The sequence below is a fragment of the Chelmon rostratus genome, chromosome 15 (assembly GCF_017976325.1).
Source record: "Chelmon rostratus isolate fCheRos1 chromosome 15, fCheRos1.pri, whole genome shotgun sequence".
NCBI classification, from domain to species: domain Eukaryota; kingdom Metazoa; phylum Chordata; class Actinopteri; order Chaetodontiformes; family Chaetodontidae; genus Chelmon; species Chelmon rostratus.
The window spans coordinates 11,292,313-11,528,874 of NC_055672.1; the positions used below are offsets into that span (position 1 = coordinate 11,292,313).

Consider the following 236,562-nt stretch of genomic DNA (forward strand, 5'->3'; position numbering starts at 1 on the left):
AATGCAAGATCCTCTTTCAGAACTACTGGCTTTTATTTGTGGCATAATAAAGATGCTCCACAAAGTGGTGTTTGGGTTTTTCTCCTTATTAGCCATTTTCTTTAGTCACATGGGTGCCCTGGTCTACTTGTCTTGCAGCAGGCCTCACATAATACCTGTTTGGATGACCTGATGAGTGAAATCTGCTTTTCTCATGCGGTAATTTTATTTGTGCTTTTTTGCAGTGTTGCAATGAAGCTCTGAAAACTGCATAAGGGCTTATAATCTGTTTTATGCACACATTTATTTGAGAAATCCTTAAAGTTGTCAAAATCCATACGCGTGTGTGTGTGTGGATAAATGACTGGAAAATTATCTGCAATCCGCCATTTTCTCTCCTCGTTAGTGCGGCTGTATTGCGGGAAGCCGCCACAAGAGGGAGACACAGCATTAGTTACTGCTGTCCAGAGGACGGGCTCTCCAGCCGGGGACCGACCGCATCCCAAAACAGGTCCCGGCATCCAGGCCTCCTGTCCATCCGACTATAAGTCATGATTCATTGTTCATTGACTTTTTTTAATGACTCTAAACGCTGCCTCTTATCACCGACAGTAGAAACAAACAAACACATTTTTGGGTATAAAAACTTGATTAATCGGCGCTGTGCGGGCCCGTGTTCTTAACATTTGATGCCTTTATGTGGTCTATAATTGCAGAAGGTATCAAAACGAGAAGACAGATGAAACTGGCTTCCACAGGGAGTTTTACAGTAAATAAACAAATCGCGTGTGTGCAAATATTAAAAATATTGTCTGTGGAAATTATATAAAAATCACTAAAACGTATTTAGGCCTCTGTAAATTTACCCTTGATTCATAGCTTAAAATAATAGTGGCTGGAATTCGTATGAAACTCCGATGAAGCACTTGCCCCAAAAGGCGGTTTTTGTGTTCATCTTATTTATTTAGAAAGTCCGGATTATGACTGGCCCCCCAGCTCCGTATATGCTGTCCGCCGCACCGACAGAGCCGCACATTTAACCACAGCTCACACAGCAAAGACCTCGATTTAATGATAAATAATAAAAGTCTACAGCTGCTGGGGACTTCAGCTGCGTGGTGATGTGGTTCAGGCTGAGAGACGAGGCCCCCCTTTCAGCTTCTTGGGACTGAAGTGCAGGTCTTGGTAAGAGATCAACTCTCTGTGTGTGTGTGTGTGTGTTGCGAGGAGGAGGCGGGGGTCGACGGCACGTGTCGTGTCTGCGCTGAGGGTGCGTGGCAAACACGCTGCCTCGAGGGGATCTCCTGTGACCCTTATCTGCGCGTCTCTGGGGACGCCTGTGAGCCCCTCCTGGGGATGCAAATGAACGGCCATAAAAGAGAGGCAGATACAGCCACCGAGACGATGGAGGAGAAGAAAGGGAAATGGGACCATGGGGAGAAAGTGGTGGTGGTGGAGCAGGAGGAGGAGGTGGGTGTGGAGGGGAGGGGAGGCGGGGGGGAGGGGAGGAGGTCAGCACTCACATCTCGGAGCGCACATCAAGCTAAATGCATAGAGGAGATGGAGAAACAGGATGAGTTGCCCTGCAGTGGTGAAGGGAGAAATTCCTCACTGTGTGCGTGTGTGCGCGCGCGCGTGTGTTGGTGGACTTCTATATTTATTTCTTTATTTATTTTTGCGCGTGCAGACCCTCCACACTATTGACTAAATATAACAAGCACTCGAATTATTATCAGTCAGTCTCCTTTTGCTGACTTCAGTAGGCTGCAATTCAGTCACAATTTAAAATAATGCATTGATAAAAACAATATGAAATGAGCAGTAAGCATCACGCGGTATCCTGTATTTGCAGTGACTCTTTTAAGAGATTATATGTTAGTAATTTAACGTTACACTCTGCCACCCTGCACTTGTGTAATCAAACCTTTGTCCTATAGAAGACATTGTGCAGTCAGAGAGCCACACATTAGGTGCCTTGTGTCTGCGGGTTCATATTGCTCTGCAAGGTCATGGTTCTGCTTTATTTTCCCCTCATTATCATAAGGCATCCATCTCTTTCTTCCATTAGTGACGCTCCACCATGTCGCCAACCCGACCCTCTATTTACATGACTAAATTAGATTTCTTCTCTCCCTCCGTGCGTTTTCTTTTGGAAAGCCAGCCTCCATTAATGAAAAGAGGGGGGGAAAGTGTTAAAGCTGAAAAAAAAAACCACATCAATGTATACAATAGCTTTTAACTGCTTTTTTTAAAATAGAAAATCATACACGTTCAGTCACATGAACGCAGTCTATGCAAAGGCTATTATAAGTTCTCCATATGTCACAATGTTTTTTTCTTCAATATTAGATTTAAATGTAAAGTGTTTTTTTTTTTTTTTAACATGGACAATAATGCCCCTCGTGCACTACAGGCCTACAATTCCACACCTGTCACCAATTTATCAGCATTATTTTGCATCATGTCGGAAACCTGCGGGAGCTAAAAAGAAATATAGGACCATATTGTATATATATATATATATATATATATATATATATATATATATATATATATATATATATATATATATATATATATGTGCAGGCTGTTTAGGAATAAGAATATGTCATCATGATGAATGTTTTTAGCATGTGAGGGGGGTCACCTGCTCACCATCGCCAGGGGTCCCGCACTGTTGACATATTGAATATTACCCCCTCATTTCTCCTTGTGTCCAAATGCTATTGAGAGTTTGTGAAAATGCATAATGTGTAGACAGGCGAAGGGGCCTGAAAACAGTTGATGACCTCTGTCTCAACATATGTGGCACACTTGCCCTCTGCACGCTCTAATTGTGTGGAGATGACAGGCAATAATGAAATGCATCCACTGGTGTATGAAAACATGAAGAAGCATATAGGCTTAATATAGATGAAGGATGTGTTCTTGAGGGGGGGGGGTGCCTTTTGCACATACCTGAAAATCTCTCTAGCCTAAATGTTGTGCTTACTACAGCTGCTGTGATTGTTTATGTGATGATTTTCTCCTCTCTTCCTACAATAACTACATTGAGTCATATTTTATATCCTTCAAACAGAGAGAATTAAAGCTACAGCAGTAAGTAGAATAGATTTAAAAGCGTGTATACAAAAATGTCGTGGATTTTCATTGTTTTGCTTTCCGCCTCCATCATCTGAGATGTAGGTCAACTCACATCTCTATCGCCTAGAGCGATTTACAGCTCGAACCATTTGATGCAGCTCTGTGATTATAGGAGTTGAGATGAAGCTCATTATTTACTTGATGTGTTTTGGGCCTTTTTTTTTTCCTTTTTGTACTTTGAAAAGAAACACTACATAGTACAAATGGAGATGTTGTCCATGAAATGGCTTCTTTATTGAGACTTTTTGTGCAGCGGCAAAAACACAAACAAAGGTGTGACATTGAAACCCATAAAAAAAATAGAAGAAGAAGCTTTAATTTAACTGAAAATTCAAAATAAAGTGCAAAGCCGTATTTTCAGAGTGTGGATGGCGGTGGAGAGATGCTCAGCTGAGGTAAAATAAACTAGCATGCGTGAGAATGATTGTTGCCTTCTATGAGCACAACCACTAATTCTCCTACAGCAGCACATCATGCTCTTATAGGATTCTCACCCTGTTTTTCCATCCTCCTCTCAGATAGGGCAAGCGTACACTCATGCGTAAACACACAGACCTTTGAAGTGGCCCTCTGTCACCACATGGCAAATCCCCCTGGTGTGATCCCTCTGTCCATTTGGCCACAGGACCGACACTGGTAGGCTGCCTACGGCTCTGTCTGTTCTGTCATTATGGAAACCGGTATACAACTTCGACTGGTGCCCAGTGATTGTGCCGCATTTCCCTCTATGCTTGCTATATGTCTCAGTAATGCCTCTCCTAGATTTGTGTGGCTTGCATGAACTGATCTGTGCACCTGTCTTAGGTCACTGCTCTGCAACCTCTTTGCCTAATGCTTCTCCCCCACCTTCCCCGTGACAATTAATGTCATTGCTTGTTAATCTCGCAGGGTTGTAGCGAACATCCATATGTGTGGTTACCGGTGCCACTCTCCTGTCCTGTAGTGGCTTTATGCCGGTCTCTCAGGTGAGCGAAGACTGTGGCTTCTCTCTTGGCATTCACCGCGTGCCTTAATTGTATTGAAATTAAATCAAGGTCCACTGTGAACACAAAGAGCTCAAACCCAAACTTGCAAAAATGTTCTCAGCTCCTTCTCGCGCCCTGTTCTCCTCTTGTCACTTACCCTGCTTTTAGCACCACTTTGCCCTCCTTTGTATTCGTGTTGTGCTGCGATTTTCAACATGAGCGCCGCTTGCTAGACGCGGCCACTTTCTCAATCTTAAAATTGCATCCTATTGTTGCATTTTGTCAGTCCATCCCTGTTTGACTTTCTCCTTCCTCTCTGCTCACCTGTGATCTCTCCTCCCTGTGGGCTCAGAGGCGGCTATGCGGTCCTTTCACACGTCAAAGTACATTGCATGCTAATCCCACGGCAGCATGCATTCTCCCCTTTCCAATGAAAACAGGTTTTTGATACAGACAATACATGGAAAAAAAAAACATATATGATACAAGCCAATGACATTGTGATTCCTCTGACTGCACAGCCCAGAGTGTGTGAATGCATGCATGCGTTTGAGGATGTGCAAGTAGGAGTCCCCAGCACCAAAATGTGAACAAAAAAAAAACATACATCTAGTGATCATCAAAGCAGCAGTCGCAGCATTAAGGCGTTCTCTGTATACACATACAGCACATCATTAAAAAGCACCACAGAGAGAGGAGAGCACAGAGAAACAGGGAGTGAGATAGAGCGAGCGAGCAAAGCTACCTTTGTTGCACCATAAAGAGAGCAGCAGCCCAGCTACCTGATTGCTACCATTCCTGCAGACCATCTTCCCCTCAGAGCAAAACAAAGGATGACGGCTAGATATTTATGAGTACACACTGCGATCCGCCGCTATGCCTTATCCTCACTATAGCACTGCCTCCACTGCTCCTGGTTAAGGGCTTGGTACGGTTTAATCAGACCAAGCAGTTCTTCATTACAGTTGGTAAAGCTGTGTCGTTATCTCCCCCTTACCCTCCCTCTCTCCCTCCCTCCTACTCTCCTGTTCTCTCTCTCTCTCTCTCTCTCTCTCTCTCTCTCTCCCCCTCTCTCTCTGTGCACTCTGCGCATGTAACTATAGCCATGTACAGACAGGAAAACAGGGTCTAAATAACAATAGTCTCCATCCTCTGATGAATAACTACATACACAAATGGATAATTTAGCAAGGAGTGAAGACTGATGGATAATAGTAAATATGTACAAAAAAAGGCAAAAACACAAAATTTAGCTTCTCTGCCATTACGCAAGACTCTCACATCCAAAAAAATGCAACTGTTACATTTAAAATCCCTTTCTTTTTAAACTCTTGACCACTGCGCTCAATTCCTTTCCTGTATTTGCCTATACAATTCTACTGTAGCACAAGCAGAATAGGGTTTGCTCAGATCAAATATATCCTTCCTCTCTAAAGACGAGGCGAAAAATAGCAGAGGAGCTGCAGAGTATTTCCTCCTTCAGGTCCTTGGTCCTGGTTTTGTTATTGTTGTTGCTGTAGTTGTAGCTGTGACTGCGCAGCTCCATCCTGTGAAGGTCCTTGTGGGTTGGGAAGAGGAGCAGGGGAGCAGGCACACGGGGGGTGGTGGGATGGCGGACAAGGGGGCTGAAGGGACGGGAGGCAGGCAGGCAGGTGTCACGCATGCAGTCAGGGGGTAGAGGAGGAAAAAAAAGAAAAACTCAGCTAAATTCTACCCAGTCACCACCATTAGAAAAATCCATTTGGATCTGCTCAAGACAAAACCAAAAAGGAAGACAAAAAAGCCCAAGATGTAAAATATACATATATACGCCTGGTAGGTATATATGTATGAGGATCCAAGGGAGAAGGAGGAGAAGGACAGAGATAAGGGATGGACGGACGAGGAGGAACAGGCAACTGGCTCACACACAGACACACTGCGCCGAGGCGAAGGCACGGGCTTCAATTTATGCTTTCTGGTCGACACCACCCCCCACCTCACACGCACGCACACACACATGCAGACACACACACACACACACAGAGCGTCCCGCCCCTATCTGCCCCTGTCCCTGTCCTGTCCCGTACTGGATGCGTGGCCCAGCTGATCAGTGCAGAGGGATTAGCCAACGGGGCCAGCTGGCAGGGATTACACAGGCAAAGTGGGGGAGGTGTGTGGGGGGTGGTGGGAATGGGAGGGGGGACGAGGGGTGAGGAGGGTAGTCCTAATACTTGGGGGGGTGGGAGGCCCTGTCTTGTCCTGCACACACACACACACACACACAGATGTGCATGTAGACACACAATTCTGTTAACATGTGCAACACAGTGACACACACGTTTCATGCACATGCACATATGTATCATGCACCAGCGCCTGAACGCAATATAAAGCACGTACAAATGTGGCTTTTGCCGTGAACGTATGAGCTGCAGCGGCGCAGACTGCAGGGGTAGCCAGCCAGTGATGCATGCGGTGCATCCTCTCGCCCGGCGAGCCACGGCGACGCGCAGTGTTGATAAATGTATGTAAATGTGCAGGAGGCGGCGGGGGATGGATGGAGGAGGGGGCCGAGAGAGGGAGGGAACCCCCACGGGAGAGCGGGGCTAGGCTGACAATGCAAGGCTTTGACCCTTGACCCCTCTCCGCTCCATCATCCGCGGCCATCAGCTGATCCCGGGAAATGGACAGCCGCAGTAACACCCCCCCTCCCCTTCTTTTTTTTACCTCTCATACAAACACACACACACTCCACTAAACAGCGCTGAATCTACCAGGGCCCACCTCACCTCTTTTTATTTTTCACCAATCCTTTTCCATCACCAGCTCCCTCCAGTCCTCCATTGCTCTTCCCCGTCTCATGCCTCACTTCACCACTTAGCTCATCCCGATACCCCCGCTCCTAACCTTTCTCATTATTTTGAAATGTGTCGACATCCACAGCTGTCATATCCATGCAGGAAGAGATCCATTCTGTACGAGTATTTTTTTTTTTTTATGTGTTCATGTTTTGACTGATCCCACTGCATTCAAGAATTTTTGCTTATATCAGCTGTCAGTCTTAGTTTTTCCCATTTTTTCTACAACTGTTCAGACCAATGCCACGGTGCTTTCATATCACATCTGCAGTCCTGCATGTAGGAGTTCAGGCAAATTGCATTTTACTAATGAAATCAAATAAATTGATCAATTAATCAAATGCACTTATGTGCTTGAAGCATTAGAAAAATTAGTGCAGTGATTGTTTTATGAACATTAACACTCTAAGCACATTCTAAGGCCAACATACCAGCTGTTGAGGTGATTGCCTTTTTTTTCATTAATATCTAGTATCTGTTCTTTGTGTTCTTTTTCTTATGTTGGTGCTGGAAGTTTGAATCGCCCGGTTCAGTCCCTGCTGGTAGTGTGATATTTGTCAGGTGTCACCAAAACCATGCAGGCTAAACGGCTGCATGTCTTCCCAGTCGTGATTCGACACACATTTACTTCACACCCTTTGATCTCCATTTTTGCAAAAGCGTAAAATAAAATATATCTATTTCAATATCATGCAGAATTACATACCTGGATGGGATAAAATATCCTAGAATTTGATATATTATTTCTTGTGGAAAATACGATCTGTCCCCCGTCTGTCACCAAATCTGCAAAAACTGCCAGGTGGAGAAGGATAATTCGGAGACATGCTCAGTTAGCATTAGTTGCGTAAAGTGTTATTTTGTGAAAAGCTCAATGTCAAAAAGTTTGTGCAGACTGTCAACAGCAGTTTGAGCCGCAGCACGTAAGGCAGAGACGCGGCTCAGTCCGAGCACTAACAAACACATGCAAACAGGCCACAGATGCACGCGCGCACACACACACACACACACACACACAGGCAGACATAGAGTGATTTCTGTAAAATCAAAGAGACATTTTGTAGGGCCTCGCAGGCAGAACACAGCAGCAGTGTTTTATAGTAAATATATAGAATCAGACATGGTTGATGTGTGACAAATAGGACATTAGTTTAGACCTGTTTACATGAAATGCACAATAACACTGCAGCAGAGCTGTAGGGTGGAACGATAGAGACAGCTTGGCCTTCTGTTTATGAGCGAGATGGAGAGAATGTGAGTGACGACAGTTTGAAACTAAAATTTTCCTTTATTTGTTTTCGTGGAATACACTTGTCCATTCTTTCCAATTTGCGTCAAATATTTTTCGTCTATTTCTTACAGAAGGCTGGAACCTTATTATATATGGGCATAAATTACATGCCGTAAATTTCACACGTTCGGTGCTGTGTACGTTTATATGTTTAGGTTAGGCACGTTCACCCTTGTGCACGTTGGCATGAGGAGAGGAAGGCATTTTGATGCCCTGCTACCCCGTTCTCCATTTTAAAAGCTTGTACATGTGTGAGGATGAGAGCGGGCGAAACAGGCGCGCAACCCTGCTAGCAGACAGCTAGGAGGATCACAGAGGCAAGCAGAGAATTTTTTATCATGCGGAGAAATACAAGGGAAAATATAAGAGGAAGCAGTCATACAAAGAGACAGGCCGGGAGAGACAGACAGGCAGGAAGACCGGGAGAGACAGGCCGAGACAAATAGACAGCTCTCGTCCCTAGTTTGGTAATCCGATGGAGAGATTAGCAAGCAGGCAGCATTTGGGTCGGATTATCGAGTCATTAGAAAAGACTGGTGCTCCAGAGCCTCTCTCATGTGTTAATGTGGCTTTAGAGATCCTCAGTGCAGTCTGCCCAGATTGTCTAGATAGTGCTGAGAGTATATACAGTAGATAGTCTTTCAATATGTAAATAGGGCCACATAAACCTAATGCCCCCACAGATTGATTTGTTTGTATGTATACGTCTTTTGTTTAGGCGCCGTATGAAATGCACCAGTCATTATGAGGATGTTCTATTTTTTTTAAGTCTTAAAGTTATTTTAAAAATCCCTTTTTAACCACAAATAGGAAAGCAAATGCATATTTTTCCCTTCTTTGCGTGAGGAGGCTGCATATTTCAATGCTGCTGATGTGCCTACTGCAAAATTAAAGTGTGTCACACAGAAAGGTCCCCTCGATCAATATAAATTTAATTTTTATTTTTGCATCAGTTGAATCCCCACTGCGTGTTTATTCCAGGAGAAGTGGTTTTTTTTTATCTCTAAACTCACCACCTATCATCCAGATTTATTTTTGATGTAAAAACACTACATTGCATTTTTATCGAGGGCTTTTTGTTTTGTTTTTTTCTCGCCCCAGTTTGCAGCAATGCCACTGGCCCACAGGCAGGTGAACCTGAAGACAAATGAAGGAGTCTCTGAGCAAATGCTTCAGCACTGCGTCTCAGTGCATAGCTCGATAAGCTGTAGCATTTAGCGCTGTAGGTCAGCGGAGAATACCGAGCTATATGGCCTTCATGCACTTGCAAATCATACAGCTGTGATGTTCAGTGATGACGGGATTTAAACAGGATCAGGAGGAAGCCTGAGAGCTTACGAGTGTGTGTGGGTGTCTGTGCAGGGGAATACATGTATTTACAGTACGTTGTGTGGATTTTGGGTATTTACTCTGTAAATATCAGTGGTGATACACACAGCTCAACTGTGTGTGTGTGTGTGTGTATATATGTGTGTGTAGTTGCGTTAGGGGTTGGGGGTAGCTGGGCAGTTCACTGACAGCTGATCAATGCTGCTGACACACTCTGTGTCAGATGTGCTGATATGGTCCAGTGACCGCAATATCAGTTTCAATTTCTCTAGAGTGGGCCATGGAGCCTCTGATAAGTGTGTGTGTGTGTGTGTGTGTGTGTGGTTGGCAATATTTACTAAATACCGAAAAAATGTAAGTGTGCATGATCATGGTCAGCAAGAAGTCTTTTTTTTTCCTCAATTCTAGACTGACCAATCAGTTCTTGGATGAGCCGTAACAGCTTGTAACTTTACTTCCAGGTCGAACACATACAATCAGATTCTCACACACACACACGCACACACACACATGCAAACATACACTATCTGATCTGTGTTCCCAAAAACCTTCCCTTTTGCTGCTGCCTCTGCATACAGCATGCCCCAGTTCCCCACCCCCATCCCTTTTTGTCAAATAAATTGCTATGTGACCTACTTCCCATTTTGCACCATTTCTGTCATGTTCAGATATTACTGTTTGAACATGAGTGATTTGCTTTGGGGCATACAGTATCAAAGAAAACACGGTGTATATAATATGGGCCATACTGTACTGTAAAGTGTAATGAATGAAATGTGTTTTTAAAAATGTGAAAACGTGAACATCAGCATTAACAGGTTTTTTGTTTTTTTTTTCCGAATTATGATTTGGTGCTGTTGCAGCGTTGTGGCAGCTTCTTCTAATGTGTGGGCAACACGTTTTTCTGAAAGGCTTTTGTTTTTAAAATTGCCCTTGTATGATTTGTAATTAAAATACATGCTTCACGTATTTTCTGATTAACACATACAATAATACTCGTAGCCCTCATAATAACAGGATGTCTTTGTGATGGTCATAGACTGGGGAAATAAGGTAAATCAATTTTGCAGCCTAGTTAAGCAGAAAGCACAGTGGTAATTTTCAGTAATAAGCATGACTAATTCATTGGACCACATTGCATTTATAACCCAGTTAGGTCTGCACTAGTTGGCATCCAGTATTCTGTTTGGACTTGAGGTGCATTTTTCAAAAAGCTCCTTGTGATGAAGGGGATCTTATGGCGCGGCACGCTGGATCCCAAAAATCACATGTAGGCACAAGTGCTAGGAGTGCTGCAGTGGAGTTTATTTTGGTGTTGCTGTTCAATTACTTACATTTATATCACGTATTACACAACTTCCTGGCTGCATAGATTTTATTACATCTTATAGTTTTCGTCGTCATGGAGTAGACGTATTACATATTATTGCACAAAGTTGCACAAATTGCACGAGGATCAGAACATTTCTCAAAAGATCTGTCAAACATATCATGCTTTATTTCATTTGAATAACAGTATATTTGTACATTACTGCATATATATGTATTTTATTTTATTTTTTTGTATGTCCCCCGTGCCTTTTTACATCCATGCAGAGATGGCACCGGAGACCACACTGACCCTGATTTATTGGTATCAGAATCCACATGACAGCAATTAATTTACATCCATTAACCACATCGCTCGCTCTCTCCTTCGTGCTCTCTGTGGACATTTTGCACTCTTGCACAATCACTATCACTTTGAACATTGTTCGTTTCACCCCTCACTCTCCCACTTTTTCCTCTCTCAGCATGTTCCGCCGCTCTCTCCCCTTTAATCAGCCACTCTTGCTCCACCAGTCACTCTCTCGTCTCGCTGCTCCTTTTCGCTGAAGGTATCGGGATTCCATATTCCTGATCTATTTAGAAGACCCTTCTCGTCCCGTCCTACCGCTATGCATTAAGTCCTGCCACATAAACGATAATGTCATCAGGTTTGGATTATCTGTATGTGTGTTTTGTTCGTGTAGTGTGTGTGTGTGTGTGTGTGTGTGTGAGGAACCTTTGGCTGGCTGAGAATCAAATGAATTAACCCTATAAATAATCATCATGTTACATATACTCAGACTTTTTAATAAGCGAACGGACTATCTGTGTAATCGGAACAAATTAAACAGTGCTCAAGAAACTGGCTGATTATGATTACACAGGGAATTTGACGTTAATATTGTAAGATCAGCATCTTGTGATCATTTCAATGGATCCTCCATGCCGTTTTCTCATTAAAGCGTACAACTCATGCAGGTTCTCATGCTCAAGGGTCTTTCTCTCTGCCCCCTTACGATAAGACACTTTATTGCTGGCCTACATCCCTCGCTGCCTCTTTACCTCTCACTCTCCATTCTACCAGTTTCTGTCTGCCAAGTGCTTTTTGCTGGCTTTTCAACTCAAGAAAGGAGACTTTGCTTGAGGGAGAATTTGCCATTTATTTCCAGAGACAAAAAAATGAAAAGGGGCTTTGGCACTTTGTATCTTTCCCCCATTTTTGTCTTCATTCTCTACGCATCTTTTCTCTCTGCGCCATTGTGTTGCGTCTTCATCCATCCAACTCGGGCCTCCCTGCCTTCAGTCTGTCCTCGGGGTGAGACGACCGGGAGGGCTCGGCTGGCTAAATGCACAGGGGGTTGGGTGACTGGGACAGCAGAGTGGAGGATGAATTCTCTCGACTCTCATCTAAATCCCTTGCTCATATAAATTGAGCAAGCACTCTCAAACATTCATGGATGAAGATACACACATATGCCATTAGATTACACCATTACATGCACACCATTACAAGGCAAGTCGTCACACTCTATGCACGCTTGCTAAGTATAGTTATGTATTGCCGCATGCTCGTATGCACACATTCACAAGCAAGCATTTGCTTTTATTCCATTGTGCATGTGCTTGCCTAATTTTTTTCAGAGGCGAAACACAATGCAAAAATCCTTTGCTCGCATCTCTTAACCAACATCGCTCGGGGACAGGTTCTACCAGTATCTGTTTAAGGATTGGCTGAGGATGTGGTGCGGGAGGAAAAGTTGCAGTTGGCAGCAGGCAGAAAGACACTGCAAGGGGAGCGGGGGTTCACAATAAAGGATTTTAAACCAAAGCCTCTTTGGTAAAGAGGAGGGAGGGAGGGAGGAAAGAATGGCTGTGGGGGTGGTGGATAGATACAGGATGACACAAGGTCCAGATTAACCTTAATCTCAGGCCTGGTGGTTTAGGTGAAGCTGAGGGACTGGAGGAAGCTGTCCCATGCCAGGTGGTCATGAGGAGGTTAAAACTGGGAGAGGGTGGGGGGCACCGGGGGGATGAGGATGGGACAGGGTGTTGCTAGGGAAGACAGAGCGAGACAGACTCCAGTGGAATGAAGTATTTCGGTATCCCATCTCCCAGCGTGCTTTATTCGGATAGAAATAAAACCGAAAATCCAAAATGACTGAGCAAAAGCGGAAAGAGAGAAGATGTTAGGGGATCGGGGTGGGGGAGGTTACACAGCTAGCAGAACAGCAGGCATGGTGACGGTGGCTGCAGGGTGATTGGGTGGTTGCTGCATGGTGACAGTGGCACATGCCCTGGTGCATGGGATTAGCGGGACAGTCAGTAATCTGCTGTTTAGGCTGTATGTAGGGCAAGAGTGGCTTAGCACATCCACTCTTAGCACGGGTGGAGCGCCAGAGCGAGAGGGAGAGGAAGTGGACTGGCGTTTTATAGCTGCAATCGGCTCGCTCGAAGCGCCTCTTGTTTTCTCCGTTTATCCGTCCTCTCCCTCTACTTGTATCTGCACATCGTGTCAGTGATATCAAAAGTTCTGCCTGCCGCTCTGAAATGTGTAAAAATGCAACAACTAACGAAGGAGAAAATGATTCGGAAGAATCAGACGAGAAAAGTCAGAGAATATATAAATTTATACTGTGTGAGAAGAAGGAGACTATCTCTGTCAGAGAGGCAGTGCAAGAGGAGACTGTAGTGTGATTCCTGTTGAACAGATACCCACAAAGAATACTTCAGGACAATTCTGAGGTACTTTAACTTGAGAATGTTCATCTTATTTCACTTTGTACTTTTACTCCACTACATCAAGATGGAAATATTTTAATGCATTAATTTGTTAGCCATGTAGCTACTTATTAGAATAAGATTTTACATGTAAAACATCATCAGTTTATAAAATACTGTCACAGTATTACAGATTAAACCAACAAACAGTATATAAAGCAAATCAAATCTTCATTGACTAAAGCTTTGAATTATTATATGTTAATGCACAAATAATAATGATGCAGTAATATAATCCTGTAACACCGGCAGGGGCAATTCTGCATTATGAGTACTTTACTTTTACATTGTTGCCAATAATTTCTGTACTTTTACTTGCAGGGCTTTTACTTGTAATGGAGTATTTTCACAGTGTGGCACTGGTATGTTTACATGGATAAATGATCTGAATACTTCCTCCACCTCTGCTCACTGTTATTGTCCATAACGTCATCAAAACTCCTGACGGAAATGCATGTATGTATGTAGACATTTGACTAAATTAGACAAAATTGGTTAGAACCATGTAACAGTGTAGCTGTAAGTGCAGCTGAAGTGTAGAGCTGAACCAGCTTACATTTTATTAAAGGGCCAAACATTCAACAGAGGACCAATATAATTCAGTCTGAATGTTCATGAGAGAAAGTCCCAAACAATTCATGTATAGCAGAGCCTCTCTTCCCACTCATGATCAATATTGAAAAAGAGCTATTAAACTTAAGTCTAGTCCCTGACAATCCCTGCTGTACTCTATAAAGCCCTTCAGATGCAGGAGCTCTCCAGATTTACTTCATAAGCACCGCTGCCGCCACAAACATTTTACAATGAACTGAAACCACTGAACAAATTAAATCTAATTATTTGAACCACTGAGATAACAAATCCAAAACTCACAATACAGCGATATGCTACACGGCTCTTAAGAGAGACTACAAATTGGCAGCCTATCTGTTCAGAAGCAGAGGCGCATCCCGACCGAGTAAAGACCCAGAGAGCATCAAACGAGAAGAATACACAAAAAGACATGGCTGCCTAAACAGGAGTGCATACAGTTTGTAATCACTGTGGAACAGGAAAGGTCAACCCAGTCGCCAGAATAAATGCTGGCATAGTATGTTTCTGCAAACCAAGGATATGTTGAAACTTTACACTTCTTTACATTTCACTTTCTAACTTCATGTTGCACCAGTGCTGTGGTTAGGCACAGAAACCACTCGGTTATGGTTAGGAAAAGATCGTGTTTTGGCTTGCAGTACCTGGTTCTGTTGCCACAAACACAGCTTGAACAGTGGTCTGCTGCTTGGCAGTCGCCTCACCTCGCTGTCACGCCATCACCATCCCATTCTCCTCCTCCTCCTCTCAGGGAGAAACTCAGCTCATAAACAGGAACTGGTAATCTGAACCACTTTGACACCTACTCTAGAAATTTACTTACAAACGCTGATATAATACACGTGTATCGGATCAACATACGTAATTTCATGTATCCTTGAATTTCAGAAACATACAATGCCAACAGTTTATCCTGGCGACTGGGCTGGGAAGGTTTGAGACAGAGATTCACGCCCTCCATATTGTGGAAAACTCTCAAAGTTGAAAGAACAACTTACAGAAATTTACATTAATGTGTCAAAACAGAATATTTATGAACAAGAGGGCAGTTGTGCATATATTATACGTATATCAACATTTTCTCTTTTGCTGTCTTATGGTGTACTCCTCCAAGACAGATATTGATGTAACTAGACCTTGGAAGCTGAATTTTTTCCTTTGGGATAGACATTTTTCATTATTTTCTGACGCTATTGACAAAATTCATTGATTTTTCTGCAGATTAACGGATAATGAAAATAACGGTTAAATTCGTATTAATCTTGGACAGTATTCCACGTGCTTTGTCTAATCATTGCCACTGATTTTATACTTCATGTTGGTAAACTTCAGAGAGGAAAGGGAGGTAGATGTTACATTGCAATATCTGCTATAACACAATATGGCCTCATCAGCGTGTCTATTTTCTTCCCTGGAGAAAACAACCGAAAGACACAACAGCCATCTTGGAAAGGTACCACCAAACAACCTCCCCTCCGCCTTTCATGTTATTCAAACAAACCCCCCCAATCCCTTCTCTCCATTTTCCAATGAGCCAAATGATTTATGTCAAGTGAAGTCAAGCATGGGCCAGCGTATGAATCAAAATTTGTCAAGTTGGCTTTTCCCACTCAGGTCTATGAACTGATACGGCTTAGTTTTGAATATGAATCCCGGGAGAGCGCCACGTTGCTTTTAACTGACTGTAGCTTCAGCAGGGCAATCAAAGCCTTTGTTTTTCACACCATCCCACAATCCCACCTGCTTCGGCGAGACGATGGAGGGCCCTTTGAAAACAACGAGGCGGAATGATTTATTATTCTAATTAGGCGAAGTGAGACTTTAGCAAAGCCACAATTACACTAAATCGCCAAAACAGTTTTCTGTTTGGCTGGCTCCTGTTCTGTTCAGATGTTAATCAGAGGTAGCTGTTGAGCCAAGGTGCAACAGCTTGTGAGTCACACTATTGCTTGGTAATATCGTCCACAAACACACAAACGATCAGACGATCGAGGGCTAGATTCCTGTATTGACTTTCAAACAATTTGACTTATTAAATGAAATTGCATTTTTCTGTCTAAACCAGGTAAAAATACAGCTCTCCAACCGCCTCGCAATCAAACAGCGGGCTTAACGTGCCACGATACCCAGTTAAAACCTACTGCGGCGTTTAATTCCAGGTCATTTCATAATCTCTTTGATACTCACTCACATCTGCACATCTCTTCGCTCTCACTCACTGACAATCAAACAGCTGCAAGCTGGCATACTCACTAAATCCTCCGGTACAACACACAAACCACACACACACACACACACACACGAACATATGCAATCACCCACCACATGCACACACATACACGACATACACAAGTGCCCATTAGAGAGCACGTACACAGTGGTGCACCCAGGCGCAAACACTTACGCATGCAAGCGTGTACACACACACACACACACTTCTACTCAAACTGCTACTGCACTCATGCAAAAAAAACTGGTTTATTCACCGCAGACATTCTTCTGAATTAAAAGTAGATCCTTCCTCCATCACATACAGCAGAGACTCAGGAAAACATTAAATTTATTGATCATTTTGTTAGAAGGGTGCACACATTCGTTCACGGGTACAGACGCACACACAGGGAGGGAATTAACACACAGTGTGGCCTCGCTATATGTGTGTGTGTGTGTGTTTGTGGTTCCCATCCATCCCTGTGCTTCTCATCACCTTTTTGCCCCCTCCTCCCCTCTCCCCTTTCTTCCTCCTACATCCCCACACACCCCCAAAACACCCCAATCATCCTGCATCAACAGGCTTGTGAACCGGTGTTCGGTTCATCTCTTTCTCTCTCTCCTGCTCTCTCTCTCTCTCTCTCTCTGCCTGCTCTATTTTCATCCTGTGTGCTTCCACTCTCCTAGCTTTCGGGTAATTACCTGGCATTTGCATTGCAAAGTCCCCTGTGCCGCCCTCAGCTCCTCCGCAGGTGATTGAGCTTCATTTCCCCGGCAGATAAGAGCGAGAGAAAGGGGAAGAGAGGGAGAGAGGAAAGGGGGATTGCAGCAGGGTGTGATGTTATTCTGGCTTGCAGGATACAGGAACAATGGCCTGGATTCTTTGTTACCAGTAAATTGGCTGCTTCAGAGCATGCACGAGAACGCTTTAAGTCCTGACACGTAAATAATCATCCTCATTACGATCGCATTGCTGGTCTGGCTGCAGTGGATAAAATCACATCTGAGAGTGCGCTGACCGGTGCAGGCCTGTGACTCTTTGGGAGTTCTTGGGGGCATTTTGCCTTTACTCGATACGTTTCTGCGGCGAATCACACAGGAAATGTGAGGGTGGAGTGAGAGGGACAAGGCTGCTGGGATTCCAGACTCTATGTGACTCTCTTCCGCAACTGGTGGTTTATTTCATTGATGGGTTCGTATATAAAATATAAGAAAATTGTGAAAAACATCCATCAGAGTTTCCCAAAGTCCACAGGGGCGTCTCTGCCTCGTTTTGTCCAACCAACAGTCCCGAACCCGAAGATGTTTGGTTTAAAATGAGCAGACAAAAGCAGTGTATTGTCACATTGGAGAAATCTGTAACAGAGTGTAAATCATGTCCAGCTTTTGATGACTGAGCCACATTGTACCACACTGGTTTATCTGATATCACCGTGTTGATGTTGTTCCGACAACATTACAATGTTGCTGCAGGACCATCATGGCGGGTTATGGTGGATGAATGGGTAAAGTATCGGATTTTCACTGAGGAGACTGGGGTTTGTATCCCATGTGTTACCTATTGTTGCCACGCTACTTGTATTCGTTTGGTTACATTTATGGGCCATAACCACATGGGTAAGTTTGGCATCAAAACTACTTGGTTAGGTGTAGGAAAATATCACAGTCTGGGTTAAAACAGACTCTTTCACAACTTTAATCATGTCTAACTTTTGCCATGTGTCTATTTTTCTGTTCATATACTGAACTGAAAACAGTACAAAGACAGTATATTCAATGTTTTACCTCATCGACTTCACTGATTTTTATAAATATCTGCTTATTGATGCAGCAACACATTTCAAACAAGTTGGGACAGGAGCAGCAAAAGACTGGGAAAGTTGTGGAACGCTCCAAAAACACATTTCACAGGTAAACAGGTGGATTGGTAACAGGTGACAGTATCATGATTGGGTATGAAAGGAGCATCCTGGAAAGGCTCAGTCGTTCACAAGCGAGGATGGAGCGAGGTTCACCACTTTGTGAACACGGTTGTATGAAGGAGATTACTGCATGGGAACACTTTGTAAAACTGTTGTTCGTTTGCAAATGATTGCATTCTGTTCTTATTTACATTTTACACAGCGTCCGAACGTTTTTGAGAATCTGGGTTGTACAACTTTCTGCACATCGCAATTACAGCCAAGATGACAGAGCATGTACTGTCGTGGTGTTTGACCTCAGTGTTGCTGGCACGCCTTAGAAATACCATCAACTGAGCAGGTAACTTGAAGGCAAATATATTATTAATGAAAGTAATTAAGTTTTATGACTTTGGCATTTGTCAGCAGGTACGACCAAACCGACCTGATAATCAAAGAGCAGAACATAACGTCACCAAAATGATGTGCCTTTTATACTGTTTGACCATACAGGTGTAGCAACACAATAAGCCACAATAAGCACTTTTTAAAGAAAAATACAGTTTTCAGGTTTAAATAGCAAAAAATAGGTAGAGAGGCCCAATGTGGAGCAGGGTGGAGACAAATGTACTTTAATGGTCCACAGTCGCTGGAATATTTTGAGATGGGCTTTTAAATGGACGTCTGTCTTTCTATAGTAATAACAGTATTGATTTTGAACAGCCATCATTTGGCCGTTGTTGTGTGACAGACACAACACCAGCAGCCTTCTTTACGCACGCTTTTTTTAAAACACGTGTATAATACATGCAGGGCTTGAGCCACTTTGCAGGCAGTTAGCCGTGGACACGCATGTAAAATGAGCCACAAAGAGAAAACTACTCATCCATACATCCATACTCCAACCTGATACGACCAGAAGCGCCTCCCACAGAGCGAGGGCTGATAATTGGCGCGAGCTCATTTGCATGCAGAACGGCGTGGATATTTATTTAAATTTAATTTCGTTCCCGCACACGGTGCACTGTAGGCTTTTGTGCCAAAGTCATATTAACCCCTTGATTAGTTAATATGCAGTGCACGACGTTGCCCACGCACGATGAATATTCATACTGACTGCGCTTTCGCCGCCGTCTCTCCACCCCTCCCTCTCTCCGCCGTCCCGGCTGCGAAACGCCGACGGCGTGGCGCTATGGAGGCATCCCGGAAGACGCTGCCATTTTCACGGTGGTTCTCTCAAACACAAACACACGCCGTGTGGCTGCTCCTGGTCTCCGTGTCGCTCGCTGCCGCTGATTCAATGGCAGATAAGACTCAGCTGCCGAGCAGAGACCGCGCTCTGAGAGGAAGAGAGGAGAAAATGCTCGTGGCAGGTAAATGACACGCGGTGCCAAGTTGTTACCACGGCGATGGCACGAGCTGACAGCTGGCAAGCCGTCCACGTGCTCGTGGGACGTGTGCCAAACGCAGGTAGAAAATAACAAAGTTGTCTCGTGCCGTTATAGAACAACAATAACTGGTGGACTTCCGTGTTTAAGTGCTATTGTTGAGTAGTTATGGAGTTATAACTCTTTAAGACGGACATTTTGAATAAAGTAATGGCAAGCGGATATTTGAATGTTAGACAGAACAGTTGCAGCTCATGAAACACTTAATTCCAAACTTGTGTTGGCTTTAGGCCTACAGTCCCAGAGTCTGAAGGGCGTCATGGGTGATGCCTCCTTCTGCTATTCCTGCTTTCTCAGCAAATACTCCAGTGGTTGGAATTAGACTTTGAGCTGCATATACCTCATTTTACCACAGGTCCATTCTGCACAAAAGACTTGAAATTACAGCTATCAGGGTCACAACTGTTTTCAAGTGTGTGTGCGTGTGTGTGTGTGTGTGGTTTAAAGTGTCTTCAGCAGGGGGTCCTTAACATGAGGAAATTGAGACTGTTTGGCCAACAGCATTCTTGACACAAATCTGTCAGATGAAGGTTAGTCCAGAGATCAATCCGGAGCTCACCTGTCCGCTGTAAATGTCGAGGCCTGAGAGGTAACAGTACAGAGACATGATTTCATATTGAAATGATGAACACAGGATGCGTCAGAGAGATGTTGTTACGGGAATATGCTGAGAAAAAGCTGATGAAGCCAAAAAAAATGGCTGACCGTTGTTCCATTTGTGACGTCTTATTATGACTCTTGAGGGACATCTGCCAGCACGTCCATGGGGTGTGCAGTTAATATATTCTTTGTATTTGAATTCTATAAAAAAACAAAGGTTGATCTACTACCAGACTTTGGATGAAGCATTGCAAACACTTAATCCTCCGCAGAGCGTTTTCACACAGTTCATCAGCAGCGATTTCTCCCTTTGAGTTATGACCATGGGAACCAAATGTAGCATACTTAACCTTTTAAACCAAGTATGCCCAAGATACACTTGCTGTAATGCTCATTAGCCCGTTTGGTGTTTTGCGATTTCGTTTTGGGCCTGTAATGAAATCTTTGAGGCAACCACAAAATCTGAAGTGGCAGCCTGTTGGGACGTATGGTGGGAAAGTTGACGATGAAATCAGCATGAAAGAAATCTGTGTGGATCAAGTTCTCGACGCCGTCAGACGCTCGGAAGAAAATATGCTGTGCTAATTAGTGCTGTTTTTCAAATGTTTAGCTGCTTCTCTGAAATGAAGATTTGAAACTGTTTTCTCGGTTTTCAGCGCATGTGAGCATCTGCTCCCTCTTTCACTTCCTGTCTATAAATTTGTCCTGTCTTGCGATGCAGTCGTAGAGTCAAACCTGTCATCTCAGCCCGTTTCATCCCTTCATTCAGCTTTTCATCGTACTATTTTGGGACAGGTGGAGTGTGCGACAAAGGCGAGACGCGATGGTGTTTGAGCCTGGCCCCTGCCTTCACCTACTCAGACTGAGGCATCCACAAAGTGCATTGTGGGAGCCGGGTGTGAGTGCATGGGAGGAAGCGGTGCCGCAGCGTCCAGGGGCCCATCTGGGCATTATGCGCATGAAGGCTCCGCCCCGTCGTAAGTTCCTGCTCCGTCTGTCGAAGCAGCTCGGAGACACCGCATGGCAGAAATCTGTTCCTCCCCTTTCACCGTGGGGGGCGGCTTAGGTGGGGACGGGGTTGTTCTAGCGTGTGTATGTGTGTGTTGGAATAGCACACTTCTGTGTTTTTCAGTGTGGGCCAGTAAGCATGAGAAATTTGGGGATTGCAAGGACTGTCGCCACATATGCCCTGTGCAGTCCCAGCCTTGTGTGTGTGTGTGTGTGTGTGTGTGTGTGTGTGTGTGTGTGTGTGTGTGCGCGCACATTTGTGTCCTCTCTTCAGTGAAGATCACTAATTTTGAAAGTTGCTCCTCCAGCCCCTTTAAAGAAGCTCCTTGTTCCTTGTTCAGACGTCCCGCGCTCCCTCCCTCGCTCCAGTCTGTATAATGTACTCTGTGACCTTGGCGAGAATGATCCAGTGGCAGATTGCTACATGGTAGGGGCACAGTAGCTATTATTTTGAGTCAGTGCAGGATAGACTGCCAATATTTCTTCCAAACAGGATGGGGGAGGTCAGCTGACCAAAATCAATCTCTGTTACATGCTTCGCTGTAACTCTTTAAAGCAGGTTCATGGCAAAGATATATTTCTGGCATCATTTCTCTCTTGTTTTCCCATCTCTGCTGTCTCCAGACGCCCTTGCTTTTTTGGGGCTTTTGCGAGAAGTACAGGGGGGAAGAAAAAAATATGTATTTGTGTAATATATATATATATATATATATATATATATAAGTAAATGGAAATGCATGCAAATTAAATATGCAACCGGATAAATAAATTAAGGAGATTTTGCTGATGGGCAGCGCTGTGGTTCCCCAATGAGGAGCTGGAGACCCTGAATAGTGCAGCATGCCTCTTGCCCAATGCATGCTGGGATGTCTCACTGTAGAGTATAAGCCATATAGAGAATGGGTGGATTTACTCTGGTTTGTCTGCAGAGGGAGAGCGTCAAGGCAATTTTTACTGTGTAGTTAAAAACCACATGCATTTATTCATTTGCACCGAGCAGGTGGATGCCATCGCCCTCTTCCCTCGCCAGATCGGTGTTTGGGTAAAGAAATTTGAGCGGGCCCCATCAGGAAGTGCCTCCATCTTGCTGGAAGCCGATAATGGAGCAAGTGCTCTAGTAGGTAGTCTTCTCCATAGCAACCGTTTGCTAGCATGGAGTGGTTTCAAAGTTGTACGCTTCACAGTCTAGACAGCTTTCCCAGCCTGAACATAGGCAGCTTTAAATGCATGTGTCACAGTACCAAGTTGATTGTTTTCAGGCCACAGCGGCATCATTTCTTTTACCTACCTCTCACTGTTTTTAAAAATCGACCACCTCCCACCAGTCTTTCCTCTTTCCTCCCCTCCCCTCCTTTGCCCCACTCTTTCTCGCCCCTACCCCTCCTCCCATACAGCAGAGGGTAGTTGGCACCAGTATAAAGCATCACCCTCCTCCGACGACTCGTGCCTGACTCTCTGCCAACCTGTGTGAAGCTAGAAAGAGGAATAGCGAGAGGGAGGGAAGAGGAAGAGAGAGAGGGAAAGAGAGAGAATGGATTTTTTTTTTTTTTGGAAGGAAATAAACAGAGCAGCCTGGAAATCGACCTTTCTGTTACCAGTTTTGGCATCCAGGGATAGTACCTCTCCTGTTTCTCTCGATGAGGGGGCAGCAGCGCCTGGACTTCAGTTTAACGGGTGAGAAACAGGGGACCACGGGTAGAATCGAAGGGCAACAAAGACTAAATACCCGCCGAAACAAGTCAAACTGGACGTTATCCGCCGAGCAACAGATTGTTGTGCCCTTGAATGATAGCGACCATGATACAGGCAAAGTGGCGGGGAGCCGGGTCCGATGTTTTGGTTCTGGTCCAGCCGCCTACAAACACCATGCTAAAAGCAACAAAAGGTGACCAAAGTATTCCGCTTCAGTCCCGCTGTACTGTATAGCCTGCACTGCGCTTTTCAGATATCCTCGAAAACAAAGGCGCACAAAAGAAATTACGCCCATATCTCGTCCAAGTTGGGAAAAAAAAATCCTTTTCATGAATCCTTCCCCCATATTCAGCCTGTTTTTCTTCCTTTGTAAGCTCAGTCAGTCACCCTCCCTGCTTGTTTTTTGTCGTCCTCTGTTCTTTCTTTTGCTGGCGTAGTGAGGCAGCGTAGTGAGGGTATTCAGCCAGTTCTTTCTCTGTGCCTGTGTGTGTTAGGTGGGGTAATTCTGGCAGAATGGGGTGTGGGCGCTGGGGCTGGCAGGGGGGAATGCTGGGCTAGGCACAGTGAAAGGAGCCAGCCTGGCACCACCTGGACCACTGCCAGCTGCTCAATGGGAGAAATACCCACGGCAGAGGTCGGTGCGCGAGCGATTGCGCGGCTGATTGCGTGCGGGCGCGTGTGCACGTGTTCGTAAGAGGAGAGCGAGGGATGATGGGAAGGTGGTGCGAGGAAGAGAGTGTGAAGTGAAGATGGAGAGCAGCTGAGAGAGACGAGAGGGCGGGGAGGTTTGGCTCGGAGTTTGGCTTCTCTGGACAGTGCTGTGTCGGCGTGTTCTTGGCTGTCTTCATTTTTACCTCTCTTTTTTTTGTTTGTTTATTTGTTTGCTTGCTTGTTTGTTTTCCCTGTGTTCTCTCTTGGATGAAGTGCTTGGTCTTTTTATATAGCGCCTGAAGGCACGGTGGTCTGAAAGCCAAAAGAATCCTTCACTGCCTTTCTGCTACCCTCATCTGTTGCTTCTCACTGGCTATTTACTCCTTTTATTGTTTTGGCAGGCTGAACTCTCCTCCTCCCACTCCTCCTCCTCTATCGCACACTTGTCTCTCTCTCACTCTCTCGTTTTCTCTCTCCATCATTTGGCAAGTTCAGTACTTTTCATCTCGGGCCAGAAAAGCAGGACAAGAGGGTGAGAGTGAGCAGAGGATAAAGACGAAACAGAAGAAGGATGAAGATTTTTCCTGTCCTCCCACCACCTTAAGTCCCCCCCCCGTGGACTGAGAATATACAGCCAGTACAGTCGCTGACACAGATGTACTTTGATTGCAGCTGACTGTGCCCGTGAACATGACCTGGCAGTGCCAAACAACCTGCTGCTAAAAGACAGAACTGTCGCACAACAGGAGGGCAGGAAGGGACTGCCTGAAGGCAGCCAGGCCTCTGTGACATTTCAGGAGTCCTTCATGCTACTGCAATCTGTTACTGCACAGAAAAACCAAACAAGTTTGTCTTATATCTCAAAGTGCCCTTAAGGTGGCACACCAAGACAGGTGGTATCAGCTGAAGTGCTGCGCTGCTTCTTTTGCCGCCCATCTCCTTCAAAACACTTGTTAATCTTCAGGGTCCAGGCGTGCCATCGTGTCCTTTCAGCGCTTCTGGCTCTTACAGTGATGGCTCGGTCTGAAATCAGCTGCAGGTGGCTGGTCTTTGTCATCTCAGTTTGAGCTCATCTAGGAAATGAACTATTATGTCTCTGTCAGATTAGAGAGTGTTTGTATTCAGGTCAATGTCGCACATCACACACCAGAGCAGCCAGAGAGCAATCACACATTGAACTTAGAGCGTGCATCCATTATTGGTATGTGCCTAAGCTCTTAGTGCACCCTGTGGCCTGTTTATCTGTAGACTAATATTAGTGGTTGCAGTACAAACCAGCCTTGCTTAGTGGAGATTTGCACGCTAAGTCACCTCAGTCTTCTTAAACCCTAATCCTCCTCACACATCTGTGGGCTACACAGACACACACACACACACACACACACACACACACACTTCCTTTTTAGCGCTCTAATTCCACGTAGCACAGTTGGCAGGATAGTGCACCCCCCCCCAACCTCACCACCTCTCAGCACTTGTTTTACTTATGAGGTATTTTTAACATGGTGAAGATTAGGGCAACATTGAGGCCCTTCCCTGCTCGTGAGGTTATACAAGCGTGCGCCCCTGATGTGCCGGCATTGGTTCGCGTCGCGGACGCCCAAAGGTGCCAAGCCGAGCACTTAGTATGCTCCGATTTGGAGACATACAGTACCGTGAGGGGGAGACCAGAAAATGACTGCGTGATTGTGTTTAATTGTGGGTATTGAGGAGAGGACAGCGGGGATAGAATGGCGGCCGAGGCCGTGTAATCCCTTAAATGTCTTCCAGCTCAGAAGCTTCTGCCTCTGATCCGCTGGCCTGGGTCAGCCCGTAACGAAGGGCGGACCTGTGAGGCCTCGCTGAGGCTGCTAATGGGCCTCTGTGCACGCGTACTCTAATTTGTACTGTCGAAACATGGTGTTATGATTTCACATTCACGCACTGTTTCCCTTCACAGACAAGCACGCAGTCAATGGGAATCCCACCGTGGAGCCTTTTCCAGAAGGCATGGAGACCATCATGTTTGGTGAGACTGCACAATCACACATTTCTGTAATCAGAATCAACCCACTATGGAGTCCTCTGCTATCAGTTTGTGGTTATTGACACATTTTGCGGCGGCCCAGACGCACTAATACTCTGTCTGCGTGCTGTCGCCATGCCAGGTATGGGCTGCTTCTGGGGAGTCGAGAGACTTTTCTGGCGGCTTCCGGGGGTCTTCTCCACACAGGTGGGCTACGCCGGCGGCTTCACACCAAACCCCACGTACCACGAGGTTTGCTCAGGTAATACGCTCTGCCCCTCGACACCCCCCTCGTCTGTGTTTGCACATTTTTACATATGTATACCCTCTACACTTTGATATACGCTACCTGATCGCACTCCCGCCCTGTCAGGAGGCGAAGCGCCCTGGCAGGACACTTCTCCCTGAGATCAGTGAGGGTTCAAGAGTCCAAAAAAATGCAAAGGGAAAAAGAAAACGACAGTCGGAAAGGGTGTTTAAAGTACAGCGCTCTCATCCTCTCGCCGCCTTCTCTTCATCTGCAGTCAACTACTCAGAATGCGCTGCTCCAGATGGGCTGTACCCCCCCGTCCCCACCCCCCCATGACCTACTTGTAAGGATTGGGCTCTGTACTGTGCTGTACTGCGGCGTTTTTGCCAACAGAGGTTACTGTGAATGAAGCGCCGTAGACGGGCTTCTTTCCTTGAGACTATGATTCGGCGAACGCGACAGTGGAGATACAAAATTGAGTTCTAGGTATTTGCTTTCAGAGCCACTGAATATGTTTGGCTACATGTCTACGTCCGAATTTGTTTCTGTCTTCCTCAACGTGAGATTCGAGTAGATTCATGTAGGGCGCTGATATATAATTAAAATGTTGTCTAGCCACGTCTTATTCTGTGTGCCTCTCTTGTGTTTTCGGAGTCATGGGCTGTTAGTTTGGGGCTTCTCCATTTACCCGGGCACATCATTACAGGCAGGCATGGAGCGAAGGTGCAGGCGCAGCATGGGGGACATGAAGAGGAGGGGAAAGATGCTTTGGGCTTGGCTGGCAGACTTTCTGAGCGCAGCCCTTCAAGGGATTGCATGTTTCCTATCTGTCTGCCTCTCCCAGTCTCCCTTTCTGTCAGCTTCCCAGCAACAAGATGGTCAGCTATGAAGGGGGATGGAGATGGAGACAGATGACAGAAAAAGAGAGATTGAGAGCTGCGGCAAGTGAGGGAGCGGGTAAAATAAACTTTTGAGTCGAGAGAAAATTTGAGGGGGGGAGGGAAAAAAAAAAGTGTGAGAAAGAATGGTTGCCTGTCCATCGGCTGAGAGAGTGCAGGCGTCGCTCCAGTGGCCATGACGGAGCAGAACACTGCGACGGCGTGAGACCGAGGAGCTGTCAACGCAGCCAGGGCAGGACAGACAGCTGGACGGACAGACAGACGGACGGACAGAGAGAAGGGGCTGATGGAACTGTCAGCAGAGCCAGGGAAGGATGGAAGGACAGGCAGATAGGTGGATGGTCTGACAGACAGAAATAGGAGTGGATTGAGGCGCAGTCAAATTTGTCTTGGGAGGACAGACGATGCAGACAGCTGAGAGACGGACGGAAGGGGATGCTGTTACCAATCAGCATGTTTGATCTGACTAATTCATAGTCCACTTTGCAGCATAGAATCAAGAGTTTGCGCTGTAACCTTTTGTGCTTGCACAGTGTTGCATGGGGATTGGTCCAACAATCTTCACAACTAATTGACAAAGAGGGTGTCAGTCTCTTCCAGAACGACCCAACTGCAGGGGTTAGGGAAAAGATTGCAGCCATGCACTGTCAGAGTCACCTGTTTTGACGATGTAGCCATCCACTATGATTTTCAGACGGTATAACAACGCCATGCTGCGAGCGTCATTTTAAATGTGTGAACAACCAGTGCTGTTGTTTTGCTGGTGAGGGCGTTCTCTTCATGAAGTTTTTTTCTGTATCCACCAGCAGAGAGCAGTTAAACAAAAAAGGCCAACAGGATGGCACCGTGATTTGGGAGGTGGTTTTATTCACCCTGCTGAAGTGTCCTTCAGCTAAACATTGAATCTCTAGCAGCTCTCGTGATGCTTGTCTGCATCACTTCTCAGCCTTTCACCCCCTTCAGATGGGACAAGCGTGGAAAATCGTTGCGCGTGCCCCCCTTTTTTGTTTCAGTAGGTCTTGATAGCGAGTTTTGCTGCAGTTTTTCTGTTCTATTTTCTACCGTTCCTGTTGACTTTCCTGCTAACCTACAACCCAGCTCACTGCTGGCAGTGACCGCTGTCAAGCCTATGCATATGGTGAGAGTTGGTGTCTTGGAGGCTGTCCTCACCAGCCTCAGTAAACAATTGGCTGACAGTGGAGGGCCATCACCTGGCTCACCTGGGCCCTTCGGCTGGCCCATGTGCTTCCTCCAGCTGATATCCCCCCTGCAGCCTCCTCTTTTGCTTTTACAAGTTCATTACCTCCTCTGCACACATGCCACACACCATTTTATTATTTAAAAAAAAAAGTACAGTATCAACAGCTCCAGCAGGCGCTGACAATTTGTTGTTGGATGCTCATGACTGAAAGACCATATCCACTGAAACATGTGCCTGTTGTTTAGGTAACAACAGTGTAAACAGCTGAAGTCTTACATGTTAATTTAGCATGAGTTGATCCTTAAGGTGTGCCAAGTGTGACAGGAAGTGGATCTAAGGCCATATGCATGAATTTGGCAGCCCATCAGTCTGCAAACCACTTAATGTATCTCTCTTTCTGCATGTGTGTGAGCGTGTGTTCATGCATTTTTATATACTGTATGTGTGTGTATTCCCGTGCGTGTGTCTGTGTAATGTGTGAACAAGAGAAGGGGATGGCTACAATGAAGTTAACACCTCTGCACTTGCATGAAGGTATACGTTTGCTTTGAGGTGTGTGAGTGTACCTTTTTCCACTGTGAAAGTGTGCGTGTGCATGCACCTGCATGTTAGACCTAAAGTGTCCCCCAGTTTGAGGATGCCTGCAGGCAGCTTGTTGAAGCTTTGGGGTCCTGGCAGCTGCAGACAGGAGCGAGAGTCAGTGTGCTTTTGGCAACTTTCACCATAAGCTCCAGCCTTTACTGTGCCTTCTCTCTCTCTCTGCCACTCTCTCCTCTCTCATTGTGCCATAAGCAATAACATGCTCTGTGTGGATTCAACCTGAGTGTCTTTTACCTTTGGTGCATGAACTCAATGACACGTACACCAAACACACAAGGATGCTATTCATGCTCTCCGCACTGCTATTTTCAACTGTTTTAACTGTTTGATAAGACATGCAGACATCATGGTTTTGGTTTTAGCTGCCCAACAATTTTCAGCATTTAGGAGGAAAAAGCAGAATGATGATGATGAAGAGGAGGAGGAGGGAGCAGTGAGTCAAGCTGACATCATGAAAACGTCATACAGCTTTATTTTGATTAATGCAACTTGGTGATTCTCCCTCAGGTCTGACTGGTCACACCGAGGTGGTGAGGGTGGTCTTCTCCCCCGAAGACATCAGCCTTGAGGAGCTGCTCAAACGCTTTTGGGAGAACCACGATCCTACACAGGGTAGCGACACACGCACACACATGCACACACACAAAACCCAAAAGTCGCCCTCAAATAAGACCCGTCCCGAGGGGCACGGGGTGTATTAGAGCAGAAGGATGATGCCCAGACGTGTGCCTGTGTGTGCGCGTGGTGATGGGGGGGGTGGGTCTCGTGGGTGTAAGTCAACGCCAGACACTGCTAATGTGTCTGAGATCCAGCCATCCATGGAGAGACACACCAGTGTGGTGCATGTTCAAGCCCTAACTGCAAAAAGAACCCCTCTCCCTGCTAGAGCATGCGCATGGCGTGCACTTCATCCAGTGTAAGCCAGCCTTTTGTCATTCCCTTCACATACGGTCTTCTGATGCAATGATGATACTTAATTTGGTCTTTTCGGGGTTGAATAATGTCTGTGAATTTTTCTTTTATTATGCATAGTGTGTTTCATGGGTGGGTTTAATCCTGTGACGGCAATTCTGAAGTTGTTAATCCCTGAAAACTGGTGAAATTTAAATGGAAACTTAGGTGATGCTGCAACATTTCCCACAAATAAGTCTGGGTTCTGATCCATACCCTTACACTACACGCTCTGTACAGTACGCTGCATATGTTTAACGTCATAGCATTTGAATCCTGGTCTCCTCACCACTCTACTTTAATGACACACGTCTCTTCCCCACCCACCTCTCGCCAACTCCCCCCTACCCCCAACGGCGACAAGAACCCCATCCCCCAAAAAACCCACCTCTCAGAGTCTCTCTTGTTTTCTCGGCTTGCTGGAGGAGGTGATGTAAGAACATTAATGCACCGGGAGGGTGTGTGTGCGCATGTATGTGTGAGCGCGGAAGGACAGGCAAAGAGGTTCTCTGCTCACTCATATTGAATGTAGGGAGGGGCGTGACAAGTTGGGAAGAGATGGATCAAAGATTCATAGGTTCGACCTTCAGCCTTAAAACAGGCTTGCACACACACACACACGCAAGCCCGCGCACACACACGCTCTGTGACATTGCCCACGTCAGTTCTGTCATCTCTTTTGCTTCTGTCATGGTTGTTTTCTCGTAGACTGCGTGACCTAAATACACCACAATGTCAGCCATGTTTGTGAGGCTAAATACATACGTTAGCTGACACATCAGCTGCGTGTTTGCATATGTTCCTCACATTCCACTTCACCTGCGCACGGCTGGAGGCGGGTTGACAGAACAGAAGCAGGGGGACGGGACACCGTCCGTGCTGCGGTTCACCCGAGAACCACATCGCCCCGATCAGATGAGATTCTTCTCCCGTTCGTCGTGGCCAATGGCAGAGACACGTCTTACTACGGGCAAAGGCACAAACAGAGTCGAGCCGACACGCCACGGGGCAAAGGCAGTGAGGCCAAAAGAGTAGTCATGCATTTCCCCTGACTCACTGCCTTGTCTCATCTCATGTTTTATTAATAGCATGCAGCTTATTGGGTATGCACTCCGCTAGTTGTTGTTGTTTTTTTGTTTTTTTTTTCTTGTCACAGTTAAGACCTTTTCCGAAATAACCACGAACTCAAATATACATTTTTCTTTGCCTGGGAGTGTTGCTCGTTGCGCTAGACTTAAATGCGAGTCCCTGCCGTTTCTCTCTCTTCTCTCAATTCTGGGTTCACGTGTAGAAGAAATTCCTCTGATTTGACAAATGTGGCGTGGAGTGGTGGAAAGGGGCCCGCTGGCTGTGCCTTCACGCATGCTTAGGCTCCAATTTATTCCGTCCACCTTAGAGCTGGGCTTAAAAGAGAATGGAGAAATTAAGGAAGTTCGCTCTTTTCCCTTTCAACTGCGCAGATTCACTAGAGATCGTCATATATGGAGACGAGCCCAGGAACATTATGAATTCCGTTTCCTCCTGACACGATCAACACGGAGCCCATCCTGGTTTATATATACACACTATGTTGGAGTGCATGTGGAGCTATCATGTACAGATGCATATTCAGCTGCATGCAATACTTCCTTTTAATGCGTGTACGTGGGTGTGTATCTGCGAGCGTGTATGCACGTATGTGTGTGTATGTGTTTTGAGATCTGTGCCTCTCTGCTTTGCCTCAGTTCAAAAGGGTTTAGTCCCGACAACGTGATGTCGGGCTGCGTCAGCTCCACCAATCCCAGCCTGGATAGCAACATTAGCAGCCAATCAGAAACTCCCAGCAGCCTTTGCTGTGTGCCCTCTTTCCATATTCAGCAACACTAGTCTCAATCTGCTGGCTTCCCTGGGATGTTGCATAAAGACCCCCCATTCAACACGCTCCCAAATTATAAGTTTCTTATGTATGCATTAGGGCAACTCTTCACTAACAAACCCTCACACGTGTGTGCACGGAAAGACTCGAGCACACGTGAACTCCCAGCAGTCAGAGTGACATCTGCATGTCAGAGGGCAACAGCCGTTCTGCTTCATCATCGGGCTTGAAAACATGATTTGATGTGTTTGGAATGATCACGCACGTCTTGCTGTTCTTTCACACGCTGCGGATCAATTGCGCACACATTTCCATACGCAAGCATACTGTTCACTTCGCATTATGCACAAGTGCTCATTATGCCTACTCATAGACAGCTTTACTCCATTTGTGCGTACATGCGAATAGACAGAACACACACACACACACACGCATGCTGTGCATGCGGAGGTTGCACACAGCTGCACCAATGGCATGTCAGTTGGTTTATTGTGTACTTCCTTGTTACAGAACGTAGGCCCTGTTTCACTCCCTGTATCCCCTGTTGCCTCAGCTCCCGATGGAGGATAGAAGCATCTTTTCTGGCCACTTCTTCACCCTGCCAACCTGTCAACTCATCCCCCTGCTCTGCTCCCATAGTCGCCCTGCTGCACTTTTTGGCTCCTTAACCTATTCAAACATAAGTTCACGCCCGTTCCTCTTCTCCCTTTTTCTGATTTCTTATGCCCCCTTTCTCTTCCCACCTTCACTTCTTTCCAGCATCCACTTCTCCACGTTCTTTCCCAGTTTCCCGCTCTTCTCTCCTCTCATTTCTCCCCCACCTCACCCGTCTTACCTGCACCCACCCCCTCCCTCCCGACCCCTGTCCTCTTTGCAGCGAGCGGAGCGGAGGGGCGAGTGTGTGAGCAAACGGCCTGGAGCCCGTCAGCACATCCGCAGAGCAGCGCAGTGAGTCGACCGCTCCCCGAGGCCATCCGCTCATCACACAAACACACTCACATTCACTCACTCCACTTTTATCTCTTAGTCACTCTCTCCTCCCTGCTCCTCGTCCTCCCCCACCCCACCCCCACCCTTCCCCGTTCTCCCGTCTCTTCCTCCGTTCCCCTCCTCCCCCCACCCCTCCGCCGCCCTTCATCTTAACAACCGAGGCTTTTCCCCTCCTCTTTGTTTCCTCCTCATCTCTTTTCCTCTCCTTTCCTTCCTCTTCCCTTCTTCCCTCCATTCTCTGTATTTTTTGAGGCCATGCAGTATTTATGGCGTGGGCTGCTGATGCTGCGTCAGTGAACAGGCATCGCAGGCATACGCCGATACACACACAAAAACACGAATGCACAGCTAAGATGGCCGAGGCGGCTTTCCTCATGTCTGCGCGTACGTGTGCCCTCACCCTTGCAGGTGGACGTCGGTGGAGTCACACGGGTCTGTTAAACAGGTAAAAGCAATTCAGAAATCAGTGGGCATTTTTATTCATTTGAGCTCTTTTGTTATTTTTGTAAGCTGCCTTGTGTAGTCGCTGCACAGGTTTCCACTCAGAAAAAGCTTATCACATAGAGGAGAGAATGGCTTATGACACGTCACACATGCACGCATAGGGTCAGATCACAAAATAGACATAAATCAAGCTGTCTTCCATCTGCCAAGTCACGCTGGTGGCAGTTACGTTCTGACAATTAAGATGAGCATGAATATTCCTTTTATATAATATCTTCACCCCAGCTGGCTGCGACACACGTCAATTCCCCGTTGGGTTACCCCCGTGCCCCCCGTGTCACCACATCCCTCAATTTAGGGATGCCCCAGCCATCCAAAGGCAAACCCCCACAGGAGGTGACCTTGACCCCTGACCTGTGACCTCCGCCACCCCCACACTTCCAACCCAACCCGTTCCTTCTCCACCGGTTGGCTGAGAATGGCGTGCTCATTACCAGGTGTCAGTTATTACACCCTCACACACACTGACGGCCCTAATTTATGGAGATTGCGGCACGTGTGTGCACGCTGTGGGGGTTGAGTGCTGTGTCCATTTGATTAGGTCGAAGTTATCTGTGTTTTAACTTCCAGGTCTTTTCTTATACGTCTGTTTGCTTTCGTTTTCAAAACTCTCAGCATTTTTTTTTTTTTTTGTAACTTTTGTGCGCTTGTTCAACTTAATAAATAGACTCAGGGGGAAGAAGCCTTGATTGAAACAATGAGGGAGAGAAATAGAATTAAAAGTGAAGAGAGGAAAGAGCTGGTTATCAGGAAATAGAGCAAAACAAACAAAAAAAAATTAGATTCCTACCTGATTGCTGATTAGAGACAGAGACCTGAGCACCAGTGTTTTGCGTTTTAATGTCTGATAGATAAAACACCAAATAACACACACAAACACAATGCAGCAGCCTGAATATTTGCAGTGCTAATTTCAGGCTGTCAGAATTGTCCTTTGAGTGTTGGGAAATTGATTTGTCATCACACAAAAATTATAAGAACTGCATTAAAAGATTTTTGCTGTGAAATAAGATGCGCGGCAGTTGAAAACTCGATACCGACTAATAGACTTATTGCCCGCAGGGAAGTGAAACTCAAGTTATAGTTAATATTATTATTAATTTGTTAGATGATATGTAAATGTGATAGAAATTGAACTCTGTGTTCCCAAAGCTGTGTGTTAGAGTGATAAAGGCTTATGATAGAAATGTTCTACATATATTTGCATCATTTGCTGAAACTCCTGACCCGAACGCTAACTGAAGTGGAGTCGGGGCAGTGGCACTTCCTTTTTTTTAAATCATGGCCAAATATGATCATTTATCACATTTGAATACAGGGAATTTAACTTATGCTCTTACTCTGCCTGATTTGAGTACAACAGCAGAACAAGCTCTACTTGTTAGATTTAGACGCAGCTAAAAATAAACAGCGTAAGGGCCAGAACTACAGTGCTCTGACAACATGCCCAGAACCATGAAGTGATCATGTTAGAGAGCACCGCTCCAGTAGAGAAGATAAAATAGAAGCTAAGGAGGGAGATAAAACAGATTTTTTTAAGAGAAGACGATAGTTACTGCAGTAATCTACATGGTGTGCCTGTACACCTTAAGAGTCATACACACACACACGTGCACAGTGCTGTTGCCAAGGCACTGCTCTGCTGTTGGTTTAAGGTCTGCCTCCGTATGTGTAGTGTCGCCATCTGACAGCCAGCAGAGCATCGCTTTCTGTTTTGCTCTGTATGTTTGCATATGTCACATATTCACTCCCCTCAGTGTAGTATACATTCTGTGTGTGTTTGCACGTGCAGGCGAGTGTGTGTATGTGTGTGTGTGTCCGCTGGGGATGCTCTCACCATCCCAACTCCGTACTCTGCCTCTGTCTCCAGCGCGTCAGGAGCAGCTTACATAAGAACAGGGCAAAAATAGCAGCTGAGAGGGGAGAGGAGGAGAGGGCTCTGCTGGCACGCACACAGTTGTAACGGGACCGCGGGGCACGGCACAACCCTGAGTACTATCACGCACGCACACACACACACAAAGGGAAGACTGGCGCTATCAGACATTATACTTTTTTTACTCCCGGTGTACTTTTTTGACAGAATAGTAGAAATGACGATAGCTGGTCAGACTCCATCAGTGTGGAGGACACCAAATAATCCCCGCTGATGTTTCAGCTTGGGAACAGAGTTAGAGTTCTCTCTCTGGACCCGGAGTGGCTGAAAGAGTCTTACATTGTGTGACAGCGTAAGGGGGGAGAGTGCAGGTAGGGGGTAGGTAATAAAGAGGTAAAAGAGAAAGAAAGAAACTACACTAGATTGTTCATTAGTGCTCACTCTGCTGCAGTCTAATTGGTACGCACTGCCAAGTGCAATAATTCAGAATTCGCTTCAAATGTTTTTCCTCCACGCTCAGAAGGACGCAAAAAGTCACATATTACTCAGAAACATTTCTTAATTGCGGACACTGACAATAGCTTGACTGCTGAAATGTTTACTCTTTCGTCTCTGTAATTAAATAGCGGGGGGGAGGCTCATTTGCAACATTTTCTTGTTTTACATCTTTTTGAGTGCTGAGTGTCCTCCTGATGTACAGAGGGAGTGAGCCAGCTGAAAGGGACTGAGGGGAAGGAGGGCCAGTCCTCATAGAGGTGGAGAGGTGAGGCTCATATCTCAGCTCTTACTGTTAACAGATGAAGGAGTGTAAAGAGACGCCAGGGGAGAATAAGCCGGGGTCAGGCAATCGGGGGTGGGGGCAGAAAAGGACAAGTTTCAAGCATCGGTACAGTGCTCTCGCTCTATGCTGGCCTGTAATAATATTTCATAGCAGCCAGCATTCCCTTTTAATCTGATTACCTTCTCACTGTTTCATCTCTTTGTTTCTTTAACCATTTGCCCGCAACTCAAAATCGCAAGTCTGGCTCTTCTTTGTGCAGCCACCCTCTTCCTCCACTCCTCAACCACACGTATGCACGCGTGCACACATGCACAAGCAGTTGGAGAGAGCAGAGGGATGGAACCTGGAAGGAAATGAGGAGTGGGGGGGGTAAAGAAGCAGCCAAAGATAAAAGGTGAATGAGCACGATTTGCAGGAGGAAGAAGTGAAGGTGAAGGTGAAGTTGGAAGTGGGAGAAATAGCAGGCTTTTATCCCCAACAGCCAGCAGGGACAAGCTGAGTGGTGCCTTTTTTTTCGTCTTCTTTTTTTTTTTTTTTTTAGCATGCAAGGGTAAACGCTGGAAGAGATTTTACAGAGTTGCAAGAAACCTCAGCGGGTTTAAACACAACAAGCCCAAAAAGTGTATGCATGTACGTTTTGTGTGCGCAGGTTTGTGCATGAAAGTGTGTTGGAGAGAGTAGCTACTCCCACTGAGACCCTACCACCCTCCCACTTTGTCTGGTTTTGGCTTCCATTTGCGTTCAAAGGGCTACTTTTAAATTTACTGATATACAAGGGGGGGCATTTAATTAATATTTTTGGCTTTGTGGGCGTAGGTCAGTGACCCTGAGAGGCGGTGTGTGTATGTGTGTGTGCGCGTGTGTGACCCGTAGCCCCTCCCCTTCTGTCCACCCCCCATTACCCTCTGCTTTCAGAGGCAAGGCTCTCATGCATAATGCAGAGAGAACAGGGAGGCTCTCATTAATAATTACTGCCGCCTTTGATGGATGGAAAAAATAACGAAGGCGGCTGTTAAAAATGGAGAGAGAGAGAGAGACGGCGGAGGCGGGAAGGGGGGGAATCGAAGTTTTTTGGGTGGTATTTGTTGCCGTTGTAGTTCTTTGAGGATTGAATGCTTGTGGGGATGGATTTGGATCTAGTATAGTCAAAACCAGGGCTGATGTTTTGGATGGTGTTAGTATTTTGATTGGGGAGTAAGTGCTCTTCAGATGGTGGAGGGATCTCTGAAGATGTGATGAATCTTAATTGTCTTTGTGTTGGAGGCAGCTATGACCACTCAAGGGTGTTTTGTCTCTCGACTTTTCTCTGATATTGAGTATCATTAACCATTTCTTTGTGTGGCAAAGCCTTTTGTCGTCTTCTCTTTTTTTATTCGAGATATTAGTCGTCTTGTTTTAAGGTAGAAAATAAAGTATTTGTTATTTGTAAAATAGCTTTAATCAAATTACAGCACTACAACTGGTAGTTTTATGATGTTTATATCATAAATCATATAAGTTTTCCTCTGATCAATGTGCTTATTTTATTCATACATAGTGTTGCACATGTATATGCAAGCGTAGCAGTCTGTGCTGGTGTGTGTGTGTGTGTGTGTGTGTGTGTGTGTGTGTGTGTGTGTGTGTGTGTGTGTGTGTGTGTGTGTGTGTGTGTGTGTGTGTGTGTGTGTGTGTGGCTGGTCAGAACCTCGGGGTCAGCGGGGAAGGTCAGAGGAAACTGCAAAGCTACAAGACCCCTGCCAGCCAGCCAATCAAAGTAAAGGCTCTGGTGGGCAGCCAATGGCAGAGTGGCTCGGTGGCCTTTGATGGAGGGGCCACCATTAGCCTCGTCACTGAACAACAGCGCTGGGGGCAAGATGGCCGACGTCCAACACTGCAGAGGTGGAGAGAAAGAGGGTGAGGGTAGAGATGGATGCAGAGGGGGACAAATGAGTGAGCGGCTGAATTGTGGTATGGTACAATAAAGACAAAATACATGGAAGGAATTTTAATTAGAAAATGCATGTTTATGAAAGAGAAGAACGTGAAATCGGGCTTGTTTTTAGCCACACTAGCAACATGACTTCAGGGATGGCAATGGCAGACCGTTGCTCGGTCCACTCTTTGCTCCAGACTGAAACATCTCAACACCTTTTGGATGGATTGGCATGAAATTTGGCGCATGCATCCATGTCCCCCTCATGATGAATTGAGGGATGGATCATTTTGGTGATCTCGACTTCTCAGTTTGTTTCGTGCTAGCAAACAATAGCATAAGGGCCAGCGGTTGCAAATAGGAAGGAAGGGTGCAGGCCTTACATGAAACCTACAGAGCTCAACTCACATTCCTGCATTTCCTATTTATTGTCTAAATTGTTTTCAGAAGCATCTTGTAGTGTACTGTTGAGCTGAATATGAGAAAGTTGGAAAACAGACGTGCCAAAACCAAGAACGTACGTCTCCTTCCAGCCGGAGCTTTCAGGGGACCATAAGCCGTGTTTATGTTCTAGTGGGTAGGTTGAGAATGGAGGGAAAGGATAGAGATTGTGTTGTGGTGAAAGTGGCCATTTTGACTGTAAACTGCTTAAAGTTACGGAGAGAAGAGTACACATTCTCTCTCTGCCATGACACGTTAGCTTTAGGCTGCTAGAGAAGGTTTTAAATGTAAGATGCATAAGCTAACATTTTGTTCAATAGAGTAATCAACACGCTTTTTTTAAAAAAAAAAAAATCATATTGAAAAAACTCAAGCATTTCATATTGTTGATGGAATTTTCAGCGAAGCAAATTCTCCGAGGCGTTCAGCGTGCGTCGGAGAGCAGGCGACGTCTGCTTGTCTGCTCTGATTTGAATGAAGGCCAGATGAATACTTATAGCCATTATATCTGAACAGACTGTGTCGCAGATAGGTTGTGGCACTCCATGATGTAAGGTAACGTTTAATCTGAGGAGAACAAGATATGCAGATCACTGTGTCAGGGAGATGTCAGCATCCCGTGGCTCCGGCTTGTCTGCGCATTTATTGAAAATCAGCTTTTCTCACACAATACAAATAGAAAGCAACATATGAGATATTAATAGGTGCAGCGTACAGTGTGCTGTTTGACAACATGTAAAACATTGTAAGGCTTATGTGGGCGGCAGACCTTAGCGCCTGAGGACCTCCTATGGGGAAGAGCACTACAGATTTGACAAGGGAACACTGTGGCCACATCTGATTGGTTAATAATGTTTTTCCCTTTTTTTCTGTCTCAGGATGTCTTCCGGGCTTTTCTGCAGATAGACTTGACATATTTCCTCTACTGTTAAAACACTTCATTACACAAACTGACTCTGACTACCTTTTACCACACACTGCAATTTAGAGAGGCACCGTTTTACTAATTTAAAGCTGCACTTATCAACATTTTATATTCACACTGGTTCAGTTGACCATGTTTAGATTGAGAGGGGTTTCTTGTAGTGACAAAGACTTGATTCTAGCTCCCCTCAGCTCTGTGAAGTGTTTTAGCATCTTTTAGCTAATTGATTTGGTTTCACCGCACGCAATTTTCACCGCTCTGCTCAGCCTGTTTCCTGCTGCAGCATACAGCTTTTCAACATTAAAGGACGCTACCTGCCTGGCAGCAAACTGCAGACACAGCAAGCAACTAGCTGGTGGATATAGTGGACCATTTAGCTGCTAAAGAGCCAGATACTTCCCTCAGGGGTTGGTGGAGAGGAAAACAGAGCTAAAATCTGGAAGGAGGGCGAACGACTCAAATTTGTCAGAAGGACATAATAGTGTAATAATGTGTAAATAGTCAGCTGTTTGCTAACACGTTCACATACCAGCCTATAAAGTGATCATGCCATCGCTGTGTTTACAGATTGTTTCACTGCCCCCTAGTGGCCGGGAATTAAGTAATAATGCTTTAAGAAAAATCATTGAAAAACACTGTGCATACAGAACAGTACTCAACAGAAGCAGAATTAGCTCATCCATTTGATATATACCTTTGATCAGAAATCACCGGCCAATAATCAGTAGCAATCTGTTGTTCAAATCAACCAAACCACTGTCACTGCCTGCAAAGCTGTGAGAACGCCTTGAAGAAGAACACACACATGCGACTCGCCCCAGCCCATAACACAAGGCCAAAGACTGAGAAAGACGAGGATTTAGAACAATAGACAAAAGAATGATGCTCGTCAGTCAGGAGAAGAAACAATGGCTGAGTGGGAGAGAGCGTAAGAGATAAAGATGTAGTGGAGTGGTCCACGGATGCCAGAGCCGCTCAGGATTGCAGCGTCTGAAAAGCATAGAAGTGATGGCAGCTGTTTGGCCTCCTAATCAAGGTACACTAGGCCCGGGCCTCCTCCAGACACACTGATGTAAAGCTGATGAAAATTTCGACAGCATCACATAGATGACAAAGAAGAAGAAAATGCACCCACCTACACGAGCCCATACACCTACTCACCGCAGGCCTCCCTAATGAAAGCCCGAATCTGCTGTGATCTCTGAATTCATTTGGCTTCATGGATTCAAGATGCCGGATGATGACATAATTGTGAAAACCTTTTACATGCAAATGATGTCTGTGATGATTGTGGTACTTACGCTTGTTTGTGGGGTGTCTTATTTTCCCTTTGTGTGTGTCTTTATGCAGGTATGAGGCAGCACAATGACCGCGGTACTCAGTATCGCTCAGCCATTTACACATCCAACCCCACTCAGCAGGAGCTTGCATTGAAGAGCAAAGTGGCCTTCCAGCAGGTATAATACCCGCACACACATCACAAGGTTTCATTATGTCATTTAATCAAGCAGGGTGTGACATGTAACCAAACCGTGTGTGAAGGAAGGAAACCACAGCAGAGCGTCTGCTGGAAAAGTGTTAAAAGATGCGAACAATGGTCAACTTTTTTGCTGTTCATTGTCGAAGTGTAACATACGTTGCATTGCCGCAACTTCACACACATCATTCCTGTTAAAGGTCGACAGTTGTGCGGTAACTTTCAGTAGTGTAGTTTGTGCTTTTCGATCATTGTATCACGTGCAGAGCCGAGCTGTAGCTTGCAGTTATTTGAATTACAATTAAAAGCCGGTCTCTGGAGTGGTGACCTCTGAGAGTTTGATGCCGTTTAGTTGAACAAAGCCCACTCTGTTAAGTTGATCCCCATCTACAACCAATCGGCAAGGCTCTCTTTCTTAAACTGAAAGAGAGGAAGTGGGTCGATAGGTCATCAAAACTCATTTCTAAAGCTTGTCCTTTCAGTGGCACACGCCACACGCCTTTTGTCCTCTCGTCCAGCTGCCGGTCCGTCCGTCCATTAGTCCATCTATCCGTTGATCCCTGCATCCGTTTGGTTTGCTCATCTCTTCCCCCTCTAAATGGTATTCATAGACACGCTGGCAGGAGGCACAGGGAAGCAAATTATGATCGTCATGGTTACTTAGGGCTCCTGGGGTCAGCAGTCACAGGCCACGGGGCTGTCACGTTGCCACGGCAACAACCTCCCAACCTTGGCCTTGGGCTGGGGTCAGAGGTGAGAGAGGAGTGGCAGCTGGTACCAGGGAGGTGGTGAATGGAGGGGGGATGAAAAGCAGGAACAGAAAAAGAGGGAGGCAATCAGATCAGAGGGCCGTGACAGGCTATCAACTGACGCTGACCTCACACACACACACAAATGCACACATACATGCACACACACACCGCCCAGGTTTATAAGGTAAACATTAAAGTGGGACAGGATTTTAACAAATGTGTGGACTAAAGAAACAAGGAGAGGAACACACAGACTACAAACACACACACACATACATGCCCACAATTAGCAATGAAAAAAAAAATATTGAGTTCTAAAGTTCACTCTTGACCTTTCAGTCGTATCACATGATCTTCATCAGCAGGACAGCCTAGTTCTCGCTGCATTGTAGATGTTCAGATTTCAGTTTTTTCTGAGCATGATCACAACATCTTATAAACGTTGTCTTGAAAGTTGTGTTTCAAAGTTCTTTCTCGTCCTTGGAAACACCAGTTGATAGAATAATTTCACCTGTAATAATACAATGATGTTTATATAGAATATTATAGTCGAATATATAATATATAACAATTGTTATTTTGAAATATTAATAATCATTAAATAAAACGTTAACTCTCAACTTTTAAGACAATATGACAAGAATTTCTTTAAATCTCCTGAAAAAAGTGGCTTTTTGAACAGTTCTCTGACAACTGTCCATCTGCTGATGGAGATCATGTGATGTGGCCTGAAGGTCCACAGCAGCAGCTAAATGGACCTTAATGTTTTTTTTTTCCACAAGTTTTTTTCCTTTGAAAAAACAATAGTGGAAACAAAACCCCTGAACATTTGCGTGCTGTTGTGTTTCCATTACCCTGTCGAGTCAGATTTTATTTACATAGCCCATAGTCACACATCAGTTTGCCTCAGGGGGCTTTACAATCTGTACAGACGTCAGCCTCTGTCCTTAGACCCTCGATATGGGTAAAAAAAAAAACCTCCCGCAGCCCCTCTTGCCCTTTAAAAAAAAAATCATTCTAACAGGGAACAACACGGAACAAAATCTCAGTATATACAGATGATACGTTTGTGGATCCAGGAGGACAGTTGAGCAACCTTAAGCGTCGTCAGGAAGAATCTGAGCCGGACGACCTCCACTCCACCGCAGAGACCTGGAGGAGGACAGGCCGCACTAAATATCACAACATATACAAATATTGACGACAAAAAATACAAATAGATGAAGATTGTAAAACATGAGTGCAAAGTTGGCTCCAGGAGGATCGTTAACTCATTTTGACATGATGAAGCTCACGGTGCCCTTTCTGTATGCCTCTTAAATCCCTCGTACGCTCTCCCTTTATCAGTTCATGCAGTATGCAAACACACGCTTGGGCTGGATACTCAAGCAAAATCCCCACATAATCGAAATGTTTCAGAAGGTTTTTTTTTATTATTATTAACCTTTTTTTAAAAAAAAAATAGCAATCTATGGCATGTCTGACTAAGAAATGTAATGACTGTGCAGTAAACCTGTGAATGAACAGTGTGAAGCCAGTTCACCTGGCTCACATTACAGCACAGTAAAGGCTGTTATATCAGTCGTTATCTTCTTGTCACCTCCACGCCAGGCAGAGATCCTTAACCCAGTTTACACTCGCAAAACACAGCCATTTACCAGCATTCAGAGGAGAAACAGCATTCAGGCTCCTTCTCGGTTCCCTCTCCTCTCTCCCCACCAACGCTGCTGACACCACCGATCTGTCAGCCACTTCAGTGGCACCCCGGATTCATCTGAGGGCCACTGGGACACATATCTTCTCAAAGCGGCTGACACGCTCTGAACCAAAATGGCAGCTTCCTGCCCTGAAATGGTTGCCTTGCCGCATTGATGCTGAGTCTCAAGAACGCCTGGCTTGAAAATGGCATCTCTACAGAGGAAGGGGCTTGCTGTGTGTGTGTGTGTGTGTGTGTGTGTGTGTGTGTGTGTGCGCGCGCGTGTATGTGTGTGTGTGTGTCCGTCTGTGCGCATGAGGTTGTGTGTGCGAGCGTGTGTTTTATCCATAAAGGCCAATGCTCTCTATCAGGAGAAGTGGGTGCATGTTCAGTAGAGTGACAAGAGAGAGTGGGTGGAGGCGATCTAAGACGATCAGAGATAAGACAGGCATCACAAAATCCAGATTCCACCCCACTGCCAGCCCATGACTCACACACACTCGCATGTACGCACACACACACACACACACACACACAGACATACATTTGGCACATACACGCACAGCCCAATGAATAATTAACCCATACGAAGAGTCTCTTCTGCAGGGCTTTCAGTTTCTTAACTTCAGCATTGGGGGTGGGGGGGGGGGGATGGGGGTGAGGAGAGTGAGGCAGAAAAGCTTGTTTAAGCGCGAGAGCAGAGAGGGGGAGGAGAGGGAGGGGGGAGGGAGAGGAGAAGGGGGTTCTCTATAATGAAATTTGAAATTTGCAGAACATCAAAGGCTTCTGTAGCCAAGCCGCTGTGGCAGCAGAGCAGAGAGGAGGAGTGCATCTCTTTCTCTCCCTCTGTCTCCCCCGTCTCTCCCTCTCTTTTCCCCTTCTATCTTTCTCTCTATCCCTCCCTCCCTGCTCAAATGTGTCTCCCCAGAGCTGGGCGAGGGGGTGGGGTGTGGGTGAGTAGAGGGTGAGAGAGAGGGAGAAAAGGGATGGGAAGAGTTGATTAGGAGGAGAGTGCGAGGTGGTGGTGGGGGTGGGTTAGAGAGGGGTTAGGGTTTGTAGAGAAAAATGGAGGAACGGGGTCTCTATATATACGTGTGTGTGTGTGTGTGTGTGTGTGTGTGTGTGTGTGTGTGTGTGCATGTATGAACAATAGGTTTTATCAAGCCAGCCTGGATGTTGCGTGTGTCTGCGCACATGCGTGTGTGCCGGGCCTTGGAGGGGTGAGTGTGCCCTCTGATAAGGCATCCTAACTTAATGAGCTTGAAAGGGGGAAGCGAGGAGGGGGGGGGCGAGCAGGGGTTCGGATGATGGTTAGGAAAAAAAAGGGGGTGAGGAGGGGCGATCGTTCGGGGCTGGAAGTCTTGAGGAGAAGCTCGAGGGTTGTTAAAACGGGGCACAGCATGTCACACAAGCTCACATCTCTCATTCTGGAAAGTCTTCAAAAGTCAGATTTACCCTCCCAACGATTCCCCGGCTGCCTGCGCCTTTACAGGGAAATCTTAGTGTCTCTGCTTTGCACCGAGGTGATCAATAGGAAGGAGCCGTTACACGAGACGGCGTCGGCCAAGATGTAACAGCTAATAGAGAATTGCTGGTGGTATGTTGTGCACAAATAACTTTTAATTGCCCGGAGGTAAACGCTCATCCCTCAGCGAGATGTTTGTCGAGTGCGGCGCAGAGAGGCGGCCGCTTTTTCGCAACAGCAAAACAGGGATGATCTGCTGCGATTTTTGGGCTTCGGATGTTGAGCTACTTGTTGTCTGCCCTGGAAAAAAAAAACAAAAACAAAAAAAAAAGATGAAGAAGAAGGAGGAAAAAAAAAACATAGGAGCGCGCACCGCCTCGCTCCGAGACTGAAGCGTGCGCATCCTCTCTCCCTCTCAAAATGTAGGAGTGTTGGCTTCCTCGCTCACAAAATGTAGGAGCGCTCGCAGAAGATTAGAGCCCAGCTAAAATGGATGCCTGACCCGCGCCGAGGAAGAAGAGAAGGAGAGATGAGCAGGGGCAGGGAAGGGCGGGGGGGGGGACCTCCTCATCCTCAGTGCACAGACAGAGGCGCAGAGGGAGTACACTCACATACAGTGTTGGACATGAATGTTTTACATATACAGCATTTTACAGAACATCACAGGAACAAGAAGCATAATGTACTCTTTCATTATCTTCTCTCTCTTTGCGATTATTTTTCCCCCCACCTTCGCTACAGTCTGTTTTCACCCTGTCAGCCCCCCGGATAATCTCCCCTGCTCTCCTTCTCTATGTCGACCCGTGTTTCCGTGTGTGTTCCTCTCCCCTTCGTCCTCTCTCCATCACTCAGGCTCCGTCCTCGCTCCCCGAGGTCATCGGGGGCACGCGTGGTGCCGCGGACTAGTCGATGGGTATCACGTCAGGCTGTTTCATGCGTTTGCAGGGAGAGTCGCAGTCCGTCCGCTACCGGCGTCGCGCGGCGGAGTGTTTTTGGGACGCTGACGGGCGTTTTGGGCTCCGCAGTCAGCGTCACACTGGTTCTAGATCTGAGCGAAGGAGATCAAGAGTTTGTTGTGTGCAATACAATTAGTTGTCTTTAAATTCTGAATTACAGGAGGGGAAAGTGCATTTAAGCATTAAGAACAACTTTTAGATCTTGAAATTTTTAGTTAATTTCTACATTACACCAAGAATCCTTCATTTTATAGCAGCTGTTACGAATTAGAGATCAGTATTTTTACACATAAAGCATATGAAAATCTTCTATTATGCAATATTTTAGATTAAAATGCCCAAAAATATTATAAAGAAGTAAGGTTCATCTAGACCAGACCCAGCATTAAATGCTGCTTTACACAGTTATGCATCAATAATGATAATAATCCCGAATAATTAAAGCACCTTCATTCAGATCACTAATGAGTACTTTTACTCTTGAGTACTTTTTTACTTCTGCACATGTGAAATTATGAATGTAGGACTGAATACCTGTAATGCAGCATTTTTACACTGGAGCAGTGCAATTTTTCTGAAAAGAAAATTCAATCAATGCTTCCTCCACCACTGCTGAAATTATATTTACTGTATAAAAAAGTGGTAAATTAAATGCTTTGGCACTACTGTACTTAATTATGGTAATGCCTTGAAAAAAAAACTGAATTAGGGATCAAGACAGATGAGGACGCCAGGAAAAATTAATAAAAGGATGGAGGTGAGTCGCCAGAGAAATGGTAAGCGGCGGTAACGACACACCAGTAACAGCAGTGGACCAGGGGGTGATTACATAAATCACCGAATTGAGGTCATTTCCCTCCTCAAATGTCTTCACCGTGAGTCATCGGGTGTCACAAACTCTATGTCAGCGCGCGTCTCTTCCCCACCGCTCTGCAGCCGTAGGCCCTCCAAGGGAAAAGACAGAGAGAGACAAGACAGTGGGGTAGGAGGAGAGGAGCGAGTGCACTTTCCTCCTCCTCTTCCTCCTCCACCACCTCCGCCCTCTCTCGGGGTGTCACGTCCTATTTGTGTCCCGGGGCCGTCTCTCTGGCGATGGTGATGGCGAGAGGGGCTCTCTCGCTTGGCTGGAGAGCAGGGAAGGAGTTGGTCGCACGAAGCGGTGGTCTGTGCTCACATGGGGGGGGGGGGGGGAGAAGGAGAGAGAGAGAGAGTCAGCAATGGAGGGAGATGAAGAGAGAGAGGGAGAGAGAGATGCACCCGTTCAGCCATGTCTTTGACAGGGGAGTCTTTCCGACAGGCGTGAAGAAAGGAAGGGCTGACTGGGCTGAGTGAGCTCAGCCTTTGACACACACACACACACACACACACACAGACACACACACACACACTCTCTCTCTCACACGTTTTTGTCACTTACGAGACCATTGCATTAACTTGCATTAATTCCCTGGCGATTCTACCTAACGTTGACCACAAACAGCGCACGCCTAATCCCCCTCAACCCTAACTAAAAGAGACAAAAAAAAAAAAAGCAGATCTTAACCCCGAAGCTTTACCTCGCGGGGACCCACTTCATGTCATCAAACGGGAGGCGAGTTCCCCGTAACGTGGCCGTGTGTCATTATTTTCTCCCCACAGCTACACGAGTAAACACACACACGCTGAACTGCACCTGACGTGTCCTGTATTCATGAGCCTCAGTCCTCACACACACACACACACATATATAAAATCTGCATATGCGAACGCTGATGAACACGTCTCTCTCCGTCTGCGCAGCCATCAATTCAGCATCACCCAACAGCTCTTCCTCTCTCCAGCTTTCCCTCCTCCATCTTTGGCGTTTTTACCCTCCACATTTTTCCCTCCATTCCTCTGCTGCTGCTGCAGTGAGAGAGAGAGAGAGAGAGAGAGTGAAGCCACATAAGGTTATACACAGTGGCGTGACGCCATGCATTCTGATTTATAGATCTAAAATGGCTGCCGTGTTGTGACTGCTGTAGAGGGCTGGATGGAGAGCGAGGGAGATGTCAGGGCGGGGGTGTATGTTTGCCCAGAATAGCAGACCTTTTCTTGGACATAGTGTTCTCCACACATGAGGCGTCCTCTGCCCCGGAGGGTTTGCTACTACAGTGGTTTGGTGATGATGGCTGATTAATTAGGCCACGATGTACAAAGCTCCACGCCTGTGTCGGCCGCTTTACGCCGCCGTTGGACAGGAATAGTGGCTTCTCCTGCGCCGGGCTGTGCGCCATGTGCGTTTGAAAGGTGAACGTGTCCGTGCTCGTGAGGGTGGTGTTCTGTGGTGAAGGGGCTGCAGTCGGGTTCGTGGATGTCGGGTCCTTCCTGCGGGGAGACTGGAGCCCTTGCATTGTAAGCGGCGGCCGCTGAGGACTTGGAGGTCAGCTGCTGCCTCAGCCTCTCTGTGGGGCGCAGAGCTTTGATTTACTGACTCCACTGCATCACCTCCAGCACACACACACACACACTCACACACACATACACACACACAGCTAGTACCACACTGCCTCCATGTGGACAACGTTATACACTACCCTGCATCCTTCACTGAGATTATTTCCTCTTATAAGTTAGTGGTGATACTTATTTGTGGACCAGCTTGCTCTGTCCCTCCCAGAACAACACTTTTATTCAGCTCAGTTGCAGCATCGGCTAAAGAAGCATAGCCAGACATGTGGTGTGTATGTGTTTCCTTTATGTGGCTTAAATAAGCAAAGCAGCTAACCTAAGCGGTGGCACTGCCATCCATCAAACCGAAACATTGAGCTCAAACCTGCTCTGAAGGATTGAAGTGTCGGGTGATGATTTGAGCAACACCTTTTCCATCACACGACATTTGAGCCATCGAGTGTGGAAAATGGAAAAGCGGCCGATGCTGCAGTCTTTTGAGAAGCTTTAATCAGACATTTTGAAAGCTTGTCCCCACAGAATCTGCCTGCCACAACCTCCTCGGATTCAGGCTGACCACAGCCTCCATAAAGGGAGAAAGCTACAAACTTTAACGATTTTAAAACTACCACCTTAAGAAGAATAACGTGTCGTCTTTGAGCTGGTTTTCACCAACTTTACTGTAGTATTACTTTATTGAGGAGCATAAAAGAAAGATCTTGTGTCTGTCCTCCTTATTAGCATGGGGATTTGTGCTGACATGTGGGCACATGCAAGGCTTAACATTATATTTACTGGCAGTTACGGCACAGTGCATCTCATGCGATGTTGCAGACTAATGCAAAAGCAGTCTAACAAGAAGTGGAATTAATTACTTTCTAAGAGGAGTAAAGTGTGTAATACATTACTTGTTTGGAGTGAGATGACGGTATCGTGCAGGCAGACAGGACATATGCAGAAGCTGATAAGAACAGGTTGAGTCAGGGTTGAACACATTCAGCTTCTGCTTCATGGTGCATGCTGAGCCCTGCCAACTGACGCCCCCAGAAAGCGAAGCTGCTCGGCGCAGAGCACTGTTCTGAGGTGCAGCACGCTACATGCAAAGCTACTTGTTGCCCACAGACAGCCCCGGTGCACCTCAAACTTGTTGTTTTGTCAGCTCTCAGGAGCACTGATCTAGAGAGGACTGAGCGCTTGTATTATTAGATAGAGAAAACCACTCGGCACAGCAGGTATTTCATACATCTGTTAGAGGGGTTTAGTGTGTGTGTGTGTGTGTGTGTGTGTGTGTGTGTGTGTGTGTGTGTGTGTGTCTGTCTGTCTGTCTGTCTGTCTGTCTGTGCTTTTTGAAGCCTTCTCTCAAGGTGTTTAGAAAAGTGTAAGTATGAAAGTGTCTTAAGGAGTTCTCAAAGAGAGCGGATACTCTTTGATGCATTGTCCCACAGAGAGAGCCACAGAGGCAAGCTGCACTACAAAAAAGAAGGAAGACGCTCCTTTCTTCTGTCACTCAATCACCCTGCTTTTCTCATCGAGGAGCAGAAACTCTTTACTGTATTAGCGAGAGGTATTGAAAGTTCACATCCAATACACCGCAGAATAAAACAGCCATTTAAGAGGTGTGTTCATTTTGAGGAAGTTGGAGAAAAAAGGAGAAAGTCGCGCCGAATGTGTGTCATGACTGTGGCGGTGGGAGCAGGATCTGAACACATGGAGACGCTGCAGACGAGCAGTGTTTTCCTCACAGACGGCTGCTCTTTCACTCGTTTTAACCTTTAGCAGTGTTGAGCAAGGAGGCCAGTCGTCGTGCATCTCAAAATTTTACTTGACCCAATATCGCCTCAGGTTAAAGGGGGAAAAAAAAGAGTTTAACCTCAGTAGAACACAGGCATGCTATTTTTCTGCTGCTTGCCTTTGCTTTTGGAATAACTCTCAGCTGTAACTATTGTGGGTGATGTTTGCGTTTTGTCTCCAGGAGCTGGTTAAAAAAAGCTACGGGTCCATCACTACAGAGATCCTGGAGGGGCAGCAGTTTTACTACGCTGAGGACTATCACCAGCAGTACCTGAAGAAGGTGCCTAAAGGCTACTGTGGCCTCAAAGGCACTGGCGTCTCTTGTCCCATCGGAGCGAAGGACGAACTATGACAGACGTGTGGTGAGAAAGAGAAGGATGACAGACGAGGATGTTTAAAAGCTGTCATCATTTACCGCACTTAATCTTTCATTTTTAAATTGTTGCACTTTAATTGATACACTGATTGAAAAATATATGCGCATTTCCAGTTTACAAATCAGTGTTTTTCTTACATAGTAACATATTAATGAGATTGCAAACCGATTTCTAAACCTTAGGGGGTTTAGTGAATGTAGTGTCTGCACTGGAAAAAGCAATTCAAAATGCTTTACCTTAGAAATATAAATGCACTAAAATAGCTTTTAAATGACACTGAACATGAAATAAGATAAATTAAGAAAATTCTTTAATTAAACTAGTGCAGCTGTAGCAGTGTCTGTTGGGTTGCAGAAGCAGTCTGCGTCCATAAGGTGGCGATATTTCTCAACAAACCGTAGAGCTGCAGTAGTATGTCTTTATTGAATCCTGTTTGATGTGACATCTTGTAGCTGTAGAAACCATGTGAAAACTGAATTCCAAAGCTGCTTGATTGCGAGAAAATCAAGCAGCATTACTGTTTTAACAATCCATCCATCTATCCGTCCATCTTAAGGCCAGAACACTGTCACACGGCTCAGAGTAACAACTCTTCAGATTTCTTAAATGCACATTTTACCATGAATTCAGTTTGATCTTATTTTCATTTTACTGTGATTAAGTTATTTGAATAGATTTACCTCAATCAACAAAGACTTGACACTGCCTTTTATTTTCTTAATGTCTCACTGTGCAAATAATAAAACAAATCACCTCCAAGCTTTTGTTTATATGTGTGTGTGTGTGTGTGTGTGTGTGTTCATGCGTGTGTCAGGCCATGCAGCTAAATATACATTAAAGATAAACCACTGTTTAGTTTATTTGTCCCATTTTCTGCTCCATTTGAGAAGGGGCATACCATAGCAATGAGGGACAAATGTGTATGACTCACTGCGATACAGTCAGAGACCACTCATTTATCGCAGAATGAGACACTTGAAGCACTCATGTATGAAATATGATACACACTTTGCCTAAACCCTCGCTCCACTCCCTGCAAAGCCCATAATTATGTGTAAAAGTCCTCATATAATCGTGTATCACACAGAACTGAGCCGTCACTGAATCAGCGTTGTGCGCAGTACTTTTCTTTATTAATAAACACATTTACCTGAAAGTCTGTCTAAAAATGAAAATCACATTTATCGCAGTGCTCCAAAATACAGAGATGATATCTAGAAAAAGCTTTTCGGTCGACCGCAGTAGTGTGATTCACCCCGCTCTCGTTTTTCCCCCTCCCTCTCTGCTATCTTTCTTTCTCTGTCTGTGTGTATGTGTCACATCCTGACACCTGTGTGTAGGTGTGGACCAGGGCACAGGTGCAGGTGCAACCTCTCCGGGCCTATTTTAGTATTGGGACAGATATTTTTTGCATGTGTCTGCATGCAGCAGCCGTGCGTGTGTGTGTGTGTGTGCGTGTGTGTGTCTGGGCATGTGAAGCTGTGGCTTGCTTGATGGAACCGCGCTGAGTGGTATGTGGTTGGGCCAGATAGCTGTTTCCCAGCGCCAGCCTGCCTTTTTGCATGCTGTTGTGTTTTGTCGAGTGCGCGACAGGCGATAACCTTTTAATGAAGTGATCTTCATTTCCTCGGTTTTGAAGAGAGGGGTGGCATGAAGGCTTTAATCGCGCAGTGAAATCAGTGTTTCTGCCATCTGCGATGATGTCTGACTTCAACAAGAGATGCCTCAGTGAACAACTCAAGGATTCTGCTTGTTTTTTCCACATTATGAAAAGGGTATGAGTCCATTTCATGCAGGAAGACGTTCAGATTCACTGTGGAAAATTACCACTTTTTTTATGCAGACACATTAAAATTACATTTAGAAGTAGCTGCATGACTGAGTGCATGTTTGTTGTGTATTCCTTTGTAATAGATTAAAATGGGGCATGGAAATGCATGGTACTCTCATATACGCATCCATACACAAACACAGTGAGGCAGGACAGGAACCAAGCTGTGTGTGCCCTTCAGACAGAGCCTATTGTCTGCAGATGGGCCTTTAATGGCCCCACAGCTGGCCACAAAGAGCATACCGCTCCAGCTCACTGCTATGCCTCTCACTGGCCTACACTCAGCCACCCTGAAGGCAGGAGGCAGCTCACAGGCACGCCAACGTCCGCTGTGTACATGCATTTCTGCTGGGTCCTTAAAAGCACGTTCTGTGTTTATTTTCTTCTCCGTCCTGTCAGATTCTTCAAAGCTCGGAGAGAAATCCTCACCCAATCATTTGAAGAAGAGAATAGGTTTGTGAAAACGTGTGGCACCGTGAAAGAGTGGGCTGAAACGCCTAGATGGGGAGAGAGTGGTGCTGGTTGTTTATCAGAAGTACTCTGCACTCTTACCCACACGTGTATACACACACATAAACACACGTCCCAACCACTACCTCTAACTCCGTCCTGTACTGCCGCCTAATGCAAAAGGCAGCGCCCACGCAAAAGAAGCGAACACACCAAAAGACACCTTGCAGAGACGTGCACCCACACAAATTTCTTGCACTCTGATTCACTCTCTATTGTGTCCTCCTTTCACAGCTTTTCATTTATCTTCCCCTTGACAGCTTTAATAGATCTTACCATACGTATATATATGGCAGCTTGTATATACACATCATCAATAATAGCATTGTTTTATACCATTTCCTTTAAAGATGCTAGGCTGGTAAATTATTTGTTTCTTTAGATGGCAAGCTGCATTGTTTGGTGAGCTGTATAAATAGAACAATAGCAGAGAGTATTCTGGTGATGTCCTACCAGCTGGAGAATTGTTGTGCCTTCTTGTCCTGTTCCTCACATAATTGCTTTTCTAGATTGTAGAAGTGGTAGGCACACAATTGGATATGTGTGTGGGTGCGTGTATCCACCGCTTCATGTGTGATAGCGGAGGGAAAACAGAGCTCACTTTTCTATATGGACTATACATTTCTCTTGTGATTTTATGGGAGTTGTGTGCAGGGTTTTGCAGATGCCAGATGTGTTTGCATCCCCTCCCTTGCTCTCCCTTCCCCTCCCTCTGGTTCCTGCATGGGCGCAGGGTCTCAATCAGAGCGTCAGGGCTCCAGGAACCGGAGCACAGCAGTCTCTCTGTGCTGCCCAGAGAAGTGCAGCCTTGTCTGGGTCGGTGCATCTGCAGCCCAAGGGCGAGCTGGGGGAAGAGGGCGATCCCTGGTGCCCCCTGCATGCTGGTTTCACTCGAGGTCCTCTCCGCCGGTGCAGCCTGACCCCTGGACCTGAACATCTAGGCTCCTGTCTCTTAGTCATGCACAGGGTGATGACATGTTGAAACTTTTAGACAAACTGTATCCTCAAACAGGTTAGTTTAGTGCAGCATTGAAAAGGAAAACAAGCTCGCACACGCTCACACAGTCGTTCTTTCCCATAGAGAGAATGTCACAAGCCTGTTCATCGTTTCCACTGGGAATAGCAATGGGTTAAGGGTGGGGGTGCAGGGCAGCACGTGTTGCAGGGTCTAGTTGGCTTGCTAACTGGCCCACTGGCTTTCTGGCTGACAGCCCACACTGTGACACTCTGCACCTGGGAGCCTGTGTGTTGTCAGCCATGCTAGCTAGCTCGAGCTACCACCACATGACACACAGGAAACACAGAAATAACTGCTGAGTGTCTTCAGCACTGTAACCACTTGCTGTGGGTGTGCTGCTGACAGAGAAGGGGTAAAGGCGAGTAGAAGACAGAGGAATACTGGTTGGAATGGGAGCCGCGATATTGAGTAAGAACAGAAAACTGGAAAGGAAAGTGAAACACAAACATGCGAGGGCACTTGCACCTGTGCAGTCTCGTGTCAGGGGAGGGTTCCACGGGCCTTGATACACACATTCTTTTCAACTATATGGTGCATTTACTGACATACTCAGTATATCCTGTTTATCATCTTGTTTTTATAATCAAGCCACTACAAAGGTGGTTGTGCAACAATGAAAGATTGACATTTGACAGGTGAGGTGCAACAGTTACATTTCCAAAAACATCTCTCGTGTTCATTTTCTGGCTTTATCTGCTCCGTCCATCTGCGCCTTGAGTCATCGGAGCCTCACCTCGCACAGGTGCGAGAGAGTGGAGGCAAGTTTTAACGCTGCTAACAAGCCCTCGATTTGAGTTCAGCACAGGAAGGCGTTGTGCAACATTTGGGCTTTCAGGTGGTGATGTGCTGATGTGTCATCATTCTGAGGAAAGAGGACAGAATCAGGACACACGCACACACCGTTTGCATTGCAACACGCGCAACCCGTGTTTTCTGTAGGCTTGCAGCAGACTGCCAATTTCTGCCAACGGTGCAGATTGAATCTCGTTGTATTCATTCTTTGGGATGAGGGCCAACAGGTGATGGTGACACTGTGCTGGTATCATCTGTTTCTGACTGAGTGTATGTTTAGGTTTGTGGTGGAGATGTGAAGGAAATGAGCCGATGGAGGGAGAGAAGAAGAGGAGGGTGGAGAGATGCTGCACCAGGAGGAAGCTGGGTCTGATGCTTCTCCATGCAGCTGCTCCCAAACACCCACACTCTTCCTGTTGGAGTGTGCATGTGTGTTTGCTTTTTGTGTGTAGATTTAGTGTCTTACTTCCACATAAGGAAAGAGGAACCTGCATTGTTCCAACGTAAAAAAAGAAAGTGTATTCTCCAGAGTCTTTACAGCTCAGTGCTCATCTAGCTATATAAAATTTTGACGCTGTGTAAAACAAATATTTAAAGTTGGACCTCATCAGCTTTATTGATTTTTGTAAATATCTGCTTATTTGATGCAGCGACACATTTCAAAGAAGTTAGAACAGGAGCAACAGAAGACTGGGAAAGTTGTGGAACGCTCCAAAAACACCTGTTTGGATCATTCCACAGGTAAACAGGTTGATTGGTAACAGGTGATAGTATCATTATTGGGTATGAAAGGAGCATCCTGGAAAGGCTCAGTCATTCACAAGCAAGGATGGAGCGAGGTTCAACACTTTGTGAACACATGGTTGTATGAAGGATGTTACTACATGGACTCAGGAACACTTTGTAAAACTGTTGTCAGTAAACACAGATCATTTGTAATACGATGAAGTAGAAAACTGCCTTAGAACAAAAAGACTTCAGTGGTGCAACTTGAAAACGCTTGAAAAGTCCATTTTCAGGTCTGAAATAGCTGAAGTTGCCTTCTCCTGCCTGGCTGAGGCCCTCAGTGTCTTTTCAAAGAAACAGTGGCCTCAAAAAACATCCGCTGGTGGAAACACTGGCCTGGCAGTCATTGAATGGAAACGTTTGAGGTGAGAATGTGGCCACGCTGAGGTGTCAGCATGGTGTGTGATTGTGTACCTGCGACTGTGTGCGTACATACGTTGATGCGCGCGTGTGTGTGGTTGTCTTTCTAAGTTTCCATCACAATGAAACCCAAAGGTCTTTCTCAGCGGCCGCATCACCGTCATAACTGACTGGTGGGTTCGCTGCCGCTTTGTGTCTGTTCAGGTTGACCGCTGACATGCTTGTCCCCTGCAGATACTGGCAGCACTACATTTTTAGCTTAACTTCCGTTTTCTATCATACGCCATGTACAAGCGTTCGGCGTCAAACCTTTTGCTTCTATTTCTAATGTGAGACAGTAGATACTCTGTATAAAACAGTTGCATAATGAAAATATTTCAAGAAAATCTTGAGCAAATGCATTATAAGGTGAGTAAGTTAGTAACAACGGGCCCCAGAGCTCCTCAGTTAAGAAGCAAACGCGCACACACATACGCACACACTTAGATTTTTTTTTCTGCATTCACCAGACCCATCATGAGCGCCAACCCACGTGCTCTACGAACAAAAATATATGTTAATCAACGCCTGCACCCAATCCGACCTGCAAACACCGACTTTATGCATTACAGCAGCACAAATATCAGCACGACCGTCGGGATCGCGCCACAATCTGCTCCCTGCGCTCTCCAGCAGGCTGATCGTGCTACAGCAGATGCTGTTTTACGGTTTCAGGATTTAAACTATTGCGCTGTGAGCACACTTAACTTAAGACCTCCAACACTTGAGACCAGCAATCATCATCTGTGTATGACATGAGTACCAGAGAAAATAAGAAAATATTCATTCAATTAAATTTTTTTTTTTTTTGTAGTTTCTTCCTAAGTCTATAATTTTGTTATACTTTGCTTGCTACAGACGTTTTTTCAGTAAAGTTACTGACACCATGACAGAGGTGGATGTGCATTTGAGGATATATATACCTATATATACAACTGATTTTTCAGTGAAAATATAGTAATGGCAAGGCTGCTTGGAAGGATTTTCACCACAGGTCTGTTAGAGGCCCACTTGCTGTCAGGTGGGGCCCCTATACAGCAGGGGCCTACGTGTGGTTGCACCGTCTATATCGAAACCCTTAAAGTGAACTATGTTGTTGACTGTTAATGGCAGCACACTTTGTTCAAGTAAGGTAATGATATTAACCAATAATATCAAATTGCATTTGTTTTATCAGTGATGTCATGTTTAAGTGAACAGTCCAACAGTAAACTCATCACTGGCTGAAAGATGAGAGTTTGTTTTACAGTCAACAAATTTAACTGAACTAAACACACATTTGTCATTGAGATAACATTGTCAGCTCAGCTGTGTGTCCGCATACATGGACCACAGCCAGCATGTCAACTGATCCAATGAGGGCCAGCAGTTGAGATATCAAACCGGGTGGGGATACTGATGAACTGGAGGTTCCTCCTCTGTGCTGTTCCTCATTTGTGAGTGCCGGGTACTGTGGCAGGATACAGTACATCTGCTCCACGCTCCATAATGATGGGGCAACCGCACGTGTTCAGCACCAAAACTGTCTGATAGACTATTACATTACAGTGGTGCCAGTCCAACGAGGATTGCTATTATTGAAGGAAATTAGAGTTTTTGGCAAATTACAGAACAGGATTTCCTCCCAGAATTTTTTGGGGTAAAAGTCGCACATTTTGTTGTTATTTTCTGAAGCTGAAAGTGACCCAGTTCTGAAAGGGCTTTTAGGTTTGTACACAATGTGGCGTGTATTTCCGCTTTGTTTCTATTCTAAATCTCACTGCCCTGATTGTCGGTGTTGTCGGGTGAAAAAAATAGTCATTTTTCAAGAGAGTATACGAAAAATTACCCCATTCCAGCCTCTAAGATGTGAGAATTTACAGTTTTCCCTGTCTGATGCGACAGTAAACTGAATATGTTTGGAGGTTTTGACTGTTGCTCGAAATAACAAGCAGTTTGAAGAAGTCAGCTCGGGCTTTATGACACTGTGATGGCCATTTTCATCACCATTTTCTGACATGTTATAGACGAAACAATGAAAGTAATTTTAAAATAATTGGTTCAGATTGCTTTATTTGTACTTGTAGGTAGATTTGGTTTGCAGTAGACGGGGCATCTACAACACAGACAACAAGCATGATAAAAGAACATTAATAGAGCATTAAGATATCTGTTTTAGTCATAGATTAACAAGAATAAATAACATACATGTGTTTTAATTTGTTACAGGGTGATTTACATTCTGGTTCATGCATTATTGCTGTTTGTGGGAAGATTGAAGTGCTTATTTGCTGGCCAACTTCCCCAAGATTCAGATGTGAGAAGAATATTTCATTCTGAGAGGTGTTTAAGTGACGCGCAGCACATTTTGAGCATCTACGCTTGAGAAGAAACCTGAACATCTGTGACGGCTACTACCCCATACTGATTCACTACACATTCTCTGAAATCTCACATATTACCACAACCTTTGATGACAGATACGCCGTCCTCCTCTCCAGCCTTCTGTTCTCCTCTTCCACTTTTACATATCTGTCTTTGTCTTGCTCACTCGCTTCGCCGTCTGTCGCACTCTTTTCCCCTTCTTCTCTTGGGGCCGTGTGAGATGAGTACAAGACAGGGGAGAGTGTGAGCTGTGGTGAGCCACAGACCAAAATAACTGGTACTTTTTTTTATAAAAACACATGTGCAGCCACCCACACGTAAAGTCACACATGCATGGGCTGTCACTCACACAGACAGGGGTCCCTTTTACTTGAGGATCCCTGGAGAGAGGCGCAGTTGGATGTATTTTGGCCGTGCCAGGGGAGATTGTGCGTGTTGCCGTCCAGCGCCGGACAGAGAAACAGGCCATGTGTGGATGCAGTCTGTGAGCTAAGAAATTCAAACTTTTGTCAACTGTCTGGAGTTAAAACTAGAGCATAATGTTCAGAGATAGAGTGATTTTTTTTTTCACCCTTTCAGTTTCTACTTTTTTCTCCAATCAGCTGCGAGATACTACTCTCCATCTCTGTCTCACTTTCTCTCTCTGTTGCCTTCTCTGGTGACAGATCCTGCAGCCTCCCTGTCAAGCTGGCATAGTGGCATCATTCTAAAACTGGTATTAGGCATTTCCTGCTGCGTCCGTTGGCGTGTGTGTGTGTGTGTGTGTGTGTGTGTGTGTGTGTGTGTGTGTGTGTGTGTGTGTGTGTGTGTGTGTGTGTGTCGGGGCGGAACGCACCTGGTCCGCGCAGCTGTGGGGATCCTAGCAGGGGGGAGAGAGAGAGAAGAGAGAGATAGAGGAAAGAGAGAGGGATGGGAGGAGACGAAAAGGGGGCCCTGTGTGTGCTGTACTGGGGACCCGACGAGTTCAAATGGAAAAACCAAGAAAGATGTGCGGATAAAAAAAAAGGGACACGATTTCCAGGCACAGTAGCTCAGCGTGAGCGTGAGCTTACTCTGTATCCACCAGCTGCAAAGTTTGATGCAACTACCCTTTAAAAAGAGTTTTTTTTTTTTCTCTTCATGAAATTCTTTTCGAGACAAATTTGTGAGGCAAAGTTTCTGCATCAGCCACATGTGATGGAAATCTCTGGGAAATGTTTGATATCAATCTTTAGATTCCACTAATAAATCAACCATGTGCATGTGCTGTTGATAAGATGTGAAACAAAGGCGAGCTTTACCGGCACAGAGCTTCACCCAGTGGGTGGTTGTTTCAATATATTGCATGAAAAAGTCATTCTATTGTGGTTTAAGTGCAAATGATTTGATAGTCCCAAATGCCTAACTGGGAATTGTGTCAAGCTATACCGGGATGCAGTTCCTCTGTTCTTCTGCAGAGGGGGCAAGGAATCTGGGAACAAAAGAATGGAGGAGCAGTGATAGAGAGATTTTACACTGCAGATCTGAAGTGTGAGCAAACAGGGCAACGATAGGAGGAAACCACGTAGGAACCCACACTATGAAGAAACAAACAAATGTGTTAAGCAGGCTTTTTCACTCAGAGTGCACAGAGCTCTTCCAGGATGTAGCCAGAGCACAGATGTGCTCCCTCTCTCTCTCTCTCTCTCTCTCACACACACACACACACACACACACACACACACACAGAGTCTATTTCACAGCTGGATGGCCAAGCACTAGGAAGGTCAAATGACCAGGTCAAATGTCGAGCCACAGAGAGCAGCAACAGAGGGAAGGGGAGCACGAGGGCATGGAGCACACCGTGCACATGCACACTCACCCTCACACACACATTTATTAAAGACACCATCTAACACTGTCGCAACTCTTGAGCCTTTGCTCCAGATGGGCAAAGGAGGCAGAGAATGTTTGTCTGCATGTAGAGGGAGTCTGGTCTGAAGGCTGGACGGACACACACACACACACACACACACACACAGTTTTGGTCATTTGATAAGAAGCCAGGCAGGACAACATGAGTCAACATCAAAGCAGTAAACGAGTAGATCAGTTCCCAGTATGATCTCCTTCATTCCTTGGAGGTAAGAGATTCATATTTTGCTACAAAATATAGAATACAGTGTCAACATTTAATCTCCATTGTGTTTTACTGATGCAAAAATGTTCTCTGATTATCTGTTTGATCACCCCTTAAGTTTTAATCATACAGTAGATTCTCATGTTTTCATCTGTCTAGAAGTGTGTCTATGACTATGAGACGATGACTTTCGAAAGATGAAATGACACAGTTTTACTCCTGCAAGTGAAAAGTTCAACTGTGAGCAAGAAAACGCGCCCTTGTTCAATTCGCCACGCTGCTGCTGCCACCTCATTTTAGCTGGTGTGTAGGCTCTCGATGAGAACTGTATGAGCTGCCAACCGAGGCCTTATTCTGTGTTTTCTAATTCTCACAGGAAATCCAGAATAGCCGCTTCTTAATAATATCCAGGAGATGTCGGGTCACAGCGTGTGAAATGAAGCAAGTCCTAATTGCCTAGAAGTGACCAGACTAATGCATTACACGTTGGTGTGCTGCACGGTAAGTGCTCTAATTACAGAAAAGTGGATTTAGCAGCCAGTTCAAAATGCCCAATGACTACCCAACATGACCCTTGAATAGACACTCTGTGTGTGTGTGTGTGTGTGTGTGCATGTGAGCGCAGGGTGGACTGGAGTTAGCTATTGGTGTTTCTTCATGTGACTGTCAAGATAATGTGTACAGTCTATTTTAAGAGTGACAAGCATATGAAATTGAGTTACAGAGGATTTGTGGTTTCTTAAATGAGGAAAACAGCTAAGACATCAATGGGGGAAGTTGCCTGACAGCACTCTAGAGATCTGTGTGAACTTTTGCATGTGGGGTTTTCTAGCTTCTATGTTTATTCCTGGGACAAAGACTTATTAATACTTGCCAAGTCCTGTTTGTTGTAGGTGCATACGCTAGGGTTTGTTTCACGGCCTAATCCAATTCCAAACCTCCTGCACTATCACCAACAACCGCGAGGCAATCATGCATTTGTCTAATTAAATAGAATCAACATGTTTCACTGTTTTTTATGGCAGCAAGCTGTGAAAGCTGCCCTCTTTTCCCGTAACGTAGAGCAATAACATTTGAGTCTCTCATCCAATTTCCTCCACTTATCTAACAGCTACCTTGTTGTTCATTTTGTTGTTTTTACTTCAAATTATCTGTAACACTCACACACACACACACGCACAAACAAACACATGCAATCTTATCAGTAGATTAAGATATGTGAAGCAACGATGCACATTGGTGACCCCTGAGTTCAATTAGGCCCGGCATGCAGCCTAATTTCACAGCGTGACCCCTGCTGCTGCACAGACACACTCACACAGAGACACCAGTGCGACTCCCTTAAATGTCTATCTGTGTCCGCCGGTGATCAATGCGTCCTTTGAAGGAAGCACCAGTGGGGGGGGTGAAAGGAGAGGGGACCGGGTGAGCGAACGCAGGACCCCGAGTGGAGGACGGAGAGAGAGAGAGAGAGAGAACGGGCGTGAGGAGGAGGAGAGATGCCGGACGAGACGAGAGGTGAGGAAGGTGACGTTGCATCCACGGTGATTGATGGGTGTTCACATACAGAGAGATAGTATCTTCGGAGGCTCGATGACCCCTGACACAGCCCATAAGGCCTTATGTGAGACAACAACTCGAGCATTTGTTTTGAAACGGAGAGAGGTCACGAGGCAGAGGCGTGTCTGTGAAGGACAAGAGCCTCCTCTCAACAATAACTATAGACGGACACTAAAGGCAGGCCGACCCTCCACGAGCTCCCTTTTTTCTCCATACCTATATTTCTGTACACATTCCCATAAGACAGTCCCGTTGTTGTATATTTACAGCACTGCTTAGTTAAGATCAGACCTTTATTTTCCTACATGGGGAAAAAATGTATGCAACAAGGCAGCAAAAATCTTAAAAACACAATACGACCACTGAAGACTTCAGAAATGCTTGTATTCACAATAGAGAACAAATGGTGGTGTAAACCATTGAAGAGGCTCCTAATGAATCATCAGATAGATTTAAAGCTATTCTGACTAATACGGGGTTTATATGGCAATTTTTGACAAGCACATAGTGGTGAAGTGTGTTGTTGTATGTGTAGTTTTATTTACATGGTTGCATAATATGGTTGTTGTAATGTTTCTGTTGCCAATGAGGATGTAAATGGATAAACAAACACTGCATGTGACACATTAGCTTTCCACAGAAAATGATGATGGTGATGTCAGGTGTCGCTGATATTCAGCTGTAAGGTTGTAGTGGGACAATTCTCAAATGTAGCTCTTATGCCGTTAATGTGCACACAAATAAAGGTATAGTTTTGCTAATAACAGAGGGGGCCTTAAAATTAGGAGACTGTGTGAAGCCACAGACGCTAAAGGGATCCAACCAAACAGAAAAATATCAGGTAATATAAGCTGCAGGGGAGGAGAAGAGACGGAGGCACGGAGGAGCCCTCTGCCCTCTCTGTCTCCAGCCAGTCTGCACCAACATCTGGAGCTCACATCAGCCCTCCTCAGAGACTGGCACTGCTGGAGAGAGGGATGAGGAGGGGACGAAAAAATAAGGGCGGTATAGAGGTAAAAAGAAAAAAAGAGGGGGGTGATAGAGGAAAGGAGGAAAGAAAATGTAATATATAATAAAAAATAAATGAATACATTTGAAAATCTGTTTTTAGGTGTTATGTATAGATGCTTTCCTAATATGGTTTTGATGCAAGGTGGAGCTGAACGGTAACTGTGTATGCGCTCATGCATCTGCGTTTGTGGTAGGGCGTGTGACTGTTGCTGATGATTTTCCAGCGACCGTCTTCAATGCATAGCAGAGAGCGCAAGAACACTGGTTAGCTTCTGTGGCAAAACACTGTGTGGCAGGAAACAGAACAACCTGTGATCTCTGCAAAAACACTAATGGAAAACCTCACTCTGATAGACAATGTGGGCGTCTGTGCGTAAACGCACAAGTGTGTGTGTGTGTGTTTATGTGCATGTGTTCCAATAGCTGCATGTGAGCTGTGAGCTGCAAGCTGTTAAATTACAATTAGTACAGAGACTGTGCAAACCAAGGGTTGTGCTTTCTTAAAGAGGAACAAATGCAGCGTACGTCTGCTGCTGCAGCAATTAACTCGAGAACCACAGACTTTCCTTTACAGATAACAAGTGAGACTTCCCTTAGAAATGTGCAAACAAGAAACGGAGAAGACAAACCCTAACCTTTTCACAACCTTCCCTGACAGCTGAAAACCAGAAAATACCGCTATGTTTTCAAAAAGTTCAGCTATATTTGGTCTAATGATGTTATGTAAGATTTTTTTAAAATCATCGCTGCTGCTGAAGCCTCGTCCTTTTCCATTCGCACGCTCAATTGTTCGCACTTCTGTTGTGGCAATAATTAATTCAGACCCGGGTTATACTGTGCTCACAACTTTTCATGCAAATTGGCAACACATAAGGCAATAGAGCGTGTGGTTGCCTGTTAAAACAATCACAGGAAATGACAAATGCTCCAAAGAAATAAGAAATAAACCTCATCCATCTGGTGCTCCTAGCAGGTTAGATGACAATCTCAGAATTACTTGGCAATTCGGTTTGACCCTGGTTTCTTGTAACTGTGTGTAATAGGTAATATCCCTCCATAGGCCACACTGATCTAGAGATTCTCATTGGCCAGGACCAGAGATGACAGGCATCGGTGACTGATTTAACCGCGTTTGAGATGCTACGACGGCCTGAAAGCTGATCTCTGAGTAACACTTATCTTGGCAGTTTAGAGTTTCACGCTCGTGTCCTGACTTTGTGAGAACGATGGCTTTAACTGGCTCCACTCATACCCGTTGTTGAAATGAGATTTAGCTGGGTCGACAGTTGGAAAATCAGGTTGAAACCAAACTGTCTACCAATGCGAGAGAGGTGACAGTGTGTGTGTGTGTGTGTGTGTGTGTGTGTGTGTGTGCGTGCGTGCGTGCGTGCGTGCCCCCGTGCAGGGGTGGGGGGTCACTGGGATGTTCTTGACTGTGTCGTCTCCAGCAGCTGTTTCCCTCAAACCCTGCCTCGCCCCCTCCTCCCCCTCCCACCCCATCGCCTCACAATGAAACCAATACAAAGGAACAGGAAGTGCCTCCCGTTAACTGGGGCCCAATCAAAGCCATCATTATTCCCGTGTCAGAATTTTTACAGGAAATAGCTTCTCAGAAAATATGCCAGCTGTGCAGGGAGTGTGGAATTATTGTCTTGCAGGTCTTGTCTGTTTTTGCTTTCTTTTTTTTTTTTTCACTTATCACTCGCTGCTAACAAAAGGACACATAGACCCGTCTCGACCACGTGCGCGGCACACTGTCACTGCTGTGCGTTCACAAGGCAAGCCAGGCACTGTGTTCTCTGGGGCCGGGTGGTTATTGTGCGCGCCGTGAAAAGAGCACCCCTGCTGTGCCTGCACCGGCTTCTTTGGTTCCCATCCTGAACCGAGCAATTGTCTTTTTGAACCGTGCATTGCTGATCCCAGAGAGCACGCAGATGCAGGAGTACATACATGATCGCACACAGGCTCACACACACACACGCCCTGCTTTGCCTACTGAAGCCACATCTGTAAGAACGCTGCTCAGATTACAGCGTAAACGGTGGGTTCAGGTGAAGCCTAACGTTTGCCAGATGCTGCGGTAAAGTCACCAGGAGGTTAGCCTAACATTGGAGTGTTGTTGTTGGTCGGGGAGGGTGGAATCATCTGCCTCCCTAACAAGGAGAGGGGAGGGGGGGGGGGAGGGGGGCACACATCTGGCCCAAACAGAAAAACTCATTTCTGAGCATTATCTTAAACGAGCGTGAATAGCAGCACTGATGCTTCGGCCTCTCTGTGAAGTTTAAGTGGCAGAAGAAAAAAAAAACCTGAATCTTGAGACCGCTTAATCTCCAGTTTGTCCTCTGTAATCTCTTAGTCTCTCTGAGGCCTTGCAGACGTCTGCAGGACAATAATTAACTCAGTCACTCAACGCGTTGACACAGGTGAGCACTGCCCAGGTTGTTAAACAGTCATTATAGGGCTGCTGTGATGTGAATGAACACACACACACACATTTGATTGACTTCTAACATTGTCATAGCTTGTCTGTCACGTCAGGCTGAGGCCTATTCAGTTACAAAATGCCACTGTTGACTGTATTAACACTGATTAGATTAAGGTGATGTCCTGTCTGACTGGATCCTCCACACTTTTATTCTCAGCTGACATTCAAACCCTCATGGGGAAAAAACCTTTACGCTTGTTGCCTTTTCTGAATACAAAGACGTGGTGATTTCTATCAGTTTAACACTGATTCTCACCTCTCATGAACTGGGCTTTGTCAGGCCTATCTGCTGTTTTGGCCAGAGGCGCTGCTCTGCGTCCTTCACTGTGAAGCTTATCAGCTGTGTTTGAAGTGCTCGTCTTTATCTGAGCTCACTGTGTTGAGGTCATCAGCTTGACCCAGTGGTCTCTATCTCTGCCTTCACTGTTTCACTGGCGTCCTGCCGTGCGAATAATCCCGGTTTTATTTCCCAGAGTTTTGAGATATCCAATTTGGAGATTTTAAATTATTATTTATCGTGGCTCTAATCTGGTAGTGTGAAAGTATACTTGCAGAGAGAGTAAACACAGAGACAGGGCGATGACACATGACAGTTAAGTTTCCTGCCTTGAACTGAGCTGGTGACATCGTAGGTGGGCGTTCAGACTGAAAATAGCACTGCGATTAAAAAAGAAAGTGTTTGTGTTAATGTGTTTGTGTTGCTACAGGTGCAAGAAATGTAATAAATACAAAGTTAATGCAGAGGCAATCCTTTTATCTTTGGCTGTAATGATAAAAACAGCAAATGACTCTGTGCAAATACCAAATCAATCTACCAGAGATGTGTGTTTCTAGGTCTTTTACTGATAAGAGCATTGCTTTGCAGGATGACGTTGCATTGTGTTGCAACAAATGTTAAACCAGGTTCATTCAATGAAAAAATTTTTTTTTTTTTACTAAGCTCAAAGCCCGTTGTCCACAGTGGATCAGTATAGTGGTGTCATTGAAAATAACGAGGCCTGCTCTTTAAAAGGAAGTGGTAAAGTTGGCCTTAGACCACTCAATGACTAGGAAACCCTCTCTATGATGACTGTCAAATTTGTTTGTGGGATCGAAAGGTTACACTCAAAGCATTCACCACCAGAGATCTTACTAAAAACAGTGATTGGTGCAGATAGACCACAGACCTCATTGTGAACCACTTTCACTGGAAGCAGTCTCCATCAGCAAATGATCCCCATCAGGCCAGTTCTGCTCAAATCTGTATTGTCCCACAAGAGGGAATCCTTTTTGCAGCGAGGCAGCATAAGTCTACAGTTGAAGACGTTTAAAGTACTGTACTGTGCACGTAATTCAGAATAAAACTAAGGGTGTGTGATCAAAGCAACGTAAGCTGCAACAGAATAAAGATGAGAAAAATAAAGTGCCAAACTGTGCAGGCAGTTTACAATTCATCAGAATTAACAGCATTTATTGCACATGTGATAAATAAAAACTTGAACCTGTTGCACTTTATCTTTGGAAACCTGTATCTCTGACCTGAGGGGAGGATGTGAAATTCCTTAAAGAGAACACGGTTTGAATTAGATATAACAGATTAAACTTTCTGTGGGATTTGTCTGCTATAAATGTCAGACGGAGGAGGCTGCTGCTCGCTGATGATTTTACTAGCTGCTTAGCTGTTTCCCAGTTTCTGTGTCCATGCCGACATATCAACAAGAAGGTAAGGACTGATTCATTGATGCATCTGTCAACATTAAGAACAGTTGGCCTCTGCAGAAAATGCAGCCTTTGCTATCCCTTCTTGTATGCCGGCTCAGTGTTCACATCAAAGCTTAATTCCTTATCAATACAAGTGGTAGTAGTCTGGAGGAAAGTGATGTCTGTCGGAGGTCAATAAGCATCTCTTTCGTTTTGGAAAGCAACCCTCACTCCATGTGTCGTCTGCAAATTTAAGAACGTTCCCCTGTGCTGACGTCTCCAGTCGTCGATCGGTATAGATGTATTACTCTGGGCTAACCTGGGCTAATAAAGCCATTATTTGTCTGCATTGCAAATTCCACTAGAGCAGTTGAAATGACATGTTGTTTTATTTTGTTTCTAATCATCCTTTCAACATATCTTTTCATACACGGATCAGTTGTGTTTGAATTTCCAAGTCTTTAATCTTTTTTTCTTCTGTGTTGCCGTATAAATATAATTCTTCTCTCTTTTTTTGATCAGTGAGAACAGACCATATTCCTCGTCTGGCCTTTCTGGGGAAGTGGAGGAAGCAACATTTTTAGACATCTTGAGTGGCTTTGACCCTCCACTTTGGCCAGATTCTTAACTTGGTGGTGTGAGTATATTTTCAGTAAATTACAGAGTGGCCAGAGAATGTTAGCAGGAAATGTCCATAAAACAATACACACAGACCAGACACGGCTAAACAGATATAGGCATTTCCTGGTACTGTTACTCTCTCAGGGCAGGGATTGACTCATGGTTGCGTTTTTATGTGCTGATTTTAAAGTATTTTAGCTGAGAACTGTTTATAAGATGCAACAACAGCAGTGACTGAGGTGCAGTGGGTCATGGAAGGATGGTCTTTTTAACCCTGGGTCACGGCCTAAAACTGTTCACGGGCAAAACAAGAAGAACAATACGATTTCAAAACTCCCACAGCGAAAGACAAACACAATTTTAATGACATGATGTGTTTTTGATGGTTTCACCCGCAAAACCCAATTAAGACTCGCTCCGCACTGCCCAGCTGGACATGGCAATGTAGAGCAGATCAGCTGGCGGAGTGTCCATTTTCCCTGGGTCCTTGTGTCCATCCCATGATGCTGTGCATGTCATGAAAGCCGCTTGGAAGGAAGAGGGTATGATAGTGTTTGGGGGGGATCGGTGGGGGCGGGGGTGAAAAGAAAACTCACAGTCACTCAAAAGATAATATAAATCACGACGAATGGGAAGGGCATACAATAAGACGAGTATGTAGCAGCCAGCCAGAGTGAGAGACAGTAGAGAGACAGGGAGGCCAGGGTGTGCGTTGCGTTTGATTGGTTACAGAGTTCAGCAGTCTGTGCAAGAGCTTTTAATCAGGTCACGGAGAGTCCAGACCTCTCTGCTCCCACTCTGCCCCCGCCGTCTGGAGGGCTCCGCCAGGGGTGACCAAGAGGGGCACCACTGACCCAGATTAGGCAAGGGTAAGTTTGTGTGTGTGTGTGTGTGTGTGTGTGTCTGTGTGTGTGTACAGTGAGAATCAGCTGTGTATCATGGCTCAATCCCCACAGTTTCAGTTCATTAGCAGCACAAGGAAGAGACGGGAGATGAGGAGGGGTGGTGTGTCTGCTCATGCATGTGTGCTTGCATATATCCATTAGTACATTAGACATGTGCTGGAACAAGAGGGAGTGTGTGTGTGTGTGTGTGTGTGTGTAGGGGGTGGGGAACAAAATAAAGAAAAAGTGTTAAAAGAATACAATGTCAGTGACAGAAGGAGAAAGTCTGCGGCTCATCTTAGATTTCAGGGACCCACTTGACCTAGAAACACATGACACACACACACACACATACACACACACAGGTGCAGAGATACCCACCAGGGACCTAATGGCCTCTGTCTGTGTGTCTCTGTGAAGCCTGACCAGCTGAACCCCTGCAGCAGCAGCGGCAGCAGCAGCTATAGTGAAATGCTCCTCTATGTCTTTCCTTCCCTCAATCCTTCTCTTTATTTATGGTCCCTTTCTCCTCTCTGTCACTCGCCCTCGAGTCTTTCCTGCAGTCGTTTTCACTGGACTTTAGATCACCTGTGCAAATGTCCTGTTTGTATGTCTCCATCTCGCTCCCGGTGTCGCCTCCACACGAAAACACATGCATGAACTTGCGTTGTGTGGGGTCCGTGAACAAAAAAGAGTCACCTCATTCGTGTGCACAGGCTGGCCAGCTGAACCTGACAACATTGTCATCCAGCCTCAGTCGCTGCAGCTTAATACACCGCTGTAATTGGTCAAAAATGTTGCAATTGGTTTATTTCTATTTGAGACCACACTCCACTAGCCTAAAGGAACAGATCGAGCTGCTGTCTGAATATTTGTGTTTTCTCCAAGCTTTATCTTCAGCAGCCAGAATGGACTTCGCATGGAGTTTACTGGAGCCGTTAAAGTGCAGGAATGGATCTGGATCCCAGTCTCAAACACTCTTTGTGTCTTCATGTACAGGCCACACTCTGTGTGGGGTCTCACAAAGTATGGACCCAGACCATCCATAATTACAAGGTCAAAACTTCTGGTTCAAGTGAGTTTAAAGTGTATTTACCACAAATGTCCCACTTGCAAAACAACAGTAAGAACAGCAATTACACAAGAGCGTTTTGTAATTATTATGGTCATCATCTGGTAGTCATCTGCAAATTGTTGCATAGGTCTGGATTTGGGTGAACAATTAAGGATGTAGCTCCAGTCTGAGAGGGACTGGATGGGGATCAGACTCATTCCTCTCTGGCAATGTGGAGACAACAAGCAGACATGGCCAGTATGTCTCCGTGCTGTCTGCAGACACTCATTCTGGTGTTTATTTGCAGTTTTGAAAACAGAGGAATGGTTTTAGAAGAGAGAATAGGGCCTGCACCGCTTCCATTAATGGTCATCCAGAGGAAGAGCACGGCAGCAAGTTCACCGGCAGCTCGAGTGATGCTGTAAATAATCATTCTGAGTCTGACTGCTTGACAGGCTGGACAGGCTGGAGAATGGGTGTATATTTCGAATAAGTCAATTTGTTGATCAAAAACGACAGACTTGTTGTTTGAGAGGAATGATGGAAGGTGTTATGACTAATCAGATCAACCTCGTCTACACCAATTGGCCCCGACCATGATCACCAAGTCTGACCTTAGCTGTGCTTACACAAAGCCAGATGTTTATCCTCATTGAATGGCTGCAGAATAAACGGACCGTTCCAGTCAGGGACGACGAAAACGCCAAAACAATAGTGTGACCAACAGCTGGCAGCCTCACTGAGCATTACCGTCAGCTTGTTTTGGCCCTATGTGTGGTGGCCATGGGCTTTATGGCCTTCTGTGGCTTGTGTCCCACCTGCAATACAGTTGTATGACCTCCGTTTATTCCTGCATGGACCAGTAAAATATTCACACCCAAGGACATAGACAGGGCCACCTGACAACACGATAATGACAACAGCAAAGTTCCCACAATGGGCAGCCAAGGTGGTGTGAAACTGCCTTAAGTTATTAACTTCTGCTAGGTGTATAATGGTTTAGGGTTCTACCTCCAAGCCACACATTACCTCATTTTGACCACTGCCAGTATTTCTGTCAAGGTATGTTTAATGGAACATCTACTTTGCCACCAGTAAATTTCAAGTGATTATTCAAGACACAGAAGCCCTGTTCAAACTTTCTGTCCATGTCCAAATTGTATTTAAATACAGCTGAGACACAGTAGCTCAAAGGTAGCATCTCAAAAGAACGTTTCAATGATTTAAGTGATTTTCTGCAGCATCTCTTTGTTATTTGCTCCCTGCTCGGTAAATACGCACACTTTTCAAGCTGCACCCCCTCATCTTGTGACAGACTTTCAGACAAAAATCTGTAGTCTCCACCTCCCAGTCAGGGCAACCATGCTGACGTCACTTTGACATTATTTCTTCAGAACTGACTAAAGCTCCTCTGCAGCCTCAGAAGACATCATGCAAATGTTCCTACCGACCCTGCAAATGACCTGTGCGTTTCACAGGTGACCAAGAATGGCTCATTTTGGCTCTAACAAAGGCATGCAGTGGCACTTAAAACCATAAAAAAAGACTAAGGACTAAAACCATGCATGCATTTTGCTGTATCCGGCTATTTTTGGAAGTTAGGGAGCAAACTTGTGTTTATTGTGTTAACATAGTGTCCACCACCAGATTTGTTCTCAGCAGTCAGATCCTCATATGTCTCAGGCGTGCTTTAATGCAATCACATCTTTGATTAGAACCAGCTCCTTGTCATTGGCTCGACCAAAATACAGTATACTGTGCCATATACATTAAGTTTCTTAAATTTTATACAGAAGAGATGAACAAATGATCCTGATCCTGGTGTGTAGGGTATACAGTGCCTCCTAACAGCCACAATGGGCACATAGTGTGTGAGCGAATGAATCCCTGAATGAACGTGGGTGAGTGTCTCTCTTAATGTATTTGGGTGCCCTCTCATGTCAAAACCAAGCAAGGTCATTATGCAGGAGCCAGAACAAGAGACTCAAACATAAATAACAAGTGACCAGTACAAATCAACAGCGCGCATAAAAATGTCATGTCACCGCCTGGGTCACCAGGGACAAAAGCTCGGGACCCGTAGGCTGTTCAAAGCTGATGGAGAAGACTGTGGCGCCTTTGATGAAGGACAGGGTGAAAACAGCGAGCAGAGGAGGAGCAGAGGAATCCTGCAGGACACACACCAGGGATACAAAGAATTAAGTTTCAGTGTGTTTCTTGACACTTAATTATCCCCCCCGCCACCACCCCAAGATGGGCCTGCACTTGTGGATGAAAAAGATACCCTTCTGTATACAACACTGCCTCTCCACATGACAGTATGGTGGTTTTCCCCCTCGGTCTCCCTCCCTCCTTCTGTCTCATCTCACAAGATGACCCTCATTACGCTACACTCTGTTCTGTTGTTACCAGAAGTAAAAAGAGACACTTTGCTTTGAGCGGTAAAGATTTGTGTGTGTGTGTGTGCGCGCGCGCGCGTGCGCGCGCGTGTGCGTGTGTGAAACAGATGTTTAGGCTTATCAGTATGTGATAGTACTCTTTTTAGTAGTATCTGGCTGTCAAAAAATACAGTGGATTGAAATTTAATTGAGAAAGATAGAGAGAGAAGTAGAGAGGAGAAGAGGAGGGGGCGCTGCTAATTATGCATGGCGATTGTTGATGGCTTGATTGTCTGCGTCCAGCTGCACGGAGGAGCGGGGAGAGGAGGAGGGAGGGCGGGGAGAGAGGCAGACTCACTGACGCCAGGCTCGGAATTCTCCCATCCATTGAAAGAGAGACCCGATTGTGTCCGGGGCCTTTCCGACAAGCACCTGATCCCTGCCCAGACACACTAGTTCGTGTGTGTGTGTGTGTGTGTGTGTGTGTGTGTGTGTGTGTGTGTGTGTGTGTGTGTGGCACATATTTACGCACTGAGAACTCTGGAATCAGCAGACGAGCGCTGTCATGGGAGGAAAACACTCATTGCATTTTTGATGTTCCTAGAAAAAGCTGCTAGATCCAAATGATGGCTACGAAATCAGAAGCAGCGCTTTTGTGTGGGCGATCAAAATCGAACTGGATTGTGTTTGCGTCAACTCCTCGCGGAGGCCTGTAATCCCAAACGGCTAATCTATTTAGCCAGCAGTTTGCTCAGTCAGCAAGTATACACTCAGTTCCACTCAAAGAAGACTTGGGAACTTCAGGGCACTGTTTGTCCTCCCCTTGACATATTTAAGAAAGATATTCAAGGTCAAAGTCTTGTTTGGATACTCTGCAGCGCTCACACAATATATCTCTAAAATAGCACTGGACTGAAGTCCTGTCTCACGGTTCAATATTGTGGTTTTCTCTGAAGTGAGCTCACCGAGTGACTTGTCCTACACGGTCAACGGCTGTGGGGAGGATGAGGGGGGGTGTGATTGCCAGGAGGAAGGCAGTGACTTGAACATCTGTTAAACCTCTGCACGATGGGGAGGAGATCTGTAGCCGTGCGCATTTACGCACGGACGTGTCCGGATCATCTTGAAGTAGCGTCTTAAATGTAAGACAGTCTTCTTGTTGTATGTGACGTAACACTGTTCCACATTTGGCCACGGCCTCGCTGGTTCGACCCTCGGTTGTCAGTGGGTGAGACGCTGGCAGTGGTTGCAGAATGTCACACAGGCTATCAACCTGGCACCCACGGACCGTTACGCAAACCACTAACTATCTAACTACTGTACAAAGACCACGTTACATGACAGTGCAAAGTTAGATTTGGATTTGTCCTGGCTTTAGGAATGGTCGCTATTGAACACTGCTTTCCTGTCACTTTTTCATGAAGAGACTCGTCTCCAGGCCGTGTTGCGTATCCATCATTGCACAATTTACGGCGTATTTGAGAAGGCTTTCCTCTGAATTTCACTGAGTGCAACTGCAGACTGGAGGAGAGAAAGGTGGGGGCGTAAATCCATGTCTATGAGCGGCAGACCTGGTCGGCCAATCGGATCTCTGAGCGCCTCTGCTTCTCTCCCCTCTGGTGGTGGACGGGGGAGGGCGGGCCGTCTGCCAAAGAGGGGAGTGCGCGTCGGGGTGAATGGATGACGTCGGGAGGCTGGCGCCAGCATGTCTGGGACTGGCGCGTTAGATCAACACAGCTGGGCCGGGATAGGACACACAGCTGGCTCAGGCCTGCATTCCTCCACAAAACAGGATTGTGAGAAAAGGGGAAAATAAGACCCAAATAGGAGCAGAACGGGACGTGCTTTGATGTAAACTAAAAGGGAACAACATTTGGAATTGTTAAAATATAGCGTCATTTTCAGAAAACCGTTTCACCCAAAGGAGGTTAGAGTTTAACAGTAAGCGAATTGAGAGATAAAGTGCACCTTAATATTCTAGATAGCTTCAAATGTTGTTTTCTTATATTAGACACGTGCAATCGGACTATAACAGAGGGCTTGTAAACTACCAAAAAGTATATAATCAGTCAATAAGTCCACAGCCAGTGATCGATCATCAGAATAACACTTACTGAGCAATTAACTGCTGTAGAAAATAGGCCGAAAATCCACTGACCTTTTACCTATATTATATAAATATCCTATTTTCAACATTGAATTTTTGTATGCACATTTTTGGGGGGTGGTGGGTCCTAACACAAGCATATAAACAACTTAAATATATACTTATCTGCGTATTATCATATCTATCTGCAGTATATAACTGGAAAGTCTGTCTGAGTCAGTGTTTTCAAGGTCTTGACACAGTCAATATGCAACCAAACTTCAAGACAGATTTACAGAAATCAGTGAAAAATAGGTCTCGATCATCTCAAATGAAACATCTATATGATAAACTGCCGCAAGTATCTCTATTGTTGAGATTTACCGGAATTATAGCTCGAATACGTGTAAAGGTGAGACAGAAACTCTTGTAAAGTCTATAATTATAACAGCAATCTCTTTGCAATTACTCCTAGAGAGTTAAGCAGCTGTAAACTAAAAGTATTCCTCTTTTTAAATTATCTTCTCTTCTAAATCTGTAACGTGCCCTCTTTGAGAACTTTTGCCTCCCGTTTCAAATACATACCACCACCTGAAAGAGGTAACTAATTGATTGACACCGCCTCCAGGCATCCCCAGCCTAATTTCCTCATTCTTTCCAACCCTTCCACAAGGTGATCTCAGCCAATGAGAGCGCGCTTGCATCTGTACGCTGGCCAATCAGAGAACGATGCGAGAAAGGGGGCGTCCGCGGGCGTGCAGCGTATAAAAACCTAACTGTACGTCGCTGTCAGAGCACTGTAGCGTTTCAGGACAGTGACAAGGAGACCCGAAAGGAAGAAAACCATCACGAACTTAAACCCAAACACCGAGCCGAGGCTTCTTGTTATCGTTGCTGTTATTGTTCCACCTCTGTCTCTATCATGAAAGCCATCAGTCCCGTCCGCTCGGTGAGGAGCTGCTACAAGGCCGTGTGCTGTATTTCGGAGCAGAGTCTCGCCATCAGCCGGAATAAACACTCGTGTCTGGAGGAGCCGGTGAGCGCCCTGTGCGACATGAACGACTGCTACTCCAAGCTGAAGGAGCTGGTGCCCAGCATCCCGCAGAACGAGTCGGTCAGCCAGATGGAGATCCTGCAGCACGTCATCGACTACATCTTCGACCTGCAGATCGCGCTGGAGGCGGAGGACGCGGCCGCGCCGGAGGTGGTTCTGTCAATAAAGGTGAGGGGAGACGCGGGGCTGCACGGTGGGCTGGAGGCTTGCTCCCTCAGCATCAGCGCACACGCCGACCTTCACTAGCAGCGGGTCCTCTGCGGCTCTTTGCACCGCAGACCTCTGCATTGGCCTGAGAGGCAAATGACATTTTTAACGCTCCCGTTTGCGGATTTTTGTAAAGTTTGTAACCCTTGCGACTCACGCGGTCATGCCTTCCAGCACAACATGCGTCCCCGCTTGCATGCATGGCGCTCATGTTGTGCTTTAGAGCAGTAGGATGCTGTTGCAGATGTTCTCTGGTGTGTGCTGATGTGGGAAACATGTTACACCCCCCGCACAGGCAGCTATTCTTGATTAGATGCCATTAGAATAAGAGTGTCAGCCTCTAAAACTGCTTCTTTTTGCTCTCCACTCAGACTGCGGACCTTACTCGCAATTTCTCCAAAGAAGAAGGGCGGTTGTGCCATTAGGATGACGATGACATATTATGGTGCGTATTTGTCTTTCAATAATCAGTCATATCCTCTTGAGTTATTAAGATCACAAGATGAATGTGTGCTTGGAAACATCCTGTCTTCTGGCAATTGGCTCAGAATTACAGCAGTGTCTTGGTTTGGCTTTTAAAAGGCAATAACTTAAAAATAAAGCTTTTAATAACAGTGGGAATAGTGTTGGCATTGATATGCTGGGGAATGAAAGTGTCTTTACCCTCCACATTCACCACAGTTGCCAATTAGACAGGCCAGTGAATGTGTAGCGGATTCATTGCTATCTGCCTGGGGTTAATGAAAGTTCCATGCTCGGCGCCAGTCTGTCTGCTCTCCTCTGCAGGGAGGGAGGGAGGGAGGGTGAGAGGGAGAGATCTGACTTAACTTTTCTTCCTTTCTCTCCATGCAGGTGCAGGGAAACACATGTCTCCACTTCACTCCGGGCAAGAGGACAAGAGGGGCAGAAAGGGTGGGATAGGTATTTGGAAGAGAAGGAGAAGAAGAAGGAGGAGGAGGAGGAGGGAGGTGGAGGGTTTAAAGAAAGAAAAGACAAGAAAAAAGTGGACCCGTTTCCTAGATGAGTGGGGATCAACAGTAGTGCATGAGCAAGAAAACAGAGACTCATTCTTTGGCCCCCGAACAGACAAATCAACACACCAAAGCAGAAGCCAGGACTGGAAACTGAAAGCGACCGGCTTTATATGCCCTCCTCCAAAAACCTGGGATCCCCTGTAGGTAGAAGTAGAAATATTGGTACATTGTTCTTTTATTTCCCCTTTTCTTGTGTGTGTGTGCATGTTGCATTCCAAACAAACTTTTTTTTTCATGGGTTGAACTCCACACCCAGCCTGAACCCTTTCCACACCGAGTCTCACATCATCTCACTTAATTACCCCTGCATTACCTCCCCACCTAATCTGGTGTCTAAAGATCTGACTGTTACAGCTTCATCCGAATGTGTACATATCTGCTGTGGGTATGTGAGGCGTGACTCAAGTTGGATGTCGGTATTTTTTTCTGAATGGGAGTTTGGGTTTTCTTAGGTATAATCAGAACTCTATACTAGAGTTGATTGTAAATGTTTGTAGGGATTGTGTTATTTCTACAGACAATGTGCTGTGAGTTTCATAAACTCTTTATTATAAAGTGTGGTTTGTATGTATGTATGTTCTTATGTAATGAAATAAAAAAAAAGAGATGTGAAACAATTTGGCCTTTTTGTATGCTTGTTACGAAATAACGAAAGTGTCTGATGTTGTGTTATTCAGATGTTAAGGGTGACGCTGACGTGACATTTTAGCTTTTGGATGACAATGAAATGCTGATACAACAGGATGTATTCAGATGAATCTTGAGGTCGAGTGGTTGGAAATCAAACGAAGGGAGTTTCCTGTAAGTGCTTCTAATTTTCCAGAGAATGAGCTGCCACCGGTTTAAAGCGGCTGAGCTTCCTAAATGGTGAAGAAGAGAGGATGTTGCGTGGTCATGAATCGACCGTTCTGATCATTCATGAATCTTGAAAGTCATGACAGTCAGAATTATAACAACATTCATGACACCGAAACAGCATGTGCATAAACATGTTGACCTTGGGAGCTGATGAGCATCACCTGGACTGCAGCATTCATGTGTCATCATAATTAGGTCAACAGAAACAATATAACTAGCTAATGATACATGGGCAGGTTTGTAAATGAATGCTACTGTACTGAGCTGGTCTCAAAAGCTGACCAAACTGCTCCACCTTGTGGAATTTAAAGCATTTAAATGTTGACTACCAGGGCCTCAATCTGCATCATCACTATCAGTGAAGACACGTTTTGTAGTTTAATTACTTATCTTTATATTTACAGGCTTACTAAACTTAAAAGAGGTAGCAAATAAAATATTCAACATATTGAAGAGTTGAATAAGTTGACCTAGTTTGGCATACTGCTAATAATGAGGTTATAGCCCCATCTAGTGGTAAAAATTGATTATTGGCTCAAAGTTTTAAATCGAGTGGGACGCCTCAGGCAGATTTTTAGGAGATGAGTAACAAGGTGTAAACATAACATCATATCATCTTGCTATGATTTATACCTTTGTGAACTTCACATTTTGACTCTGTTTGCTTTTTCATTCATTAGTTCCAGAAAAAAATCAACACAGCCAACCTGCCCATCATTCAGGATCATTCAACACATCTCTGCTGTCAGGAAACCAGCAGGGAAGATCACTTCAGATCCATCACAACCTCAAGGTAATCTGTTCCAACTTCTCCATCAATCTGGTAAACAGTTAAAGCTGTCATACAGTGTCAGAAAACATTCCCTGTAATAGTAAAACATCCACTGTACCTGCAAATTATAAATGATGCATTTCATAGTTTAAATACATACTCTTTTTAACATGCACCTATCATCATCACTGTCAAATATAAATCCTGCATGCTGTATAGAGTGTATATAGGCATGTATACATATACTGTACATATCCACCTACTTCATGTATGTAAAAGAACCCACTATATTTTATTCATTCAGTAGAGCAGCTTGAAACAAATTCTTTGCTTGTGTACACATACTTATAATAATCAATATAGCTGATCCCGGTTTATTTAATGTTAAGATTCTTAAAATAGAGTTGAATTCTTATTAATCAAATAATTTCAGGAGTGTCATTAGATCACATGTAGTGGTTTTACTTTATATTGTAGGGCTTTCATGTCATTCGAAGCTCGCATCAAGCATGCAAATGAAGAGACAATGTACCATTAACACCTTAATGTAGTGTGTACTGCAATTACAAACAATGGGCTACAGATAAGCATAGAGTTGAATCAACACCTAACTAGCACTGCCTCAGAAAGAAACATCTTATTTAATTTATTTACTTATCTTTTACAAAGGCTTCATTCATTTTTGGATGATTTGTAAGACAAACAAGAAACAACGCTTGAGGATTTTCGCCTGAAAACCAGATCCCAGTCCACACCACAAGATGGGGGTGTTGGATGAGGATGCAGCGACTTGTGTCCCCCTGACATCCCAGGAATGCAAGCACAAGACAAACTTGTTGCTTTGGATGTCAAAATGAATTTCTGCAGGTCAAGTGCTGCTTTGACACAGAAATGCAACTCTTTGACCTTGCAACAAATCCAGATTGGTTTGATACGAGAGAGAGATTAGTAAGAATAGTCACATACAATGTTAACTGTGGCCTACTGAAAATGTAAACCAATTAATTCACCAGTCACATAAACCACATATAACCAACTCTGTTCCAAGTGTATCAAAGTTACCGATCTGGTCAATTCTACATGTGTAGCCCAGTCTATCATTGTGTGTTGTTGGGTCAGCTGCTGGTTCCTGACCCAGGCCAAGCTCTCAAAAGAAGACATGGAAAAATGCATAAAAAGAGAGTTAGCTCGACACTTTAGGAATATTTTACAATTCAAATTCACATTAAACTACAAAAAGGCATCACAGAACCAGAACAAAGCATGTTTCTCGATTTTCATGACTGTGGACTACGCAACATGTGTAAAGAGTTGGTCTTCATTGTGTAGGTTGGTATGAAAGAGGAAGAAACAGAGGGTGGAGACGATTTATTGTTATGACAGTTCACAGTATTTCTTGCCTCTGACATCTGTTAAATGTTGCAATATTGTGTGATCTACAAAGTAAAATTTCTCAACCAACAGACAATAAAGAATTAAGTTACCTAACCCAGTGTAATAAGCAGGCAACTGTGTTAGTGTTCCCCTCAGCCTGGGTCCTTTGCATGTACTGTATATAAAGTCATTAGATGCTGTCTTGAGTGAATAAAACATAATTATCTTATCTTAAATTCAGAGATTAGATTTCATGATTTAATTTGAAATGTAGTGCAAACAGAGGCAAGACAATAGGCTTGCTTTGGTTGGGAGTCTACTATGCCTTGGCCAATGGGGGTCAAGTCATATGGCTTGGGTCTAGAAGCTGTGGATGGGGGAGGGGTTGTTTTCTTTCAATATCTCCTCTGAGCCAATAAGCAAGAGTGGTGCTGAATGAATCCAATTATGATCTACAGACTATCCCCAGAAGCACCTTGCACCAGGCCACAATACACTTTCATCAAGTGGTATATTGTTTGCATGTAAACAATGATATGGCCCTATTCTTCCTACAGAAGTGATCCAGAAACTGATCGAACACTATCGTTCACAACATTTCCCTTAAATGTCAACTCAAGTTTTACAAAGTTACATGAAACAATTCCCCACTGCCTCTAAAATATGCAGCCAACACTATATCTGTTCGTCCCACTTCTTCAGCTGACTTGTTATTGCACATACTTAATGAATCTAGAGTTAAATATTTAAATATCACAATGCATTTTTGTCAATGCACCATTACATCAAATAGTAAATTCTACATGTTTTAAACTGAATATTCCTCTAATTTACCATATCTGAAAACTCTAAATATATACTTAAATCTAAAATAAAGTTTTGTTACTTTAAACACATGTCCACACAACATGAGTTTTGTATTTATGGACAGGCAGTTGAAGGTTAGGGTGGTGTATGATGCAAGACATCAGTCAAATATTTGCTTATTGTGGTCTGTAGTACCCACGAAATGTGTGGTAACAACAAAGTTACACCTCTTTTATTATATGTGTGATGGTATAGACTGGACTCATTCACATTCAGAATAATAAGAGGTCATTGTCTCCAACTCCTGCCTGGATATAAAAGAACATTATGTCCCGAAATCCCGCTACTGTCCCTTTAAGAGCGGCCCCATCCGCGTACAACTGTTTTATGCAAATATGACAAGCCGAACGTGCCGCCAGCCAATCAGAGGCGAGTTCTAACCGCGGGAGATCCAAATTTCGCGGGACGAAGTTTGGCGCTAAAAAAGCTGTTCTTCCCCAGCTCTTGTCCCCTTGTATGGAGAGCGGAGCTCTGAGGTGGACGAACAGGAGTCGCAGACCGGGTCGGATTCCGCATCAGAAGGGGTCACAATAAGCTGTAAATCTCAAGGTGGAACCCGATCACAGCGAGACCTGGAAGCCGTCTGGTATTGGACCTTTAAATACTGGGTGTTTGAAATTAATTTATTTAGCCAGCAGTTTTTTAAATAACTTTTAGAGCAGCACTTTGTTACCGGACAAAGGATATTAACAGCGACCATCCTGCTGTATTTACTGACCAATACTATTACAGAAAACGGCTGAATTACATGTTTAGCTCACGCATTGTGCATTTAATAGGCAGATCTCAGATGTATGAGTTGCTCCAGGCTATTTTGTTATAATCGGAGGTTAAAAATACATCTTAATACAAAACCCGATAGCAGCAGCAACTTGCTAATATCAGGGGACGATTTAGCAGAGCACCGAGTGCTTAGCCAGCACACTTCTCCCTGCCTTGACCAATCCGGTTAAATTTAGTTTACTCAGGAAAATGATGCGGATGCCTAAAGGTGTCTCTCCGGCGTCGGGTCGGCCACCAGTGGGACTGTCTTGCTCTCAGCAGAAAATGAAGATTTTGTCCACCGGAGGAGTGAAGACCGAGTTCTTCAGCACCGGGCTGTCCAGCCCGCCGATGAACACGGTACCGGCCGGCTATTTCACCCAGATCTGCAACACCGCTGCGGCCGAACAAAGAGCAAACAGCCTGTATTCAACCCCCCACGGACCGGAGGCTAAACCCATCAGATCATCCTCCGGGCGACTGCCGGTAAAGAACCGCACACACCCAGCACGATCACACACTATTTTAATGAGTGCATACAAAGTGCGTCCAGCACTGTGGGTTATGTGGGCGGAATAATTCCTGATTTCCATTGGTATGCATGTTCTGCAGCGTTCGGGGCCACATTCAAATATGTTTTGACGCGATAAGCCACAGAGGAGCCAGTGTGACTGCTGCTGGATGTATGTGCATGGTGTGTTCCCTCCTGCCTGCCACGATCAGTTGTGTGACATCTTTTCCCGCAGTCCAGCTGTAGCCAGACGATGTGTGTGTGTGTGTGTGTGTGAGAGAGAGAGAGAGAGAGAGAGAGCAGGCTATGTTTGATGGAAGAGGGTGGGGGGCAGTTGATAGTGTTGGGGCCCCTTTGTTGTGAAAAGGAAGGATGAGTGGCCCCCACAGTGGGATGTAGCCAGGGTGGCTTTTAGGCTTTTCCACAATCAAACAATGCCGGGGGATGACCAGGCTGGTGGAGAACACTACTGTAAACACAGCGTTCTCATTCAATCTGTTCCATTAACCACTGTGTGAGCTCCAATTTGACCACAAACGTTCCCGAGTCATTAGTTACTGGTGTATTTGGACAGCTTTTCTTGTGATTACACCCATATGACAGCTGCTCCACCTGCACCTGCTATGAAGGCAATACAGGACCTGTGTAACCTGTTCATGTCACTGTAGGAAGGAGGTGGAGGGTCATAACCCCACAACTGGTGTGTTTTCCTGAGAGCTGAAACTCACAGTACCCTGTAGTCCTGCCATGTATTACAAACTATGCTTCCTATTCCTTATTTGAAAAGCTTTATGATCTGACAGGATCACACTCAGCAGTGTGTTTAGTGCTCCACGCCTGCTGCTTGTTATATTTGGCCTCCTCTTTCTAGCCACTCATCCTTGCAATCTTTTAGACTGTGAATTGCAGGAAGGCTAAATGGGTTAGGGGTTAGAGGCTGTGCGGGGTCTCCAAATCTCATGTTAACCCCCTGCCCTTGGAGTCCTGTATTCACTAATAGGCCCTTCAAGAGGATTAGTCGGACGTAAGTAAAGTGAGAAACAGGCTGCCACCTGGCTTATCTTATGCCAAGGTGAGCTCGTAACAAATCGAGCGTCGGATTTGTACGTGTCACATGGTAGAATTCTCCATTTTGTTTTGCTGACTTAGAAATGTGTTTTTCCACATTTTTATCCAGGATTTAAGACGTGCCTGACGTCGTACAAACATGTCTGGAAGCTCTCCATTTGTTTTTAATTATCAGCATTATCGGCAGGCGCAGATCAAAATGCCCGTGGACCCAACTGAATAGACCTACAGCCAATCACAGAAGTGCGCTCTGAGCGACTGAAAAATGTAAACAGACAGCGTGCAAAGATGAGCTGTGATGGTGTAGCATCGATATGTCTGTGAACATATGTGCGTACTTACATGTTTTGGTATTGATCCAGTAGATCGCCTCAACATGGCCGCAGAAACGGCTGCACCATAATCTGCATCCATACGTGTATGTCCACTAAAAGTGTTTGTTTTTGCCACTGACAGGCTCAGATTGTTATTCTGAATGTCTGACAACATTATAGAGAGGATCCATTCAGTGATAGACCTTTTTATTAAAGAGTGAGATCCAGAAATAGTCATTATATTGTGCTCCTCAAAGCCACCAGACTCCATTAACAAAATCAGTAATTTTACCATTGTAAAAACAACACTTTATTCTAATTTGACCGAAACAGAGTAAAACTCGCTAAAACTGTGTTGGTTAGCCTTTCCGCTGTTCCAACAATCACCAACTCTGGTTTGGTTGAGAGTTAGATGTGAAAATCTTCTGGCTTTCTCCCTGATGACTGACCTCCCTCTTGCAGCCATCTTGTTTGTTGCATTTCAAACCTGCCCTATGTTAAATAAATGATCGTGATTGGCCCGACATGGACCAGAACACGTTGAAATCTGTCTGAATGGACCGGGTTCTAGACGCATCTGCCGGAGCAAATAAAAGATGAGCTGGCGGGATTAGTCTGGTTCCCAGGCTACATGAAAACCAGTTCACGCGACAGCTAGTTTGCCTGTAATGGGCCCAGGCTAATAGAGAGGGTCTTGGATGTGGGCTGATAGGGTTTATTTTACATATCCTGCTATGGTATCCTCAGATGGTGACAAGTCAGTGATAAGAAGCCTGTATGCTGAGCGTGTTTTCACACTGATAATGGTGTTTCTATTCTCTCTCTCTCTGCCATACATGCAGTACGTTCATAAATGTGTTCGGATTTCTTGAACCACATTATCTGCTTCTCAGTGGAAAAGAAAAGCCATTGTTCTTAGTCATTTTGCTCGGTCACAGGTGGAACTCGGCACGGAAATGAGCTGGTGACTGAGGTGAGGCAGAGTGATGCACTTTTGAAATTGCAGGGTAGGTTTCAAAAGTCCCAAAGTCCCACAATTATGAAACTTCCTCTGCACGCTTCAGTGAATTAGACTTTCAATCCTGGGGAAAAAAAGCACCTTAAAGTCTCACAAATTATACTACGGGTACGTGGTTGGCTGGAACTTGTACCATGTTCACAGTGTGGGCACACTGGAGAAACATTCAGCCAAGTCATCCCATTTAATTCCCCTTTCTAAAATTGACATTGTCACAGTGGACTTTTTTCCTTCCTTCTGCCACGCCTCAAAAACCTCTTGGAGGTGGTGATCTCACAGCTTCCTCTTCTTAGTTTTATTTTCCAAGCATTTTTTCTGTAATTTTTTGGGTAGTGCTTAGAAGAGTTTTTTTTAAAAGCTTTTTATAAGAGCTTTACCGTCTCTGAAAAAGACCTGAATTTCTAAATTACAGATGGCTGCACGTGCAGCGTGGAGTCGTTTAGGGTCATGTCCCAAATTCTACCACATTTTGTCCAAATTCCTTAAATAAAGAGGAGTGAGAGGCACAGAGCAGTGCCCAAATTAAGACGCGCTTCTGTTTTCAGCCACAGAGCATCGGTTCTGCAGCTGGTGTGGACTTTGGTTAAAAAAAAAGAGTCAGGTTTCGTACCACTTCTCGGCAAATGAGCTTTTTTCTTTCACGTTTCATACCATAACAGAGCAAAATAGAATTCAAGCACAGGCAGTCACTTTGTTTATTTGTGCGTAATGGGGTGGTGTTAGCGCAGGTGACGCGTGCAATAATAGACGTACATGAAGTAATCGTGCATAATCGTGTTATGATTGTGTTTAAAGTGAGTTTCTGGCTGACTCAGGACCTGTTTGCAGACCAGCTGTCTTGCAGTTTAATGCTTTGTCACGACTGAGTGCAGCCAACACACAACATACATTTCATACACGTGAATTATTTCAATTCATGACCATGCCTGAAGATAGGAATGAATGTCTTCATTGCTTCACTGCATGTTCAGTCATGGGTCTTATGTTTACAGGAAGTGCTGCCTCTTCATGTACAGCTCACTTCCTTCAGCTTCAACAACATAATAACCACTGTCTTTTTCTTCACAGGATGCTCGGCTCGAACATCTGGGTTCCTTTAAGCACAAACAAACTCAGCAAATCTGCATGAGAGTCGCGCTTACAGTAATCACACGCTCCAAAGTTTACTGGCGGGGCACGTGCTTTTGAAAAGCCTTTGAAAAAGTCAATGTTTAACTGGGTGCATTTAACTTCAGCTGCAGAAATCTGGTCTTCACTCATTGATCCTGTTAGCTGTAGTAGAAGGCCATGTATCAGCGTTTGTCATTTGAGTCTTAACCGGGGTGTGAAGGCTGCTGATAATGTTTAGTCACCCCTGTTTCCTTTCAGCTTGATAGTGATGTGAATGTGTTACAGGAGTCAGGCCTCCCTCCAAAGTCCAGGGAAGACCTTTCTCTCTATGGCGGCACACAGATGAATGAATTAGTCTGTTTCAAATACAACAAGCAGTATTTGGTACAGCCGAATGGCCCGTTTGGCCACGCGTAATGTCGACCCGAGACAATGTCCCGCTTATTTCCCTGCTTATGTCAAATGTGTGCATTCCCATATTTGCATGGAATGTGCATAATCTGCCAAAAGCGCTGATACCAGCGTCATGAATTACTCAATCTGCCACTTTCTAGCAAAACAAACCTCTTCTACGAGCTTTCTTACAACCCCCCATTCACACTGATGACGCTGTGGTGTCACACTGGCCACACTGGCCAACTGTGTGCACTCACTCAAGATCTCTGCTCTGCTCTCTGTCGTTCACCTTGTTTTACACCAGCCTGGGGCCCACACTGGCCCTGGAGCAAAGGGTCCTCTATAGGGGCAGTTTTGCATTTCAAAGCAGCCCCCGTCCTCCACCACCAACCCAAATGGGTAGATCCACCCTTTTCTTTTACAGCTTGAGGGACAGTCTCATCAGCAATGCAGGCATTGTTTTTCTTTTGACTCGCCATGGGCGTGGTAGTGAGGGGTTTGTGTACAGAGGAGTAGAGGCATACTGTAACTTGCCCTTGGCTCGGGTTGAATCTGAGTCCCGCGGACAGACCTGGCCGCAGAGAGTCCTTCGCGTGACTGTGACTTTGTGTGGTGAAATCTCCACTGCGAAGAATGTACAGCCAAGCCAAGAGGCCACGTGCAGTGCTTGGGTGTAACTGGGCAGGCAGGCAGGGTGAGGTTACGGCAAACGTGAGCGGGGTGATACTGCAAGTCTTGAAGATAAAGAGTTAATAGTATTTGGCTCGGGCCTTTCCCATTTCCGCTCATGGCAATTTGCCTGAACAGTGGCTTGCTGCACAATAACTACATAGAAGCTGGTTCAAAATTGAGCAACATGTGCTTACTATAATGTCCTTTCTGTCTAAGACTAGTCCTAATGATCAGATTTTGTCTTTCAGTGTGTTTCGTGTGACCTGATAGCATCTCAAGAAGCATGCCTCACATGCTTGTGCTACATCATTACCACTTTTTTTTTTTTTTAAAGATTGCACATCTCTGTCGGTGGTCTGCAGGCAGGCTGAGTGAAAAAAAGAAAGCCGACTGACTGTCTTTCCATGAGATGAAACGGGGTTTGCGTAATATGGTTGACTCACCAGAGAAATCCCTCATGAAAAAAAAGGAGCACCCAAGCCCCCACCCTAAGCAATGCAGCTGCAGGGTGAAACCGTTGGCGTTGCTCTTACAACATGTCACCATGCCTGTGGCTCCAGGCCTACAAGCCTGAGAAATGTCGGCACGGGTGCAGCTCTGTCTGCGCATTTAGGTCATAGAAGTGCTGAACTTGATTCTTAAGTGAAGTGCTTTTCTTTCTTTTTTTTTTTTTCTTGTGCCGAGACTGAAGGAATTGGACAATCAAGCGAGGCTGCATCCACATTAACAAGTTTTTATTCAAAGACAGCACTTTAAAACTAAAGCGTTTTCTGTCCATGTGAGCGTTTTAGCACCGTATCAGAAATAACCTCCATCCAGACTAACGCACCTGACAATGCATGTCACATGGCCACTCACGTACACTCAGCCGGTGTTTGGTGCCTCCACACATGTTGCAGCGTGAGAAAATGCAGAATTGCCATGCAGACGGCTGAATTAAGCTCTGGTTGTCAAGGCTCATAGATATATACGGGCTGATGTCATTTAATTTCTTCAGGGTCATGTGACAGGGGCGTGTCAAATCAGAGGGCCCAAGAGCTTTTAAGGTAAAACGGGGTCAGCAGCATTTCCAAAAGTCTCCGTTTTAAGGGTGATAAAATGCCAGAGTAGTGTCGACGCTAGACAAAGGTCATGCATTTTAAAATTAAAACTTGTTAGTGTGGATGTAGCCTGAAACCAGACAGATCCCTCTGTTCAAAGCACAGCTGTCACTGCTTGCAGACACTAACCGGTATCATCTGGTTTCTCTCTGCGACCCCTGGTGTTTGACAACTACTGTCAGGACTCTGAGCCAGCATAAAAGACAGTTTATAATCCCACAAGAGGCCTTAATAAATGCAATGAGTCACCATTTTGTTCAGAATGGCTGGTCCTGGCCCTGAACTGTGTATTTCTGTGTCCTAGTGGAGGCCTTTATGGCTTCCTGTGTGCTGTAGGGATTAAAAACCGCCCCACCAACAGCACATACACTTCTCCAGATGTCGCCGGTCGACAGGTGGACATGTCAGGGAGCGCATCGGGACAATGGCTGCCTTCATTATCGCCACACTCACTCAGGCACATCCGCACATGGGTAACTCGCTGGTCTCTGAAAAGGTTGCTTGCCCGAACCCGTTCAGTCAAAGCACTGCAGTGACAGACAGGGATTGTTGTTGCAGAGTGTTTGTGACATGGAGGAAAGCTGAGTTTGTGAGCCAATTCAGGGCTGAGAGGACAAGAGAGGACACAGTCACAGGTGACGAGGTGAGGGCCCCTGCCCAGCAGCCTGTGTCACCCAGCTGAAATCCCATGCCTCGTTAGCTCAGTGTTTAGTGTGGCCGCTGCATGACGAGGGGACTATCCACAGATTGACTGCAAGCTTTCTCGTGTCGTCGTCGGAGTTTATGATTAACTGGAATTCTGCACGTGAGGGTGTCGCCGGTATCCGCTCGCCGTTGTTTTTCAGGCTGTTGGACATTTCTCAGCCCTGAGAGGGAAACTGGGCTTGCGTCGTTTTCACTTTCATTATCACGGGCTTATGTAGGTCACTCGAACAAGTTACAGGTCGCAGGAAGTCATTCAGTTAACGTTGTGGTCCAAAGGTTGTGATTTTGATTAAAGCCGCAGATCTCAGTGTATGATGCATCACACATATCGTTAAGTAATTATCTTCAAGGGGGGCTGATCTTGTGTGTCTGTGTGTGTGTGTGTGTGTGTGTGTGGGCCTGTTAAGCTGTAGAAGAAGGGTGACGTAGGGAGGCTTGAGAGGGGGAGGAGAGGTCATTGAGTGATTCCAGGGATTTCCTTGCGTTTTGCCAAGCGGTGGGTTGAGAGCCAGTCACCCCCCCCTTCACTCTCCGCCCACACATGCACACACACACACACGATCAACCCCTCTTGAAGTGCTTGGGAAAGTGTTAGGGGGGTGCTTTGTTCCTGCACTTGAGGGCTGTTGGCACATTTACGACACTTTTCACCCCCTGTTTAGCACACTGATGTCACAGTTTCATGGATGGGCTGGACTTGCCCTACACTCTTCATTGTCGCTATTCAACTTTTAACTTGGCATTATGTGGAGTCAGTGGGATTTGCTGTGCAGGAAAGATGAAAGATTGTTTCCTGTGGACCAGAAAGACTAGAAAGAAATTCAAGAAACGGGGAATACGTTCACACTACATACATTCTTATGATGACAGAACGGTTGGGTCATAGTGAACACTGAGCCTGGGAAAAACACAATTTTTTCCTCATGTATATAAACTCTTCTCTCCCCAGGCCAAAAGGAAGCTGGATCTAGAGGACCCTCTTTACCTGCCAGAGTTCCGCACGCCAAAAGGCAAATGCAGCATCGCGGCCAGGATACCGAGCCCAAGGAGTGAGTGTTCAGACCAGAGCAGACGTGACAGAGGTGGTGGAATGTAGCAGGTTTTGTGGGCAGATTCTAGAGGTGCACCAATACTAGTGTTGATAACTGTGCTGAAAACATCATCCCAAACTGGCAAATTACTTCTCTGCATTTCACCCATCACTGTTTTGAAACACACACATGCGACATGCAGTGAAACATACAGGAGCAGTGGGCTGCCGCATCAGGCGCCCGGGGAGCATATAGGGGGGTTAAGTGCCTTGCTCAAGGGCACATTAGCCGACTAATGGAGGGGGAGGGGATACTCCACGACACCCAAATTTTTCTGCCAGTCTGGCAACCTTACGATCACAAGCCGCTTCTCCAACCTCTAGGCCACGGCTGCCTCTGTGATCTTAATAATCAGTTATTAAAGACGAGCAAGATGACAAGACCGATGAACTACTTCAAGTGCAAAGAGATAAGTCTCTGGAAGTTGTGTAATTAGTTATTTACAATGGTACAAGTCCAAAAGGGAGGCACGCAGGGCAGGGTTTTGGGGTTAGGCATTGTTAGATTGTGTGGTGACCAGGGGGATGGGATCAGCAGAGGGCCGTTTCAAACACCGTGTACGACATGTTTAAAGACGTGCGCTGTGGGCTAATAGAGAGGTGGATCTGTGGTGTGAATGTTGTTTACAATCAGCGGATAGGATAATAAACACAGAATGCAGCGTGAGTCACATTCACACAGGACTTAAGGTCATTGACACATTCATGTAATCGTTTGTTTTCATGATAGTCTATTGACAACAGCCTGAATGACTAATTTAATAATTCCGTGAGTCAGTTCTCTGCATCGTCAGCTGATCCACTCAATGAATTACGCATATTAGTGTTTGTTTATATCTATTGCACCTTTTTTAAATTCTTGGGAGTAGACTTAGCTGTAGGAGGGGATTTAATAGAAAGATATTGTCACTTCACAATTATTCAAGTATAGGGGAGTGTAAAATATTTTGTTTTTGGGTCCTTGATATTGCAGCAGCAGAAATTTCTCTGTAACAACATTTTGTGAGAATAAATCCAGTGTAGTGCAGCGTAAATACTCTCTGTATCTGACTTATCTCACCTTTTAATCTTAAATATGTGCACAGCCCTGTGTGTTTACTGTTCGCCTCTCACGCGCTTTCGTCTGCATCTTCGCTCTCAGCTCCAAAGTCTCCAGGTGAGCGGACACGCTATGACACCTCCTTGGGCCTGCTGACCAAGAAATTTGTTGGTCTCATCGCCGAGTCTCCTGATGGAGTTCTCGACCTGAACTGGGCCACTGAGGTCCTGGAGGTCCAGAAGAGACGCATCTACGACATCACCAATGTGCTGGAGGGAGTCCAGCTAATCCGGAAGAAGTCCAAGAACAACATCCAGTGGCTGTGAGTACCACCACAGAAGAAGAAATGCAATACGAGGAAAGGCAATAGTCTTAACAGAATGTGTATGTTTATGAAAGCTGTGGCCTTTGCATTACAAAATGTGTGCGTGGCTACAAGACATAGCTTATCTGCCCCCTAGTGGCTGACAGGTGTATTGCAATACCTCTTTGCAACATGGAAATACCTCAGTTGAACCATATAGAGTACTTATTACACTGTGTCTTTGTTGCTTTGTTTATTTATATGTTTCCTCTTAGGGTTGGAGATGTATTTGAGGGCGGTGCAGGCGGAGGAGAGAAGGCGTGCGCCCTGAGGAAAGAACTCGGAGACCTGGAGAGAGTGGAGAAATGTCTGGATGAAATGATCCACTCCAGCACCGCACAGCTCAAACAGCTCACCGAATACGAAGATAATCAGAGATATCCTTTCCGTGCAACCATGTGTGCATCTACATGTTTCTCTGGCGGCCTTCTGTGCCTGGTTACCACATGAAAATGTCCATTTCATTTCTGCTGCTGCTGTTCTGACCCTTGACCCCACACTGAACGTTGGGCTATGTGACGTATCAGGACATCCGCTCCATCGGCACTCTCCGAGACCAGACGGTCATCGCCGTCAAGGCCCCTGCTGACACCAAACTAGAGGTTCCAGACACGGCCGGGGTGAGAGAGAGCACTCATGTAAATCTTTATCATGTGTCGATGCTGCTGACAGATGGATGAAAGTCTTGTTAAATGTTTTTAAGACACATCAGTTTGGCAAGTTTCAGATTATTAATGACTGTACACATAAAAAGACAAATGAAATGCATGCAATGAAAGTATGATTATTTCTTCTCCTTACAGCAGGGGTCGTTACAGATCTATTTAAAGAGCAAGAATGGCCCGATTGAAGTCTACCTGTGCCCAGAGGAGGGTCTTGACGACGTTAGCCCGGTCAAAAGCGCTGTCACCCCTAAAAAGGAGTTTCCTCAACCTCTTGGCCCTCCAACTACAACCCAGATGGCGGTGCCAAGCTACAGCATCAAAGAGGGGCCTGCTGAATGTAAGCTGGATTGGTCTTTATTTTCACACTGGGAGCTAATTGGTAGACATACACCCTGAAAACTTAAGTTCTTCGATCTGGATACACTCTATTCTTCATGTATGTAGCCAGATCTGGGGGACAATTAGCTGAGATTAACGTGAAGCCGACTGTAGAGAGCCTGGCTGTGTCCAACAAGTAACATGTTGAATCTTATTCTTTCAACCTGTACACAAAAAGGTGAAGAAACTGTATCGTAGCTGTTTCTTGAAACACAAGACTGACAGGTTACTCCCTGCAAAACCACAAATAGTTGTATTTGCATTAAAGGTTTTATGGCGAGGTGTGTTTAAAGGTCTTGGGGAGGTCGACTGTGTATGTGAGACAAGTTGCATAAAGCATAATATGTGGCTCAGAGAGAGCTGCACGAAATCTGATAAAATGCCTCAATAGATGTCACTCAAGGTTGGGGTTAAGGACTACAAATGTCAAAAAGAGAAAAAAAAAATCTGTAGGTGTGGAGTTAGACAGAAGTGAGCTCACCAGACCTCTGTCGCCTGCTCCTCACCTCTGTTTGAGGCTAGCAGCTCGAGGCTATATTAGCCGCTACGAACACAACACACCTGAATCAGTGCAGTCAAGTAAATTGAGTTGCATTGTGGGTGATGTAGGCACCAGGGTTTGACAAGGAAGAATACATGGAATAAAAAAAGACAATATCTCTGGTTCTACTGCATCAGTTTGTATTTTTTATCATCCAGTGAGTAATAGAAGTGCTATACTTAATGTACTCTTTTGATGTAAGTGTACATTAGTGAGCTTTAGAGGCATTGCTGGGTGTATTTATACTCCGTCAATGCTGAGCTAAGCAAATAGCCCCCGGCCTCTGGCTTCATGCAAGAAAGTCAATCAACCTTTATTTTTACGGCACGTTTGATATACACAGTGCCATACAAGTAAATATTGTCTAAAATCTCTTAACTAACTTTATATGTGAATTAAAAGGAATGCAAATAAGGAAGTTAAAAAATGAAACTTGTACAAGGATTAAAAAAATGCAAAACCTAAAATAAATTAATAGAATGAACTTGTGGTGGTGTAAGTTTAGATCATAGAGAGGCTGGTGGCAGCACGGCCTCACCAAAGTTTTGTCATGCAGTGTTCTGCAGGGGAAACGCAAACTCAAACGCAGAAAATAAAAGTCCAACACCCCCCACCCCCCTCTGTCCTTCTCACCAACACAGCCAACATGTCTGCAGCAGCTCCCGCCACCACCTCCACAACCGCAGCCTCCGGCTCCTCTCTGCTGGATGTCGAGGGCCTGCTTGGTTTGCCCCCCAGCCTGCTCCAGATCACCGAGGACCAGCTCCCTTGTGCCTCTTTCACCCCGGACCCCAACACCCCCTTTGTCAGTTTCTCTCCGCCTTTGGACCACGACGATTACCTCTGGAGCCTGGAGGACAGCGAGGGAGTGTCCGACTTCTTCGACACATACGATCTTGGAGATCTGTTGAAGAGCTGAGTTTTAGATGCAGAATCGGGGGAGGAAATTTAGGGAGAGCAGGGTGGGGGGATATTTAATTGAATGCCTTCTCGAGGTAGGAAATATTACACTATAAAAGCCATCACTCTGTTTTTGCCATGCCTGGTTTAATGCCAGTGATTCCAAAGGAGGAGTTACCCCCCTTTGTTTATTTTAATAAAGTAAAAATGATTTCATATCATCAAGCATATGATTGTAGGAAAAGAAAACGTTTGGAGTGGGAGGTTGGCTGATGCTGAGACTGACACTGATGTGTGGAATCTCCAACCATTAGGAAACACTGTTTAAAATGATTGCGCTACACAGATCAAAATGTATAAACTCACACAAACACAGACGTCATTATGCATTTGACATCACATGCAACAGAATCTGATGCATTCAGGTGCCAGGCGGTGTTTACAGTGTGACAACTCAGGAATTTTTTGTTCTTCCTTGGTTCCAAAGTCTGAATGTTTGTGCCACTCTTTGGCCCGTAGGGGGCAGCCTTGTATTATCTCAGCTTTAACTGCCGTGCAGCTTTACAGGACTCAATCACCGGATGAGAATAAGGCCATCAAGAACCATACACAGGGCGTGTTCTTAAGAGTCCAGGTATCGCTAACATATTAAACTGAATAACTTGTTTGATCCTGGTAGGTGTGCGAGCGGCTCCACAGCTGCACCGCGTGAAATCTGATTTTGAAGGTGCTCTTGTTGCTTCTGTCTGATCAGGTTTGCTTTCTCCTGCCTTAAGCTTTACATCAAGCCTTGTACCTGTTTGGCGCTTCGTTGTGTGCCAAAATGTGAAAGGCGGCCTCTGGCGTTGGATACTGGACTGACTCAGTGACTAATAATGAGTATTTTGTGAACATATAGACTCTGTACTGAGCAAGAGGGTCACACTCACTCTTGTTGGTTTGGCAGCTTTATTTCGAATCCAGGTGCTCCTCTAATGATGTGAAATTGCTGATTTTAATAGAGGATTATTTTTGAATTAGTAGTGCAAAACTGCTATTTTATTTCCGTGGAAATAACTCAAAATAAATAAAATGCAGCATCTGTGTTGCTGCAGCTTAATTGATGTAATTAAAGTTTAATTAGAGTAGTGATTATCTTTCACTTCCTGTCCTGAAATGAATGAAATCAGTTGATCGAGCAGCAGCAGGATCAATAAGGAAACGTTGTCTTTACTGTTCAAATTTAAGGCCACAGATGCTTCCCCACATGTGGTGGGGGCCCCCCGGCACCAGAACAGCCGTGGCTCTTATCTGTTCAACATTTGTTTGTTTTTTTCGAAAGCGTTCAAGACGTTTGGAAATTAGAATTTCATGCTGATTTGATGTATTTTTTGGCTTTTCCTCTACACTGCAGAGATAAGCTAACTGTCCTGTCCTAACAAAACTTGAAAAAACGCGTGTTTGTGTGTGTATTGGGCGGCTTGGGAAGTGGGTGTGTTGGCGTGTGAGTTTTTACAACATAGATTAGAGAATGTGAATTCAGAATTTAGTTCTTTTGAGCATTATCTTTCTGGTATTTGTACATAGTTTGTTTTGTATTTATACCTATTTTCTGAATTTTTTGTAAGTTGATACTGGGCTTTTTACATGAGGCTCAGGTGTTTTTGTATGACATGCAGCACTTAATATTTTGTAATATTGTGTGGTCTGTTTGAAATGAATAAATAAATACTGAAGCCATGCTTTAATCTTGGAATCGTGCTCCAATTTTGTGTTGCTCATTCCTCAGTTCTTATCCAAAACTGCAGTGGAAATACATCTACATGAATATTAAATTATTTAAATCCAAGCTTCTGCAGTGTATTCCTTTACATGACCTGATTCTTGCTGAAAAATTGACTAACATGGGGGCTTTTTTTGTACTTTTTGTCTTCAAACTATACAAGAAACCCGCAGGGCGAGCTCAAAATATGGAGTATTTTCTGTCTCAAACCAGCAAGGGCACGGCCACCGAGGATATTGATCTAATAAGGAGTGACGTTCCCCCGAGGAGAGAGAATAGGTTGACATGCAGAGTTTCAATGACGCTGAATGAGCTATGAACTCGAGCAGACAGGTAGACAAAGGCCACCCATCGTTCTTTGTGAGCGGGTTGCTTCGGAAACGAGCTCGGAAAAGAGGGCGGACAGCCGGGAGGTCAAAGGTCAGTGGGTCACTGTGGAAGAGTGTTAATGAGTGCTGGTGAAGGGGAAAGACACTTGTGAGGAAATACATCTCAGATTTATTAAGAAATCTGTAGAACATGCAGGTTTTTGTTATATCACTAAATACTATAAAAAATACTATTATTAGTATAGTTTTATCATTTTATCATGGTTTGTAACTTTGTAGTTTTTTTTCTTGTGAATCCATGTGTGATTCTTTTCAAATCTGAAGTTTTTGCTGATACTTTGTTGTTACATGCAACTATCAGCCTCTTGAAATACACCGTGAAGGGGAAGGTAAAATGCTCACAGGCTCTTTGAGACTTGTACCTTCTCTCTATAATAATTTTTCTTGCTAAACTCAACTTGACTTGAAATCTCACAGCCTTGTTCTAGAAAGCCGGACGAAACAAACATGGACTTCCATATAAATTGGGAAAGTATTTCATTTTTCATTCATTTTTTTCATTTTTCCCTGACAAATGAAGTCTGTCTCCTCGTGCAGTTTGCAGCCGTTTCCCGCAAACTCTCGCATCTGTTTGCCTCTGAAGCGACATCAGGTGTCTATTAGCGCTAAGTGTCCATTAACAGATGTTGAGCTGCGCAACAGCTCATGTGTTTAACAAGAGGTCGCAAACTGAAACGTCACCCGCCACACAAACACATGCATGGCCTCCAACTGCGTGGTTTACACTGCTATCTAAACAGCATACCACCTCAGTTCTGTCACATCACACCTTAAGACCAGTTGCTGTAACAACAAGGGACTGCAGTAAATATTATGGCCTGGATGCTTAAATTGGCGAAAACTGCGTGCTGGCACGGTGTGAGTGAAGTGACAGCTCGTCAAAGAACAGCACCGACCTGTGGCCAAAAAACTGCATGTCTTTGTTAAGGGTCTCAACTGCTTACGAGACATAATGGGGCTATTTTTTTCATTAAGGGTGGGAGCAATTTAGCAACTATGGATGGTGTGTTTAAGGCCACACACAATCTCATTAGAGCTAGTGAACGCCTTGAACCGAGTCTGGCACAAAGTGCGGCGATAGTTGTCTGAACAGGCTGTGTTTGCATGAACGGCTTTGATTTAGTGCAGTTTTCTTTTCTCCTGGAAGGTATCAAAACAGATTTAATTATCCATTTAACAGATATTAAACGGATAAACAGGAGTTACGCAACAGGCAGGAGGAAAAGTTCAAGGCAAAGTGAATCGAGCTGTTCTCAGGATTCCTCCTCGGCGTCTCAAATGACACTGTGACGCTGTGAATTGTTACTTTATGCCGCATTCGCAGCGGATCATGAATCACAAACAAGTTCGACGGCCTGTTCCGAGGCTGGAAGAGTCTGGCGTGCTGGAGAGGGCGTCTGTCTGAGGGTGAGGCAGATGGGCAGGTACAGCACATATGATGCCAGCAGAGGACACGATGACACTGAACTGAGGCAGATACTGCTCAGGCGAGTGAGTCAGGCATTTCACTGAACCTCTTTTTGCAGCAGAGGTGCTTATTCTTAGTGCTTTTGTGCAGGTTCTTGAGGCAGATTGTTTTCAGCAGGGGCCCTGCCCTGTTCAAGACACTTCATATGCTTCTTCCTGGGGGAAACTGAAGACCTGTGTTGACCCATAAATCAAATCCCCTCTCTCTCCTTCTCTTACTCTGTCCAATCCTCCCATTTTCAGTCATCCGTGTCGACCAGAAGAGGGGGTATTTTACGGTAAGCCTGGGCCTCCTGGCTTGACAGGGGTAGTAAATTGATAGCAGGACTGGTGGAGCTGAGTCAACAAGCAGAGCGGGGAGGGAGATTTTTCAGCAGCGGCGGGGGGGAGGTTGGAGGGCCTTGTGCTGCAACTCCACTGGGCTGCTGGGAAGTGGCGAGGAAATCCTGGCAGCTGCAGTCCTTACTGGAAGATGTCGCTGCGACCTCTGTGCTGCTGCCGTGCGTCAGAGAGAAGCTACATTCGCTGCACCTCACCTCCTCGCAGCCAAAACTTTCTATGGAGCGTCCATTAGCAGTGGCAGGAGAGAGTATGTGCATATGGGAAATGACAATGAATAGATATGTAGTGTTGAGGAAGGAAAAGGGTGGAGACAAGGAGGGAAAATATGAAGTGAGTCACTCCAGTCCTTGTCCTCAGACAATGAAGTTTCTCTCTATCTCTTTCTCCTTTCCACTTCTGTCTTCCCCCCTGTGCTGTGCATCTCCCCCTCCCTCACCATCGTCCACCTCCCAAAACTATTTTCCTGCCAATTCCCCGTTTCTTCTCTCCCTCCTCCCTCCTCCCCGTCCTTGTGCTTGTGCTCTCCATACGTCCGCTCATCGCCTGAGCAGACCGGTTTGTTCAGTTTTACAATAGGACCCAGGCTGGAAGGCTGGCAGACGCACAAAGGCTCTGCTTCTTTACTAGGAGCCGCAAAGAAACTGAAGGAGGGTATTGTTGGGACACAGCAAGCCTCTGCATTACATCAGCCCGGACATGCATGCAAAAAATGAGCGCATGCAAAATGAGAACACAAACACACATTCGGTGCAGATATAGTACAACAATACACACCTAGATGTATCCACGTCAACTGTTTATATGCATCGTACCTCTTTCCCTCACTGATGGCAAACATATGAGCACGCAACAGAAACAATGATAGAATGAGGGCTTGGTAAACTGGGTCAGCAAAGCTATTTATGTGGCTCTGCATTGTTTGGAGTTTGTCGCGTGCCCTCACTTCCTCACAAGTGTAGGGTTTTTTTTCTTAATGATTAATAGGTTAAAGGGAGAGTTTTCCAGCTTTTCCTCTGGAGACTGTAGGGCACATTTTGAATGGTGTATTTCCTTAACTCCTGTGGACAAAAGCTGGTGAGGCCTTTGTTTGGTGGTCCAGTGAATTTTCACTCTGTGCTTCCAGAGGAACGTGTTTGATGACCTCTCCTTTAAGCTTTCGCTTTAAAGGCTGTGAATGCGTGTGTGCATGCGTGAGCAAGTGAAACACAACACGGATATCAAACTGCACGTGCAGCTCGGTGGGTCTGAGTTATTTGTTGAGCGAAGAGATTTGCAACACAAAACCGAGTTTGTCTATCTTTGTGAATGTAAACTCTGTTGAGACACAACATCCATTCTGCTCCATTCACTGACTGGCAGTAATAAGCAGCCTCAGAGGACGGATAAGACCCTCCTACCACAAAGTGAGTCTGTTTTTTCCCCGAATGAACGTGGTTAAAATAACCTGAAGTTGCCTATAGAGCTGCGACTAATTTTCTCTTTGTAGAACTAATGTGGGCAAATATGTGGTTTTGTGGTGAAACCAAAGGGAACCACTGTATTTGATGCGGCTTCCGAAAATCACCCATCTGCACTTCATAGTGTATTGTATCACTGCTCTGCCCGAGGCGAGGTTCAGTGATACACCTCCTTTCTTGGAGTTGACATGCTTGACAATGCCAGGCATGCAGGAGTTATGTTCAATGCACAGCTCGTGCAGTTTTTTTCCCCCACCTTCCTGATGCACTCTTTCCTTTTTGTTCACTTTGTCTGATGATTTCAGGAGAAGGTCAGCGGGGAGGGACTTCATGAATCCTGCCTCAATGAAAAATGCCTTTTCATGAGATGAAAAGGAAGAGGAAGAAGCTCTGGAGCCTGCAGGCAAGAGGATCAAGGTGTTAAGACCCAGAGAGGCGTTACACCTCCAAACTCCAGATTAAAGGGCATTTCCACAGCTGCACATGCCTTGCTTGTGATGAATTTGTGCAAGTGCTGCTTGTGTTTTGTGCAAAACCCCCAAATCTGGGTATTTAAAATAAAATAGCCCCTTTTTATATATCTTTTTTTGGTAAAGCATCAGAGCTTTGAGTTATAATTTGATAAAGTATGCCTCTGCCTCACTGCAAGGCTCCCCCTCAGAACCATCGTCCATTGAAATTCCTCTCCTTCGGTTTAGTCTATGAATGAGGCATTCTGCATATCCATGGCGACCACAGTGCAGACTCTCAGGAGTTTGCATAGAAATGAGAAGTAAGAATGAAAAGAGACGAGGGCGCGCGCGCGCGCGCGCACACACACACTTTTCTGTCTCCGCAGTGTGCCAGAAAGCACAAACATTCCCACGTGATGATGGAGCTCGCTCCCTCCCTCGCGGGGCGGACAATAGCGCGCCGGCGCACCTCCACGCGCACACATTCGTAGAGCGGAGCCTAAACTCGGTCAAGACGCAGGTCCGCATTTACACAACTTTTCACCTTAAAGACGCGTTCAGGGACAAACACCGCGGGAAGTACGGTCACTTTTCAGTCGCCTTCTTGCACACAGTGGAGGAGTAATCCATCTTTTTCTCTTCTGATGGGAATGACATGCGCGCGTGAAACTTTGGCTCACTTTTCTCCTCAGTGATCGTCTGACCCGCTCCGCTCCAAACATGCCGGAGCGAATCAGCATTTCGGACTTTGTGGTCCTGACCAACGAGGACTTGTCGTCGCCGGGGACGTCAAGTTTTCAGTCCAAAATGAGCGACTGTCGGAACACGGTTTCAGTCGTGGAGGAGGTGAGAGAGGTGGAGGGGAGGTGGCGCAGAGAAACACGCACCTTTGTCTGCTGTTTACCTGTCCGTGTAGCGTCCTTGTTAGCCTTACACTCACCTGTAGGCTAGCTTACACTTCAGCGTGACAGCGTTGCGGTTTTTACAGCATTATGAAACAGACTTGTTGAACATTGTTTCCAGGTGAGCTCAGCTGACTGAGGGACGCTTCGCTCCTAGTTTTGTCATTTCACCTCAAAAGCTGTAACTAATGCTGCAGCAACGGGATGCGTTTAGCCCGGGGCAGGTTCAAGGTGTTTATTGCTTATTGGTGTTTATTGGCTGCGTTACTAGGGCAACATATTTCTTCATAGCCACGCATGCCTAGTGTGATGAGTTTGGGGTGACCTGGTCCTCCTGTTAGACATGGGACTGAGATTCTGGTTGTGATCTGGACACTTTGATAGTTCAGAAACTATTTTTTAAAAGACCCAAAGCTTATTTAGCACTGTTTGTCAAGCTGTGTGAGCTTGTGCTGTCCTCGGGAGAGGCTGGATGTTGCACTTATGGTGATCAGAAAAGTTAAGGTTATCAGTTGAAGTTGCACGCGGAGAGCCTGCTTGTCTCGCGGGAGTCAGGCTGAGATGGGACATAGAACGCACGCACGGCACTGCAGGATGTTTGGCACGTCTGTGGAGGCCAGTTTGTGCATTTTGTCTGTTTGAACTGGTGTTTTGGCTCAAGGCCTGTTTGAGGTGTGTGTGTGCGTGTGTGTGTGTTTGTTTCAAATCTGTTCGCCCAGAGCTCCTCGGGCAAAGGAGGAAACAGAGTGAGGCTGCCATTAAACAAATAATCCAAGTGTGCACACAAGTGAGTCCCTCCATGTCTGCCCTTGTGATGTGACAATATGGCTCACACTGCAACCCAAGATGGAGTTCTGTTTTCAGTTAGCTCTCATTAGTTTGAATCACCATGGATTTGCTGTTACAAATTGAAAACTGAGGATGTTTCTTTCTAAAATTAGACATGCAGCGTGTTGGGAAAGTGATGTAGTTTCCTGTGCAACGGTTGTTTAACAGTAGGAATTCAGTGCTGCAACAACGATTATTTTCATTGTCGATTCATCTGTTGATTATTTTCTCAATGAATCAATTAGTTGTTTGGCCTGTAGAATGTCAGAAAATAGTGAAAAACATTAACCAGTGTCTCCCAAAGTGCAGGGTGACATCCTCACATGTCTTGTTTTGTCTACAATCTGAAGATGTTCATTTTACTGTCATAGAGGAATGAAGAAACCAGAAAATATTCACATTTAAGATGCTGAAGTTAGATCAAAATAGTTGGCAATTAATTTGATATTTGAGCTAATCGATTAGTTATTGCAGCTGCACTCAGTATAAAGCAGTAATCCAGTCTATAGCCCAGATTTCCTGATAAATGACTGATGGTCCAATTGATGCATCGCCCAACAAGCAACAGAGCCTGTAAAAGTCTGAGAGATGAAAGGTCTTCAGTCCTGGCTAGAAACAGACTGCTGAGCAGAGATGGAGACAGCAGAGTCAAGGATTTATAAAGAGACTAGTTGTAGACAGCTGTCTGATGTATTTATCTTAGCCCAATGTCCTTATTTATGGCCACAACATAGTGGAAAACACATAGCTGGAATAGCTGCTCTGGGGAGGGACATGCTGGAATCCTACACATGTGCACACAGACAGACAGACAGATGTAAAGCCAACAGTCCCTTTATAGATAGATCTTTGGATTATTATGTTTAGTCTGCTCAGCTGGGACCAGCTTGATTAATGGCTAGGCCAATGTGTGGGCATGTGTGTGGTTTACAGTGGCAGGCAGGGAGACAGAGACTCCATTTACCACCACACACTCCACTGCTTGTTACTTATTACCCCAAATTAGAGACAAAGATAAAGACGGAAAGACGGATAAGGGATAGTTTCGTTTCCTGTAGCTATAGGCTATAATAGTATTTATGTAATTTCCATAAATGTTTTTGAAGGCAGCTCCAAAGTTTTCTGCTATGGTTAATGTTGAAATGAAATACTGCGGGTTTTCCTGCAGCAGAGTGTGTCATCTGGCCCAGGTAATGTAGCAAATAAGGATCTGATGTCTGCTGCTCTGCTGCCAGCAGTCACACACACACACACACACACACACACACACACCCACACCCTGACAGCAGGTGTACACAACCTCACATAGAGGCACAATAAGGCTCTGTAAAAGACTGTGAATGCTAGTTGTTCAGCATTTGCAGACTTACGGGTGGAGCTCATTACCTTCTCCAGAAGGGATGTGCATGTTGTTTTTTGTCTCTCTTGACTGAGGGGTGGGTTGACTGTCTGTTTGTGTGTCTATGTGCCCAGATTTATTTCACAAAGTTCAACAAACACAGCCCGTTTCGTTGACCTGCACCAGCTTGCTCCAGTGTTTATCCCCTGTCTGCCAACAAGGGCTGCCCCCGACCAAAGGGTTTCCTAGTCGGCCAGTAGCTACTTTACAGCCTTTGAGCCTTCACAGTAGAAACGCATGCACAAATCCAGCCACCTGTTAGCGACAACACTAGCAGCAAAAGCTGCATGATGGATGATGCTTAATAAATCCAACATAAGTTTCCATGGAAACGTAGCCATTGAGACTTCCATCATATGGTCCTGGCTGGTCATGTGATAAACATTCAGTCTGTAAGGGAACAGAAAAGGGACAAGTGACATAAAATACACCCACACTGCATCTAACTGACCAATGAAAACTTGGTCGACTTTTTGCCCTGCTGCCAACCAGCTTACCAAGCAGGGGAAACGACAGCAGCAGCAGTGAGCACCTCCCATCTCCAGTCACCACTAAATTACTTTGCCATTCATTTTCTGCAGAGTCACATTATGCAACACCCACACTGCCTTTAATTAGTGAACCAGCACTCAGGGAGTGGACCTGACCAGGAAATACTGGGGCGTGTAAACAAGACACCATCTAACAAGGCAGAGTCTCTGTTAGTCCACATTACTGCCTCATTAAAACTATTTCTGGTGGCGCACACTGTAGGTGGAGCGCAGCACGGCTAGCTCGGTGAAACAAGTGGCCTGTGTGAGGAGAATAAACAGGATGTAGCTTCAAACCTTGCTGTCGCTGTTGGAAGAGATTTATTACCCAAATACAATCGCGCCTGTTTGTATTGTGTCTGCATGGTGTGTTGTGTTCACGGGAAGGCTTGTTTTCCCATCCTCCATGTGAGAAAGTGTTGTCTCAGCCTGGAAAGTGACAGTCAGTCAGACGGGTGACATACATGCAGTGACGTCATTCGGGGTTGTACATGACAACACAAGATTGTCTTGCTGTTGAATGCTGACTCACCTGTTCACCTTAGTCACACATCGTGAGAAAATGAAGGGCAGCTGAACGCACACCTGCTGTAAACCTGCACAGTGAAGCAAACACAAGTCAAACATTGTCGTAACTGAGTCCTAAGTCTTAATAACTATGAAAGATTGTAACCTCTAATCTGACGTTGTGGTGAGGGGAAGGGAAGTGTACTACAAAATATATTGATATCATAATATAAACAGGACAATAAGACATTGTCAAGTGCAAACATCTTTCATTTTGAGTTTTAACTTCACACATTCGTCTTTTTGTTGCAGTCTCTGGAGATGGACCACACAACTCTACAGAGGATGAGGAAGATGATCAAAACTATACACACATCTGGACTCTGTAAGTGTCACAAAATATCATCTCAGTCACACGATACATGACTAGTTTTCCTCAAGGCTCACTTTATAGCTATTCCCAGAACTTTCAACTGTTTAACATCGTCTTTATCAGTTGGCTCCGTTATGATTTCATCCACTGCACTTTTAGGACCTCTTATCCATGTTGGCTTTAAGTTATGCATGAAAGGTCCTTCACAAGCTTGCAAATAGCAGTTTGGCAAAACAGTTTCAGCTCAAGGTCAAATAAGCGGCTTTTCTAGCGCTTTTATCAGCGCGCAGAAAAGATGATACAGAGGAAAGCACCACAACAAACACAGCAGGCTGACCTTGAGTTGTTTTGTCAAACTACTATTTACCAAATGAAGGATGAACTTTAACTTGTAATATTGTACAAACGTTGTAATGTATGAATGCAATACTACACTACATGCACAAAGAGGAATGTTTGTCCCCACAAATGAAGCATACCAGCTTGCTTTTAGATCCAAATAGCGTTCAGCCTCTGTTATGACGGGAGGAGCTTTTCAGTGTATAGGGGAGCATCAGCATCAGTCATTGTACAAGCCTGGTTGAGATGACCTCATCAAGCTCATGCGGGCAGTAGTGTTTATGAGTGAGGCCCCTTGTTATGGGACCAGGGTGCGTGGGATGTTGGGTGATTGTGTTTATATCCACACAGAGTGTATGGCTCTGTGGTGTATGTGTGTGTCTCTGTTAAAGTGAATGGTATGCACGGTTTCTGCCAGAGCGAGCTGCCGTACAGTGACCCAACTAAGCGAACTAAGTGAATGTTTTTGTGAGTGTACGTATGTGTCATGTGGGCCTACGGTACGTCACCGCGGCTCTGTCAGAAGTGAACATGCATAAGATGTGAGTGTTCGCCTCAAAAATGCGCGGGAGAAACGGAGGAAGTGCACGACATATCCTGAAGTTGTTTTTCTGTGCTTGCTTCCCATTTTGAGGCTTCAGCTCATAGTTTTTCAGTAAAAATGAGTCAGAGAGCCAGCTGCCCAGAATTAGGCAACCAGATACAGTCAGCAGCGGTATTGAAGCGTCTGAGAGGTGCTTTATCGTTCTTCTCCATACGTATTCACTCTACTTCCTTACGTCTTCTGTATTTAAGTCAAATCAGATGGATTAGTTCCTGTAAAACAACAACAGGAGCCCCTCCCAGTGTCATTATGTTGTTGAACCCCTCAATCAGTCCTGATGTTAGTCAACAGTCTGACTCACCATGCATACAGACACAGTCATACGCCCACTCCCCTCCCCCACACAGTCTGATTGTCCGTTACTGTGTCACACATGTTAAAAAAAAAATAACCACACACAAATGGTGAGATGTTCTCGTCTTTCGCTCTCTATTCCCATAAACCGCTAAGTACCACTTTTCTGCCAAGATGCTGCGGCCTGCGAGTCTGTGTGTGTCCTGGCAGAGGAGCGAAAGAGTTGAGTTGCCCTGCTGGTATCTGGTAGTTAAAGGTCAGCTGTAAAATCATCCTCTGAGCTCCTCTGTGACTCAGCTGTTTGTTGTTTGATAGATGCATGTATGTTGTTGGTTATAATACTGTTTGCAGCCACAGCAGCTCAGTTCTCCTGCTCCCCCTTGATCTTGTCTCCTCCGTCCTGCAGCATGTCTGCATTCTTTCCTTAAATTCACATTTTTCCTGTCATCCAGAATCTTCCACGTTTGCTTTTCAGCCAGTTGGTACAGCTGTGTCAGTCCGTCTCCCAACTACAGTCAGTCTACCATTTTATGTTTGTCTTGACGTGGAAACTGGAGCAGAACCGATTATCTTACTGTACTCTTTCTGCTTAGTTCTGCTTTTGTCTGTTTAGTCTGCTTTGGGTCTGGTCCACACGTCCCTTTGCTAATTCCTTAAATTGTAAATCCACAACCACCAACAAATGATTTCATTTTACCGTGAGTTGTAATCCTTAACATTTCTGTCCTAGCTTGCAGCATAATTCTGGGGGCAGCAAAACAAACTGTTGTTGCATAAATGAAGAAGTCAGGCAGTAATTGAGCTTTTTTAATCAGTCTGTGAGCAGTCATGATCTGATTTTATGCAGCACATGGCATGAGTGTGCAACGAGCGGGGCTCAGTGAAGGGATTTTGTTACCTCTCTGAGAGGTTCGAGGTTTGCAGCCTGGAGATCTTCACCTAACAGCTCACTGTGGCTGCTCCTTCTTGTTCCATCACTCCCTGCAATACTTAAAACTGATCCGCTGCCAAAAAAAAATTACCATTGTGTTGTTTTGTAGATGCATTTTTGATGAACGATAGCACATTGCATTTCCTGTGACTCTTTCATAATAAAAGTCAGCTTGTGTTTCGCCTGTTAAATTCTTTTAATGCGAAGCTGCAGCAGTAGGAAATGTTCGACTTGCATTAGCAGTAACTTAATACAGCATTTTTCGCAGTTCGTAGTACTGCAAATATAAAGATTGCAATAGTTTCATCAGTGGATCATAGGCTCAATCTCCATTGTGTTACCTCATTCGGCAACAGTGACTGAACAGACAAAAATCTTGGAAATTGGTCCTTACTGTTGGGATTTCCAAAAGTCAGCTAAGATGTTTCTCTATGACTGTGGTGAACAGACATTTGGTTTTCATTATTCCTCAGTTTTCCCTCTCTGCTGATTGAAAATGATGACCTCCATTGCTTGAATTGTATCTTGTGTTTATTTGATGTCCTCATCTAAGCCTCATTTAAAATAGCTGTAGGGTAAAACCTCATTTAGTGTCATATAAACCAAAGTGGTGCCAGTCAGAGTTCAGATTCTTGTCCATCAGCCTTTTTCCACATAAATTCAGCAGACTGAGAGCCAACTAAGGTCGTGGCCCTTGGGAAAGTGACCTATAAGCCCCGGGGAAACATGGGTCTCTTTATGCTTGCCTGGCTCCTGCTCCACGATGGGTGGAAACCAGTACTAATTTATCCCACATGCTTGCCTTGTTAAATGCTCTCTCTGCAGCAGGGCAATTCAGTTTGCCCTCTTCGGATTTTCAGTACATATAACTCAAGTCTGAGTCACCTTTAACTGTCAGTGTCTTCACTCACTTTGCGTGCACGTGTGTTGATTTTCAGCCCATGTGGACAACAAGGAGCAGTATATCGAGGTGCTGGAGAACCTGGGGAACAGCCACCTGACCCAGGACAACAACGAAGTCTCCACAGGCTTCCTCAACCTGGCTGTGTTCACCAGAGAGGTCACGGCCCTCTTCAAAAATCTGGTGAGGAGAGAGGAGTGTGGAGGAAAAGGGCAAGGGAATGGATTTCCTAAAATTAGCTGCCTTCAGTAGAGAGTTCAAACCACACACACAAAGCCTCTGGGGTGGAAATGAAGACTAAACTAAAAGAGAAGCTGGCCCATTATTTGGCTCTAAAATATTCAAATAATTGTAAAAATTAGAAGGAAAAAAACCCAAATCTCTCTCCATAACATGATGGTTGTATGTGTTGGTGTTAAGTGTATGTGCACCCGCATGTATGCATGCATGAATGCATGGAGTGAAGGGGGTTTTCAGCAGCTGCACACTCCTGCTTCTCGACTCCAAAATCTGGGGCAGTCCGGAACCCTCCCACTGATAGTTTCTATGGTGATGATAATTCATCCCAGACCTCCATGTGTGAGTGAACACACACCGTCTCACACACACTCCCGCCAATGTGTCAATCAAGGCTTCACAGGGGAGACTGGGCCATACAGATGTGAGGAGGAAGTGGGTCCAAAAGACCAACAAGAGGATGATTTAAGGAGTTGTACTACAAAATCAACCTAAGCGTGTCCCTTAGCGCTGTGTGCGCGTGTGATTTTGTGATTGCATTTCAGTGTGCACACTGGCTTGGATGCATTGATCCATGTCATCTGTACACGTGTTGACACTTTGGGAGTTGGTATTTCCCTGTGTCAGAACTCAGTGTGCCATTTATTAGTTACCTCAGCGTTTGGATGCCAACCAAAACAACCTTACCAGTCTCCAGGCCTCTGTGTCAATATGTAAAGGTCAGCTCTGCAGCCAGCTCACGGAAGTGGTTCGACATTATTTATGTTAAGAGCCGGGTGCAGCTTGGTTGTGATCCAACAGGAATCATGGAAAGGCTGCAGGGACATTTACAAACAGACTGTAAATTTCGACAGTGGTCAACTGGAGATTTGCTAGACAGGAGATGATGGATAATGGACGTAGCCATGCTGCAGGCCTCAGTAAAAATGTGATGTATTTCCGTGGGGGAGTTTGTGCTAATTACGTATTACTGTAAAGCTCAACCTGTTGGGGTTATGCTGGTTGCTCTGTGATTCATTCTCCTCAGATCCCCAATAGACTCAGTTCGACTCATTTCCATCCAAACCTCAGATTAATCTCCACTTCCACTTTACACAAACATTCAGAAAGATGATTGTGTCATGCTCCGACTTGGATCAAAAACATCTTTATGGAGCAGCTTATTGCCCAGTGCTTTCTTTCAATGAATCACCAGTTCAAAATGACTGACTCACCATGTTTTTGGGTTATCCGCACTCATTCCCAGAAATGTAAGTCCATTGGGAGATAAGAGTGTGTAGAACGGTGTGTGCATGTGAGTGTTTGCCCACACTGCAAGAGATAAGAGCCACCTGTAACATTATGTGGACTATTTTTAACTTTTTTACTCATTTGCTCTGTTCTTATGTGTTTCAGGTGCAAAACCTCAACAGCATCATGGCGTTTCCTTTGGAAAATGTTCTGAAGTCAGAACTCCGGGACAGCAGATTAGTGAGTCTAGATTTTATTAATAAATTCATTAAATACTAATAAAACTTCTGGTGTGCACGTGACGATGACTTGTTTTAATGTCTTGTTTTAGGACAGAGAGACTATACCTGCTTAAGAGGAAATCCACCCTAAATGGTGCTATAATATTACTATAACATGCCCCACTTCAATGACATTTTACAGATTTAATTTGTGAACTTGCAGAGCTCAGAGCCAGCTTTTAAGACAGCACCCACAAACACAATTCTGATTTAGTTAATTCCCAGGAAAGCTGTTGAGTCAGGAACTAATTCAGTTTCTGTGAACCAACTATAAACAGGACACCCTGATGACTTCACTTACTCAACGTGCTCTGATTTGCAGCTCAGAAATACTGATGTCTGCGTCTGCAGATGTTTTGGTGACCAAAATAACTTTGATATCACAATGTAGAATCAGTTTTATGGTGGATTTCCTCTTTAAGCACATAATGCTGCCTGTCTGTGTCGTAGACGCAGCTGAGCCAGCTAAGATATTGGATAAGATGAGGCTGTTTATGCAGATTAATGCGTAAGACCGAGCTATGTTCCAATACTGAACCGACCTGTCTTGCCCAGTATCTGGCTTTTTGATTTGCCAACAGACTAGTGAGTAATAACAGGCTAATGCCTCTGTAAGCTCCTGCCACTGCCCTGTGTTTGAAACAGCTGATTTGACATATAAACATTGCTTCACTGTAACTGTGAAGGAAGGCAAACTGCTACTGAAATCCTGTTCAGCCAGATTGCAGGCCAGTTAGCATACCATGAGTAATCATGTCTCTCTGCACTAACTGTCTGACTCCACCCAGATATACGCATATAATAACCAACACATATGGCAGTACTGCTTCACCTGACTGTATATCTGTTAGCCATGTCATGGAAACGCTGCTGTCTGAGAGTATCATGTACAGCAACTTACCTGTGGTGAATTTAACAGCTTTATTCTCTTCTCTGCAGGAGCTCAAGAAACAGATGGAGAAGAGCTGGAAGGAGTACGACGTAAAAATGTAATTAACCACACTCTTACATGTAGTTTGTTACCTCACATTCAGTTCTTTATCTTTAAACCTTATTGCTTCATCAAAGAAAAGAAGCCGACCATTGAGACGGATGGAATTGCCTAAGGAGAATCACGTTGCGCATTTACAGCTCTTGCTAGTCTTCCACTGGATCACAGAAGTTGGTGTAACTGCAAAGGTTAATAGGACAATAGTTCATCTCCCTTGGCCTTTCTCCATTACATCGCTGTGAAATGAAACTGAGGCTCTGCACTTTGCAGCCATCATTTGATCTCTTTCTGGCGTTGCTTTAAAGTGTTTTATAATGTTGTAAGGAGAGTTCGCCTCTCCCTTATTGTCTATCCTCTGACTTCCTCTCACCTCTCTCTCTATGACGAAGATGGAGAAAGAAAACCCAGAGTTAAAGATCAGACGTATAAGAGAATTGTGAAGTACACATTAGTGCGCATGTAAATTACTAAGGATAACAGTCCTTCTTTCTCACTTCTCCTCTTTTTTCTCCCCCCCATTAGAGGGAAGCTCGAGAAGGAGAGGAAGGAGAAGACCAGGCAGCTGGGGCTGATCAGGACGGAGGGATCAGACGGAGGGGAGGACATGGAGAGGGAGAGAAGGACCTTTCAGCTGCAAATGTGTGAGGTGGGGGATTAGTGCCAGTCAAAATACCAGACCCAGACACCTTTCACATACCTGAGGTGGGCTTGATTTAGTTCACATGGGTGGTCTGTCTTGTGGATTCCATATTCCATCCAAATGCATGGCCAGACTCAATCCTTTGTGTATCTCCAGTAATTCCTGTGATGAAAAAAATATGTTTTAGAAGGTCAAACAAGAGCTTAATTGGTTGAGTTTTGCAGGCTTGCAGCATAGCTGGATCACATACTTAAAAAAAAAGTGCTGCTCAAAGGCAGATGAAAATGCTTCATGACCCACACCTGAAAGCTAAATTAGGGGAAATTCTTGTGAAATGCACTGGCGGTGCTGTCACAGTGTGTGTTAGTGCACATGTAGCTGGAGAAAAGCCCTGAGAAAAAGTGGTCTAACCCTGACTGAGACCAGCTGTTGAGACAAAGAGGAGAGGCAAGGAAAATGGAATTTCCACTTGTTGCGAGCGGCTCCACCCCTCCGTCTGTCTTTACTGTACATACAACACACACACACAAATATACAGAGAAAAGAAACACTTCACTGAGCCTGTCTGCAGAGACACAGATGGATTCAGACTTGGGTTTTATGGAGCAAAGACAATGCAGTCACTCCTTCCACAAGGTGCTAAAAACCCTTAGAGCTTACCCTCAAAGCTTTTTCTCTACCTTTGTAAAATATGAATTTAGACTTGGGGCAAGATGGAAATTATTCACAATAAAGCCTGCACTGTGTGGCTGTGCTATTCATATTTTCCAGTTTAAGTCTGCACTTCAGTCACTGACTGGCCAGAGTGTTGAAATAAGGCACACAACCTTTGAAACAATATGAATCCATGTCCTAGAAAGCAAGTAGCCCCGCAGTAAAAACAAGCTCAAAACAGAAAAATGGCAGATTCATTTGATGCCTCACTTTTATATTCAGGCTTCATGTTTTTGTGGATCAATCCATGGAGACCTGCTCTAATCTGTCCTGTTTTTAACTCTCTGTGTTTATACTTTCAGTATCTTTTGAAGATACAGGAGCTCAAGGTGCGTCAGGGCCCCGATCTTCTGCAGAGCCTCATCAAATATTTCCAGGCCCAGCTCAGGTCAGTCTCAGCCGACATCACATTCCCTTTTTTTTTTTTGCTTTGTAGCCATTTTGTTCTGTGTGTGAAACAAGAAGCATATGGGTTTGATTTCTACCTCATGGTTTCAGTGAAGGATTTTGTATAATAGTTGCGGTTCTTTGCATTTCACCTTCCTTTTACCAGCTATTATTACTGTGTTAACCATTTACCCGTTCTAATCATACTGAGGGTTTTATGTGGGAACAGAGTTGCTTATACAGCTTCAGCATGTGATGTTTTGGTTGGTGTGAACTCGGATGTTTGGTCTTCAGTACCATCATGACTCAGCATTTGTTTCTTTTTCTGATCTCAGTTTCTTTCAGGATGGCCTGAAAGCTGCAGAGAATCTCGCTCCATTTATCGAGAAGCTCGCTGCATCAGTTCACACGGTAAATCAACAGAAGCTGTTTGTCTGTCTACCTGCTTCATGTCAGTCAGTGTTGATATGGGTAAATGTTAGTCACCTTATGTCTGCAAACAGGATTGTTATGATTTCAGAAGGATATTTGATGTTGACTGACTCAAGCTGATGTTATCACAAAACCATGCTCTTTTTCTTCACTTGTTTTTTTTAAAAAAAGCACATAGAGTAAAGCTCTCACTGTAAATCACATTGTGTTTTAGTACCTCCAATAGCACCTCTTTTCTGTTACTCCTTCACCGCCGCCAAAACCTCAGTCCCTACCCCTCCTCTGAACCCACAGGCAGAGACTGTTATTGGAGTCTATTCCCAGAAATGCTTCCCCCTATTTCCAAAAGATGAAACTGAAAGCATCCTTCATTTTCATTCTTTCCCTGATGCACCTATTTCTCCAACCACTCCGACTGGTTTCCTGTCTGCACACAGTTTGCCTTCTTCCCTTTGCTGGATAGAGCGGTGGAAACAGACTGTAAACCGTGATACAGGGAACGTTAGAGGTTTTTCTGGTTCTGCATGGGCAGAACAGAGACCCGCTCAGACATGCCAGACCTCAAAGAAGGAAATTTAGACAGAATCTGTGTTATGGTTCCCAGGAAAAATGCTGAAATATTTCAGTTAAACCGACTTATGCTGCATGCAAGACCGGTCACTCTGCTGCTTTAACACAAAATGTGCAATCTCCTAGGACGGCACACCCCAGCACTGTGCTCTGTTCTGCATTATTAAGGCCATTACACAAAGCTGTCATTCCACACCCAATTCTTGGAACAAATAAAAAAAACATGCATATGATCAAACAAACGTGGGAGAGCACGAAACATGCTGTTCTTCCAACTAATTGTTTTTTTACTGCTCCAATTGAATAAACAGACTTTTATGGTGTTGTGTGTGTTGTAGGTGCGCCTGGACCAGGACGAGGAGGTAAAACAACTCACTCAGTTGAGGGATTCTCTCAGATTTCTACTGCAAGTGGAGGGTAAAGAGGTATGCTGGCATTTCTTAGATCTTCAGTTGTACTGTGTCAGTATGTAAACAATGTGTGCTCTGAAAAAGTCAGTGGCAGATGGCTTTAATTGCTATTTATTGCTGTCACATGACTTTGTCTTGCCACAATTGTTTTTTTTATTTTCATGATCCTCTGGTTCGAGGCCTTTGATGTAAAGTCAGAAATCTTGTTTTTTGTCCCAGGAGTATCTGAACAGGAAGAACTCCGGCAACGGGTATAGCATCCACCAACCACAGGGCAACAAGAAGTATGGGACCGAGAAATCGGGCTTCCTGCTCAAGAAGAGTGATGGGTGTGTAAAACCGTTAGTTACAGTGTCGAGAAATGTCATATTACAGATAGCCATGAAACAAGTATTTTATTAGAATTGTGATATGCATATTAAGGTCAGAATATGCTGGAAACTCTGCACGTAATCATGTTTTTTAAAAGATTATTAAATTCAGTAGTTTTTGTAACTGCAAAACATGCACGTTTACTCAAAATTCTCCCTGCACATATTTTAAGGAATTCTAAGGTTTTTAAAGTGATAAATGCTGCTCGCTAACTCCATAGAGGTCAGCAGTGATCAGAGTTGGGTGAAGAGTAAGCAAGTAAGGCATGGAGAGAGAGAGAGGAAGGGGGAAGTCAAACTTTGTCTGCCCCACCTGGTCTTCATTATTGTGAAATGAAGATTCAAGCAGGGGCCCCTCCTGTGGAACTTATTGGCAGACTGGCTAACTGAGTGGATCCAGCTTTTGCGTCATGCACACACACACAGCGCTAGATTACAGTGATAAGGATAAGGAGAGGGGATGTGGTTCAGTAGGGTGAACGGACAGACGGGAGGAGAGCAAACTTTCCTTCGGCCACTGACACAAAACAGAACACGTTCTCAGCCATTTTACCCGATTCAGTCAAGCTAATGAAGACAAGAGTGAAGCCCTGTGAACCGAGCGAGCACAATGTACACATCAGTGTAACTCAATTCAAGGGTACAAGTCACGATGTTATCACACGCTGCGCACAAATCACCCAGTTTCTTCTGTTTGCGTGTCATCCTGCAGGATCAGGAAGGTGTGGCAGAAGAGGAAGTGTGGAGTGAAATTTGGCTGCCTGACCATTTCCCACAGCACGGTGAGGACACACGGACGAAACTGTCACCAAGCGTTCAGATTCAGATCAAACTGCATGTGTCAACTGAAATCTGTCCAAATTCTCCCAACAAGCACTGACGTAAGCGTATGTGTGTCTGCCCTCAGATCAATCGACCGCCAGCCAAGTTGAACCTACTGACCTGTCAGGTGCGACCGAACCCAGAGGACAGGAGGACATTTGACCTGGTCACTCGTAGGTTCATTCCTAAGTTTTGACCCTTAACACTTTACCCTCCACATATCATTAAAGACTGTGAAAGAGTCATCTGCAGTGCAGCTGTGTGGAAACTTGCCTATTTCTTCTTACATTAAGAAAAATTACACACATTTTAAAGTGTAGAGTTTATATGATTAATCTTAACTGTTGCAGCAGTAAACAGGTGATTGGTGTGCATCATGTTTATTTTACCTAGTTTCTAGTCATGGAGCCTTTATTACTGTTCTTTTAACTTTGAAACCATCTTCATTCCCTCCGCTATTTAGCAATGTGTTGCACTGACAGTGTGTAACCGCCATTTCTCCTTCTCCGTAGATAATCGGACGTACCATTTTCAGGCAGAGGACGAGCAGGAATGTGTTATGTAAGTGTTGAAACAGAAGTAGGCAGCATGTTAGCTTCACTCACTTCTTTATTGCTTGTGTTTTCTCATTGTATAGGCAAGTCGTTACATGTCTTGCTCCTTTATTTGAGCTTAGGCCTGCATGGGTAAGAAGCGGTGCAATGTTTGCAGCAGCTAAGATTGTGCTCAGAATGGAGAGGTGTACCAAATCTGATAAAACAGAAAGATAAAGACTGTGTACGGAAGTGGAAGAGTGTATAATCTGATGATGTATGCAGTGAAGAGGGCTGACAGTGGACAAAAAGGCAGAGAAACTGAAGGCTGCTAGAAGAAAGAGCTGTCCTCTTGGAGCCCCCTGGCCCAGCTGGTGTTGGGTGGAACTTCTCTTTCTAGCCACAGACAGCAAGCAAGAAAACGTTGTTTTGTGATGTGGGGATTGAGGGGAGTGCATGTGGCTTTTTCTGTCCCCTGCCCTTCCCTTGTGTGTGGGCCACTTGGCAAATTCTTTGATGTGATGTGCTGTGTGAGTTTAGGGACAAAGTGCGATGGAATGGTTTGGAGAGAAAAGCACCAGAGCCCCAGAAATGAAAGATGTGAGGTTCGGTATGAGTCTGGGTGGCAGACAACTCTTGAAACTGAGAAAGTGAGAGTGATGATGACTTATCGCCAGACGACTGAGCAAAAAACACATGCAAAACACATGCTGGACTGCTTTTGATCTTCTGGGAAGAAGACTGCAAAGATCAATCCTCTGGTTTCTTGGTACCACAAACTTGGTGGTTCCCCCTCCAAGTGGGCTGTTAAGAAATGTGGAAATTGGAGACAAATTTTGCCTTTCTATTAAATATTTTCTGTATGTATGTATGTTTGTGTGTGTACTTCAGTTGGGTGTCAGTGCTACAGAACAGTAAGGAGGAGGCCCTGAACACAGCGCTGGGAGGAGACCAGCTCCACCTCCAGGACAGCGGGCTCCAGGAACTTTCCCGAGCCATCATCGCCGAGCTTCGCCACATGCCTGGCAACGAAGCCTGCGCTGACTGTGGCGCTGCAGGTCAGCCAGTCATTGTTGTTGATAAATGAGGAAATATTTAAGGAAATTAGACAATATTTTCCCAACAGTTTATTTTATGAGCTTTTAAGCCTTGTTTTTAGAGAGTCCATCGGTTGCGAAGAGTCTTGTGAATGTTTTTTGTTTTTTTGTTTTTTTTTGCTCTGTGTATCTCAGATCCAACATGGCTGTCGACCAACTTGGGCATCCTGACCTGTATAGAGTGCTCTGGCATCCACAGAGAGCTGGGTGTCCACTACTCCAGGATCCAGTCACTCACTCTGGACCTGCTGAGCACCTCTGAACTTCTGGTACTAAACACACACATGGAAACGCACAAAAACAGCCGCAGTCCCAGTGGATTTAGTTTCCTAATCACCCACATTATGTAAGCGTCTGCCTTTCATTGAAATACTTTAACGTCTCGTCATTGTGGCTGCATTGTGTGTCACTTCAGTTGGCTGTCAGTATTGGCAACACCAGATTCAATGACATCATGGAGGCGGGTCTTCCAAATGACTCCATCAAACCTTTGCCACAAAGTGACATGTGAGTCCCTGATTTCCTCTAAACTAATAATGCACCACCTCAATAGGATGAAGCAGCAGTTTGGTGATTTCTGTTTATGTTATTTGTGTTATGTTTACTGAACACCCAGGAATGCCAGAAAGGAGTACATTGTGGCGAAGTACGCTGAGCGTCGGTATGTGGTGCGGAGAGAAGAAGCGGATCCCGGCCGGCTGTATGACGCCGTGAAGAGTCGTGACCTCACATCTCTTCTACAGCTCTACGCTGAGGGAGCGGACCTGGCCAAACCACTCACAGTGCCTGATGGACAGGTACAGATCACTCACTGCAACATGGAGTTTCACGCACCTGCAGTGTGCCCCATTAGGTTGGGAGTGCGTGTTGTAATCGCACATTGTGACAAATCTAAATTTAAAGATCCCCACAGACGAGGCCGCCCACCCGGCTTGTCTTAAAAAAATGTAAAACTGTGGCTGAAATGGTTAAAAGTGGAATCAAATCTTCCAGGTGTTTCAGACTGTTAAGACGTACAGTAAGAAGGAGGCGTGTTACAGTATGTGAACTATGTGTTAATTGTCCTCTTGTGTGCACGGTTCATGTGGGTGGGTAGTTGCAGGCCCTCCCATCTCTTCTGGCCTCTAATCCAATCTTTCCCCCCCCTCATCCTCTCATCTTGTTTTCCCCTCCGCCTCTGCTGTCTCCCTTCAGCGCCTTGTCGTCTTGTCTTTAATCACGTTCTACCATCCTGTCATACACTTCCTGCTCAGCATAAGCAGCGTGTGTGACGCTAGTGACTTCACTGCGTGTGTGTGCGTGTTAGTGTTTGTTTGTGTTGCTTGGCCCTCGTTTATTATTTCAGCTTTTAGGTCAGAGCTCACGTCTCTGGAGAACAAGTGAGACGAGCTCATTGAATTACGCAGGCACTTCTCCGTCTTTCCCTCTGCCCCTCCTTTTGCACTTCACATAAATAGACATGTTTTTACTCTTTAACACAAAAATGAGTTGCTGAGTCAACCTCGGATGTTAAGATAAGATAAAACTTTATTAATCCCACATCGGGGAAATTAAATTGTTACAGACAGCAAAGAATAAAAGAGAGAAAGATCAAAAAGACAGTAGAAAGGATGCAGAATAAAAATCAGCTGTATATATACATGTACATTATATACAATAATATAAGAATACTATTGCCATATGGATTGCACATATGGATAAAAATAGTATTTTCTCAAAAAAATGTAACATTGCACAAGGTATTTGCACATATGCAACAGATTTGAGTGAGTTAACATAAAAACAGTAGGTTTGTGTCATGTGTGTTAGCTCCACTGTATTTCAGCAGCATGTCTTTAGACCTGATTGTCAGATGCAAAATGCAGCCACTTGAAGCCACTGACTGACTGAACTTGGCAAAACAGTTTTGTACAGATGGACGGCCTCATTTGAGGGTCAACAGTTTGGCCTGATTTGTACTCTCGTCTTCCTGTTTTAGGGGATCAAAGAGACAGCTCTCCATCTTGCTGTGCGTCTAGAGGAAAGAAGCTCTCTGGCACTGGTGGATTTCCTCTGCCAAAACAGGTCAGACGCTGACAAGCAGTCAAGCATGATTTGTATGTCCGTTGTATGAAGAGAATTAAAGGGATAGAAGTGGGGTCTTATGAGGAGAACCAGCAGGAGTACTGATGTAGACTGGAGGCAAAGGCCCACATAAATGCTGTACTCTCCAAAGCTACAGTCCAAACCAGACTACTTTGACAAAAACAGTAATTTTACCTCGCAGAACATGGTCTGGTCTGTTGCTGCCTCAGTCGTTCAGTTTGTTTGTGTTATTCTGTGACTTCTGTGTTTAGTTAGAATTCACCAAAGTTACACAATAACACAAAGAAGTAACTGACTCAGGAGGCTGGTGGCTTTGGAGAGAGCAATGTTCACGGTCTCAGTTCCTGTCAGATAGGGCTGTCTGACAGCAAGGTAAAGCAGTGGAAATATTCTAATACTTGTAATATACTCAAACTGATATTCACTTTTTTTAATGTGTGCCTTTTTTATGGTTGCTAAAATAATATTAATATAATAATATAATGTAATATAATAATTTTGTTCGGCTTGCTTAGAAAGTTGGTACCAATTAACCTAATCTGTCTGCACCGCATGTTCACTCTACAGCAACTGTCTGGAGAAGAGAACAGCAGAAGGAAACACAGCTCTTCACTACAGCGTCCTGCATCATAAACCTGAGTCTCTCAAGTTGCTGCTCAAAGCAAAGGCAGCCCTACACACAGGTGCCTTTAACTCTAATTACTGTGTCTCTTTCCCCCTGTGCAGTCAGTAGATACTTAAACCATTTCTCCTTTTACATCTCCTGTAGTGAACTCTGCAGGAGAGACGGCCCTTGACGTTGCACGGAGGCTGCAGCACACACAGTGTGTCGAGCTGGTGAGACCCCACGTTCTCTCTCGTAATTCATTCAAGTTTTGATTCATAAATTCAAAGAGCACACAGTCAGGAGCGAAGTTCAACCGAGGAATCGAGTTGCAGCATTAAAATGCCTACCAGAAAGCCAACTCCAGAAACAAAACAAGACAACTTCCATGGCTGGAAATACTACCTTGAAATAACTCCCCGTGCAGCAAAGCTCAGCTAAGGACTCACTCCCTGGACAAGGAATCTTATCCTCATCAGGTCCCAGCGTGTATCATTTATAAACTGGCTGTATTTTCTTACCGGCCATCTGCCCTGCTGAATCAGACCTGCCTTGTGTAATATCCTGTTTGATTGTGCACAGCCTTTGACGCTTTGTTGTTTAGAGACTGAAAAAGGTTAAACAAGTGAGCAGCTATAAAATTAACCCTGTTTCCTAATTTTGCATTGTGGTTGCAATCAGATGTGGGCTGGCTCTGGACTGTCCTTCGGTGATATCATGTTAGCTCTTTCCTAATCGTTATTCATTTACATTTTTTGAAACATCTGCTGAACTCGAGGTCACACTGATATGATGGATGGTTGTCAGACAGGAGGGGGTTTTCTGTCTTTTCCAAAGTTGTGCATATCATTTATAATCCTGCTCTTTAACTGTCTGTTTTTTTTCTTTTTCATTCTTCCTTTGTATCAGTTTCAAAATATCAAAGAGCTAATCCAAAAACATTAACATATCTGTACTTAACTGTGCCTAAAACCCAAAAACTTCAACCCAACAGCAGCCAAGAAGCAGAACTGCTCCAGCAAAGCAGTGGAAATGTAGTTCGAGCCAAGTACTCAATTACTGCATCATAGCTGAGTCCTGCTATTATGTGTGTATGCTGGATATGTGTAATGTGGAGATGAGAGTGTTTGTGCTCTGTGTGTGTGTTTTAGTTGGAGCTGGCCCAGAGCGGAAAGTTTAACTCTCAGATCCACGTGGAGTTCATGTGGGAGACACAGTCGCAGGAGTTTTATGACAGTGAGGACGACCTGGATGAGAGGGTAAGAAGCCAGCCTCATTACCGACTTTGTCTCGCCGCCAAAAAAGCCTTTGCAAAGTTTGAGGAAGGACATTGGAGGGGTTTTCCACTGCAGTCTCTACTTTACTTATGAGAAAAATGCCTAGAAGCGAGAAGTGAACCCTGTGGCGTGTGTTTCCACTTTCTTCCAGGTGAGCCCATTACCCAAAAACCGCTCTCCTCCGTCTTCAAATGGAGGTGGTGGGTCTGCCTTTGCCCGCTGGAGTGTGGCTAATAGTGCCAATGTTGGGGCGGGAAGCAGGCCTTGTCAGACATATGAGAATCTAGATTTCCTGTACAGAAATCCTCCAGCCAACAGCGCCCCCTCTGGAGCATCTGCGCCACCACCACTGCCAGCCAAGTGCATCCAGAGAGGTGTGTGAGGCTCATCTTACCATAAAAACCACTCAACCGTCATCTTTGAAATGTTCATTTGAATTTATCAGCATCAATAACAACATCGTGCTTTGTGACTTATGATAATTATCATCATGCATTGACAATTAAAGCATCAACATAAATTTGTGTAACAATTTGCAGATTGATTTATAATTTCTGTCTTCATTCTCTTCCCCCTCCGCAGGTCGCTCGGACCCCCAGATTTCAGTCACAACACAGGAAGGCAACTCGCTTCCACGACGCTGCTCTAACCCGCCCTCCCACTCCTCCAGTCCCCAAACGCTGGCCAGACATACCACACCTTCACCTAACACAGAAAACCAAGGACAAGGAGGGAGACCACCTAGGTCTCCCCACGGACAGGGAGGTCTGCTCAGGGGACAGAAACTGCCCTGGGAGGGGCAGCCTGGTGCTAACTCTGGGTCTCAAAGCAGCGTCACGCCGACATCCTCTCAGAACCACATAGGGCCTGTCAGGTGAGGCAGCATTGCTACAATGTGGCGACACATTTCTGTCATCACGATAGAGTCAGGTATAAGACGGTGAAAACTAAATCTGTATAGGACAGTCTTTAATGCTACGCAGGTGGAAATGGTTATCCAGCTGTCCTCAGTTGTGATATGTTTGTGAACAACCCCATATGACAGAGGCCTGGTCCGATAAGGCTCATTTCATGTGACTTCTCCACCCTCCTCCAGCTCAGAGAAGACCACGTCGTATCGTCGGACCAGCAGCGGAGGAGGCAGCCAGGGGAAGTGTGGTGTGCTGTCCCCGAGCTGCGTGGGCAGCCAGGAGGAGCTGTACTGCAGCTTGGTGGGGAGTAGTCCTGGCCTCACAGCCGCTCCCGCTCCAGCCCCGTCATCCTCACCTACCGTGACATGTGCCCCGCGACCCCGCAGGAACGCCATGGTACAATCACACAGAAACCTCTTTCTATTATATTTGGCTGATAGTTTAAGTCCTCTGTATCACATCACTTCAGTTCCACTGGGCTCTTCTTTTTCTGTGGAGAATCAGAAAAGGCCTGTGAGATTTCACAGTCAGTATAAATTTGCTGGTGGCACACTGTAAAATATATCATGTCTCCTCCAGGTTTCTGGCAGCAGGCCACATCAGAAGCGTGTCAAGGCTTTAGTGGACTGCAGAGCAGTGAGTTCAGAGCAGCTTGCCTTTTTCAAAGATGAGATCATTGTGGTCACGGCCGCTAATGACACCCACTGGTGGGTAAGTGCAACTACAACCTCTTGATTAATTACAGTGCCTGTCAGCTTCTCATTTGGGGATCAATGTGATCTATTTTTAACACTTTTCACATGTGTCCACATCATAAACATTACATCACTAAATATTACATCACTGTTTCTCCTGACAGGTCGGTCACATAGAGGGGGACCCCTGCAGGAATGGGACCTTTCCTGTCAACTATGTACACAAACTGACGGACTGAAGGGACGTGGAAGTATGAAAGTACTGTATAGTAACATAGCAGAGGAACTGAACCAGCATGGGATGCTTACTGGAAAGTTATCGTCACCACACGGTGGATTTTATCTACAGGAGAGGACAGTGTTGTTCTCCTGGATCTAACTCAAACCAGTATATTTCCACATGTGGATATACTAGCCAAAGGATACCTGAGGATACCTGAGGATATTGACAGCACTTTTTTAGGGATTTATACCCTTCAACATTTATTCGTCCTGGAAACCAACAAGGGAACTGAAGGCTTTCACAACCACATAAAACCTCTCATTCCAAGGACGGTGTTTTCTCCATTGTTGGTCTATTCTTGGTTTTTAACTGCATCGTGTTGTCTAAAACCAAGAACCAATAGGTACGGATGCATTTGTGGTTGAGGTAGAAACTGCTCTAATGTCCATTTAGCTATCATATTGCAGATGTTTAAGTTGTCCATACTGGTCTAGGATCTGCACCCAGAGGCAAAACTTACCTGCAGGGCCTCCCCCTTTAAGGCACTTTAAGCTCATCCTCTGAAGAGCTGGCAGAGCTGTAAATGTGTACCAAACCAGCTGCTGTACAGGGACGTAGCTGCTTTTTGTTCTGAACGGAAACTGCCTAGTCCTTTAAATCACAGTATACTGAGACTTGGATTGGAGGTTGAAACCTGCTCTGTGTCTGTTGCAGCCTGCCCTGGGACTCTCAAAGGGGCTTTGTGCCTGCCAGTCTGTCTCCAACAAAGGAGGCAGGCGTCTGGGCAGCCCGAGGAGAGATCTGAAACTTTAGCTCAGCCATCTCGGCTCTGGGCACAGCTCAGTTGCTGCAAGGAGAGTGGAAGATCCAGTTTCTTCTGGCTCCAAGCATCCGTCTCTGGAGAACCTGGAATAATGACGGTGTGTTCTGAAGAAAGAAAAACAAAAAAGACTCTCTGTTGTACCAGGAAATGGCTCTTAAAGAGAGCTTGTTAGGAACAGCACCCCACTGCAGTAATTTGTTCAGTGAACACACACACTTACCGTGGACACGTGTGTAGCACCAGATATACACAAGCACACTTGCACTTACTTCACACACACACAGTGTAGCTTCCAGGATTTACTGTAGGATCCTTAAGGGAAGAGAGGAGAGTTGGTGTAACTGCTCCACTTTTTATACTCGCAACAAACACCCAAATGTAACACATTTCACAGCTATTACACACAGTTTGTTGTACATAACTGTCTAAAAATGTCCACTGATGTACAGTATATATCACCTGTTTCTCATCTGTCATGCATTATAAAGGATTGTATCATTACAGATAGTTCATGTCGGTAAGCTGATGTCCTCTGATTTGTTGCCATGGGTCCTCTGTTCTGTTTCATTAGACGTCTAAAAGGCTGTCAGGGAGAGACGAGAGAGGGAAAAGACACATTTGGATAATCAATGGTCAGACAGGAGCTCGTCACAGGCAGCGATGGGCAAAGGCAGCAGGAAGCAGGTGTTCACTTCCTTTTAATCACTCCTGAGTTTAAACAAACTGGAAAGGAGTCTGTTTGCTTTGTCGATGTTTCTGCCAGTAGTGTCTTGTTACGACGTTGATTAAACAGACAAATCAAGAGACAGGCGTGTTACCAGATGATTGTCGAGGAGTGGATGACTGTAAGTAGGAACTCTGTCAATAGTAAATTCATTTCAGTCAGTTTATTTGTAACATACACATGAAATGTGTTTAATGAAGTGCCATTTAGTTTTTAATAGTATAAATGATGTGATATTTCTCTGTGTCTGGTGTGAGTAGAGTGCATTAATGTAGCATAAAGCTGACTGTGGACACCCATTACAGCTGCAGAAATCTTTACAGGAAGTCCAGCAGTTCAAAATCCATAGACTCAAACTCATTTATGAACCATAATTAGATACAGGTGGAGTCTAAGACTTGCAAAACAAACCAAAAGAGGATTATTTAAGTTAGAAACACATTTTAATGCTGTGGCTCATTGCCAGCATACTCCCTCCTTGTGCTCACAAACTGCAGCTTTTAAAGAGACTCATAACCTATAAATTAATTTTAAATTCTGCACATAAATGTGAAAAAGAGGTCATTAATCTCAGTGAAACAACCCCGGGATAAATAAGGGATCCAAATGTATATTGAATTTTTCTTTTTCCCTTCGTTTCTGGGATCCTCACTGCCCCCCGCCCCCCACCTCTTTCTACCCTTTATGCCTTCCTAAAGCTAAATCTCTCTCCATCTATCTTTCTTGGCAGTGTTCCCCACGGCTCTCCGTCCTTCTAGCCTCATTTTGTCTCCGTCTGGACGTTACTTAACCCTGATCCAGGATGATGAAATTCCAACCTGTCACTTACGTAACCGGCCACCTCGCTAACAGCCGGGATGCGAATGCCATGACTTATTCAGGTCTGCCAGCTGAGTAGCCCATAGACACACCCTTTTCCCACCATTAGGCCCGCCTCTGTGTCCTAATGCATGCAGCAAGCACTTTGAGTGAAATGTTACGTCTAAACACTCTGTGTAGTAATGCTCTCATCCACTTTATGTTTATTTCTACATACACAAACAGGACACACATATAATGGTAATATATATAATGGTAATCCATGAAATGCAGAATAAAGCCTGCACTAATCTCTGGATTTATATGGTTCCCAGTTAGAAGAGTCCTTTATTATCATTCTTTTTGTATAAGTATGTCAAGTTTTTTATGCATCAGCATCTATAATCTCTTAAAATAAAATATAATAGAGGATGTTGTAACTTTCTAATACCCTAGATAGTCAGATCTGCCTGTCTAAAAGCCATCTACATGGATAATGCCTCTCATTAAGTGAGCAACAGCAGAAACATCGGCTGTATGACCGCATGTAGCATTTTCACAGTTTGTTTCTATCTGGCCTGCAGCATTGTGCTACGTCTGAGAGCAGTTTTCTGCTGATCCGCTGCTGCAAGGTGACCCCATTTACTTCCCAGGCCTCCCACGCAACTGCAGAGCATCTAATATTTAAAAATCCCACCTGAAACCCTCCATTAGCAGTTTCCAGCAGAATCCCAAACAGAGACTGTAGCCTGTTTTCTCTCCAGCCTGAGACATGAAAGAAGACGTCAACATTTCAGTCTTGTAGTCCATTTATTGTAATAATTCAGTCTATCTTACAAAACCTGATAATGCTTAAAATGAAATCTATCTTTTAACATTTTGCCAGTCTTGTACATTGTAGCTCGGTGCTCAAGTAAATTATAGTGTCAAGGAATTCAAATACAGTAAGTGGAAGCAAATTTATGCATTAAACATAGCAGAACATTCAGTCTTTCACTGCGCAGCACAAAGCAAAAGCCTTTTCAGAAGCAGTGATAGTACAGTACATTACAAAGGTTTGGGGACAACTAACTTCCAGTCCAGCTGGTGTCCAATTACATTTGGAAAGTGGGGTTTCTTTCTTGTGAACAGGCTCCCATAACCAGAAATCTGTCAGAAATGATTGGAATTAAGGCTCTAATTATGCAAATAGCTGATTTGTTTCACAATTAGAACTGAAAGCAAGTTGACTCCAAACCTTCTGTTACTATTAAGCATATAATATTTTCTAAGTTAAAATTTGACTTAACATTCATACTAGTAGTAGAATATGCAGCTTTCAATCAAACATGTCATCATACTGTGAATAAAAGGTCATAAACACCTGATTTAAGGAAAACAAAAGAAGTTCTGTGCTTGTTCCACCGGGACTTAAATACGTACCGCACGTCACATAAACAAAACACAAAATATGAAAACATTCAAAGGATAAAGACACATAAGAAAAGTCTTTTTGGACCTGTGCTTGTCAGTGAGAGCCGTCAGTGTAGTTTCCAGCTCTCCAAACATTCATTTGTTTTGGTTGAGATCTCTTGTATCAAAAGTCACGTGACCTTAAATGTAATTCCAGGCGCCTGGAGATGAATACAAGATTTATTGCCAATCACAGGTTCAAACAAGATGGATGTGATTATACTGTGTATTCAGTGTCAAGGGGAGAAAAAAACACTCCAATAACAATTAACATTACATTCATTCTGCAAGTGGGCCCAGAGATCTTTGGGAAATCTTTTTCATTCATAGAAAAACACAAAAGGTGCAGTCCAACAACAGTGCATGAGTATTTTTTTTTCCTGCCTAGATAATGATGTTTCTAGATGAGGTCTACGATGGTCATGAGTTCGCCTGTTTACCATCACCTCCATCACCCGCATTATCACCATCACTGCCAATGCACGAACACTGCATAAGGCATATGAAAAGCAATATATAGGCCAGCTGTATATTCAGCTAGAACCCTAGCTATATACGTAGAACCATGAATATATGTTTAAGGCCGACAAGACCCCTTTATTCTGCACAAGCGCTCTGCTAGCAACTAGCTTAGCTGAATGTTTGGTATAGGTGCGCACAATGACGGCAAGCAGCGCTTTCCTTGGCCAGGTGGAATGCTTATATAGAGTGAATCAACATTCAATAATAAGGTCATCATGGCTGTCACAAATCTGAAAGCTGATAACGTCAACAGTAACACTGAATCTGTAATATTTCCTTAGCTTAAAGGGGTACTTCAGTGGTTTGGTACTGCGCTTCCATGAAGTCAGGGGGCTCCCACTGGACAGATTAAACAAAAGTGAAAATTAATTCGCAAGATTTCCTAATTTTTAGTCCCTGTGTGGATCCACTCCTGCATTTCCCATAATTTTACTGGATGCCATTATTCATTAGACCTTCATTAGATTAGAGTAACCTGACCTTAATGTGTAAAATTGGTGGAGCGCCCCTTTAAATGTCCTCCCAATCAACTTAGACAAACAGATCATTGAAGCCCTTGTGGTCAAAATTAAAAAATAACCAAAGCTAACCGACGTCTTCATCCTGTTTGATTTGCATCAACCTACATTATTAAACTCGTGCATTTAGTCATGTTTTTTCTGCTCACTTTGTCTCCAGGGTTGCTGACACAGGCAGCCTGGTGTCAGAGCGACACATCGGTGCCGTTTCCTGCCACCCTTGACTTGACAGAGACAAAGAGACATTTCTAATGCATTTCAAATGCTGCAGGAACATTGTCCCAGTCATGTGTATCTTTGCAACTAGGGAGCAATTAAAAGGGGAATATATAAGTGCAGATGATGACTTTATGGAAACCTAAACAATTCTACAGTCAAACCATGCGCCTCCCTTGGAAACAGCCCTGCGTTGTTCTTCTGTGAGGTCATTTATAATAGGAGAGCAAACAAAGCAACATCAGGGATTCTTCACGTCTCATTCATTTGGAAAGTAGCAGCACACATAGATGGATACAAACATGTCCTCACACCGCTGTGCGTGCTTTTTCCACCGCATTCTGCGCTGAGATCGAATGCCTGCCTCTCTGCCGTAACCTTCAAATGCCAAAAATAGGTATCCCTGGTGTATTGGCTGTGCCTTCTACGCACATGCATACAGCTGAAGCAAGGGATTGGTGGAATGAAGATGAATGCAAGCGATACTGAGTCATTGCTAATCCAAAGAGAAGAGAAATGGGCGGAAGGAGAAGAAGAATTAGGCCAAAAAAATGAGTGTGATCTATATGTAGAAATCAGGCCATGCACTGCATATGGGGCAAAGATACCAGTGTGCATGTGAACGATCTGAAGGATATACAAACCCTGAATGGAGACATATTGTCTGGCGTCTCTATATGCCACAAAAAAGCTGATTATGATACCAGTGAGGCTGTTCCTGTGCACACACACGCACTTTACTTGTGTCATTACACTAAAGGCTCTAAACAGTTTGCCATTGACACATATAACAACATGATGCATTCAGCAAACAGTGACCTTACCTTTCCCCGCTAATGCATGCCGAGCTTAACTTAAGCGCAAACCCCTAATCATCTATTTTTCACTATATAGCCTGTTTTAATCTTAAATAAATGCAGCAGATATATTATTACAGTAAATCCTTCAAGGCGACCTCTACAGCTGTCTAGTAGTGTTGTAGTTACAGTGCTCTGCTGGATACATTCTGTAGGTTTGTGGAAGCAGATTTAGGATCAAGAGATGAGTGGTTGCTAGGTGACTGGATAAAAAGAGGCCACAGGTGGACTCGTCCCAGCGTGAACTCCTCTCCTGCCCCCTTGCTTTTCCTTGTTTGTGCTGCCAGAAACAGAGGTTGTGGTGGTGGAACAAGTGGTCAAAGAGAGGCCAAGGCACGTTTGTTTGTGTATGTCTCAGCCATCTAAATTCCACACTTTGTGCTTTTTCTGCTTTTTACACTTTTTTTTTCTCTTCACCGCATCCTTTTATATAACAGTGCAGCAGTCCGTATCATCTCCTCACCTCTGAATCTGTTTCACTGCCCTTCACTACTCTCGCGACATGCTGGAGAGGCAGATTGTTCAGTGCTGTCCTCTATCTCTCACTCTTTCCCCCCTTTTCCTCTTCCTCCCCTGATAAGTTTTCCATTACATAATCCTTATTGGCTTTTCGTTCGTTGCAGCATAACTTAAGAGACGCGCAGCAAAGCTCTTGTTACCCAACAGGCCAGTCCAAGCCTCTTCTCCCACATCACCTGAAACGTGACTCATCCATGCACTGTGAATTCTTTATCAATAAACAATCTCTTCCATGCAGGCTCAACACCGCGCAAGCAGCAATGTAGCTTTGCAAACAATGACGACATAATGACATCCTGTACACATTGCACTGATACTGGCTTGATTGGTTTGCTAGCTGTAGAATTTCTTCCGGTGTGGACTGAACAGGAATCTCCTTACTAGCATTTGTGATTATCATAGGCACTCTGAAGACCTGGGGGACCAGCCTCAGGATACAAGAGCAGAAAGGTGGGAACTTGAGAGCAGCCGTGTCGATGAGTGATAGCTAAAGAATGGAAGTCTATCCTCCAGTTAATGTAAAGCACATTTCTAAAGCGATGTTGGAAATGCAAGCCTCTGTCGTCCTATTTGAGCTTTACAGGCCAAGGGAGGCACGTGCGGAGTCCCAGCATGGAAGAGAAGACGATGGTGGGTCGATGCTTCTTGAACTTCAGGCCCTTCTTCAGCCGTTGGCTATTCTCCGCCACGTACAGCTCCCCCTGCTGGGCTCCGCTAGATATCCGCGACACCAGCTCCCCATGAACCACCACCTCCTGCTCCGAGCGCACAAACACCTCCCTGAGCTCCTCCAGCCGCCGTTCCATCTCTCTGATGACACGCTGGCGCTCCTCGACCTCCAGGAGGCGCCGCCGGGCCGCCTCGAACTCCATGCTGGAGCTGGGGGTGACGAGCTTGGAGGAGGGGGCCGTGGCAGAGGCGGATGGGGGATCGGAACCGGCCAGCAGAGCGCCTGTCACTCTCCGGAAGTCTCCCATGGAAATGGAGCGCCTGGTGGCCGGAGAGGCCAGCGCCAGGAGAGCGGAGGCAGATGTCGAGGGCGGCATTTCTAAAGGAGGAAGAGGGGGTGAGGACGATGATGGTGAAGGTGAATGCGGTGGGTGGAGTTCAGGATGTGGGTCCTTGTTTTTAATAGCTGCTGCCGTGTCGTCGGTTGCGTCCTCGTCGTGGGTGTTTCTTTGTCGTCCTTTCATGGCCTCTGTGTAGTCCTTCCTGTTGTGCTGCTGTGGTTGTCGTCAGCGTTGATGTTTTCCTCCTGGTCTTCCTGTGTCAGAGCAGCCAAACAGCCGAGCAGAGAGCACCGAGATGTGCGGTGATCCAGCCCGGGAACCGCTCCATTCATTAATAAGAGATCTGAGGCAGGGTAGTGCTGTCTCTGCATCTGAGTGGTTGGGCTCGGGAGGAGCCTCCTGGCAGCTCATTGGCTGCTGAGCATGTGAGCACGTCAGCTGATGATTGGGCAGCCTGCCTCTTTGCTGCTGATGCTGGCAGGCTGTCGTGTCCTCTGCTTGACTGTTTTGCTTCGTCGTCGTCATCTGGAGCTCTGCTTCAATCAGCTCTGCTCAGTCAGGCGAGGCAGGTTGAGGAGAGACGTGCAGAAGCACCAGGTCTCTCTCTCTCTCTCTCTCTCTCTCTCTCTCTCTCTCCTCTTCGCTGATGCAGCTTGGCTCACTCCCTGTCCTTCCTTCCTCTTACCAGCTGGTCTCTAAATTTTCCTCTTTCTCCCTTCCTCTTGCTCGGATGGTTGCCCTTAGCAACACCGTCTCCACATCAGATGGCAAAAGCAGGAGGGAGGGGTGATGCTCCAATTCCTCTCTCCCCTTTATCACCTTGCATTATCACCCTTTCCTGGTACTCATTCTCTCCCCCATTCCCTCCCTCTTTTGACCTATTTCACAGCCTTTCCGCAAACTATATCTCCCTCTTTAAGTCACTTATAACAAACATTTTTGCCCACAGACAAAATGCATGTCCAAAAACATCAGCAGGTATTATTATTGTAACATTAAATTGTATACAGTACCGTTGACACGCATATTTTAGGGAGTACTCACATGGCAAGCACTGAAGACTCACTGTTGCTAAGAAACTGTTGCAGCAGAATCAGTGGCTCAGGGGAAAAAAGATTGTATTCAAACGTAGCAAATGTGATTAGTGAAGTCGAATTCATAAAACTCTCTGGTACAACAGGCAAAATGCATTTAAGTGTGGTGCCAAGAATTCATACCAGGCTTATAAAGACATTCTCATACTGCAAATACTCCAGAGTGCAGCCCTCTGTACGCTTCTCGCCCTGCCCTGTGCTCTCAGATTCAGTTATTTCATTGTATGTATTATTCATGCAACAGTGTCAAACAAATGTGGCCAGATGAAATTGTCTATGAAAGCGGCGTCAAAGTGGAAAAACAAAGCAGCGATCTCTGGAGTGCAGTTTTCCAGAGCATTTAACCCAAATTAAAGCCACCCTGATGAGTATAATCCCAAATCTAAATACCTTGAATGTTAATCTCTGTGGCCAGCTGAATATGAACAGACACCCCCGTCTTCAGTTGTTCCATCACCTCATTACGACAGTGCTGCAACACGAAAGCCTGATGCTTCAATCCAGAACTGTTGCAGCAATAAAGACCAGTTTCTACTTCACACACTTTGATCTGACAGTAAACAGTTGCATCATCATGATACAATACTGTCTTCTGCTGGCTTTATTATCCACTCCACTAACAGCTAAGCTCGCCCCGTCCGTCTAGACAAATATTGACTGGCTCTGCTGCGGTATTGCCGAAGACAGATGATATGATGGTATGAAGTGATGATGAGCATGAAGTAAGACACACGCACTCTTATACACACAGCTAAAAAGGTACCACTGGTGCATTTGGAACACTAAGAATTGATGGTTTAAATAACTCCCTTCAGCTAGAGTGAATCAAAACAATGAAGCTTTTAGCGGGTCAGAGGTGTGTGTGCAGGTGTGTGCGTGTCTATGTGCTTGCATATTTGAGTGTTCACGTAGCTGTTTGCTTTTATCTCAGGACTGGCATTGCATTAGCGGTAGCACTGACTCTGCCCCCCACCCCACCCACCCCCGATTCACTTATCTGCTGATCTCCAGAGAGCAGAGAGGGAAAGGCAGAGGGGCTTGTACTTAATGTGCCCATTGAAGGAAGAAATGGAAACCCTAAAGATGCTGCTCAGGTCTTTATCCTGCAGAAAGACTTCTGTAGAAGGATTAGAATAATAAAAAGGATGCAAAGAGAACTGTGCTGCTGTGGAGCTGCACGGCATTCAGAATTAAAAGGTTCAATTTTAAGTTAAATAAGAATACAGTATGTTGCCAGAGTTAAATCTACATAAAAAGTTCAATAAGAAGCTTTAATTTTGCAAAATTTACAAACTGCGTACATGGAACACTGGATATGTTTAAGTTACTTCAAGACACAAACAAATTATATGTTTAGAATAGCCAATAATATGTTGCACAGTTTCTCTTAGATTTACACAGTTGTACAATATAAACATGACTGCTTGAGTAAGTAAAGATTTTAGGGATCAAGACGAGATGCTCCAGCGCTGTATTTTTTTTAACGTGATGCCCATTTTTGGAAGATTCTCGTGGTTGCACAACGTCCCGCAGTTAAAACCACTCACTCTAAACTAATCCCACATGGTGCCTACAGTTCTGCACGCACAGATTGCCATCATCGTTGGCAAACATCTTGAGCAGCAGGACTTGGCCTGCCTGCAAACAGAGGGATGCTTCAGCGAAAAAACTGCTTTGTTATGACAAAGTCAAACATGCGCACTTGGACATGCTGTACATTCACGCACATGGAAGACGCCCACACACACGAGACAAGTTGTGCTGTGTCTCATCATTTAGTGTGCAGAATTAATTTCAGTGTTTAAATGCCTTCAGTAATCCTTCGAAAATACAATTACCTCTCTTTTTCTCTCGCCTCTCTCATCATACCTAAAATTGTGATGAAAGCCTGCTCTCAATCTCTCATACCCCAGCCTCTGTTCCAGATTACTTTAATCTGGGCAGTGTGTGCACACGATGAAGTGGGAGCATCTGTGAGCCTCTACCTTGTCCAGTCTGCTTTGGGTTAAAAATGACTGTGATTGAGTTTCCCTCAGCTGCTTTTTTCTTCAGCACCAGAGCTGTGTATCTACAGACCTGCATGCTTGCATATTAGCAGCAGCAGGCTGCAACATGGCTGCAGTTATACTGAAAATCTTACATTATCAGGTTTGATTTGAGTGAATAAAGTCTGACCTGCAGAGTGGGGGGATGGGGGACCAGCTGCAGCTCACATATTTCAGTCTGTGGTAGCAAATACACTGGAATGGATTTCTTACCTATTATGCAGTTTATGGTTTAAGATGATTCGGGTGACTTTATGGATTTTATGAACACGACCTACTTGGTAACAAGCAAACAGACACAGTTAGCGACTAGCTGGTGAACAAAGTGGAGCATTTAGCAGCAAAACCAGGATGAAAAGAGAGCAAATACTGGACTTTTCCTCACCTGGTGGCCAGAAACACAACTCCAAATGGCTGCTGGTGTTGCTCCGTAGGCCTGTGTGCTGCATGTGTAAAGTTCCCCATAACCAATCAGGTGATGATACACCAATGTTGTGTTTACAATGTTCACACAATGTTCACACTGTGCCCAAGCGGCCCAAAAAATCCATTACTGCAGGTTTAAATTCAGCAGGAAAAAAAAGTTAAAGGCCCAAAAGACAGTCTGCTGCAGAGCATTGGTGTGTTATTGGACACACTAAATAACAAATGATGTGCCTGCCCAGGTGTTCTAGACACATCGTTCTCTTTATTACTGTATGAGCAACAAGAAAAATGGGAAATGCTGTGATGAAAACGTTGAATGTAAGTATATATCTGTACTGTAAATAGTACAGGACATGAAAGGAGCTAAGCTTTTATATTTTTTTATTTCATTTAAGTATTGAGTTCCATTTTTTGTCACTCATGGGACTCTGTGTAAGCAGTGCTGGTAACCTTCATTGCTGGTGCAGCTATTATCATATACATTGCATGTACTGTGCCATACATCACAGGCATCTAGTAACTGGATGACAGATGCACAAGCATAATTTCCCCCCAGCATAAATTGTGCAGCATGAGTTGTATGTAGAAAAGCTAACGCTGTCTTTGTGTGCGTGTGCAGGGGCAGAATGAGTCATAGGTGACCATTTGGTTGCCATAAAAATGATCCATTACCCTGCAGACATGTGCTGCAGAGACAAGCAAGAGTGAGATTAAGTGTCAATCTTAGGTTTTTCTGCTTGCATATGCAGTTTAACAGAAGCACAGCTGACGCTCTGCGGCGCATCACAACTACAACTCGCGTCAGCCAGAGAAAAACTAAAACACACACACACACACACACACACACACACACACACACACACACACACACACACACACACACACACACACACACACACAGAAAGAGCTGTTTAGAGAGCCACTTCTATTGGAAGATTCAGCCCTGGACAGTATCCTTTTTACGCCTCGGCTCAGACAAGACATCCACTCTTGCATACACCCACACACACTCCCACCCTTACAAAAACCCAAGAAAACCTCAACCTCCATCTGAGCAGGGCTGCTTCAGCAGGCAGCTGCAGTAAATTGAGCAGACAGGACCCGAATAAAATCTGCACCACTCTCTTCTCCTCTGAGACAGGAGACAGATGATGGTGATGATGTTGGTTTTCCGCTGCTCTGTAATCAATATCAGTTGCCTTGTTCTGCTGCTATAGCATGTGTGTGTGTGTGTGTGTGGTCTCTGTGAAAGAGCAGGAAGTCATTCATTACAGTGTGAGTTACTGGTAAGGTGACGTCAAAGTACTGAGAGTCCATTGAGAATATATCAGAGCATGAATGTGTATCAGTGTATGAATAATTTCAGACTGTGCTGTCTCTTGGTAAATATTGTGTACAGCTCATCTTTCCGGCACAAATCACATCAGCGGGATGAAGAAACCAGCAGTCGTAAAGCGGCAGCAGCACTTAGTGTGTGAACGTTATGTAAGTGAGTGTGTATGGAGGCAGGCAACAGCAGCTACAAGTATGTGGTGATACTAGGAGTTGCTACTGTAAAGCAGAATCTGGTTCATGGTGTTACAGTTCTGGAGGAAAAAGAGAGCATGATGGATTATGATGACAGTTAAAATGGTACAGGCAAGAGGAGACAGATGGAGAGGCAGTGAAGCAGAAAGTCATTTATACACAGATTGTAAGATGTCGCTATTGTGCATGTGCAAATACACATTAATTTACATTTAATACGGTACAAATTGTGCGATAGTTATATATGAAGCTGTCATTTTAAAAGAATGTATATTCTGACTCAGAGTCAGCGGTATTGGTCGTGGTCAGAGCTGGATTCTTTCACAGCAAAGCTAATAACTTGGACCCAGGACTGATGTTACTGTTAGATAAAAACAGGCTTGCACTTTACCTCCCTCCAGTGAGCAGCTGTGGAAACACACCAGGCTAACGGTGATAAACTGACCCGGATGCCGGTTCTGATTTCAGCTTTTAGGTGATACTGTGGGTCAGTATCAGTCACTATCAAGTAAGGTCAGTATCAGCAACGATATTGATCTGATGTTTGTTTTTTAAATGTTGCATTTTTGTTGCCTGTTTATCACCTAAAACATTTCTGTTAATGAAATACTTTAACTGTTAATTAGCAAATGTTTCCATGCTAGCACGCTAAACTAAGATGTTAAATCGCAAAGACCTCCGTTTGGTTCTCTTTAGCTGCACATTTCACGTTCACTGGCATATTTTATTGTTTATTGTTTAGTATGTTTTGCTGCCTTAGTATATTTTCATTCTTGTATATTTTTAATTGCATTTACGAATATTTTATTGCACGTTGGTTTATTTTATTGTAGTTATCTTAATTTTATTCTTTCTAATCTTTCTCATGATCTGTTTCTAACATGGGGGTTGCAATGAAAATTTTATTGATATGTCATGCTCAATGACAATAAAGAATCTTGAATCTTGAATAAGCTGTAATTGCAGATCGGAAGAGAAGTGGAGTGAAAAGGCGATATAACATGAGATTCAAAAGTTAGGGATTATTTTTTACAATTCTTCCCACATCAGAAACAAACACTTTCCCAACTGGTCTCGGTCTCTGTCATCAAAAACCAGCAGTACCACGTAGTGCTCCCCCTACAGGCTTGGAGGATTTCCGTTGTGTTTGCTGGATATTGTGGATGTCTGTTTTTGACTTTGTATTGTTTCTGTATTTGCAGCATGTTTGCTGTTAATGCATTTGTTTTGGCATTCTGCAGCACGTTTCTCCTAATGAAAATGTTTGGGCCTGCCGCAACGCGTTTGCCCTCGTCAGCCACCCTAGTGACACGAAGCGCGATGGGAGCGCCCCTTTAAGGCAAAACAAAAACAGAACAAGAGACAGTTTGTTGTAGCAACTGAATTTTTAATATTTGTAAGATATAAAAATCTTCATCTTTATCATACAATAACATCTTACCATAAATTTAGTCAAAGGAGGGAGAGCTTTGCCACCAAACAAGAATTATAACATTGATCCCTTTTGAGGTAAGACAGCTGGTTCATTGATTATTTAGCCACACAGGTCTTGCCCTCCGCACGCGTACAGGCTGTTTGGTTTGTTATCATGTGTAATCCATGTAAGACATTCTGCCTCACCTGTAGGCCTAGAGGCACAGAGCTGAACGCAGGACCTACCCTGTGAAGCTACTTACAAAGAGACACATTTACTCTTCTTCAGGATGTCTCAAATTGAGCGTCGGTGAAATGAAAACAAGTCATATAATCATCAGAATCAATGAAATTTCAAATATCATGAATGAACATCTCATGTCCACACTGAGGGCAGGTCTGTGTGATATTAACAACCTGTGAACTGAGCTTTTCAGGGGGAGGGAGGTTGTGTCGCAGCGCCCAAACCAAGACACAGTCAGCCTTTCCTCCCTTTTACATTTCCAAAGCGAAGGAGAGACCTGTATGGCGTAAAGTCCACAGACTGGTGCTCAGCGTATCTTTCATTATTTTTAATCACCACTTCCTTTGGACAAAAAGAAATAAAACAAAACGATCAACAACGAAAGCAGCCAGCACAGGAAACGGCATTCAATACGCATTATCCAAGAAACACAGTGGAAAAAAAAAAACTGAAAAAACAAGAAAACATAGCAAATATAGAATTTTTCACATGCCACATTGTTCCTTGGGCAAGTTTTCTTTCACAGAAAGCCACCTATTTTACTAGTTTTTGTAGTAATAAAAATAATAGACATCTCAAATGGTTGCCAGCAGGTTGACCAAGCAGAGAAAAGGGAGAGGAGAGAAACGAGGAAGCCACATGACATCATCACATCACTGGACCATGCACATGACCCTGCAGCATCTCGCAAGACAGTACACACACACACACACGCACGCGCGCCCACACACACACACACAATCACACACTGCAAGTCATGCAAACTGACACACACACACTCAAACATACACATACCCTCTCTGTAAAACAAAACACAAGCAGAGTTGACATCAACCAAAACATCAGCATTTGACATTTCCCAGAATCCACGTATTCCGGCTGTACCAAAGCCAAAGAGGCATTTATGGCAGAAATGTTTAATATTTATATTAATAATGCTCTTTCAAAAACATTTAACAGCAGTTGGACAGTACTGTGTTTTTGTGCTGTGAGCACAGGTTGATTTGGCAGCACACCCGGCGATATAAAGCTCATCGACTTTACAAAAAGAACAGGAAGACGGACGACGCAAACAGGCAGACAGACAGGCGTGCAGCAAGCTGAACGACAACCAATTACAGCAGTGATGAGGAGAGAAAACCGATCGAAAACATGGCTGCGTCGACACTGTGGCAGGCCATGCACAAACACGCTCACACACGCAGACACACACTCACACGGCACTAATACACCTGCCAAAAACCCGCACACCCCTGTTTGTTTTTTAGTCCTCATCGCCCCCCATCCGTATTCACGATCTTCGGCCAGTCCAAAGGAGATTGGCTGAGAGCAGCTGATGAGCCCGAACAAGGAGGATGACAGCGAGAGCGAGGCAACTGATGTCACGAGATGGGGGCAGGACCACAGTCAGTGTTCCTTGGCTAGTAGAGGCGGATGGACACCGAGTCCCCGAGCAAGCTGACCGGGTGGTTGGAGCCAGGAGGTGCAGTTTTGGTCAGTCTCCAGTGAGCTGATTGGTTGCTCTGAGTCACTACAGGGAGGTGGAGGGAAGCTTCTTGACACGTCGCTGGGCTAGGAAGGAGCTCTCGATGGGCTTGAGCTCTGGAGTCGGTTGGGAGTTCTTCAGGGCAGAGTAGGTGGCTGCCATCGCACCCTGTCAGAAACAGCAGCTTAATGAGTGCAGCCCAAATCGATATAACCATTTTATAACATACAGTATATTTTCATATTCATATAATCTGCTATTTGGGATTTGAAGAGAAGCTCTGTTACCTTGACCAGTTTGGGGTCATGGTGTGGGAGCTGGCTGTTGGGTAGTTTGTCTCTCTGGACAATCCAGGGGTGTCTGAGGACCTGCTTCGCAGTCAGTCTTTGATGGGGGTCCACGTGCAGCATCTTGGAAACAAGATCCTGTAGGGAGCACACATTAAATATGAAACTGACACTGCGACACAAGAAGACCGCAGTTATCAGTCAGTCAGATTTATGGCTCTACCTTGGCGGCGTCGGACACGGTGTCCCAGTTGCCTCCAGTCAGACTGAAGTGGCCGTTGCCTATCCTGTTCAGGATCTCATTCGGGGTGTCCTCGGGTCCGTTGGCAAATGGAGTAAAACTGGTGGAAGACACAGAGAGTGAGTATGGTGGGCAGCGAGGGAGACAAATCTGCTCAAGAAAAAGGTGTCGGTATTCACCCGGCCAGCATGGTGTACAGTAAGACTCCCAGACTCCAGATGTCGCATCCTTCGTCGTAGCCCTGACGCTTCAACACCTGCGATGAAGTCCAGGGAAACACACATTTCACATTTAATTCCGATGTCTGTAATGTTTTCAGTTTAATCTGGGTTATAATCTCAAAGATTTTCATCTAAATAAATTGCCGAATGCTGATGGAGACCATGGGCCACTGATGACAGCATTGTGATATTTATATATTTACAATATCACAAACTGCGTCCGTCTGGACATTCCCAGACAAAATGCCACATTAAGCTCCTGCTAATGCAAACCAAACATTTCCTGCTGCAGCTTCAAAATAAAAAAAAGTGTTTAACTGGCAAAACATGAGTTGATTTTTATTATGAAGTCCTCACAGGAACTGCAAGGTTTGTCAGTGAATTTGACACTGACGGCTATCGTTCATTTTTGGTATTTTTTAAGGGCAGACGAGTTTGAAATACTGCAGGGGGTAATGGAAGGAGCAGCCACAGAGGAGCTGCACACCTCCAACCTCTCAGCAAGGTAACCACTGTGCCCTGCTGCTGCTTTCACACTCATGCCGCTCACAGAATGATGGAAAAAAGGCTAACTACTGCCTGAATTCTTTATTATAATGAAAATGCAACCTGTAGTATTAAACTGGATTTGTTGTTGCCGCCAGTAACTACAGGCGTCACCCTCGAGATTGCCACTTTCATCGCTTTCTGCACAGCTTCTGCTACTCCTGAGGCGTCAGACTCACCTCAGGAGCTACAAAGTTAGCAGTGTAGCATGGGGTCATCAGCAGGCCGTTGTTGGCACGCAGTTGCTTCGCGAAGCCAAAATCACAGATCCTGATAGACTCTGGATTCCCTGACTCGTCCACGTAGAGGATGTTGCTGGGCTTCAGGTCCCTGTGCACCACCTGGAGGATGAAAGAAGGTGGGATGGAGTTATAAAAGAGGGACAATGAAGTAAAGCGACAGAAAGCTGAAGCCTGTATGTAAACATATCATAAGCTCAAGCGTATTTGCAGTGGTCCTCACCCCCTGTGAGTGCAGATACTCCACGGTCTTGGTGATGGTGTGAAGCACAGCGCTGGCCTCCCTCTCCGAAAAGAACTTCTGCTTGAGGATCCGATCCAGCAGCTCTCCCCCGCGCATCAACTCCGTCACCAGGAACACCTGCTTACTGTTGTCGTACACCTGAGACAGGAACACACACAACCACACACACATAGTATCACATCTCCGACGGTGACATTCGCCGCACTTGGTGCCCGAGGCAAACAATAGTGTGGTGTAAGTGCCTGTGTCTTTAGACTCACATCCTTCAGCGTTATGATGTTGGGGTGCTGTCCGTATCGAAGTAGAATCTCAATCTCCTCAGAGGGGTCTGTGCTGGTCTTGTCAATCATCTGCAAACACAAAGCTCATATTTTAAGATAAATTATCTCTTTATCGAAGATAATTTTGGTGCTTAGAATTTCTTTTATTATTCAGTCTTTTTTCCTGTGCAAGTACACTGAGTGCAGCATTTAAACCGGAGTCAGATTCCTTGTACGTGCACAAATACTTGGCCAAGAAAGCAGATTCTGACTCTAATGCAATTTGGAAAGTTTCCCTAAGTGGTATGTGAGGATTACTGAGCGAATATAACAAGACAAAGCTGTGATTTTTGTGTGCTGCTGCACTTTCCAGGCATGTGTCCCAGGACTCTTTTTCTTGATGCGTGTGTGTGTGTATTCGCACCTTGACAGCGTATTCTGTGTTGGTGGTTTTGTGGACACATCGTTTGCAGACAGAGAAGGAGCCCATGCCGATGTCTTCCTTCAATATGTAGCCGTCGCTGAACAGCAGGTTCTTCCCGTGTAATTGCTGCAGAGGGAGAGTTGAGGAGCGGTGGTGAGGTGAAGCTGTGGAGGAGCGACGGAGCTAACAAGGCGGAGGGATGTCGGTGGATTGCGAGGAAAGAGTTGGATCCTTTTCTAGCTTTTTTTCCTCTCTCTAACTGTCTGTCTCGATCAAGCACACAGAGTTAATTAGCGCTCCTGCCAGGCATGAAACAGGATCTGAAGCCATGTGCTGGGTTAAGCCTCCTCTTCTTCCCGCCTTGCACACACCTCGCACACTGCATCTGTCTTTCTTTCCCTCTTTCATGTCATCACCAACTGCGAGAGCAATCACACTGCTACAGCTAGCTGTGCATCAGATGTCCTTAAATAAATGAAAGCTGTGTGGAGGGAAATCCCCCCAGTTTTACACTTAAATGTAAATGTTGTTAGTTCGTGTGCAGAAAAGCAGAGTGAAGCAACCACTGAAGTCTGACCTGGACCACCGGGTGTGGCGGGGGATTGACTGGCTCCACCGAACCTTCCTCCTCCAACAGAGTCGACGCGATGAAGCTGAAGCCTCTGAAGAGCTGGTGAGCTCCGGCACTTGGGGGCACGCCAGGGGAGTCTGGACGATAATGAGGAAAAGTGTTAAAAAAAGGGAAGTCACGTTAGAGATGTTCAAATAAGCCACTGCGACAAACCACACTGTCAGGCTTATGTATTTTTACGAGTGCTGCTATAATCAGGTGTTACCGCATCTTACTGATGCTGTAATCGTCACCTTTCATCCTGCATTGATTTTTTTTTTTTTTAAGCTGAGACAGGAAGCATATAACAGGTCCACTGAGCTGCTTTCAGGGTTGGAAACCAGATAGGAAACAGACACAGAGCCTGACCTTTAGGGGTGCGGGAGGTGAACTCGGAGTCAAAGTAAAAGGTGTCGTCCGGACGCGCCACCGCCGGCCTGAATGGAGGCTTCATTTCTTTTCTGAAGAGTTTCTGAAAGGAAAAACAAAGACTCTTAATTGCGCCACATAGCCGAAGGTGTTCCGCCCTCAAAGATCTCGACCTACGGTTGCTCTAAATGAAACTCTTCCTGTGCATAGCATTAAAATAATCCTTGACTGTCACCCACATTCCAGTCTATGGTGGAGAAGAAACCATGGCGTTTGATCTCCTCTGCACCGTCAGCACCAGATCCTGCAAAAAAACCAAACAGAAATACATCAACAGTTAGCAGGATGAAGCGTATCTGTTGCCATTTGTGGAAGCCACGTTCACGAGCTGATACTAACCCAGCCTGTTGGCGGGGTTCCTCTTGAACAAAGCCCTGAGCAGAGACTGGGCCTCTGCGCTCAGGAACTGAGGCATCCCCAGACGCGCCCTGCAGGGAGAGACGCACAGCTCAAATGATGCCACCAGATATCGAGAGACATCATTTATAAACTGCGGCAGTGTGTGACACTCACTTCAGAATCAGGTTCATAGTTTCTTTGCGGTCCTTCCCTTGAAACGGCAGCGCTCCGGTCAACATCTCAAACTGGGAGACAGAACATACAACTGTAATCTATGCAGACATACATGCAGTAGTGTACTTACTATAATGTCTTCCTGCTCACCATTAGTACTCCAAATGACCACCAGTCGGCGCTGTGGGTGTGTCCCTGCCTGTTCACAACCTCTGGTGCCATGTACTCCACAGTGCCACAGAAGGAATAAGCTTTCTTCTCATGATCAATGGCTTCTTTACACAAACCGAAATCTGTAAAACACACCATGTGACATAGTTAGCAATACATCATCAATATACTGACAATTAAATATAATAAACACTGTTTTAATTTGATGTGTAAAAGCAGCAGAACTATGTTCAATATGAATCTCTTGTTTTCAGCTTTATCTCGTTTGCCTTCTTTAGTGTGACGTGTCATATCGCCCCTCTGTAGCCTCCTAATGTCACCTTCGGTTCATAGGTGGCAGGACCCGGCGGGTAAATAAATGCCGGTGATTGTGGATGGCGATAGAGATAAACAGAGAAAATGAAGTGTAATAATTAACTTCCTGAACAGATGCAGGCTCATTTGCAGATATCTGGAGTCAGCAAGATAAGGCTGTTTCCCCACTGTGAGTAATGAAGGTCAACAAGGTAGAGGAGAGGAAAGTGTGTGTGTGTGTGTGTGTGAGAGAGAGAGAACAGGAGACTCACCTGTGAGTTTGATGTGTCCCTCCTCATCCAGGAGAATGCTAAAAACAAAGCATCGTTTAAATGTTTTCGAAGGTGTGAACTCATCAAAACGTCACATTCTGCACATTCTGCTGGAGTCTAGACGTCACCGGCAAAACACACCAATCACCTCCACAGCTCAACGGCGCCCCGATGACTCTCTGATCCCTCGCTGCACTGTACGGCCTTGTTTTCATTTCTGGGTTTGTGTCATGTGTTTATGTGCACGCAAGTGCGGGGGAAGTTGGGCGGTCGAGGAATGCGTGTGAACAACTGCTGTCAGTAATTCACCATAAAAAGAAGTAATGCGCCAATTAAAATGGAGAAGAAGAAGAAGAAGAAGACCGCGAGCTGATGTAAACAACGCAGGGTTCCAAACTTAAAAAGGCTTTGCAGCTGTTTAATGAAGTAGGTTTGCATTCATAATGTGTGTCAGGCCTGAGGGACACACACAACACATTTTTCTAAGAAATGTTTAAAGTGCATTGAAAATTTCACAGGTCTTTAAACTATCTTTAAAGTGCAGGACAATAACTTTAGTTAGATTTAGTTTTAATTTCAGGTCTAGGTTCTTGGCTATTACATCATTTATTAATTCACTATTTCCCTGAGGTTTGGCTTTACAAATGTAAAATTGTCCCAAGTTTTAGGAACAAGACTCCGGCTTTGCAGATGGTTTTGGGTCCAGGAAGTGCAGCTCATCAAATATGCATTTGTTGATATGTGCTGCTGTTGCTTCTGTGCGTCCAGCTGTGTCCATTTGCTCTTACTTTTCAGGTTTGAGGTCCCTGTAGATGATGCCCAGGCTGTGGAGGTGGTCCAGTCCCAGCGCCAGCTCTGCCAGATAAAACTTCACATCCTCCTCTGTGAACATCACCTGGGCAGCACGAGGACAGCGAGAAAGAATAACATCGACACGGGTGAGCCGATGGAGAATAATGAGATGGTCGCTAGTCTGAGGCCAGGCCAGCAAAACATGCAAATCCAATGAATCACACCTCTTTGGAGAGTCTTGTGAAGAGATCTCCTCCTCTGAGAAAGTCCAGGATCAGGTACAACTTCCCTTCAGTCTGGAATGCTACAAATACAAACAAGTTTCAACCAATTCTGACTCAATCGTTAATCAGGAAAATGTCTGGAATTTAAAGCAATAAGAAAGTCATGGAATCAGTGCATCCAGGTTTGGGAAATAAAGTGAAATAAAGCTTCAGGTTGACTCACCATAGTGCAGTTTGACAACAAATGGATGGTTGACGTCTGCCAGGATGTCCCTCTCCATCTTGGTTCTCACACGGTCTCTTACTGCAGGACCAATAAGAGCAGGGAGTTTAGTGTGTATATAGAAATCTTTAACCCATGTGTCACTTCAAAAAGTCATATTTGAAATGGATGTAAAAATGAAAAGCAGCCTGACAAAGCCTTCCAATGACTTTCACTTTACTCACTGCAGCCTAGCAACGGCGTGGACGAATCAGTTTGCAGAAATTGTGCTTTTAATCGGCTGCATAATAAATGATCAATATTTGCTGCTTTAAATCTTTAAGTCTCAGAGGCTGTCGGGCCGTGCACAGACTCAGGTCGGACTTCAAGTTTCGGATGAAAAACAGAACAAACACAAACAAACTAAACGCTGCACAAACAAACTAACGTTCTGCACAATCAGTCTGGTGATGCACTGATGTGCATGCAGCATGATGATAAGTTGTCTTTTTGCTGTTCCCCAGCATGGTAAATACATCATGTTGCTGAGCACGCTCTGCTCTGACTGAATGTAACATGAACGTACGTCTGCAGACATGCAAATAACCAAAAATGTGTGTGTGAACAATCTGAAGCTCTGATGTTTATCAAGACAATTTCACCACCTGTGTGCGCAAGCAAAAAGAAAAAAAACCCCACTGCAAGCTCTGGTGGTCTAACACAGTTCCACTGTTGTGACTTACAGGAAAGGTATACACCCCGCCACTTGAAAAGAGGTGATGAAATCACCACAAAAGCCATAGAGAAAGCTTTTTGAAATGGGAATGGAAAAAGCAACTAGAAAACGATTGTTTTCATTATGTATTAATCTGTGATTAAGTGATTAGTCAATAAAATGTCAGAAAATAGCTTAAAAATGCTCATCACAATCTCCTGGAGCTTAAGGTTCAAAATGCTCAAACCAGGAAGCAACAGAGAAAAGAAGCAAATGCTCATATTTGAGAAGCTGGAGGAAGCAAATGTTTTGTTTTTCAAACTTGTTGTCAAACATAATTCACGCAGTGACAAGGGAACATTTGTCACTTCATCTGTTCTACCACAAGATCCGCTGCTGAGACACGTGGCAGGCTACTGTACCTTTGAGCGTGGCCTTCTTCAGGACCTTCATGGCGTAGAGCTGGTTAGCATCGGGAGGGGTCACCTTTCGCACCAGGAACACCTGCAATGAGCAGCAACGCCGTGTTCTGTCAGATCAGGGGTTGAGAGCATGAAAGGGCGAGAAAAGGAGCAGCAGAGGGAGCACGAGTGTCACCTTGCCAAAGGATCCCTGTCCCAGGACTTTGAGCAGTTCAAACTGAGAGGCGTCAGCCTTCTCTGAGCCCTCCTTGACCACATGGGTGATGTTGATCTCCTTGATTTCTCCGTCATCCTGAAGAGAGCAAAACAGAGGGGAGAGCATAATAAAGCTGTCAGATATCACAAGTACAAATGGCTAAAACAGTGAGGGTACTGCATGTGTGTGATGATTGAAGGTGTCAGAGAGAACAGAGTGGTTCCTTCATAGGAGTGCCTCCTGCTGTAAATAGCACTACAACATAATACCTCAGAAAGAGGAAGCGCAGTAAACTGTGAGATGTGAGTGTGAGAGTGAGAGTGACTGCACCCGGTGGTGACTTGTTTTTAAGGAGTCCCTGGCAATGCAACGCTACAAGCAAACTGTCGGCTTTAAACGCCGCGGTGCGTTTGACACGCCTGCAGCGCCTCGCTGCTGCGTTCCTGGACACAAGCCGTGCAACCCCGAGCGGCTTCTGAGGCAGCTTCTTCTTTACAGGGTGGAGCTGCTGACAACTCCACCGCATGAACACTCGCCGCTGCTGACCTGGTGGCAACCCTACCCACAACTCATCCAACGCCCTACAGAAGAGCACCAACAACACTTTGTAGAGACTCGTTTTCAGTTCTCTGCGCTCGCAATCCCGCGAGTTTCACGCCGTTAGCCCGTGGTGAGGCACAGCTCTGAAGTTACCTGCAGGGAGCATTTTAAATTCAACAGCGTGGTTGGTGCTGGGACATTTTTTTCTACCCTGGGGGTTTGATTTCAAAATTTGAGACTAGTAAGTAGGACATCTTGCCTTGAATTTGTCCCCCGCCTCATGCACGGTGAATAACAGCAAAAACATCTGAATCGATGTGGCTGACGCTCAGCACAGCTTGCACTGGAAGCTTATAAAACATGCTGAAGTGGTGCTGAAATTATCATATGATTAAAAAAGTGTTGAACTGATTCATCAAAAGAATGAATTGATGGTGAATTTGGTTGTCAACCGTGGTTGCACACCATTATTAAGTAAAAATCTAATGTATTTGTGGATCCACCTTCTCAAATGTGAGGAGTTTAGCTGTTTGACTGTTGCAAATGAAAGCGCATCACTCTGGGCCTTTAAGTGGAACTTATGATGGCCATTTGTCATTATTTTTATTCATTACTTTTTGGGGATTAAATTAGTGCTAATGAATTATTTAATTTGTCAGAGGACCATAAATTAATTGACAGCAATTTTGACAAATCAAGTCATTTAACAACCAAAAACACCAAACTTTCTCTGGTTCCAGCTTCTCTAACGTGAGAATTTGCTGCTTCTCTTTAACTTTAAAAGATTATTAATTGAATATCTGTATATTTCATATCAGATAAAAGAACAAACATGAGAACATTTTGGTTTCTGGAACTTGTGACGGCATTTTTCACCATTTCCGCACTTGAATCACTGAAAAAAACTTAAATAATTCAGAAAATAATTAACAGTTTCAACCCTGAATAAAATGATTTAGCTAATAATCATAAAACCTGCCGATTAATCAGGAAGAATAAGGCCAGACTTGCAACAAAACAGCACTGACAGGCAACACCACAGGCCACTACAGCAGCATAGGACCTAATTTGACAACAGGAAACCAGAGTTGGTTGAACACCAGCTACACCTCGTTTCTAAACAAACATCTGATAAGAGCGAGCACCAAGCCTCGCCTGCACTCTGCAGCCTTATCGAACCTCACTTCTCCGCTTGTTCATTTAAAAATGAGCGCATTAACGCCACCAGCGGCTCCCTGGAGACTACCCAAGGTTTATCAAGATGCCAACATGAGGAGGGTGTCACGTTACCGTCCAGTGGTTCCTCGGAGCATGTACAGAGTCAGTGCCGCTGTTGCCTGTTGCAGCCGGCGACCTGCAGCTGTTACAGTGAGCGGGGCTGCCAGCCAGGGCTTTGTTCTTTTTGCGCACGTAGAGGGCCAGCAGGCGGCTCAGGTTGAACTTCTTCTTGTCCTTCTCCATGTCAGCATTGCCCAAACCTCTGCTTCATCATCCTACTCAGGTCCATAACAAGGCAAACACCATACCGCCGCACATAAATCATCTTAAACCTCACCTCAGCTCGCCACAAGTACACTTCAGACTCATTTGTGCACTCGTGTCAGGATTAGCTCTGCGGACAGCAAGTAAATATGGAAAAAGCTCTCAGCCTCTGCCCTTTATCTATTCTCTCTGCAGAGGCCTTCTGCGGGGGCCTTCTGCTATAACTTTTTATTAACTCTTCATCTTCATTTTCTCCTCCATTATGGCTCCTGTCCTCCCTCTCTCCGCTCCTCTGTGTGCAGGTCTGATTAGCCCTGCGCGTCCTCAGTGACTGACTGCAGCTGAAGTGAACTGGAACCGAAGAGGGCAGGAAGGAAGAGCCTGCACTTATTCTCACAGTCCTGCACCCAACAAGTCACACAAAAACACGCTCACACACATCTGCGGCTAAGAGAGAGAGAGAGTATTTATTCAACAGAGAGAGAGAGAGAGGGGCAGACAATTCAAATAATTGAAAATAAGAGGAAGAGGGGGTGGAAATAGTGATTAAAAAAAAAACCTAGAGTGCTTTTATGCAGCCCAGGTTGAAACTCGTATATGTCGCAACATATGTTTCTCTCATATTACTGTTTTACTCCAGACACCCAGTTATTTGCCACTTCCCTTTACCCACAATTCGACAGAGTGGAAGCTGGAGGAAAGGGGAGGCAGGCAGAGGGAGGATGAGGTGTCCCCCTCTCAGCGTCGACAGGGCAAAGGCGGGTCAGCCTGCCTGCAGATGACGGAGATTTTCCTGTCTGTGGTCAGCCATGTCCCTCTCATAATGGTCTATTCCTGCTCATCCTGTCTCTTAAAACAGCTCTCGCTGGCCCTGAAGTGCCCCCTCTCGCTCTTTTCCTTCCCTGCGTCTCTCTTTGCTCTTTAAACCTCTTTACGAAGAGAGAATAGGCCATTACGCACCCGTACAAATACAGCGCATGAGTCAACTTCTCTCTTGACCAACCGGTAGTATAATCAAGCGGTGAGCAGACCTATTTTTCACATACATACACACACAAACACACACACACACATCGGTTTACACTGCATTGCGGTCCACACTCGGAGGGAGGAAAAGATTGATTTGAGCATTTTTCTATTGGTCAATTCAATCTTCAGAAAGGCAGAGAGGCAAAAGTGGATAAAATGCAGAGGTGTTACTGTAAGCAACAGTAAGCTGGAGTGTGTGGCCTGATGTAGAGCAGCTGCACAGTGGAGGTGGTCAGAGCTTACCTGGACTCTAATACTGGCAAAGTCCCTCTCTATCCAGGTGATATGAGACTCGTTCTGAGGGGAAGGATGGGCGTGTTAAGTTAAAATAAGTAACAGAAGATGTACTTGGTTTTGCACGAAGTCAACCTTAATACAACAGTCACGTCCCCTTTTACAGAAATACTGGACACAAATGCTCAAGTATACTTGAAGGTACAAGTCTCACACACACACACACACACACACACACACACACACACACACACACACACACACACACACACACACACACACACACACGGTGATGGTTGCTACACTAATGTGACAGGAAAGCTCTCTTTCCTCCTAGTTCTCGCTTCCTCTTTTCTAAAACCGATCTCACTTCCCGACTGCTCGCTAATTTAAATGTGTGTGTTTGTATGTGTGTGTGTGTGTGTGTGTGTGTGTGTGTGGGGGGGGGGCTATCGGCATGGAGCTTCGCTTCCCAGCAGAACCGTTTCAGTTTCACCAAACGTATCACACGTGAAGGTGCTGGGGGTATGTGGAAGCTAAATCTGTCTAGAAATGAGCAAGTGCAAACAACACTCTGTGCTCGTTTGACAGCTTAATGGTGTCATTTAAAGGTGGTGCCCATGGGCTCTACACGGTGGAGGCCAACACTGCGTTCTGCACATTAAGATGGCTTAACTGAACAGTTTGGCTGTTTAACACACTAGGCTAGTAGTGCCACCAAAACAAGTTTCAATGAAAGCAGTGAAACTAAAGCCATGCATGTGTTTCAGGGCTACAGGAGGTGGAAGTTAAACACGTCCTCCTGCGTTTCCTCGCACTTCACAGCTGAGAAGATGGCAGCTCAGCATCGCATCCACCCGCACAAACGGAGACCCCTTCCTCTCCTCCCAAAATATCACACAGCTGCCCGCAGCGCCGGTCAAGTCCCCCAGCCCCCAACACATCCATCACCCAGGCGCCACCCACACTCGCTTCACATCCACTGGAGGTTAAAGAGAAACACATGCAAAAAAGCGGCCACTTGCCTCTCGTGTGCGGGTTTTGGTGCGGAATAAGAGCCTCCACATGTCTGTGTGCGGATACTTCCATGTCACTGGTGTCAGTGAGGCTCTGTCTTGCGAATGCACTGCCGCTGTGTCCGAGTTAGCCAACACTTTCTGTGTGCAATACCACAGATACAATCTGCACGCGCGCACGCACCAAAATGGGAAGTGAAGTGAAGTTTTGAAAATGAATGTGAGCAGCAGACCATGTGGCTGGGGATGGAAATGGTTCCAGAGCGGCAGGAAGTGGCTCTTAGGAGGCGTTTTCTCATTGGGAAAGAAAATGAAGCAGGGGCAGAGAGAGCGCTGAAGTGAACAGAGGAAGACGGGGGGAAAGGCGCTGTCGCGGGAGCACATAGAAATCAACCGCTTTGCACACTTTGATATGAAGTTGAACAAAGCATCTTCACTTTGCATAATTAGGCACTCTGTGTGATTACAAAAGCCTCTGCTGGCAACCGCGGGTGTTCCCAGAGAAGGGGAGGAAACTGATTGCAAGCTGATGCACGCTTGACAAGAGTCTCAGAAAAAATGTCAATCCTGTTTGAAGTTTGCATTTTCCTTTTGAAGCTCATCTGGCCGAACTCCAACAAATCCTGCACGTCTCCCGCACGATAAGCAATTCAATCAAATGCAATGCATGAGTCTGCGCCCTCAGTAATGGTGTCTTTCTGACAGCTAGAATGCAGACGCCCTCTCTGTCAGAGACAGACCTGGTGCTGTAATGCTCTTTGATAAACACAAGGGGCCAGTGCAGGTCTACAGCTAGTCCAGCAGCAGGGGCTCCAGAGAGGGCTCTGAGATAGGAGCTTCCTAGCCAAGTAAGGGCATGTTCACATTGTTCGCCTCTTGCAAACCTCACTGTTGGTTCTGACATCAATTAAAACAAAAAAAAGAGAGAGAGAGAGAGATGGGGTGGCTGGCCTGCTGCTCAAAAACTGCCCAATCACAGCAGGAAAGGCCAAGAAGGTTTAAGAAGCTGTACACTGGAGGCCGGACATGCTCCTCCTGACCATGAGGTTTAAAACAGAGACCTAGAAAAACAGACTGGATGTGTTAGAGGAGAGAAAGAGCCGTCACAATGGCACACCAAAGGAGAAGTTCACTAGTCAAAGAAGACAAGACAATTTATCTGTTTAATGTATTTGTCTCCGTCTCTCGCTGTAGCCTCTCCTCTTTCCTGGAAAACGGAGCAGCGGCACCTGCATGTTTTCAAATGCGTGACAGCTCATGCTGTTGGAACAGAGGGGAGGAGAAAAAAGAGAGAGAGTCCAGAGTGGGAGACGACATAAATGACGAGTGTACATGGAGGGAGACAGAGCAGTCTAAACATCCATCCAACCGACTGTGGTCCAGCCTCATTACTGTGAAAACAAATATCCTACACTGGACTGTCTGTGTGAGCATGCACACACACACATACAAAATACACTGTATGTATATATGCATTGTAGATGCTCCGCAGCACTACTTCAAGTATGACCGAGATTTTACATAATAATCTGAGAACAAAAACACCCTTTATAATTTCTGAGCTGTGATTATTAGCTTTAGTCATTTATTCAATAATTTATCATCACACTAATTCTCAGTGGCAGCAACTAACAATTGTTTTCATTTTCTACTAAAAAGCAAACATGACTAACTGTCGACTTGATGCATTACGGACGATCCTAACTACATTATCATGACCAAACAGTTACTAAAAGACGCTTTGTGTGTCTCTGTGCACAAGTGTCCAGATATGTCTGCAGCCGGGTACCCGACTCTGTCAGCTGAGAGACAGAAATGTCTCCGCTTTCATTGGTCTCAACCTCTGTCACCACTTCAGCTTTGAAGGCAGCTATCAAAGAGTGCTGCTATATTTTTGAAAGGCAGGGCTGACTCATTCATTCAGCTAGTTTCTTTTCCATTCATTATCTTTTTTTCGCTCCCTTTAATGAACAGGCCGTTCCTGCGACGCACCTTCTTTTCACCTCGCCCAGCAGCCTCTCCATCTGTCCACCTCCGTTCTGTCCTGTCCCCCGTCCCACCCCTTCTCTCGCTTTCTCTTTTTGCCCTCTAGCAACACCTGCGGTGACAGCCGTGACTGTGAGGGGCCGGTACAAAAGAAGGACTGGGAAGAGGCAGTGCTGCATATGCATTCACCTGGTCCCAGTGCAACCCTCAGACATCCCATCATGGTGCTTTAATGCCAGCTTAAGCTGTGGGCAGGCAGGGGGAGAACGGATTTGATGAACACCATAAAAGAAGAAAAAGATGGAGAAAACGTTCAGGTTCAAGCTGGCAGACCAACCCAAAGGCTCATCAAGAGCAACGAACGAGCAGCCCAGCAAAGACTTGTAGTCTTAATCCCTCACTACTTAACGTGATTATCTCTGCAGCAGCTACTGTCATCCCACACAAAGATGACAGGCAAGACCTTCATCTCCGGGCATTAGGTCCGGTGGGCGGTTTGTGACGAGTCACAGGTTGTCTGTCATGGTGAGAGGCGACGTGCTTTGACCCCTGACCCCTTGGTGGAGGCCAACACCGGGGTTAATACCCATCCTTTTGCAGACTGTACCATCTGTCTCATCTGCTCATCCAATTACATCCATGGCGTCCACACGCACACACGCACACAGAAGATGTTTGTTTGGAACAGACCCCAACAAATGCTGTCATGACTTTACATTAAAACATTCAAATCCCCACATCCTCACATCACCATCGCAATATCCATTAAAATAATAGCATGATTTTCTTTAACCACATCGTGCATTCCCAACGCTGAAACCTCGCAGCACACTGCGTCAAATCGCATCGTTGACAGACACCCGTCTCGACAGGCACAGATGCCACTTTTAGATCAAATGCCACAGACAAGCTGAAGGTGGATGCTACAGGAAATGTACCAGAGGTGGCACAGGATTAGCACAGATGCTACAGGAAATCCTGTGTTGGCATCTGTAATATTAATAGCACCAGCAAGAACAGCAGTAAGATGATAGGCAGTTCAGCGCTGGGCCAGTTGACACGAGGCCATAACGGCCTTGTTTTATATCTAGAGTGGCAGCGTGGGTCAATAAATAAATAAAAAAAAGAAAGAAAAGAGAGAGAGAGACAGAAAAGGCAGGAAGGGGTAAATGGGAGAGACAGAGATGAGACGGAGGAAGAAAACAAAGGGTGGATGCTGGTAATATACACAATGAGGTCATCGAAGTTGAAGCTAAGCTGGCTCACTGCAGTGGAAATGTGTGGCGAGCTACATCACCATGCACAGAATATGGAGCAACACCTGCACACACACAGACACACGAACAAGGACATCGCCTGAGCTACTTTCCATCACTCATATCTTATTTCTTTGTCACCACGTAACCATTCCCACTCTCATAGTTCAAACCCTTCACACCAGCCAGAGTCTAAAATAGCAGCTTCATATCTTAGTCGATACTTCCTGCTTCCTCCCTCCCAGTTCTCCTCTTTCCTTAAATATCGACCTGCGCGTTTGCCAAAAAACGCACACAGGCATGAATCAAAACACTGGTGCGTCCTCCCCGAACCTTCCTGCCTTAAACGCCACTGATTCCGCCACATTTCTGATTATCAGCCTCGTCCACGTGCGAGCTCCGCCGCCTGCACACTGGAGATGAAAGATTTTGTGGCAAACCGCCTGGAACCGCCACACCTTGGTTCTTCTCCAGTGAGGCCAGATACAGTAAGTGCCAACTGACCTTCCGGCTCGAGGCAACGCTTCACTCTACTCTTCGTCATTTCGGGCAGCGTGAACGCACACGTTTTTTTCTTGCATGATATTAATTGTATGTTTGTAGCTATAATCCAATTTTAAAACTGAATGGGTGAGGATGAGAGTTTATACAAATATTTCTCACTGAAATGAAACTTTTTTTAATCAATCAGCTGTATTGATTGCTTTTTTTTGGCCTCTTGGGGGCAACAGAACAAGCTGTAAACTCCACACTGACATGAAGGTGGAAAGATGGCAAAAAAAAAACACATCCAGCAGACACATTTGTGTTCATTTGTGGTTGTGTTTAGCAAATCTAAGTCCAATATTCACTCTAATTTTAGTTCTTTTTTAGTCTCCATCAACTCCTCAAGGAAATCTGTCTCTTTAGCTGTTAAATGCTCCACTATGGTCACCAGCTAGACATTAACTCTCTGCTGCTTGGTGCTAGATAGCTAACTTACACTGGGTTTATCAAAGCTTGTTATATATAAAAAGAAGCTGCTCGCTGTGGCTGCATGTAAAGCGGATCAGACCCTTGAGACTGAACCAAAACAGTTACACTGAGGGCTGAAAGAGGCTAAAATGCTCCATAGAGCTAGGGAGGGGGGAAACCTCCCTGGATTTATCTTTAATACCATTTTCATTTTAATTGTTGTGAGATGAGTTTAGAACTATCTTTATTTAATTATTAATAGAGAGAAAATGAAGACGACTTGTTTATTCACCAAAGCTTCTGGAAATATGACAAATTTGTTTGGTGGCTGACAGAAATTTGCAGCTCTGCCTTTGGCCGTGTCAGACTATGTTAAATCAACGAAGGAAGGAAATTCCTCCTGAAGCCAATTTTTCCCTTTAAAGTTCTGTATCTTTGCACCAAAGAAAAAATCCAAAGACTTAGAGTTATTTCTACTGACACAAAGAGTAAATTCACTGGTAAAGTTCACAATCAGGTGTCGACAGTGAGGTGCGGAAAAGTTATTGCCATCACCTGGGGAGGGGGACTAAATATCACGCTGCTTCCATCAACACGTCCTTTGTCCGTGTCAGGTCCGTACCGACTTACTGGAAATACTCTGTTTGGTTTAGGCGAGGGGTGGCGCCTGGAGCAGGACGCGGAGGAGGAGGACTCATCTGTAATGACAGCTGTTTGCATTGATATCAATACCACGTGCACATGGACGTATCGGCAATGTCAACAAAAGAGTGGAAAGCAATATACATGCAAGCTGAAAAGAGTATGAGGCAGCTACGCTCTGTGCAGTGTCATCCACACGCCCACTCGCTCGCCGTGTAGCAGTGCATACGCTGTGAATGACAGTGTGTAAATATGGCTAAAGGGATAGCTTCCATGGTGGAAAAGGTGCTGCCAAATCTCTACTGGTGGACACACTTCTACAGGTGCAGCCCTACCCCTCGCTTAGACGAACAACGATTTAATTTTATTTCATTTGCCATTTTCTCTGAGCTCTGAACTGCTTATTTTGGTTGAAGGGGGGACAGAGCGGACAACATGAGGGAGAAAAACAGGGCTGAAGTCAGGGAGATTTTGTGGTTTATTCTGAGAACTGGTTAACCAGCTGCACTGAAAGGAAAAACACAACCGTGCTTTACTTGTTATTACTGCCAAATAAATGTTCTGAGTAAGCAAAGCATAACGAAAAAAGCACCCAGGTTAAGTGCTTGTGCACTTATCACTCCGTAGTTTGGTAAGGAAGTGCTTACACCGTGCTGCATATGACATTGCTGCCATGGCAACAAAGGTCAAAGGTTATATGCTCCTGGGGGCAACGCTTAAAACTGCTGAGAATGAAAAACAGATGAGAGGGGGGAAGAAAGGAAGCATTAACACACACAATGCAAGACATTAACCCGAAAGGACAAACCATTTAATGCAAAGATAAAGAAGAACACGGCAGAGATTTTATTAAAACCAGAGAGAGAGAAAACAAACACCATCGGCATCCATGTTAATGAGAACGACGAAGGGTGAGAGGCTGGAACATTTTCCTTGAGCGACATTGAGAGGGAGAATCGGGAAACTATGGCAACTGCGTTCCTTCGTCTCCATCTCCCAGCATCCTCTTTGTGAGACAAGAGGTGGGACCAGAGGCAAGGCCATGCACAAGCACAGAGGAAACGTCTTACACCCTCTGCTTCCAGGTAACACTGGCCAGCCTCCATCCTCACAAACAGAGCACTTTTGTGCCTTCAGACTCCGCTTCCTATGTGTGACTTGATGGCAGAATCCTCCCCACGACATCCACAAACCAGGAGAATGAATTTATCTGCATTTACTGTGGAAGTAATATATTATGTTGGCCTTTAAAGGTCAGCAATGCAGCTTATGACTCTAATATCAGAGTCTATGAGAATACACAGACTTATCTATAAGACAATGCACACACACAAACACACACACACTAGATGATTAATGGTGCTGACTCTGTATGAGTAGCACTACTGTACTAAGTGTGTGTGTGTGAGAGGGAGAGAGGCAGAAAGTATGCAGTATGTTTGTGTGTATGCACTTTATGCATTTGAGGCCTGACTGATATATGAATGAAAATGACAGGACCAGTGAGGATTTATAAGAAGTGTGTGCATTTGCGCGCCTGCTCTTATGTGTATATGCACTATCATAAACCTTTTTGCTCCTGGAGGCACAAGTCACAATCAGGGCTTAGCGACAGCAAGGACACAGTAACCATGACAACTAGGGCCCATAGCAGCCATGAATGGATGGAGGAGGGGCATGAAGTGAAAAGGATGGATCATAAGTCTGAGGGGCATCTGGTTCAAGTCTGGTGGGTTTTTAGTTCAGTGCATTCCTGAACAGACTCAATCTGCAGTTCATGAATCATTGGTATCATAAGCATCTCTGCAGAAAACTATCCAAAACAGATGCATAAATTAGCCCTGACAGCTCTTAACACAATGCTATCAATATCAGAGACCCACGTCTAAAGTTAAGTTATTAGAAAGCATGTAAGGAGTCGAATTAGTGAGGATCACTGCGCAGTCATTTGCGAAAACTCGGTCAAGCCAGCCCCCGCTTGGATGCATCTGGAACTGCATGTATTGTTCAGTTATTCTCTTGTCACAAAATACTTACTATAATTTTGTGTGCACACAGCATTCCTGTGCAATGAGGGATAATTACAACATTTCAAATGCACCAACTTTCAGTTTTACCTCCAAAGAGGTTATGTCAGTGGCTTCCGAGGCCTCGGCAGCATACACCACTGAGATACGAGGGAGCTTTATAATTTGGTGAAAAAAGCTGAATATTACATAACTTCATAAGATATTCATGCGATAATTACACTGTATATGTGTGCTGCATCTTCCACCGTCACAACCCCAACAACAAGGCACTTTGAACCCAAGTAGGTCATCAGCAGACAAGCTAATCAGCACATCGTCATCCAATTAGCTACTCAATCTGCGGTTGCTGTGGTGCTATTAGCATAGCAACAAGCTAGCTAACACACTTTAAAAACAGAATCAATGGAAGTGTGAGAGCATGTGCGAGATTTTCTTCGGAGGTGGTGGTGGACATTGAAATCACACGGACCCCCAATTCAAACAATTAATGTAACCGTCGTTAAACGCCTGACGTCTGATCGTCTCACTGCTCGTGCTTCTTGCTGTGCTGGACTTTGCTGCAGCGATGTCGCCGTGCATCCAGATCTCAGTCGCACAAAAAATATGGCGGCCGGAGCTACAAATATATGACTTCGGTAAACCTGAACACTCCTTTAACGATCACCTGTAGCAAAATAATTCCTTTGAAATGAAAAACTCTTGATGGGGCAATATAAGATAGCTGACCGCATCCTGTGGAAACAGAGGAGTGAGGTGAACTATACTGGGCCGCTGGGCGAGACAGCATCAGAGGTTATATTATGTACAATACAATCCAAAGATTTAGAGCCCCCTTCTAGCACAGAGGCAGGCTGGGTAATTGGGCTGTAAACCATCTCCCAGCCTGTGTGTGTGTGTGTTTGTTTGTGCACCAACCATCACTCCAAGCCACCTTAACTGCTGCCGCTATTAACATCAGCTTCTGTTGATAATAAACTCAGATAAGAGGATACCCGCTCGACGGCCACTTCAATCAAATGTTACCAACCCCCAACACACACACACACGGCAAACAGCACAGAAACATCACTAACAATCTCTGATTCACTTGCTCCGAGCGCTGCCGCACATGCACACATGCCCCTTAAAATGCACAAGCAGCACACATCCCTCCTGGGCCTGCAGAGGCAATCATACTGTAACAAGGTCTGTTAGCCACCGCAAAGACGAAGGATCCATTTTAATTTGGGTTAAAATCTTCTGGAGAGGCTCAATTAATGTGCATAAACACACACTCTGTGACTCATGCTCGATAATATGTGAATGATGGTGCGTGTGCGCTTATGTTTGCGTGTGCCTGCATGCAGATAAGCCTAGGTAATAGATTTTTTTTTTTTATTGTAACCAGAAGATATGTGTGTGTGTGTGTGTGTGTGCGTGTGCGTGTGTCTCAGAGCAAAGTCCATCCGGCTTGCGTAATGAAGTTAATTTTCCATTCCACACTCTTGTTAACTGACTAACTTGCTACGTAGGAGTAGCAACGCTAAGAGTTGTTTATACATAACAGATGAACCAAAACAAGGTTCTGACTATTCACTGAAAGCTATTGATTTGCCGCCATTCAATCAGGCGGCACAATGTCAAACATCCTTTTTCATGTTTGCAAGACTTTAGTATGACCTTGCTGAAAAACTAGCATTCAGGAGCTGACAAAAGGTGTTCAGCCCGAGTTGATTTAAGGCCGTCCTCGCCTTTTGAGCGACTAAATTCACAGAAAGTGCGAGAAGTTTGGCTCAGAAACTTTGCGAGAACATAAAGCGTGGGGAATGAAACGGGGCAGGGCAGTCAAGGACACCTGCTCAACAAATCGTTACGCAGTCAGGCTTTATCTGGACTACAAGACATGATGATGAATGAGACTTTAAGGAGGAGTGCTGAGGAGTAGTGATGGAAGATAAAAGGGGGGGAGGAAGAGGAGAAGAGGATGCTGTACTGCTATGTACAGAGTGAAATGATGAGGGGCAGTGAGAGTGCCAAAGAGGGCATCTTCAAGCCTCAGTGCTTTTTCTCATTTAGGAGGTGTGTGTGTGTGCCGCGTGTGTGTGTGTTCATGTGCGTATGTGCGTGCGTCATCAGGGTTCCCTCCCTGTCGTCATCTGACGGGCTGCAGGAACACCAGAGTCCACTCAATGCGCCACTTTGACAGAACCCAGAGACCCTTTCCACTTGCTGTTATCGCCGTGATTTTTATCGCCCGATTCAAACCAGAACTAAAGGCGGCGACTGGCAGGTCTGGTTGTTCCTCGTCAGCCCTGCTCGCAAAACTAATCAAATGAGCCAGACCTCGCTGCCTCTTTAACTGGCACGTTCAATCCCGTTATCAGGTGGAGGAGCCGAGATGGGGACGGCACCGCCAAAACGGAGAGAGCGTGGAAAAGAAGAGAGACACGGTGGACATATTCAGGTCAAGTGTCGACACCCACGTTGGGAGCCTCATAATGTCGAGTGTTCGGGGTCAGACCTTAAACACGCATCTGAAATGACAGGTTGCTGCCTCACACAGTGCGGGCTATTGTGTTGTAGCAGTTTCCTAATTATATTTACAAAACTGAAAAGGAATTCAAGAGCTGCAACTAATGATTATTTCCATCACTGACTCATCTGTTGTTTATATTCTTGATTTATAATTTGATTGCAGTGAGAAACCTTCACTCAGAGACTATTTATAAAGGACTGATCGAGAGCTTCATCACATGGTGCAACAACAATCACCTGAAGCTCAATATCAGCAGAACCAATGAGCTTGTGGTGAACTACATGCCTCAAATATGGATGCTGCTGCTAAGAAGCTACAGACTGTAAAACATCAATGCTTCACAGACACACACACACAGACAAACATCACACACACACACACACACACACACACACACACACACACACACACACACACACACACACACACACACACACACACACACACACACACACACACACACACACACACCTTCAACCCAGCAGCACAGAAGATCTATACAATCACCACAGTTTCAAGATTAGTGTCACCGATTCAGCATCTGACCAAATGTGAAGTATGGTCACAGTCTCCCCTTCTGTTCCTGAGTTATGGTGTTGACTAATGGCCAGAAAAGAGTTTTTGAAGAACATTATGATGTCACAGTGAAGCTGACCTTTGACATTTAGATATGAAATGTCACCACTTCATCATTGTATCCTATGAGATATTTGTGTTTTTTTGTCACATCAGCGCATGAATTCTTGAGTTATGGCCAAAAATGCGTCTTGTGTGGTCAGGGTCACCTTTGACCTTAAACCACCAAAACCTGGTCAGTTCATCCCTGATTTCAAGTGGACGTTTATGCTAAATTTGAAGAAAATCCCTGCGATACAGCGTTCACAAGAATGGGAAGGACCGGGGAGCATAAACACGTCATGGCTTTCACCAACAAGGAGGTATGAAAGTCCAGATCACAACTTCCAGGAGCCTGAAGCGAAATGTTCAGATTTCCAACCAACAGTTGTGGACAAGTAGCAAATCTTCACATTTGAGAAGTTGGAACAGATAAATATTTGGCATTTCTGCTTGAACAATCAATAAATCATAGAGAATATACAGGAACAGTAACTGCATCGACTACAGTTCAAATGGTCTAAAAGACTAAAAGTTAGCAGTTTTCAAAAGGAAAGTGTACCAATATTCATGCAAATACGAAGAAATATATTTTGAGTTCTTGGGTGCTTATGAACAGACATTCTTCATCAAACACACTTTGGCAATTCTCTCAAAACTGATGACCAACACTAGAAGAACTACAGTCAAACATCTGGGTTTCTATAAAAAGTGCTTTCACCCCTCTTCAGGAAACACAACACAAATGCCATTTGATGACTGAGTGGACAATCATACTTCAGACCAGCTCACTGCCAATCGCTTAAGAAGCTTTTCCACAGTTTAATGTCTTCTGCTGCGGCGCAGATGCTGCGAGGAGGACGGTAATTAACTTCCAGAGAGGCAACACACTTCAGATAGACAGCACCTCTCTGCACAACAACGCTCTGCCGTGGCCAGACTTAAGGAGGAAAGTCTTTGAGCCTTCATCGGTTCTGTCACCACAAACGCAGCACTGATACACACATTCACGCAGTTCTAGAAGTTTATACCGACTGCTGCTGTTCAAGGTAAGAAAAAAACCTTCTGGCACTTAACAAACAAAGCACTTAGCAGATAGATTAGGTATGAATGACTAAACGACTAAATATTCATACAAATAAAGCACCAAGATGAATTTCACTTACTAATCCTTGCATTTCCATTCCATAATCTTGGTTCATTCAACCTCTCTTTTCCCATGAAGGTCGCTCGTTTTGAAAGAGGGGCCACTTGAAATCTTGGCTCTGCCTCTCAAAGCCTTTAGCGGCTTTATTAACGCACGCAAACAACGTTTCTTTAAAATTATTATCAAACTTCAGAGATCAGCTTCCAGGATGTGGCTCGCCTGTGGTGCACAGAACACCAGCGAGACCTATCAAGCCATCTTCAAAGACGCTGCGCCGACGCAAACCGAGCTTTGTTTTATGCAGCGTTAAAAAAAAAAAAAAAAAGCTCTTATCCTGGCAAGATTATCATCATAATTTTCCATCCTTTAGATCAGTATTAGAGTGAGTTCCAGTGCTCACATCACCCACATGGACGTATGTAATTAACTTTCCAACAGATGCAGTTTATTTACCCTCCTCTCAAGCACACAGTGATTCACTTCGTGTGATTATGAATTCACTCGGACGGCTGTCAGTCATTTCCCTCTTCCTTAGTGCCTCTACATTAAAACATCTTGGATCTATTCACTTCTCATTAGTGTCTCATACGATCCTTAATTAGCTTCAAGGCTGATTTTGCCGCTCTGACATAAACGACCTGCCTTAAAGAAAAACTTTTATTTTGGCTTTTCCCTTCCCGTCTGCAGAGGTTCATACTTCAGTGTGCAAGTTCAACAAGACGAGCCAACACAGTCAAACCAAAGTCCCGCAAACCACACACTGCAGCGTCTACATCATCGGTCACTGACTGAAACTGTTTCACTCTTTGTAGCAGCTGCAGCATCGAAGCACTCTGATGGCAGATTCGAGTCATGCTGCACTTCCGGTATTAACTGCCTATGGGCATTTCAAAAACACCTCATAATTCTAACTGCAATAAAAACAACGAAAGATCCTCCCACATGGTGACATAAATCAAAGACATCCGATGTACTGATACTGGCGGCCCGAGGTAATGAAATTAGAACTCCTCGTGCATCCACATTTCCACTAGACTTGACCTTGGCCACATCATGGAAGCGACACCTGCTGCGGTTTATTTAGGCATTTACGTATCAGATGTCTTGAAATAGGCCTATTAATCAGGCCTATTAATAGGGCACATCACAGTGTGACAAACAGGCGTGTTGTCATGGTGTTCTTTTGGAGTTTGGCTGTTTGACTTTCCGTCGGCCCTCTTCAGTAGAACTGATGGAGCAGCTCTACAATGAAAGTTGTGACATGCTTATCAGAACTGAGCAACTCGGCAGGTAAAAATAATTTCCATTTCAAAAGCCGAACATGTTTGTTAGCACTTCCCCTCATTCAGGGGAACATCAATTAAAATCTTTCACAGCACAATAGCAGCACGAGCTGCATTAACATTCCTGACTTCTTTGAAAAGACAGAACACCATTAACTGTCAATCTATTTAAATGATGTCCTGTGAGAGGAGGGAGGAAAGCTCGTCCAGTTCACAAGAAGAGAAGCTGAGTGAGCACAATAACACAAAGGCTGAGATTAGGTTCAAACCATGGAAACATGCACCACTTTTTTATACTATTTTATACTATTAAATCTGAATAAAAGCCACAGCGTGTAGAATCTGTGCTTCAGTGCCCCCTAGTGGTGGTATCTAAAACACACTGCGGGACAGAGAAATACACAATAACGGGCTACAAATCACATCAACTGCACTAAAAAAATCTGCACTAAATCATAAAAACAACTCATGACTTCAAGTTTTTACACATAGTGGCTTTAAGAAAAAATCATGTTGTGAACTTCTTCCTAAACAAACACACCATTCTGAGCAAACTGACCGGACTGTGATGATGCAGACTGAATGGGACATTTGGTGACATTCTTTGTCCTCACTGTTTTATATATTAAGTCTCGGTATCTCTACAGTACAATACCAACAACTGCAACCAATCATTAGGCTCTTCGGCATAATCCCTGCGAGTAATAAAACGCTGGCTACTTAGTTCCGTTCAAGGATCTTGCCAAAGCGAGTCAACAGCGAGTGCAAGTCTTTAGGGACGTGTTGCTTTTCTGGCCTAAAACAGAAGCAGAAAAACACAGTATGTGTTGCCTGCAAGGTTTCCAATCCAAAAGCAATCTCCATCCTGAAAGCAGTTTAACAGCATCACCATCATTTGTTCTGTGAGGCAAAGGCTCCCGTCTAGCAATCGCACTCTTTTCTTCTGATGAAAAAGACAGCTACTGTGAATTCTTCCTTTTCCGACGACCCTGAGGATGTTCTCTTCAGCGCACTTTCACTTATTTAATCCAGCCTGACACGGCTGCACGACTCCCGCGGCCTCAAGTGACACTCGAGTCCATCAGCCGCTGGCATTTGCGGCACCTTTGCTCATGCTGTGACAGGAAGGACGACTTCCAAAGGCTCTGTGAAATGACCACCAACAGGTAAAGGGTGCAGAGAGAGGGGCTCTACTAAACCCTCTGAGAGGATTTCATCTGAGGATCTGAATGTGCACAGTTTTTTTGAGTGGTCTTATTGCAGGAAAATGATTTTCTTTTATTTCCACAGGTAGATGATGACTGCCATTCATGTGCAAATCAAATTAAATTGGTATATGCTGACACCAGCACATGGTTGAATGTTGGCTTGGGCACCAGCCTTGTGCATGTACACAGCTTTACAATGGAAGTGGAGCACAGCAGGAACACCGTGTGAGGAAGGTTTTATTACTGTGTAAGCGTATTTATGATTGAATGCACACACAGACTTTTTATTCCTGCCAAGTTTTAAATAACCTGCTGCAGTCTCCATCCTCACACATACAAGTCTTGAATTGCACTGATATAATGCGTCTATGCTACTAGAGTAATTCCAAGATCCCTCTCTTAACCTCAAGATGCATGTATAGACTTCACTTTGATGTAAGATTTAGATATTCAGACTGCACTACAAGAGAAGACTTTAATCCCTAAATCTAATTATATGCAAGCATAATCCTCCGACATTTTATCAAATTAACAGACTGCTGGCACAATCTGAAAATATCATTTTGATGCCGTATTCTTCCAACATTTAAGAGCGACAGCTGCGATTTAAATGACAGATTTGTGTGTGTGTGTGTGTACGAACAGTTTTTGCGCTGCACCCTGCCAACGCCAGGTCCCTGCATGCTAACCCTTGGGTGTATCTTTTATGAACAGCTCTGTGCTCATTACAGCGATAGCTAAGGAAATGAAAGGTGCTGAAGTATGGGTAATAATGTGTGTTACTAAGGGAGGGGAAGGAGGTAAAGAAAAAAAAAGTGGGTCGCAGGGGAACTGCAAAGAGCAATGAGGGCTGTCAGCTCAGAGTCCAGCACACGATCCTGCTCAACAGTCATTTCAGAGGCTGGTTAAGAGTCTGAGTCATGTTATAACGGGAAGATACTAGAGCAGAGCACATCCCGGAGTGAGAAAGGATGAGCCGTCAAACAGAAACAAACACTTCTACATCAGAGGCAGACAGACAAACCCTGCTCACTGTCTCTATATCAGGGTCCTCTGTGTGTGTGTGTGTGTGTGTGTGGCCATGGGCTGCCTCGGAGGTATCCTGTCACAAACTGTGATCGAAGACAATGCTGTTAAACTACCAAAAGATATAATGACAGAGTTGTCAGCAGAAGAGTGCTATAAAAAACATAAACCCTAGAGCTGTACACATATATATATATATATATATATATATGTGTGTGTGTGTGTGTGTTTGTGTGCTTGAGCCAAATCTGCGACAGGCACCACCAATGTCACCTCTGAGTCTGTGCCACAGTGCTGACATTAGCATTTTTTCCCCTATTAAAATAAAAGTAGATGTTTTTTATTTCCCCTACTGCTGCGCTGTCTAAAACCAAAGTCACATTTTTTTTTTTTTTTTTTTGGGGGGGGGGGCACACATATGCAGAAACACCCACAGAATAGACTCACATACTAGCCAGACCTAAACAAATCCAGACAGCTGCAACGTTTTAGGTTCAACTGAGTTCAGGGCTAAAACACACACACACACACACACACACACACACACACACACACACACACACAAAACACACCCATAGCATGTCCACTGACTAGACAATAATACATTAAGTGCATGGTAGGCTACATCCTGAAGCCCAAAGTGATATAATCAGTCACAGACAGCTCTATTCTCTCCCCCTCCTACCCCCCCTCCCCGGTTCATCCCTCTAACCATGCGGTGGAATGTGAAGTGTTCGGCTCCGTCGAGCTCCAAGGCGTGTCCCAACCTTGTTAATACAGGCCTCCGCTCACTGGGGATCACTGCTGAGCAGATGCTGGCATAATGCATTACTCCGCTGGCAAGGTTTCGCGCTCCGCTGAGAGACGGTGATGAAGTTTTCTAAGAAGCGTTTGACACTTTCCAGCCAGTTCGGCGATGCTGCGCCGAAGAGGAAGACACAGCAAGCACGACACAAGCTGGAGGTACAGCTCGATTGACGTCCTCTGTCCCGATCATCACTCCCTCCATAAAGTTTTATTGTGTTTATTTAACCTTTAATAAGGCCCACTGGGGAGGCATTGCCCTTTTTCAGCAATATCCTGTTGCACAGTCATCCAGTTATGCGCATTCATACCTTGGAGCTGCCTTGTGCAGACCTCAATCTTTTATTCCTGATCACATATTGGACAAGTGAAATGACTAGAGGTTTAGTCACTCGCTCATGGATGTTTTGGAGGTTTTTTAAGGATGCAGGAAGCAAAAATGGAGTAGAAAAGGAGATATCAAAACAGCACAGAGAGAGATCAAGTCAAATTTACAGGCCAAATATTCTAACTCTGGGCTCAAATTCAGATATTCTGAGTAAACTGATCTGGATCACAGGTCTGGTGATCACCATAGATTTGCTACTAATTCTTGGCATTTGTAGGAACTTGGCTAACAGGAGCAGCAGATGGTTGAGGAGTAGTACCATATTCAGATAGTGTCAGGTTATTTATTAAACACAAGAAACTGATGCATGTGTTCCATGTTGCAATCTTCAGCTCTCTGGCATTCCACGGAGGCTGACGAAAATGCTAAGATTTGTTGCAACACAATGTCTCATTGGGAATATGAGCTTCAGCACAAGCTCGGAGCAAAATCACACACCTCTGCTGCAACACTGCCCTGCGCACATGCCCAGTTTCCTCACATGAATCCAACTATTAGTCAGCGAAACCCGAAAGGGCCAAGGAAGGGGAGCGGTTGAAAACGATAGGACGCATCTCATCAAGAGGTAGAATGCAAAAAGCCCCTGCAGGGATGCGAGCCAAGAGAAAATAAGGCGGCTAGAGCAGGAACAGAGGAAGATGAGCAACAGAGGAGGTAGAAAGGAAATCATTCTGCTTTTCTTTCTCTTTTCTGTCTGTTTCCTTTGAGTAGAGTTCAGTGAATTTATCAGACTAAAAGCCCACAAAGGGGCAATCCTTGCAGTATACATAACACACAGGCCGAGAGGAAAGATACGAGCAGACAAGCAGGAAGCAAACCCCGCAGACATCTCTTTAAGAAAATATACTTACTGGATTTCTTGCTGAGAGTCAGATGAGAAGGTTGATGCCACTCCCATATCTCTCCAGTCAATGCGAAGCTACAGCCGGCAGGGCTGAACAGCTAATCGAAATATTATCAGAAACGCTGCCAAGCGCAATATGCAAATCGCAGGAGCTGCAATTTTTTGATTAAGGTAAAATGTGTCAGAACACGCCATTATAAACGAAACATTGCGGTGGGGCAGAGAGGCACCGGCCTAAAAATCATGTTCTCTGAATGTGTGGGAACGTGGACGGAGCGCGGCAAAAAGTAATCATCAATTCTGTAGTTTTTGCAGTCAAAATGAGATGCAAAAATTCCCACTAAAATCGTGACCTAGCGTCAGTTAGCTTAGCTAAGCACAAAGGGGAAAAAACGAGGGGAAATGGTTCTGTGCAAAATTAACACAACCTACCAGCACCTCTAAAACTCACTAATAACACATAATACCTTGTTGGTTCAATCCATAAAAAACTGAGCCGCAAAAAACAAGTTGTGGTTTTAGCAGACAGGCTAGCTGTTTGTCCTGTTTCCAGTCCTTATAACATGCTAAGCTAATTGTCTGCTAACTGTAGCTTCATATTCCATGTACAGATAAACCTATTTGTTACATACAGTCAATCCACGCATAATGCACGTGTGCATGACGTCTAAACGCGGCTATGAGGCGGATTTTGTTGCAGCAGCTGCCATGGCAACGATGTGCTGGGTTAATTCCTCACCAGTGTGACCCCCCAGAGCCTCATCTCCAACTTCATCTTCGAGTAGGACACGTGGCATGAAGCATCACAAAACCCTTCAACAAGAGGCTCGACCCTAACAGATTGCAAGCCATCCAGAGCATCTCAACTCCATCCAGGATTTTAAGATTATACACAGACTGATAATACAGGAGTATTTCAGTGTGTGTATTTAGTGGGTGTCTGGGTGTGTGTGTGGTCGGGGTGGGCGTGGGGGTGGGGGTGTTTGGGGGGTGGGGTGGGGGGGTAGCGGCCATGAGGTGGTTACGCCACATAAATCAAGTGCGAGGTCAGGTTTGTAAAAGAAACACAGAGCGGTTGCCATGCCTACAACATGCACGTGCAAACAGAGAGGCTCACGGTTACACAAACACACGACGCGAGGCTACGCAGGCATGACTTTCCTCATTTCCTGACTGCTCCGCGGCACTCTACGGTAGCCCAGAGGTCAAAAAGCTCATCGTGTAAGCTGCAATCCCTGCCTCCACACTCCTGCCACTGGTAAATATTTAATCAGTCCTGGAAACACTCAATGCAGAGGTCGCGCCAAGCCCTCCTTCTGATCAGAGAGCAGAACGATGCATGTGGAGGCCTGCGGTTCGTGATCTGAGGACGCACACAGATTAGACAGAGGTACGCTGGATCGCGAGGAGTGCTGAGTGTGTGTGTGCGCGCATCTGCTTCACAAGCATCATCATTCCCCAGTGACCCCGGAGAGTGTGTGTGCTGAGTTATTCTGCCACTTCCTCCTTCTTGGTTTCCTGCATGCTGAGTCTTTCTTCAGTCGCGCAGCTCTGAAATGCATGGCAGAGTTTGTGTCCACAAGCGACTGACTGGAGGGAGAACTATGCAGGGGGAGGCCCGCTGTTTTCTCCCCTCTCTGTTCTCCTGCAGTCCTTCTATGCCGTTTGCTCCTCCCATCCATTCCCTCTTCACAACTCCCTCGCTCCCATCTCCCCTCCGCCGTGGCCTCTCGTCACTCGGTCGGCGAAGCGCAAATACCACTCACTCTGCACCTAGCCGCAGTAAAAAGCCATTATCTACATTAGGGACTACAAAAATGTCACTGACACCGGAGGAAAAGACATTCACTCTTTCTGCTTCCTGCCCTCAGGCCTGGCAGGGGGTTCATATTGAAGTGGGACTCACGCCAGCAGAAATGAGACATAAAAAGCACACATACTGCATACTGCGCATATTACTGACCACAAAAACACTGGCTGTGTTTTTCTCTGCATGTGAAAGTTACATACAGCAGCAGCTGACGGGAATTTTTTATTGTAAAAAAAATCCTCGACTCAAGCATTTGACAAAATGACAATCTCGCTACAGCAACTTTCTGCTGATCAATGAATCGTTTGTCATTTTTTCCATTTGGTGGTTGGAGCGTCTCAAAAATCATGCTTCACAAAGAAAGCCACAAAGTTTCATTCATTCATTCAAAATGCATCTAATGTAGACTAAAAGGCAACTATTAGAAGAGTGCATTATCCTTTTTTTTGTCCAAAGATACTTTTCAAACCACTCCTGCAGCATAATGCATTTCCACCACATCCATCCAAATGCTCTGTTTGTTCTAAACAGTGATATTTTTGTGTGTAAAATGTCAAAATAAACAGCGAGAAATGCCCGAGGCAGCAGGCTGCAGCAACTGGAGGGGGTAAAGGACATGATGCCATTGACAGACGATCAAAGAAATGCACCGTTACCTTGAAAAAAATGGGTTTGAACGCTGTTGGAAACATTTGGGATACTATACGTACACACCTCAACAGAACATATAACACTTTAGACTCTTTTAGAAACGTGGGATGTCACATATACCTTTAGTCCTCATGCACAACCACGGTGAGCCAGTGACACTGTAACATCCCACCTTGCTACATCCAGGGACACTATGTCCCCTGAATGTCTTGGTTTGGTTCCTGCTGCCTTGTGTCTCCAACATCTCCGAAAGCCGTGTCCTCAGCACATATCCTCCATTCACAGGAACACAGAACAGCTAAAATTATCCAATTATAACCCTGCTTTTTGCCACGGCGGTTGTCAGCTGCTTTGATGTGAAACCAAGACAACCAATTCTCCTCAAACCACGGGGGTATTACACTTTGTTGAGGTCAGGGAATAATTTAATGCTGAACTGAAAGACGTGATAAAAGGTAAAAATGTATCACCTGTTAACAGTCTGTGGTAATAAAGCACAAGGCCTGAAAGGTTTGTCCCAACTGCTTTAATGGTGACTGTTAATCAAGCTGTAGCTAATTCATGACTTTCATGGAGACATCAACTGACCTTTATGATGCACGGCCGGGTAAAGTATAAAACGTCAAATATCGTTTGAATCTTTGCAAGGTCAGGTTCCTATAAAAGCAGCCGCCAACTTTTTGCTCGCCACTTCTCAAACCCTTTTTTCCCCCTGCTTCTGACAACGAGTGCTAACACTTACTATGAATTTTCTGCCACAGTTTCAATCACTTCACATTAGGCTCAGTTACAAAAAGGTGATTTACAATTAATTCATTAGGAACAAGTGACTCATCTTCTCTAACAAAGCGGAACACAATTAGCAATGAGACTATTGTCACTTCATTAGTGTTTGGTTGGGGAGATTACAGCAGGCTGAATAAAATACCTCCTTTGAGCCTGAGGTCTGTAGATCAAAAACTGGACAGTATGATGTATTAGGGTTTTGCATGTGTTTTAGGCGCCTTCAATAGTGCAACGCTTTGCTTCTCGAGCTCAATGTTGTTGCCTGACTTCAGGGATTGGTCTCATAAATTCTGGTGGAGAAAATCTAGTCGTTCTCATTGGTCAAGGCAGGCAGACACTAATGATTATTCCCTTGATTAATCAATTAAGCAGTGAGTCTAAAAAAAAAAAGACACAAAAAGGGAAACAGGAAATCACAGCTTCCCAAGACTCCAGTGTGATGCTGTTGAATATCTTGCTTTGTCTAACCAACAGACCAAAAACCAAAAGATATTCAGTTTACACTCACCAGCTGCACTGGAGAAGCTGAAACCTGACAATTGTTGCTGTTTTTTTGCTTGAGAAATGGCCCAACACATTATTTTGTTATCAAAACTGATGCCGACGCGCAGCAACCAGATCGTACGAGCTCACTGCAAGAGGTCCAAATATGGCTGCTGGCCTGACTCATGTCCTCGTGTAAGGTCACTTTGGCCTGCTAGGCAAATCATTTTCACTTCCTTCGGGCAGTCCCATGCTAGACAGCTTAACTCTCACCACATATGGCATTTTGTTTATCTGTTTTTTCTCTCTCTTGAGAAACTGAGGCCATTGTTTCTACTTTTTGAACAAATCTTTCTCGCAGGTATCCTCAAGGACAGCGACGTTGATGTGATTTGTGGCTAGAAAAAGGCCATTTTCCACACACGTGTGGGAGCAGATGGGAGCATCGTCAGCCTGGCTTATTGTCAGGGAGTAAATTGCCGGGTAATATCATCCCCCTGCGGCGAGATCAGATGAGTAGCCCCTCAGGTGAGCGTGCTCCGCCGCCTGATCGTCCCATCAATACATCTCACCGGAGGCCATTTGTTGTTAACAGCCACTGCACTGTCAAACCACAATCCAAGTTTTTATCTCTTTTAAACTGCATGGAGATGATGAGAGCTGGGAGAAAAGCCAAAGAGAGAAATGCGCAATAAAAGGAGAAGTGTTTTGTCTCTTCACTACTAATTTTAATTAATTAATTTAGCAAGCCAAAACCATAAACACGCTCTGGTTCCAGCCTCTGAAATGTCAGATTTTCTGTTTCATTTCATTCTAAACTGAATATCTTTGGGTTTGGGACAAAACAAGAAGTTCAGGCAAATCATCTTGTGCATGTAAAACTGTACGGTCATTTCGAGGGTTGTACAGAAGAGTTCGAAGCTTCTTCCTTAACGCTGATGTTTGAGTTGCAGAGTGTTGTGTGGCGAGGACCGGGCAGAGCGCCGGCAGACGACTGCAGAGAGCCGGAGGAAGACTGGAACTTCTGGAGGAATAAACAGTGGGAGTCACACCGGATTCTGCAGCGATCTGGAGCCATCTATCCATCGCAAGAGGGTTTATCTTTTAAACTTTTGGGATTAAAAAGGGGATTTGTCTTCCCTTCAGCCTGTCTGCAGCAGAGAGCCGCAGAGAAGCCAACCTGTACCGTCATCAGCCTCAGTTTGATGTTTGGGAACTAGACTTTACGTCATGAATGCACAGAGAGGAGAGGGGGGAAAAGAAAAGAGACTGGAAGGAAATAACTGAAAGAACCAGAGTTAGTTCAGGCTAAACTGAAAACACACACACACACACAGAGACACACACACACCCTCTGTGCAGGCTGTTGCTCGCTAGCTTGCGGCTAATGTAAAGTATTCTGGTTGTTTGGGGAGAATAAACACAAATGATCCTGAGGTCATAAGCAATGCGAGGTGAAAATTAGTTTTTTTATGAGTGTGTGTGTGGACGTGTATTACTCTTATTGTGGGGACATAAATCTGTTTACATGGTCACATTGTGGGGACTCGCCTTCCTTATGGGGACATAACACAAGTCACTGTAATGTGGATGGTTTTAGGGTGAAGACCCAGGCTATGGTTAAGGTCTGGCAAGTAGTAGTTATGGCTATGGTAAATCTCCAGGAAATGAATGTAAGTCTATGTAAGATCCACAAAAAATGATGGAAACACAACTATGTGTGAAAATATGATGACAAACATTTGAAGCTTCATTCAAAACCCTCAGTAGTAGCTTTAAATGTAAAACAAAATGATATTCAGCTGCAGTAATTTCACAAGAAAGAAGCAAAGATGTGAGAAAAGTCTGAAAAATGAAATCGTTTTTTGTGCATCAGAATTTCATTTGCTGTTAGTTTATATCACACCATCATCATCTCGTGACCCCTTCGATTAATTCTGCAATCTGTTGTGGGGCGAACTGGAATTGATGCATTAATAAAAAAAGGTTAAATAATCTACAGTCTTAGGTTTTTTTAGAAGAAAATTAGAAGCATTGTGGAGGTTGATTTCTACCTTCCTCCATTCTATTCTACAGCCCTGTGAACAGGAAGCTGCCAGGTGCATTACCTGCTGCTGTCACCTTTACCACCAGGCTAATGGCTCTGAGAAAAGCATGGGAGGGACAGCATGTGCTGCTGAGTATTCACCAGTTTATTATACGACGTGAAAGAGAGCGAGAGTCAGCAGACAGAAGACGGCTCATTACGGCTGTGGTCTTCTCCAGGAGCGAAGGACTGACTTAACCTCACACACACATACCTTAACGCTGAGGACAGTCACTTTGCTGTTTTAAAGCCTATTTCAGGTTTTAACATTAGTTCAGCCAGCAAGGAAAGCGGCTCTCTCCCCCACCACCCCACCCCCCGCCTCCAATTATGTCTGCTGGAGCCAGGTAACTCCCATGGCTAGAGCAGATAACAGCAGCCATTATCAGATTCCCAGCCTTTAAACTGCAGCTCGGCATCGATCGCTGTAGCAACGGATTTCAACTGCCCTGCCTGCATGGTGCCAGAACGCCCTGGGGACCGGGTCTACCCCCCATCCACAACAACCGTGATCTAATGCCTCAGAGTGAGAATATATCACAGAAAGTGAAAAAAAGGCTGCATGTGCACCTCAGAAACATGTGGACTCACAGGTAGAAAACCCAGCAGCCCGTCTGGAGGACACCCTAATTAACAAGATTACATAAAAGATCAGATTACTGATGTTCTCCCCAATCAATTAGCACAACATGTAATGATCATAACAGCGCTACCCAGGCCTGAGAGATAATTAAATATTATCGAGACATATTGCGATGATAGGATTAGAGATGCACCAATCCAAGCCAATGCTGACCTTATTATGTGGATCGGGTATCTGCCACGAAGCGACCAATCCGGTTTCTTTTTCAGTGTCAGTAAAAAAGTCTGTGTTTCCATTATTAGCTGGATTTATTCTCTCGAGACAAGCTGATACGTCTGTTTTTAGGGACACAGCAATCTTCCTGCTACTTTAGGAGAAGGGTTCCCGGAATCAAAGGCCTCACAGAGATGTTCTCAGGAAAACTGAGCTCTGGTATTGAGCTGGTAGATTATCAGAGGTCAGGTATCAAAACAAAACAAAAAAAGTTGTCCCACATAATGAGTCTGAGAAAGTTGCAAGAACCATTTTATATGTGGTTTTCCATACATTTGCTACAACATACATATATTCATTGTTTAAAATACCTTTACTGGTATCATGGTAATGATTAGAGCTGAACAATTAATTGAAATATTGCCAGAATCTCAAATACAGCCAAGTATAAATGGCAGGAGGTGCAACGTTTTGAAGCAAAATGTGTCACAACAACATACATGAAGCATTGTTCCCCAGTAACTCTAAAATCATCCTCTCTTTGTTATTTTTTTAAAGTGAAAATGAAATGCAAAAATGACCATTTCTACTGGAATCATGGCCGCATCATTTTTTTTTAATGCATCATGTTCTGGACTGTCCATGCTATCAAACATTACTTGCTTTGACCAGTGCGGCCCCTGTGTGCTACCACTTATGCTGAAAACCCCTCTTTCTCATCTCGGCTCCGCCTCGGTCACAGCGCATTGTTCCCAACGGAAAGAAAAGACGACGTGCTCTTCAGACTCCATGCCCCTCGAGAGCGAGGACACGAAAAAAGAAAAGGAGGCAGATCTAGAAGGAAACATTTCCTCGTCCTCTCCTACGCGGCTGGAGAGTAATACTCTACAGGAGGAAACCGGATCGTGTTTCAGAGCCGGACAATAAAGCGCAGAGGCCGGCCAGGAGGCAGGAAAGGGCTGACTCTGTGCTTCTGGCTGTGTTTTTGTCTCTGTGCGACGTGTTAACATGCTAACAGGACACATGAGGACATGCAGTATGGTATTATATATATGGTATGCCCTATTATATTGACCCAGACACAGTAGCTGGGCTGCGGCTCGATCAGCCTCACTCAGACAGTATTCAACACATTAAAGTCCAGCCGGCTAATGCCCACTGAGGGCTTTCAATGCAATTGCTGAATGAATACATCAACGCACTGTCACGCGCTTGCCTGACCACGTGCTTTGTGCACAGAAATGGCTCAAAATGAAGATTATCAGAAGAATTTTGCCCTTTGATGGAATTTCGCCTTCTGCTGCTGGCTTTCAGAGAAAAGCACAAACAACAAAAGCCAAAGAATTCAACGCAGGAGTCGTGTCCAAGTCCTCTGTCTAATTTATTGGATGGTAAGCTGCATGAATGTTGAGTCATATTCGTGTGTGTGTGTGTGTGCGTGTGTGTAGGACTTTGCATGTGTGTGTGTGTCCCAGAGATGCCATGTACCTTGACAGCAGGTGTGACTCCTTCCTCGGCGGTGCTCTGCCCATTCTGTCAAGAAAGCAGATGTGAGAAACAGTCAGAGTCTGTGACAGTGCATATATCATATGTGTGTGTGTGTGTGTGTGTGAAGGGAGAGAAAAGAGAGGGAGAGAGAGCGAATATTTGCAAGACTGTGTGGGAGGCAACACTCCATTGTATCCAGCACTTTGCTCCTCGGCTGGCAAACCTAATAATCTTAGTTGTCCGTTCCCCAGTCGTCTCGCTGCAGAGGCTAATCATTGTTATTTGGAAAACAATGGCTCGCCGGAGCCTATTTGGAAACTCAGCATGTTGTTCATTGCAGCAGAACTGTGTGGCTAACTCTAACCATACACTATCCTCTGCTCATCGCTCTATGTGCTGGTCTACTTTTGTGTGCCACAGAATGAGCCACCTGTGAGGTAACGTTTAAAACGCAGGGGGCCATTATGATGTCGAGTCAAATTAGGATCACTTGTCATTGCTACAGTCCACAGAGGCCAGACAGACACTGGAGGAAAAATACAACCCTGGATCCAAAACAGCTGGGACAACAGTGTTCCTGAGCCCATGTAGTAACATCCTTCATACAATCATGTGTTCACAAAGTGGTGAACCTCGCTCCATCTTTGCTTGTGAACCACTGAGCCTTTCCAGGATGCTCCTTTCATACCCAATCATGATGCTATCACCTGTTACCAATCAACCTGTTTACCTGTGGAATGTTCCAAACAGGTGTTTTTGGAGCGTTCCACAATGTTGCTCCTGTCCCAAATTGTTTGAACTGTATATATCAAAAATGATTAACACATGATCACATTCTGTTTTATATTGGAATCGGGTTTGTAAGATTGGATGTCTAACGGACTCATTTATACATTTCGAGGTCTGATTTCTGACTGGTCCAGAGAAGCAGCTCTGGATCCACCTCAACCACATGCTGGAAGTTGAATACAGTTTTTGGTTGAGTGAGTCAGTATTATCATTAGACAAGTCATTTTATTACTTAACTCACTTAACTTAACGCATTTTGCAGTGTATTTGATCCATCTTTAAATGTTCGCTGTCATGGTGCAAGGTGATGAACTGGATACCTTGTTCGAGGGCTCAGTAAGAGAAAAAACATAAATGTGTCTCCATTCGTACAAAATATGGTTTCTAAGACTTTAAAAACAATACGACCAAAATCGAAGCAGCAGAGGTCAAGATAGCCTTTCTTCCAAACACAATAACCTACACATCCCATAAAGCGGCTTAATAGCGTCTTCTGTCAGAGGCTCCATTCCTTGCGAATGCACACGTCTTTCAAACTTTACTGCTGTAACGCAGACTTCCTGCAGAGGTCTGTCGAGATGAGTGGTTTTCTCGGACTTGACAAAGCTCCTCAAGAGCCACAGAAGACTTGATACGACCGTATTCACGGGCTGCCCCCTCCCTGTGACGAGTACAATGACCCTAACGTGCAACAACAGCCTTTTAATGATAGCGTTATACCTCTGAAACGTGTGAAAATAAATCTGTGATGATAACTGACGCTTCCCACTGATCAAAGAAACTCTTCTGGGTCCAGGGTCAAAAGTGTTCTAGCTGAGTGTGAGAAAAGCCTAAATAACAGCTCCCTCCTTTTTCCGCTTTTTGCTTTGTTTTTCCATTACAGAGGGGCGACGGAGAGGCTGCTCACTTCCTCCATGCCCTCTTCCCTCTTCCTCTTCCTCTGGACTGCACAAAATAAGACAGGCAGCCGATACAAGGACAGGCAGTGGCCATAACAATCGAACCACTTTGCTGGCCTCATGTATACAGACGGGGGGAAAAGCACCTTCTGAAGAGAAAGAACACAGACTGTGGATTGAATTCACTGTGGCAGTAATACCTCACAACACATTCTGCCCTGCGCTGAGATTGGATGTGTTTGGCAACTGGATGTACTTCCTTATTTTCTGCTTCGAGTTTCGCTCTAGCAGCAACCAACGGCTATAAATTGGATGAGCTGGGCGTTTTTACAGACCAACAGTTCATCTGGTTGGACTTTAATCACGACCTCAAGGGAGGCAATCTAATTTAGCCAAACTATGCCAGTCATAAAAGCTGTACGAGCGGTAATGTGAGGTGAAATGGGAGAAATGGAAACAATTACGCAGCCAAGTGCAGTTGGAAGTCCAGCACAGATGTGTCTGTTCAAAGATCCCCTGCAGACGTGTTTTAAGATGCATATAAGTAAAAAACACTTTGACTAATAATATATGTCTGATCATCTGCTCCTTCCGTCTCACTGAAAAAATCCTGCACTGGAGGCTTCAAGTTTTCCACATCCTCTGAGTCGAATACTGAACCAGGATTGGCTTCTAATCTGTTGTGATGTCACAAATCATGCTTGTAGGCCCGCCTCTCTAAAACCGGATTTTCAGGGGGCACAGAGAAACTTTCTGGTGGGAAACTGTGATGCAGCCTTTGCAAACTTATCGCATCACTTTAGCCTTGAACTAACTTGCTACTGGTTCCTGAAACAGGTCTGAAACTTTTGTGCTTTGCCTCTCGCTTCTGCACTGATGCACTTCTTTTAAAACATTGCATTTGACTTGATTTTATGCATCCTATGTAATCTATGTTTACCTATGTTTGATGCTTTATTGTTATTTCTATTTCATCCTTATTCCACTCTATTTTTACCTAGATTTTAATATTCTATTCTGTGGTTTTATGCACTGTCTACTATCATTATCAAGTGGGTTTTATTCTCCATCTTAGTTTACATTCATTTCTTATCTGGATTATGTCCATTTTCTATGTGAAGCACTAACTCGGTGCATGTGATTTCTATCTTGTAAAGCACTATGGGCTGCATTTCCTATCTGAAAGGTGCTATACAAATAAAGTTTATTAATACTATCATTATATTTTTGAATGGAGGGGGAAACCTAGAGGATGTGCACATCCAATCTCATTTTCAGGAGCAAAAAGTGAAATCTTGCCTCTTCGCTGGCTCTTTCCTTGCTCATATTCCATCAGTGAGGTATGTGTGGCTGGCTTTGTTCAACCCAGTGTGTTGAGGAGCAGTGGGGGGGATCCTAAGTGTGTGACTGCAACTGTCTGTCTTGAGTTTGTGTGTGCATGTGTGTGCGTGTGTGGTCAGCAATTCGTTCCCAGCGTTGCTGCTCAACACATTTCAGCCTCATTAGCTCTGCTTGGCTGATCCTAGTGGCCCAGTTAGTGGAGCCTCCCTTCCCCTGGGCTTCCTTAATGAGAGCACAGGCACAAAAATGTAATGAATTAGCTCAAAGCTGAATAGATTAATAAACCAAAAAAAAAACAATGCAAGGAGGCACGTGAATTCTTTACGCGCCCAGAAAGACGACAGAAGATGCGCAGAGACATTCACAGGCCACAAGCATGCTGCGAACAGATTTGAAGGCCAACCTATTAAAGCGAGCCAGAGAGCAGAACTTTTAATTTCTCGCAGGACTCCTGTATGATTAGACAAAGTAAATACTCTCAGAGCGCTGATGCTGTGCGCGTTTGATAGATAAATCTGGGTTTTAACAGCGTGTTTTGAGCAGCGCTGCCCTGTAACTAGGCAACTAAGAAATACAATAACCATTCTTCTGCCTGTGCCTGTAATCCTATCTGACTACTTTTCTTGTAATCTCACTTGCCAGTGAGTATTGACAGCAGGTCACATTACTAATGTCCTCTTCTGGTCAATGCCAGAAAATGGACAAAAGCTATTTCTATCCTTTTCAGAATGTGCTAAAGCCTCCTGGATACAAAGTGGAGAGAGAAGAAACTGGTTTTATCAGCACCAAATCTGCAAATCTCCCTACAGGTAAAACTGTGTGTGGACAGCATACAGTCTCTGCTTCACTCACAGCTTCACTTGAGCTCTAAAAGTCTAAAGGAACAAGGACTCGCTCTCTAGGGACACTTATCAGGCAAAGAGCTGTGTTATCACATGCCCACTCAGCCGTCCGCCACTCCCCCAGCAGCCCTGCTCAGGTGTGCCGCAGGTCACACCCAGATTATCTGCAGCTAAGCCTGCTCGCACACAGAGCGAAGCATGCATGCGAGCCGAACTTGAGCATGAACACACTCACCCAAGTGCTCGAGTGCGCACTGCCGACCACGCCTGGCTGGCAAACATGGCACGCATTCCATGTGTTAACCCTGCTTTCTCCTCTACGCGGCGGACGCGTTACGCAATCACTGAAAAAACTCCAGCCTCCTTCTCTCTCCAGCACCGAGGCTTGTACAGTCCTGCTCTTTAAATCCTGGCCTGTGCAGCCCTGCTGTATAAATACACTTTTTTTTTGCTCTTGTCTCCTCTATCCAACAGAATTCCATGTGTAACCTTAAATATGAAGGAGGTATTAAAAAGTACTATAAGTGACAATGGATTTTAATATCTTTAAGATTCAATCTGCAGACTGGAAATACAATTTAATCCAGAACTGGAGCTAAACTTCAATGTTGGTGCTGATTGTAACTGACACGCTGATTTCGCCTCCCCTCACCTGTCATCTTTCAGGCACCTGAAGCTGATGAAGAGGGGAGCTCAGGTTGTAAAAGTAAAAGACATGTTCAGAACAAGCTGAGGCCAGGAAAAGAAAGGATTCTGGTGAACAGTACGGCAGAACCAAACCGTACGAGCCATTTAAAACAAAAATATCCCCACACATGTACAGAACACCCACAAAACTGAACCAGCTAAGTGTCACATCAAGCTGGAGAACAGGCAAAATGCATCAGTGTCACTTCAGGTAGCCCATTAACACACACCTGCTTGTACATCTTGTTCTTTCTGCTCTCGAGTTTTAAGGACCTAAAAATCTCACTGATATCTCACTCCTGGACCCCTCATGACTTGTGTTTGAGCACATCTGCTTCAATCTGTAGTCGGTATGACGATATCCAGTAGCTGCCGTATCGTTTCATAACGTCTCATAGGTTTAGCATCGCCTGTGTGAATCGCTGAAAGGATCAAAGGGTGAAAAGTTGCACCTGACTTTCAGGTTTGGCACTTGAGGGAGTCTTGACTGAAAGTCAAAAGGCTCGAGGGAACGTGGATCCAGCATTTCTGCACTAACTAAGCACAGGAGAAGCATGATTCAGATCTTTTGGAGGACCTTCACTGACCCAGTATGACAGTGGCCTATGCAGGTGGTAGTGAGTCAACTGGGACAGGCTGGGCACGATTGGTTGAAGTGCCTTATCAGAGATGATTCACTGAGGACAAGTTAATTCATAACAGACGTGGTTTGGCGATGAATAAAAGGACTCAATCAAACAAAGGGTTTTTTTTGACTAGCTCTCTTTGCATGTTTCTTCCTGGCTTGCTTCGAGACGGTCTTCAGCACAAAAGCCCTTCAGTCTGATTTCCATTCATGACACCTTCGCCGCTTCCAAAACACGAGCGCTCGCACAAAGAGCGACGGGGGAAACAGACTTCACATCAGCTGCCGTATCATGGCGCGTCACTCTGCTCTGATGAGAATGGAGGTTTTATGATAGAAAGCTTCCTTTATTTTCCCAAACCAGCCAAAAAGTGTCTTTCTGTCTGTCCCATCTGTGCACATGACCAGGCAGACTCCCATTGCCTCCCAACATGTTCACTGGCATGGCCTCCACTCTCGCTCGCTCTTACTGCTCAATCAATCTGAGCCCTGAGGTGTCTCTCTCGCCATCAGGAACCAAAGTGTGCAGCTGGCTGGTAGGTTGGTGACAGAGATAAATGGCACAGATCCCACTGCGATGGCAGAGATCTGCGTGATCAAGTCAGTTGCAGATACTAGATTTTGGTGGCCAATGCACGCCGCGTGACAGCAAAAACACAATTGTCTTATTATATATATGATGCTAATATTTCCTCATGCGTGCTGTATTTTTAGCCAATGCCTCAAAATTTTGCTGATCAGAGAATTGTGAGCACTACACATACCAAAGGCAGGGTATTTTCACGGTATTAAACTTAGCACTCTTCACAGGTTCTGCAACGCCATCTGCTCAGCTGTGATACGCTACTCAGCCAACTCAATGTGCTGCAGAATACTGTAAATAGTGGAGTCTGAGGGGCAAACTACAAGAGGATGACACGGTTTCTAAATTACCGCACACAAACTAGGTTTTCCATTCATCATAATCACCAATAATAGCAGCTGTCTGCTCCACAAATAACTGCACCACCTGCATCTGCACAATCAGTAATGTCTGCTCTCTTAATAGTGGTAGTGCTCCTTATTAAGGCATTTACTTGTCTTTCATGGATCAGACCTCAGGTTTAATCATCATAATCATTTTTCACCAAATTCTTGCTTTTTCTTCCATCCATTACATTTCCACTCCCATCGACTCCCGAGAGTCTTCCTCCAACCAAGAGACAGAAAAATGAGCCTCGTTTATGATCACACTCATGTCTTGCAAAGCTGATTGAGGCCAGCGTGCAGTATTGTGCAGGGAGCCATTCATCAGTGAGATCAGGCGCATGAAAAAAAGGTGGCTACCACAGGCTCACTTCACCCGCTTAACTGGCAGACTGGTTCAAAAGAGGCAGCTCTTGCAGGTGTGTGTGGCACACAGCTCCTGTCCGCTCATCAGAAAATGCCAGAGCCGCATGCTCACTAAGCAACCAGCCTGCTCAGGAGGCAACTGAAGGGTTCGTGAATAATGATGCTACATCAGAATAAAAGGGTCTGGACGACGCTGTGGCCACAGATCTCTCTCTCTCGAGGGTTATTATGAAAAGCTGTGAAACATTTAACCTTTATGAGAGTCCCTGCTCAACAACGTCATCCTCCACATGCGGTGCAGAAATCAGACACTTTGGATGAGGCTGGGTTTGTTTGAGTAAAACTCTGCAGCGGAAGCACACGCTCACGCAGCATGAGAGGCTGGTGCGGGTGCCAGCATGTTTCTACTGTAAATCAAGGGAGAACAGACTGTTTCTGCAGCCTGCCGTCCAAAACTCAAACTTTAAAGGTTGCACATCATTTTATTTGCAAAGTGCCACACAGTTCAGCATATAAACTGTCAGTTTAATGGTCCTCAAAAGCCTGGAGGAGTCTATCCCTTCCCACTTTTTTTGGACCATGCGTGAAAAGACACAGTGAAGCAAACCACTGCACAGGTGAGAGACAGTGATGATGGAGGTGTACTGGTCTCCTAACTGGTTCTCAGCTCTGCATTGGAGTTGCATTCAGTGAAGGAGCAGAAAGTTGCAGCTCTGAAAGCTACTTTTGGAGGTAGCTGAAAACTCTACAACGAACAGATAACAATGAAACACCTCCCATGGACTGTGACAGGCCCCTACATGACTGTTTCTCTAAAGCAAAGGCAGCCAATTCATCACATTTTGACTTAACCCTGATTAAAAATGCATGCTTCGTTTAAAACCCAGGACATACACTGTGAATAATTTATTAGGCTGTTCACCCCCAGCTGTGTGTGGAGCTTAAATAAACCAAGTGAGCGGCCAGTCAGTCGTTTCAACTTAACTCTTGATCGCTTTTTCTAGGAAAGTGGTGACACCTTCAACCGGGGGCCGAGCGCGCACCTTTGCTCGCCATTTTTTTTTTTTTTTTTATTTTACCTGGACCAAATCAGAAAACACAAACTGGCCAAACAACGCGTGCAACATGGACACACTTCACCTCGCATTACCTCCGTTTCGAGCTGCACTAGTTCCATAGTGGGCCATGGCTCCGCGATCTGTGCGAGAGGCATTTTCGCAGGGTTCCTTGCTTCACCCCCCTCAGCGGCTTAAGTGCGGATCTGGGTCTGTCGGTGCAGCTCCTGTCAAGTGCAGCTCCTTCACTCGGGTCCGAAGTCCAGGCAGAGGAGATTTATCAGCGCTCGGAGAAGAGGACGCGCATGCAGACGCTGCAAGCACAACCGAGAGCTTTACAAACAACTGTAATCCCTCGCTTTGACTTCGGCGTCGGCTGGCTCACTTCTGTGTGCGCGCGTTTGTTTAAAGTGATGATCCAGCCGAAAGCACCAGAAACACCGAGCAAAATCCTTCCAGGTAGGCGCCTTGGACACTCAGGATTTGGGTTAGACAAGCGGGGGAGAGGAGCGGAGCCCGGCAGTGTGATCCTTCAAACGGGGCTGTGCGGGAGTCTAACGCCGCCTGAGGGAATCAGCCAGTCTGCCTTTACAGTCGACGCCGTAGACCAGATCTTCACGTCTTCCTCCCTCGTGTGTCTGCGGTTTTCTCCCGGACAGAAAGGCAACACTTCGCTCTGTCCGCCTGGTTCCCAGCAGTGTGCGATGCGCGCACAGACCTCACTATGGCTCCGTAGTACGAGCGCGCTCCAACTCGAGCTATTATTGGCGGACTCCGGCAGGATTTCATCCGGCCCCCTTTCCTGCTCGTTCCGCCCAGGCCCGATCGTGCCACCACGCGGCGGAGAGATGCACTGCAACTACGTAATGCAGACCGGAGCCCGCTATTCATGAACGGCCTGCTGCCTTTGATGCTGGCGGTGCAGCAGGTGCATCAGAGGAGCGTCGATCTTCTGTTCAGAGAGGAACCCGTTAGCTGCGACGAAATATGTGTCTCTTCACTGCAAAGTCATCACAGACAATGGGATTGCAGGACGGTGTGTGTGTGTGTGTGTGTGTGTGTGTGTGTGTGTGTGATTTTCACCAGCTGCTAATGTATGAAGACATATATTTATTGCACCTTTAGAGCCACAGCATCACTTCCCCCCCAGGTCTAAAAGCAACACACACTAGTCCAGAAATTACATAACATAGATTACACAAGAAATACAATGTACAGAATAGAGGAGAGCAGAATTTGGGTCGTGACCAGCGCTGCTTGCTTCTATCCGGACATCACATTGATGCAGCACTCTTTCCATTGACAACAGCTCTTGTAACGGTCCTTGTAATCTTCAGTGATATAATACACCCCTCAAAGCTTCTCTGCTTCATTCACTGCCGAGTAGATTTTGCTGTTGGCTAGCTTTGGTTACTATTGGCAACTGGAGAGCATTGAACCGCCTGGCCGTGGACCTGCCAGATAGATTTTTTGATTCAAATTAAAATGAAGGTGGCGTGGCATTTCATGGAAACGAAAAATGAGAAATTAATTGGAAAGACAAAAGGGGCCTGTGGTGCGGGTGCCTGTCTTTTGATGGATGTGTTGCTTTGTTAAAGCCTTTTAATGGTGCCAGCTTGCGTGTGCCAGTCTGAGCTTTGTGCCGGGTTAAACACAGATCTGAACCGGAGATGGAAACATTTCTTTTCTTGTGCAACTTTTGGACTTTGCATCTAAGCTGTTAACTTGCGACACCTTGTCTGCTCACTCAGGTCTGAAGACTCACTGCAGTTTCAACCCATTCATGCATTAGTTTTCCCTGCTGTAGATGATTTACCAGTATTTCTGTGCACGCTTACATCATTTTCAAGCAACGCTACTTGTGCACAACAGATTTTAAAGTACGCTCGTTGACTTTTCCTTCACACTCCGGGGGAGGAGAAGGTAGTCAGTGGAGAGAGAGAGAACGCTCTTAAGGTTGATGTGCAGCTAATTTATTTTCTGACAAAGCCATCAAGAGGGTGGTCAGAGAGGTAAGGTTACAACACCAAGGGGGAGAGTTATCCATCACCCTCACATTGTATGCAATATTCAAAGTCACTGCCATCCCAAGGCTCACATTGCCCCATCGATTTGTCTTGATGATGGATTAGCAGCTGCTGCAGGAACACTCATGGCACCTCATAATGTTGCTGGTGTTCGTTATTTAGTGCGATGGAGCGTTGCTCCATTTTTTTCCTGTTCCCTTCATCTTTCCTCTCATTTTTTTTCCCACGCCCCTTGTCCATTATGTACAGGACAACGCCGAGCATTTATTGCGCCTCCTGCGTGATTTGATCAATTCCAGACGTCCGGTTTGATCCCGCGGTGAAAGCAAAGGGCGCGTTACAGACAATTTATAGGAACGAATAAAAAGAAAATGATCCGAAAGGGATGAAAAGTCATGTCAAGGGGGGACTTTAACAGCGATTTCCAGATAATCAATACATTGTAGGATGAAGTCAGGAGTGGTCAGAAGGATATTGATGGACATGTTGATGCTGTGGATGTTAGATATGAAGCACATTGCTATTCTGACTGCAGGAGATCTCTTCTTCTTCTGTTCATGATGCTGCAGTGACGTCACAGGTGACAGCGATGACTCAGATGTGTCTCCCGTCTAGTGGCAGACACTCCAGGGATACCCTACCCCCACCTTGGGCTAGACAAGGAGCATGATGGGTAGTGTGACTCAGTTTAGCTTGCCATGCATGTGCAATGGAGCGAGACCCCACCCTGACCGTTTGCCGGGTAGAAACATTAGCCGAGACGCAGTCCCCGAACGCCACACTGCAAATTGGATAAAAGATGAACAGATGACACCGGCGTTTAACCTCATTTTCAGTTTGAGCTTGAAACCACAGCAGTGGATGAGTGATGTTGAGTATGCAGAACGAGAAACAATGACTCACACTGTATGTTGTTCCCTCCTCTCCAAAACACACACACACAGTAAAGAGTGACTATTACAATGCAAATACATGCACACTCAAGTTGTGAAGTGGCAGCCGCTTCTGAAACAGCACCTCAGAATCAATTTGTTAATTTAATACTGCTGCTTTTCTCTGATCTTTCTATTTCTTTTACTTTATTCAGCCTCTGTCACACTTACGTAGACATGTGTATATTTTTAATTATGTTTGTTTGTGTAGCTATGTTTCGTGCTTCGTTTATTCGTATTTCTGTTATTGTTTGTTTCTGGTTTTTAATATGATGTAGAGCAGTAATAGTAGGATTTCCTTAATTACTGCACATATTAAATTGGGTGAAAGTAGGTTAATTTATGTAATGTGATACTCCTTGAATGTCTGTGAGACCAACTTTACTGTAATGCCTCTGAGGTGCAGTGCATCTGTATGTTTGTGCATGTTGGAATTACCCATATAGCTAAAAATCCTTGACAGAAAGTGTCATTCTCTTTTACTTTCCCTTTCCTACCACCGCTAGAAGGATGAGTAAACCTGAGCTGCATTTAAAGCAGATTAAAATAGAGTTTATGAGTCAAGCAAAATGTTGACTTAATCCAAGGGATTAATTTGTTGATGTAACACAGGCACTAAGAACTGACTCCACTTAAAGACAAGAGCATCACAACATTACTAAATGCAGTAAATATAAACCGTATAGATAAATCCAGCACACAAAGACTAATGGACATTTCAGTGACAACATTTTATATACAGCACGCTTCATTTCAGTGCTCAGTTTGACACTCTGGGTGTGTCAGGTTTCAACAAGAGTACTTTGGGACCTTTGATAATAATTCCTTCTTAGCTGAGCTCAATGAGCGCATGTCTGCAGTGCAAGGATCAACGCCGTCAGAGGGGCTGCAGCCTGGAACAAATTAATTAGCCGCTCAATAGTGGAGCAAGGGTAATTATCCAATCTCTGCAGACCAACTGTGCCAACAGAAGACTGCAATGCAATAATTCAAAATTCGCTCTGTGCTGTCAGAGACAATGAACAAATGGCGTCATTGTGTTTCAAACATTAAAGGGGGTTATCATTTGTCACAGAAATGGCTGACGGGACAGTGCGGCCGCAAATGGACTAGGAGGGGATTATTGATTGGTAATAGAAATAAAGAGAGCGAGGGAACAGAGAGGGAGAGCGGCTCCGCGTTTACACAGTTTTCCATTGTTGGCTGTAAAATGCAATCTTGTCCCCTTTTGTCGTCGACGCCATGTTTCGCACTAACGGCTCCTAATGCACAACACAGTCTGCTGACTCCAAAATCTTCCGACTGTCAGGCCAGAGCGACAAGTTGAGGCTTGAATTCTGGTATTTTGGGCTGGGCAAAGAGGCGGGCCAAGCACAAGGTCTTTATAGAAAACCACCTCTGAGACCAAGTTCAGCACAAACAAGCTGTAGTAACACATCATCGTGTCATTGAAGTTCACTGATAGACAGATCAAGTTATTGTAAAGTGGAACAATCAGACAATAACTACATGAGAAGAGTTTTTTTGGTTGTTGTTCAGGCTGGAAAACGAGAAGGAAAAAGTGCAGCATGAATTCAGTGGTTCACCACATAAAGTGCTGCTATCACTGGAATAAAACCACTGCACTATACTGTTCAAGAGCACGGGGTAGTCATGGAGACCTTGGGCAAGAACGGGCAAGGATTTTGCAATCCATTGGTTTTCCATTATCCAAGATCAGCTTTGATTTGTCAGACTAGTGGACTGACATTCAAGGTCGGTTATTTTCCTCTCACTTGCAGCAGAGGACATCTTGACTCAAGAGAAGATCAATAGTGACTCGCTGATGACCAAAATCCTTTTCCACTATACAATCTGAGGGCTTAACACCAGTGAGCTGCAACTATGTGGATTTGAAGCCATTCACATGAACCTTTCTCCTGAAAAGATAAATTACAGGGCTGGATTTTTGCATGCAGCCCAACAGATTTTCTCTAAATATTTGAAAATATTGGCATATCCCACACACACGGGGACACCGTGCCATTTTGCCTGCTGACATACATAAACCCGACTTTCCCCCTCCTCCGCCGACTCTTTCTCTTGGTTCAAAGAGGCTAACAGCAGGGGGTGCCAGATATCAGAGGGCAGCTCTTTTGTGACTGCCGCCTTTTCATCAGGCCTTGCCCTTTGCTACTCATCAAACACTCACCAGCAGGTTTGTTGGGGACTGTGACGCTGACAATGATTTCCTGGTGCAGTTCGCAGCTGAGATTCCACGAAACAGTGGCACGATCAGGTGCTACACTCGAAGTCATGAGTGTGAAAGGAGCTTATGCTGCTTAGAAGAAAAGCAGCATTTGTCAGCTACACACAGTACATTGGACAGAGTTGTTATGACTCACTGTGTCCTTAAGAATAAATGCGTAGTACTGAATTTAAAGGAGGTAGTCATTTCACATAAAATGAACTTTGGAACCCCAGAGCCAGTTATTGCTTGATTGATTCTGCAGTGTTTATGGAGAATAAGTAGGAGAGTTAGCAGCAAGGCTTTCTCAGAGACCACACCTCACTGTGAATAAGCACAAAACACAATAATATACGTTAATAGCATCCCTCTAGCATTCTCTCTAGTCAAAAACTGTTTGTGTGCATTATGGATCAATTATTCACGAGCAACCTCCTCCAGCAGCTCCTGATGTAACTATTGATACTGTAAATAATTCAGCAAGCGGCTTTTACTTTAAATATCAGAGATGAGGAGTCAACACAGCTCAGAGGATAAAATAAGCAACATTTCCGGCGAATTCTTAAGAGAGCAGTGGAACCAGTGGACTGGGAAAAGAGGATTAGGCCTGCTGGTGTGGGAGAACAAGTTCTTCATCCCTCCAAGTCTCGTGACAATGCATGAGCTATACGGGAAAAGCTGAAAAATCGCAGGAGCATGTGTGTATGGGATCATATGTTTTATGTTTTTTTATTTTTTTAAAGTGCACTAGTTGCACTTTAATGCAATCAAATGCAACCTCAGCAGCTCACCAGGACCTTCCTGGCACTGTCACAGAGGTGGTGTTACTACAGGCTTGCTGTGCTGGATTACGTTTTACTGTAGCCACAGGTGTTGCTGTTATTGTGTCCAACCCTCGCCTCCACATGCTGCTGTGTAATCGCAGCAGGCCCTGCGCCCTTTCCGTGCGGATGACGTGATTACGCATGAAACTATGAGGGAAGTTATGAGGCATTAAAACGGCAGCACCTTTCACACACACACACACACACACACACACACACCGTTCCCCCAGGTACGGAGGGAGTGTGTGTGGGGGGGTTGTAGGAGGGAGGGGTCTTTGCTCCTGGTAGAGCCTGACAGTTCCGCACTATTGGCTGACAGCAGCGGGACTCTTACCTGTACCTGTGGGAAGGAGTGCCATTCGTCATCGTCCGACTCCAAATCAGGATCAACTTTTCCTTCTTCCAGCAGCCCGGAGAGGTAGAAGTCGGCCAGGACGGCTGGTAAGTCAAGGAGCGACTGCAGCAGGACTCCGAGCATGGAGCCTATCACGTCGTGGAGCGAGGAGAGAGTCGGCGAGTGGCTCCAAGGTGAGGAACATGTTGCGCTTTTCTCGCTCTTCTCGCGCCTTGATCGCCTCACAGGTACTTGGCTCGGACGGGGAAGTCAGAAATAGAAGCGCCACACAAATCCTCTTGGAAGTGAAAGGTGGAGGTGGAATGAGGAAGTGGCCTGCGCGGAGGGAGAAGCCACAACAGTCTTGTTCTGATCAGTGTCAACAGCTGAGGCGTCAGAAACCGCGTACATGGCCGCCTGTTTTCCACTTCGATGACATGTTGCGTTCACTGACCGTATTGATTTATGTGTCCTGTAGCCCAGTGAGTCATGTAGGGAGAGTTTACTGCTCAACCCAGAGTTAAGTGCATGGATTCTCACATGCTTGCTCATACGGAAACTGCACTACTATTGCTACTACAAGAATACTTGGCTAAATTAACAATGCACAAAATCTTGTTTCACACTTCATACACAAATATTGTACTTCATATTCATTCATTTATTCAACAGCTATAATTACTAATTAAACTGAGATTAAGAGTTTACATACAAATACACAGTCAATGTGTAAATATGATGTACAGTCACAGATTAAAGTATCCAACAGTCTATGAGATATTTAGGATTAGCTCCATTTGGATACAGCATTAACGCACCACTTATGTATTAATACATTAATGATCCAGTAATACAATAATATAACATTGACAGGGCCCGATCTGCATAATCAGTTATTTTTGATACTTTAAGTACATTTTGTTGTTTGTTTGTACCATATAAGGTGTGTTTATATAGTTTAGTATTGCTATTTTTGCTAAAGTAAATGATTATAGTACTCTATCACTGGCTATTACATGTAATAACACATTTTAGACAGTGTATTCAGAGTATTTGTGCTTTTATTTTCAAATGCTTTAAGTCATTTCTTCAATAACATCCATACTGAATTATCTTTAATGTAGTTTATTGATTATTTTGCGAGAATACGATATAATTCTCTTGTTTCTTCTTCTTCCATTTTTTTCAAACCTAATCGCCAACATGTATCTTTTTTTTCATGCTTCATGCCTGCAGCCCTGCTGATCCTCTGTCAGTCTGTGCTCCCTCTGCATGTCTCTGCCTGTACACACCTGTGACTTTCTGACTATGTGGGCTTTCCATTTATACATGTGCGCTGCCTGTGGTTAAATCCTGGTTAAGTGTGTGTGCTTTTATGTCCCGCCGCCAGGTTTGGACGCCCCCTTGCATCAGTATCCGGTCTCGGAGTGGCATTTATCTGGTTTGGATCTGCTCCAGCTGACCTCTCACGACCTGGAAAAGCTGGGAGTGCATAAGATCGGACACCAGGAGCTCCTGCTGGAGGCGATTGAGAAGCTCTGCTCTCTGGTGAGGGAGGACGCAGAATCATGTGTGTTTGTGTACAATATGTGTCCATAGCAGTGCTCTGTGTTTCCAAGAGGCTGGGTGTGTGTGTATGTGTGTGTGTGTGTGTGTCATCTTGTTGACTTGCTGCAGTGTCGTGCATGTTCAGATATTAGAGCGCAGAGGTGTATTTATTCCACCGTCACACTGTTTTTAGAGCCTGCTCTTGTTTGCTCAGTGGAACCAGCAGCTGTTGGACAAATCCAGCCAGAACACACAACTGCTCTTATTTCCATACAAGTCCTGTTTCAGTGAAGTCAGAGCCTTTAGCAACATGCTGCCAGTTTGAGTTCACTGCTTCACTTTGCCCTCCACGCTTTTAAATCAAAGTCCCCCTTGTCAAGCATATCATAGAAAAGTACTTACTTTATTTTTCTAGCTCAAAACATCAAAGGACTAGTCATGCTTCAACTGCAACCAAAGCAGATTTAGAACACAAAAGCTTATGCCTGATACTTTACATGCAAATTTCTGGGAAAGTTTGTAGTCGGCAAAAAAAAAACAAAAAAAAAAACTTCTGCCTCCCCTTTGATGCTCTATCCTATTTTTTTAGCCCCTTGCCTAATTAATTTCCCTCCCTGTCTAAATTTGAGAGGGAGTTTTAGGACACTTGATTACTTGTGTGTGTGTGTGTGTGTGTGTGTGTGTGTGTGTGTGTGTGTGTGTGTCTTTGTATGGGGGAGGGGTGCTTGTGTGTTTCCAGAATGGCCTTTGTTGCGATGGAAGGACTAATTGAGTAGGACAGTACCAGCCAAGGTTCCAGCTCTGGTGGTGTAACAGTCTGTGGACGTAGGGCTAAAAGCTCAGGCTGCTTAAGCTGCTTGTTGTGCACTCGCTGAAATAAACATAATACTGATTGAAACAGACGTTAAGGGTTTAACCCAAAGTTGGTATGAATGTGTGAATAAAGTCTCCCCGTAGTAAAAGCTTCCAAAAAGTGCATTTGTGTGAAATTGTTTAACCTAAGACAAGATTAGAAGCCATACGCAGATATATGGTTTAAATTGTTACCTTGACTACAGTGTGTGTGTGAGTGTGGGTGTGTGGGTGTGTGCATGTGTCCGCCTCTCTTCCCTCTCTGCCTCGATGCTCCGTGAAGCGCTAACACTGAGCTCATTCATAAAAAGCAACCATCAGACGCTCACATGGAACAGACCAAACACGTTCAAGTGCACCGTTACATAATTAACAACCACAGCGTTGACGAGGCCATGAAACATTCACGGCCACTTGTTGGCGGAGGCTTGTTGCGACTGGTTGGTGTGTGACAACAAAGCCCGCTGGAACCAAACCTCTCGACCACCGACGAGTGGCTTGGGACAATGACCTGCTCCTTCTGCAGTGGTTGCGAGGAGTCACGTCTCACGGCACCGGCCAGCAAACTGTGATGACAGGCGCATTATGTCTAGCGAGCTTTTGATGTGGTAGCATTGGTTGATGTGCTCGATGTAAATGTGGTGGACAAAACATTAAAACCGCCTCAGCAACAAAACTTGAATGAACATGAAAACAGCTCAGACAAAAACTGAAGATTACACTGAAGGTAGGATTTATTGCAGAGAAAGGAAATAAGCACATCTTTTTTGCTATTGCGATTTTTTATTATCTTAATAATGTGTTGCAAACTGACTGCTTTGAGATAATATGGTGCTTTTATATGATTTTCTGCCTTAATATATAAGATATTTGCTGGATTACTGCATGTTTTATCCAAAGATTTTCCAGGAACGTCACTGCAGCACTAAATATCGATATCATAAAACTACATACACAGTGAAGAGGATTTTATCTGTATTGTCTGCCTCTCTATCATGACAGGTTTTTTCTGGGATGTAGCTCAGCAGCAGGATTTTTTTCATCTAAAATGTGTAATTTTTAGAAGGCATAAATTCATCTCTTAAGCGGAAACGGCACTAACTTCTCCACCAGCAAAACACCAGAAAGCGATACATACCAAAGAAGTCAGACTCAGTAGTAACCCTCCCTTGCTCTTAATTCAGCAGACACTTCAGTTATTATCATGATTGTTTTCACCAGCCGCTTGCATAACCCACAGTTATGTTGACCTTGCCCTCTGTCGAGTGTTTTTTAGCAGTGTTGGGGCATTTTATGGCTTTATTCAAGAGCGGAAAGAAGAGAGTTGCAACATAGAAAAGGTCCCGGGTGAAAACAAAACCAGGGTACAACAATATATGAAATGCGTATGAAACACAAGCCCCTGTGAAGTGCTGTAGGCAGGAAGAGGGGAAGTTATGCATTAAACATCACAGATTGATGTATAACACTGTGAGAGTGTTTCAGGAGTGGAGCCGACCTTTCACCGGGGTGTGTGTTGGTGTGTGCGCGTGCTCTCCAGACGTATGGTTTAGGTGGCGAGAACCTGCGAGGCCTGACGGAGAAGCTGCGCGCCGTCTCCCACAGCCTCCAGATGGGCATCCAGGGCCGCTGGCGCCTCAACAGCTACGACGGACGCAGCACCACCAAGCTGCCTGCTGGCGTTCTGCAGCTCGTAGTGGAGCTCATCACCTCTGCCAAAGGACTCTTCTCTTTGCTCAACAGGTCTGTAAAGAGGGAGTTATCTAACCGTTATGTGTACAGCTCTCCAGCTTCTATTTTGTTCTGCAGTTATTTTTCCACCCAGAAAATGCTCTCTGGTGTGTCTTATAAAAATAGTTGCGGCTCTGTTTTTTGTTGCTGTAAAAAAAAAGATGGCTGCCATTCAGCGGTATGGCCTTCACATGCCGATTATTAAGAAAGCTGACACCTGTTCCTTAAAAGTTTCCACCACTCTGTTGCACCTCTTTCATTTCCTCTCTGTGTGACTTTCTAAGATCCACAATTTGTCTGTGTTCCTTTTAATTATCCCACCAGTGTGAAATGAATTCATTGTGCTCCAGACTTATTTGAAATGTAATCCCCGTCTTCCCAGGTATCAGTTTTTCCAGCTCAGTGGATACACCATCAGCAAGAACATATTCAGCTACTGCAGGGCGCTGGGAGACATCGTCCACAAGGTTGGTGCGTTTGTGTCTTCAAGCAGTTAAGTGCATAAAACTCGCGAGTGAGTAATTCTTACATTTTACACTGTTATAATCTGTCCCTCAAATGGCTTCATCATGCAAACTGAATGGCTCAGTCCACTTTGCCGCACGTGTTCATGAAAACACATGTGGTGTTTTATCTTAAGAGGAACCACACATGAGTAAACCATGGTATTATCACGCACACGAAAACTTCCAGAGAGGAACTACAGCCTGTTGCGTGGTCAGGTACTTCTTTTTAAGATCAAACCCTAAAATGCAGCAGGGGAAAGCAGACTCACACATCCTGCTCCTCAGCTAGGCTTGAGTAATGTATTCTTTATCTTTACATTCCTGGCATATTTGGAGGCGGCCGTACCTTGAAGTAGCTTAGATCGGAAGGATTGGGCTGGAGGGCTGCAGTTTGTTGGTGTTTACTACTGCATGGTAGAATGAAATGTCTGAAAGAAATGGGAGGAGAAGGAATATTTATAACTGGATGTAAAGTGGGTCAACAGTGTTCACAGGTAGCAGAGGGGACAGGCCTGGATGTGTCGCAGTGCCTCGGGGAGGGAGGGGGGGAGGAGAGCAAAAGGGGAAGGCGGAGAAAGGAGGAGGAGACTGAAAGAGAGGGACTGCACTGAGACTATTAGCTGACTTTTGACTCCTGGGGGAGTGCATGTTACTGAATGAACAACAGGGAGCAACAGGCAGATCGAGACTATTAACGGCGAAAGGGACGCCGTGGTGGCGTCAGAGATAAATCACCTGACAGAAGTGAAGCAGAGAAGAGGACGAAAAGAAGACAGAGCGGCAGAGATAGCGGAATGAGAGATAATTAGAGAGAGGTAAGGAGAAGCTGTGGGTGAAAGAGGACGCTCAGTATTTAAAGGGGTTTATATATAGCCCTCTGTAGCCAGCTCTGGACGCCCGCACAGCACGACAGGTACGGTTCTCACCTCTATGATTGGATAACTCTCCACAAGGTGATCTGCTGCTTTTGTACTTTGCTTGACTGCTTAAAAAGGCTCAAGCCCACACTTATACACATCGCTGAGTGTGGTTTCTGTTTGTTGGTTATTGCAAATCATACTTTTTAGAGTTTTTTAGGGAATGCTCTGTTTTCTTTAAGGGCTTGATAAGAATGTTAGTTAATATTCAGACTAACCAGATATAGCAGTTTTACATGTTTAGCCAAAAGTTTGAACAAGCCTACAGGACTCTCATGTGAGAAATGAGAGCTGGAGTCTTTATGTTGGTGTACAACAGCGGTAACATTATTCTTATGGACCAGAGAGGGAGGAAGGAAGCATTGATTTCAGAGGGTTATTGAGGTTGTTTACTCTCATCGGATGTTTTTGCCACTGCGAGGTGATTCAGACTTGGGCCCGCTGACTGTTGTTTTCATTCATTGAGTGAGCGTTCAGTAAGCCGAAACCGTCACAGAGCTGATCATCGTCTGGCCATTGTTTGTTCAATTCCTGTTTTTTGATTTTGGCGTGCCATTGTGCGTTTGCGCATGCAGGTGTTTTAAAGGTAGGAATGACTGTCAATGAGAAGTAGTTCTCTACGAAGAGCATTCTGTCCAGTGAGTTCAGAGTCATGTAAATTAGTTTTTGATGAGCTCACTTGCCAAACTTCCTGGCCAATCACTGAAGTCAAAACAGTCTAAAATTAACATATAGTAACTATAGAAACATTGGAAATAGATGGGGTAATTTCATATCTATAAAACCTGGACAGTTCCTGTTTTGGCAGGTGCTGAGCAGTTATTAATTTAAAAAAAACCTGTTGCAGGTGAGCCAAAAGGTCAGTTTTGGGCAGCTGAGGAGACCTCACACCTGCTTAACAGACAAGAGAAAATGAGAAATCTCATGCACGTGGGTTCAGGCTTCATCTGTCGGCTCAACTGTCATCATAGCATTATAAACCTGCAGCCATAGGGCTTTGTAGAAGAACACGCTCATATATGCACACTTGTCACATGTACTGTACAGCTGAGTCACATTTTACCACAGAGAGCACATCATCAGTGTATTATTTACCCTTGCACTCACACAGACTAGTACAGACTCCTGGCTGATTGATTCTGGTGTCGTGTCGCCCTGGGACATTCCTGACGCCACGGCTTCATCGTGACGACCTTTTCTGTAGAACCACTTCCACAGACGCTGCATCACAGCCTTGACGCTGAAGAAAGGACCATTATTTCCTGTTTGCCTGTGTTCCTTTAGAGTGCCTGTGTGTTCCTCCTCGCACCCTGAGGGTGATCAAGGTCAGCAGTCAGCTGGTGTTGTTGGGATCCCACGCATAAAGTTGTCAGGTCTCACTTTCGCTCAGTCTGCTTTGAACCAGCCGAGCTGCAAGCAAAGTCCAGGAGAGAGGGAGAGAGAGAGGGAAGAGAGGGCCCTGTGAACTGTGAACTTGGATATCAGAGCAGAAATTCATTTCAAAGCATAAGATTAAGGTATGTGCGTTTAATGGTGACCTCTGAAAGGGTCTTGACATAAGAACCGTCACCTGACTCTAACTCTAAGGGATTTTAATGTTTTAACTTTAAAACATTAACATTTGAAGGAGCTGCTGAGACAAATCCGTGACTGTTTCTCTGTTTAAAAGGTGACAGTTTGGTTATGTAATGCTTTTCTCTGTCCGGAAAGACATAATAATAGAATACAACACACTAAAAACTGCTCTATCGCTTGAAGCTAGTGCTGCTGGAGGACTTATTTAAAGCTCATGATGGAAGTAATAAAGGGTTTGAATGCCATAACTTATTATTTACGGTGCTGAAAAATACAGCACAAGGGAAATCCAGTGCTGACAGATGTGGTGCAGCGAAAGGCAAGGAAGTGGAGAGGAAAAGGGGTTGTGTGATTTGGATGGAAAGGTGAGGAGGAGGTGTAAAAGAGCTCAAACCTGGTGATGTCTCCCAGGCTTTTTATAGCAAGTGTGTGACCTGGTGGCAAATGAAGTCCAAGTGTGTAAACAGAGACACAGACGGAACATGACGGGACTCGACTCGACAAGGCTTGTGATTCACAAGGCTTTGATACATCGCATTTGAAGTCGCAGACGACAACAAAAAGAAAGAAAAAAGGTGGAAATCTGTTTAATCGTGTGTAATCAACACGCTCTGTGTTTGCCCACGCAGGTACATTCATGTGTCGCTGCATCTCTGTGTGACAGCTTCCGCCTTTTTCGCGCGTGTGTGTTCATTCTTGTTGTCCGCTTTATTTAAGAATGCGAACACCCACATAATAGCTCGTCTTTGTTTCCAAGACAACTGTTGAGGGAACGGCTTCCAGGCACAAAGCGCTGCTGTAAAAGTTAGCTCACCAGCTGATCGAGCCACACGGCATGCTTCACAACACAAGACCCCTCCTCGCATCAAGTGAGGGTGATACATGTTGCTTTACAGTGCAGAAGAACACAAAACATTCATAATTCTCACCTTTTATGACAATGAAATAGAAGATTTCTGTCACTTTTTTTCTCAGAATTCGTATGAAGATGAGTTGAATCTCAGCGTGCTTGAGATTGTCGACCATTTATTGATGTCTGCAGTACAGTTGTGGCTAATATGTAACCACCGTAGCTACAATAAAGTGGAATAAAAAGTCAGCCTTGAATGGCTGTCATTTTGGCGCAGAGCTGCACAAAATGTATTCAACTGTTGCTTTTCTTGATGGCACTGAAGGAATTGGGAGTTCTGTGTGGCATATTTTCTACTTCCTGTTTTCTAGTTATGCCTCTTGGCTTGCAGCACTTGCATTTTTTAATTTTTATTTACATTTGATCTGTGTTTGTCGCAGCAGTGACAACCTGCTTGGTAATAAACCTGTTATGAAAGACCAGAGCTGCCCTTGGACTCCTTTTTCTGCTTTAAGTCGATGGAGAACTGAAAGCGCTTCATCTCTACAGTAACTGTACTGTTTGATGCGACAAATCTTGTGTTACAAAACCTTAGGGCTTCCTTTCGAGATGTTGTTTTGTTATTTTCAAGTGAGGCATTTTCGTTAATATTTTGTCGAGGGAGAAGTCGAAGTGGAGCGACGCTGGAGGCTCTTGAGGACTCTTGACATTTGTTAAATGATTTAGAGTCAGAAGGTTATTATGTGTGCATGGATTTGAGGTTGTAGCCTATAATTCATATGGATACAATGTCTCTTTGTGTCTAGAAGTCATCCTGAGAACTGCTTTGTGTCCTGTGCACTCTGTTTTCCCACCACACCCTGCTGATGGTACATGGGTTTCAGGGCAGAAGTGTACCTATCGTCCATCTCACGCACATCAATGCGTTGTTTCCTGTTCTGGCACAGTTGAAAATAAATATAGAATCATTGTGGTGAAGCTTCTCGCGAAGTGGCCCCTAGTGCAACAGAAATCTGAGGTTTCGGATGTGGCTGTATTTTCACCTTAGGTCAAAACATCAGTGGTGAGATGCAGGAAAGAAAGAGGTGTTACTGTACTGAAGGTGTGCAACAAGATTTAAACCTCAGCTACAGATCACACTCACAACATGGATCTGGTCAAGAGTTTCTGTTATTGGTTTAAACGATGCATATAGTTTTCCCTGCTAGTCTTAATCGGCTTTAAACAAGTTAAACAACATTAATTTTTATTGATTTAATGGGTCAGGTTTGCCTTACGTTTGCAGTGTCAGAACAAACTATGTTAAATGTTTTTAGCCGTGGAGTGGCTGCGTTGGCAAAGTCATTCTGCTGGTTGGTCGTTGATCCACCGCTTTGGCCCACACATAAAATATCTTTACTATTAATGGTATGAGTATGTAGTTGTAAGCTGAACAACTCCCAGGATGGATTGTCATAACTTGGTGGCTTTTGTTAATGATGCTTTACTTTGTGTTTAATGCTAATTAGCAAATGTTAGCATGCTAAAACACTAAACAAAGATCAAACATTATGTAACTAAACACCACATGTTAGCATTTTCACCGTGAGCATGTTACCCTGCTGCTGTTAGCATTTAGCTAAGAGCATCACCGTGACTCAGGACAGCCTCACAGAGCTGCTAGCACGGCTGTTAGTCTTGTTTTTAATATCTTTCCTATAATTGCCTAAAGTTTCTTGTGGTATCATTATGTGGCACAAACTCCTCTTAGTGGCTAAAAGTAACCCTTAATCTATTTTCGGATGGTCTGTTTGCACTAATAATATGTTGTTGGTAACATTAGCAGCTGGCTCTGAAGCTTCAGCCCCTATAACTAGCTAGCTAGCTAGCTTAACATTAGTCACTCTAGCATACAGCCAGTGTGCCATGACAAGGCTACTTTGCTCGAGCAGGGATCAAGATAAACATCTGAACATCTTTGGGAGTTTACACACAACCTTTAGTTGTTTTGTTGTGTAAATAAATCTCAGGTTGTGCAACTCTCAAGTATCCACACTCAAAAGCCCGAGGGGAACGGCGACACACACACAACAAACAGGATGAGTCGAACTGACCGGCCATCACGACAGCAGCCTCTCCCGCTCGTACCCCTCCCCGAGGCCTCGTGTCACAGCCTTTAATTAGCACAGAAATCCAGCCGGGTCTCACTGTTGATCCCTTATTACATTTCACAGGGATTAGTTTCCCTCAACAACCCTTTATGTAACTCAGCACACCATCAGGCATGGCAAATTAGCTTAGGCAGTAATGGTATGTGCCGTGCGTCCGTTCAGCGATGACGCTCCTTCGTCCAGAGCCGCCCAGCTCGCACCAGGCTCATTATCAACACCTTCCTCCCAACCGGAGATTAAGCAATTTAGTTCAGCAGGTGTGCTGATTCCAGCACTGTAACTGTGACAATGACTTCCTGTACATGCACACGTGTGTGTAGAAACGCATACACATACATTACATAAAGTATGTAGGGATTAGCATAAAATTTCAGATTAAGTGGACATAACACGGTGCTAAAAGGATTTTACACTTGCTGTGCTTCCCATTTGATAGAATTTGTGTTCTGTTTTTGTTTTATTTATAAAAGAGCACCTCTGTGATAAAAGCCTGTAACACACCGGTGAAGGTTTAGGGTGATGCCTCTCTCCCCTCGGGATACTGTTGGCCTTTCGCTTCCTGACTCACGCTGTGAAGAGGAAATGGGACATGAGTTTTGAGTCAGATTGTCCCATTTCCACAAATCAATATCAGCATTACGTCGGCTGCTGCTACGCCTCTGATGCTGAAGCTGTAACTCATGTCGTGTTGTCTCTCTCCTCCAGCAGGACACCACTGTCTATGAGAAGGAGAAGGACATCATCTCTGTGGTGAGAGTGCCAGCTGTTTCTACATTTTTGACCACGTTACCACCTAAAAGCAATGTCAGTTGTTTGACGTGGTTTGTTTCGCGCTCTAGTGCCGTCAGCTGGTGGAAGTGTGCGATGAGATCCTGAACTCCAGCCCTGAGGCGCTTCTTACTCACACCGCTCAGCTGGAGAGCGTCGACCTGGTGCCCGTGTCACCTGGTGATCACCTGGTAAAGCCATCTCCCACTTAATAACCTTAAATAACCTTTTGACATTCTTAAATGTAGATTTTTTTTCATTTATGTCTAAGCACATGCAAAAGTGCTCGCACGTTTTCTGTACTCTACCTGCATTGTAGCATATGCAGAAAATCAAAGGTAGTTTGATTAATTGATCAGCAGTGCAGTAATTGGGAGCTATTTTTTATAATCAGTTGATTTATTTCGCTATTTTATTCCCTATGTAGCCGCTTGGAGGAAGGAGTTTCTGACAGTTAGACTTTGGGAAACTGTGATTGACAATGTGTTGCAAGCATCAAATTCAGAATACGCATATATTTACAAAAATCAATATAGCTGATGAGGTCGAACATTAAATATATTGTCTTTGTACTGTTTTCAATTGAGTATGTGTCAAAAAGGATTATCAAATGATCACATTCTGTTATATTTATTGTTCTTGGAAACCTTTTTTGGGTCGTACTGTGTGCAGATTAAAGGAAAACTGTTCATTTACTGTGGAAAAACTGTAAACCAACACCTTTCAGTGATTATTCAGTCACTCCACTCTGCTCCTTTCTTCTCCATCCTTTAGCTCTTTTGAGTTCTTTTCTGTTCGCCTGTGCAGCATCTCACCATCTCATTATTAGCCTCATTTTAAAAATCATCTCACCGTTTTATCACTTCACCAGTTTCCTGACAATCAACTCTTATTCCGTGTCTTATTTTCTCTCTTTCTCTCTCTGTCTCATTTTCAGTATTCTTTCTCTGCCTTCATCCTCGCCTGGGGTTTTCCATCATCACTTCGTTCCACTCATCTCTTCTCTCATCAAACTCAAGGTTCTCCCTGTCCTCATCTTTGTATTCTCCCCTAAACCTTCCCTCTCGTCCAGTAGTTCACAAACAGCTTTCTGTTCCGGCCTCTTCTCCCCTCTTAGCGCCTTCGCCATCGGTCGGTACATTGCGTACAACAATTATGGCTCCCTTCTCTGCCTTTTTTCTGCATCATCTAGTGTCCTTTTCCTTTTATTTCTATGGAGCAATTTTGTTCAGCACATTTTTTCGACCCCTTTGTGTGCTCAGCCCATTAAGTAAAAACTCTCATGTTGGATGGTAATAGCAGTCCCATTTCCTAGTGCTCGCTTACTCGCTCTGTTGGCCTTCCTAATCTCCAGTGCGTTGTCTTAAAAGCAAATGTGCGCATTTTGTAGCTCCGCTTCATCACCTCTGGTGCTGTAGACAAGCATACATTTTGTCTTCGTTTGTGTCCATGGATGCATAAGTGTGTTTGGCTGCAGGTGTGTGAAGAGGGAGGGTTTCAGATGTTGGGGGGTAATTCTTCATGTGTCGCCAGTAGACCAGGATCATTTTTACCAATGTGCTCGACAACTAGCACCAAAACGAGCGACTGACTGACAACGAGGTCTGCCTCCTAAATGCTTGAAAGTAATGGGAACTAAAGACAGAATGAAAGGGAAGTGAGACGCGGGAAGAATCATAATTCACATACACACTTTCTCAGTTCAAAACAAATCTAAAAGTAAAAGCTTGCTTTTTTTCCTCTTTCATTTTCCTCCAATATAAATCGATTCCAATCAAAAAGGAGAAGTCTAAGCTCATTTTTACACTTTGAGCGTTGCTGGTAAATGTCTTTAAAGCACAGAGAGTGATGGTTTGTGTGTTCTCATCGTTGCATAAAAGCCTTTTGTTTGGACTGTAGAGAAACATAAGTGGATGGTTAGCAAAGATGATGAATAGCTTGCATGTGCTGGTGAAGTTATCTCTGGGAGGTGCGGTGCCAAAGCCCTGCAGATTATTACCAACTATATCATCAAAATCCATAAAGAAATATTATTGCCATGGTAACACCTTACTTTAACCCCCATTTCCATAGTTTATATGATTACTGTGTTTCATTATTTGTTTATACCAGCTTCCATTTGTGGCTCATATATAATGTTTTTATATAGTTATAAACATATATAGTTATAAATGTTGGATTTAGGAGTGATGGGAGGATATTGTCTCTTATCGTCTGTTCACATCAGTTCAAAGTTTAAACTTTCATTCATGTTTCTGTTGTCTTGTGACATGCATTGATTATGTGATCTGGGCTGTGGCTCTCCCCAAATTGCATTCAGACTCAAAATAGTCAATCAAGACAGACCGATGGGTAAATACAGACTGAAGAATCACAGAGCCATGTTTATGAGTCCTTTAAGGTGACTCTGATGTGCAGAGCTGGCATTGTATATAAGTATGTATAACATCTCCGCCTGTCTCTGTCTCTCTTTCAGGGGATTGAGATAACGTCCACCGGCTCCAGTAACCACTACGTGACGGGAACCGCGGCTGAGGTCAGGCTCTCTCGTTCACTTTCCTGCTTTCACTGTTCACTCACGAACCATGCAGAGTTAAACATGGCTGCCGTCTCAGTGCTCTTAGCCAATCCTCTGAAGAGCAGCGTGACTCAGACCTCTGCTCCTCTCGAACCCCGGAGCAAAAGGATTGACTTCAGCTGCAGTTTGTCTTTCTGCAAGAGCCCCATGAAGCCTCACAGGGTTTCACTTCGTAGCCAGTGGCGTCTTGTTAAAAATGGTGCTAACATGTCAGAGTGTAACAGGCGACAAGCTGTGACTCTGCTACTCTTTGAGGGTTTGATCTGCTAAGCGCAGATGTTGCACTCGTTCTGTCTGGGTGTCTCGTCTAGAAGGAACTGGAAGTGTATTTTCAGTTGTGAGCAGCAAAAATAAAGAAGAAGAATTATCAGTTTTTCTGTCTTTGCGACGAGGAAAAAAATTCATTTCCTGGTTGTTTTCGGCGGCAGGAGAATAACGTCTGTCTCTGCAGTGAATTCTGCTCTGCACAGCTGAAGTATGAAATTTTAATTTGGATTCATTTATTATGGAAGCATGAGCCCCAGACCAGGCAGAAATCCCCTTGGAAGTACTTTTATGTGACGCTTTATTTTTAGATGTTGGCTTATCTTTCTTTGCTTCATTGAAACCAAACTGAGCCCTTGTGCTGCAAATACTTATAAATATCTGCTGGAGTCTGCTGACTGCAAACACATTAGATGACAAATCATGCTTTATTTTATATTTGTAATGAACAAGGAATTTTTTTATTTTGCTGCCATTAATAAGGTTACAGCTTTATCTGTACATTGGATATATAGGACAATTTTTTCCTTTTTATAAGCCAGTGTCAGTCAAGTTTGACAGTCATGCCTATAGTAGCTGATTATTAAACCGGAGGGAACCACAGGGAAATCTGCTACTTAGGACTTATTACATCAAAACCCTGAGTATGTTGATTTTGTTAACTTTACTTTTAATTGATTTGGCTTCTCTGGGAAAATAAAATCACCCCATGGAAAGAGCGGAGGTGCATCATTTTCTGAGCGAGGATCAGTTCGGGATCAGGGGGCTTGTAACATGAACTCGGTAGTGGCGGAGGAGTGTTTATCAGCCAGAGTAAGGAGGGCTTGTAAAACGAGTGCGAGGGCAGCTCTCCACCGGGACGGGAAGATGGAGATGTTATTTTTCCATGATGTCAACAACAAAGTACCCTCGGCTCCCCTGCTACTGCAGTTACATCACTGCGCCTGACTGCTAATAAGAGACGTGACCGCTGCCCACATGCACACGCATGCATGCAGCCTGTCAGTGATCTGTGGATTGAGAAAGCACATGTAATTATAAACTCAGCCTGGATACTTCTACTGTGATGTGCCCACAAAGATATGATTCCATTCCAATGAATCACCTTTGGGTTTCCTCACAACATTAGCGATTAGTGATATGACTATGCAGTAATAGATGCCCTGCTGCTGTCAGATGTTTGCCACACCCTGATCGATATTCCTTTTGATACTTCCAGCATTTGTCCCTAAAGACTAAAAGTTACTCTGAACAATATTCACTTGGGTTTTATTGTGTCTCCTTTTGCAGCCTTCATCTGACGTCTATGTGAAGATCTTGGCTGGCGATGAAGTGATTCAAGTCAACGACCAGATAGTGGTGAGCTTTCCAATACGTACGGCTCTATTTCATGTTTTCATGTGGTCCTCGCCGGCTAAACCTTTGTGCCAGTGTGAGCTGAGACAAACATCTGCACATTTACGGTTCCTGCAACGTGCTTCGCCCCGTGAAACAATAACCATCTGTTGTGCTGCGTCAGGTGGGTTGGAGCAGAGCGAACCTCGTGAAGAAGCTGCGGGAGAATCCCAGCGGAGTGACTCTGGTCCTGAAGAAGGTTCCTGCCTCAGTGCGACGCAGACACCCGATCCAGCTCTCCTCCACGCAGGTCAGGGACCATTACAGTCCTCCTCCACTCAACTGCTCCATCAACTTCCCAAAGCAGCAAAGGAGAAGTTTGAGTTTTCCTTTCTGATTTAGACAGAAAACTGTAATATACAGAGATTTTGATATGGATGATGTATGTGCAGATTGCCTTGCTCATAAAAATATGAATACTTTCTATTCTGGACACTCAAGAAGCTTTTGACCTTCAAAAAATTAATTTTAAACAAAATATCTGACCTCTATCCACATGATACCTCCTCTGTGAGCAGCAGAATTTTCTGTCCGTTCAACACTAATATCTTGATATTTAAAATTTGATTTTCTACGTGTCACCCCCCCAAACCCATTCTGACAGAGCACTGGGAAAAACTGTGCATATCACCACTGTACACCAGTATATCAGATTACTCATGGTGGGTGCACACATTACATTCTTCTTGTTGCCGTTTTACTCAGACTTTCCCCCAGAAGCTTGTGGGCCTGAAAACTTAATTTAGAAACTGTCTAATTGTTTGTGAAGTCATTAGAAGAAACCTCAAGCCAATAGCGTTATTGTTGCACATGTATAATTTAAGATTCCTACCAGTTAGTTTCAATTTGGGATAATTACATGCAGGGGTGAAACATCAAATCATGCTTCAGAAGCCAGATTGTTTCACACAGTTCATGTCGGGGAAGCCTGAACCTTCCCTTTTAACGAGAATCCCCTCTTTGATTTCCCTTTAACTTTCACTTGGGATCCGTTTCCATTAACACTCTCTCAGCCGTCACTATGCCGACTGTTGTTTGTCTTGGATCTGCACGCTGAATTATACACTGCAGACAAGCACACACACACTCGGCGCGTTTCACTCCCCCTTGTGACCATTACCATGTTAATCTCAGCTCCAGTGGCCGCCGTGGGGTGAGAAAACACCCATGAGGAGATGTGAATCGGCTTTGTGTGTCAACTCCTTATCGGCCAGCTTTTATCAAGACTTTCACAGACTGTGTGTCTCTGTGTGTTGGGGTTTGTGCTGTGTTCCCACTTCCTAATCCACAGAGAAGACCTGAGGAGAAGGCTGCCATTACAATCCGCATGACATCCGCCTCTTTAGCCCCTCCGCTAACCCCTAAACACACACACACAGAGAATTTAGCGTGCACACTCACATGCTCATATTTCTGCTGATTTCTTTTCAGAAGGAGGAAGAGGAGAAAGGAGAGAGGTCAGAGGAGGAAGAGGAAGAGGAAAAGGACGAGGAGGAGAATCCGAGGCACTCCATATTTGAGAGGGTAGCAGCGTCTGTCAGGTCCTTGTCCTTTAGGTGAGAACATGAATTAACTTTCGCTCTGATAATTACCTCTTCTTTTTAATAATTCTGACGTGTCATGTCATTCTGGGTAATGCAGGATTTTAAATCTGTTGTTCTTTCTGATTTGTCACGTATTAAATTTAGTAGATTTTTTCAGCAGTGTCATTTATCAGCTGTCTCAATAAAACAGAAATGCCCAAAAAAGAAACTGTGATATAACATTATACATACAGTGACTGTATAACCATAGTGGCCATTCATAGACAACATCAAAACTAATCTCAAACACAAGAAACCTCAAGATGCAACAGTGTTAATGCTGCACACGTACAGTTTTAATAATCTGCTGCTCAATTTCAGTTTAGGCTAGCTACCATATATCCAGGGATGAATACTGATTGTTTCCATAGTTTAGTTGAGGGATTATTTTTAGTTTAGCTGTAGCTCGTTGTTTTATGGGCGAGAACATAAATCATTCTTGCTCACCCAAAGAAAGTCATTGCATTGAGCTGAATGATTTATACAACAAAAATACATCATTGTGCCACACTTAGAGATATGAAATGTTTAAATTAAAGGTACCTGGAAGAATTTTTGTCTGCTAGTAGGTTGTCTGCAGCGATACCTCAGTTTCTCATCTAAAATACATTCTGTCCTCAATATGAAAAGTATTTTTTTTTTATTTCCTGTACAGCCAATAAAAAGATTGGCTGATATGTGGGAACTTGAACTGGAGGCTCTTTAGAATCATAATAAGTCATCTCAGAGCAGGTTCAACATAAGTTTGGTTCACTAGACTTCCGAGCATTTACTGGACAGAGCTGAACCTCCCACGAACCCTTCTGACCTTGTTAATCAGCCGCCAGGTTTGCGATGAGGTCACACTGCAAATGCCATAAATTCCACTACACACACCCACAACCCACGGCTAACTGGAAATGAGAGAACAGGAAGAGATGAGGAGGAAGATGAATGGGAGAGGGAGTTTTGGAGAGACGAAGAAAGACGCAAACACGGGGAAGAAAAAGGGAAAAAATGGGAGGAAAAAGAGTGATGGAGAGGCAAAAGGAGACATTGAGAGCTGATTGAGAGCAGGCGTACTCAGACAAATGGAGGGTGTAGGCTGGAATGGTGCATTAAGGTTGTAAATAATCCTGTCACATCCTGATACACTACGACTGCAGTCTAACGGAAAAAACGAGTGGAAAGTTTAGACTAATGGCTCATAAAGTCATATTTCACCTCGTTAAAAGTCGTTTATGTTATTTATAGTCATAGATATTGTTACATGATATAGTGGTTGTAATCAGGGACTCTTTTCGCTGCTTTTTGTTTGTTTGCATGTGAGTTAAATGTTTTTTTTTAGCAGCTCGCGCTCTCAGAGGCGCCTGAATGCACCATCGGCGAGTCATTTTCGACGGTGTTGTGATCGGTTTCTTTGTGTTTTCCGCTCCAGGAGAGCCATTCACGGGCCAGAGGTACAGCAGCAGCCTATGGGACAGGAAGAATCAGAGTTGCCCTCTGACAAGGAGCTGGAGGGAGGTCTGACTCTCACGTCCTATCAAAACCAACAGGGGGGGCTGTCACGGCTGTCAGCCTCAGGTAAGGAAACTTGAGCCAAGATTTTTCCTCAGAAATCCTCAATACTGTGTGCTGAAATTGTGTTTTGAGAGCATCTTGTTTTGGTTGTTAAAGCAGGATATTAGATGGACAATAAAGCGGGGTTGGGGGTTGCAGAGAGAGGTGGTCTTTGTTAAAGAAATATGAAAGAATAACTCCCATTTAAGCCCTCCAAATATATATTACTTAGAAAAAAAATATGTTAAAAATGTGAAGTAAGTAGAGAGCAGTTTGACAGAGTGCCCCGAGATCTATACAAGTCTATACAAGTGGGTCTATTTCTATTCTATATCATCGTTCAGTAGCCCATAGTTGAGGAATCTTCTGTGTTTTAACTTCAGATTGTGGACTTGATTCTCTTCTTTAATTCTTTAGGTGAAAATGCTGGTTTTCGTTTTGCCGTTACACTAAAAGGATTTTAAACTGTAACCCCCACATGGGCGAGATGACAACTAATCACAAAATGTTCCCTTAATGCAAAAACAGTGATTGTTAGTGTAATGGATTTATTAGCACTGTTCCGTGCACACAGATGAGATTTGTCACCTAGATACAAGGATGTTGATCGTATAAATTAGATGTAGATCCCTAACTGACACAAACTCAATATGCATTATAGATGTACAATATGGGCTGTTAAAAGTTGCAGCTTCACTGTCACTGGACTGTCGACACATTGCTGGATGTTTTCATCCATGGTTGGTTTGTGCAAGCTGATGACATTCATGTGTGTTTTTAGGGGAGTTTGAGGGTGTTGAGAGTTCGCGGCTCTCCCCGAGACTGAGAAAAGACCGCTCGCCGTCGCCCAGGAGTCCTTCTCCGTTGGTGTTTGGGTCATTCAGAAGTTCTTCACCTCAGGGAGTCAACCAGGAAACAGCTAGCATAAGTTCCTGCCCAGAAATGGTGGGACACATGGTGAGAGACAAGACATAAACACTTGCTCCTAGATATTTTAAACATTTTGAACCCCACTCATTGACGTTATTAAGCTATGTTTGAATTAAACTATATTTTAAACTCTTGGTTTCTCTTTTCAGGGCAATAAAGACAGAGAGAGGAGCTCTACAAAAGGTAAAAGTTTATGCTGTAGTGCTGAATTAATATAAGCACTTCAAAGCTGTAGTCGAGGTCTTCTTAATCAGGTCAAAGTCAGTAGCAGAACCAGGTTCCATAGGGGTTCAGGCCAATTTAAGCAAAATAAACACTAGTTTAAGAGCAGAAGAGAGAATAAACATATCCAGTTGACCTAGAAAGTGTCTCTTGAGGATGAACTGATTTATCTAGAGGACTTAACACAGAACTAATAACTAATGCACGTGATTCTAGTTACCAACACCATAAATATGTGTCATGCTGGGAAGAAAGTATGCACAAGGTAGTGTTTATCATTTGGAGATGTTTGGAGGGGCTATAAAGAGTAGAGATGAAGTCCAAATGTGAAAAAGAAAAGCCCTCAGCATCAGGACAATGTTTTTTACCTCATTAAAGACTCAAACCAGATCCAAATACCTCCCTGCTCCAGGGTTTGTTGATCTCTGTACGAAAACAAACAATTACTTCTCCTGCTCCTCTTCTTCTTCTTCTTCTCACCCTTTCGTCCTCGCAGGAATGTCGACGGCTATGAGTCGGCGTCGCGTGTCCTGCCGTGAGCTGGGTCGACCCGACTGTGACGGCTGGCTGTGGAAAAAGAGGAAGGAGAGCAACGTCTTCCTCACCCAGAAGTGGCAGCGCTTCTGGTTCGTCCTCAAGGGGCCTTCCCTTTACTGGTACACCAGCCAACAGGTGGGAATAAAACTGGGAATGTACTGTGTGCACTCAGTTTGAGTAGGAATCAATAGTTTTTAAATATTAATTTTGCTCCCAGCCAGTCTTAACAATACTTCGACTGAACTGTGCGTTTTGTGTTTGTTTTTTTCTGCAGGATGAGAAGGCAGAAGGATTTGTCAACATATCCAGCTACAGCATAGAGAGTGCTGGAGAGCACAAGAGAAAATAGTAAGGACGAACACCATGATCATGATCATAGTAGCAGGCTTTTTTTTAGCATGTTGTGTTTTGTAGATATTATGAAAGAAATTAAAAAGTAGTTCAGTCTGTCAGACATAGCTGTGTAGTCTGAAACAGATGCTTTATTGTTCCCGTGTGCACTGGATGACCTGCCTTGGCTTTATTCAACATAATGTAGTTATGTGTGTGATGCAGGACACTGCACAGTAACAGCCTTTTTCTACATTTTCAGAAATAACTGTTCATGAAAAAGCAAATGATGAATGCATGACCACCTCATGTGTGTGCCTCTCTCTCTTTTTTCCCTCTCTCCCCACAAGTGTGTTTAAAATGTGCCACCAGAGATTTCAGAACTTCTTCTTCGCTGCTGACAACGTCAGCGACATGAGCAAGTGAGTCGGGCCTCGTTCAGCCTGTCGCTCCTCTCTTTCTGTCTCTTTTTCCAGACGCTCAACAGATGAGTTTGATAATGCAGGTTTAGCCTCCACTTCTTACATAAATGACTTGTTCCAAATTAAATCTGCTCGACTGAGTGCATCAGTTCAAAATATAATCATTCATTCATTGCCTGCAAACACTGAGCACATCAGAGGTGTTACAGCATATTCTAACAGGTCTGCACTGCCCCCTACAGCTGGCTTTCAGCATTGTGTTTTTTTGTTCTGTTTGACTTAGTGATCACGCTCACTGAAATTTAAAGCTGTGGTAGCTGAGTCTTACAGATTACTGAAACAGAAATTGCACCTGCTTTGTCTGTGCTGACATAGCTTGTTATGTTTTTTTCTCTTCAGATGGATTAACTGTCTGATCACAGCCATACAGAAGCACAAGAAGTTCCACAAAGGCCCTGATAATGAAGAAGGTGGGGAAACTTTCTGCATGTTTATGTTTTATATTTCTACTCCTAATCTCATCCAAAATGTTTTGCAAAACCTGTGGTGCACTTATAATAGACTTTACTCAGCTTGTGATTTTGACTTGACAGTACAATTTGTTATGAGTGCATGATGGGGTGTTGGACATACTGTGATATAATGTGTCAGTGTGGTAACATCACTAATTTAGCAACGTGTGTTTGTTGGCGAACAGAATGTTACAGTGAGACAGAATCAGAAACGGAGAGGTCTCCATCACCCCGCAGAAGAAACAAGGTCAGCACAGTCAGAGGTTTACATGTGCATTAACACACACACACACACACACACACACACACACACACTAACAGAGACTTGTGTTCCCAGCAATTACATTACACAGTACATTGACTTACATTCATTTCCTGGAGAGTGACCCTAACCATAACCCAAGTATTCATCCTAAAGCTTAAGGATTTACATAATGGGGACTTGCCCTGCGTCCCCATAAGGCAGGTACATAAGCAAGGTCCCCACAACGTGACCATGTACACAGACTTTTATCCCAACAACATGAGGTATACATGTCCACCATTTGGAGCACCGCTCAGATTATTATGTATGTCATTATGTGCTTCAGAAAGTGCAGTCCCACACTCTGCCTCGCCCCAAGGGGAAGACGAACAAGGTGTCATTATCAAGTTCTTCAACAGGGGGCAGCAAAGGAACAGGTATGTTGGTGTATAACTCCGTCTGAACTCTTTCTTGCTCTCTCTGCTGCTTCCTTATTTTCTCTCTCAATGAATAATTTCTTTCATCTCAGTCCCTCTGATTGATGTTTTAATCATTTGTTAGTGGAAAACTCATCCTCATCACAACATGTTGTTTTCTTGACTTTACCCTGTGAATATTTTGCCCAATCAACTGTCAGCAAATAGATGGTTCATAACAGCCTCGTGTGTGTGATGTTGTCAACCAAACCCCACTCCTCAGTTTTGTATTTAATTCCATCTCTTTCATGTCTGTCCCTCCATCTTTACTTCCTCTTCTGTTGCCTCCCTGTCTGGATCTTCGCCCCCGTGAGAAGGAGGGTCAGTGGATGAGATGGGCATGATGTTAAACAACATAAAGGAAGGAGGAGTTTCTCTGATTGGCCATGAGCAGCCATTTACGCACGACCACTTCCGGAAATCGTTCATTCGACGCAACAAGAACCCCATCATCAACGAGAAGGCGCACACACTCCGGGCCCTGCAGAGTACCCTCAAGGTGAGCAGAGAAGTCATCCAGCACCTGGCTCAGGTTACCCTTCCTGTCCAAACACTGAGAATGATGACATACTGACACAACGTCAACCACCTTCACGCTGACTTTTATTATTAATAGGCGAGTACAGTTAATGCAGCATTTAGCAAACAAAAGCTTACATTTTCTTCTTCTTCTTTTGACTAAATTTTGCAGCTTTTATAGCTGTCATGTGATCAGGTTTAGATCATGATAAAAGATGAAGTGTTCACTGTTCACCCGTGACACCTCTGTGGAATGTTTCTTTCATTTGATCAAAGGAAATAAGAATGAAACAATATCAAATAACTTTGTACAGCACAGTTGTTGATCTCAGACAATTAGAATCAGACAGTTTGATATCTGAGTGCGTCTATGTGGTCACCGAAAGCCCTTTTTACTCTGCAGGCCAAAGAGGCGGAGCTGCTGCAGATCAACAAGATCTTAGAAGACTCTAATCTGACAGCTTCAAAGTATCGTCAGTGGAAGGAGCAGAACGAGGAACTGGTTCAAGAAATCGACAGAGCGGTCGCACTCAAGGCCTCCAAAGGAGGGGACGACGCGGCAGTGCAGGGCACACCTACTGAGGAGGTTGCCTCGGAAACTGTTGCTAAGGAAACAGCCACCGCAGAGACGGAAGGTGCATACAGACTGAGCCTCAGCGATGGGGAGCAGTTAGTGGATGCAGAACCGTCAGATGTTCTCCTGGAGATCTCCAGTTCTCCGAGCGCAGAGACCAGTCCGGCGTTAGAACTCTCTCTGGGCTCACTGCAGGACTCAATAAACAAACAGCTGAGTGAAATGGCGGAGAGTGGAGAAGCTGCCGACAACTACTTCTACATTTAAGAGCACGCGTGGAGCTGTTGTACCGCTGCAGAGTTGTAGAATCAGACAAACGTTTGCCATGCAGCACAGAGGAGTGAGAGCTTTTCATTTTCCACATCCTCTGCTGACATTCGCCAGAAAGGCTTCGTTTAAATTGCCATTAAATCAGCACTTTAATCAAGTATTTCAATGAAATGCATCAGCGCAGACTTGACTTGCAAATTTAGACCTAGATTCCCCCACAACCAACAAATATGACAAGTTTACAACAGAGAAAAGAACAATTTGCCAAGTGTCAATCCAGAGTGTATTTATGAGGACTCTTAAGGCTGTCCTGTTCCTCTAATGACAAAAATCTGTTCTTAGAATTCAATGTAATATAAGTCATGCCTCTTGTAATGTGATATGTAAATACAGTTCACTATAAATACTGTATGTATTTGTTTATTGACCTTAATAAAGGTATACATTTGAAATGTTTTGCACATACTTTGCTTCAGAAACACTGTTGTAGCTCCTTGTTGGTCAATTCTTTTCTTTGCTGTTTCTGAGCCTTCTTGCCCCCGTGGAGAACACTGTGCTTCACCACATACTGTATATGGACTTGTGCATGTGAACCATATAGTAGAGGAGTTTAAGTTCAGTGTTCCTTTCTGTCTAAGTCTGTCATGAATGCAGCAAGACAACTCCTCAAATGCTGCGATGTCGGCCCTGTTCCTCTTCACTGTAATTTTCAGCGGCGTAACAAAAAGGGAGCATGATGATTACAGAAATGTGTTGTGAAGATCGAGATCAAGGTTGCAGTCACTGAATGGGGATTTTTTATTTAGCCATTGTGTGGTTGTCCTTGTGTGCATATATGTGATTTAGATTGAGATTCAGACAGAAGATTATAAAATGCATGCTTTACAAGTGTGTGTGTTGGTCTTTTGTGCATGAATTACAATGTCATTTCTTTGCAACTCGTGTGGTGAAGGACGCGCCACTGAATAGATGAATGGAATGTTTCTTTCCAGTCTACCTGCTGTTCCAGGTCCAGTTTGTTGCTATACACTGGTGACTTGGGCTGATATTATCTTCTCATTCAGTCCGTACAAAAGTTAGAGCCATTACTTAAAAAAACAACAATATACAATGTAGGGTTTGCATGTTGCAATATATGGTGTTATAGCCCTGAGTGTGTTTATTGGTGCTGGAGGAGACTCACACACAAGCAGACACAAATTATGCAAAACAACACTCAAATTTAAAGACAATCTTGTTCTATTCAAGCACAAAGTTAGCTGACAAATTACATTTTTCACATTTCTTTTTGTTTCAGTGCCAGACTCCTCTTTCTGCCAACATTTACATTTACTTTCATCAACAATGGCACATTAGTGAGTCAGGCTTGTGCCCAAATTCACTATATTGAACTCCTGGTCTCCGCTAAACATCTCACTTACCGTTAGTCACTTGCTCAATGACGCTGATTGGAAGTATTGAATTGTTCGTTCTCTCGTCAGATCGTGATCTGTTCACATAACGGGGCTTTTTCTGCCAACTCACCCGATTTAACTGCAGTGACCTCGTCTGCTGTGCGTCGGCTGTGATGATCCCTCTGCCTCTCGGCTCTGTGTGGAGACCATGAATTTGAATAACAGTGCAGTACTTGTGCAAGCTGTATGACAAACCTCTGCATGTATAAGGACAGTGCAAGGGCAATATATGGGATTGTATAGGATTAATTATATACAAAGTCCCATCATGTTCTTAGATTTCTGTTCATCAGGTCTTTTTTTAATTGCTTCAATAACAAGAAAAAGCTGCCATTGATGTAAAGCACACACTCACATATTGTTGAAATGTTTTATTCAATGCAGAATGCACCTGTCAAGTATGAACGCACAGTAACAAGTTAACACCAACAAATCATTTACAAAGAACAACACCCAGATGTATGCCCACCTCCTCAAACGCTTGTCTCGTCCTCACTGTTCGTGTTATCAAGTCAGAAATATCACATTCATTAGGCGAAGGCTCCTCAGTGAAGGTGTCGCAGGAAGATTTAACACGACAAGCAAAGAAACCTGCAGATTCATAGCCTGCAGTGACTGAATCGAGAAAATACTGAAAGCAGATTGGAAATCCTTTTGGAGAAGATTTTGATGAACAAGTAACATAAAACAAGAAAGTACAGTTGACATTTTACATGCTAATCTATAACGGTACCTAAAACGAACTTGACCAGTCTCACTTAAAGCCCTGACATTATCTAAACAACTACTAGTCCACTCTTTTATGTTTTTATTTATCACAACTTTTTTACATTTCACAGTTTTGTTCGGACACAGAAAGATGTTTCTTGCTAACAGTACAAAGGCATGGCTACGATGTCAAAGGCAGCACAAAGAGACACTTTAGTCATGTTTCACTACATGTTGCAGTTAAAGGCAGCAGGAACTTTTCGACCAGGATGATCTCAATGAATCTGGGACAATCGCTGTACTCTACAATTCATCGCCTTGTATTCTACACCACTAAAGTTCTGTGTAAATCCATCATGTTCATACCTGGTGTCTTTTTATCAGGCAGGAATCAGGAGTTGATTAATTTCATTAGCTGGCAGATTTATTCGCTGATGAGTTGGGAGTGCCCACATGTCCAGTTTCATTCATATTCAGTTAACGTCCTAACAGCTGACTTCATATACATCTGTGTCTGGCTTGTTGATGATCTCTGGACATGAGTGACAGGCAGGGCAGGCAGGTAGCTCTGGGCAGGATGGGCAGGTGGGGCATCTTGGTCGTTTGAAGCTGAACAGCAGAGCGCTGCCTCCCAGCACCTGTAAGCACGAACCCAGCCATCCAAAGTAGAGCGAGCCGGCCGGATGCAGGCTGAGGTGTGGGAACCTGGGGTTGCTGATCCCTTGACTTGGATCAACCACCCCCAGCCTTGCAAGGTTGTGGGTGTACACTGCGAGCGCAGTCAGGCTGAGCAGCCCGGATGTCACCACCAGGAGCCCACCTGTAGCTGCTACACCCCTCAGAGGTATATCTGTCCAACACCGGACCCCGATACATGCCAGGACAATGCCGGTGCCACACAGGAACAGTGAGGTCAGGACCAAACCTTGTGCAAGGCGAACCCTCGGATCTCTCTGGTATGGACCTGCCACAGGCCAGCACTGCTTCAGCTCCGAGTGCTCAACCTGCAGGCAGCTCTCCCAAAGTCCATCAGAGCGCAGGAGGAGCAGTGCCTCCACCGACCCGGACCGGACACCCATCCCCTGACCTTTCATCCCGGACCGAAGAAGTGACCCCGGCCCTGCCATGCCCAGACGTGCCCGTCCCTCTCTCCACTGAGGGGTGATGGCGGCAGTGAAGACGAGAACCAGTCCCAAAGGGGCAAATACAATCCCCATCACCATGGAGGCGGAAGTGTGCATCATATGCGGCGCAAACCTGATTCTTCCTCAATTCTCAAGACATATAATTTGTTTTCTGTAAGAATGAAACATACCAGCTGCTCAATGCCTGTCCTCAGTTTAATTTTCCAGAAGAAAGATGACAGTGGCTGCTGCTGCTGCTGCTGCTCCAGACAGGGATGCTGCTTTTTACAATCATACGTCTGTGTGCTGGGACTTCTCAGAGCAGTGTGCGTTTACTCTGAAAGGACAAGGCAACAAGAGAGGGACGATTCACATAGAATAAAATCCAGTCACGTTTCACAGCTGTCTCAGAAGTTCATCCCTTACCTCGCCATGGAAACTCTCCTCTCTTTTGGCCGCAGGCTCTTCATTCTGAGTGTCTGAGCGAAAGAGAAAGATTCAGTTAGAGAGCAGGGGCTGGTGGAGGTGGAAGCGACGGTGACGGAGAACAAGAAACAACAGAGAGGTGATGCGGAGCAGCAGGCAAACGCTCCAGCAGCTGGAGAGAGCAGAAGGAGGTCTGGCTTCGCTGCTCCAGCGCTGGACAGCTGAACGGTTGATGCCTGCCTCTGTTGCTAGGATACGACAACTTGGCCAGTCTCCGCGTGACAGTGTGTGTGAGTTGCTTTATTTATCACAACACCTAGTTCGACTCTTCTCTACACAAGACTTGATTGGCTTGTGTACACAAATGTTGCCGTTCAGCTATGCATGTGTGCTTGTGGGTGTGTGTTGTTTTGGCTGCCGTTTTCCTGATGATTGATGGCCAGCTGTGACCTTGGAAGAATCCACTCGGGTTAGTAATTACGGGAGGCAGGCATCTGAATGCAGAGCGAGTCCACCTACAGCGTCTCTGCCCGGAGGAGAAAGAGGAATGCCCTCTGGGAGGGAGACAAGACAACCTGAGGATGTGCGTGCAACTGACACAGACAAATAAACACACACACACACACACACACACACACACACACACACAAGCGGTAATGTGAGGAAACGCACCTTTGGCCTTATTTTCCTCAGCAGCTCCACTGGTGTTACAGGTGTTCACAGTCACTTACACACTTGTCTGTACAAAATCCACATTTTTTTACCCAACTTTATGCTTTTTTTTCAAAAACCAAAAGTGACGATGCAATATGAGACAAATACTGAACAAAAACATTTAAAACCAAAAGTAAAAGGCAATTAAATAGCTTCATATTAATAGATTAGTCCAGTAAAACTGCCACTGAAGTCACTTCTTTGTAGCAAGAAAAACACATAAGAGTAAGAAATTGGTGAAAACACGTTGAACATTAGATACACAGTATTGGCACAACCCCTGTGCTGAATTTAGCCATTCAGACCTGACTAAAAGGAACAATCTTATCCCCTTTGGACTTAATAACAATAAATTAAAGCAATAAAATAATCTAACTACGTATTTTGTCAGCTGGATGGTGTGTGATGGTGGAAAATGTTGCCTAATGTGACGTAATTAGTGGAAAGATATGTCACCTCTGGAAATGTCACGGAAGGGTTGATGACATTTAGCTTGAGCATGACGGACTATTCACCTTTATTTTTTTGTTATTTATTCTTCAACGGGGGAATCTCATTTTGAAAGGGCTAAAGACAATTAAGCGGATTTCACTCTCAGAATAAACAACAATACTCTGAATGAACAAGCGCAGAACTACCAGACCAGACTAGAATAGAAAAGATTAAATGGAAATTTGCCTCGAGAATCCACGCCTGGTTGCTGAATAGATCCAAGCGGGCGTGTTTTCACAAACACATACCTGTTGTCAAGTGTCACCTGTGTCTCATTTTATATGCCAAGTGTTTCCTGCTCTGCCACCAGAATGTTTTGACTCTGCTGGCATGATGGGAAACAGAGACTCCTCTGCAGTCAGCTGCTATATGAAGTCTCACCACATTCAAGATTCAAGCCAAAATGGCTTGTTTTTGCACACAGGTGTCACATGTTACCTTTGAACAATAATCATATCAAAGGATGCGCCTGCCAAGCATTACTTCCTGCTACTGCAATGATTCAAACGCAGCCATCACCAGCTGCTTGATTTGTTTTGAAGTGTGGAAACACCTGCAGAGAGGCAGAGCACTGAGAAGTCTGGTCGTGAATTGAAAACGATGCGCATTACTGCTGGTTATTGATATCCCAAACACTTCCCCTCACACACAGACACATGTCGAGCGAATGTAAACACACACACACACACACTCACGCATGCGACACAGACACAGTCCATGCAGTCTCTTACCATTCAGGAGGGGCTGTGGGTATCTCACTGCAGATCGCCGGCTGCCTCCCTTCTCTCGTCTGAATGGCGACAACATGCTTCTTTCTCTGGCAGCAGATGGTGCAGCCAGCTCTTCATGACTCTCTCTGCCTCCCTCCTCCTCGCCTCAGCACCCTGTCTGTTTGTCCTTGCGTCTGTTCCTTCTCGTTGTCCGCCTGCCTTGCTGCCTCTTCTGCGTCTCTCCTTTTGACTGAAGCAGGTCTGTGTTATACCCAGGGCAGAGAGCCTCCCTGCTTTTCTCTGTCAGTGTCACCAAATAGGGAAAGGCACTTAGCTTTTCTATATGCCCAGATGTGTGTGCTGCCTATTTTGGAGCTGCTGGAAAACCAAAGTGTGCTTTGTTGTTGTTTGTGTGTTCATCTGCATGTAACCCCCCCCCCTCCTTCCTTCCTCCTCAAACACACTAAGGCGAACATACAAAACAAAATAGAGAAAATAAGACCAGCCTCTCTCATGCAGATGGGATTCGTGCTTTTGTTTGATCTGTAGCGAGAGCTGATTGTTTCCCACACATCTCAATCATGCACTTCACCTCAAAACACTATCACGCGCACACACACACGCACACAGGAAGCATCTCTCATCCTTATCTTTTGTTTGTCCCAGCAATGATTGATCCTGGCACAGCTGTCAATGTCTCGCTTTTCAGTCTGTGTGCGTAATAAGTGCAGATAGAGACAAAATCTATTATGCATTTTCTTTATTTTCTTACAAAAGGGGCAAGATATGCTAATACAACCAGAATTGCCATGGTAATATCATGAAATATTACAGGGATACATGTTTGTTTTGAAATGATGCCTAACGTATATAAGGGAAAAGAATCCTCCAACTTTTTTGCACACATACATGTGGTTACACCATACAGTCAGGAAATGTCCACAGCTTTGGGCTAAATGACGGCCAATACTAACTCTTGTGTGGTTTTATGGGTGGAAATGTCTGACTTTTTGGTTATGAATCTAACCCAGCGGCGGGCCATTTTAGTTGTGAAACTAACAGGAACCTAACAAACAGGAGCAGGCTGGGGGTGAGTGAACGCACCATTAGGTCTTGTAGAAGAAATGATGAATACATTGAAAGCAGCAAGAATAGCAACCTCTGAAAACGCTGAAAATAAACTGTACACACGTCATGCACAGAGCTCTGTAAAAAAAAGTTGAAATACACAGAAATTTCATGGAAAATGGGTAACAACATGCACATGGCTAGTTCATAAAACACTGTCATATTAAAATCTATTTACATTATGTACAGGCTGTTCATCATAATTGCTCTTACATTACAATATTAAATTCAAATAACAAAATCATAAGAACAGGGTCGAGCGGTATTTACAAAAAAAAAAAAAAAAAAAGAGAAACGGACTTTTTCAACTGAGGTTGGAAAAACTGGAGAAGTCTCTTTAGTCCGGTTCTCTTACTGGTTTTAGCAGTCCACAGCTTATATTGTCAGTGATTGGGCAGTGCTTTTAAAGATGCCTTAAACTGGCAGCTGTTACGTGTTACTTCCTTCAACGGAGCAGACGGCTGATTGGATGGTTCTCATACTTCAATAAGAGTGACCTGGAACTGACCGGCGGCGACCTCGGACATCTCAATGAGGAAAGCCGACTGGTTGGTGTAGTGTTCAATGATGTTGTCGTCCATGTTGACGAAAATACTAAAGAAAAGGCAAGCGAAAACGAAAAGGTTAGGAAAAATCTAGCAGCAGGGCATGGGAAGTGGGCTAAATCGGGACTGAAAACTGGCTCTAAAATGTGTTGCGCTTCACTTTCAACTCAAGTGTGACACAAGCTGCAGGTCACCAGCTTCCTGTTTGGGTTAAAAAACAAGATGTCATGGGTTTGGCGGAAACTTCTCAGTGGAAAAACAGTGGCGGTAAATCTCTTGCATCAGTAGGGGTAGTAAATCAGGTCACCGTCCTCCTCCTCCCCGACACTAACACTAAACTTTAAGTCTTTAATGACTAAACTAACCACCATGCTCATGCATTCTGCCTGCAGGGACAGGGCTGATTGAAGACAAGAGCTAAAGAGGAGGGAGGGAACTGCGGGGAGAATGTAACCCAACCTGTTAGCTTAGCTGCTCCCCCTGAAGTGATGACTGCCAGCAAGCAGCAGGAAAAATCACCTTAAAGGTGTTTCAGCCTGTATCAGGAGGTCTTATTAACATCTGCCCTCTGATCTCTGTTATTCTACAGGAGGTGACCCAAATTTAGATTCAGACTGTGTGAGCATGTAGCTGTCATGAGAATTACTTTTCAAGCAGGTCTTTGTGAGTCATCAAGAGAGGACGTGAGCTTTTCTTTACCACCTTTCCTCCCCATTAATGTTTACAGATTTGGGGCTAGTGATATTTTCAAGAAATTATCCCAAACTGGATGCCTCCAAATCCTTCCACCTTATCTAACCAGAGACTTTCCACTACCGTCCTGATGTTCTGATAAGGTTACAAAAAGATGACGCATCTGCAGGACTTTTAAAATCTTTTCATCCTCCCTCCGTCACCTGTCTTTCTTTTGAAGGAGCTGCCTATTAACACATTCCAGCGGGCCAAGCCAAAAAAACCTACCGACCCAGTCTGTCAACGTGAGCCTCTTCAAAACGAGGATGAGATTAAAACCACAAGCTAAGCCCTGAATTCATGCACATCTTCTGTGTCAGATGAACTCCTCTAATCCAACTTGCATTAGGCATACCGGAGAAACAATGAGACACTCACCCTCTCTTGCATTTTTTGTAGATTTTCCCAATGGTGTCTTTTTGCATACCGTACTTTTCTGAAACCTGAGGAAAAAGAATATGAGATGACAGTTAGCGTGAGCTCCGGCTGAAAGAAAGGCGATATGCTTGAGAGATGCACTGAAGTCAAGGCCATGCGATTGTGGCGACGACGGAGGCTGTGTGTTTACTTACAGCATCTCGTAGGCCTGACAGCGTTGGTGTGTTGAGCATGAGCGCATCAAACACCTCTTCAGCGCCCGTCCTCACGTACAGCAGGACTATTGGGAGGCAAGAGGAAACAATTAGTCTTAATGATAAGAAAGGCTTATTGGCTCATTATTTATCATTGTGTCTTTTTTTTTTTAAATCCTAGATTTTTCTGTGTACCTCTTTGCGGGTCTTCCCTGCGGGCTTGCTTGCTGGGTGGAGAGCTGTTCTGCTCTCGCTCTTGATACAGCCTCTTCAGAGAACTCCTGGGCAAACACAGCAGACGCTCACGTTAGACTAAAACAACCACTTTGTGTTTCCTATTGGGAAATAAGCAGCTGCGATGGCTGTTAATGTGATTATTACATGTGCTTACCTTTCAATCTCATCCATGGGAGGGGCCTGGAAAAACAGAGATATCTGATTAGCCACCACTCCACTGATAAAAAACATTGCTTAATGTCCCCCTTCCCAACATTGTCTGTCTGCGCAATACCTTCAAAAAAGGAATGTTATCATGACTCTGAGACTGCATTTCCCATAACCTCTAACAGAACCACGTAAGCGTGGACACTGATGGAGAGACACTGATAGGACTGTGCCTCACTTTATCATACAGGCCAATCACAGACGTTTCTCGCCTTAGCCAGTCATAACAGACTGAGTGGCATTGCATTATCAAGCCATTTTTTTTTCCTTCAGCTTGACCTCACTGTAAATCGGGGAAGTCGGGGGATTTTTTTTTTCCACGCGCTCTTGTATTGTATAATCTAGGCTGCACGGTGTGGGAAAACTGGCCTGTCTGAACAGCGCTCTCGCCTCACTGTTTTTGCAAGTATGTGTGTGTGTGCACAAGAGAGCATGAGGGTGGCGAAATACTGTATGTCAGGTGTCTGTGTGCTGTTGCAGCAGGTGTGTGTGTGTTTTCGCGTGAGCCCCCATAGCTTAATCTCAGTGTCAGTAGCTGTAGCGGCTTGTACGTGTGTCTGGTTTCGACTCCAATTAGCTCATCTGATGTTTCGCCTCACTCTGGCTGACACCATATCCTCCCCTTCCCAGCCCACTTTTCCCACTACATAGTTTCCCACAGTTTTTTTTTGTTTTCCTGCCTCTCTCGTGCCTGCAGGGACTCAGGGGTCGGGAACGTGACTCACTCAACACAGGAGGCGAGGAGAGTCATCAGGAATAACGTTATAGTCAAAGGGGGGAGGGGGTGGCTTACCATGCGCTGTAAGCTGGAGATGTGTGTTTCTGGAATGAAGAGGACTGGCTGGGTGACGTGGTCATCCAGGGTTTGGAAGTAGGTGCATTCACTGGCCATGGAGCTGCTCACTAAAGGCTTGTTGGCTGGAAACACAAGCAGGTCCACAATGTTAGAATACACTCCCTGAAGGATGCGTGCTGTAATGCATAACATAGGATGAAATGATCTTTAAAGATGGCTGTGTGTTTGTAGCACTCACTGTTAGCATCATTCTTTCCCCTCCTTTTGCTTCTCTTCCTCTCCTCGTCACGCATCTTCCTCTCCGCACCCTGAGGACAATCGCACGGTTACATTAATGACTTCAACTCTACAAATCGCCTTTTCTTTCGTGTGTGTGTGAATGGAAATGAGGCGACACGAGTGACGTACCTTATCGCAGAAAATCTTGACCTGGCACGCAGCTCTGTGTATGAGCTGATTGGCTCCAGAGCTGAAGTCGTAAGTGTCGATCTGGATGTTTAGAGGCAGGCCTTTCACCCCCTTCTGAGAGGAGAAGTCTGTGCTCAGGGAGTTGATGCCAATGTACACCTGTGGAGGAACGGGAGTGGGGATTTTAAGTGCATCATGCTTTTTTTCAGTGTTTTTGTCTTTAAGAAAAGACACCTCTGGATACGACTCAGGCCTCTCTATCCTCACATTTTCATGCTTCTCTTCACCTGCAGCAGGTTTGGTGGCCCCACCTTGACGCCTTTGGGCCACAGACCAGACCGAAAAAGCCATTGCGGCTCTCGCTTGCTGTGGTGACAGGAGCCTCGGGGCCAAACACATTTCTGGGATTCCTCCCCTCCCTCGTCAGCCACTCCTTCTCTCTCCACCTCCCTTTTCTACCTTTCCTCTCTCTTCTTCTAAACCCTCCACCTGTTCTGCCTCACAGCTGTCACACGAGCCACGTTATATAAAAACATCAACGCATTCTCCCTTGATGATGTTTTTACCTTGGCCTCTTCATTGGGGTTCCAGACGAAGGAGAGAGCATTGAAGGCCACCTCCTCTATGTCGCTGATGCCGCTGAACACTTCTTTGTAGTCAGCTGCAAAAGTAAAAGACAAAGATTTTCAATCTTTTTTCTGCATGAAAGAAATCCACTTTCATGGCCTCGGTGCACCTGCCTGTGCACAGGCGCACGCCGACCGTGCATGTGTTTTTCCAAGTGTGAAGAACATACCGATGTCAATGACCCTCTGCTTGGCGGTTGGCTGACGCGCATGCCAGTGATTCCAAAAGCGGAGCTGCACTTCTGGGCTCTTGTCGTTCTCAAACACAGCCATCACTACTGTCTGTGGTGGAGAAAGAAAGGTGACGGAAAAAGCAGAGAATTAGCTACGTTTGTGAGGCTCAATGTGACTCTTTCACCTGCCTCCATTTCCAAGAACTCTCCTTTAAAAGCATTTCATTTGTCACTCCAAATCCCCCCATTCTCCTCACGTTGTCATCACTTATTTGCAGTGAGCGGGTGTGTGTTTGTGTATATTCTTATCCTCCGATTTGACAAAGAAAAGGCTTGTCACCTTTGTTTTAAAGCCACACTACACCTCGCCCCTCCTTGTTCACTGCTCTCTTTTCCCCACTCTGCTTGTGTCAGATCAGACAAACGGAGGCGAGCTGAGTTGCTGCACTCTGGCCTCATTACGCCACTGTAGGAATAAATTATACAGGGCAGGACACCGTCATTTTAATGGTAGCAGCCCGGTGTGCAGGGTGTCAGCAGGGAATTAGTCAGTCATTTCTTGGCTGACTCCAAGGGAGGGACAGATATTTGGGAAGGGTTGGCTTGGTGGCACGCAAAGAATTTATGTGTTCATGAGCCAATGAAAAAGGCCTGAAGGGAAGGATGGAATTGATTTTTTACATAAGAAAACAAGCACAAAAAACAAAACAATGGAGAATGATTTATGACGTGGAAAAAAATGTTGTGTTCCTGATGATGTCTACCGTGACTCACCTTGACTTTGGTGGTGTTGAGGCAGGCAGTGTTGTCCACCCCGTGGAGAGTAATAGGGTAGAACTGGCCCTTGTTCAGGTAGACCATGGGCAGCTCGTTGGACTTGTAAGGAGAAGCCAGGGGAGCTCCGAGGGAAAACTGGAACTCATTCCTGAATCTCTCTGGTGGGGAGCCGGTGTAGGAGCCGGAGTAGACCGGGCTGGACTGGTCCTCGGGGAAGGGATCGCTGTAGGGAAGAGTCTGAAATCCACAAAAAGACATTTGTTAATAAAACAAGGGAGAGGGCTAGAGAAGGAAATGCCGAGCTGCACAGGAAGCAGTGCTCAGCTTTCAAATAATGACACCAAACACACCTCGGCGTTGGGGTCGGGGAAAGCACCGGGCTCCGGCCACTTCTGCAGCAGGGAGTCAAAGATGATGTTGAGCTCCTGCTTGTCGTACGTGTCGGCCACGACGCTGGTCAGGGTGGCGTAGGTGTCTGAGGTGGTGGGAACGGAGATGGGCAGGGAGGTGTTCTGCTTGGATCCCAAAACCTCTTGGGGGTGGCTTAAGGGAACGCTCTCAGAGAGGATCTTCATGACGTTGGCGGACGCCTCCAATGAAGAAAACTCATTCGTGCTGGTCCTGGCGGGGTGGGGAGAAAATGGGGACTGATTAATTTAAAGAGGAAAGCCACTTTCGTGAGGTCAGCATGACTCGGTAACACCCCGCCCATGCAGGTACAAAGAGATCAAGGAAACAAACAGCCGTAAATGTGACTAACTGCAGTGCGTCTTAAACACTACAGAAGCCTGCAGCCTGCCTGTGCAAACAGAAGTCAGCAAAAGCACCTCATGTGTCTGAACTCCCTCAGCACACACGGCTACTGCGAGGTGAACTCGCAGGAAGACAGTTTGAGTCGGGACGGGTGATATTTGTCTCTTAATCCACCTTTTTTTCCTTCTCTCTGTTTGAGTTTTTCTGTTTAAGACGCGTGAGGGGACAACACTGCGCCCCAACAATGGCCATTTCTCACCCGCCTAACAAGAAGCGGGAATGGAGGCAGAGAGGATGATGGAGAGAGGGTGGATGGATGGAGGGTCCGGAGCGGTAGACAGTAATCCGTCTGACTGTGTTTGATTTGAGGATTGCCCACTCACCTGTTTGACCTCCCAAAGCCCTGCCTTTCTCTTTCTGTCGCAACTCTCTCTAGTGCATTTTATTCTGTCACACAATTAAAACGGTTCATTTCTGAATCGTGCAGTTTCTCCTACACATGAACATTTTTTGATGATTTTGACTTCATACGATGAAGACCATTTACAGGGAGTTATATGGATGCAGAGGAATAATCTCACAGCAGCTGGAAACTGTTTGATGAACAGCTGGATGATGTGTCTTACCTCTCTGGTTTACAGATGTTGCCAGAGCGGTTGCAGGCAGCGATCTTCTGCTCCTTCTGATTCTGGATAAATAAACACAAAAAAAGCAGTCAGTGTGAGAAATTCAGAGTTAATCTTGGGTGTAATCTTGTTTGGTTTCTTATTACACAGTATCTACCTTGCATTGTTCATAAAGCATGGTTATGGCTGCCAGGTCGTCTCCAGGGTGAAGTCTGGGTTTGGGGTGGGTCGGCTCGGGGACTGGGCTCTCCATGTAGGACCAGGAGTCCATGATGTGGTTAGCGTAACGGTTATAGTTGAAGTTCTCGCTCTGAAAGACCAGTCCCAGAGTCCTACAGAGAGGAGGAGAGGGTTGAGAGTGATCTATCAGATTGACGAATCAAAGTAAACACAGAATAAAAGGTCAAACTGTGGAATGATCAAGTGGCCCGAAAGGGGGAAAAAATGTAGTAAAGTATTTGACACAGAGGGTTTGGTGCGATGAGAGTAAGTTTAACAACAGGACCCCGAGCCTCGGGGCACCGCACATACTTGCCCCTGAGCATGGAGGGTTTCGATTGCAAAACCACAGAGCTGACTAACACCCCTCAGAAGAAGTGGTGTCAAAAAGATTTAAAAAGCCAAGGGCCACCCACTGATGACCCCCCTCCACACACACATCCAATATAAATCTCTTATTTGCATAGATCTCAAAAGAGATGACAAGATTTTCTTACAAAATAAACAGAAACCCACAACTGTCACTGAGGTGAGCTCTGGTTTTCCATGTCACTCGTAAGAAAGAAATAAAGCCTGGGATTGCGAGGATTGGATTTGTTTGGAGAGCCTCGCAGTGACATTGGATTGTAAATATCCCGCCTACCTGGATAAGCCCCCCTTTGGAGTTCACCTGAAGTAGCTAATGAACAAATAGCTGCAGTTTACTCTGGATAAACAGCTAATTAAAACGTGCTGACGGCAGGAGAAAGACCACACGTGTTCACGACCACAACAGAACCAAAGCTTAAGGAGAAATCCAGCGATTTCTCACGGGGATTAACTGCTTTTGAACACCACACCTGGAAAAGTACAAACACTGCGTCTGAGCACGGGAAACAGTGCTTTTTAACCTGTGTTTTGACGGCAGATTACAGACTCAGTTTATGTATGTTTGCTTGATATTTCAGCTATATGAAAAATACCCAAACAAAACTCATGCACCTTCTCTAAGATGCACCTGTCTCTGCTTCTGGTACGCAGGACCAAACACCACCCAGCTCCATAAGCTGCTCTCCGGTTCCCACTAAAACCAGCCGAGTGCAGATGTTTTTTTTTTTTTGGAGGAGGGGGGCTCGTGTCTAGGGTTTCTCCATTATGTAATTCAATGCATTACATGCTGTCATTGCCCTCTGTCTCTGTCCAACACCTCAAGAGGAGATTCTTATTTCCTGGTGTCCTTTTGTGCTCTGTGGCCCCCTAGGTTAGTGACAACACAAGCCGAAACAGACCCGCTACAACCACAGACCCAGCTGTGTGTGAGTGTGTCTGTGTGTGTGTGTTAAAACTATCCATATCGATTTCTCCTGCAAAACACCCCTTTCTTAAAACAGGGATCTTTCACATGGGGGTCTCATTGCAAATAGGAAGAAGGGGGGTTTCTGTCCCCCACACTGGACTCTAACACAAACTATTTACTGTATTAAACAAAGTCTGAATCCGAATGTATTGTGCAGTGGACAAAAAGCACATTTGTTTGGAAAGAAAGCCACACATTTACAGCCACAAAAGGAAGAAATACCCTCACAAAACTTACTCAGTCTCTTTGGTCATGTCTCCAATCCAAGTCAGCAGGAATAGGTTCCTTTAAGTTCAACTTCTTGGGTTTGTGTGTGCTTCTCTGTCCGTGTCAGTGAGCGTGATCAGTCTAGCAGAGGAGAGTGGTGACACACAGATGAGTCAAGTGTTGTGATTCCCTCTGAACGGGGCCCAGATTTATTTCATTCCGGCAAAGAGTTCCCTCTGCTCTCTGATTGGCTGAGAGGACCGAAACAGGTGTCTGATAGGACAGGTGTAGGATCATTAACTCTTCCCAGGCTGGAGAGAAACTGGCTTGCATGTGTGTGAGTGTGCGCAGGCAAGAGAACACTTTGCAAGACAATCTAAGGCAGGAACGTTTTGAATCTCATTATCTTGCTGGATAAAAGGGCGAGATTGGAGATCCCAGAGGTGTGAAAGGTTTGGTAATGACCTGGAACTCGGCTTTAATATGTTAAAAGATTTTCAGTATCATTTTTCACTCTCCCCCTTTATTTCCATGCCATGCACAGGTTTTGGTTTCTTTATTGTTTGAGGATTACAGATGCAAAAATTGATTCTTTAGTGTTGTGGTCAAAACTCCTGAGGGGAGGTGGGCTTAAGGGAATCTTATTTAAAAATCAATGTTTTTCAGCCAAACTGCAGTGGAAAAGTTGCAAGTTTTAAAATTAGCACTTATTACTTAAAACGTGACAGCTGGTTATTTCTGTCAGTTTTTAAATGCATTGTAAAGTTTGCTTTTTAATCCTTTTTTGATCCACACAGTTGAATTTACACAGCAAGGCATGCACTCGCAGAATCACCCTCTAACTTCAGTACAAACCAATAAATGAACAAAACAGAGCAAAAACAATACATTTATTGTTAAATAAAATAGTAAAAGTTTAAAGAAACTTTTGTGTATTTATTTTTTTTATACAAATCATTACACAGTCAAATTAAAACCTTGAGTAAAAGTAGCAATGCCACAACTTAAATTATTATATGTCATGTCTACGATGTCATTATTTTCAAAGGTGCGATTGTATGTGCAGTAAGTAGCAATTTAACGCTGCAACTGGTCCAGCTGGAGCACATTTAATTACTTTATATAATGTTTTGATCTATTACAATAAATCAGATTTTGTTTGGTGTTGAACAGGAGCTGTCAAACAAATGTTGTGAAGTTACAAGTACAATATTTCCCTCTGAAATGTAGTGAAATCGAAAGTACTTAAGTAAATTACATGTACCTCAAGATTTTACTATGTACAGTACTTGAGTGAATATATTTAATCACTTTCCAACGTTATAATGTACCGATATTAGAATGAAATTGATATTGAGTCTTTCCGTGGCCAACAAAATAATTCAACTCTTTCTGCTAAGATAGTTTTAATCAATAATACATTTTTTGTCTGATCAACAAGTAATTCAGCGATTTCTTAATGCACTTCTGACTGCATGTGGAAGCAGAATTTAATGCAGTGCACAAACCTTGGAAATGAGCAGAGGCTGATGTTACGAGTGGAGTGTAGATCATGAACTGTTCACTTTCACAATGACTTCACAGTAACACACACACACACACACACACACACACACACACACACACACACACACACACACACACTTCCTAACAAACACAACTCGTGCTACCCGGAACCCAAATGCAGTGAAGCTTGGAAGGTCTTCGTGTCATTCAGGGATATTATCTTCCACCCACACACTGCCGCACACTTACACAAACACACACACACACAAAAACACACACACACACACAAAGTAATATTCATGTGTATAATTGCATTACATTTTTGTGTGTGTGAGCACCTCTGGCGGCTGACACCTGAGGGAATCTGGCGTGGTAACACACACAAGGGTGCGTGCTGTTGCCCACACACTCACACACACCCTCGCAGAGTAACACACACACACACACAAGCATAGACACAGAGGCCCAAGGGCAAGTTGGCATCGGGTTAGAGGAGAAAGAGAAAGACGGAAGACTTTTCTGTGGATGACACACCTTCATTATACAGCGTAAGTCCTGGAAGTGCTGTACACAATCAAAATTAATTAAAGTCATTCCAGTTGAAGCTCCATCCTTGTTTACTGCACCTATACCTACTACACCAGTTTGTGCATATGATTTACCAAACATCTCATTCACAATGTATAAACTGTAAAAGTCATAAAAAGAGGGAGAGAAGAAGTGAACAGAGGATGGATGTAGATCCACAAGGCCATCAGCCTCTACTTCACTTTTCTTCAGCTCGTTTAGGGTGTGAACGCTTTCTCTCGCCTGAGGTTTCTTCCTCTCTCACCCACCCTGTCCCTCTAAGATTTTCTCTATATGACCCTCATTAGTGCTTTGAAATTACCACATCAAACTGTCCAGCTCTTTTGTTCTCGCTTCAGTCTCTCTCTCTGTTTCCCTCTCTGCACTTCAACCACAGGGCAAATCCCAGAGGTCTCTGATGCACACATCTAAATGCCAGCCATCATGTGACACACTCTGGATCGATGGAAGGAGAGTCACTATATTTTCAATAGAATTAATGAATAATGAAGTATGAGCAGCAACTTCTAAATTCTTTACTGTGAAGATGTGAAGATGAGAAATATATATTTAATCACAATGAGACATTTTATTTTATTTCCCACTTCAAATGAATTCATGTCAATGTGTTGCTACTTTAATATAGATAACTTGCTAAAGCACAGCAGACCAGCTGGGCATGCAAATACTCTGTAAGCATTCAAGCCAACATATAACTGAATGGGAATCAGAACCAGAATTGGCATATTTGGCCGGTTTAAACATTAGACTCAATGCACTTGCATAGGAAATAAAGGACATACAGCGCAACGAGGACAAAACCTTTACTTGGGTTAAACTGACCAGTACTTTCAATTAGAGTGCTATTTTCTCGATAATACCAAATCAAGGAAATTATTTAGAAGTTATGAAACTACATGATAAAGCCTGCAGAACTCAAACCTATGCCTGCAATGAATAGTGATTCCTAAAATATGATCATATGATATTGTCGGGTTTTAAATAATCAATATCGATATCTACCTCTATCTTTGCAGGGATATCAGAAAGATGAGCTCGCAAGAGGGGAAGTCAGTGTCTGTTGGGTGTCTGTAGGCTCTCATAATTGGCTAACCCTCGTGTAGAGTCAACTGAAGAAAGGAAAATGCACCTTTGCACAACACTAGCCTGAGTAAAGTTCTGTCAACTTATCTTCAAAGTCTCTCCCGTGCTCAACTTTCATGTTGTGTAAAAGTGTCAGTGTCCTCATAGAGACCTGTGGCTCAATCGGACAGGTTGGGAACGATGGGGAAACGGAAGATTGATGGACGTCACAAGATGTTCAAACGACTGCCTGTCATGCCTTGAAACTTCCCCTCTGAGTAAGAATCCAAGGCCCAAGTGTCCTGCTGCTTCAGTCTGTTGTGTGTGTGTGTGTGTGTGCATGTGAGTATGCAGCCATGCATGGTGGCATACAAACAGACATCAGCAATGGCTCCACGCACGACTGCTGCTGAAGAGGGGTACTCTCACCACCTTTCTCCTCCCACTCTCTTTTCTCTTTTTCCCGTCTCCCACTTGCTCCTCCTTTCACCTTCTTTTCCTGCTCCTCCTTTTCCCCCTAAGACTGCTAACCCTAACCACTAAATCCTATCCTGCTCTTACCGCTTGAGAACACCCTATCCCCTAAACACACTGATCATGCAAATTTACGCTCTTAAACTGCAGCAAAAGAGTCATGCGAGGTGAAGAAACTAATTGAAAATAGAAGCTGATTCTTTTGTTCGCTGGCTGATCTTTCTCATCAGCTCCTATCTCTCCATCTTGTTCTCTATCTCTCCATCTGCTCTACTGCCATGTTTGTCATGGAGGAATGTGTGCTGAGGGCTGACAGAGATATAAGGAGCTTGGGGCGTGTTACTCTCTATCTGCTCCTCATACTGGGAAACCAGTGAGTGGTGCACCTGTTACCACAGAGCTGACACATTTGCTTTCCCACCTTTTCCACCACTTCCTCAACTGCTTTCATTTCCCACCTTTGCATACTATGTTCTGCTAGATCCTCGCTTTAATTAAGAGTAGTGAGTAAATGCATCAATGTCTCCAATTACATGTATTTCAGGTGTCTGACGAGAATCAAAATTCAATGTCCGAACTTTCCTGAGGATCTGGGTTGTCCAAGCGTTGTCACAGCATCATCAGCATTGAGAGGCTTTTATTGTGAAGTAGCTTTTGTTAGGAGGAGGTGCAGTGATCAGAAAATTATTGTGTTCCTGTTTGTTAGACAAAGGTAAGAACCACGATTTAGGAGTACAAAGTATCTCTCAGCATCAGTAACTCCTGTGTACTGCACGTGCTAAGTATCAACAGAATACATTTACTCCAGGCATGAACTTCAAATCTTCCTCTTATCAAGACTGCGCAAACTTCCTAAAGTTAAGTTCCTTTTTTCATAACTCCAGTGCCACAACATGCCTTATTCTTTCTTCCTCTGCTCTGTCAGCTGCTCTGATCATTTGGGCTCTCATTGCTATGATGCTATTGAGTATCATTTAGATTCAGCCCATGCAGATACGCTTTAAGCACGACAGTCCTATGCTGTGTGGAAAAACCTTCTTAAGTGTGTGTGTGTGTGTGTGTGTGTGTGTGTGTGCATGTGTGCTTGATGTTTTTTAGGCCACTGTGTGCAGCTAATGTATTAATGTGTGTGTTTGCATGATTCGTTGACCTCTGCCAGGTGCTCTGACCTCCTCCGAGCTCTGATACCACATTGAATGCTGAGACCTCTTCAGCAGAATCCTGCTGTCACTTTGTTTGGCCTGGACTAGGAAGGCTCCAAGAGTCTGGAAAGAACCCCCCCACCCCACCCCCTCACACACACACACACACACACCCCAAGTACCCAGCAGCAGCCACTCCCAGAAACTCCACACTGACCCGAGTGAGGGATCAGGGCTTGGGGGAGGAGCAGAGGGGGGGGTTGAATGTAAGAATGGGGGAAGAAAAGGTAAAACTGAGGGGTGAGAAGGTGTCAGTAAGAATATGAAAAAGCAGCATGTTGATGGTAATGTTGTTCAAGGATGGGACAGGAGAGAAAATGGGGAGGTGACAGGAAAGGAGAGCAGAGAAACTTCAAAGTTTCAGCACGTCCACATTTGCATGCTGGCTATTGGACACGACACACCTGAGGCAAGGGGAAGCTGCAGAGGAGAAATTGCGTTGCTCAATACGAATGCATTTCTCGGAGCACTGCTTGGGGGCAAGTGTGTTGACAAAGTAGGTACTGTACAAGGGGAATTTACAGGCAACAAAATGGGGAGTGTAGTTCCTGCAATTTCACCAAAAGGGCACAATGTCATAAAACACAAATGGATGCCCGGTGCATCCGTTACAGGACTGCATGAAGGGAAAATGACTGCAAATAATTACTGTGTCTGAAATAAAGCAGTGTGTTAGCGATGGCATGATGGTGTAGTTCCATGCAACTGATCAGGTATTAACTACAGGAGCGTAAGAACATTTTTTACAGCTCAAAATAAAAAGCTAAACAAAGTTTTAAATACCAGGCCAGACCAAAGCTGTTTACTCACCTAAAACTAGCTTAGCTCATGTCCCACATGTGCAAATGCACTGACAGTTTGTACGTCTTATTAAGCAACAAAGCTTTATGCCTGCTAAAACACATGATGGCATTTATGTCCAGGAAAAAGAATACGATACCCGAGCTTGTGATCTTTTCTCACAGAAAAGTTAAAAGTTCAGCCGAGTGACTCAGCTGCAGGTTTCTGGCCGTGTACACCATGTCACATTATTTCTCTATTACTTCTGTCCTTTCAAAATGGTGTTTTTTCTACAGTAAGTTTGGCATGTGGGCCCATTCCAAGCACTCTGAGAAGATCCATTTGTTTGAGACGGTGGAAAGTCTGCTGGTATTTGCAGTCTGTTTGTTAAGAGTGACTCCTCTTTCACTTCTTTCTCAGACTCTGCTTTTGTATTTTGGGGGGCCTGGCAAGACGAACACAATTGAAAGAGCCGGTAAGATAACAACACGTGTGGAATGACACATGAATGCTGCAGGCCACACACACACACACACACACACACACACATATAGATCGACAATTACGTACATATGCAGACTTTCTCTCGTTCCCTCTCTTACAATATAAACATGACGTCTCCAAGCGTGCACGCATGCACAGCAACAGACACACACACACACACAAACAAAAGTGGTAGATATAGACAGGCGATAAACTTGTCTGTCACACAAGCCACATCTCTGCATCACCTGCCATATCACCTACCAGACAAATTAATGAGGTCATGCCAGCCAGAGGGAAACAGCCGCCAGATTTTTAGAAACGTTATCTCTGATGAAATATTGATATAGTAGTTGAAGCTGGCAGCATCTGATATTTGAAAACGGATCACAGGTAAACTGAAATCTTAGAGCTGTGTGAGTGTATTTACATTTTTAATGAAGACTGCAACAGGTTGACAGGTGAGATCCAACACACATCAACACAGTCTGAAATCAAAACCTCACGCACACTGCACACATATGGGCCAAATTAGATGAGGTTTAGGATCCAGTCTAGTTACAACACTCAAGATTCAAAAGTGAAACTAAATGCTTATGTTACAACAGGAGGCTGTTAGAAGGCCACACACACCCACACGCAGCTGCTTTATGGTGTTTAGGCCACTGATTGTGGTTCCACCCAAACAGAGAGCAGGTATTAGGCTCATCTCCATATCAGGTTTCATTCTGGACCCCTCAGGCCAGAGGTGGGTGCAACTCCTCTCCATCGTCTGCTTCCTCGAGGACACTCTTATCTGCAGCTGCTCCAGAGAAATGTGCTGAATTGCACTCTGACATCGGTTGATGGAACATTGCCAGACTGCTTTATAGAAGACGCATATAGTCATAAAATCTAATGTGAACTTAAGTGTTCTTGTGTACAAACTTTAGGGCACTCTTTTAATTGAAGGGCTTAACCGACGGTTTTGCAAGTTTTAGCCCATTAAAAGATTAGTTTTAGTAAATATGCCTAAGTGTTTTCTTCCCAAGAGTACATGAGAAAACTGATACCACTCTCATGTCTGCACATTCAATGTGAAGCTGCAGCCAGTAGCCTGTTAGCTTAGCTTAGTGTAAAGACTGGAATCAAGGGGAAACAGCTGGCCTGGCTCTGTCCCACAGTGACAAAATCACCCGATCAGTGCCTATAAATCTCACTAATTAACAGGTTACATCTTGATCTTAATTTACACAAAAACAAAAGTTTAGAAACAGCAGGTTTTAGTTATGTGGCAAAAGATTTCTCACATGGTGTGGACTGAATCAGTCCAACTCAGGAAGGCGTCCGGCCAATAGTCTGACTTCCTGTTTTCACATTTTGTACAAATTAAACAAACAACATATCACATGTTAATTGGTGAGCTTTAGAGGTGCTGGTAGGGTGCGTGCTGGATTTTGTCACCTTTGGACTGAACCAGGCTTGCTGTTTCTCTGTTTACGCTAAGTTAAGCTAACCAGCTAACTACTAACAGGGAAACTGCATGCTTTTCACTGCATCGCTACAACATTAGCTACAGTGTATAGCTGAAACATCTGGACTATCTTTGAAGGAACAGTTAATCATTCTGGGAAATACACTTATTCGCTTTCTTTCTGATGAGAAGACCTAAAACTTTGGAGGTGCTGCTTGCCTTTGAACACAAGCATGCTAGCTGTTTCCCCGTTTCCAGACTTTATGCTCAGCTAAGCTAACTGGCTGCAGGGTATAGCTTCAAATTTACTGATATCGACATTCTCACACGCATATTTTTATAATGGCTAAATATGACCATTTCCCCAACAACACCATAGTTTGCACATCACAGATATAAGGCAAGTTTCTCGGCCTATGTGTTGATTATCTTACTGTACTGGCATGAATTAAACACTGGCTGCTGGGAAGGTGGGACATCAGTCGAACTGGACAGAACTTGAGTCAAATTTTCTAAATTTAATGCAAAGTCAACGGAAAGCTTATAATGAAGCTTTATGATTTCATTGAAGATCTATGCCTTCGATTATGGACACAATGTGGCTGTAGTTAATGGGCTAAAGCATTTAAAATAACCCGTTTATAAAGACAAGCATGCCATAAAGCATGTCTAATCACTGTAACTCAAAAATCTCTCAAAAAACCCTGCTCAAGTAGTCTGCAGCTTTATCCCTGCCTGCTCGGGCAACGAGAAACAGCAAAGCATCAAACATGGCATCATTAGCAATTTTAATGCATCTGCCAGGTGAGGTCTCTCTCTGTCCCTGTAGCCTCAGGCCCTCGGCACCCTGAAGGAAAGCTGAGCCTGATATTTTGGCAAAAATTTCCTGCAGGCGGTAATTCAACACGCAGGCGGTGTGGGTTCAGAGGAGATACAGTACAGCTCATGTTCTCCACAAAGAGACAACAATGCAACAACCTGCTCTTTATCTGCAACACAACCGTACGCTGTTGCAATTAAAAGACAAAATGTTCTCTTATGTTTCCGTTGTTTGAATGACTCAAATGCTGCTGCGTGATTTTACAGGGTGTGTGCCTGTAGTTTTGTGTGTGTTTATGCAACCTGGTACCTGTCAGCATGCAGTATCAGTGTGCATACAGGCATGGATGTTCACTCGCGGGTCAGAGTCGGGTGGAAACTGAAGAAGATGAGGGCAGGATGAGTCTGGGAAATGACACTCAATCAGGCATGAGTGCAGGTTCAATCAATTACCACTCTTAAATGAAGCAGGAAACATTTCTCTACACGTCCTTGCCTTTCCCCGACGATAAATATCTCTCTCCTCCACCCTCCCATCGCCTCTTCCTCCCCTCCTCCTCCTCCTCCACCTCCTCCTTCTTCTCCTCATCCACCCATCATCCCTCTCTGTCCTTCTTTTTCTATGGATGAGTGCTGATATTCCCGTGGGATAGTGGAGGAGGAGAGCTTTCCAGGGCCTGTTGCTTCATCATCCCAAATAAAGCAGGGAACATGTTCAGACCACCTCACCTTGGGCTCAGCAATGAAACCCTCAGACAGAATTTTTTTTTTTTTGCAGGCATGCCCTCCTTGTACACACATTACCTTTTTTTTATGACGCTGTTTTACACTTGTTCATTGTCTCTTTCCTGGCATCACTGCCTCCGTTTTATATCACATTTATTGTCTTTCTGCTTTTTGTGCAGTCTATTAAAGCTGTAATTTACACTTCAAACTGAATAAACGGATGTAAATATCCTCCTCTCATCAACAGCAGTGTTGCAATTTTTGCTCTACATTTGTATTTTTATCTCAAAAACGCAATCATACCGCAATAAAAATCTAAATTATTGAGGAAACTGTTTACATTGACTTTCACCCAGCGAGCTCTGATTAGAAGGAAGAAAAAATTTTCCATGTTCACCCATGATACTTCCCCATAATCTATTTCTCTCTCTCTCCCTCCCTTTTCCTTTCTTCGTCTCGCGCCCAGTTTCAGTCTACATGTCTCGGCTCGTCCGGGGTTTAGAGGAACCACGCACTCCCTTTCTCCTCAATCCTCTGGAACAATCACAGCGTGTCCTGCTCAAGGGCCATAGCAGGGCGCGTCCCGTCGCACACCGCGGAACAAGGAAGGCTAACGTATTGGCGCACAATCCCTGTGACCTCTAGGTTTGATCCACCGGGTCTGCTGCACAGAGTAATATGCACAGAGATACATTCATCAGTTTTTCACTGTAATAAACTACCTGCTTGTCCTATTATTTAATCTATTTAGGTCAAAAGTTCACAGCTTTTGAGTCCGAAAACTTTTTTTTCTTTACTCTTTTCTACTTATTCTACTAAATTTTATTTAGTCTCAATTTTTATAAGAAGCCCTGACTCAAATAGCTACGGCTGCTAAAGCTGTAAGAGAGGAGTTAAGAGTCAGAATCCCTGCAGTTTGGGTCAATATAGGCCCATTACAGATGAATACTGGCTAAATTAGCATTATCCTCCGTATCACTGTTGGGTTATTTGCCTAAACTAAAACAAGGTTAAGGTATTAATAAGGTATTTTGATTCAGTGTCAGGCGTAAGAAGCTCAAGCTCTTAACCATAAAACTGTCACACATTTATTGTTAGTTGTACAAAACAATGTGGGTATGACACTGAAAGCGGTAAAGGTTACAATTACATGTGAGTTTTAAGAGCCAACGTATATTATAATAGTTAGTAACCATACCGTAATTTAGTTTGGGCAAAACACACAAGTGATATAAACAATAACACTAAAACTGGCTTGGGTGGTTTTCTTCTCATGGGCACTAAGTGAATTAAATCTGGATTAGAATTAGAAATTCATATGAATTGTGATGAAACACAAACATCTGAGGATGCTGCCTCTTTAACCTCCTCCCATCTCTCTGACGTCTCATCACTGAAATGGGTGTTTTTGTGTCTCTTTGGGCCTCAGAGGAGCAGAAATGATCTAATGATTTTCAATCTGATGTAAAGCAGCATTTCCTATTGATGGAACACTTACATTTTACTCATCCACGCAAATTGCAGAGCAATCATTGCTGCAAACCAGATCAATTACATCTTGGAAAGTGTCAAGTTCCCAAAGAAGGAAATGACCATTATTATGGCCGAAGCGTCAGACAGTGTGGGAACTGTTCCAACAACAAAATGAATGAATAAGGGCGAAATGATGTCAGAAATTGTTGTATGTAATGTCAGATCTGTCAGAATAATTTTAGGGCGAAAGGGAACTGGTTATTTCCAGCAGTGACTGACATCGTCTGAGTGGACTGAAATATTTTGATTTGAGCAGTTAAGACAATTGTTCAATACGAAATTGCCACTTTAAGACCAGTCAAAATGAAAATTAGGGCTAAAAAAAGAATATTTAACATGAACTTTAGATGCACTAAGCCTGCCATGTGCACATTTTGGCCGCTTTCACAATAAAGTTCAGTCATCAACAACATGTAAATGGGAGCATTGTGTGCAGGGATAAACGTCCTGAATTAAATATTGCGTTAATCAGACGCAGGTGAATAGTTGGTTTATTTCAGACCATCTAAGCAGTCTTTTTGAGTCATGTCCGGCAGACATGCACCTGCTATTGTGTGAGTTTTGTCTCTCCTGAAAAGAGAATTCACCTGCTAGTGCAAAAGGGGGGAGGAGAGGAAGGCGTGAGGGAGAGAGGGAAGGACAGAATGAATAGAGGAGGCAGGGAGAGACAGTCATGCCTTCAAGACAAATGCGGCTTGTCACCCGTACAAAAGAAAACACAAATCAAGTCAGAAGTGCGAATGGAAGAGTGGAGAAGATGTGAGGAGAAGGAGGGAGGGAGGGAGGGAGTTGTCGTCTACTGCAACAAGTTTAACCTGAATCCAAAGCTAACAAGATGCCGTGATTGCAGGGCGCTGAAAATATGAAGGAACTACCAAAGACAACAGAGGAAAAAAAGAAAATTAAACACAGGCTTTTGTTCTTTCGCTCTCCTCTCTCTCCTCAAGTTTCAGACAGACGAGAGATGGCTCTCTTTCTCTCTCTCACACACACACACACACTCAAACCCTTGCTCCCAAAACAGACAGGTTTTTAAAGCCTGGAAAGAGATGTGGCAGGCAGGTTAAAGATGTTCACAGTTGCTCGTATCTCTGGTCAGGAAGCATGCAGGCAGCATCTGTGAGGTCAGTCTTCATGAGCAATCCTACACACACACACACACACACACACAAAGTCAAATTAAATCCTGCACACTGCAATCCTCTGCACATATCATGCATTTGTGCTGTTCTCCCTCATTAGCAAATGCACAAAGATAGTTAGTGTAACATGCGTTACACACTGGAGCGCTCTGGTGGAAGACGTATGTAGATCCTTGGCTGAGTGTAAGTGCACTGTTGCAAATGCATTCAAAACCTAACTTTAAAAAAAGTATTGTCAGCTAAAGTAAAGGTATGCAGAATGACCCTTTCCAGAGTGTTATATTATCATATAACTAGATTATTATAACTGAAGCATTAATATCCCAACAGCACTTTAATGTCGCTTCCCTA

At 44.7% G+C, this 236,562-nt stretch overlaps 8 protein-coding genes across 18 annotated transcripts; 5 read left to right on the forward strand and 3 right to left on the reverse strand.

The window, feature by feature from the left end:
- The first annotated feature begins 19,588 nt into the window (after positions 1–19,588).
- On the forward strand, positions 19,589–50,592 carry si:ch1073-358c10.1 (mitochondrial peptide methionine sulfoxide reductase). Of its 3 annotated transcripts, XM_041953637.1 has the most exons (7): positions 19,589–19,710; positions 21,181–21,362; positions 25,676–25,744; positions 25,884–26,003; positions 29,199–29,303; positions 40,277–40,383; positions 49,654–50,592. In XM_041953637.1, the coding sequence occupies exons 2-7, from the start codon at positions 21,209–21,211 to the stop codon at positions 49,822–49,824; spliced, it is 726 nt and encodes a 241-aa protein (XP_041809571.1). In that variant the 5' UTR covers positions 19,589–19,710; positions 21,181–21,208; the 3' UTR covers positions 49,825–50,592. The 3 variants fall into 3 exon arrangements, with proteins under 3 accessions (XP_041809571.1, XP_041809572.1, XP_041809570.1); XM_041953638.1 differs by lacking the exons at positions 19,589–19,710; positions 21,181–21,362 and adding an exon at positions 19,743–19,807; XM_041953636.1 differs by lacking the exon at positions 19,589–19,710 and having other exon boundaries at positions 20,859–21,362.
- A 23,586-nt stretch (positions 50,593–74,178) lies between these two features.
- Positions 74,179–76,318, forward strand: id3 (inhibitor of DNA binding 3). Its single transcript, XM_041953640.1, has 3 exons — positions 74,179–74,628; positions 75,039–75,112; positions 75,520–76,318. The coding sequence occupies exons 1-2, from the start codon at positions 74,329–74,331 to the stop codon at positions 75,090–75,092; spliced, it is 354 nt and encodes a 117-aa protein (XP_041809574.1). The 5' UTR covers positions 74,179–74,328; the 3' UTR covers positions 75,093–75,112; positions 75,520–76,318.
- A 3,712-nt stretch (positions 76,319–80,030) lies between these two features.
- Positions 80,031–93,917, forward strand: e2f2 (E2F transcription factor 2). 3 transcript variants are annotated; one of them, XM_041953937.1, is made up of 8 exons: positions 80,031–80,158; positions 80,617–80,820; positions 88,178–88,277; positions 89,460–89,679; positions 89,937–90,098; positions 90,227–90,341; positions 90,525–90,723; positions 91,947–93,917. In XM_041953937.1, the coding sequence occupies exons 2-8, from the start codon at positions 80,620–80,622 to the stop codon at positions 92,222–92,224; spliced, it is 1,275 nt and encodes a 424-aa protein (XP_041809871.1). In that variant the 5' UTR covers positions 80,031–80,158; positions 80,617–80,619; the 3' UTR covers positions 92,225–93,917. The 3 variants fall into 3 exon arrangements, with proteins under 3 accessions (XP_041809871.1, XP_041809869.1, XP_041809870.1); XM_041953935.1 differs by having other exon boundaries at positions 80,037–80,820; XM_041953936.1 differs by having other exon boundaries at positions 80,037–80,820; positions 90,528–90,723.
- A 4,643-nt stretch (positions 93,918–98,560) lies between these two features.
- On the forward strand, positions 98,561–123,918 carry asap3 (ArfGAP with SH3 domain, ankyrin repeat and PH domain 3). Of its 2 annotated transcripts, none has more exons than XR_006007435.1 (27): positions 98,561–98,920; positions 102,553–102,625; positions 105,720–105,865; positions 107,315–107,389; positions 108,370–108,419; positions 108,944–109,067; positions 110,078–110,163; positions 110,498–110,573; positions 111,503–111,589; positions 111,794–111,903; positions 112,658–112,727; positions 112,853–112,940; positions 113,280–113,328; positions 114,192–114,358; positions 114,533–114,666; positions 114,813–114,904; positions 115,014–115,194; positions 116,376–116,461; positions 117,050–117,165; positions 117,252–117,319; positions 118,238–118,345; positions 118,515–118,737; positions 118,946–119,237; positions 119,460–119,670; positions 119,854–119,985; positions 120,134–120,595; positions 120,907–123,918. XR_006007435.1 is itself a non-coding variant. In XM_041953520.1 (27 exons), the coding sequence occupies exons 2-27, from the start codon at positions 98,795–98,797 to the stop codon at positions 120,206–120,208; spliced, it is 3,045 nt and encodes a 1,014-aa protein (XP_041809454.1). In that variant the 5' UTR covers positions 98,564–98,653; positions 98,767–98,794; the 3' UTR covers positions 120,209–123,916. The 2 variants fall into 2 exon arrangements, 1 of the variants encoding a protein (XP_041809454.1); XM_041953520.1 differs by having other exon boundaries at positions 98,564–98,653; positions 98,767–98,920; positions 120,134–123,916.
- A 10,177-nt stretch (positions 123,919–134,095) lies between these two features.
- rps6ka1 (ribosomal protein S6 kinase a, polypeptide 1) lies at positions 134,096–186,488 on the reverse strand. 5 transcript variants are annotated; one of them, XM_041954500.1, is made up of 22 exons: positions 186,188–186,488; positions 172,268–172,312; positions 143,148–143,264; positions 142,973–143,054; positions 141,857–141,937; positions 141,634–141,713; positions 141,406–141,512; positions 140,618–140,655; positions 140,031–140,173; positions 139,881–139,951; positions 139,707–139,795; positions 139,547–139,611; positions 139,308–139,410; positions 138,906–139,036; positions 138,329–138,454; positions 137,905–137,994; positions 137,624–137,782; positions 137,341–137,502; positions 136,574–136,650; positions 136,377–136,494; positions 136,154–136,291; positions 134,096–136,034 (listed from the first exon to the last, which is right to left on the reverse strand). In XM_041954500.1, the coding sequence occupies exons 1-22, from the start codon at positions 186,323–186,325 to the stop codon at positions 135,912–135,914; spliced, it is 2,283 nt and encodes a 760-aa protein (XP_041810434.1). In that variant the 5' UTR covers positions 186,326–186,488; the 3' UTR covers positions 134,096–135,911. The 5 variants fall into 5 exon arrangements, with proteins under 5 accessions (XP_041810434.1, XP_041810433.1, XP_041810436.1 ...); XM_041954499.1 differs by having other exon boundaries at positions 186,182–186,488; XM_041954502.1 differs by lacking the exon at positions 186,188–186,488 and adding an exon at positions 179,933–180,546.
- Positions 186,106–210,355, forward strand: cnksr1 (connector enhancer of kinase suppressor of Ras 1). 2 transcript variants are annotated; one of them, XM_041954497.1, is made up of 21 exons: positions 186,106–186,375; positions 187,572–187,729; positions 190,122–190,324; positions 190,695–190,779; positions 197,016–197,060; positions 197,150–197,269; positions 199,555–199,614; positions 201,211–201,279; positions 201,440–201,565; positions 202,747–202,871; positions 204,316–204,461; positions 205,219–205,394; positions 205,517–205,550; positions 206,086–206,261; positions 206,401–206,474; positions 206,807–206,878; positions 207,278–207,348; positions 207,576–207,637; positions 207,981–208,071; positions 208,428–208,609; positions 209,033–210,355. In XM_041954497.1, the coding sequence occupies exons 1-21, from the start codon at positions 186,324–186,326 to the stop codon at positions 209,468–209,470; spliced, it is 2,565 nt and encodes an 854-aa protein (XP_041810431.1). In that variant the 5' UTR covers positions 186,106–186,323; the 3' UTR covers positions 209,471–210,355. The 2 variants fall into 2 exon arrangements, with proteins under 2 accessions (XP_041810431.1, XP_041810432.1); XM_041954498.1 differs by having other exon boundaries at positions 197,019–197,060.
- Positions 210,356–212,006: 1,651 nt separating this feature from the next.
- On the reverse strand, positions 212,007–212,876 carry cldn23l (claudin 23-like). The gene has a single exon (XM_041954594.1). The coding sequence runs from the start codon at positions 212,874–212,876 to the stop codon at positions 212,121–212,123; it is 756 nt and encodes a 251-aa protein (XP_041810528.1). The 3' UTR covers positions 212,007–212,120.
- Positions 212,877–215,852: 2,976 nt separating this feature from the next.
- On the reverse strand, positions 215,853–224,610 carry grhl3 (grainyhead-like transcription factor 3). The gene is made up of 15 exons (XM_041953914.1): positions 224,474–224,610; positions 222,839–223,013; positions 222,682–222,743; positions 221,653–221,923; positions 221,300–221,539; positions 220,523–220,634; positions 220,293–220,387; positions 219,727–219,885; positions 219,557–219,626; positions 219,316–219,440; positions 218,470–218,495; positions 218,274–218,359; positions 218,079–218,164; positions 217,885–217,949; positions 215,853–216,823 (listed from the first exon to the last, which is right to left on the reverse strand). The coding sequence occupies exons 1-15, from the start codon at positions 224,488–224,490 to the stop codon at positions 216,706–216,708; spliced, it is 1,707 nt and encodes a 568-aa protein (XP_041809848.1). The 5' UTR covers positions 224,491–224,610; the 3' UTR covers positions 215,853–216,705.
- Between the last annotated feature and the right edge of the window lie 11,952 nt (positions 224,611–236,562).

Excerpts from the sequence above, each read along its gene's own strand:
- si:ch1073-358c10.1 (XM_041953637.1), top strand. The coding sequence starts at position 21,209 with ATGGTGTTTGAGCCTGGCCCCTGCCTTCACCTACTCAGACTGAGGCAT. Across the intron at positions 21,363-25,675 it reads CATGAAGGCTCCGCCCCGTC|ACAAGCACGCAGTCAATGGG; the intron begins GTAAGTTCCTGC and ends TTCCCTTCACAG. Across the intron at positions 26,004-29,198 it reads GTACCACGAGGTTTGCTCAG|GTCTGACTGGTCACACCGAG; the intron begins GTAATACGCTCT and ends ATTCTCCCTCAG.
- id3 (XM_041953640.1), top strand. The coding sequence starts at position 74,329 with ATGAAAGCCATCAGTCCCGTCCGCTCGGTGAGGAGCTGCTACAAGGCC. Across the intron at positions 74,629-75,038 it reads AGGTGGTTCTGTCAATAAAG|ACTGCGGACCTTACTCGCAA; the intron begins GTGAGGGGAGAC and ends CTCTCCACTCAG.
- e2f2 (XM_041953935.1), top strand. The coding sequence starts at position 80,545 with ATGATGCGGATGCCTAAAGGTGTCTCTCCGGCGTCGGGTCGGCCACCA. Across the intron at positions 88,278-89,459 it reads CAGGATACCGAGCCCAAGGA|CTCCAAAGTCTCCAGGTGAG; the intron begins GTGAGTGTTCAG and ends CTTCGCTCTCAG. Across the intron at positions 89,680-89,936 it reads AAGAACAACATCCAGTGGCT|GGTTGGAGATGTATTTGAGG; the intron begins GTGAGTACCACC and ends GTTTCCTCTTAG.
- asap3 (XM_041953520.1), top strand. The coding sequence starts at position 98,795 with ATGCCGGAGCGAATCAGCATTTCGGACTTTGTGGTCCTGACCAACGAG. Across the intron at positions 98,921-102,552 it reads CGGTTTCAGTCGTGGAGGAG|TCTCTGGAGATGGACCACAC; the intron begins GTGAGAGAGGTG and ends TTTTTGTTGCAG. Across the intron at positions 111,590-111,793 it reads TGCAAGTGGAGGGTAAAGAG|GAGTATCTGAACAGGAAGAA; the intron begins GTATGCTGGCAT and ends TTTTTGTCCCAG.
- cnksr1 (XM_041954497.1), top strand. The coding sequence starts at position 186,324 with ATGGAGCCTATCACGTCGTGGAGCGAGGAGAGAGTCGGCGAGTGGCTC. Across the intron at positions 190,325-190,694 it reads CTCTTCTCTTTGCTCAACAG|GTATCAGTTTTTCCAGCTCA; the intron begins GTCTGTAAAGAG and ends CCGTCTTCCCAG. Across the intron at positions 204,462-205,218 it reads GTCACGGCTGTCAGCCTCAG|GGGAGTTTGAGGGTGTTGAG; the intron begins GTAAGGAAACTT and ends GTGTGTTTTTAG.
- rps6ka1 (XM_041954499.1), bottom strand. The coding sequence starts at position 186,325 with ATGCTCGGAGTCCTGCTGCAGTCGCTCCTTGACTTACCAGCCGTCCTG. Across the intron at positions 141,714-141,856 it reads TGTTGTCAAACTGCACTATG|CATTCCAGACTGAAGGGAAG; the intron begins GTGAGTCAACCT and ends TTGTATTTGTAG. Across the intron at positions 139,952-140,030 it reads GGTCATTTGGAGTACTAATG|TTTGAGATGTTGACCGGAGC; the intron begins GTGAGCAGGAAG and ends TCTGTCTCCCAG.
- cldn23l (XM_041954594.1), bottom strand. The coding sequence starts at position 212,876 with ATGCACACTTCCGCCTCCATGGTGATGGGGATTGTATTTGCCCCTTTG.
- grhl3 (XM_041953914.1), bottom strand. Across the intron at positions 219,441-219,556 it reads GGGAAAGAATGATGCTAACA|CCAACAAGCCTTTAGTGAGC; the intron begins GTGAGTGCTACA and ends TTGTGTTTCCAG. Across the intron at positions 218,360-218,469 it reads CCCATGGATGAGATTGAAAG|GAGTTCTCTGAAGAGGCTGT; the intron begins GTAAGCACATGT and ends GTGTTTGCCCAG.